Here is a 287,732-nt window from a genome sequence, read left to right as displayed (position 1 = left end):
GCAGTTAATGAGCAAAGTTCTGGAGCTGGATCACAGCATCGTTGCTCACTCCCTCACAGTGTATTTTCTCTCCCAGTGAATTCAGTTCCCTCATCAGTAAAACTGGGGTAATAATAACACCTGCTTTCCATACCGTGAGATAATGTACTGTGCAGGACTCACTACAGCGCCTGGCTATTGTGAATGTTACCACTGCGTCCACGGGTCTGGTGGACTCAGAAGTTGGATTTCCTGCATCAGAAGGTTGTGGGGGTTCTGTGGATGCCTGGCCTCAATCTCTCTATCTAATGTAGAACACGGTACATATATGGATTTTTCCAAGCAATCTGGTATCGCAAGTGTATCATGTAGACTTGCTATGGTTTACAGCAGCTGTCCTTTCTCATGTGACTGGTGTCTTTGTCTCCAAAGACAAAGGAGAGACTTGGAAGGAACAGTGCAATTATAGAACAACAGAAAAAATGGTCCAACCTGAACATTTTAAACAAAATAGAGGGAAAGGGGTGGAAGGCCAGATATTAAGCAAGTGCCACCGTCAACTTATTAAGGTCCGGCAAGGCCTCAATGAATATAGACTTGATGTTGGATGCTCAGAATCACTCTGAGAGAATCTTGCTTCTTGTCCAAGGTGAGGGTAACCTTACATTAGAAGGTGAGGGGGGCTGGTTCTGTGGAATGCTTAGAAGCCCAGGCATTGTCCAGGTGGCTTCTGTTGAAAAATGGAACTTCTTCAAACTGTAAAAAGTCCTTCTCTTTTCCACATGAAGATTCTCAGATAAGGTAGTAAAAGCTAAAGCCTTTTCCACCTAATGATCATGAAGCCCTCTCTACCCCAAGAATTTACAAGGCTTCCCTGGGATTGTTTTTCCTGTCTTCCTGCTGTTGCTAATCAGCATTTTCAGGAAGCTACTCTATTAGCGGGAGGGACTACATTTCAGAGGAATGACCTGGATGGCCCAGCCTGGGTTGCCAGGCACAGGACTGCTTTCCAGAGTGTCTCCTGCTGCTCCCTTCCTCTCTTAGTATCTCTGTTTTGGGTCCATGTGACCATGGGACACACAGGAGTCCTGACATTTCCCCAGGCCCAAAGTGCCAGCTGGTGTTAATGTGTTTGATCTAATGGCAGCAGACTACTGGCTTCCTGTTGCTAAGGCTGAGCTTAACCTAAAGTTACCCCTAGGGAGGGCAGGAGGGCAGGGCGAGTTACTGGGATATGAGTCAACCATTGTGGCTTCTTGTACTTCTTTTTTACTCTTAAAGATGTAGGAACAGGACATAAATAGGGTGGTGAATAAATCCCAAGAGACTGAATCACAGCCAAAAGAACTCTCAAACACAGGGCAATCAGATTCACTTCACTTTTATTAGGAACAAACACAATCTCAGATCAGTACAACTAGCTTCAGAGTTGATATTAATAGAAATTATTCCAAAATTATTCTTAGGTCACAAATAACTACTATCCCACATAAAAAGGGAAAAAATCCCACCCAATCAAGGAAAAGGTATCCTGTGTATGTTTCCATGGCAACGAGTTTATGCATTCTCAGATTTTTGTCTGGCTAGTTATCCACCACTTATCTAATGGGTTTATTCAATCTCTCAGAGAGAACCATATAGATCCATGATAGCAACCAGGACACGTGGTTCATGGTGGACACAGTTCACGGTGGATACTGCTACTATAAAAATACTCAGGACTTAAGAGAATTCCTTTGCTGAAGGATCCCAAAATGCTTTATAAAAAGCATTAGTCACGCCTCAAAACTGCCCTTTGAGGTAGGTCAGTATTATTATCTCATTTTAACAGAAGGAAAACCGAGGCACATTATAGTTAAATGACTTGCCCAGGGTCACACAGCAAGTCTGTGGCACAGTGGTAGGAGAGGCCCTGGCCTTAACCACCCGTGTAACCTTGACATCGTGCTTTCTTTAACTTTTCACGCTGACCCATTTGAGCTACACTTACAGAGAATACACTCAGGATACTAGCTAACTAGGAGAAAAAGTTTCCATTTTAAATGCTACAACCATCTTTTAATATTAAAAAAAAATTATAAGTCAAATACATTCAAATTCCTTCCACCCTCCATCATATGTGGGCAATTAATAAAAACAGCCCTAAGGAAAGTTTCCAAAACAAAGTCCAGAAGGGAATCCTGCAAACAGCTATACTGATAATTCTCCAGCCAGGCCCCCTTTTCTACTAGCCACTTCTGCAGGCTCTCAGGTGCAAAAGAACTCCACAGAGGGAGCAGGGAGGAAGCAGAGCAGGCTCAGATGCAACACTGATTAAAAAAGATGTAAGGCACCCAGATAAGTTGTCAGCACGCCCACAAAGCAAGGCCTGTTAGAAACTGGACCCCATCCAGCCTGTGTAGGGTCATGGTATAGATCAGGTCCATCGAACACAATTAGAATAGAAAGATAAAAGTTGGTTTTGATCATCAGGTGTAAAGCAGGCCTCTGATGACCTGTGGAATTAAAACTACCCCACAGGCATTTCCAAGGGGTAGGTACTTGGGTCAGTGGATCTAAACTACAGTGATCTTCCATTAGATTTTTTTTCTACTGAGAGGAACAGCTCAAAAGACAAGGATGCCTTTAGTCCAGCCCAACCCCTGTGGCCTCCATCTATTCAATTCATACAGAAAGAAATGCTCTCCTCCCTTCCATCCTTGGGGCTCAACAGTGGACAGAGCATTTGGTACTGTACATTTCCAATCTTAACAGAGTAAAGCCAGGCTTCTGCATTGACGACTGAGGTTACAGGGACAGGAGTGGCCCAAGGTTCTCAGACACTGATGTTTCTTAAGAACTCCTCTATGCTATTGTCTGCCCTAGGCTGTGTTGTGGGGAATGCTGGTTAGTTTGCTGAACAGAGACACTGTTCAACAAAGTTCATGGCATCTCACATCCCAAGTCTTAGCCAAAGCTTTGCTGTATACCCTGGCTCCAGGGGCCGGGGCCTCCTTTGGAGTGAGGCACTTTGGAACTTGCCTTTGCTTCTTGTGCTTCCCAGTGAAGACTTGGCTCCTCCTACTTCTGCAAGCCTTGCACTGTCAGCTGGGAGCACTGACTCAGGCTGGGCAGGCTTACTGAGTAAGCAGGAGGCATCCAGCATCCTCTCTGGTTCTGACCAGACACTGGAGACTAAAAACAAATGCTCTTTTGCTCCATGGCTGGCTCACTGGCACAACATGAGCATTTGGCTTGGCTGTGCCTCATGAGAGAGAATGCCTGTGCCCAGGATGTCTCCAGCGGGGTTTGCTAGCCTTGTCTTGAGTCATCAGTGTGGTGGGGAAGCACAAGGGTGTAGGTGGAGACTCTGGAGGCCAAGTGAAAGTGGCAGCTCGTTCAACTTTATAAAGAGAAACAGTGGTTCAGCTACCCTGAGCATACTGTCTGTAGGAGAGGGAGCTGCCTGGACCACAGTAGCCATCGCTGCCTCTGAATACACACAAAGGAGGCTTGCCTATCCAGAGAAAGAAGAAAACATTGGGGAGGAGATAGAACTGGCAGGAGAAAATGGACAGACAGGGCAGAGCCAGGAATCCATAGTCAGGGTAGTTAAGAGATTCCTACCCCACCCCCCAAGCAGTCCTATACTTTAGGCTAGAGAAGGAAGAGTGAAAGGGCTCAACACTGTGGGGAGAAGCCTTCTAGTTCTTTCTCAGTCCAAGGAGAAATTGAAATTAATGAAATGAACCCAACATCTAACTTGTTTGTATAACCAGCTTCCATATTAGGACACCCAATAACTTACTCAGTAACCTTCCAAATCCCCCAGGAGTGTGTTCTCAGAGCCCTTCTTTTGTAATGTTCCCTCTTAGGAACTGCCTACAGACCCTGCCCCTCAACCTCTCCATCTCCTGTCCAGCAGCGAGAGGAAAGGAGACAACCCGCCTAATTCTTCCTCTTCTTCAAGCCCCACTCTCCTTCAGAGGGAAATACTCTAAAAGGTTTATTTTAATATTCCAAGCAAAGTACCCATGGACATACAGCTCTATGTTTGACCCAACCCCACCTCCGAAAATCCTTTCTTTTTTGGGAGGCAGCTATGCTCACCACTGTACCACCAACACATCTTTTTTGGATGTCTCAAAATGCTGAAGCCACCTTATTACCATGAGGGGAGCTGACCAATGTACCAAAGATGGCACAGTAGAAAGATGAAAGAATTTTGACGATTCCATGAGCTGCTGGAATCACCAATTCTGGAAACAACCAACCCTCAAGATTTCTTGTTATCTGGAATAAGAAATTTTCCTGTCATGAAAGAAAGAAAAAAAATCCTTCCCCGGCAGAGCACTTTTACCATAAACTAAATGCTTCTTCTTTATCCTCAGCCTAAAGTAGATTGGGACATTGAGATTTGCTTTTGAGTTCTAGCATTGCCAAGCTCCACGGCCATTCCCCAGTCAGAGTCAGGAGAGAAAGGAAGCATGCTGGGTAGTGGGCAGGCAGCTGGGTGTCAGATCACAGCAGGAGCTTCCTGCCTTGTTTCCCACGTCAACTCATCCTTACTTATCAATCATATCATGCATGCTAACTCTCTCCCCTGACAATTTACCTGCTTTCAAAGCTTTGTGCCAATAAAGTTATTTTTCCATTTCATATAGCAAAAGCCTAAGCTGAAGCTAACTGGGGGCCTTCCCAGAAGATTTTGTCATATCTCTAGCTTGAGCCACCCACCTTAAAGCTCAGGACAGCTCAAGGAAAGGGTTATCTGGGGCAAAGACCACTAGTTTTGGACCCTAGAAAGGTTGTCTAGGCTTTGGAAGCTGGAAACCCACCAATGACTGACCAGCTGCTTGCCTGGGGGGCATTGAGGGGGAAGAGAAAGGAAGGTGATAGGAACAAAACAAAGGGAAGGATAATGGGACTAGAAGAGAAAGAAGAAAAGAAAAGAAATAAGAACATAAGCTTAGCATCATAAAGGCAGAGTTGTTGGCTTTCAATTTTAAAAGAAAATTTAAAAGAATACTGTACTGGAATGGGTTAACGTCATCATCTTTAGCATCCTGGTAGCATTATTCAGTAGTTAATAAACAGAACATTAAACCTCTGCCCAGCTGGCTTTTGGAAAAGGAAACCGAGGGACCCCAAATTCAGCCACTCTTGTAGCTTTCATCTCCAGTTCTTTTAATCCTGGCCAAGACGGCAGCCTTGGATACTTTCTTTCGGTCATAAGCCAGACCGATGGCAGCCATGCAATCGATGAAGAATGTGGTAAAGTTGATGTGCCAGCGGTATTCACTGGCAGAGTAGTCATAGGGAAAGGAGTGGTGGTAGTTGTGGAAGCCCTCACCTGGAACAAAGCAGAGAAGAGTTATGGAGCTACACTGGGTTGCTAGCTTCTTGATCTTGGCACTCTGGTTACCTGGCGGAGTACCTCAAACGTAGTAGAAACCTGCCGCTGTTGAATGAATGAATGGACGAATCCAGTCTTTTAAACTCTGAACCCAACAGATTCCCTAAGAGGCATCTTAAGAAAGGACTGGGGAGACCCTGGTCACCATGGCTCTCTGGGAGCCTTTGTGGGAGGAGGACGGGCAGTTTCTGAGAGGATAAGATGATTTGAGAGAAACTTCTATCACTGGGAGTGGATTTTAGACTGGAAAATTCCAGAGCTTCACTACATATTGGTATGAGACCCTAAAGACTCTGTGTGTATGTGCATGTGTTAGGGTGGGGAGAGGAGAGAGTCCAGAATGAAGAACCTTTGCTGTGTTTCTTACAAAGGTGAGCAAAGGAGTACACCTTTCCCCACTGCATGGGTACTCTCTCCAAGGGTGGAAGGTACCAACAGAACTGGGCAGCAACAGTCAAGTCAAAAGAAAGAAGGCCCAGCCCATGGGCCCAAGTTCCTCAGCCTCCACTGGTTCAGAGTAGACTGCTCTGGCTTCTAATTCTTTGAGCTTTGACCCTGGTGTGCGGGTGAAGCTGATAAAACAGAAGCTCTCTGAGGGAATAAGAATCAAAAGGCTTAGGGAGTCCCTCTAAGATTCTGAGATGAGCAGTTCACTTTGCTGGATAGAGGAAAACCAAAGAGATTCTGGATTCAGGATAATTTCTGTAATGCATCAAGCTGTGGAAACTCCACAGACAGAGAGTTCTCTAATCCGCGGCGGGATCTTCTTTCTGAACCTCATTCAACAATAACAATACCGACCCTTATGAGGCTGGGGTAAAGCTGGGTAAAGAAGAGCTAATAGGGACTTCCCTGGTGGCGCAGTGGTTAAGAATCCGCCTGCCAATGCAGGGGACACGGGTTCAAGCCCTGGTCCGGGAAGATCCCACATGCCACAGAGCAACTAAGCCCGTGCATCACAACTACTGAGCCTGCGCTCTAGAGCCCCTGAGCCACAACCACTGAAGCCCGCGTGCCACAACTACTGAAGCCCAGGCACCTAGAGCCCGCGCTCCTCCGCAACAAGAGAAGCCACCACAATGAGAAGCCCACGCACCGCAACGAAGAGTAACCCCACTCGCTGCAACTAGAGAAAGCCCGCGCACAGCGACGAAGACCCAACACAGCCAAAAATAAATTAAAAAAAAAAAAAAGAATAGCTAGTAAAAGAGTGTGCTAAGCCCTTTAAAGATGAAAGAGCCCCAGTAGAGTAATAATGGCATTAATAACCAAAAAGGAAGGAAGTCCTGCGATGGGAAAGACACCATCCAGGGCATCACCTCAAGGTACGTCCTTTCTCTGACTATCCACAGTGCGGATCATCAGTTTATCCAGTGTGAAGTGAGGGAGGGTAGGAAAACCCCAAGGCTAAAGGTACTGATGGAGGATTACTAATTTCCATAAACGACCTTGCAGCTAGGCTCTGTATAAGCACTAGCCAGGCCCACACATCAGATTTAAACTGAATCAGACACACACACGTTGCCAAGGGAGGAAGAAAAGAGGAGGAAGGTCAGTGGGCGAAAAAAGGACGAGACTTTGCAACTGGGGCAGCAAGATACAGCCCAAAAGAGGCTCAAGGGGTGAGGCCAGCTTTAGCAGAGAGAAGATGAGCATGTGACCGCAGGGGAGGTAATTCAAGAAGAAAAAGATTAGAACGGCAGGGCAGCAGGCTACCGGAGAACAAAGGGTGAGGTGATAGGCGGGGAGAGCAGGTATGGAGGAATGATAAGAGACAAAGCTACTGGCAGCCACTTTGAATGGGTGGTCATTGGGGCTGGGGAAGACAGATCTGTTTGCAGGACAGGACCGATCTCATTCCAGAAACTGCCATAACGTTCATTAATTTTCTATGAAAATAACCTGTATGATTGATTTCAAACATGGTTCAGACAACAGTACAAGGTGTCTGAAAGGAGGGGGAAGGTGCATGAAAGTTAAAAAGAGATGAAAAAATGTCTTTAGTGCAGATAGTAAAAAAAGATGGTCAGGGTTGAGAATACAAAGGAAGGTTTTAAAGAGAACAAAACGAAGGCTAGGCCGTGGCGCACGTAAATGTGTGGAGCAGGGAGGTTGCCTCGAGAATGCTGAATGACCAACAGCACTGATGACTGGTGTGGAAGAGGCCATGGGGTCTGCTTGAGGAAATCTAATTCCAGGCCTTAGTCAAGGTCTATATTTCGTTGAAAAGAGTGACGGACAAAAAAAAAAAAAAAAAAAATGGAGACAGACTGTAGAACCCTGTTGTCTTAGACTCTGGCTATTGGAACTGGAATGGTATAAATAAATTCTTGAATAGTCAGCATTAGATCAGTGAGCAGGTACTTGTGATCAAACTAACTGCTTTACTGGGAGTTCCCTAAGCCACGTTGAGGGGAGGGAGTGTTCCCAGCACAGAAGAGGAGCAGAAGAGAGAAAAATAAAGGACAAGAGATGAGAATGGTAGGTGGTGATAAAGGGCCACCAACAGTTGCTTTGATGTCCTTCGTACTGGCATCACCAAGCAATAAGGCATGAAATACACTTCAAGCATGGCCTCTCTGAAAATAGCAAGGTGACAGAAGAGAAGCTTATTGAATTAAATGACAACTATTTGTTCTACATGTCGTATAGCACGTCTAAATATAAAACACTAGGCTTACAGCCACCCAGATCAGAGATGACTGGAAAAAGGGCAACCCAAAGGGGATCATCATACATAGCATTTGGGGATTGTGCTGGAACCTGGAATCAAAGGCATTGTTATTTTTCACCCTTTTCTCATTTATTTATTTAGTTTTGGCTGTGTTGGGTCTTCGTTGCTGTGTGTGGGCTTTCTCTAGTTGTGGCGAGCAGGGGGCTACTCTTTGTTGCAGCTCACGGGCTTCTCATTGCAGTGGCTTCCCTTGTTGCGGAGCACGGCCTCTAGGTGCGCGGGCTCAGTAGTTGCGGCGCACGTGCTTAGTTGCTCCGTGGCATGTGGGATCTTCCCCGACCAGGGCTCTAACCCGTGTCCTCTGCATTGGCAGGCGGGTTCTTAACCACTGCGCCACCAGGGAAGTCCCTCACCCTGTTCTCTTTACATAGGACTTGCTGCTTAATTCTCAAGGATTTTTAATATTGCCCCTTAGTTTTATAGTGTAAAGACAGAGAGGGGTCATAAAACAGGTGAATCTGGTTTTTCTGGCTCCTAGCCTAATACTCTAAGCTGCAGACCACTAGATGTGACTTACCTACAGCTCCCAGTGAAACCAGGAGATTCTCTCGGGGGTTAATGGTCTTGTCATAAGGGCGGTATCCGTACAGGTGGGCAGCACTGTTCACCAGCCAGGTGGCATTGAGCACAACGGCATAACGCAAGAAGGTGGCGACTAACAGGCTGTGTGGAAAAGTTTCACCCCAGCAGTACCAGGGCACGAGTGTGGGCAGGATGAAGCACATCAACAGGACAGCAGGTTTGTAGTACCTACATTGAGAGATCACACACCTGGTCAGTGGGGAGAGGACTCTGAGACCTACCTGATTTTCTCTTCTCACACGGTTGGGCTGTCTCTTGCTTTCTACATTGTGAGCACAATGTAGCAGGAAACAGAGCAAGAGGGATTGGGGTGGGAAATCTTCTGAGAATGTTGTGTTATTATCATACTTCTTAGATGAGGTAATGAGGGGTTAAATGACTTTTCTAGGGTCACACCACCAGGAACTGGTGGAGCAAGGATTGGAATGCTTTGTCTCCTGACTCTAAATCCATTGCTCTCTCACTACAGCATAATACCACTTTGGTAAAACAGGTGAGGTCCAAGTTACAGACTCAGTTCTCCTTCCCGGGTTTTTCCATTCTGCCTTTGGGCTTCCTTTCTCTTTATCAGTGCTCTTGGCAGAATCTATGTTTAGTATCTTGCCTCCATCTCCTGCTAGCCAGGAATCCTTCTCATCCTTCCTCTTCTTTTCCCTCAGAGAGGCACTCCAAATGTCCTAGATGCCTGCAGGTCTGTCCCTCTGGAGGCCCTGTCCCATTCTTCATTCTCCCAAATGTACAGCAGGCCATTGACATTCCGAGGGAGCTGGTTTCCTACACCCCTTCAGCAGTCAAGTCTGATCCTCTTGTATCATTAATAACCCCTGCTTCCAACTCCTCTCCACTCCTACCACCACTTCCCTGCACGGATCCCCACTACCTCCCCACCTGTGGCCCTGCTTCCCACCTCTTTAGCTCAAGGCCTTCTTTCACCTATCCCCAGAGTGACCTTTCTAAAGCACACCTCCAACCATGCCACATTCTGGCTCAAAAGACTTTTCATGGTTTCCTATTGCCTGGGTTAAAGTAAACCTCATCTGCTTTTAATACTCCACAAGAATGGCATCGGTTTCCCTTTCTAGCCTTATTTCCTACCACACCCTGCACTTCAAAGGACTCTGTTGCTGGAACACACTTCAGCTCATTCTTTCTGTTTGCACTGTCCCCCCCTCCCCACCTGTGAAAATCTCTATCCATCAGTGGATTCCAAAGCTACTTTCTTCATAAGCCCTTCCCTGATGTTCCCCACTCTGCAACCTCCCTCCCCTTTGTGCCTCTCCTGGGTATGGAAAATATTTTGCCACGTATCATAGGTATTTGGACACTTGGCTTATCCCTCCACTCCCCAATAAGCTATGAACTCCTTGAAGGTAAGGACCATGACACATTCAGCTTTGTATCCATGACCGTCCTAGGTCAACAAACATTTGTTGAATTTAATTGGTTTAGATAGCTCAGAGAGAAAGAAACAACAACAGTCTATGGCTATGGGCCTGTGGGCTATTAACAATTAGGGTTTTAAATTATAATTTGGGATATGGAAACCCAGTAAATTTCTCAGTTCATGTTGACAAGTCCTAGGAGAAAAAAGTGGGTCGCCAAGTGCCAGGTCCCCAGCTCCATCATCATGTCACTCACCTCCTCTGGAACACCAACAGCTTCTCAGCTTTTAGGTCAGATAAGTTTAGCAAACCACCCTTCTCTTTGACTTCTGGGTGTTTGCGCACAAGCAGCCAACCCACGTGAGAGAAGAAAAAGCCACGTCGGGAATTGTGGGGATCAGCATGTGTTTCCGAAAACTTGTGGTGGGCACGGTGATCTCGGGCCCATTCGTAAACGTCATTCTGGAGGAACAGAGAAGAGGAATGAAGGCCTGAGGAGAGACACCCTCTCAGGGGAGTTCCAATGGCTGGGGAGTCTGCACAATCTCTTCCTTCTTTTGCCCCACAGGGACAACGTGGGGAGCCTTCAAGGCATTAAGTGCTATGGCAGAGATGATTATGTAACCGTGGGATATTGTCATGGAGAAGGGGATTAATTTGGTTTCCTTGTTTTTTCCTCTTACTCCAAGCTAAGCCTTGCACTACATGCTATCCTTTACCCACTGCTACTGCTTAATAACTATGAGTTCCCTTTCTCCAATTCCCTTCATTCTATCTCTGCTATAAACTTCCTGCTTAAACAAACCTCAATACTTGACTTAGGCAGCCTGGTAGCCCAACATAGGACCATAGCGTTGGACCTAAACCCTCAGTGACACAATTTCCCCATCTGTGAAATGGGGATAACAATAGCAGCTCCCTCCTAAGATCGGTGTGAGGGTTTAATGAGGTAATCTATGACAAGTGCTTAGAATAGCGCCAGGCATATCGTTAGCACTATAAAAGTGTATGATCTTCTTACCTGAAAACAACAGAGTTCATGAATCTGTGGAACATTAACTTCAGCCCCATTGTGGTGGAATCCTAAGACATTAAAGTAGTGAATGTCTTGTTCAATGTCTGCCAGGGAAACCAGGGTCAGTTCCTGCCTTCAGTTCCTGCCTTATGCACTTATGAAGGACCACAATGGCCAGACTTTGTGATAACAGAGGATCAAAAATGACCCTATACACTGAGAGTATTTCCTCTTTATCCCCTACTTCCCTTTTCCAGTCACTCAGAAGTAAACTTATGTCTTATGGACTTCAGGACTGAACTCGAACTTGACTATAAGGAGAAAGTGAAGTGGCTGTCCAGGTGCTGCTCCTCTCCAGGCACTGATCGCCTCCATTCTGCCCCCAGATCGTCAATAAAGAGTGAGGAAAAAAGAGCTGAGCACAGCTGGCTTCTCACCTGGAATGCCATCGTGTTGGCGATGATCAGGAAGAGGCGCAGGGGCAGCCGAGCTTTGTAACTTCGGTGACTCCACAGGCGATGGGCTCCTGCTGTGACGCCCAGGGCGCTAATCAGATAGTAGAAAAACGCTGCCAGGAGAAGACAGGGCAGGGAGTCATTAATCTGGAAAAGCATTCACATGATGTTCTCCTCAGGTCAGAGTCTGTGTGTTCTTTAGCCTCCCAGTGAGGATCTGCTTTTTCCTGAACTCCAGGGATACCTTGATCTCTTAGGCTCCTTTGATTTTATCACTTGAAAAATACCATCACCTCTCATCCTCTCAACCTAGGAGCTGGAATAAGCTTAGGAGTCCCAAAAACTTCAGAAAGGCAGGACAGAGAAGAGGGCTCTCACCCCCCAGCCACTTGGCATTCTCACTCATGAAGGACAGTCTCCCAGATCGCATCTCCTCTGACCTTCTGCTAACCTTCTCCAAGGTTTGAAGGACCGCAGACTACTCCTGCAGCGCTTAAGACATATAAGCAAGGATAGTATTAAATTATTTAACAGACAGTATGGTCTGGGCACTGACCAATTCAAGGGTCCCTGGGTCCTAGGGGACATTAAGGGGGCTCAGAACTAGGGCTATTTACCAGCTGGTACGAAAGCATTGCAATCTTTTTGCAGGTGGTGTGGCCATAGGAAGAGAAAATTCGCCCTGCATGTAAGTCATAGCTGCACAGCATCTTTTTTTTTTTTTTTTTTATAGCTGCACAGCATCTTAAGCTTCACCAAGGATTTTATATTCTCCAATTCACTGGATACCCCTAATGGGGTTTAATATCCTCACTTTGCAGTTGAAGAAAGAGAAGCTCAGAGAAGTTAAGTGTTTATCTGTCGTCACATGGCAAGTAAGAAATGGAGCCAAGATTTGAAACTAGATTTTCTGTCAATAAGCAGTTTATGTTCGGAAGTCTGGCACAAGGATGTGTACCATCCACGTCCCCAAGATAGGCACAAGGTTCCTGTGTCTCGCCTTTGCCATGTCCTTCTGCCAGCCCACACTCCCTCTGGCAAGGCTAATTCTAGATAATAGCGGCACGGACTCAAAGCTGTGGGTGGAGCACCCCAATGCTGTACTGCCTCACCTTCCTGGAGGCCTGCAGGCTCCGGGGGTGCCAGACAGAGTCTCTAACTGGGAGGCGGGTTTCTTGGCATACCTACCTTCCTCTGTTCAGTAACTCTAGGAGGCAGGGGCTGGGGCCTTGGTAGAGCAGTGACTGTTGACAATGTTTCATTCCTAGGGAAGCAGCTAGAAACAATGGATCCTCAGTGGCCACTGAACTTAGTTGCAGTTGGAGACACCACACATTGTAACAAATTGTCCTGTGTTCTTCTTCAGCCATAGATACCAGTTTCCTAAACAAGCTCCTCCCACCCCACCCATCTTCCTCTACCCTATCGTATTCCTCCGACAGGACGGGGAGGAGAGCCATGGAGCTAGAGTCTGTCCCAGTGAGAGTTCTACCCACAGTTCCTCTGGGCTAAATTAAGGCCCCCTATGATTTGCTGGTCTCTGGCCACGTGGTAATATCCTCCCAGATGCAGTATCTTGCCTGCACCTGCACCTGGATAAATGATAGTTGAGCCACAGCCCGCCAATCACTAAGGGTGAAGAAAAATGTCTTTGGGCACAAAAGAAGCACTCAGCTCAGAAGCAAGGAAGTTACTGGGGTTGTTTCATGCCACCGAAGACCCTGGCAAGTTGACTCAGAAAGCACATAAGATCCTTGCATTAACAAAGGAATTGGGAAAAGCACCCAAGCCCTCTGGTGCCTTTTTCTCTAAGGCTTATCTAATAGAAGGCCTTGCGCCCGTTGGAAATTCATTCTCTATTAAAGTCCAAATTGATGGTTAAGCAAAACCTCATAGCTTTAGTCCTAAGAAAGAGACTGGAGAAGTTTTGCCCCATGGCCTCTCAGTGTAGCCAGAGATATCTCTTCAGCCCTTCCCTCAGGGCTCTTCTGAGACACGCTCAAAATTGCTCAGTCATGAGAAATGCTGGAATCACAACCATCTGCTAATTTAACACTGTCCTTAGGGATAAAACAAGAAAAGGTGAAGCCAAGCTCCTGAACTCAGAAGGACCCTCTGACCCTCCCCCCAACCCTCTTTTGTTCCTTAAGAGTTCTGATATCCCCCTACCAAATCGGTCATTCCTTCAGCTAAGCCATTCACCACGGGGCCCAGGGACAGGAGTAAAAACGTCACAACTTATCCAGTCTTCGTGTGACACACTTCTCTGTCCAAAGGCACAGCACACACCCACGGGCAGGGCACCAAAAAGGTAGCGGGCACAGCCCTGGTTTGGGGAGAGCATTCTGCACTGCAGTAGCAGCTGAGGAAGAGGAGTGAGCAGCAGCGGTCTGGCCAAACTCTGGACTTTACGAGAGGCTTACAGGGAGACCTGAGGCTGGAAGGGGCTTGCAGGTGACTAAACACCTGGTGAAGACTCCTGTGTTGGGGAGAAGGGGTAGAAAGAGGGGTCCACAGTCTCCCTGGGGAATCCTTGTCCCTGCTCTTGATTCCTCACTCTGAACTAAAGTTCTGCTGGGTTCTCAGAAGGGCTAGAGAACAGACGTCCCCCTCCCCTCACAAATATAAGAGCCCTTCTTGGTCTGCAGAAGGACAGATTTCATCAGCATGTGGCTGGCCCCAGTAATGACACACGTGTAACTTAAGGAGCACTACCTTTCTAATCTCAAAAAAAGTACTGTTGTCCCCAGTGTGTATCTGGAAAAACTGAGAGAGGGGATCTACTCAGTTGCATTTCTCTGTCTGTGGCACCAAGAGGATTCCCCAAGACAAAGCTCCGCGGACCTCTTTAGTCTAAAAGCACCTTTAGACTAAAGAGGTCCTGGAGGACTCGGCTGAGACCTACCCACTGGCCCTACATAACTCCCCTCCAAGAGTGCAGCTGTCTGCAAGCGCCGCACACCCTGGACTGCTCTGGAAATCCTACAATTGCTTCCTGGAGAAGGAGTTCTGGCCCACTCCCCTCAGAGAGTGGCGATGTGGGTCCCCTGGGTCTTTAGGCTTCCCTGCTCTCCCCTTCCGAAGTCAGACTTACGGTGGCAGAGGTGGAAATGCCCTCAGAGCGCATGTGTGTGTGCAGGGGGCAGGGCCCTGCTGTGTGCCCAAGCCCGTGGATTCCTGAAAGAGCTGAGCTAAGGGCAGGGCAGGGATGCGCTGGGGACTGTCTCCCTCACTGCAGCAGCCTGAAGGCCAGGGCTGCCCAGGCTCAGGGGGCTGGAGCAGGATGAGTGGGGAATGGGACATGAAACACTTCTTTAACCTTATCTCATTCTAAGAACATTTTGTTGAGTGGCACGTGCAGTCCCCTGGAGACCTACATGGAGTCACAGAGCAGCAAATCTGTGTAACTTGGGTTACTTCTTCACCTGTCTATGTGACTAAGGCGCCTGACAGGGCCAAGGGTCAGGGCAAAATAATTTTGTGGATGACCACCGCTCTGTTCCTCCCTCTTCTACTAACTCTTCCTGAGTAGCTTCTCTCGCTATCCCATGACTGTGCTCAGCATATACCTTCTAAAGCCACTAGTCTAGTCCCATGTCCCCATGCCTCCCAGGTAGGGACCTTGATTCCTTCGTGGCTGGCAGGGCTGGGACAAGCAGTCAACTAAAGACTTGAAGCAGAAAACCTCTTTCCGGGAAAGCTGACTCTCTGGCACAGTTCTGCTTCCTTCAGAACCTGCGGCCCATGGTCTCAGAGGTCCCTCCCCAACACCCAAATTAAAGGACGCCCAGAACTGACACTCCTGCATCCCAAACCCCCTAGGCTCTGTTCCCAGCCCACCCAGCCTCTCAGGACACCAAAGAGAAATGGCTGGGAAAACCTCGGTCTGGAAGGGCTGGAGTTTCTGCTCTATGTAAGATCCTACTTTATTAAGAGGGGAGAGAACCTGGGGTACTGGGTCAGGACAGGGAGAACTCTTACCCCAGAGCAAGGTGTACATTTTGCAGGTGGGGATCCATGTGATCCCATACAGGGCTCCCAAGTGTAGCACAGACATGAGGATGATGTTTCTCCAGACATACTCAAGCTTGGGATTTGGGCCCTCCTTATCCTGGTAGCTTGGGTCATAGATGTCATCTCTTATTTCAGGGCGGATGTCTTCTTCCAAGTATAGGGGAGCCTTCTCCAGCTTGCCCCCTCCATTCTGCAGGAGCCTGGAGGGAGGCGCTGTGATGGTGGTGGTGGTTGTGTAAGAGCTAGAGATCTGGAAGGGAGAGGAAGTGGAGGGTCAGGAGAGAGGAGAGGACACGTGGACGTAGTAGGGGCCACTTCACTCGCTAATCAAGCTGGGAGAAGGGCGGGGTATAGGCACAGACCTGGCCCCAACACCCACGTTACCTGAGGGCAAGGTCTATCCCAGATGGAAGAGAGGGAAGTCCCTAGGAACGGTGCAGAGAGATTGGGGAGGGAGGTGAAACCTCAAGGTGAAAGGGAAATAGGAAAGAGGAGTAAAACACTCGCACCGCAACGAACACACAAAGGCAAACCCGCACGCCTACATACGTGAGAGTACCGGCACGACCAGATTTTTCTTTAAGTTTAAAAAACAAAAGTTGGGGACCTAAGTTCCCAAATTACAATCCCCATTCCCAACAAACTGAAGGCAGCACAACTCTCAAAAGATGGCTGTGTGTAGAGATCTCAACTCTCTTCCCCCACCGAGTCACTTAGAAGCCCGACCAGCGCCGGCGAACCCGCGGTCTGGGGGCCATTACTTGGAAGCTCACCTCCTCCTGCAGCAAGTGGGCCGGCATCTGGGCTCTCGGACGCTGGGATCACTTTCCCAGGGCTGAGACTGCGGAGCGGAGTTCGGGGCAGCCCGAACTGAGGGTAGGTTAGTTCCCGAGGCCGCTTTTGCGCGGCGATCCGCGGCGCTGCGCTCGGAACCCTTTGCTGCACGGTGCGCGCTGGATCGGTGTCCGGACCCGACCTGCTGTGCGTGGATCTCCCCAGGCTGGTGATTTAAAGGCTAAAGCTGGCAGTGGGTGACCGGGTCCCGTATTTCCTCAGACCCTTTTATTCGTTGCCAACAAGGGGCAAAGTAAGCAGAGTTGTCCCACCGTGGGAGATCCGCACGGGCGGGAGAGGGGAGGAGACGCAAAAATTGGATGCTGCAGACACACCGCGGCTGGGCCGCCGCAGCCCCTGCCTCTGGCCCTGCCCCTGGGGAAATTCTAATGGGCTTCTGTAGACTCTGGCGCGTCATTGGCCGAAGGGAATTTGGTGCCACCTCGTCCTGCCGTTGCCATTGGCTCGGCGCAATCTGCTGTTTCCTCTGCCGCGAGCTCCTCACTCCCCCTCCCCTCCCTTTCTCCTTCTAGGCTTCTCTTCCACCGGCCGCTGGGCCTCTGCCCGGCACCCCGCCGCCTAGGAGGCGCTCACAAGGGTCCTCTCTGGAAGAGGGAGAGGACCCGATCGGGGAACTGGGGAACGGGGGGTTGGGTGCCAGCCCAGGCCTGGCCCCGGGCACTTCGCGAATGGATGGGCACTGGGGAAGTTTCCCGGGGAGGAGTGGGGAAGCCACACGGGCGACCACTACACACAACTGCACCCCCGCCTTCCCGCTCGCCGAGACGCGTAGGAGGGGAGACTTGCTTTCAAGCCCGGGGTCGCGGGCCGCGGGCCCAGCGAAGCCCCGCCTCTCTCCGTGGCGAGCTCGCAGGCGGTGGGGTGGGGGGGTCGGTCCACGGCGGAACAATGGTTCTGCCCCGCCTACCAGCGGCGCGGCGCTAACTCCGGACTGCTGAACTCGCGGGTCTCCAGCCTCGCGCACGCATAGATGCACTGATGTGTAAACCTGCACGTGCGCACGATGTTGAGCCACTGGGCACGCCCAGCAGGGGACGTTCACCGCCAGGCGCCAGTGAGCTGTCCCGTCCCTGTGCCCACGCCTCCAGAACGTGTGCGGGATGTTTTGGAGATTCTTCGGATTGTCGAGTTGTAGTTTTGGAATTGCCTTCATGGGGAAAGGCAGGAAGCACCAGACATGTGCTTTCACTCAGAAGCAAGAGAAAGTACTTGTAAGTGGAACAAGAATAGCTAACGTGTAGTGAATTATTACTGCAAGACAATCCACAAGAATCATTTCATTTAATCCTTACTTGTGACCCTGTGAGGGGGGTAGTCCTTTATTCCCTTTTAAAGATGAGAAAACTGAGCTATGGAGAGATTAAATAACTTGTCTATGGTCACAGCAGCCAGTAAGTGATGGCGCTAGGAGTTGAGCCCAGAAATGTAATGATGGAGCCCAAGGTCGTAATCCCTGCTTAGAATCGTTGGTCCCTGAGATGTTCTGACTTCATTTGTCCCTCATGGCCCTGTCTTTTCTGGGCCTGTGGGAGCCTTACCATGCGAGTAAGCTGGGAACCAGGCAGGCTGTGCATTCTCCCAGCCTCTGCCACACCCCTGCCTCCCCAAATACTATCCCAGGATCCTTCCCCTGGGAAGAGGAGAAAGTGAGGAGTTTTGTGCCAACCACTAACTTCTCAGGAAGAGAGGCACCCAGGTGCCTGGGAGGAGGGCTAAGGAGCTCCCTAGTGGGCCACTGGTCTTGGGGTCAGGCCAGCTCCCTGGCCCGTCACCATCCACCTCTATTCCAGTCCTGGCTCCCTGTCTAGTACAAAAGTTTTGAATGAGATTAGATGTCTTCAGTTATGGACAGCTATCTCGTCATGGCTCAGAAGCCCTCAGCAGGTGTGTGGGAGAGAAGTCTATGCACATGCTGCTCCTCTCCAGGCTCTCCCTGCAATGTCTAGTTTGCTTAATTCCTCTGCCGTCTACAGGGTTATTCTTCAAGGGAGAAGATTCAGGGTTTCTTTGGGGGTGTAACCTCGATTGTGACCAAAGGTGGCTCTACCATTGAGACCAGCTTTCTTTCTCTTTAACTGCCTGTTTCCTTGAGACCCTGGACTTCAGCAGAGAACAAGCTGAAAAATCAGAGTTCCCTGGAAACTGCCCTCCTCCTCACTTAGACTCAGGTAGGTATTACCGCTGTTATCACTTAATGCTGGTATTATTATGTAAGCCAGGTGGTAGGTCATCCATTTTTCTGCCAGAGAAAGGAAGGGGAAGTCTGCCAAGACAAAAATGGAGAACAGGAATATTTTATTCCTCTCTGAAGACAAGATGCTACCCTTGTCCCAAAGAGGGGAACCTTTGGGAGCATAGGGAAGGTCCGGATAAGAAGAGAGAGTTTGGGAGAGCCCATCTCACTCTTGATAACTATGATAGAAAGGTGAATGGTTCCCTAGCTTGGGCTTCCTCCCTGAAGTTCATCTGGGGCATATCACATGGCTATGAGTGTGTCACCCATTACTTTAAAACCCTCAGTAGCTTGCCGCAGCCCATGAAACATGGCTGTGTGGTAGGAGTAATATTATGGGGAGAGCATGAGCTTTAACTTTTTTATCTTACATTTTTTGGCCGCGCCACATGGCATGTGGGATCTTAGTTCCTTGACCAGGGATTGAACCCTCACCCCCTGCACTGGAAACTCAGAGTCTTAACCACTGGACCACCAGGGAAGTCCCAGCATACCTTTGATATCAAGAAGTATTAGGTCAATGGCAAATTAGAAGTTATAAATAAGTATGTGATTAATATCCATATCCAGTTGCATTTATACATTGATTAAGATGATAGATATTTTAGCATATAATAGGAAAGTATAAAGTATGCTTGGGAGATGGAAATTGGACCTATAAATCTTGCTCTACGAAAAGGGGCACAGGGTACCGTGGCAGTTTCTGAACTTTGTTTTGGTTCTTCAACTCAAGAGATGAAGAAGAAACAGACCCTGTTTAGCTTTCTTAGGTAAATAAGATGTCATTAGCAAGAAGTCACAGATAACAGTCCCTCTCTTCTTCAGCCCTTCTCAAGTGTTCCTGGATCTGGTCTTATAAGCCAAGAACATCTACAAAAGGGCTGCAGCTAATATTATACTTAATGGTGAAATATTAAAAAATTTTTCCCCTAAAATAGGGGAACAGGCAAGCATATAATCTCTTACCACTTCTATTCAACATTGTACTAGAAATTCTAGCTAGCATAATGGGCAAGAAAAAGAAATAAAAGGCATAAAGATAGGGAAAAAAAAGTAAAAACTGTTATTATTTGCAGAAGACATAACTTGTGTATGAAAAATGTACAGAATACACACACACAAAAAGCCCAAATCGGTAAGTGGCTTTAGAAAGGTCAAGGATAGAAAGTCAATATAAAAAATTATTCCATCCTATATACTATTTAAAAACAATTGGAGAATGAAAATTGAAATATACTGTTTACAATAGCATCAAAAATATCACATACAAAGGATAAATCTAACTAAATATTTGCGGGATAGCTACACTGAAAATGACAAAACGTTGCTGAGAGAAACTTTAAAATTCTTAAAGAAATGGAGACAAAATAGAAATTGAGATATACTGTGTTCATAGATGGTTAGACTCAATGTTGATCTATAGATTAATTTAATCCCTATAAAAATCCAACAGATTTCTTTGAGGAAGTAGACAAGCTGATTCTAAAATTTAAGTGGAAATGCAGAAAGGGTCTAGAGTAGCCAAAAACAATCTTGGAGGAATTAAGTTGGAGGAATTAAACTATTTTAATTAGGACTTACTATAAGGCTAGAGTATTCAAGGGAGTGTGGAGTTAGAAAAAGTAGAGACAAATAGATCAATGAAATAAATTAGAAATTTGAAATCCACCAACATATATGGTTAACTGACTTTTTACAACCATCCCAGGTCAATACAGTGTGGAGGGGAAAGTCTCTTTAACAAGTATTGCTGGAACAACTGGATATCCATATAAAATAAACGAACCTCAACCTCTAGCTCACTCCACACATAAAAATTAATTTGAGAGGGGTCATAGAGCTAAATGTAAAACCCACAACCATAAAGTTTCTATTGCGTTGGCCAGAGAGTTCCTGCGGCTTTTAAGTAAAAATAAAAGACACGTTTTTCATTTTCACTTTATCGAACAACGTATTCACCATTTTGTTCCACTACCTTCTGCCATTTTTCAGGCAACTTCATAATTCCATCTTCCTAAAACTTTTTGTCTTTTTGAGCAAAGAACTGTTCCAGGTGCCTTTTACAGTCTTGAAGGGAATTGAAATTTTTTCCATTAAGAGAATTTTGTAAAGACTGAAATAAATGGAAATCCAAAGCTGCAATGTCTGGTGAATACTGCAGATGAATCAGAACTTCCCAGCCAAGCTGTAACAGTCTTTGCCTGGTCATCAAAGAAACATGTGGTCTTCTTGCATTATCCTGATGGAAGATTATGTGTTTTCTCTTGACTAACTTTGGACGGTTTTCATCGAGGGCCACTTTCAGTTGGTCTAATTGGGAGGAGTACTTGTTGGAATCAATCATTTGGTTTTCCGGGAGGAGATCATAATAGAGGACTCCCTTCCAATCCCACCATATACACAACATCACCTTCTTTGGATGAAGACTGGCCTTTGGTGTGGTTGGTGGTGGTTCATTTCGCTTGCCCCATGATATCTTCCTTTCCATATTATTGTACAGTATCCACTTTTCATTGCCCATCACAATTTGTTTTAAAAACGGAACATTTTCATTATGTTTCAGTAGAGAATCGCATGCAGAAATACGGTCGAGAAGGTTTTTTTCTGCTTAATTTATGTGGAACCTAAACATCAAGGCGATTAACACAACCAAGCTGGTGCAAATGATTTTCAGCGCTTGATTTGGATATTTTGAGTTTGTCGGCTATCTCCTGCGTGGTATAACATTGATTGCTCTCAATTAATGAATGTCTCAATTTGATCACTATCAACTGGTCTACCTGACCGTGGAGCATTGTCCAGAGAGAAATCTCCAGCATGAAATTTCACAAACCACATGTTCGATCAGTCACAGCACCTTCTCCATATACTGCACAAATCTTTTGTGTGTGTGTTTCAGTTGCGTTTTCACCTTTCTTGAAATAAGAAAGCATAATATGCCAAAAATGTTGCTTTTTTTCTTCCATCTTCAATATTAAAGTGGCTACACAAAAATTCACCAATTTTGATAAGTTTTTTTTTTTAATGCACGCTGATATGACAGCTGTCACAATACAATCTAACAAAATTGTTTCAAATGATGTTAAAGGCAACTAAGTGCTACTAGAGCCATCTTACAGAAAAAAACAAACGAACTCTTTGGCCAACCCAATATATAAGACAGAGGAAAATATCTTTGTGACCTTGAGGTAGGCAGAGGTTGTTTGGACAGGACACAAAAAGCAGTAACCATAGAGGGGAAAATGGATAAATTAGACTCATGAAATTTAACATTTTCATGCAACTAAGAGTTCGCATGCTGCAACTAAGACCCGGCACAGCCAAAATAAATAAATAATTTTTAAAAAGGGAAGTTAACATTTTCTGATACCAAAAGGAACTATTAAGAAAATAGTTAACAAATAGAGGGCTCCCCTGTTGGCGCAATGGTTAACAATCCGCGTGCCAATGCAGGGGACACGGGTTCGAGCCCTGGTCTGGGAAGATCCCACATGCTGCGGAGCAACTAAGCCCGTGCACCACAACTACTGAAGCCCGCACGCCTAGAGCCCGTGCTCCACAACAAGAGAAGCCCCCGCACCGCAACGAAGACCCAACGCAGCCAAAAATAAATAAATTAATTTTTTTAAAAAAAGAAAGAAAACAAATAGGCAGGGAATGGGAACATATACTACAGTACATAAAAAGATAAACAACTCAAAAATGGCAAAAGATTTAAGCATAACGTTTCACAAAAGAAGGCATAAAAATGGCCAATAAGCACATGAAAAATTACTGAACAGCACTAGTCTTAGATATGACACCCAAAGCATAGGCAACAAAGGAAAAAATAGATAAGTGGGACTTCATCAAAATTAAACCTTTTATGCTTCAGAGGATATTATCAAGAAAGTGAAAAGACAACTCACAGAATGGGAGAAAATGTTTGCATATCATATATTGCATAAGGAACTCATATCTAGAACATACAAATAACTCTTACAACTCGATAATAAAAAGACAACTAACCCAATTAAAAATTGAATAGATATTTCTTCAAAGAAGATTCACAAATGACCTATAAGCACATGAAAATATGCTCAACATTGTTAGCCATCAGGGAAATGCAAGTCAAAACCAAAATGAGATACTTCATACCCATTAGGATGGCTATATTCAATACGACAAATAAAAAGTATTGGTGTGGATTTGGAGAAATTGAAATCCTGCTGCTGGGAATGGAAAATGCTGCAGCCTCTTTTGAAAACAGTTTGGCAGCTCCTCAGAAGGTTAAACATGGAGCTGCCATCTGATCCAGCAATTTCACTCCCAGGTATATCCCCAAGAGAAATGAAAACATATGTCCGCACAAAAACTGGTACACAAATATTCATAGCAGCTTTATTCATAACAGCCCCAAAGTGGAAGCAACCTAAAATGTCCATGAACTGACTAATGGATAAATTAGATGTAGAATGTTTTTACAGCAGTAGAAAAGAATGCAGTACTGGTACATACCACGACATGAATGAACCTTGACAATATCATGCTAAGTGAAAGAAACCACTCAACAAAGAACCATATATGTATGACCCCACTTACATTAACTGTCCAGAATAGCAAAATCTTTAGAAACAGAAAGTAGGTTAGTGGTTGCCTAAGGCTTGGAGGGGGCAATGGGGAGTTGTGTGACCTTGCCGCTCCAAGCATGGCTTTGGGTGTCCCACTCTAAGCAGCCCAGCGAAAGTGCGGTAGACTTCCCTGGGAAGCTGTGATCTGCCTGGAAGAGGAGTCCTCCAGGTGTGTGGGTAGGGAGGGTGGCCCACTCCTGGAGCTTTCCCGGGCTTTCAGGAAGAAGCAGACTTGTGAGGCAAGGTTACTTCTCCCTTTTTCACCTCACGTGGTTGTTGGCTACAACATCAGCTGCCATGTCTGTCAAAACAGTCCCTCTGTTGACTCTGCCATGGCCAGGGCAAGGGTTTTGAAATGTAGGGGCACACTCTGCATGCTGGTCATTCTGACAGTTTACTAGTGTCTGTCTGCTTCCTGGACTCAGGTTGAAGCCTCCAGAGTCCATGTTCTGAAGACCCTGGCAGCCCAGGCGTTATGATACTGCATTGCTTTGAGGCCAACCACATCATACCCTTGTAGGTTTCAGTTTCTTTCCCTGTGCGCAGTAGGCAAGGGGGTGACACAGTAGACGACTCTGCTGGGCAAATAAGCTGACACTTAGGAGTATGGAAAATAGCAAGATTCCAGAGCCTGGTCCTTTCTCTTCCAACTCTAGTCCCAGCTTCATCTCTGACTTGCTCTTTTAATGCTGTCCCTCAGTTTCTTGTCTGTGAAATGGGAACAAGCAGACTTAAATTATCATATACTGTCCTTCAGTTTCTTGTCTGTGAAATGGGAACAAGCAGACTTAAATTATCGTATACTTCCCTCGTAGGTGGGAGGTCAATAAATATCTAGCTCTGGTCTCCCAGGGGTTTGGGGAAAGGTTGAGGGCCCCTATGATAGGCTTTCTGCATATGTGTGACCTTTATCCCAAGAAATCTCGTGATGCTCATGAATACCTGCTTATGACATGGATAGGCCCCAGCACTGGACACAGTTTGGGCCTCCCTTTTCCATTTCCTTGTTTAGGGAGAGGGAGCTTGGGGACACATGCCTGGGATCATGGCACATTAGGCTGCAGAAGGAAAGAGGAAGATGGAGTTGCAGCTTAGTGGTGGGGACTCGTGCTTGGGTAACACCTCCCTTGAGGATCTGTGACTGTCCCGAGTCAGATGTCAGACGGGGCTGGAGGAGGAGTATGTTCACAGATCTTCATGCAACCTGGACAGCCCACTTGACAGTCCCTTCCTTTTGCCCTCTGGGATCCCTGTAAGGAGAGGCCAGCAACATCTATAAGGTCTGAGCCTGGGGAGGTCAGGCTTATAGAAGGACCAGCTGTGAGCCTCATAGGTGCTCAGGGACATCAGGCCTGTCTCCTGCCCCAACTCCCCCCTGGTCTGTCCTTCCTTACTTCCTCCTTCCTCGCTCTTTTATGTAGATCTAAGCCAAACCTTGGATGTACGTAAGTAAAGATAATACATTCCCTTCACCTAAGGTCCTACTCAGTGATGCCAGAAACTTGGCCCATCTCTTCCCCCATGACTAACGAATACCCAAGCTTTCTCCCAGCCACTGTTGCCTCAGCCCCTCACATCCTGAGGGGACCTCAGGACAAACAAGCACACTGAGACAAGGTATGACCCAACTAGCCCCACAATGCCATCCACACTGCCCATGGCATTGTGACATCAGGGCAAGAGGCCAGAGCTATATAAACTGTCCTCACAACCGTGACCTCAGGCTTTCCCATGGGATCTGGCAATGTGGAGGAGGGATGGAAGCCAATGCCCACATGTGGCCTGGGATTTGCCCCAACCTGTCCTCTGTGCAGAGAGAAGGGGCAGGAGCCTCCTGGGCTGTGGGCTCTTCCCTGTCTCATGGTCCAAGCTGAGTCACAGGCAGCAGACAGCCAGGAGAGCTAGCAATCAGTGGACTCCCTTCCTCCTGCCTGGAGGAGTGGGGACCATGCTGCTCTGCCTTCTGGGTACCCACTGGCTTCTGAGGGAGATCAAGTGAAACAAGGGATGGGGCCCCCACACCCCCATAAATATATTGGTTCCCTCATTAAGTGAATGTGGAGTGTCAAACCACGTGGTCCCAGGCACAGTGGTAAGTGCTGAGGTCATAAGGAGGTCCTGCCCTTGGGCAGTTCACCATAGTGGAGGAGATCCTTGTAACTGGCTGATGGAGTTTAGCACAGGGTGCTATGGACTCCAGAGGAGAGGCACACGCCAGACCAGCATGGGAGAATCAGGGAAGACTTCCTAGAGGAGATGGCAGTGCTAAGCTTCAAGGGGCCACTGGGATGGATGATGTGGAGAGGGGCAGTCCTAGGACAAGTTTAGAGGCTCAGAAGAGGGAGAGAGACTCAAAACTGACACTCTGCTAACTAGGACCTGGAACATGCTCCTCCAGGGCCCCAGGCCAGAGAGATGGTGCGAGATCTTGTGCTGTGTGACCCTGGTTGAGGAAAGGCTGGTGCACTTGTCCAGCCAACTCCCTGTATAACCACATGTCTGTGTATCTATACCATCCCTGGAGCTCTGAGCTACCTCTCTGCAGCCCTTCTCCCCCAGATTCTGCCTGTCAGGCACAGAACAGCAGTGCGTGTGTGTGTGTGTGTGTGTGTGTGTGTGTGTGTGTGTGTGTGCGTGTGCGTGGACGCTCATGCATGCGTGGACGCACGTAGTTGCACGTGCGGCTGTGAGTACCGGAGGAGGGGCCTCTACCAAGTAATTACTACCTGTCTCTGGAAACTGGGGCTATGTCTGCAGATCAGAGCAAGTGCTACTGGGAACAGTTCATGTCTCTGGTCAGAGTGTGACCCAGGGACTGACAATCTGGGCAGGCGAGACCTGGGGACCAAGGTCTTAGGACCAGGGTCACTGACAACCCGGGTAGGTGAGGCCTGGGGACAGAGATCACGGGACCAGAGCCAGGCCTGGCAATTTCTGTGGTGACCTGACCTTCTGCAGGGGATCTTCCCCAAGCCCGGGAAGGCATCCCACACCTAAGCATTTCATCTATGGTGGGCAGCAGAGAGGACGGGCACATACAGGCCCAGGGCCTCCAATAACAAATACGTGAGCTGAAAGGAAAGTCTTTCTTGCCCTGACTCTGTCCTGAGCTGAATGGGGAGGAGAGGGGTTTGCCCCAGCCTTGCTTTTGTGGTCAGAGAGAGGTGTACCCCCATTTGCTTCGTACAGTGGCTAAGTGCCCGAAAGGGAGTCTCACTGTCTTCCAGAATTCCGAACCAGTGTGCCCTCTCTCCTACAGGTGGAAGGTTCGGGGCCTTAGCCATTCCATGCCCTTCGCCCCCTCTTTGGCTTCTCTCCTCCCTCTCCCTCCCTCCTTGCTGCTCCCTGCAGGTCCCTGTCAGTTCTCACCCCCAACAAGGCACCCTTTCCCCAGCTGATCCAGCCTGTAGCCTCATGCACCCAGGCAGCACAGACAGCCTGCTCTCCCCTGCCCTTCCCTTTGCCTGACAGTAACCTCTTCCACAGCTGATGTCACCCTGCTTTGCACTGACACAGCAGCTGAGCTGGGCACAGCAGGGCTGCAAGGTCCAGAGGGCAGCTGGCTGTATGCAGAGCCAAGATTCCCTCTGTGCCCCCTACCCCCAGCCTTTCCCAGCCAAGAGTCTGCTGCTCTCCCTCTGGGCCAGTTCCATCCTCGGAGCCAGTGTATCCACCTGAGGATTGAGTGTTGACTGAGGCTTCACAGTGCCCAGTGGAAGGCCAATTCTCTGTTCTGAAGGGGACAGGGGTGGAGAATGGAGCCAGAGTTCTGGTCCTGCCCCTGGGGAGCTCACAGCTTTCCAAGAGAAACAGGACAAAGCACAAGAGCTAACCAGGCGGGATCATATCTGTCGACGGCAGAGTATAAACATACCATACATATTAAGTGGGGTGTGGGTTCAGGAAAGGGAGAGGGGCCCTTCCTAACCGAAGTGCCCCTAGAATTGATTAGAAGAAGAGGATGGGCCTGAGACAAACACATTTAGCATTTTTTTAAAGTGTCTACTCCTGTGCACTGGGCTAGGTGCTCTGACAAACTATTAATATTTATTGACATATTTAACCTTCTTTTACAAGGCTCAGAAAAGCTGTGCCAGTCTGGGGCTGTCGGGGTGGAGGATGATGTGGTGGGAATGTATCACCTACATCTGCTGGGTGTGTGGTAGATACTTCATGGATTTGTCCAGTAAGTAGTGCTTTGCCAAGCACAGAACAATTGTGCTAAGCGGAGAGTGGGAATGAGCTGTGCTGTTCCTGCTTTTCCCAACCCCTACCTGAAAAGGGAAAATCCTACACTTGCCCCCAGCTTTGCCTTTGATGTCTAGGTGTAAATAATGTAATCAGGGTGGATTTCCAGGCTATTTCTCTGCTGCTCCCACGCCAGGGGTTGGCTGGATGCCCTTTTAAAGCCCAGAGTTATTTCCTTCTATTTCCCTAAGGGACTCTGGGTTTGCAATGTCATCTGGCCCAGACATGCTCTTGCAGAATCCTTGGTTTCCCCATGTGCTCCTTTCAGGCAGCAGCCCAGAGAGCCAGCTATATTCATCCCATCCCTGCCAGGCCTGTCTTTCAGCTGAGGACCAGCCAGGGGGAGGAAGGCGCCAAACCCAGAGTTCCGTGCACAGCGGTCCCCTCAGCCCAAAGAGCACTCAGGGCGCCCTCGGTGGCTATTGACTCAGTCAGTCCCTGTCGTGCCAAGCACCCAGCAGTCTTCTTTCCTAACACCCTTCTTACCAAACTTCTGCTTTCCATGGGCAAATGCCAACTTCTTCTTCCTGACCCCCAAGAGCTACCTGGGCCTCTTGACCGCATGAAAAAGCTATGGCTGCCCTGTTATATACTTGGCCTTGGCTAAGGCCAGAACCATACTGCCAACTCTGGGGCCAGAGGAGGGTCACCCGAGACAGCAGGACCCCAGGAAAGGGATGGGGCCTGGTGCTGGCCAAACGCTTCCTGCCAGGGCAGGCTGGCACCTGGGCCTGTGAGTCAGGGCTGAAGCCAACACCCAGCTAATCCCATTACTTCCTTCACTTTTCAGGGCTTATAAGCAAGAGGGCGGCAAAGGCAGGGCCTGGAAAAAGTCGGGCTTTCTTGGGAGGGTGCAGGTGCCTGGATCCATCCAGGAGAGCAGAGAGTCAGATGCAGGGAATGGGAGGAGTCTGTTCTTGGGTCTCTGGGGGGTAGGGTTGGAAGGTGGGGAGTAAAGTCAGCACAGAGGTGTGAGGTGGGGATTGAATTGCCCCCCTGAGAGGTGGGGAACACAGGTGGCCCTTGGTGGAGACTCCTGAGGGCTGAGGTTACTCCTTCTCCAAAGGAAGGTGTGGAGGCCATGAGAACAGGCCTTACGGACCTCTACTACTGGTGGAGTAGTTGACCAAGAGCCTCCACCTGGGCCACTTCTAGATGTGCAGCCTGGGAACTTCCAATTCCTAGGAGCAGCCCAGCCAATAATTGAGCTCAGAAGGGATATTAAGGCAGCCCCTTTCCTGGGAGACACAATTCTCCTGGTGGTTTATTTTGGCTCCTTGAAGGTCCTGGCAAATCTTTCTTAGACTAACTATACTACAGGAATCCACCCAACTTTCCTACCTTCTCTCCTTCATTCGGGGTCAGACTTACAGTCTGGTCTGACAACTCTCCCAGCCTTCCTAGGCTCACTCCCTGTCTTCACTCACAGGTGTTTCCCCCACTAAAAACCTTTGCACCTTTATCCAGTCATGGCTACTGCTTCTCAAAAGACCCAGGTTAACTCAGAAAGCTACTGTGTCTCCAGAATGATAAATCCCTGTGGGTTAGGACCGGTTAGCAGGGCCAGAACCTTTAGAATTACCCAGAAGAAAAGAATAAGTAACAGGAAGGAGCAGGGGAGAGAAACAGTCCCTAGGTTGGAGACCCTCTGAGCGCATAGCCTTCCAAACTGGTTTTGTCGCACTTAAACTAACAGGAGACAGGGTGTGGGTCCTGCTGCCACCTGGTGGACATTTTAGGCAAAGCACCATTGCACCTTTCCACTCTCTTCTGTGATTCTGCTCGAGGGTGGGAGTGGAGAATTTATTCTGGGGTTTGGGGTCCTCTCTCCCTCATTAACAGCATAAATTAGAGGAACTGAATTCCAAACTTTGCACTCAAACGTTTATCCTTTAAAATCATCACCATAGTTGTACATGTCTGTGTAGATGCTAAAAATCATTGGCTGTACACTTTAAATGGGTGAACTGTATGGTCTGTGAATTATATCTCAATAAAGCTGTTTTTAAAATTCAGCACCATAAAAGGAGTTGGAATGAACTGAAACTTTTATTTTTTTTAATTTTATTTTATATTGGAGTATAGTTGATCTACAGTATTGTATTTGTTGCAGCTGTATGAACTGAAGCTTTTCGAACATGAAGATGAGGATGGTGGGTTTCGGTTTCTTGGGACATCCCCAAACAGATATGCAAGAAGGTCACACAGCAGGTACTCAGTAAATACTTAGTAAATTACGTGTGCGGTTAAATGGAGCCGCTTCTTTCATTGCCTCACCACCCACACTTTAACCTCTACACCCCGACTCCTCCAAATCAGGCATCTCCAGCCTCCTCACTTTTCAAGGTCTCCTGAGAGATTCTAGTCTAAACATCCAAAAGCTTTTATCGGAACCCATGACCTTTTAGCACCATTTGATACTGTCCATCAGCACCCCCTTCTTAAAACACTCCTCCTCTGGCTTTTGTGTCCTCAAAATCCCTGTCCCTCCTCCTGTCTCTAATGACTCTCTCTCCCTTTTGGCCCCTCTTCCTCCAGCTCCTTAAGCCCTTTTCTCTCTTTGTCCAGTCCAATCCTTTGGCAATCTTGACTGTTCCTGTGGGTCCGATAAACACTTTGAGCCACACGATTCCCACATCGCTCTCCCCAGTCTTTATTACCCTCTCAAACTCTAACCCAAATTGTTCAATGGCCTCTCCGATTTTCATCATCTTAACACTTCAGAGTCAAATATACCTAAAGCTGAATTCCTCACCTTCCTACTGAAACCCGCTCCTTTTGATCCTTCTCCTCAGCCCCCTTTTAATAGCATCACCACCCTTCCAGTTGTCCAGGTTTGAGACCTTAGATGTACTTTTGATTTCTCTCCCTTGCACCCCACATCCAACCAGGTGCGTTATAATCCCAACAGGTTCTGCCTATGAGATTTCTCATATATCTTTCCATTCCTTTCTATTCTTATTTCACCGAAGGAAATTCAGGCTTTCGTTATCTGTCCCTGAACTAGCACAGCAACCTTCCAACTGATTTTCTTGCTTCCAATTTCTCCCCAAACCAACCCATCCTGTTGTCACACTATTTTTCATAAAATATAGCTTTAATTTCATTACTCTGTTCAGATGCTTCCTTTGTTTTTCTGTTTGCCTAATGGATTAAATGTCTGGTATCTGAGGCCTTCCATATTTACTCCCAACTCTCTTTCCAGGCTTCCTATTCTCCACCCAATGTGGGATTGTTCTTCCAAAAGAGGCTTACTTCCAAGTTCCCACCTGCCTCCCTTTGTATCCTCTGCTGCCCCTGCATGATGACACACAGGAAGTCATTATCACTGTAGTCAGACCCAATTCGGAAGCCTAATGCCACCGTAAGTTCTCTCTCTGATCCTCAATTTCTTCCACCCATAAAATGGAGATAATGAAAAGCTATCCCATAGGATTGTGTGAGACTTAACTGAGATAATACACAGTAAAGTGTCTGGCATGTGGGTGGTTAATAAATAGTAACTATACTTTATTACTGTCTCTTAAAATATTATCCATCCTTCAAATTCCATCTCAATGCCATTTCGTTCAAAATTCCTTTCTTGACCTTCCCGCTTCCAAACCCAATCTCCTCCCTTCCTCTGTTAGATGCTGGACTTCTCGTTACATTACTTATCATTGTAGCTATTTTCATACCTGTCACACATTTCGCTCATATTCTTCCCCAACTGTAATCTCCAAGGAAGTAGCAATTAGGCTTAGAGCAAACCGGTGATAAGCGAATCTATTGCATGATGACTCCCATGTCAAGAAATGAACTGTACTGATATTTCGCTGACAGGGAGAGCTAGTGTGGTGAGGGCAGCCAGCCAAGAGGTTCTCTGAGTCTCAAATGAAAATGAGCCTCAGGCCTCTATGAACATAACTACTGACAACCTCAGGTGTCTATGAACATAACTACTGACAACCTCAGGTCTCTAGGAACATAACTACTGGCTTTTAAAAAATTATTATTTTTTCCAAATATGAAAGTACTCATAATCATTGTAGAAAAAAATCAGCAAAATAAAAAGCATCTATAATCACACCATCCAGAGCTACTGCTACTAAATTTTTTATTCTTCAATATTACTCCTTTTTTTCTGATGCATCTCTCTAAGTATATACACAGGAAATTTGGAGTCTATAGATGTATATGCCAGAATTTTCATATAACATATATTGAGCATTTTCTATGACATTAACTATTATTCAAAAATGTCGTTAATTTCTGCACAAAAATCCATTATGTGAATGTGTCTTAATTTATTTAATCTTTTCTTTTTTTCTATTTTGGATATTTGGGCTTCCTCTTTTTTAGCTTTTTCTTTTTTTTTAAACTGTTATCAATCATGCTGATAGAAATACCAAGACAGAGTTCTAGATTTGGGATTACAGGGCCAGTGGAATAAAAGAAAAGAAAGCTCTTGGTTCTGAATTCCTGTTCAGGAATTTTTTTTAAAATTTTGAAATACAATTGACCTTTATTGAGTTATGATTGCCATACAAAAAGCTGTACTTATTTAATGTGTACAACTTGGTGAGTTTGGCGATAAGTATACACCTTTAAAACCATCACCTCAGGAAATTTTAATCAATTTGTAGTTTCACCAGCTACTCTAGCTCTTTTATTCATTTGTCTGTTTTTCAGAGTTTGAAGAGATAACCAATTTCAGGAGTGAGAAAGTGGTTGGATCTGTGTCTTTGGAAAGAACCTGAGGCTTGTGTAATTCAAGCTTAGCTCAACTCACATTCCAGTGACCATGCAGGGATAAAGATCACTGTACATTTTAACATTTCTTGCAGTGTTGTAACTTTCTCCTTGTTTGGTCTTTTAACTCGGTCTGTTTCCTTGTGCATACTTTGCTGCAGGGACAAGATGGGGGAAGAGAGATAGAAATCATCATTCTATTCCTCACTGGCCTCAGGAAGTTGGGTCTCCTGCCGTATAGCCACACAGCACTTTTGCTTCTCCCTTGCAGCACTTTTTATGATTATAAATCATCAATTATTTGTGTATTTGTTTAATGTTTATCTTCTTCACCAGAGTGTAAGTTTCGTGAGACAGGGGCCCTGATGGTCTCATTTACTGCTTCATCCCCAAAGTGTAGCATAATCCCTACCTATATTCGGCACTCAGTAAACATCTACAGAATGAATTACCATTGGAATGAGGACTCAGGATGGAAGAATATGTGTCTTCCGTAATGGGGCTCTCAGAGGCGGGGACAAGGAGGTGTCTTGGGTGCTTGCCCTGAAACCCTGAGGTGATGCTGGAAGAGCGAGCCCTGGGGAATCTGCCCTGGTGCTCCAGTCTCCCCTCCTCACAGGCTTGGGACTTTCAGTCAACAGTGCCTCATTGTGAAATTTGGTGAGTGGCTCCGAGGGGAAGAAGAATTGCATTCTCTCATGTCCTCTTCCCTGAGCCTCTCTATCCTCCATCCCTTTTCCCTCTCATGCCTTTCTTTCTCCTGGTGTATCTCCTCGCCTTTCTTTCTAGGCTGGTATCTCCAGCTCACATGGAGCTCTTTCCTTCCCCACTCCACCCACTCCAGCAGGTGGCCTAACACTTCACACCAGCTACAGAACACTGCCTGCCACAGGGGGAGCTCTGCCTAGAAGGGATAATGCTGATGGATTATGTCAGGACACGTGAGCTCTCCGGATGTCGGGACTACACTCAGCAAGAGGACATGATCATGGCCTCAGACCCATTTCCCAGGGCTTAGTCAACTGACAACTAACTTTCCTATTTTTGTTGATGATATCATCTGTCTCCTACCACCTGGGTTTGATTGCTTCCCTCCATCTGTCCAATCTTCTGTAGACGGTATGGACAGATGGACATTGATGTCCAGGAGGGTCCTCTAGAAATGTGAGGAAAGCTGAGGGTCTCATTCAAAGGGTTCTTTTTGGAGAAATGGAAGATGCAAAGTGTATTCCAGAAGGACTTTGAAATCAGGGAGGTGGAAGGAAGGGAGAAAAAGGTTGAAGTGGGTCCTTTTGATGAGGAGATGGGTCACCTCCAGCCTCTCTGTGAGGTCCCTGGTGAAATAGAACAAAGGCTCTTTTCTTGCTGTCCTGGGCTGGGACAGCTGCAACAGGACTTCATATACCTGGACCTTCCAACAGATCTGGCTTGTTCATTGTGGTGTATGGAGAAGCTGGGACTTGTGGTGGCCCCTGGTGCAGTGCTGTGGTGTTTGTTACATGAAAACAGGCAGGGGAGGAGTCCCTTCTGCTTAGCCTACTCAGGTTGTTTGCTTGGTCCACGATGTTTGTTGTTGAAGTCTTGTGCTACTCGAATTTCAGTATTTTTTAAAATAAATTTATTTATTTGTTTGTTTGTTTTTGGCTGTGTTGGGTCTTTGTTGCTGCTTACGAGCTTTCTCTAGTTGCGGTGAGTGGGGGCTACTCTGTTGTGGTGCGTGGGTTTCTCATTGCGGTGGCTTCTCTTGTTGCGGATCATGGGCTCTAGGCACGCGGGCTTCAGTAGCTGTGGCTCGTGGGCTCTAGAGCGCAGGCTCAGTAGTTGTGGCACAGGGCCTTAGTTGCTCTGTGGCATGTGGGATCTTCCAGGGCCAGGGCTCAAACCCATGTCTCCTGCATTGGCAGGTGGATTCTTAACCACTGCGCCACCAGGGAGGCCCCGAATTTCGGTATTTTTACTCTGCAGATGACTCTGGTGGTGAAGGTTAAGCTCTTATACCCAGGGTTCTTTCTTATAGATAAGTGATTTCTAGTGTCCTCCACTGAGAATCATTGCCATAGTGAGCCATTGTTACTTATAAAGTGTTTCCTACTGTTTATGTCTATTGGGGTGAAAAAGGTTGAGTCACTATGTAAAATACAGAAGGTGGTTTGCAGCTTGCTTCTCCCTGTAGAACCTGGACTGTGAATCTCCCCAGAGTTCCTTTCTCTAAAGTATGGAAAGTGTCCTATCCCAGAGGAAGTTCTATGGAAAACTTATAAGGAGATGGACCACAAGTTTCCATCTTATAGACTTTGATGTCTCTGAACTCTTTGTCAAGGCCTAGCAGATCCGGGTAGCACTGGAGAAGCTGGCTGGGATGGGGATGTTGTGAAAAGGGGGTACACTGGTGGTGGGAAGAGGATAACTCTCTTCCTGATGTCTGCATGAGGAGAGCATGTGACCAAAAAATTTATCCCACTGAAGCAATGGGACCAATTCACCAAGTGGTTAAGAGCCTTCATAACGAAGAGGTACTTTTGGTTTAGATGACTCACAAGGCTTGTCATGTGGTTATAAAACTCTTCTAAGGGGTGCTTTCATTCAAAGGCTACTTGTATAATACCCTCCACCTGAAATGCTACCATTCTGTTCTGTTGGTGTCATCTGAAATGAAATGGGTGTAGGCACAGAGAGTTCTGGGACCCTTGTCCTTCAGGGACAATGACCACAGAGTCCTGGCTGAAGGCGTCTACCTTAACCATGAGCTGCTGTGTGTGACTGGAATGCACCAGGACGGATGCAATGGTATGATCATTAAATCTGTTGTGTGCTTTATAGTGTACAGAGTTTATAAAGACTTCTATATTCTATTTTAGTTTTAAAATAGTCCTTAAGGTCAACAGGGCTGGCCTTATTATCAACAATTTGCAGATAGGTAAAGAAAGTCTCAGAAGGGACTTGTCCAGAACCATCTGGTCAGTGTGTTGCTGAACAAAGAGCTAAACCCAGGAGTTCTGGTTTCAAGTTCAAGTGTCTTGGGTTTCGCTACAGGACCCCCCTGAAATGAGCTGCCCTTTTTAACAGAGTGAAGTCAAGTGCCAATAGAAGCTGGAGGGCATGGAGAACGGCTGGCCATTAAATCATTAGGAGATCCCACTTTATTACCACATTTACAACTTCTTGAGTAAGACTAAACCTCTTACGAACACAGAACATCTTTTGAGAATATTTCTCAAGCTCTGTTGCATAACCTGTGCCCCATGGGGGCATTCTAGGTTGATCCTTACTTGGCGAGTGCTCAAGACGGAGCAGGGAAGAGCAATGTTGGTCAGGTAGGTGGTCGTGACAGGTCACACACTGCTGGCCTTAAGCTCCCAGTGATACCGAGCAGTGCCCTGTGGGGCTCCTGGGTACAAAGCCTTTCTGTGTCCCCCATTTCTTTGATTATAGCATATAGTCTTCATTCAGCCTCCTTGACCTTCCCTGAGTTCCAATGGGCAGATTCAAGCAGTTACTAATTAGGGAAGGGAGGGGATGAGAGGCCAGGGAGAAACAAACAGTCAAGAGAAACAGTAGTGCAGCCTTGGGGCAAGGTCCTGGTTCCCCATCAAGGATACACACAACAATATCTTTGAGCTGTTTTGCAGATACTGAAACCCCCTCCAGGTGGGAGAAATTAATGATTAATGATGGTATGCTGCCCACAGGCAGGTAGACCTCAGACCAGTTGGAACCTGAAGGTTGATGATGCTGACTCCTACTTACCTCACCACCAACCCATCAGAAGAATGTCCACAAGCTGATCACAGCCTCTTTGAACCATTACTGTAAAACTTCTCACTAACCTCTCCAAGAGGGACACATAGTTTTCAAGGGCAGGAGCACACTGTGTCCCCCTTTGCCTGGCAAAGCAATAAAGCTGTCCTTTTCTACTTCACCCCAAACTCTGTCTCTAAGATTTGATTCGGCACCAGTGTACAGAGAAGCTGAGCTTTCAGCATCATCAGGGGTCTGGGACCTGTCACATGATGAACCTCCTTGGGTCCATCCAAACCCCTGCTATTCACAAGCCTCCCTTAGGATACAAAATTACCCCAAAGGAATCAGAAACCATCTCCAGTGCCTTTCCCCACTTCTCTGGACTCTACTGCTAGCTTCCTGTTCATCACCTCTGTCCCAGAGTTCAGTTTTGCAAGCCGGGGGTCCTTTTGCAATTGTTTGAAAAGCATGTGGGTGAGAGGTAGCAGCTCCCTTTCCTTCACTATCAGATGATTTCAGACAAAATGAGCAGTACAGGCCCAGTTCCTGATCCTTTGTCTTCCCAAAGAAAACAAACACCTTGGAATGTATGTCCCACTAACCAAAAAAATGGAAAGATGGGAACTCCTCCATCTAGGAAAGCTCACAGAGTGGCCTTAGCTCCAGCCCAGACAGTTAATTCCCTTCATAATATCTGGGCCTGGGGCAGGAGCTCCATGCAGCAGACCCAGGGATAGGACAGGCGCCATCTCAGATGCTGAGGTACATTTATTTATCAAGGAGCTGAGCCCAGCCCTGGGTTGTCTGGGATCGGGATCTCTTTATGGGGACACTGAAGACCGGTGACTTCCACCAGGCTGATGTTTTACTGAGCACAAAGGTGGGCTTCAGGCCACCGCATCAGTAGAGTAGCCCAGATGGGGAGCCAGGAGCTGGAGAGAGGGCAGCTCCCACTCCAGCCATCAGGGAGGAGGTAAGCACCTGCCCTTGTGGGACCAGCCCCGTACTGAGCCTGTAGACGAACGAGCCAGGGCATGTGATCAGAGGCTGGATCCGGGCACAGGCAAGGATGTGCTCAAGGGTCCTTGCCAGGGTTTTGATTCAGAAACCAAGACTGGATAAAAAGCAGATCAGCCTGGATACCTCTTCTATGAGCATTTTGTGCTCCTGCGTTCAGTTCTAGGTCCAGTACTAAGCAGAGCCACAAGATAAGATTGTCAGCTGAGCTGGGTCCAGATATACCTTCCCCTTAAGGAGTCTCAGGTCACACAGTCCTTGCCCTTTGCTCTCTGATCCATCTTCCCAGTCAGTGCTTAGCCTTTTTCCTAGGCTGAGCCCTACCCCTTCAAAGAAGACCTTTCTAGCAGTATAGCTCACCCATAAGCTACAAGAGGGCAGACCTCGGAAAAAAGGATACAGATAAGCTGGAACTCTGCAGGCTTTTCCCCTCCTCATGAGTGGCCAGAAAGCCTGTCCCTTAAGTATCTGAAGCAGGGGGTCCTCCTGCCACTATCCTTCTCCCCCAGCTGTGGGGGTAGAACGAGGTAGGAGAGGGGGCAGCTCCAGGTGAGACAGTAAAAGAGCCTCAGACACTGTTGGCTGAGCCTGGGAGGGAGGCAACACTTTTCAGTCTCCTGTGCCTGCCCTTGGTCCCCACCCCGATCCATGGCGGCCCTTTCAGGAGCTTTTAGTGGACATGAACTCAGACCTGCTGTGGAGTCGGCCAGCCTCCCTCTCCTCCCAGCCCCACCCATTGATCTTTCATCACCTCTTTTATCACCTCTTTTGTCTGACTCAGGACCATCCCTCCCAGGCCCCATCTGCAAGCAGCCCTCTTCTCCCCACAACATTCACCTCTCTCACTCCTCCTTCCTTCCAGCCCCAGTCTCCACACCCTCCTATTCCCCTGAACAGGCACCTGCTTTCCTCCTACAAAAGGCAGGAGACAGAGGCTGTGTGAGACCAGCTGCTCTCACACTCCCTTTCCTTTGCCCTCTGCTGGCTAGGCTGGGCTGGGCCTTTGTTCTCTCTTCCTCCCAGGTGAGAGTGGGTACCTGAGGTGCCAGGTCTCCTGCCTCATTCCCCATGAATGCTGTGCAATGTCCCGAGGGGCAGGAGCTACGAAAGTTGGGGAGCGGAGCCTGGGACAACCCTGCCTACATTGGCGCCCCCTCCCCGCGTGGGACACCAAGGATCTGTACCGTCTCCAGTGCGGTGCCTCCTCCATCCCAACCCAAGAAGCCTGAAGATGGACCCCAGGAGAAGGCACACAAGACCCTGGTGTCCAGTTGCTGCCTTCAGATCTGTCGTGGCATCAGAGGTACCTGGTGGGGGAGGGTTCTCCTGAGATACTGGAGTCAGGAGAAGGGGTCCACAGAAGCTGTTGGAAGGGAATACAGTCTGAAGAAGAGGTGGAATCTCAGTGTGTCTTTGGGGTTTGTGAATGGTCTGCGTTAGAGCTGAATGCCCCAGAGTACAGAGGCTAGTTTAGTGGTCTCCCAGAGGGAGAGCCTGGCACAGTCATCTCTTGGGGACCCAGAAGGGTATGAGGGAGCTAGTTTGAGGGAAGACACGGATGTGATGATGCCTTAGACTGCCCCACCTGGGATAAGGTGACAGGTAAAAGGGCTGGGGTGGAAATGAGAATAAAGTCTAGGGACTGATAGGTAGGGTAACTGGAAGGAGCCCTGCTGTTGGGAATCCTGGGCATCTTTCCAATGTCCCTCCCTTAGGACTTCGGGGAACAACCTTGACTGAGAACACAGCTGAGAACCAGGAACTTTATGTCAAGACCACCCTGCGGGAGCTTTTGGTGTACATCGTGTTCCTGGTGGACATTTGTTTCTGTGAGTAACATCTGTCTCTGTGCACATCTGTGTGTGAGAACATCTATGTGTACAACAACTGGGCACACACCTCTGTGGGCAACATCTGTGGTGACAGCCTCCATCTGTACGAGCAGGCTGTGCCCTGGTCTATTTTATACCTTTTCAGCTTAAGATTTTTTAATTAAAAAGAAGTTGTCACTGAGTTCAGGAGAAAAAGGCAGACTATTGGAAAGCTTTTAATACAGGTTACTTCTTCAAGTGTTATAAGGGGAATCCACTTTTTAAGTTCAAGTTCCTGATATCTACTTAACAGCCACTGTTTTCTATTAGCAGGTGGAAGTTTTTACCCTTCTGTAAAGAGTGGAAGACACTCCTTTTTATTTATTTATTTATTCATTTATTTGGTTGCACCAGGTTTTAGTTGTGGCAGGCAGGCTCCTTAGTTGCAGCTCCCGGGCTCCTCAGTTGTGGCACGTGAACTCTTAGCCATGGCATGCGTGTGGGATCTAGTTCCCTGACCAGGGATCGAACCCGGACCCCCTGCATTGGAAGTGCGGACTCTTATCCACTGTGCCGCCAGGGAAGTCCCAAGACACTCTTTTCTGTTCAGAAAAAATAGTTTGGTGGGTTTCACAGAGTTATTATACTAGGTCTGATCCACATTTCTTTGGAGGCAGGAGAGAAAAGATTCAGCAGGCCTTAGAGCTCAGATCCCTAATAAAAGGATTAAAGATGCAAATGGTGTGGTAGTCAGTGCAGCTAAGGTTCTCCCATGTGAAAGAGCACCATGCCACAGGCTTTGAGGGAAGCTTATCTGAAGATCTATAGGTATAAGCTGGGAAGGTTTGGTCTCTAAGTTGAGAGAAGCAAGTGAATAGATAGATCGGTGAACCATGGAAGAATAGAGTCAAAGAATTAGAGATAATAATAAAGGTGGACCAAACAGATGCTATAAGGCCTACAGATAAACATGCTTTGCTTTTCTATTAATTGCTTCTTTAAATTTTTGCATAAGTGAATTTTGGCTAATTTCATAGAGTTGTGTGTGTATGCGTGTGTTGATTGAAGCTGCAGCTTGGACCTTGCAACTAAGGTGCCTCCATTACTAGCTGGCTTTATACCCCACAGAAGCCTCTGTTCTTTTTAGGATGCATGAATCGTTTGCAAGTAGACTCTGAAGGTCTGATTATATAAGTTTTGGTTAAAAATTTCATCATCTTTGTGAGCTATCCACATGTGTATGAGCCCTCTAGGAAAGCTGAACACTTGTTTTGGTTGTACTCTGTTGGGACCCACTCTGTGGGGATAGACGGGACAGTTCTGCATGTTTATCACAGGCCATCAGCATGGAGTGAAAGGAGGCAGAGCGTATGGGGAACAACAGTCAACCCAGTGTACATTTTTGGGGGCCCATTTGATTCCTTTCAGCAATGACTCTCAGAAATTCGTTTGTTGACATACTGACTTTTTGTCTCAACCATCTGCTAGGAAGGAGTGTTTCTCTCCTTTTTCAGATCCTGTGACAACAGCTGTAACCTGCAGGCAGAGCCTTTCTCTATAAATGACTCAAATATCTCCATTTCCAGGTTAGCCTTTGGAGCAAGATTGGGAGGTTTCTGGCTCCCCAGAGTTAGACTGAACCATTCTGGCTTCAGGGTGGGAAGCTTAAGTTCTATCCACTCGTGTTCTCTACTTTTTGAGATCTCAATGCACCGACAAATACTAGATGGTCTGTAACTTGCCAAAGTCTGAGTCGTGGACTCAGTCCAATAATTACAGAATCCTTAAGTGGCCAGGAGCTTTAGAGGTCACCTAGTTCAAGGATGCAGAAATCCTTTCTCCAAGATCCCTCCTGTGGTTCTCTGTCAGGTGACCAAGCAGCCCCATCGTGGGGAACATCCATGGGAGTTTCACTCTTTCATGGGGCAGCTCTTCTACTGTTGGGAAGCCCTATTTCCTTTCATCCACAGAGCTCCCCTTTCTATGCCAGACATTGGACTGAGATATACAGAGATGACTGATCCTTGAGCCTTTCAGGGGCTCATCTTCTCCTTTTGAGAACTTCCTTCTATTGAGCTGTCTACTTCCCTGTTACTCTCCGAAGTGACAACCCTTCCACTGTGACTGAATGTGGCTATCATGTTTCTCCTTGGTAATATGTTCTCTGGATTAGTTACCTTCTAGTTTCTCACTAAGCCAGTCATTATAATATAGTTTCCAGAAGTGATATTATGCAGAGATTGAAGGCATGGGCTCTGAATTTACACAGACTTGGGTTCAAACACCAGGTTCTACCATTTACCAGGTGAGGGACCTTGAGTAAGTTGCTTAACTTCTCTGAGTTTCAGTTTTCTCATCTGTACCTACCCAATCCAATAAGATTATTACATAAGGTACATGAAGCAATATCCATGAAGTCATTACCTCTGTGCCTAGCATATAGTAAAAAATATTCCATAACGCTCACCATCCTGGTTGCCTGTCTCTAGGCCTGATCTATATGATGCCCAGTAATGGACAAAATACTCCACAGTCAGTCTGACCAGTTCAGAGTTCTGTGATGCTGTTACTTCAGTTGTATCCAGATTTGTGGAATATATGAGGACATGCAGAGGAAATAATTTCTAAACTAAAAGCTGAAAAATGAGGAGAATTTAGCTCCCTGAAAGAGAGGTGAAGACAAGGGACGTTTCTGGGGAGAAAGAACAGCATGTACCAAGTCCCAGAAGTGACAGAGGGCACGGTCTGGTGAGAGTGCATCCGTGTGGCTGGAGCAGACAGTTTGAAGAACAAAGTAGTAAAAGATGACCAAGCTGGCCATTTAAGCAGGGGCGGGTCATGAAGGGTCTTATAAGGTATGATATGGAATTGGGATGCTATCCTGAGGACCCTGTGGGGAGCCACTGAAGAGTTATAAGCACAAACTTCCAGCCCCCTCTAGAACATTCTTATGAAAGAGAATTTGGAGGCCTTCACATTCTGATGGCTCCTACAACACATAACAAAATACTACTAAAACTAGTTTCCTAGGCCCCATGCTCTCCCAGCCCCTTCCTTCCTTCAGGCTAATCTTCAGGCAACACTGAGCCTTGGACATGGTCTCAGTAGGGCTTCTTTGGTGCTCTCCAGGGTCCTGACCTCACCTGTCTGGCATCTCCGCTTCCTCAGCCTCCCTGAGCTCTGGCCACCTGCAACTAGACTATATATTCTCAGTGGGGATGATATAGCCCCCAGAGGGGTGGAAGTAGTTTCTTTCAGGGCAAAAAAATCCCACTTAGTTATTTCTATAGCTTTTTGGCTCTCCAAAGGGCTATAGTACATAAGCAAATGTAGAGAGTATATGTGGTATTAAAATTTAATTAGGGTGGAGGGTGATTAGGAAGACAATGTCTAAAGAGGCTCCTGGGTTAGGGTATAATACAAAAAGTGTTAAGAAACACTAAAATAGACCCACCTAATTTTGCTAGTCAGTGTGCTGACTAAGATGTCCTACCTAAGGACGGGGGTGCAAGTCCTGGCCATAGAATCTGGTATAAAGCAGGGTGGCTGTTGTGTTGTTCTATCAGGATGCTGTCTTCTAAGAGCTGCCATGACATGTGATATGCTGCCATGATATGGATATGCACTGTACCAGTTTGCTTTTCCCTGTCAATTCCTGAAACTAGGTTCAGATGCTCCAGGACCCATATTGGCATTAATGGAAAGATAGAACATTGGAGTCAGACTAACGGGATTCAGTTACCAGCTCTTCTGCTTATTGGTTTTGTGATGTTAGGCACTTCCTTGTTGGTAGAACAGGGAGAATAATACTTATCTTATGGACATAACATATATAAAGAATCTAACACAATTACTGATAGTATTTATCTTTGTGTTATCTAGGGGAATTTCAAAATACTTGATCTTTTAGTCTGTTTGTAAAAAATACCTCTCAAGGAAGAAGCAAATCTGAAAAGACTATATAATGTATGGTTCTAACTACATGATATTCTGGAAAAGGCAAAACTGTGGAGATAGTGAAAGGACTGGTGGCTGCCGGGGTCTTGGGGGAAGCTGAAATGAGTAGGTAAAGCATAGAGGATTTTGGGGCAGTGAAACTACTCTGTATGACATTATTATGGTAGATACATGTCATTATTATACATTTGTCTAAATGCATAGAATGTACAACACCAAGAGTGAACCCTAATGTAAAGTATGGACTTCGGGTAATGGTGATGTGTCAACATAGGTTCATCAGTTGTAACACGTACCACTCTGGCTGTGTGTATGTGGAGGTAAGGGGTGTATGGGAAATCTCTGCACCTTCCACTCAATTTTGCTTTGAACCTAAAACTGCTCTAAAAATTAAAGTCCTTTTAAAAAAGTCTATTTTTAAAATTATTTATTTATTTATCTATTTATTTATTTATGGCTACGTTGGGTCTTAGTCGTGGCACGCAGGCTCTCTAGTTGTGGTGCTTGGACTCAGTTGCCCCGTGGCGTGTAGGATCTTAGTTCCCCGACCAGGGATTGAACCCACGTCTCCTGCATTGGAAGGTGGATTCTTAACCACTGGACCACCAGGGGAGTCCCTAGAATGTCTATTTTAAAATACATTTCAAATTTGTAGTTGGCTCCACATTTAGGGATAGTATCATTTGAGCAGCATCCACTTCTGACATTAAAACTTTAAGTTAAGGCATTTTCTCCAGAAGACCCCAGTTTATCACTACCACCACCACCACCATCATCATCATCATTATCAACAGCACAAACAACAAAGCTTTATTGAATAATTTTTCAATGTGCCTGGCACAGTGCCAGGTACATTATCTCATTGACTACTCCCAATAACTCTAAGAAATTGGTTCTGTTATCACTCCCATTTTACAAATCGGGAGAAGTTTAGATATGACAAATAGCTTGCCTAAGGCCACACAGCAAATAAGTGGCAGAAGTAGGAATCCAACTGGGGACTAGCAGCCTGACTCACATTCTAAGCAGTCTCTTTGCATGCAAATTTGTTATACATTAATTTATTAACACCCATCAACATCTTATCAAGGTAACTCCCTGCCCTACCCTAAAAGAAGCAGACTCTTGAGAGAATTCTTCCAGCTGATTACTTTTCTTTCTTTTTATTGCCATATTTAAAAGGTGATAAAAAAACTTAAGGAACATTTTGAAATACAATTCACCACCACAGTACCAAAGGTTACTTTCTAATTACCAAACTTTATCCATATAGTTACATATTTTGCCTAGTTGTATCATATTGTATACTTCCACTTACAATTATATCATAGTTCCTCATGTTTGTAAGTTGTTTTTATATTTTCATTTTAATGACTACAATCACACCACAATTAGCTAAAACATTTCTCTTGTTATTTCGATATTTGCCTAGAGTAGGTAAATATATCTACGCTTGCTGCTTTTTTTCACCACTTTTGTTGAATTATCTCGGAATTTCCAGGGAGAGAAAATTACTACAAAGACAGGAATGTATTCTTGGTACTTGCTATGTGTTGTCATTTTGCCTCTGTAAGCAATCATGTAAATTTATTATGTTGCTAGCACTGTAAGATCATACCAATTTTTGTCACAACTTCATTAACATCGGATATTCTTATTTATATTTTTTATTACTGAATAGGCATAACATAGTACAATTTACCTTAATTTATTGGTCTTTGGTTACTAGTGAGGATGGACAATTTTCTCATGTTTTAATATACTATGTGTATTTACTTTTGTGTAAATTGCATAAGAAGTATATTTGAAGACAGGCAAAGAAGAAGATTGGGGGTGAAGTTTGGCACATTAGACCTTAGGTGAGGGACCACCCATCAAAGGGCTTATTTCCAGGATGTGGGTTCCTGGGGCTGGAAAGAACAGTCAACTAAGTCAGGGATCACCTGCACAGCAGTTTGGCCTGGGATGGGCCCCAGTAAACTATAGTGGTCAGCCATACTGAGCACATTTCTTCTCCCTTATGCTTTATTCTAGGAACCGGGTGCGTCTAGACACCAGGGCTATTTGGAGTCTCATCTGGCTAAAATAGATCTATCTTTTTAATGCAGGCATTATGGGTGAACCATCGATCTTTTCATAATAACCATATCAGTCGTGCAGCCCTTTAAACCTTACAAAGAGCTTTCATACCTATTATCTCATTTGATCCTGACAGCAATCCTGTAAGGGATAGATATTATTACTTCCGTTTCACAGATTAGGAAGCTGTTATTATTGTCATTATGAATAGTCCAGGAGTGATCAGTAATTCAGAAAGGTCCCTGATGGGTGGAGTCAGTCCTATTCCTGGGCAGAGAAAGTGCTGGAGAATGATCTTCCTGCCTCCACCCCTTCCCTCCCACTGTCATGCTGTTTCTGAAAGGGCTTCCAGCCTTTTGTCTTCTTGGCAGGATGGCTGTAGCCTTTTGTTGATGGAGGAAACATTGAAGGTCTTTGTGTGGAAACAATGGCTGTTTGTTTTAGGAGACAGTATTGTTATCTCAAAGGTGCACCTGGGACTGCCCCCACTCCCCCCCATAGGAGCGGCTCTGAGCCAAGACAAGGCTGGGTCTGGTCACCATGGAGCTGGGGAGGAGGGCAGAGACCCCTTGGCCTTTGGTGACTTGTATCTACACACCAACTAACATCAACTGGATGTTCTTTATTCGCTACTGGTTGTAAGGAAATGCCTGCCTCTGTTCACTGCTTTCTTGTAGAGAATTTTAAGGTTCTGTCCATAGATTGGTGGAATCTTGCATTAACAGGAGAGGCTGAAGTAAGCTTGGAGATCAGGAAGAATGTCTTTTTTAAAATTGAGATACAATTGACATGTAACACTGTATTAGTTTCAGGTGTACAACATGATGATCTGATATATTTACATATTGTGAAAGGATTGCCACAATGTTTAGTTAACATTCATTACCACACAGTTACAGTTTTTTTTCTTGTAATGAGAACTTTTAAGATCTACTCTCTTAGCAACTTTTCAAATATAGAATACAGTATTATTAACTATAGTCACCAGTCCTGTACCCCAGGATTTATTGATCTTATAACTGGAAATTTTTATGTTTCGACCACCTTCACCCATTTTGCCCATCTCCTGCATCTGGTAACCACCAATCTGTTCTCTGTATCTATGAGTTTGGGGGGGGGGTTGTTTTTGTTTTGTTTGGGGTTTTTTTTTTTCTGTGTGTTTGTTTTGTTTTCTTTGTTTTTTAAGATTCCACAAATAAGTGAGATCATACAATCTCTCTCTCTTTCTCTACACACACACACACACAAACACACACACACACATCACCGTCTCCTTATCCACTCATCCATCAGTGGACACTCAGGTGGTTTCCATGTCTTGGCTATTGTAAATAATACTGCAATAAACTTAGGGGTGCAGATATCTTTTTTTGTGTGTGTGATAACAGATCAATTTTAATTCTAGCACCTGAAGCTATTCAAGGGTATGCTTTAAAAACTTCATGGAACTGTTGTACACATTCAATAAAGTGACAACTGTGCAATACCACTTAGTATCTCAAAACCAGGAATATACTTTTGAATTGTTTGAACACAATCCACAGAATTAAAAACAAAACCAGAAGTTATCCACAGTTATACTAATTGTCAATTTAAAGTTTTACCGCTTACTATTTGATATAACAGTCAATATCTAGTAGGGGATATTGGAAGTGATTTCAGATTCTCATCCCGTTGTACTCTATTGGGAAGGTTTCTTGAGTAGCTATGTGACTGGCCAAAGGTGGGTACAGCCAGGACCAGAACAGCATGTAAGGCTCTACCACAGTTTCTGTAGTTTTGACTTTTTTTCCTTTGTCAGCTAAAAGTGCACAGCGAGAATTAAATACTTATCTTTACATATACACAAGGTATGCTGTGAAAGCATATTTGCTTACAAACATGTAAAAATACTTGTTAACTGGTTTGATAAGAAAATAATGTATAAAAGTATATAGCAAAACATTAATCATCTCTGACCCTGGAAAGATCAATTCCATATTTTATATTACAAACAAAAACAGTTTTAGTTTTTTTTGAATCCCTTATAGAAATACTTGAAAAGGAAGACAGACAGGAATTATTTATTTTTACTCTCAACATGGCTGTGAAAAGGGTTAAATTAAAAAACCAAGAACACTAAAATGACTAAGTCCAGAATAAGTCCAAATATTTGGCCACATAGAATATTATCTTTAGGAATAATAGTAAAGGCTTTACACACAGTTTTTAACCTATAAATACAATAGGTATTTTGGCCACTGGAAAACAAAGGCTATAGCATCGGTAAAGGTCTGAGATGTCTCACTTTTGTGGATTCAGTTCAGTGTATTTAAGGTTAACTAAAGTTGACATCAAAATTTTTAGAGATAGGCAAAAATTCACATTTAAAAAAAACTCCCTGTGTTTCTATTTAGAGTAACAGTAGGAAATATGATTCCATAAGTTAAAAGTTATTTCACAACCTATGACTTCAGTTTGGCAAACAGCTTAGGTTCCAAAACTGATTCATCCCTATTAAAAGTAAGTCCTTAAAAAAAGAATGTGTCTGTGTATATAGATATCCATTTTAAAGGAATCAGATAATCCTTGAAGCAGCCTTAGTGTTTCCTTTAAATCTGTCTTGAATGACCATTGGATTCGCTTCATGGAAAGGATTAGCCAGCTTCTTGGTCTAAGGCTACTACGGTGATCATTTATCTAAGGCTAGAAAGGTACCAGCGTGATGTAAACTGTAAGGAGAGAGGGAGAAGATGAGGACTTTTCCTGGAAATTGGTAGCTAAAATTCAAGGGATTCTTAGAAAATGACACAGTGGCAGCCTTTCTTGTCTTTTTCTTTCGTTGGTTCTGGTGAAGGAGGACATTCCTGCTCTTGAAATTTCCTTATAACCCGGACAAGTTCATGGAAAGCTTGATCTATATTCATGCTAATCTTTGCTGACGCCTCCATGTATGTTACCTTAAGCTACAGTGCTAACTGCTGTCCTTCCTGCATTACCTGTCTCTGATGATCCAAATCTGCTTTATTACCAATTAAAATCATTGGAAACTCATCACGATCCTTTACTCTGAGAATCTGTCTTTGAAACTTATGAATTTCGTCAAAACTGCCTCTGTGACTGGAAAGACCAACAGGAAACCCTCGCCAGTTCTCACACACTGTTCTTTCATAGCTCCAAACTCCTCTTGTCCCGCTGTATCCAGAATATGTAGCCGGGCTGCCCGGTCACGCATCCCACACTGCTTTAGGCAGGAATCCTCGACGGTTGGATCATAATCCATTACAAAATAGGACTGGATGAACTGGATGGTGAGCGCCGATTTGCCCCCGCCGCCCCTGCCGACCACCACTAGCCAGTACGTCTCTTGGCAGGAGCCGTCCCGCCAGCCGGCGGTGGCCATGGGGACGCCGCCCGCCCTCGGCCCGGCTCCAGGGACCTGTGCGGCCGGCGGGGGTCCCGGGGGCCGGGAGCTGCTGGAGGGCCGGTCCGGGCGGCAGCGCGGCGCCCGGGCTGACCGGGTCCCGACTGAGATGCGGAGAAGCGAGGTGACCGCAGCGGCGAGGGGCTGCAGCGGCCGGGGGGCCTCACTCCTGCGCACGTCTTCGCAGTGCCTGCCAAACGCAGCCTCCAGCGCCGCTACAAATGGCCCTCTCAGCAGGTATCTTTTTGAGATAGTGATTTCATTTCCTTTGAATAAATACCTAGGAGTAGAATTACTGGATCATATGGTAGTCCTATTTTTAATTTTTTGAGAAACCGTCATAGAAGATGTCTTTCTTGACTGAGCGTTCCTAGAATTAACAAAGAAAGGAACAGAAAGATATTGGACGTTCAGGAAGTATCTGTGGGTGAGCCCCTAACCCCCATGTGGCTGTAATGATGGCAGAAGATAATTGGTCACATAGTATCATAACATTAGTGAAGGCACAGTGGTGATGGAGAGAGCATGGGACCTGGAATAAGATGACTTGCTTCAAATGATGGTACAACCAGTTACTAGACACGTGCCTTTGACAAGATGTAGGTCAAGATACTTAAATCTCTGGAGGCCTTGATTTCCTTGTATATCTTTTCTTTTTTTTTTTTTTGCACAGCGTGTGGGATCTTAGTTCCCTGACCAGGGATCGAACCCGTGACCCCTGCAGTGGAAGCATGGAGTCTTAACCACTGGACTGCCAGGGAAGTCCCCCTTTTAAAAAAAAATTTTATTGGGGTATAGTTAATCTGCAATGTTGTGTTATCTTTGTATTTCAAGTGAGGATAATGTCTGCCTTTGTGAGACTCTGGTGGAAAACAAATAAGGCACTCAGTACAGTGCCTGGCATATAGTGGGCTTTCAATAAATATCAGTTGTCATTCCACATCGTTTCCATAAATTTGGAAAATATTGAAATGTAAAGTTTAACACACCGGAAGCCCAGGGTCTGTTTGAAAACACCAGGATAATGCTTAGCAAGGATAAGAAAGATTAGCCCTCTAGAAAGGGTTGCCAAGGATTAAGAATGGCCATGGGATGATGATTTCATGCCTCAGCACACTCAATTACCCTTGGCCTCTCCAGACCCAGAGAATTACAAAGTCCTTCTAGTACTAGGGTGAGGTGATCTGAGTCAGTTCAACTTCAATGATAGGGATTTAGGCCCTACCAGCAGGCTTTGACCTGTATTTGCTATAGCAGAATTCCCTGGTGTCCCAGAATTTCCAGGGCATGGATCAGTATTACAAGACCGGTGGGCCTGGACATATCCTGTTGTCCAATGCTGAGTGACAACTTGTCATTTAGTTTCCCCCACGTGGGACTGTCATTGGTCTCTAGAAGTACAGTAGTACATTTAAGTGCTAGATCTTAGGATCAGGGAAAGGATTTTTAAGAAGAGCTATGCTTCAGTCAAACACAGAAGTGCAGGCAGCACTAGCTGATGAAATCTGGGGCACCACCAGTGTAAGTGGCCCGAGAAAGGACACGTAGCACGTATTCATAAGGCATGAGTCTGAGTGCTGACTCTGCCTCTCGCCAGCTGAATGACCCTGAGCTAATCATATAAACTCTGAACTTCATGATTCATAGGAAACCGCTCATGGGTAAGGCGGAACAATCAGGCCATGGCTGACCGGCTATAGCAAGATATTGCATGGAAAAGCTCTTTGAAAGCTATGCAATGTGGTACACAGGTAAGGGATTTTAATAATATTGATAATGATCTCTTTACACTATGGAGTGGTGGCAGCAGGAAGTCTAGGGTTTTAAGTTCAGGCAGATTCTCAGGTCTGGGTGGAGGTGCTAGTCACAGAAATGAGGCATAGGGCAGTGGTTCTCAAAGGTGAGCAGATTATTTCACAGCATGAAGGAAAAGGACAGTTGAGCCAATGAGAGCTTGGGTATTCATACATTCAAACATTTATGAAGTCCTACTATGTGTCAGGCCCTAGGCCAACTGTTAAAGGGTTTGAAATAGAGAGACTCATCCTTTGCCTTCAAGGAGCAAAAGAGGTGGACATGTAAACCCACAGTGACATGTGGTGTGATGAATGTAATAGTGAAGGAGTGCTCTGGACCATGGCAAGATGTGAGGGGCAGAATGGTCAGAGAGACCTGGGAACTGTTGCAGGTCCCAGAGGCAGGCAACCATTCACATCCGAGAAGCCCCGAGTCAATGCCAGGGAAGCCTAAAGTCATTGCCGTTTGCTTGCTTGCTTGTTTTAACATCTCTGGCTTTCAGCCTGGAGGAGGCAGGGGTCGAAGGAGGCAGCAAGAGCCAGCTAAGACCTCAGACTATGGAAATGCAAGAGCTTTGCTGAGTCTGGAAGGGCAAGTATGAGAGGAAAATGTAATTTTAACTAATGCATAGTCCTTGTTTTAAAAAGTCCAATAGGGCCACTGTTATTAACCACTGTTAATAGTTTGGTGTATATAATTTCAGCCATTTTCTAGGCACATGTAGATATACATAAATTTAAATAAGAGGCCTTGGTTGGTTTATACTAGAAGGCGGTCTGTGTAAACAGAGATGAAATGTCCACCAAAGGTGGGAAGTGTAGGAGGCTTTCCCAAGGTGTTGATGGCTGATGGCAATAATCTCAGTATAGGAGGATCTCTTGATGTACTTTGTAGAAACTAACTCACACTTCAAAATATCTGCCAGGAACTGCCAGCCTGCAGTGAAGGCAGGAATCAGGGGCAGTGCTTCTTGCTGGGTACTTCTGTATCCTGGCCTGACTCTCCCAGCATCTCCTTTCTTCTCTCTCGTCTCTTTCCCCAGCTCTGGTCCACTTTGCTTTCTTCTCACCTACCTCTGCCCACAGTATTTGACGCTTCTTTCCTTTTGACTTTTTTCTCTGGTCCACTGTCCATAGTCCTCCTGTCCCTGACACAGCTTCTTGAGATTTCTTTGAAAGGCTCTTTCTGATGGGAACTCCAGGGAAACATTGTTCACTTTTGGTTCTTGAGCCCCAGGGAAGGTGTGTTTTGTTTTGTTTTTTTAACTGAAGTTGATTTACAATATTGTGTTAATTTCTGCTGTACAGCAAAGTATTTTAGTTATGCATATATATATATATACATTCTTTTTTAAAATTCTTTTTCATTATGGTTTATCATAGGATACTGAATATAGTTGTCTGTGCTATACAGTAGGACCTTGTTGTTTATCCATTCCATATATAACAGCTTACATCTGCTAACCCCAATATCCCACTCCATCCTTACCAAACCCCTTCCCCCTTGGCAACCACCAGTCTGTTCTCTATGTCTGTGAGTCTGTTTCTGTTTCCTAGATAGGTTCATTTATGTCATATTTTAGATTCCACATATAAGTGATATCATATGGTATTTGTCTTTCTCCTTCTGACTTACTTCACTTAGTGATAATCTCTAGGTCCATCCATATTGCTGCAAATGGCATTATTTCATTCTTTTTTTTACAGCTGAGTAATATTCTATTGTATATGTATACCACATCTTCTCTATCCATTCATCTGTTGGTGAATGTTGAGGTTGCTTCCCATGTCTTGGCTATTGTGAATAGTGCTGCTGTGAACATAGGGGTGCATGTATCTTTTTGGATTAGAGTTTTGTCTGGATATATGCCCAGGAGTGGGACTGCTGTATCATATGACAATTCTATTTTTAGTTTTTTGAGGAACCTCCATACTGTTTTCCATAGTGGTTGTGATCTCGGCGAGGCAGCAATGAGTGGTGCTGTGAAGCGAGATCTTTTTTTTTTTTTTTTTTTTTAAAAATCTTTATTGGGGTATAATTGCTTTACAATGGTGTGTTAGTTTCTGCTTTATAACAAAGTGAATCAGCTATACATATACATATGTTCCCATATGTCTTCCCTCTTGCGTCTCCCTCCCTCCCACTCTCCCCATCCCACCCTTCCAGGCTGTCACAAAGCACCGAGCTAATATCCCTGTGCCTTGCGGCTGCTTCCCCCCAGCTATCTACCTTACTACGTTTGTTAGTGTGTATATGTCCATGACTCTCTCTCGCCCTGTCAAAACTCACCCCTCCCCCTCCCCATACCCTCAAGTCCGTTCTCCAGTAGGTCTGCATCTTTATTCCTATCTTACCCCTAGGTTCTTCATGACATTTTTTTCCCTTAAATTCCATATATATGTGTTAGCATACGGTATTTGTCTTTTTCTTTCTGACTTACTTCACTCTGTATGACAGACTCTAGGTCTATCCATCTCATTACAAATAGCTCAATTTCATTTCTTTTTAAGGCTGAGTAATATTCCATTGTGTATATGTGCCACATCTTCTTTATCCATTCATCCGATGATGGGCACTTAGGTTGTTTCCATGTCCTGGCTATTGTAAATAGAGCTGCAATGAACATTTTGGTACCTGACTCTTTTTGAATTTTGGTTTTCTCAGGGTATATGCCAAGTAGTGGGATTGCTGGGTCATATGGTAATTCTATTTGTAGTTTTTTAAGGAACCTCCATACTGTTCTCCACAGTGGCTGAACCAATTCACATTCCCACCAGCAGTGCAAGAGTGTCCCCTTTTCTCCACACCCTCTCTAGCATTTATTGTTTCTAGATTTTTTGATGATGGCCATTCTGACTGGTGTGAGATGATATCTCATTGTAGTTTTGATTTGCATTTCTCTAATGATTAATGATGTTGAGCATTCTTTCATGTGTTTGTTGGCATTCTGTATATCTTCTTTGGAGAAATGTCTATTTAGGTCTTCTGCCCATTTTTGGATGGGGTTGTTTGTTTTTTTGTTATTGAGCTGCATGAGCTGGTGAAGCGAGATCTTAATTCCCTGCCCAGGAATTGAACCTGGGGAGCCTGGATGAAAACTAGGAATCCTGGCCACCAGACCCCCTGGCTCTTGCCCCCAGTGAAAAATGCATTTCTCACAGAGGCAAACCTGTAAAAACAGGTACAAAGTTTATTATTAGAGACATAGCACAGCAACAAGTGGGAGAGCGCACAGAGAAACACTTTGTTTAGTTAAGATAGAAGCAAGGCAGAGATGCACACCTGGAGAGAAAGGGTGGGGCATCCTCCCTAATAAGGAGGAGTGCAGTAAAGAGGCGGTTAAGTCATTTATATAGGTCAGTTCTTCTGGGTCTTTGTTTACCTTTGGCCAATTATCTGGTTGCTTTTTCCACACCTGACCTGCCTTAGGGGCCTCCCCAACATGCGTGTGCAACTTTCTTCCAAGATGGATTACAGCCCAGAGGCCTACGGGATGGCCTTAGCATCACGTATTACGGGGTGGTGCCCCCTCCTTTTTGACCCCCAAGGAGCCTTTCTACGCATGTGCGATGTTTCCCTTGCCCCAAGGATGGGAAATGTATGACCTCTTGATCTTTTAACAGGGTGTAGTCCCACTCTGTCCCTGCCATAAAAATGTCCAACGTCTGGTTATTTACCTTATTTCTGTTGCTGGTTTTTATGAGGTGCAGATCTCGAAATATAGACAGGAGACCAGTCATAAATATGTAGTCCTGGGGCCCACTTGTCTCTTGCTTCAGGAAATGTAAACAGGGAGCTAGTAATGAATGTCTGGCCTGGAGCCCATCTTCTTCTTACCCCAGGAAGTGTGAACAGGAGACCAGTTGTAAATGTCTAGCCTGGAGCCCATCTATCTCCTGCCTCAGTTGTACCAACTTACATAGGAAAAGTTTGATAATGTGTTTCAAGGAGTTCACGCCCTTCAAAGCGATAATGACATGGTCTCTATTTAAATGATTTAAAAATCAATCCATATATTAATTACTTAAATATGTCTTCCCTTTCTGTAGAACAATTTGAGAGCCTCCTTTTGTGTACTGAGTGAGCATGCCCTGTGGTAGAGGAGGTGATGCATTTATCTGCCGTGTCTGAAGCAGTCTTCATACATTTTTCCTGGACTGCTTTAATTTTGCAATATCACATGAGCCAATCAATGATGGGCGACCCTTAACAGACCCTGTACCTCCAGAGAGAATCAATTCTTGGCATTGGATGAACATATGGTTTGGTCATGGTATTGATTATCCTACAGTCTTCACGGAATCATTGATGCATGCAGCTTGGATTGCAAAATTACAGGTGAAGTCCATGGCTTCTCTGTAGTGAAATCACTCATTACCAATTCTACTATACCTTAGTCACCTTTCTGTAATCTTTTATAAGGATAGTGCGTGAAACGGTGGCATCATAATTGGGGTAACCCCGATATATGTGGTTTAGGTATGTCTTGCCTGGTTTCCCAGCTTTCCTGGGTCCACATTTTCAAGGACTCTAGCCATGGCACCCTTTAACATCATAGGGCTCTTCTCTTAATGCTTCCTCAGTTTTAGTATTAAATATCTCTTTGATGTAGGTAGATATAGGCAGCAAAGTCTTTTTTTTTTATTTATTTAATTTATTTATTTTTGGCTGGGTGGGGTCTTCATTGCTGCACGTGGGCTTTCTCTAGTTGTGGCAAGCGGGGGCTACTCTTTGTTGCAGTGTACGTGCTCCTCATTGCAGTGGCTTCTCTTGTTGCAGGGCATGGGCTCTAGGCTCGTGGGCCTCAGTGGTTGTGGCACGTGGGATCAGTAGTTGTGGCTCACGGGCTCTAGAGTGCAGGCTCAGTAGTTGTGGCGCACGGGCTTAGTTGCTCCCCGGCATGTGGGATCTTCCTGGACCAGGGATTGAACCTGTGTCCCCTGCATTGGCAGGCGGATTCTTAACCACTGCGCCACCAGGGAAGTCCTAGGCAGCAAAGTCTTTAAACATCAGGTCTATAGTACTCTCCATGGCCTTGGCTTTTATCAAGATGATCAGTCTCTGGGAGATCTCAGAGAAATCTTTCAAGGAAACACAGATAAGAGCAAGCACAGTCTTACTCTATAACCTTCTAGGAGGATATGTGTAGAACCACTTCTGACTCATCAGCCAGTAAAAAAACCCATACTGAGGCAGGTCTCTTATGTTATACCCCAGTTGGCATCTTCTCTTGAAACAGTGTGCCCTTCTTAAAGACCAAAGCTATATATGTCATATATCTCTCCTGATATTGCTGAAGTTCATTCTATGTCTTGAGGTTTTTGGACAAGAGCTATGCTATTTGGGGGGCAGTATTTTTCTTTCCAGGATGGCCCTGAAGAAGACCATCCATCTTCCTCAGGGCCTTTGACCTCCTGGTTTAACTGCTGTCTTAATAAACTTTTCAAGTGGTTCTGAAACCATGTAACAGTTTACAGTCCATCAGCTAAGGTTATATTAAATCTATAAGAATCAATTGCTTTTGCTTGCTCTTGTACCTGCACTAAGAAATTGAACAGAACAGAGAAATTCCAGCAGCTGATCACAAGTGTATTCTTGTGGCCTGTTCCCTAGTCCCATCTTCAATCATGTAGGTATCTTATTTCAGTATTTCATCCCCTGAGATGATCTGTTACGAAATTGATTCAGCATGGACACATATTTATAGGTCTTTCTTACCCCTGTCCTAAGATCTCAGAGCTGTCAGAAATTTTAGGGGGATCACTAGTCAGTTCTTGGATTCGTTTTCCACTTCTCAGAATGATCACCTTCAGCCTGATTGGATTCCTTCAAAAGCAACTCATAACCCATTGGCCGTGAATCTGATTTCCTAAGAAGAAACGGGTCATGTGTAGTCATAGGTTCTCTACAACTTTAATCCTCTCAGCGTAAATCCTAAAAGGCTTGATAATGCTTAGTTACCAAGGCAGCTGTGAGTGATATAGTTCTCTCAGCTGTATTCTCTTAGATACACTGATGTGAAATCCTTCAGTGAACGCTCTGAGGACTTAACCCTTCCCTCATTTCCAGGTCCCAACTTTCTTCTGCCTACTCTCTATCTTAAGAACCATAAGGTATTTGGAATCCAACTTTGGATGATCCAATAGCATTAATCAGAATGTGTCAGTGGAATGGCAAGCAAAGAAGAGAGTGAAGGGAGGAATTGCCCAAGAAGAACAACAAAATAATTTATTTTTTCCAAAAAAGGTTTTCATTTTGTATTTATTTGTTTATTTATTTATTTATTATTTATTTTGGCTGCACTGGGTCTTAGTTGCAGGATCTTCATTGCGGCATGCATGCGGGATCTAGTTCTCTGATCAGGGATCAAACCCGGCCCCCCTGCATCGGGAGCACGGAGTCTTACCCACTGGACCACCAGGGAAGTCCTGACAACAAAAGAATTTCTTAATAGGGGACATCGTACTAAGAAAAGGAAAAATGTTCTGTGTAACCAGTAAATGGTTTTAACCAAGAGGTCTGAGATTAGACTTGGCTTTTCTTAGGATAGGAATTTTGTGCTAACAGCTTGTTGACTTCAACTCTTTTTCCCTCTATGCTTATCCTAATTTTCTTAGAAAAGTTCCTTTTGCAAAGTACCCTTCTGATATGGATGTATTCATATGAATTGCTTCAGTTGGGATGTTGGTTTAGCTGCAATAACAGTGGCTTAAATAAGATAGAAGCTTGTTTCTCTGTCATGTAACAATCTGAGGTATAAGAAGCCCTGGACTAATGTGGGGCTCCACAATCATGTGGGGCCCAGGTTCATTCTACCCTATTGCCATCCTCAACATATGGCATCTGTCTCATGTTCCAGCTCCTGCTCTTATGTCCATGCTCTAGCCAACAGGAAGTAGGAAAATAGAAAGGGAAAGCATTTTCCTTCCTTTTAAGGACATAAGTCAGAGATGTACATGGGAACATGTCACTCCACTTGTATTCCATTGGCCAAAATTTATTCAGATGGTCACTATACCTAGCTGCAAGGGAAGTTGGATAATGTGATGTTTAGTTGGGCAGCCATGTGCCCCTAGATAAAATTATATTATTATGCAAGAAGGAGAGGAAAGCTATTGGGGAATAACTAGCAGTTTGTGCCAGGTAGGGGAAGAGTAAATCGTGCCCATAGTTTGGCATGGGAGCAGTAACAGCTAATGGAACCTGGAGAAATCAAGGAATTTATAACCTCCCTGACATAAATCATAATGGAAGCTGATGAGATATGGTTCTTTTCCATCAGGAGTGAGTATTAAAATGTTTAGCTAAGCTATTGTGAAACTATCATCAGAGACTGTTGGGGAGGCATTAAGAAGGGTGAGTTTCAGGGCATTGTATTTTATTTCACAAGATAGTAGACTCACCCTGTAGGGATAATCATAGACCTTATTTCCCTCCAAATTATTTACATGACCAAAGCCAAACAGGATCCAGTGTCCTAATAAATAGGTAAAGATATTTCAGAGAGCTTCTCAGCAAGATCTCTGATAAGAGAGGCTCAGGAAAAGACCATCAGAGGAGCTGTTGGTTAAATATATAGAATTGGTAAAGCCCAAGGAACTTCCAACTCTTCAACAGTTGGAGGACTGTTATCACAGTGGATGTTCTATCCACATAATGACTGCCAGGGCTGGGACTGGGGTGAAAGAGACCTCCATTTTTCTAGAGAAGCATCCTCAATGCTTTTCTTCAGAGCTAGCCAGTTAGCAGTTGGCTTTTGCGTGTCAAACACTTGAAGGCACAGAGTTTCCAACAGAGGAGTAGTGTAGACACATAAAGGAATTATACACTTGCTGGCAGAAGCACCGCAGCTCTTCAAGGTTCTTTGTCAATTAGTTGAGAGAAAGGATCTCGTTCCTGCTCAGAAAGAGTGCTGTTAGAAAAGGATGGCTATGTTCCCTTAAATGGTGATTAGGGACAGGGAAGGAGCTCAGTAGCACGATGATGACCTGTATGGCAATCACCCGGGAAAGGAGAGGCACAAAGCAACTGCTGACTTCTTATTGCTCTGATCTGGGAAGGTCTTCCAGCACTTCAAAAAAGAGGACAAGAATATTTGGTCTCTACTATGAATATTGGAATGGATAAAATCAACTTATTATTCAAGCTCACGATGGTGATGATTAATAATAATTATTACAGTCACACTTAGTTAATTACAATATACTTATGCCCCACCTATGTCCAAAAGGAATCTGAGTCACTTACATTAAAAAGCACAAATACGGGGACCCAGTGGTTAAGACTCCTCGCTCCCAATGTGGGGCCTTGTCAGGGAACTAGATCCCTCATGCTATGACTGAAAAAAAAAAGATCCCGCATGCCGCAGCTAAGACCCAGAGCAGCCAAATAAATAAATAAATAAATGTTTTTAAAACACAGATACAATAAAATATAGCCCTTTAGAATTGTAATAAAAAGACTTAACAAAAGACTGGGAAGAGATAGGGGAGGAAGATAACTTAAGATAAACAAATGCACTGCAAGTGAGAACAAAGCCTGGGGTTCCTGGAAACCAAAGCAAAGAAGAAAACACAAATAGATTGAGTAGTTCTCATTGTGAGTAAGAAAGAGCACACCAGTTAATAAGAAGATGCTAACTCTGGGAAGAATTGGCTTTGTTGGATTTCATGTAAGAAACATGGAATATCATAATGGATAAAAGCAATGTTAAAGATTGGAGCTACTTTTCTTTTGACTGTATTTTATATCTGCCTCCCTTAAAATCTGTATAATATCCTTACTCTATAAAGGCAATTTTTAGGAGTAGGGATATATATTTACATACGTATATATATATTTATGTATCTCTATACATGTATGTGTGCATATATGTACAATTTAGATATTTGTAAACACACATATATATGTTTGTGTGTATAAATTTCATGATATTCTAGAAACCTGACTTTACCCAAAAATATAGTTCAGAAAGCTTTGAGAAATGAATGGTATTCCTAGAATATCATCCTCAGTTGACCTAGTCAGCAAACCCTCTTCAATATAGGGTAATAATGTATTTTAATTAATGTAGACTTTGTCACAGATATGCTAAAGTCATCCACAGCCCTCTAGAGACGTTCAGACAGTAGCGGAAGCTTTTCTAGCTCCATTTTCCTCAGAAATAATGCAATCTTTTTGAAAATGTCGTGGTTTTCCTATAAGTAAGGAGTATGTCACAATAAAATAAAATCCAGTGAAAACAGGCTTAAACCTGAATGGAATTTTTTGTCTAGGTAATGAAAGTCCAAAGGAGGACAGGGTTCAGGGCTGATCAATCCAGTGGCTTAAGGACATCATCAAAGACTCACCTGTTTCTGTTATTCAGTTCTGTCAGCTGCACAGTCAGTTTCATGCTAAGTCTGGATCATCTGGGGCTTTCTTATTCATATCTAGTAAGAGACAGTAGGTCCCAAAATGTTCCAGAAATCTCTCTTCATGAGTCCTTGATCTCAAATGGATTACATGCCCATCCCTGAACTGATAATGGTACCAAGGGAGGGGTATTTGTGGATTAGCTTAGCACTGAGCTCCCTTTCCAAGCCCTAGAACCAGCTGTGGATTCAGCATCTGGCAACATATGTGAGATGCTTAGTAGAGGTGTGATACCTCAAATAAAATCATGGTATGAACCAAGAGAGGGTCTTAGGAAGTAGTCACAAAGCCCAATATAGCATCCAGCACCTGGAAATTTCATCCTGTGACTTGAAAACAAATAGGTAGAAAGATTTTAAAAATGATTTTATTATTTTTATGTTCTATTATTACAGCATTAATTGAACTCCATGGGAATGAAGAAAAATAAAATCTGCCTATTATACTGTTCATTAAAAAGTCCAATTTTCCTTTAAGGTTTTATATATTTACTATTTTTAAAATATTTAAATGTAATGATAGCAGCGAAACAATTTTGCATTTTGCTTTTATTACCATTTCAATGGTTGTATCATACTCCATTAAGTGGCTCAGTGATATAAGTTATTTATAATTATCTATAATTTATTGCCTCTCTGTAGGACATTTAGGTTGCTTGTAATTTTTTGATGTTGTAAATAACCCAGGTAACATTTTTATGCCTGCGTTTTTTTCCTTCGAGACTCATCTATGTCAGAGTATGATTCTTCATACAGATTTATATACATTTATTCACTAATACCAGAATGAAGAAATTTGAAGCTTCTTTTTAAAAAAATTAATTTATTATTATTTTTGGGGGTGCATTGGGTCTTCGTTGCTGTGCGCAGGCTTTCTCTAGTTGCAGCAAGCGGTGTGCGGGCTTCTCATTGCAGTGGCTTCTCTTGTTGCGGAGCACGAGCTCTAGGTGCACAGGCTTCAGTAGTTGTGGCATGCAGGCTCAGTAGTTGTGGCGCACGGGCTAAGCTGCTCCGTGGCATGTGGGATCTTTGCTCCGCGGCATGTGGGATCTTCCTGGAACAGGGATCGAATCCGTGTCCCCTGCATTGGCAGACGGATTCTTAACCACCGAGCCACCAGGGAAGTCCCTGAAGCTTCTTTTAAGATGCTGATCTTTTGAGTTTACCAACTGCTTTCATAATTTGCCTCCTGACTCAGATATTGAACTCTTCAAATAGTTTTCTTATAAGGATACCTTATAAACGTCCACAATCCTAACCATTTGGATTGACCTTTGGAAGGAGAGCCAGGTCCCTAATCAGAAGGATTTTGAGTAGTGGAGTGACATGTTAGTATAATGTAGAGCAGTGGCTAAATTCAGGGTCTTTGGAGAGAATCAGACCTGAGTTTGAATTCAAGTCTACCTCTTTGCTATCTGATCTTTGGACAAATTATTTAATAACATTTTGGATTTCAGTTATCTGCATAAAATACAGATAGTTCCTACTACTTTATGAGGTTTTTTTTCAGGATTATGGGAGAAAATGTATTCAAAGCCTGGTGAATAATAAGTGTCAATAGTAGTGCTTATCGTTATTATTCAGCAACTGTGAATTTGACCTGAAACCAAGGGTAAAAGGCATGATATAATGTATAGGAGAATTTAGTTTCTGTCCAAGGGAAAAAACATCAGATTCCCTGTAGTGGATGTGGCCACCTGGTCTCTGAATCCCTTTCACAGCATTCTCATGCAGTCATTGTCCAGTGTCTGAAACTTTCCTGGAATGAGGCCCTCACTACACCTAAAAGGTGTTAAAGTGCTGACATACTGACATTTGATATACTGACACAAGTTCTGATTCCTCCCTGTTCCTGTCCTTTCTCTGGCCTAGTGTTACCTTTTGAAGCACACAGAGCAACTCCACTCCTTCACTGGATCTTAAAGGAAGGCTCCAGGAAGGCCAGCCACTGCCCATTGCAGGAACCCCTTCCACGTGATCCTCAGCAGATGGTCCTTTGCTGACACTCTCAGGGGCAAAATGGATGTTTGTGAAGTGTGGTCCTTTTCTTAATAGGAAGCACTAATGGTTAGGAATCTCTGCCTTTTATGAAACTTAAGTTTTCCCTCCTGTAACTTCTACCTTTTGGATATAGTGCTGTCCTTAAAGCAGAACAGAATTAGTTTACTATGGAGGGAAACAGATTTGCATTTGAATTCTGGCTCCCTTAGTTGTTTACCTTGGGAAAGTGACTTCAGCCCTCTGAGACTGGGAAATAATAGCACCTAATACATAAGGTTGTTGTAGGATTAAATGAAATAAGCATGTTAAGCACTTAACATAGGGCACATATTAGGTGTTCTGAGTATCAGTGGGCATTTGACTAGGTGAAACCATTTTTCTCAGAATACATAGTCTTTACTGTCTTGGATAATAATCAGTGATGTTATGCCTCCGTAAAGGGTTGACAATCTGTTCAGAGCAATACTGATTTTGAGTGGTAACTTTGGAGAATTGGAGAGGAGGAAAAGATATAGCCGTGACTACCACCTAGTGGCCACCTAGAGGTATAACAATTTAATCAGCAATGTCTTTAGGAAAAGTTCAGCTCGCTGACCATCAGTTCTAACTGCGGCGGACCCTCAGCAGACAGAAGTTTGATTTCCAACCAATTTTCCAGATCCAGAAGAGTTGAGTCTGAGTCCTACAGATACTGAGGATGGGAATCACAGATTTTATTTAGAGAGAAGTCAAGTCATTTCTTGGAATTAATAGAGTGGAATGCGGAAATGTGAAATAATAATGCTTTCTTTCTGCTGATTTCCTCCTGGAAACGTATGATGTTGCTTGTGCCTAATCTGGGACCACTCACTGGCCTTTCTTTCCCCCAAGACTGTGGATGAACTTCAGTCCACACCAAAGCATTCCCTTTCCAGAAAGGGAATAAAATATGTTCCAAGATTTGAAAATAAAATTCTTAAAGGGAATTGCTCACAAGAGGCTGACAAATCCTACTTTAAATTTTTTGGTTTAATTTTTTGATTTAAAGTTTAATTAGTGAACTGAAAAGTTACAAGAGTAATACAAAGAGTTCTTACATATATTTCACCCAGATCTCCCAAATACGAATATTTTACCATGCTTGCTTTTCCTTTATCATTCTCTCTCTCTGCCCGCCTCTTTCTCTTCACACATACACACACACAACTGCTTGAGGGTAAACTGCAGACATAATGTCCTGTTATTCCTAAATACTTTAATGTGTATTTTGTAAAAACAAGGAAATGATCAAAGTCAGGAAATTATCGATGATCCAGTACTATCATCTAATGAACAGACCTTATTACAGTTTCACCAATTATTCCACTAATAGCCTTTACAGCAAAAGAAAAAAATTATGGTCCAGGATGTAATCCTAACTAGATGCACATATTGCATGTAGTTTTCATGGTTCTTTAGTATTTTAGGACAATTTCTTTGTTTTTCATGACCTGGCTAAAAAACTGAGTAACAATTCAAAATATTGACAAATTATAAAAAGTTTTATAGAATTATAAAAAATTTAAAGAAAAGACAGGAATCCATGAGTTCATACTGATATATATACATGAATAAATTAATGAGGAAGAAGGAAAAGCTCTTCCTGAAGAGAATGCCAACTAATAAATGCAGAAGGAATGATGGAATGAGAAAATCACGGCTTGACAACCTTAATAGTAATAATTAGGCAAAAGTTGTCAAAGGATGCTAAAACTAGTAAGTGAAAGATTGATGAATAACAGGATATTTGCATAGTTTCCAAGTATTTCCCCACAAAATATGTATTCATTACAAAGAGAAAAATAATAATTGTATATTGAAGAAAGCTGGATGATACCACCTTAACAAGGGATCAAAGTTAATATCACCAGTAGTAATACCGTTACACAATTTATGCCTCCTAATATCATGCACTGAAAAGGACACGGTCTCCTTCTTTGATATTCCTTGCCAAAAATGTATAATCTGAATTTAAACACAAGGAAATATCAAACAAATCTAAATTGAGGGGCAATCTATGAAGTAAATGGCTTATACTCTTCAAATTGTGCCTTTAACCAGAAAACTTATAGCGTCCCTTGACAGCCCTACTTCAGATGTGTGTATTAGGGTGGTCAAGGGAGATCTAGTTCCTCAGGGCAAAGGCCAGGTTTTATTTTGATCTGGGGATGCTCTGAGTCCCTCTCTCAGGAGACAACTGTGCCCATCAGGATGCACCAGGGCCAGAGGTGCCATGCCTACCTCCTACTCCCATGACTGCAGAGTCGCTGACTCCAAGGTCCAGGATACCACATCTCCATTGTACGATATTTGACCAGGGCCTTAGCATACCCTAGAATTTGGAGGCATTTTCCCAAGGGAATTAATAGAGGACAAATAAAAGGAAGCACTACCTGATGCAGAAGGTAGAAATTTCCTGGCTCTGGGGAGTAAGAACTAGGAAGTTAAGCTGGTTCTGGAAGAGAAAAGTGAATATTCAGAATGACGATGTCAAGAGATAAATACTGAGTGGAGTTCAGTCTTTCTGAGGTGAGTTGGGAAGAGAGAAAGAGAGCTTATAACCACAACTCTTCCCTAATGTGTTCCCTGGTTTCCCCAATGCAACCGTCAGCCTCCTTAGCCAACTCTAGGGGATAGGTCCCATCCGGGTGGCATCTTTGGCCTCAGGGCAGAGGCTTTCCTGTCCCCTCTGGATAATGGAGAAGGGAACAGTGTTCAAGACACAGCCTCTTGGGTTGGTTTCTAGTGACCTATGGAATGACAAGCTCCAGCGCCTATTACTACACCAAAGTGAGGTCTGAGCTCTTCTTACATACCCCATCAGACACTGGAGTCTCCTTCCAGGCCATCAGCAGCATGGCAGACTTCTGGGATGTGAGTATGAGATCTCCTCTGTCCCTCTCCTCTTCTTCTCAATGGCCTAAAGCCTGAGGCCACAGGCCAGGGTTCAGGGATGTCAGACAGTGGATAAGGCCATATCCAGAGACCAGGTCATTCCAGAATCAGGCCGAGTCAAAGGATCAGGCATGAATTAAAGGGTCGGACTAGACAGAGTTCAGGTAGTGATAGGTTAGAAATCAGGATGATAATCAGAGATTTAAGTCAGTACTCCAACTAGTATTGAGAATCAGAGGTAAGGCAGAATTTCAAACTGTATTTTAAATAAAGAATAAGGCCACATCAGGCTAAGATCTGGCCAAGGTTCATGACTCAGCTGAAGAGTCCAACAGAAGCATACTGGAGACAAGCTGGAGGGGTCAGGGAGTGTGGGAAAAGGTCATTCTAAGGGTAAGGGTCAGGATGAGGCTGGGTCAGGTTCAACCCAGTTCGTGGTCGAGTTTGCCCAGGGCCCACTACTGGACAGTTTGTATTGGACCAAATGGTACAACAACCAGAGCCTGGGCCGCGGCTCCTGCTCCTTCATCTACTATGAGAACCTGCTGCTGGGGGCTCCGAGGCTGTGGCAGCTGAGGGTCCGCAATGACTCCTGAGTGGTGCACGAGGACTTCCACGAGGACATTCTGAGCTGCCACGACGTCTACTCCCCAGACAAAGAACAGCTCCCCTTTGGTCTCCTCAATGGCATAGCGTGAGTGAGTCCCCCCACCAGTGTCGCAGGGCTTGCCCCTCTGAGCCTGACACCATCCCAGATTTGGGAACCACTTCCATTGAGTCTTAAGGAGCCTTGGGGGTACTTGGGGGAGCTGGGGGGCATCTCTCTGAGACCCATCTGTGACTGTTTGGAGACCTTGGTCTGGGGTCACTGAGGAACAGAGAGGGTGTGTTAGCAGACAGAGCCATAGCCTCTGGACTTGTTTCCACACACAGGTCACAGTCACAGTTGCCCTACTCTGGAGGCAGTCCTGCCAGAGGAAGCATCCTTTCTTGCCCAGAATTCCCTCAGGCGTATGGAGAATGGATGAAACATTGATGCTGCCACACAAGTCATTCTTGGAAGAGTCTGACCCTTGGAACTAATAGCGGAAGGCAGAAAGGGGCCAAGGATGGATGAGGAATTAGGGAAGAAACGGGAGATGTGTGGATAGGACAGGAAGAAGGGGAAGGAAATAAGGGTCCAGGGAGGAAAGTTTGTGGACAGAACAGAAAATCATAGGGTTAAGTAGACAGGTGCAAAACTACAAGAGCAGAAGGGGTCTTTTCTGGCTTATGTGGGCCGGGTGCTTCCCTTATGGGGACTACTCAGGCTGGAGTCAAAAGTGGGCTTGGGCTTGTCATCCGTAGGCTTGGTGACAACGTGAAAATCAGGAGATTTACATTTGAGTTTCAGTTCTGCCACTAACTTAGTTGGATTATCTCAGATATCTGAGTCTTAGTTTCCTCATTTGTAAAATGTAGATAATATTTACCCTCCCCTCCTCAAATAGTTATATTAAACAAGGTAATATCTGTGAAATATATTATATATATGTATATGAAACTGTAAAGCCAAGACAATTATAAAGTATTGCCATTGCCTTGGGAGACCAGCTTCTGGGGCTGGTTCAGACCTCTCTGCTCAGATGGCTTCTTCTGTGACAGATAGACCTACCACTCGCAGGATGAGCTGGGGGGCTCCTCTCACTGGGGCCAGCTCACAAGCTACAGCGGAGGTGGCTACCACCTGGACCTTCCAGGATCTCGACAGGCTAGTGCAGAGGCACTCAGGGACCTTCAGGAGGGCCTGTGGCTGGACAGGGGCAGTCGGGTGGTCTTCATTGACTTCTCAGTCTACAATGCCAACATTAATCTTTTCTGTGTTCTGAGGTGGGTCTCCTTTCCCTGCCTTCCCTCCATCCATGGCTGCTGATTCCCTTCTCCTCTGCTGGATACCCTTCCCTAAACTTGTACCCTATGGTGGGGGTGGGGAGGGGAGGGGATGGGTAGAACTGTTCCAGCCCAGGCCCTACCAGACATCTCCCCCTCCTCCCACAGACTGGTGGTGGAGTTTCCAGCTACAGGAGGTGCCATCCCATCCTGGCAAATCTGCACAGTTAAGCTGATCCGCTGTGTCAGCAACTGGGACTTCTTTATCATTGGCTGTGAGATCATCTTCTGCATCTTCATCTTCTACTACGTAGTGGAGGAGAGCCTGGAGCTCCACATCTACCGGCTTCGTTACCTCAGCAGCATCTGGAACATTCTGGACCTGGTGGTCATCCTGGTGAGGGACAGATATCTTAGACTTGGGACATATGGGGTGGTGGAAGGGATCTACCCTGATAGGGGCTCCAAGTTCTTCCTTTTGGAGTCTCAAGTCCTCCTTGTGACTTCTGGTCAAATCACTGAGTAACAGCTCCCTAAACCAAAGGCTGATGTTCCCCTGGCTCAGCCCTGGAAAAATCCTGTCTCTATATCCCCTCTCCCTCTGGCTTATGATCCAGGCCCTGCTCTTTTATTTTTGTACTTGATATTAAGTTCCTCTTCTGTCTCTTGCCTTCATGACCTGTCCCCTTGACACCCCCCCCCCGCCTTTTCTCTTCACTCCTATTAAAATTTTCTGCCTCTTCATCTTCGTCACCTTCCTATTAACAGGACACATTAATTTCTGACCAAGTCTGGGAAGTGGTGGGGGAAATAAAATTGCTTGGCTCCATTTCTCCATGGTCCTTTACAACCTACATATTTACCACTGGCCCTAAAGCCTTCTCTTGGGCTTTAAGACGTTCCCCAATCCTCCTATCCAGTTCCTTTTGAACCTGAGATAGTCAACAACTCAGCAGGGAAGGATGTGGTTTTTCTCCCCACCTGTCTTACGCACCGTAGCTCACCCCTGGGGCCTCACTGTTGAACTTCCCTTGAGATCCTCTTGACTCTGACACCCCCCGGGTTCTGTTGTAACAGCTCTCCATCGCGGATGTGGGCTTCCACATATTCCGAACCCTCGAGGTGAATTGGCTGATGGGGAAGCTTCTGCAGCAGCCAAACACGTACACTGACTTTGAGTTCCTCGCCTTCTGGCAGACACAATACAACATGAACGCCGTCAACCTCTTCTTTGCCTGGATCAAGGTACCCTGGGATTCCTCACCCCCAGCAACACCTCAGGGCACGCGTTCTCCCTTCCTCAGGACTTGTCTCATTTTCCTTGTCTGGTGTGGCAACTCCTGTGGCCCCCTTAGGCCCCTGGGATAGACCGTTCCAGGCTTTTCTGTTTTCTTCCCTAATCGCTTGGTTCAACATGGCCCTTCCAGATATTCAAGTACATCAGCTTCAATAAGACCATGACCCAGCTCTCCTCCATGCTGGCCCGCTGTGCCAAGGACATCCTGGGCTTCGCCGTCATGTTCTTCATCGTGTTTTTCGCCTACGCCCAGCTGGGCTACCTGCTTTTTGGGACCCAAGTGGAAAGCTTCAACACTTTCATCAAGTGCATGTGTGTGTTCTGCCCCTTCACTCCTCCCTGGCCCCTCAACCTCCAGCTCTGTGGATGTGTGTATCCTTGGGGCAGCTGGGTATGTGGACGTGGGCATGTCTGTGCTTAAGCATCTGTGTGAGTTCCTGGAAGCCCTGGTGTGTGTGCTCAGTGTCTCTGCACCCTGTCTGTCTCCATCAGATTGGGCGGAGGTGCAGGGACGTGTCTGAGTTCACTGAAGAGCAGTAGGGAGAAAATTGGGATGGGGATTTGGGAACCTGAGGGGTGGAGACGTGGATGGCCTGCAGGGTGGGGGTTTGACCCCCCTCCATGTTCTGCACTAATGATTATGATGGGTTTCTCAAATCAAGGGTGGAGAGGTGGGGGAGGGAAGAGCTTCCGGATCTTCTGAGAGCTGGCTAATGTGTGGTCAGCACAGTTAGGCAGTTTGCAGAGTATAAGGAAATCTTCAGGCTCCCTCACTAAAATCAAACCCCTATCCTCCAAGGATGGAAAGAGAAGGAAAAGTGCCTCATGAGGAGACGAGACTGCCCCTAGAAGCTTCTCCGCCTGTTCTCTAAGACTCCCCTTCCTCTGGGGATCTCTGGCTTTTTCTACTACCACTGTTTTGTATTTGCTCTCTCTCCCTGCCAACCATGAAAGATCTGGGTTTGATTTTTATCAGAAAAGCCAGTGTGTTTCTTTATTTGATCAGTGGATGGGGATACAGACATGGATTGGGGATGGATGGTAAAGAGAGCACAATTTTACTCTCACCGTGGAAAGTTTCTGGCTTCAGTGACTGGTGGACTCTTACACAGAGGGGGTCTGTGGCATATATTGGGGTATCTTTGTGGTCGTTACTGTAGCAGTTGAGTGAGGACATCCGGTTGATGAGGGAGCATGACCCATCTGTAACAGAATTGTGCTGAAGGGCTGGGCTCTGGGTACCCAGAGATGTGGGGATTAGTGGGCTGCAGAGCTGGGGCTGAAAGCACTGGCCCTTTTAGAACATGTGTCTGGGACATTAATAGGGTCAATGGGCTCGATGCTGTTAATGGGTCTGGGAGTGAGGACCCCAGTCCCTGTTTTATCCTCCAGAATATGTTTCTGGCCATCATCAATGACACATACTCAGAGGTCAAAGAGGAGTTGGCTGGACAGAAGGATGAGCTACAGCTTTCGGACCTCCTGAAACAGGTGACTACTTAGTCTCCTTGAGCCACACATGTGCATCAGGGCCCAGGTCCAAGGCTCTGTGTCCTGGTCTGTGCCTGACTGGTTAGGGGCCTGTGCCCATGTGTGCCTTCAGCTTATCCCTGGGATCCTGTCACCCTGTGGGTGGGCGTGGGAGTAAGAGATGAAGAGGAGGCTGTGGGAACTGGTGCCTGTTTCCTTTCCCCTTCCAGGGCTACAACAAGGCCCTCCTGAGGCTGCATCTGAGGAAGGAGCAGGTTTCAGACGTGCAGAAGGTCCTGCAGGGTGGGGAACAGAAGATCCAGTTTGAGGATTTCACCAACACCTTGAAGGAGTGAGCACCCAGAGATCCAACCTTCCCTGACATTGGTCTGTAAGTCCTTGACCCTCAAGCATACATCCTTTGCCTATAAGCCTCTGATCTTGGACAGTGGGCCTTTGACCTTGGTTTACAGGCCTTTGACCTTGGTTTATAGGTCTCTGATCCTGACCTTCAGAACTGTGCCCTTGGTTTAAAGGACTCTGACAATGTTCTATGATATTCTGGACCTTGTTGAACAACTCTTAGGACTAGTGTAATAATGATACCCTAATCATCGTATACGTGCCTCATTCCCAACTAAGATCAGCATAAAACTCTGATCTTACTTCTGTGCTCCCCCACAAACGCAGGTCTATTTCCTTAGCCATCCTCTCCCTGCTTCCCAGTTAAACATATTAACAAGCATTGAACAAATATATTGTGAGCACCAGCTGTGAGCCAGGCACACAGTTGAATGAGACAAAGTCTTTGTCCTCCAGGAGTTCATAGAGTCTGTAAGCAAATAAACAGAATCACTGAACAAGTTCCACAATAGAAGTAACTAGAAGAGAGGGAGCATGGGGTAATAAAAGCATATACAAAGGCAAAGAGGTATGAAATTGAGCAACATATACAGGAGTAATAAGTAGCTGAGCATTGCAAGGTATCAGATGAAAGGTCGGGCAGAGCAGATGAGGCCAGAGAAATGGGCTAAGGTCACACTGGGAAAAGCCTTGAACACCACTACTCTATTCAAAGAATAGGGTGCCCAGGAGGGATTTTAAGCAGGGAAAGGGTATATTTAGTCTTGTACTTTAGAAAGGTTAATTACTCTAATTGCATTATGAAGGATGGATTTCAGGGGAAGGGAAGACCATAGGGCAGGGGGGGTGGGGGAGAGGGCAGGTTATCTGGAGGCAAAGAGATTTTGCAGTAATTCCTTTAGGAGATCATGAGGGCCTGAACCTAGTCAGCAGGAGTCAGGGAAGGAAGAAATAGATTCAAGTGATTTCTTGGGGGGTCAAATCGCTACATCTTGGATATCCTGGCTTTCTCGTGTGGCCCCGTTCTTCCCTAGAGAGCAAGGCTCTTGCCAGAGTCTAGCAAAAAAGAGTGGGGAGTCCATAACGGAAAGCTCCCAGCCACGGCAGGTCAGAAGTCATTTCACCACCATGTTCTCCTCAGGCTGGGGCACATAGAGCATGAGATCACTGAGCTCATGGCTGCCTTCACCAGGTTTGACTAAGATGGGAATCACATCCTGGATGAGAAAGAGCAGGAAGAAATGCGGCAGGACCTGAAGGAGGAAAGGGTGAGCCTGGCTGGTGGACAGGCTACAAGGAAACTGCTCACCCTACCCTCCCTGCCAGCACACCTGGAACACAAGCCCAAACTGGAAATCCTCTGACAGATGGGCAGGAAAGAGCTCTCTAGAATAGTGGTTCTCAAACTGCCGCATATTAGAAAGCCCCAGAGAGCTTTAAAAAAATCCTCATGCTCAGGCCACACACCCTAGACCAGAATCTCTGGGGGAGTTGGGAGGCCCAGCCATCAGCCCTTTTTACAACCCCCCAGGTGACTGCAGTGCATAGCCAAGGTTGATCACCATTGCTCTAAAACGTCGTCTTAGGGAGAAAAGGACCAATTGTCTGAGAATCCCTGACAATTCCTTCTCAGCAGCTGCCTCCTCCTTGGGGTTCTCCAACTCTGATCCTTAGCTGCCCCTGCTATGCCTGCTTCATCCCTATCCAGTATAGACCAAAAAGCCAAGGGTAAAAGGAACAGTGCCAGGACACAGTCCCTGCTCTCCCAAACGGAGTTGGCTTCTAGTGAGTGCCTCATTCATCAATGCTTCAAGGAGCTTGTGTTTGGTTTCTTCTGGAGGTGATTCTCTCCCAGAGGTTAGGCCAGCTTTGTGTTCAGCATGACCATTCTGATTCTGTTGTCTCCAGAGTCTGAGAGGGAAGGGGAATAGCAAGCACTGGAGCCCGAAGCCCGGTCCCGCAAGCCCGGTAGAGCAGGTGATGGAGCAGGACCTGATGGCTTCCCAGTCGTCTTCTCTCTGCTCTCTGACCTCCTGATCAGGTGGCCCTGACCGCTGAGACTGAGAACCTGCACCGGTCCACTGTGAGTAGCCCACCAGGCGAGTCGAGTCCAGAGGCTGCCAAAGCAGGTGGCTGGGTTTCAGGAGAAGAATTCTACATGTACGTGCAGCCCGGGGGCACGGGGCTGACTGTGTTTATGTCATCCTACCTTGAGCTTCTTTCCACAACCTTCCAATTCCCTGTACTACCGCAGGGAAAACCCCTCTCCCCCTTTAATTCTCCTGACAAGGCTGGGCCTTGCCTTCCTTGCTCCCATCCAGACACGTACTCTTCTGTACCCGCTACCCCTGGAATCACCCAGCCCTCCACACACGTATTTCTGCTCCCTTGGTCTCTCTCAAATCTTGCACAGGCTCACAAGGAGAGTTGTGCAGCTGGAGACTGTCCTGGAAGGAGTCATGACCCAGATTGATGCCATGGGCTCAAAGCTGCCGATGCTGGAGAAGAAAGGGCAGCTGGCTCCCTTTCCAGGCATGGTGAGTGGTCTCTCACCTGGATCCCCTCGGCTCCCACAGTTGAACTCTACCATCTTTTCCACTCAGTGGGTAGAGGCAAAACATTTTTTAAAAAAATACATTTATTTATTTATTTGTTTTTGGCTGCATTGGGTCTTCATTGCTGTGTGTGGGCTTTCTCTAGTTGCGGCAAGCGGGGGCTACTATTTGTTCCGGTGCACGGGTTTCGCATTGCGGTGGCTTCTCTTGTTGCGGAGCACGGGCTCTAGGCGCACAGGCTTCAGTAGTTGTGACACGTGGGCTCAGTAGTTGTGGCTCGCAGGCTCTAGAGCACAGGCTCAGTAGTTGTGGTGCACGGGTTTAGTTGCTTCAAGGCATGTGAGATCTTCCCGGACCAGGGCTCGAACCTGTGTCCCCTGCATTGGCAGGCAGATTCTTAACCACTGTGCCACCAGGGAAGCCCGAGGCAAAACATTTTTGAAAGACCAATGTTTCAGGCTCCTGGGGCAACATGTTCCCAGTAGTCAGTAAATCGTGGAGGTGGGGGTTGGAGGGAAGACCTGAAGTTGGTTGCTCTGGCCTTGAGGGCAGCCTTAGCCTCTAGGAGAGGGTCTGGGGTTGGAGAAACAGATCCAGGTAAAAGGAAAAGTGGGACACAAACTCCTCCTCCAAATGACCTGTCACTTTTTCTTCCAACAGCGGGAACAAGGCATTTGGGAGCACCTGCAGGCAGCCCCAGCTGTGACTCCAGCCTCCTGGGGACTCCAGGGAAGGCAGGAGAATGGTGGGGGAGGGGTCCTAAAGCATCAGACAGCAGGCTCCTCTGTCACCACCTCCCCAGAAGCCCCCTCAGCACACGCCCTCCACTTCTAGGGCAGCGGGTCCCACCACTGCTGCTGAGTCCCGCCCTGTGCCTGGCCTTCTGAGCCAACGTTTCTGTGTATAACTCTGTGAAATACCTCCCGCTGGGCCTCTCACTCCCTGTGCTCTGAACTCTGCTGTGATGATTTTTTTTAAAGTCAATAAAAAATAATAAAGGAAAGGAGGGTAATAACCTTCCTAAGCATCTGGATAGCCATGATTTGTGAAAAAAGTAGAAGCTGAGAGAACAGCAATATCTAGATGTCTTCCTACTTGCCAGTGAACCTTTTCCTCTGTGCATCTAGAGGTCTACTGCCAGTACCCATGGGGTTCATGTCTTCCCTATAGGGTTTCCCCGTGAAAGAGAAGGGGAAGCCAGAGAGGACACTTTCTCTCGTGGGGAGAGTACAATGTTGCAGAGGTGTTGGAGTGGTGACCTCCCCCATCCTTCCCCAGCAAAGTCCAGGAAGATGGGCTTCCCTGGTGGCGCAGTGGTTGAGAGTCCGCCTGCTGATGCAGGGGACACGGGTTCGTGCCCCGGTCCGGGAAGATCCCACATGACGCGGAGCGGCTAGGCCCGTGAGCCATGGCTGCTGAGCCTGCGCATCCGGAGCCTGTGCTCCGCAACAGGAGAGGCCACAGCAGTGAGAGGCCCGCGTACCGCAAAAAAAAAAAAGAAGTCCAGGAAGACTCAGTGGAAGAGCCTACCTCCAGACATGTCACTGAACAGTGAGGGGGCTGTAAACCAGGACAGAGATGGAGCCTGAGGAGAAGCTGGCAAAGAAGTGACCTCAGGATTCCAAGATATTTGGATATAATGTGGGGGACTCTGACTCTCTTCCATAGGACAATGTGGGTTTGCCTGGTGATTATCAATAAAAACCCTTAGGAAAACCAGGACTTTGCACTTGCTTCGGGGACTGCAGGGGAAAGAAGAGAGTCCAGAACTGTGAACCATCCTCGTACCTGGGCTAGAGAAAGCTCATCCCTGCTGGGAGGTGTAGAGTTGAGGCAGTGACAATGTGAAGAAGCTGGCTGCCCCAGGAGTTCTGAAAGAAAAATTTCTAACTCATAGGAATAGTTTGAAATAGTGGACACTACCATTGGAGGGAGTGGAGACAGTGACCTAGGGAGGCCTGGTCCTTAGAGTGAAGAGATTATGGTGTGTGTGTTTGTGTGTGCATGTGTGCGCTGTTGGGTGTGGGCAGTGAGAGTGCAGATGGAGGATAAGTAGGAATAAGACAAAAAACTCCTACACCAAGATTCTGGATGTATAGGCCTGCATCCTGAGACCTGATATCTATCCCCTCTCTCTGCCCCTGTGACCTTTATCCCTCCCTCATTCTGCACCTTCCATTGCTCTCCAGTTTCTTTTTTCGTCCATTCCCTTCACCCACCTGCATTCTCCCATCCCATCAAATACAATCTATACACCCAGAAGTCTTGTGAAACAGCTGAATGCAATTAAGATAACCAGAGCGTATCCTCAGTCCTAAAAAATTATGGTCTAAGCTTTCTTCAAGAAAGGCTGTTTCGGGACTTCCCCGGTGGTGCAGTGGTTAAGAATCCGCCTGCCAGTGCAGGGGACACGGGTTGGAGCCCTGGTCTGGAAGATCCCACATGCTACGGAGTAACTAAGCCCGTGCGCCACAACTACCGAGCCTGTGCTCTAGAGCCTGCGAGCCACAACTACTGAAGCCCACAAGCCTAGAGCTCATGCTCCGCCAGAAGAGAAGCCACAGCAATGAGAAGCCCATGCACCATAATGATGAGTAGCCCCCGCTCGCTGCAACTAGAAAAGGCCCATGCGCAGCAACAAGGACCCAACACAGCCAAAAATAAATAAACAAAGAAACGCTGTATCAACCCAAGAGATGTAGGTGCCAGACTGAAGTTTGGGAAAAAAGGTCCAATGAGCCGAAATTAACCTAGGACATAGGAAGGGAGAGTATTTCGGCTCAGGGATAATGCCCGAAGGTTTCCCAGAGCCTAGATGAGACTATCTTCAAAAGCAAGGATTCCTTGAGCAGTCTTTCAGTGACTAATAGCAGCCGGGGTGAGGATTCTCTGGGGAGGGGCTCACTTGTCTCCGGTCATTTTAGTCAGCAGGCCGCACTGGGCTCGACCCGTCCCAGAGAGGTCTTACTAGGCTAGTGATTCCGCCAGGGAGTGGCCGCAGAATTGAGCGCATCCTTTGTTCCAGACATCAGACCTCTTGGCATCTGATCGACTCACGAAGCTTATTTTAGCTTCAAATTCGGCTTGGTGCCTACGCTTGGCTATCACTCATTCCTTGCGGTATGGCTTAGCCCAGAAGCGCAGAATCACAGGGCAATGAACTCCGGGCGGGGAGGGCGGGGCACGCCCGGCGCGCATGCGCAGGCATCCCAGAACCAGAAGCAGCGCGGGGCCGGGCATGGCGGCGGCGGCCGAGGGTGTCCCAGAGACCCACCGCGAGGAGCCCGTTCGGGGTATGCGGAGTGGATGGGGACGAAGTGTCCAGTGGGAGGCCTGGGGCTCTGGGTTACGGGTCCGAGGTGCCAGGGCTCACCTGGCGGGAGCGGGCAGGTCGGAGGGGCGCGCCTGTGTGTACGCGTGTTTGTCCTGTCCGGGCGACTGAGAAGGTTTGGCCGCGGGGTAGAGTGTGAGCTGAGGCCGGTGCAAGGGAGCAGAGTTGGTGTGTCGGGTGGGGCAGGGACGAAGTGAGGGACTCGAAATTACGGCACATGGAGAATGGAGCCGATTTGATGCAATGAGGACAGGTGGAGGGATGTAGGGAGAGACGTCTGTGGCTGGATTAGGACCAGGGCAGGGCGGGACACTTACTCATTCTCTTTTGATCCAGATGATGCCGCCGTGGAGACCGCTGAGGAAGCAAAGGAGCCCGCTGAGGCTGACATCACTGAACTCTGCCGAGACATGTTCTCCAAGATGGCAACTTACCTGACTGGGGAACTGACGGGTGAGGCGGGGTCCGGGCTGATTCCGCTAGTTCCAGGCACCACTCGCTGGAGCTGGGGTTTGGCCCTGGTAGGCCTGTGAGGTGCTTTAGCAGCGTCAGTCTGCGGCTCCCTCCCTAACCCCACACAGCTCGAAACATGCCTGGTGGAAGTTTGGGGAGGTCAGGAATGAGTAGGAAAGAAGTCCATCCGTTCCCTGGAGAAATTCACGAATTACTTTCAGCAACACAGGATAAACAACGAGGTCCTACTGCATAGCACAGAGAACTATATTCAATAGCCTATGATAAACCATAATGGAAAAGAATGTAAAGAAAAAAGAATATATATACGTATAGCTGAATCACTTTGCTGTACAGCAGTAATTAACACAACATTGTAAATCAACTGTACTTGAATAAAAAAAAAATCGGTACAGAAACACATAAGAATACTTAATACAGCCCTGCAGGCCTCCGTAGTGTAGACTGAGGCTGAGAAAACAAAAAAGAATTCATCAAGAAGTGCTTCTTTGGGGGAGGTGCATTTTGAACAGGGCTGTAAAGTGATTGATTGGCCAAAAAGTGGGAAATGACTGGTGAGTGAGGTGGTATAAGCAAGCAGTTTGTTGGCTAAGCAGGTGTATTTACGAGGTTAAAGGGAAATGGGGAGTGACCTGCAGATTTAAGGATCTATTAGGTTCGTCTCTCCCACCCTTTGGGACATGATTAATTTTTTGATCCAGTGTGTATTTCCAGGTGAACACATGACCCATGTGTGGAGGAGGATCTAAAAAATGAAGTCTGGTCCAGTGTGGCTTTCCATAAAGGCTGTTATGTTGTTTCACTTCCCCAGGAAGTTGCTGTGAGCTAAATTTATGAACCAGAATGTATGGGAAAATGCTTGGTGCAGAATAGGAGGGGTTGTGTCTCCAACAGCCTATTTATTTATTTGTTTGTTTATTTCTGAGCAAAAGAAACCAAGCAACAAAATCTAGATTTTTTTTTTTTTTTTTTTTTTGCCGTATATGGGCCTCTCACTGTTGTGGCCTCTCCCGTTGCGGAGCACAGGCTCCGGACGCGCAGGCTCAGTGGCCATGGCTCACGGGCCCAGCCACTCCGCGGCATGTGGGATCTTCCCGGATCGGGATACGAACCCGTGAAGATTTTTTTTTTTTTTTGGCTTTTCTTTAAAAATTTCAAAGATTTGGCAGTAGTAATCCCCCATTCTTGCAAGGCTCTAATTGGGTAGAGTTGGGCATTGTCTCCTTTAAACGGACCAGCACTGTGCAGTTTGTCCCCAACTACTCCCTGTTTTCTCCCTTTTACTGAGACCTGGTGTCGGTTGCCATTTATTACTGTTCTTATTGTTGTTTTTTTAGTAGTGGTACAGAAATGGTTTTCTGTACCAATGTCTATCAAAATTGGTAAAGTAAATGATAGACTAAGACTAAGAGAATCATAGGTTCCAAGAAGTGGGAGAGTGTATTTCTTTGTAGAAGTGAGTAATCTTGCATTTAAAATGCAAACACCTGGCTTGCTTCACTCATTTACATAATATTGTTGGCTCCTGGGTATTTGAGTGTGTGACTCTTGTTTGAGAGAGACTCATTTGATAGCAGTGAGAGTATGGATATGGAGGAGACACAGAAGAGCAATATTTCAGATGAAAAGTAACCGTCTGTGACAGAGTGATGGTAAAAGGAATGGGGAGGGGAGCATGGATGCAAGAACATTATAGAAGTGGAATTTATAGGACTTGTTGAAGTGGGTGTTAAGGGATGGGAGCAGCTTAAGATGTGTCTGCAGTTTTAAGCCTGGGTGGTGTCATCTGCCAAAATAGGCAGGTTGGAAAGAGGAAGCATGTTTAGTGTGAAAATAATATTTTCAGTTTTGACTTGGCTGATTTTAGTTATTACTGGGACACTCAGGTGACTGTTATCAAGACATCCAGGTGACTTCAACATGTGAATCCAGAGCTCAGAGAGTGATCAGAGCAGGAGAAACAGATTTGGAAGTTACCTGCATAGCAGAGTGAGTTGAGGCTGTGCAGGATGAGACTGCCAGGGAAGAGCATAGAGGTAGGTAAGAGGACCTGGACTAAAATCTCAGGGAATGCCTGTACTGGGCAATTAATTTGTTTTTATTAACAGTACTTAAAGTCCCTAGGTTTCCAAATGATTTATTACAAAATGAATTTTAAGTGGATTGTAATTTCCCTATGATTGTCCTTCTTACCTATACAGATACTTTTTTGAGTTTGAAAGGAAGCTAGCATAACCCTGGGAATGCCCATGGAAATGTGCCACCCATGTAAACATCAGCCATGTGTCACAGCTGAGGGAAAGTTGAGAACTGATAGTTAAGGGGGTTAGATGAGAAGAGATCTGGTATAGAAACTCAAAAAGAGCAGTTAGAAAATGCTATAGCAGCCGAGGGAAATGGGCGTTTCATGAAGAGAGAGAGATGAGTAGTGTCAGATGTTATGGAGAGGCCCAGGAGTATAATAACTGAGAAAAGGCCATGGATTTGGTGGTTCGGAGAGCACTGATGACCTTGGAGCTTGTGATTTTTCTGGGTGGTGGGGACAGAGACCAGACTGGAAGGGTTTACATGAGTGAATGGTGAGGAGTAGGAAGCAGTGAGTGTAAGCTACTCTTTCAGAAGGGTTAGCAGTGAAGCTCCTTTGCTTTACTGAGCAAATGATGTAGGTGTACAATAGAGGGAGTGCTTTGAGGCTGGAGGAAACCGGAATATATTTCTAGATAGAGAGGAAGGTGCCAGGATGGAGAGAGAGTTTGGAAGGGCAAGGGAAAGGAGATACTGAAGAGAGGCCCTGAAGAGGTAGAAGGGTTGGGATCGGCGCACGGGAGGAGGAACTGTCGTGGCGAGAAAAGGAACGCTTCTGCCTCTTGAGAAGACACTGGGGTACAGAGAAGTTTGGAAGTGAGGCAGAAAGATTGAGGCAGTTTATGTAAGTGGGCTTGGCTTTGGGGAAAGTTGGAGTAAAGGCCATTTGCTCTGAGTAGGGATGGGGAAGGGAATTGAGGATGTGAGAAGCAGGCAAATGGTTTGGAAGCCAGTGTATAAAATGGAGTACAGAATCACAAGTAATAAATGAGTTACTAAGAAGTGTTGAGGTCCTAGTTGACTTTATATATATTTTGATATATATATGTATTTATGCTGCAGTCTGCCAAATTATAGTTTTCATGTTGTAGAAGTACCAAGACTGTTTCACCTCCCTTTTCTTGGTACATGAGTTTATCATTTTCCTTTCTAACTAAGATCCTGAAGCTTCTGGATTTTATTTGGTTTAAATAGTTTGCTGATTGTTGCCTGAATTTCTACTTAGACATTTAGAGTACATAGGCTGAGTATAAATGTCATAGATCAAAAGTGGCCTGCTTCTTTGACAATCCCTAGGTCCTGCCTTGAGCTACCATTTGGTAGTTAATTCCGCATTCTAGTTATCTAAACAGATCTTAAAGGCATCACATCTTCTGTTTTTTTTTTTTTTTTTCTTCTGTTTGTTTTAAAGCCACCAGTGAAGACTATAAGCTTCTGGAAAATATGAATAAACTAACCAGCCTGAAGTATCTTGAAATGAAAGATATTGCTATAAACATTAGTAGAAACTTAAAGGACTTAAACCAGAAGTGTAAGTAATAATTTTTTACAATTAAACGTGTTTGTATTTAATGTTCTTTTGTGCTTGGGGCAGTGGAGAAGGGAAGGGAACATGGCCCCTGTCCTCAGGGAGCTCATTTTCTAAAAGTGAATTAGAAAATTAAGGTGAATTTCTTCCATTGTGAGGATTAGCATGCTTTGGTGGTATGGTTATTTCTGCTTCTGAATTTTGATTTGATCCATTTATTCCTGGAAAAACAGTGAATTAATTTAACAGTGAAACCTATAAAGGACTGCTTTATAAACAGAAAACCAGAACATCTATAATTGGAAAATGCTACTTTAGACTGGTAGAATATATTTTCCCATTGACTTATACTTGTGTTCCCTGTCTTTAGGGCTCTCCTTCTTGGTCTGGAAGTACCCAAGAAACCGAATCAGTAACGGAAAGATTGCTTGAGGAGCAAGGAATTTAAGAGAGGAAAACCAGTAGATGAGAGAGACTTAACTTTGTTTAGGTCACCGTCATACCTGATCAGCTAGCTACTGTCTTCTAAGGCGTCTGCCTGCTAGTGATCAGAGTCACGTCACTCCACGCACTCTGTCTTAGGCAGAGCTGGAGAGACACTAGCATGCTTACTTCCACTTTTTTCTGCACTCCTTGTTGATGTTGTATAAACCTGTGGTCTGTCTTTGTTTTTAAAGATGCTGGACTACAGCCTTATCTGGATCAGATCAATGTAATTGAGGAGCAGGTAGCAGCTCTTGAGCAGGCAGCCTACAAGTTGGATGCGTATTCAAAAAAACTGGGTAACCATTTTTATTTCTGTTTTGATTTGATGAGTACCCTCCTGCCAGTATGACCTTATATAATAAGATGGTTAACATTTATGATGTGCCTACAGTGATCTATTTTAATCTTCACAAAACCTCTTGAAAGTAACTTTTTATTAGTGACAATAATAAAATAACATTTCCTGAGTACTTAATGATATATCAGACACTGTTCTTAATATTTTGCGTCTATTATGTTTTTTATCCTTCAGTCTCTGAGGTAAGTATATGATTTTTATCCCCATTCTATTGAAGAGGAAACTGTGGTTGAAGGGGTTATAACTTAAGGACACAAAGCTAGTATATAGAAGAGCTGTATTTCAAACCACGTCTGATTGATTACAAAGCTCAAGCTCTTTATTGTGGTTCAGCAGGCTGAAGCATCTTTAATAACGTAGATACATGTCTTAAGAAACAGAGTAGGGACTTCCCTGGTGGCGTAGTGGCTGGGAGTCTGCCTGCCGATGCGGAGGACGTGGGTTTGTGCCCCGGTCTGGGGGGATCCCACGTGCCGTGGAGCGGCTGGGCCCGCGACCCATGGCCGCTGAGCCTGCGCGTCTGGAGCCTGTGCTCCGCGGCGGGAGAGGCCACGGCAGTGAGAGGCCCGCGTACCCGGTGCGGGGGAAGACAGCAAAGGAGCCCATTCTGAGAACTGAGACTAGAAACAAAGTATTGTATACAAAACAAACAAATAAATTTGTACAACAACAAAAAAAAAAAAGAAACAGAGTAGTCAATCAAGGCTTTCTTGAAGGGTTACTTTTCCTTTAAGGAGGAAACTGGTACTAGTACTGATGCCTTGCTAATTGACTCTGGCTCTTATATCCATGATTAAAAATAATGCAGTTGTTTTTAGCCTAGATATAATTTACAGATTATTTTATTTTTGTCATTGACAGTAGTTGACTACTTCAAAAGATTGGTTTGTAGCAGACTGAGACATGTGTGGTAGTTAGCAGCTTCATTGTCCACAATTAAATTTACTAAATGGTGACTGTGAACTTTAGAAGGCCTTGTGCCAGATGCTTTCAAGGTTTTAAAGAAAAAGGGAATCCATAACATTGAGGTTTATTTGATGGTCTTTTAAATTTCTGTATCTTTCAAAATTGTCTTCCTAGAGTGAGGGGTAGGGATAAGAAAATAAAAGGTGAAACATACTTCTTGAAAGTCCCAGTCTGGCTCTCAGAGGGTGCCTGGGACAGAGCCTGGAGAGGCAATTTCCTGTGCTTTGTAGGGCCACCAGTAGGTCTGCTTAACCCTGGTGGAGCATCTGATCAGGTACTGTTGATAGGGTTAGAACTTAGGAAACTCACGTTATGTGCTCAGTTCTGTGTGTGTATATTTGACTCCTTAAGTTGTGCACATTGATTATATTTGGACAGATATCCAAATATCTGTCCTTAGCTAATATGATAGTTGCCATATAGGTATGCCTATAATTTGGCTACAGTTTGGACAGCTAAGAGGACTGAAGTTAATAGATATTTTTTAATGTGATAGACGTTTTTGAATTTACCTAGAAATGCTAACTGAAAAGTATCTTTGTAAGAGCCAATTTAAAAAGGTATAACTTCTTCTCCCTCTCCCCCCTACAGAAGCCAAATACAAGAAGCTGGAGAAGCGATGAAAAACTTATTCCTGTGGGACAAAGTCTTTTTTAATGTGGGAAGAATGTTTTGTAAGACCTGAATCTTGAGGCTGATGAATTGTCAAAACTCCTCAAAAGGCAACTATGCTGGTTGTCCCAGAAACTTCACAACATTGGAGTAAACTGAAGGACTGTGGCTACTCCTGGAAGAACTTCTGAGTCAGAATCCCTCAAAAACTCACGCTTATAACTCCTTACCTTTTACTTGAATGCTTCATCATCCATTCAGGACAGAGACACTCTCAAATTTGCATAAACCTGGACTTGCCAGTTGAATCAAATGAGCGGGCCTGTTTTCCCTGGTAGCAGTTGATTACTACATTATTTTCTTAAATGGTTGGTTTTTGAGTTACTGTGTAAATGGTTGTTTTTTTCTATTAAGGATGTAATGTATTGCTAACAAGATTCTAAATTAAAAAAGGAAAACAAAATAGTCTTGTTCTTGACAGTTTGTCACCTTGTGAATGTCAGTAATTTACATTTCCATAACATTGCAAATAACAGAAAATCTTAAAACAATTTCAGGCCAAGTCTTCCAGACTGAAGAGAAACAGTGAAAGGAGTGTTGTTGCGATAGTTTGGTGTATGTGATGGGCCCCTCCTGTCTGTTCTCTGTATGAGTCAGATGGCTGGGGATGGGTATCATCTTGGCATGTGCTCCCTTTTGGAAATATAAGGACAGGATGTGTACGTGCGTGTACGTGTTAGGTGGGGAGGTAGGACTGCCACTCGGGCTGCTACTCATTAAATAAAGCATTTTTATAAAATATCTTCCTACTTGTGTCTGCAGGGTCAGCGGGGGCTCAGAGGGACCTGTTTTCCTTTCAGACTAAAGACATCAGTGGATGGAGGATACTGACTGACCAGTCTAGTCTGGAAGACAGTCAACCATATCCAGAGTTGGGTGTTAGTGGTTAGGAGGGTGCCTGAGGTCCCCAATTCCATCTCCAAAAGAGTTCTTAATTCTGTTTTTGTCATTTCCCACCATTTAAGTTCTAGTCCACCATCATTTATCCCCTTCTTCTCTGGACTATTGCTGTGGTCTTACCTTACATATCCCTCCAACCTGCAGTCCAGGCTGCTGGCAGACCAATCTTTCTAAAATGTAAACTGGCCACGTTTCTCCTGCTTAGATTTCTTTCATGACTTCTCCTGGCCTCTTTGAAAAAGCCAGACTTTTTAAACTTAGAAACCAAACTTTTAATAAATATTTCGTATTACTTTTGTGTTTCTGAGGGTGAACTAGTCTAATGTAATTCTCTTTGGCTCTTTATTAAACTTTCTATAACTTTTTCATACAAGATTTGAAGTATTTAGCTGGATACACATCCTGACACAAACTAGCATTTTGAAATTGATATACATAAAGTGGACAACATCCCCAATTATATTTATGATATAGGGTTCTCCCAAGATAGAGCTGAAATTACCACAGTTTTAATCTTTCATTCTATTAATGTAGTATATTACATTTATTGATTTGTGTGTTGAATCATCTTTGCATCCCAGGGATAAATCCCAATTGATCATGGCATGTAAGTCTTTTAACGTGCTGTTGAATTTGGTTTGCTAGTATCTTGTTGAGAATTTTTACATCTATATTCATCAGGGATATTGGCCTGTAGTTTTCTTTTCAGTATCCTTATCTGGCTTTGGTATCAGGGTAATGCTCACCTCATAAGATGAGTTTGGGAGGGTTCCCTCTTCAATTTTTTTGGAAGAGTTTGAGAAAGATCAGCATTAATTCTTTTTTGGGGGGGGCATTAATTCTTTATGTGTTTGTTGGAATTCACCAGTGAAACCATTTGATCCTGGGCTTTTCTTTGTTGGGAGGTTTTGATTACTGATTCAAAATCGTTACATATTATTGACTTGTTCAGATTTTTTCTTCATGACTCAATCTTTGTAGGTTATATGTCTCTAGGAATGTATCCATTTCTTCTAGGTTGTCCAATTTGTTGGCAGATAATTGCTTCCATAGTCTTTGTCTTTCTGTAGTCTTCTCTTTAATTCATAACTTTATTTATGTGAGTCCTAATTTCTTTTTGTCTTGGTTAGTCCAGCTAAAGTTTTGTCAACTTTGTTTATCTTTTCCAAACCAACTCTTAGTTTCATTATTCTCCATTTCTCTATTGCATTTATTTCTGCTCTAATTTTTATTATTTCCTGCCTTCTGCTAACCTTGGGCTTAGTTTGTTCTTTTTCTAGTTCCTTGAGGTTTATTTGAGGTTATTTTTTCTTGATATAGGCATTTACAGCTGTAAACGTCCCTCTTAGAACTGCTTTTGCTATATCCACAAGTTTTGGTATGTTGTGTTTCCATTTTCATTTGTTTCATTTGATTTTCCTTTTGATCTCTTTTTGTCCATTTGTTGTTCAAGAGTATGGTATTTAATTTCCGTGTTTTTGTGAATTTCCAATTTTTCTCCTATTACTGGATTCTAGTTTCATGCCATTGTGCTTAGAAAAGATACTTGATATAATTTCTATCTTCTTGAATTTATTCAGACTTGTAGCCTAATACATGATCTATCTTGGAGAATGTTCCATGTGTGCTTGGGAAGAATGTGTTTTCTAAAGCCAGATTTCCTAGCATGCATACAAGGCCCCTATTTTATTCCTTTTTTCAATTTCATTCCCTGTTACTCTGACACTTAACACTGTATTGGGCTATCTTGAGCTACCTTAAATTCGAATGGATGAGTTTTTTTCCCATAAACTTTCTACTTTACAACAGACTTAGATTTGCTGGAAAGTTGCAAAGATAACACTGAATTCCATATACCTCAATTTAGAAAAAATATAACACAGAATTCTATGGATGAGTTTTCATATCTTAACTGAGGTTTCCTCTTCCTGAAATTATCACCTGCCTATGCTTGATAAACTTCTACTCTTCTTCAAGATTCCATCTTGACCTCCACTGCTAGGCTGGGCTGTATTACCCCCAGAGCAGAAAGAATATCAATGTGACAGCAGTACAGAGCCATCAATATTTTGAGGCAGTTAACTTGATTTTTCCCAAAAAAGCATTGTAGAAGTTGTGAGGAAAATCAGAACTTTGTTGTTCTTCCTTAAACTTATTTTAAGTTTTAGTTAATTTTGAATTGCTTGGCTGCATTTCGTGAGTCTCCCATGCCCCTCAGTTGTCAGGAACTCTTCCATTTCCTTAAACACTGTTGTCTCCAACCAATAAGGCCTGAATTCTCAAAAAAACTCAATGTCATGAAAAACAAAAGGTAGGTGGGCCATTGTAGATTAAAGGAGACTAGAGGGGCTTCCCTGGTTGTGCAGTGATTAAGACTCCGTGCTTCCACTTGCAGGGGGCGCGGGTTCCATACCTGCTAGGGGAACTAAAATCCCAGGTGCCCTTGGTGTGGCCAAAAAAATGAAATAAAATAAAATCGTGTATTACAAATTTCCCATGTACTCTTTTTTTTTTAAAAAATATTTATTTATTTGGTCTGTCTTGCCCACGAGAGTTACATCATTAGGTTGGGGCCAACACCGTGCAGAGAGTTTTCTAGCAATTCAATAATTTCAACTGCCCCCAAGTAAAAAATTACAATCGGAATGTTTTTCGTCCTTTGTCCCTTCTTCTCCACGCTCCTGGTTTCTTGATTCCAGCTCGAGGCAAAACCACCTGAGAGAGGTATCTGTCCCTCGGCGCTCTCCGTAGGTAACTGAGATTTCATTGGCTGGGAGCGCTGACGTCTTATCGTAGTGCGGCCGCCTTTTCCGGAGGAGCGTGGGTTCGTTTTCCGTATTTTCGGTGGTCGTCCCAATCCAGGCTATAAGGGCAGATGGCTGAGAAACCGCTGCGCCTGTGAGTGACCCTGAGTCTGAAGCATGTGTGTGTGTGACCCTGAGCCTGAAGCGGGGTGTGTTTGTGTCTGTGTGTGTGTGTGCGCGCGCGCGCGCGCTGGAGGGGGTTTTCTAAAGACAGAAAGGCGGGGGCGGAAGCCCGGCGGCTGCTGGTGAGCTTCGATCGCGTCTTTGCCTGGCCACTGCCGGCCTCTTTTCCTGGCCGTTTTCGCTTCTGAAGAGGGGGACTTTTGGCGACACTCGCTGAGAGAGGAGGAAGCTCCTAGCGTCAGGCCTTCTCCATATTAGGCCGTTTTGGTCTCTGACATCATTTCCCCTTCGTTTCTCCTCGCAGTATATTTACTAGCCAAAAATTGTAGGCATGGGGCCCATTGATGGACTCTGGGCAGTGGTCGACAGGAGAGAGAGACAGGGCCTTTGCCCTGGCGCGCTTTTTGAGGGGATGGTGAAGAGAGGATTTCCATTCATTCATTCATTCAACAGTATTGATTGAACAATTGCAGTGTGCCGGGCACTGTGTTAGGCGTTGCACAGATGGAGTTCCTGCCCTAATGGATCTTACAGTTTAGGGAAACGTATATTAATCAAATAATCCAGATAAATGTTGAATTACGGTCCTGATAAATGTCAGGAGGAAAAGGTTCACGGTTCTGGGAGGGTGTATAGGGTATTTGGATTAATGTGAGGAATCAAGGTAGTGAGGATTGAGGCTTGATTAATAGTTTTGTCTTTATCCTAAAAAAGTCACTGGATCACTGGAATGTTTAAGAACGCCTTGGCATGATCAAATTTTCATTTTGGAAAGCGATTCTGGTTGCAACGTGAAGAAAAATTTATAGCCAAAGTAGAAAACAGCTAGGATTAGATAGCGTAAAGGCAGAGGAGGTTCAAGGTTTATTAAGGAGAGGACATCAGCAGGGTTTGGAGGTGGTTTGGTTATGAGTGAGAAGGTGTCAGCATTGTCCTGGTCCTAGATTTCTTTCTTCAGTGGGGTAGGAAACACTGGAAGAGGGCCCAGATGAGGAGATGATGAACTTGGAGGTGTCTTATGATGTACAAACTGGACAATGGCTCTCCCCAAAACAGAGATAATTCCATGTGACAACTGCTATGAGAGAGGAAGTGCAGGATCCTGTGGGAGCACCAGGATTTGGTGACTGATAGGGGCTGGAGGGCTTCCTAGAAGAGGTGGTGCTCAGAAAATAAGTGAAAGTGGTAATAATTTATTACAGAGATTGCTCTGAAAAGCTATATGGGTTTCTGATGTTTTGAGAAGAGGACTTTCTGAGCGGTCAGGAAGGCTTTAGAGATGTGGTAGGCCTTGAAGGATGGGAAAATTTTAGACTCAAGATGGGTAGTGTGGGACTGTTAGGAGAAATAACTACCCCAAGGGAATGGCAGAGACAGAGAGTGATCAGATCGACAGTAGGGAAGGTTTCTGTTATGGAAACTTGGAGAAAGCATTGGGAAGAGGGATCAGGGACTTGTGGAAAGCTGTGGTTCCTCAGGCAGTGGAGTTGTCTTAATGTTTTTGAGGAAAGAACATTAAACCGCTGGCTTTATGTAGGGTGGACAGGAAGAAGGGAGAGTATTAGAGGAAATGTAAGTATATCCTCTGCGTTGTATCCAATACCAGATTCACCGTATTTCTCTCCGATTCTGCCTCTGCATAAACTACAGGACTCTCAGTTGCTCAACCTTGTAATTATCCTCCATTCCTACTTCTCCACTCCAATTTGTGTTCAAGTTTTCAGAATTCTAAATTTCTCGTCTGTTTCTCTCCTCCCCATCTTCATTTGACATTGCCCTCTTTGCTGGTATTTTTGCTTGTAGTCACTTGTTCCTCCAGACCATCTTTCAGTCTGTTACTAAAATGATCTTTCTAAAACAGATATGATCGTTTCACTACTCGCATTTTCACTACCTTGAAAATGTTCAGTGGTATGGACAGTAAAGCACACCAGAAAGACATACTGACAAAACAAGAACTATAATATTTCAAGATGAGTTAAAAGACATTAAGAAAATGATATGAGAAGTGGAAAAACCATGTAAGTCAAAAGTATAAAAACTCAGAAACGAGATTATAGAACAAGTTACCTCAAAACGTAGGGTCAGTCTGCCTAACAAACCTCAGGTCTTGTCGGTTTCTATCTCCCTACCCCATAACACTTTACACATACCTCCTATTATTGCCCTTGTTCATATAAATTTATAACTATCAGCGTATCTCCCCTTCCCTGATTGTGTACTCTTTGAGGCTTGAACTGAGTCTCCCTCTTCTTTATACTCCTAACGTGTTCTTAGCATAGTACTTGGCATACTGCACTTAGCAAGCATGTCGTAGATGTCGTGAGTGTGTTTGTTGAATGGATGAATGAAGCCCTGTGCTAAGATAGTGGTAGTGGAAACGAAAAGGACAGGATGACTTTGAAAGATATTTGTAAAAAGGAATTGAGGAGACGATGACTGGATGGGGGATTTTTGGGTCTTGGTAACCAAGTTGGCAGTAGACTCAGCCACAAAACTTGGCAAGTGAGAATAAGCTGGTTCAATTTTGGAGGAAATGATAAGTTAAATTTTACATATGGTGAAGTTATTGGTGAGACCTTTAGGTGGAGCTGCCCAGTGGTCATTAATAGTGCACATGCAGTGAACCTCTCAGGTAACCTCAGAGACTGGATCACATATCTCCCTAATCCAGGAAGACTGGTGTATACCAAACCTGGCAGGCTTATTTGTGTGTCCTGCATTGCCTTAACATTTATGTCTTGTTTGCAGCTTGGCATGTGGAGATGTTGAAGGAAAGTTTGATGTTTTATTCAATAGAGTTCGAACAATTCAGAAGAAAAGTGGAAACTTTGATGTAAGATGTTTCTTTTTACTGCATTTAATTTGACTGTTGTAATCAAACATAGTAAAATAAAGTTTGGGCTCCTTTATACATTTCTCAGTCGAACACATACTCTCCTTTTTTGTTAGACTGAGTTCCTTTTTTTTTCTTATGTATACAAATTTATTTATTTATTTTTGGCTACATTGGGTCTTCCTTGCTGCACACAGGCTTCCTCTAGTTGCGGTGAGCGGGGGCTACTCTTTTCTGCGGTGCACGGGCTTCTCATTGCCGTGGCCGTTGTTGTTGCGGAGCATGGGCTCTAGGTGCGCGGGCTTCAGTAGTTGTGGCACGTGGGCGCAGTAGTTGTGGCTTGTGGGCTCTAGAGCACGGGCTCAGTAGTTGTGGTGCATGGGCTTAGTTGCTCCACAGCATGTGGGATCTTCCTGGACCAGGGCTCAAACCCGTGTCCCCTGCATTGGCAGGCAGATTCTTAACCACTGCTCCACCAGGGAAGTCTGAATTCCTTTTCTGAGCATGGGAATTTAGTAGCTGAAAAGTGGTGTGGGAAGGGAGATGTGTTTACTGTAGACCCTTCTATACTTTTTTGAATTTGAATTTTGTTACTTTATTACTGTACGCAAAACTGAAAACAGACTAGCAGAACCTCCCTAAGTGATTCTGAACCTCGGTTTGGGAAGCACAGATCTATTTCATGGGTATATGGTATGAGTGAACTCAGATAGCATATGTGCAAATGCTTCACAGACTAAAGAGTCCTATGTAATTGTTATGTGTTGTTGCCAGCTAGACTGTAAATTTTTAGAGTACAGAAGAGTATTCTAGATATGGGGATAATTTGTTCATTGGGTTAAAGGTTGAGTAAGACAACAAGCAGGAAATGTGTCCTTTATGCCCTGTATCTCTCAGGGTATCTAATATTGTTTTGTATTTTGCAGAGAGATTTTTTAAGGTTGATGTCTCCATTTTTCCCTGACCCTCTTGTCTCTTTCCCCAGCTTGTATTTGACATCCAGGGAGCCAAAATTTAGGAATTTATAGAATCAGTAACTACTACAATTGTTGTAAAAAAATTATGTTTAGAAATTCTGTAAATTGATTAAGGAAATTCTGTAAATTGATTAAGGAAAAAACTGAGATCATTAAATAGGATAATTAGCTCAATAACGTTATTATCAATTAATTATGTACTATTTGATATTATTAAAAAATCTCATATATCTGTTTAAAAAACTCATTTTAGCTGCTGTTGTGTGTAGGAAATTTCTTTGGCTCCACTCCAGATGCTGAATGGGAGGAATATAAAACTGGCATCAAGAAAGGTACAGAACTTATTTTTAACATATGATTTCTAATAAAGTTTCAAGGCTACATGGTTCTTGCCTAGTTGTTTTTCACACGTTAGTGATTGAAGAGTTTGCCTTTGAGTTCTGCATTGACCTGGGAAGAATGCCTATATATCTAAATGTTCACATTTTGAATTTGGTTGGATTTAGTTCTAGAAAAAGAATTCTCTTCTCAGTAGGAAGGAATTGAATAATGCAACCATATGTGTTCTTTTTCCCCCCTAGTTTCAGTGTTTTTTATTAAGCCCTTTGGAGTCTGTGTTTTCCTAACTATATACATTGACTATCCTCTCCAAGATGTTACTTCATCAGCCTAGTGATACCATTTAATAGTCAAGCCACAAGGTTGGTTGTAGGATATCCTATGTGGTGACCATGTTCCATGTATAGGATTGCAGACTCTTTTTGGCCATGCCATGTGGCTTGTGGGATCTTAGTTCCTGGACCAGGAATCAAACCCATGCCAGGGAATTCCCTAGAATTGCAGACTCTTTACTTTTGCTACAAGTGTTTTTCCTATGGGGATACAGTTCTCAGGTTCCAAAGCAGATCTGGTAACTAGCTGGTGTCATGTCTGTTTCTCTCACTAGCTCCTATTCAGACATATGTGCTGGGTGCCAATAACCAGGAAACAGTAAAATATTTCCAAGATGTTGATGGGTGTGAATTAGCTGAAAACATTACTTATCTGGGTAAGTTGATATCTTGTGTGTTTGTAATGAACATAATGTGTCCCAGGAATTAGCCTCCCAGGAAATTTGTGGCTGGATTCATCTGCCATTACTGCCTGAGAGAATGGGGATCAGGGTTTTTTTTTCTAAAGTCAGTGTCTATACCTTTAAGACTATGTCATTTTTCCTATGTTGTCTCCCACCTCTCCCCAATCTCCTTGTACTTTCACAACCCAATATATACTCTTTCAGCCAACTAGAGGAATAAAATATTTGACTACAGTGTTTGAAGTACTTCAGGTATAAATTGTGTTAAAAAAAATTCTATGTATGTGATCTCACCATATAACATTGCTAGATGTACACAGCTTATTTGTTAATTGGACTCCTAATTTGCTATAGCTCTAGGTTTCACTGAGGTTTTGAAAAACTCAAGTTTTTAGTGCTGATACTTGGGTTTTTCACTGCTTTTGTCCTTTTTCTGATTCCAGGTCCACTCTTCAATTCCAGGTTAAAATTGTTCCTCCACAACCCCCTGAAACTCTTAGTGGTTCTTTCAGTGTCTGGCTGTTGTAAAAAGCACTGTCAAATTTTGCTTTTCTTCTCCACTTGCTCCCCTCCCCCCACCACTACTGCTTCTTGGATCATTCAACTCACTTTTATCTAAAATGGCTCAACTGGTCTTCACATTTCCTCTCGGTCTCTCATTTCTTTAGAAAGCTTCTACATTTCCTTTGCTATAAATGCTCTTTTTATAGTTTTTTTATTAGTATGTGTGTTCCTTTTTTACTTTATTATTCTTTATTAGTCAATATGTGTGTTCCTTTATTAGTTAGTATGTGTGTTCCTTTATGAGTTAGTATGTGGAAAGAACCATTTGAGAAGAAGAGACTCAGTAGATGAAAGGGAAGTGAAAATGGAAGGAACAGGGTTCTGGCGGCAACAAGAAGGAAATGGAATCAAGGGCACAAGCTATGAATAAATTTAGAAGATGGCAGAGTCTCTTAATTTTTCCCAAGTAATTGCTTTTTCCAAATGTTTTCCTTCATTTGGAAGCTTCTGCCTTCATGAAGAGTACATTTATTCTAGACTATAGCTTACTCACAGCTGCAATTATTTATTTTTCTTCTCAGTGCCTCTCCCTGTATCCAGGTGTCTAGATCTTTTAGTCCCTTTGGAGTCTCTAGAAGGCAGAAAGCCTTTTTCTTAATCAGTGCTTCCTAGGTTTTTTCATTTGCGAGGCACCTGGGGCAATCAGACTGTGGGCTCCAGCAGCCTTCACATAAGGACTGCTCTTACTTACTGAACAGGAATACTGTTGTAGCCATCCAACATTGAGACCTAGGAGCTGGAAGTGGGGCATGGGGAAAGAGATTCATCACCAGAGTGACATTTCATTCAGCAGTTTGACTAAAACTTGTCCATTTTTCTTTGAACCCAGGTCGTAAAGGTGTCTTCACTGGAAGCTCGGGGCTGCAGATTGTGTACCTCAGTGGGACAGAGTCCTTAAATGAACCTGTCCCAGGTTACAGTTTTAGTCCCAAGGATGTGTTTTCCCTGAGAACAACGCTGTGGTCAACCTCCCAGTTTAAGGGTGTTGATATCTTGCTCACATCCCCATGGCCCAAGTATGTGGGGAACTTTGGGAATTCTTCTGTGAGTAGTATTTGTTCAGTTGGAATTTCTAAAAGCAAATTGCAGTGGCTTAATTTGAGGTTTTTTGCTCTTTATGTGACTATTTCAGCTCTTAATTCCTTTCAGTAGAAATCTTTTATGAATTTTTCAGGTTACTTAAAGCCTTATTGGCTGACCAAAGCAAAAGTTGATCTTAATGAAAGCATGATTCACTGAAGAGAGAATGCTGAAGTCTTACTTATAAATGAATTTTAAAAAAAAATTATATTCTCTGCTTCAAGTACCCTTTCTCAAGCTTCTTCTTAAGAAGTTTTGAGGGGTCACTAATTTTCAGTGAAAAGATTTATAGCTAGTGGCAGCTCTGTAGTTTTATTTCTCCCTTTCCATTCCAGATTATATCTTTTTGGCTATCAACATATTTTAAAAGGTGGAATCATCATGGGATTGAGGATAGTGATCTAAAGTTGGGAAACAATATATTGAAAACTTAGTACTTTTCTAACGGGAAAGCTTTAATGTTGGAATGTATTGGAGCGTGCCATGGCGTTCGATCTAAATATTTTTGTAGGAAGAGGATGTACACCAGGTTGGTGAGTGACAGCTATCATGGGGAGCTACCTTGGTGGATATCAGCCTAAGGAAGACCTTGAAAGGTTGTATGTGAGCGCAGAAAGCATCAGCTGAACTTCAGTGAAGGAAAATGTAAGAATGCATTTAGGGACAAATATCAACTCCTAGATGTAGAGTTATCAGATATGATCCAGAAAAGGGCCTTGTAGACCACTCTGCCAACTTCAACATAATGTGTCCATGACTAAAAAGGCCAACAAAATACCAGGCATTGTCAGGATTTTGAAGGGAGAAGGGACAACACTTTCTTCCCCTTCCACAAACCTATGGTTATTCTGCCACTAGTATACAATAGGCAGTGCTGGTTGCAGCGTAGAGAAGATACAGCAGAACTAGGGAAGATCCAGAGAAAGACTACTAAAGTGGTGATGAGAGAAAGACACGTGATACTCTATAAGGAAGAATGAACAGCAGTGCTAAAAAAGTTTACAATTTTTGATTAAAGTAGATTTTGATGAAAGTTTATAAGTAATCATACAAGGTATTTATAGGGGAGAAAACAGTATATCTCACTAGTCCCTAAGGTACTGTAACTAACCTCAAGGCCAGTTCCCTGCCCTTCAGCAGACACCTGAAGGAGGCAAGCATAAGACAAAAGGAAGGTTTTGCTTTACTTAGTGGAAAATTAACTCTGGTAATTTCTTTATTTCCAGTTAATACCTTCTCTTAGAATGAAGTTCATAAATAACGTTATGGATGAGAGAGCACATAATTTATTGTTAATGGAAGCTCTGGGAACAAACCTAACTTTTGACAGACTTTGTATTACAAACTGTGACAAGGGCACGGTTGTGCCCTTCCACAAGCCACACCTTCCTTGACTGAAGCAAAATAAAGGATTGTATGCTTATGTGATGAAGTCCTTGAATGTTCTACGGCAAATATTCTATGGATCCTAGGGGCCCTGAAAGCTAGCTTTTAATTTTGATCTTCTGCAATGACTATGACTGTCTGCATTGTCAGAACTACAGGAGCACAATGAAGCAACTTATAGATGTACTACTGTCTGTGGGCTCCAGAGAGAGTGTTACTTTCCAAAAAAAGATTGTAATAAACCTTGTTTTGGGTATTAGTATGGAGGAGTTACCTTCTCCCTTAACCTCTGGCTTCCAACAACTGTTCCTATTTCTGCATTTGTAATAGCCCAGTTCCCCTTATGTGTTGAGATTTCTCTGATTGCCATAAGTATGGAATTCATGACGCAAATCCTGCTGCCCACATTGTAGCCACATAAATATTCCAAAGACATTTCAAAGTATCTTGTTATATCTCTGCATTTCATGATAACTCTTAGGTCTGTTATGATGACTAAGTTTCTATTTACTAGGGAGAAGTGGATACCAAAAAATGTGGCTCTGCTTTGATCTCCAGTCTTGCCACAGGCTTGAAACCAAGATATCATTTTGCTGCATTGGAAAAGACTTATTATGAGAGGCTTCCATATCGGTGAGTAGCATTTCATTCTTTTTGTTTTTTTGAAGAATTTGCCTGGATTTTCTGTGTAAACTTCTCATGTTCATTTCAGCCATATAATATCTTGGTTTCTTTTAGTTACTCAGGCATGAAATGAGTGACTCTCAAATCATTCCAATTCTCTGAGTTTGGTTTCCTAATTTGAAATACAAGGGATTGGATGATACCGTATCATCCAATGTATCATTTAAAGCCCCTTAAAGGTTTGAGGGTCTGACATAACAATGCTGTTTAACTATCATAGCTTGATGTACAGTAAGTCCTGTTTTGATCAGGTTAAACGTTACTCCTTGTATAGTCTTTTTTTTTTTTTGCGGTACGCGGGCCTGTCACTGTTGTGGCCTCTACCGTTGCGGAGCACAGGTTCCGGATGCACAGGCTCAGCGGCCATGGCTCACGGGCCCAGCCGCTCCGCGGCATGTGGGATCTTCCCGGACCAGGGCACGAACCCGTGTACCCTGCATCAGCAGGCGGACTCTCAACCACTGCGCCACCAGCGAAGCCCCCTCGTATAGTCTTAAACTCAGGATAATCACCTAAGAAGTATTTCAATTTAGGAATCAAGAACTTGTATCAATTTTTTTTCTCTCTCTCTTTTTTCAGTATAGCTTGGAGATGGAGTTTTTAAAGGATGTATTACAGAGAAAATAAAACCAGTGTTTTATAAGTAATAGAGCTAAGTAAAGTTAACTCTGAAAGATCTTCACTTTAAAGGCATGGGTAATCCCTAAAATGATTTATAAAAACCTTTTTTTTTAATATACAAAAGCAACATATGTGTTGTTGAAAGTTCAAAAAATATAGGTGAGCAGAAAGAAGAATATAACCTGCCCTTTCCCTATAATCCCACAGCCTAAGATATAACCATAGGTACTACGGATTTTTCTTTTATATCTCCATATATGCATTCCAGAAAAACCTCTTGTTCTCTGAAACCATGCACTAAAAACAGAAAGGTTATAGGAATAAGCCACTCAAAACTTTTAAGGATCCAAATATACATTTCTCTGAAGAGCATAAACCAGTGGCAATAGGCACATGAAAAGATGCTCACGCATCATTAGCCATTAGGGTAATCCAAATCAAAACCAATGAGATACCACTTCTCACCCCACTAGGATGGCTATAATCAAAAAGACAAATAATAAGTGCTGATGAGGATGTGGAGCAGTTGAAGCCCTCATACGTTGCTGGTGGGAACGTAAAATGGTACAGCTGCTTTGCAAAAATATTTGGCATTTGCCTACCATATGACCCAGCAATTCCACTCCTATTCCAAGTGAAATGTAAACATAGGTTCACAAAAAACTTGTACACAAATGATCATAACAGCATTATTCATAATCGCCAAAATGAGGAAATGACCTAAATATCCATCACCTGATGAATGGGTAAATAAATGGTGGTATATCCATATGATGGAATGTTATTCAGTAAGTAAAAGGAATGGAGTACTGATAAAAGCTACATGTGTGAACCTTGAAAAGATTATTCTAAATAAAAGAAGCCAAACACAAAATACCACATATTACATGACTCCATTTATCTGTAGTGTCCAGAATAGGCAAATCCATAGAGATAAAAAGTAGATTAGCGGTTGCCAGGGGCTAGTTGGAGGGAAATGGGGAGTGACTGTTAATAGATACAGGGTTTCCTTTTTTAGATGATGAAAATGTTCTAAAATTAGATAGTGTTAGTGGCTTAGTATATGTCAATATGCTAAAAACTGGTGAATTGTATGGTATTTGAATTAGATCTTAATAAAGCTGTTAAAAAAACAACAACAAAAAACCCTGTACAACTTTTTTTTTTTTACATCTTTATTGGAGTATAATTGCTTTACAATGGTGTGTTAGTTTCTGCTTTATAACAAAGTGAATCAGTTATACATATACATATGTTCCCATATCTCTTCCCTGTACAACCTTTTGACCAGAGCTGTAACAAAAACCCATAACTATCATAATAAAAATACTGGCATTTTTTTTCCAGGGAACATAGACACTCATGTATTTTTATATTTTTCCTAGGAGAATGAAATCATGCTATGTATTGCCATTTGAAGCATTTTTTTTTTTTTTTTTTTTTTTTTAATGCGTTACGCGGGCCTCTCACCGCTGTGGCCCCTCCCGTTGCGGAGCACAGGCTCCGGACGCGCAGGCCCAGCGGCCATGGCCCACGGGCCCAGCCGCTCCGCGGCATGTGGGATCCTCCCGGACCGGGGCACGAACCCGCGTCCCCTGCATCGGCAGGCGGACTCCCAACCACTGCGCCACCAGGGAAGCCCCATTTGAAGCATTTTTTTCCACTTAAAACTCATTTCTCTTTGTTTTTCATTATTATAGTTTTTTATTACATAAAAGAAGAGAGAATAGTGTAATGATCCCTCCTGAACCCATAACCTACTTCAGCAATTATCAACATTTTGCCAATTTTCCGACTCTTTTAAAGCCAAATTTAGAGTTTTTTGTGCTTTTCAAATACGTGACCTCATTTTTTTCCTAACAGCAGCCCCGGGAAGTAGGGGTGATTATTCTACTAGATGGACAGGTAACATCTGAGATGTTACTGGTGGTGATGTAGTGATAGACTTAGGACCTGTGCTTTTTTCATGGCCCCGTGGAGTCTACATATTTCATAATTGCAGATCAAAAGTAAAGTTTGTTGGTGGGAATTCCCTGGCAGTCCATTGGTTAGGAGTCGGCGCTTTCACTGCTGGGTTCAATCCATGGTCAGGGAACTACGATCCCGCAAGCCTCGAGGTGCAGCCAGAAAAAAAAAAAAAAGGTAAAGTTTGTTGGTAACCTATTATCTTTCCAATATGTTATAGAAACCACATCATTCTGCAGGAAAATGCACAGCACGCCACCAGGTTCATAGCTCTGGCAAATGTTGGAAATCCAGAAAAGAAAAAGGTAAATTTTGAGTATTTGGTGTTTGGTTAATATTCATTGTCTGCCTGATAAATGTTCCTCTTGCCAAGTTTAGCATTCAGATCTTCTCTTCTCCCCAACTGCGATGTCCCAGTACTTCAGTGACTTTACTCTTTATAATAATATGGTAATGAAAGGTCAGGTTTCCTTGGGTCCTTTGTAGGAGATTTTAGAGAAGGGTTTGGGAAAATAGGCCCAGTGGAACAAAGGCAAAATTTCAAATGAATGATGTCTTTCTTCCCACATCCATGTGGTCGTCTCTATGGGTATTTTTCATGAGTTTGACCTCAGATGGTACTCTTGTTTTGCTTCTTTTAGCAACTTCTTTTAGCAGAAATAATAAAACCTTCCCAAGGATTTACCTAAGCCCTCGTTGGCTTTGGGAATCTTAGTGATACCTTGAATCTGTCTTTATACTGGAAAACAGTGCAGGTGAATGAAAGAGGGTATACCAGAAAAGTATATTGTTCTCACTTCCCTGAGAGCACTTCTGATTCTGTAGGGCCAAAAGCAGGATATTGTGGATTGGAATAGCTAAAGATCAGAACAGTCAGTCACGTGGGAAAATATATAAATTATCTGAAGATTATCCTACTATAATATGCCATAAACAATGTACATGCAAAAGATAAACAAGTATTTTGTTTTTTTTTCCATAATATCTTAAACTTTTAGGCCCAATGCATTCTTAGCAAGTTTAGATTTGTAATTTTTTTTAACTTCCTTCCCTCCCTCCCTCCCTTCCTTTCTTCCTTTTTTTTAAACTGCCCTTTCAAGACCGAGCATCACTCACAGTATTTTTAGTCTATTGCTTTACTTTCAGGGACATGTTAGCCTTAACCCTAAGCAATGCATACTTCACTCAAAGAATATGCACAAAAAAAAAAAAAAAAAAAGAATATGCACATTTTAAAATTTGGAAAGTATTAGTAAATTCATTTCAAAATTTTGTTCCAGTTTACACCCCTACCAGCAGTGTATGAGTCTGTTTTCTCAATGGGTAGTGTCAAATTTTTATTAACATTTTTGGCCATTATGATATAAGAAGGTTGTGTATCATTGTTAATTAGTTGTATTTCCCTGATCAGTAGTGAGGTTAAGCATCTATTGATATCTCATGTAGTTTTCAGTATCTGTGCCATTAGTCCATGGTTTTAGATATTTATGTGAGTATTTATTTCTTTGCTACTAATCCCTAAGAAAATCTATCAGCATATACAGCAGAAATTGTATAAAATCAGAGGGAAACACTAAGTTGTCCAATTTAGTTTTCATTAGAAAAAAAGAAGGGCAGTGCAGTGACTATGGACAAAGTGCACAAAGATAAAGGACCCAGAGACAGAAGCAGTTTGTCTTCAAGGGTTATGGAGCAAGTCCCTCTGGGCCTTGCAGTGATAGTTGTTTTGTGTAAGGGCTGGGCTTTGATTAGTTGCTTGTTACTTCATCAGCCCTTGGTTTGCCCCTGCAGAGATCACTGAAATGGCATTGCTATGGATTCTCTGAACCACAGATGGGCTGGTTGCTGCTCTTTAATCTTACTCAGTTTCTGAAGCTTTATGTGAAATGTTATAATAAAATAGGTTGGTTACATTTGCACAAACAGTATTTCCCTTAATATTATGTTGTTCTTCTCCCAAAGTATCTTTATGCATTCAGTATTGTTCCTATGAAACTAATGGATGTAGCAGAACTGGTAAAACAGCCTCCAGATGTCACTGAAAACCCTTACAGAAAGTTTGTGAAGCAAGCATCCTTAGGAAAGCAAATACCTGCCCCTGAGGTATGTTCTGACTGAGAGGTGGCATTTTCTGGGCAGGATTGCCCATTACAGGTGTCCTTTTCCTAGTTATAGTTTAATTCATAAGGCAAGTTTAATCCCTCGAATCTAAATCTTTTTCTTTCCTTTGGATAATCATGCTGGTGATTAGAAAGCCTTAGTAGATTTCCAGTAAGCTCAATATGTTTTTTGTTTTGTTTTTGTTTGTTTTTTAAATTATAGTTTGGGGTTAACAGTTTCATATTTTTAGTCTTTCATTGTCTAAACTTGGTTCATATGTTGGCGTTACACATGTAGAGTCTTTCCTTGTCTAAAGTTAATTCTCTGTTCTTAACTCTTCAGGCAAAGATCCCAACTGCTTGGTAGCAATGTAATTTGTGATTTTATAATGAGTGGTATAGGTGAATAAGATTTACTCTGAAGAAATTTCTTAATAGCAGACTTTTCTGAAATTCGTTTTCCCTTCACTAAAGCAAGGAATGTCAAGTTTCCTTACTAGTATGCATTGTCTACTTTCTCAGACTTTTTTTCTTATCTTTTCAATTAAAACTCAGAATTGTTTGATCTGTGAGATTGTAAGACTGCACCATGGCCCTACTGAGAGAGAAAGGGAAAGGAATGTGGGTGGGTTCGTGCTATTCTGTTTTAGGCAAGAGTTGCTGTATAACTTGCATTTCAATTCACTTTTCCAAAGGGATAAATTTGGTGGTAGCTTGGATAAGTGTTGAGAGGTATGACTGAGAGTCCAGGCATCAGGATTGGGAAAATATTTTTCTTCTCTAGAATAGGCAGAAAGGGCAGGGAGGAAAGACATGACATGGCAGGAACATTCCCTTGTATGTGGATGGTTGGCTACTTGTCTAAAGGTTAGTTTAATAACATTTACTCTTCTACCTTTGGCTGTTCCAGGAAGATTCAGCCTGTCAGTTTTTCTTTGATTTAAATGAAAAGCAGGGAAGGAAGCGTTCATCTACAGGCAGAGATAGCAAGTCTTCTCCTCACCCAAAGCAGCCTCGCAAACTTCGTAAGTACCTTGGTTCCAGAGGTCTCTTATGTGAGCAAAAACTGTTATTTTGGGTCTTGTTTGGGAAGCAGCATTGCTAAGAGAGCCTCTTCTGGCAGAAGAAGATTGTATATTGAATCATTAGGACCAATAAGAAAAATAAAAGAATGCAAAGGTGGCCTGACTTTGAGGCTGTCTGAGGCTATTCCTGTCAGAACTATGGAAAAAGCTCCTTTCCGTCATGTCTGTAAACGTAAGGTTAAGAGCCTACAAAATCAGTTTGGGTTTATAAAATAATAGAATAATCAAACTGGTAGAAAAGACTTACAGCTGTTACATTGAGATCCTCTTTCTCCACCCCTTGTTTCAAAGATGAAGAGGCTGACTTCGGGAGGGTACGTGTACTCCCAGGGTCATGTGGATAGCTGGTGGCATGACTAGAACTGGAATTGGGGCTCCAGACACCCAGTTGAGTGTTCTCTCATTGCAGTTAGTTGCCAGTTACATGCTACTTTAGTCAATATATGGTTATCACATGGATCACCTACCTGTGGATTGGTTACAAATTCAGAACTTTTAATAGAGGTTTAGTTTCATTGATAATGGTGATGGGGGCAGGGGTCATAGTGGGAGCACAGCAGACACAGTCCGTTGTGGCAGTACTGTGTACATATCAGTGTTTGCAGGTTGCAAAGATCAGACAAGGCTGAATTCTATAGGGTGGTTATGTGCTGGAGTGCTTGGACCATGGTAACATTTGTCTTTCTTCCACATGAAGCTCAGCCTCCAGGACCCTGCTGGTTTTGCCTTGCCAGCCCTGAAGTGGAAAAGCATTTGGTGGTCAGCATTGGCACACATGTGAGTTACTTCCATGAACCTTTTACAGAGGAGACACCTGTTTGTTTTCTGTTAACTTTATTGAGTCATGATTTACATATCATAAAATTTACCTACTTTAAGTGTGCAATTCAGTGATTTTTAGTTAACTCCCTGATTGTACAGCCATCACATAATAGTTTTAGAACATGTTCATCACTCCAATAAGATTCCTCATGCCCATTTACAGTTAGTCTCCATACCCACCCACAGCCCCAGGCAACCACTAGTCTCTTTTTTTTGTGTGGTACGCGGGCCTCTCACTGTTGTGGCCCCTCCCACTGCGGAGCACAGGCTCTGGATGCGCAGGCTCAGCGGCCATGGCTCACGGGCCCAGCCGCTCTGTGGCATGTGGGATCTTCGCGGACCGGGGCACGAACCCGTGTCCCCTGCATCGGCAGGCGGACTCTCAACAACTGCGTCACCAGGGAAGCCCTATGTTTAACTTTTTAAGATACTGCCAAACTATTTTTCAAAATGGCTATACCATTTTGTTTTCCCTTCAGCAATGTATGAGGGTTTCTGTTTTTCCACATCCTTTGCCAACATTTGTTATTTTCTATCTTTTTGACTAGAGCAACTATAGCAATTCTCCTGTGGTTTAGTAGAGCCAGTTTCACAAGATTGCTCCTTCTCTCCCTCCTCTCTGACAAATAGGTATGGCTCTCCTAGGGTGATGTTTTTATGTAATTCTTGAACTTTATGTGTTTTTATTTCATACTACTTGGGGGTGATGAGTTACTTTTTTGAATTACTATTTAAAACAAGGGTTTTCTTTTCTTTTTTATTTTTAATTAATTTATTTTTGGGTCTTCTGTGTTGGGTCTTCGTTGCTGCGCACGGGCTTTCTCTAGTTGAGGTGAGCAGGGGCTACTCTTTGTTGTGGTACGTGGGCTTCTCACTGCGGTGGCTTCTCTTGTTGCGGAGCACAGGCTCTAGGCACGTGGGCTCAGTAGTTGTGGCTCACGGGCTCTAGAGCACAGGCTCAGTAGTTGTGGCACACGGGCTTAGTTGTTCCACGGCACGTGGGATCTTCCCGGACCAGGGCTCAAACCCGTGTCTATTGCATGGGCAGGCGGATTCTTAACCACTGTGCCACCAGGGAAGTACAAACACAAGGATTTTCTTTGTCCCAAAAAGGGAGTCTTCTGTTGCCTTTACACTCATATTTGACTAAAAATGTTGGTATTCTTTTTTATATCTTCAGATTTAAAAACTTGAGTTTATTAATTTTTATTTGTGATAATTATGCAATGTTGAGAACTGATTTACACTGATTATATAAAAGACTAAAGTGATAAATTCTCAGTTTTGCCTAGTAGTAGAGGATATAGCTTCCTAATGACGGGAATACCCACATCCACATTCCTGGTATGGGTATCTGGGAACCCAAGATAATAATTACAAGATTGCTTGGTAAGTACTGAATCAGACTATGAGGACTGGATGATTTTGAGAAGGATTTTATTCAGGCTGTGGAAAGTTCTGATGAACTATGTGTGTCTCACTGTAAAGTCATCCTATTTCAGATTTCCCCAGATACTTTTCCTTGGGCAGGGCTTGATTAGGTATTAAATAATATTAGTTTTTGACCCTCATTCCTCTGGGATTCATATAGACCATTATTCTTCTTTTTCGTTCATTTAGAGTGAAAGAAGCTTAATTTTCATGGTTAACATTTGCACCCTAGTCTCCCATGACTAGAATTGGCTATTTCCCAAGGCTCCTGAGGAAAATATTTACAAATCATTTCTTAGTGTGTGATGCTTCTGCGGACAGATACTTTCATCCATTTTTCACTGATTTATTCTAATTTTGTTTCCTGGGGTGACCTTTTCCTCAGCTTATCCTGACAGTGAGGGCCTTCTTCTGTGGGCTCCTGTAGACTGACTAGAATCTGTGTCATCTTACACTCGAAGTTATATCCCTCTCCTGCCATTATTGTTTGACTGAAGAGTCCCAGTCATTTACATTTAATTTTTATGTCTTGCATATTGGCACACTCCTGTCGGTAGGGGGTGCATGAATGGGGTCAAGGCCTGTGACACAGCTGGGCCATAGAGCCTGTGGATGAACTCTTCAGTGGGAAGAGAAGCAAACTCAAAAACTTCTTTTTATAGGAATACCTTTTTGGATTAACTCTCTTGGGTCTTGGTTTCCTCCTTGGATTAGTGTATGCTATCCTTCTCTCCCATATGGTATGGTATGGGAGAAGGCTTCAGACTGCCTTCTGTTTCGGAAACAGTAGGTTCAGAATGCCATGCAGGGCACAAGAGATTTGGAATGGGTGACTTAGCTCCGTGCTGCTCTGGGCCTCCAGGAGAGATGGCCTTTCCTTTCCATTTATTGTACCTTTCTATTGCCTAGGGTATCTGGCTTAGGGTATGAGCCTAGGGGATAATCAGGAAACCTGTTTGCTTCTCATCTTGACCTAAAGCTAGAGGGGCAAAAAGTATCTCAGATTTTGATTGTGGCCCAACCCAGCACCCCAAGTAGGAGGTCACATGATGATTTTAGCCTAGAGCCTACCTAGTAATCAAGTTTACACTTACCTGCGCTGTCCTTTGTTGTTAGAAACCTCTTGGGAACCTCTGGTGACCTGTGGGTGTCTGGCACAGGGCTTGGAGTCCCCTCTGTAGCCACTCCTCTTGATCTCCTTTCATTACTTTTTTCCCCTGGCTTTTTCTCCGTCTTTGCCATGCCTTCCTCAAGGAATATACATAGAAGTATGCTAATGGCTATAAATTGGTAAAAGCAGGTGCGGGCTGCTAAGAGTCCAGAATAACTATTTTAAAATCCATGCATTTGTCTATAGGAGAAATATTCATTCAGGTCCTACTTATACATTTGAGATAAAGTTAGAGATAATTCAAGTATAGAACAGATTACAAGTTGAGAGTTTGAAAAGAAGGGAAGAGATCGGCCAAGTGTGAAACTATTCACAAGAACTAGAAGGTACTGCCTTGGGGGGTGCTATTTAGTCTAGACTAGAAACTTCAGTGCACATCACAGTATAAAATGGAAAGGCTAGAAAACTCAGGCTTCTAGAGTAACCTTTTAAAACAAACACAATCAAAATGGTTATTAAAATTTTTTTTTAATGTTTTAGCACATATGAGGTTTTGATGAACTTTAGTCATCTGGGATATTAACTCTATAGATGTGTTCAGTCCTCTGTGCCAAGGAGATCAAGGATGATCATGCTTTAGTTTGTTTCTGATACTTATCCTTTCATTCTATTGGGCTTTCTCAGTGTAGATGAAAAATAAATGACTCCTTCCTTCAGCCTTAACTTTGAACCCACCACACTAAAAGTATACTTTGGATTGTTTTTCTAAAGCTCCAGTACCTTCATTTGCCTGCGCTGATATTCACTGGCCCTTTCTCTACTCACTCAGTGTCTTCCCTTCAAAGAATGTCTGAGTGGTAGAGCAGTCTTGCATGTTTAGGTTTTGACAGAAATATTTTTAGTTGCTGTTTAGCTGCCGGCAGCCATTGTTGGGAACTACAGTTTTTTGGGATGTACCTGAGTTTGAGGTTTCTTCTTCTTCCTTCCCTGTTAGGTTATGTTTGCTTTCATTTTGTAGAGGTTAGTCAGCAGCTTAAGGCTGTAGGGACACTGGATGCTAATCATGTCATCTTCGCCTTTTTCGTGAGCCTAAGAGGTATATTTAGGGGGTGAGGTTGGGTGTCACTGTAAGGAAAGTGGTTCATTTGAAGTCAGAAGTGGTATCTTTCTTTGGCTGGAGGTGATAATAAACTGAAAAATTGCTTTCAAGTTTGGAGCCTGGGAGGAAAAACCAACCATCTGTTCCAGTCTCCTTCAGCTCTGGTGTGTTTGTAGCCAAAAGTCGGTCTGCGTGCTGCTCATTGGCTCCCAGTTCATTTGATAGTTGCATAGAAATTTGTTGCATCTGGGAACTCCCTGGCGGTCCAGTGGTTAGGACTCCACACTTTCACTGGCGAGAGTGCGGGTTCAATCCCTGGTCAGGGAACTAAGATCCCACAAGCCGTGCAGCCAGAAAAAAAGAAATTTGTTGCATCTAATCTCATTCTTCAGCAGGTGCTTGACAACATTGTTGTTATAACCTCTAAAATCAGATTTTTTTTAAGAGGAGAATTTCTACTGAGAGCCTCTTGAGCACTTTTCCCACACCCTTGGGCTCACGCTCTGTAGAGGCGTTTCTCCCTGAAGAATCACACATGCAGTATTGATGTCTCACTTCTGTGTGCTTCCTCTTCAGTGCTACCTTGCCCTGGCCAAAGGAGGCTTATCTGATGACCATGTCCTCATCCTGCCCATTGGACACTACCAGTCAGTGGTGGAGCTTTCAGCAGAGGTGGTGGAAGAGGTTGAGCAGTATAAGGCTACACTGAGGCGCTTCTTTAAGAGTCAAGGCAAACGATGTATTCTATTTGAGAGAAATTATAAGAGCCATCACCTCCAGCTACAGGTAGGTGGTCTCTGCCCAAGAACTTGGAAGGGCTGTATGGGGACCTGGATATTGATAAATATTTAAATAATGTTAATTTTTTTGAAGTATAGTTGATTTACAATATTGTGTTAGTTTCAGGCATATGGCAAAGTGATTCAGTTTTACATATATATATTTTTTAAGATTATTTTCCATTATAGGTTACTACAAGATATTGAATATAATTCCCTGTGCTATATAGTAAATCCTTGTTGTTTTTCTATTTTATGTATAGTAGTTTGTATCTGTTAATTTCATACTCCTAATTTATCCTTCCTCCCCTCCCTTTCCCCTTCGGTAACCATAAGTTTGTTTTCTATGTCTGTGAGTCTGTTTCTGTTTAGTATATAGAGTCATTTGTATTTTTTTTTTCAGATTCCACATATCAGTGATGTCATATAATATTTGTCTTTCTTTGTCTGACTTCACTAAGTGTGATATTCTCTAGGTTCATCTGTGTTGTTGTAAATGGCAATAGTTCATTATTTTTGATAGCTGAGTAATATTCCATTGTGTGTATATATATATATATATATATATATATATATATATATATATATATATATAACATATCTTCTTAAGCCAATTGTCTGTCGATGGGCACTTGGGTTGTTGTGTAAATTGGTGCAGCTGCTATGGAAAACAGTATGGAGGTTCCTCAAAAAACTAAAAATAGAGCTATCTATGATCCAGCACTCCCTCTGCTGGACATATAACCAGTAAAGATGAAAACTCTAATTCGAAAAGATACATGTGTGCCAGTGTTCATAGCAGCACTATTTGCAATAGCCAAGACATGGATACAACCCAAGTGCCCATCAACAAATAATGTTAATTTTAATTAATATTTAAGTATTTGATTCTAATATAAGGTTAGGTATTTAAATAGTTGATTTCATATTTAAAATATTTAATATGAATTTTCATATTAATATTTAAATAATATTCATTTAAAAGGTTAAAGAGTTTCTGGTGATAAGTCCAGAGATTTTATAGGGATTCACAGGGTAGTGCATGGCAGTACAAGTGAATAGCACAGATAGTAAGTGCCTTGTTGAGAAAAGGAATGGGTATTCGAGGAAGGTTCCAAGAAAGGTGTGGGCCTTGATAGATAGAGTTTGGAAGAGAGTGGGTATTTTGTGTGAAGCTCAGCATGAGTGGCAGCTCAGAGGTAGGAAATAGTCTCAGATCCTGCCTGGGGCTAGCAGCTCAGAAATTCAGAGACTGTTATGGATAATTTGATTGTCGTTGTGGTGGTTTTCTTTCTGGCACATTTGTTAAGTTTTCAAATGGGCCTGACTCTGCCACATATATTATATAGGAGCTGGCAAAGGCTTAATGACAAAGAGATCTCTTTCTAGCCTTTCCCACATCAGAGATGGGCTCCCACATGTGGCAGACAAGCTCATAAGTTTAAGTCCTTACAGACAGGCTGACATAGACCTGTCTGGCCTGAGGAGAATCTCTGCTGAGGGGTGTTTCTCCACCCCTGTGATGGATTTGCTACGTCTCAGGGACTGTGCAGGAGGCATGAGCTCTCTGAGACCTGCATGAAGAATTTCTCCTGCTCCCCCCCCCCCCCACCCCAGGTCATTCCTGTGCCCCTCAGCCGCTGTGCTACTGATGACATTAAAGATGCCTTCATTACTCAGGCACAGGAGCAACAAATAGAGCTGTTGGAAATCCCAGAGCACTCAGACATCAAGCAGGTAAAACAGGAGGGGAAGGTCATATTCCAGGAGAAGTAAAGACCTGGTTTCTGACATGTTGAGCCTGAGGTACTCAAAGGTGTTTAAAAAATGTTAAATGGGCAGGTGACAATTTGGTACTAGAGCATGGGGTATTGATTAGACTAGAGATGAAGATGGTATTACATCAGTGCCTTAATGCTTTCCTGGGAAGAGCAAGAAATTAGAAATTTCCTAAGGCAGGAACTTAGGAAGGTAGGTGCTACTGGGAGGATCTTTGTAATGTCTGCCAGTTTGGCTTTTTAAACTCTAGTTCCACTAAGTGACTTGGGATTTATATCTGCTCACATCCTTTTTCTTGTGCTTCTAAGCTGAATTCTTTGCCAAATTAAAGCTTTAAAGAGATGGGCTGGGATTTTTGACTTTTAAAGCACTATTGCATGTCCTCATATAACTCTGTTTACTTTAGATTGCACAGCCAGGAGCAGCATATTTTTATGTTGAACTTGACACAGGAGAGAAACTTTTCCACAGAATTAAAAAGAATTTTCCTTTGCAGTTTGGAAGGTTTGTACATTTTTCTTATTTTAAATGTATTTTCACTAGACCTACTCTGAACGAAGTAGTGGGCTGCATGGCCAGTTGAGTAAAAAGCCAAACAAGGAACAGTCCTTGCCCCAAGGAACCAGTAGTCTTAGGGCAAGTCAGATGTTTACATATATGACAGTAATGCAATGCAGAGTGTGAAAAGTACCGTAACAAAGTTTTGAGGAACAGTGTACTTTAGAAATTCAGAGAAGGGAGAGCCCATTTCTACGTGGTGGAAGGCGTCATGAAAGGGCTGAAGTTGAGCCTGAGAGAGATATTTAGAGGGTAAACTTTGGCATGTGGGCATTCTAGCCCAAGGGAGGAAAATGCTATTATTAATTGAACGTGTGCTCTGTGCCAGACACTGTGCCAAGAACTTTCCATGCATTGCCTCATTTAATCTTCCAAACTCTGTAAGGTAAGTACTGTCATCCCAATTTACCAGTATGAAGAATGAGGCTCTGGAAGAGTGCCAATGGAACTTTCATGATGATGGACATGTTTTATAAAAGTACACTGTCCTATACAGTAATCACCAGCCACATTACTAGTGACTACTGAGCACTTGAAATGTGGCTAATATGACTGAGGAACTCAATTTTTAATTTAATTTAATTAGGATTAAATTTAAATATGTCAGGCTAGTGGCTTCTATAGTGGACAGCATGGCTCTAGAGTGGTTAGGTAGCTTGTCCATGGTCACACAGTGACCTGGCCTGCTGGACCCCAAAGATGTGAGGTCTTAACTCACTACTCTGTAGTGTCCTAAAGGTCTGGACGAGGCTTCATTTTTGCTCCTCATATCATGGAGAACATGACTGCAGAACTATACAGGGAATGGTATAAATTAGGTAGAGAATGAAGACAGGAATTTGCTGGCAAGAAGAGAGGGTATGGAGGGGAGTTGAAAATGTGCGGAACAGGTTATCTGATGCTGGTGTCTGTGATTTGCAGTGGTTTTTTCCCTAGTTAGAACTGAGCTTTGAGTCAATCTTGAACCCTTTTTGGAGCAATTTGGAAAGCCTCCAAGAGATTGCCACCATTGGATAAGTCCAGTAAACGTAGTTGTCTACATTTTCAAAAAGATAATAAATGAGAAGAAATGTGTTAGGAGCTTCAAACATCTGACATTATCTTTGTGTTATTGATTCAGCAACAGACACAGGTGTGGACACTGATGACACAGGCACATAAGCTCACAAAGGATAGAGTCTCTGAATGATTTTGTGCTCTTGGTAGTTGGTTGTATTTTCAACATTATTTTTCACAATAGTAACTTACAGTTACATAGCATTTTACAGTTAACGAAATACTTGAAAAGACATATTTTTTTTCCTGCTGCACAAGAAGGGCGGTTCTGTCTTCATTTTACAGATGAAGAGGTAGACTGATGATCTGCCCAGAGAACTAGAACTTGAGCTTAGGTCCTTTGACTTTTAGAAGACTCATGTGATTTGTTTTCAGCCTTTCTATTTACTGTAGCTTCAAAGTGGAAAATGAACCATACAAATGTACAAATAGAGTTCTTTTCTTTTTTTTGACAAGAAAGGATTTATTGGTGGGCACGAGTAAGGAGGGGACGGTGCCAAGGCTCTCGCGAGTGCAGGGCCCACCATGTGTCCAGGGGCCACGATTAGGGATGTATTTGACCCCACAGCCATCCAGGATGAACTGCTTTTCTGCCACCATGTTTTCAGATTCATTTAAACTTAGTTAAAGCCCCACTTCTTGGAGACATGGATCTTCTGGCAGCCAGGGAACTTGAACTTCGCCCTGTGGAGGGCCTCAATCACATGTTCCTTGTTCTGCAGGAACAGTTGTGGATGGACATTATGACTTGGCCAATGTGGACCCTGGCCACTGTGCCCTGGGGCATTCCCAAGGCACCGTGCGTACCTGTCTGGAGCCTAGATAGGGGACAGCATGCCAGTCATGAATGTCCACTGGAAAGGGCTGTCCCCAGGGTCCCTTAGGGCAACCCATAGAGGCAACAGGCTGCATACACTACTAAGAATGCTGCTGTTTGCAGTCATTGCACACTGGGGCCCCATGGGGAAAAGAGCACAGTCAGCTTAATGGGCTGCAAAGGAGTTATTTCTAATATATCAAAATAAGTAAAAGTATAAAGCAGTGGCATTTAAAAGGTAGCTTGTGTACGTGGTGGTTTTGTTGACATTGAGCCTGTGCTGTTGTGCCTACGTAGGCCTGAGTGCACTAGAAAGAGAGGCAGAAAGTCAGAGTGGGATATGAGACTAGGTGCCTGACTTTTCACCTCAGCACACTAATGACCTGAGATGACAGAACTAGAGTTTAAGGCAGGATGTAAAATTACAGCTAGTTTGGTGCTTTGATTATGTTGTCTCCATACATCAGAAAACCCTTATTTTGCATTTCATAGGCAAGGAAATCAAGGCACAGTGATGAAGTAATCTGTTCAAGTCACAGATAGCAAGTGGCAGAGCTAGGAATGGAATCGAGTCCCTGATATTTCTGATATCAGGGGATGCCCTCTTTCTACTGTGCCATGTTGCTTCTCTAGGTACCAGTAATGTAGTTCCAAGTTGTTCAGAGAAGTAAATGGAATTTGAGGGGCTAGAAGAGCTAAGAGCTGGTCACTTATAACAGACATGACTTTGATAGATAGAATGGCAGAGATGGCTCTCAGGGCAGAGAAAATGGTATGAGCTAAGTCAGAGAAATTTGCATACCTTCTTTGGGTGATGCTGAGTGGAGCTGTCTGGCTGGAGAGGAATCAAAGGAAGAGGGGGTTTTGGACTGATACTGTCCGTTTTGACTTCTTTGTGCTTTTTCTGCAGGGAGGTCCTGGCTAGTGAAGCTATCCTTAATATTCCTGACAAGTCTGACTGGAGGCAGTGTCAGATCAGCAAGGAAGAGGAGGAGACCCTGGCTCGTCACTTCCGGAAAGACTTTGAGCCCTTTGACTTCACTCTGGATGACTGAGCAAAGGGAAGAGCACTTTATGAACTTCACAGGATGTAATGGCAGCCTGTTTTTTGAGAAACAACAGTCTCCCATGGGGACTGTTTCCCTGCCTCTTTTTTGTGTATTCCCATGGAACCTGCCTGCAGCAAGAGGCCTAAGATTGAATATTTTTTAGAAAAAGTCACATTCTAGGATGAAGATCTTATGTTAAAAGCATGTCCGTCATCAAACTCCAAGTACAGCTTGTTTTTATCAACATTTTCAAAAATATTTAAACTATCATATAAAATCCAAATGCTTTTTCATGGTTGGGAAGTGTCTTGTGTTCATGTTACCTATAACCATTGAAATGAAGTAGTGTGTGTGTATAGTAGGAGGGGCCAGGGCTTTAGGCCCAGGTGTTATCCCAGGATCTCACAGGTGGCTTCTCACTGAACAACCCAGGATGAAGGCCTTTGCCATTTTTCTCTTATAGCAGTCATCTTACTGATATAGAAGAGCTCATTCAGTCCTTCAGCAAATACTTAACTCCAATGTGCCAGGTGTTTTTCAGGCTCCAGGAGTATAGCCGTGTCCCAGTGTGATCCCTGTTGTCCAGAATTTACAGTCTAATTGGGAAGAGGAGGGGCAGATTTTTAAAAAGAAGACGAGTTCTCCTTTAGATACTGAGTTTTAGTTGCTGTTTGATAGTTACAAATTCATGGAGATCTGGTTTGGTGATAGGGTTTTGGGGCTCATCAGGGTATAGGATAGGTGAAATTATGAGAATGGATGGAAGTAGGGTGAATACAGTCCTAAGCTGAAGATGACTACCTGAGAAATGTCAATATTTAAGGAGTGCTCGGAAATAGAGTGATCCAATAAGTACATGGAGAAAGAGCAGAGAGAGAGAGACAGAGAGTGATCACAGGAGAATGCCAGATCTTGGAAGCCAAAAGAAAAATAATTGCTTCTATTTACTGGGCATTTATGGCCCAGACACTGTTTTACTTAATCCTCACAAAATATCTACGAGGTAGGTATTATTACCTCCATTTTTTACACGAAGAAAACAAACTGGCAAACTTGAAGATTACGGAGCCTGAAGTTAACCTGCCAGGATTTTTTTTTAATTCAGAAAAACCTCAAAAAGTGAACTATGGGAAACAACCCAGTTCCTGCGAAAATGGCCACTTCAGGGTCTTCAGGTCCTCAGCATCCCTTCGCAGCTCTTCCAAGTGAGAATTATGGGATTTTGGCCCCACCTGTGGAAATCAGATACACTCCAGAGCTAGATGCTATACACCTAGCAAGTGAGGGCTTCATACTATTAGAACAAGCTGCCACAATCATCTGTGCAGTCTGCCCAGCTCTAAGGGACATGTTTTTGGAGGTACCATTTGCCACTTCCAAGTCTGATGCTCCAGCTCCATGGCTAGCAAGCACATATGGGAAACCAGAATCTCTGATTCCACACACAGGTTACTGATGAACAACTACAACACGACTCGTTTTGTATCATACAGTGTTCAACATTCTCATTGCAATATTCAGGGATTCTGGTGACAACAGACATTTGCTCTGCCAAAGCCTATTCAGTGCTTTCAAAGCAGCCAGTAGCACTGCTGTGGGGTACATGCTGTATCCACCTTGAGAAGTCTCAACATGCTGCATCTGTTGTGGCACAGTCATGTGTCACAAAGTGTTAGCTGGAATTCTATGTAGCTCACAGGCCGGGCTGCGCAAATGATGGTTCAAGTGCACATGATTTCAAGTGAGGTTCAAATGACCACACTTAGCACAGCTGACACATTTCTTTAGAGAATTTAATTCCATGCTGATGTTATACCTTGGAGTGATTGATGAGATCCCCAAGTTCCGTGAAGCACACAACCAACTCAAAGTGAAAACGGGGAGCTGGTTCCCCTATTCTAAGGCAATCTGCCACTCAAACACTTCTTGTTGCACCAATAGCATTCGGAAGCTTGCCCCTGCAGCCCTGCATTGCTCATGGGAAACAATCCCCACAATGAGGAACTACCGAGCTGGCAAACCCACAACTGGGGGTATGCCTGACAGCAAGCTCAGTGAGGGCGTTTAGGGAAAAGCTCCCGAAGTCAGGAGGAGCATTCTTTACTCCGGAACAGCGTCACATCCTTGAGTTGTTTGGGGTTATAGGGGAGATCCTGGAACAGGTGTATAGGAAGTCAAGCAAAAGGAGAGCTGACCTGTCAATGGAAGATGATTAATCATTTAAGAGAAGAAAAAAAACTATGAAGCCTAATGCATCAGTGGGCCTGTTAGTGCAGAATTCTTTCTAGTTCTACGGATTTCGCAATATTCAAATCCTTGGTGGCCTTTGCCAGTGCCACCTCAGCGGGTGGTGAAGCTGGAGGATAGATGGCAGAGGTCTGAAGAAAGGTGAAGTGTAGACAGGGGTGGAGACGACGTGACGTTTAGAAAAGACGAATACGGGAAAGACTGGTTTGGAAACTGATTTAAAGGGAATGAAGGGTTTGGAGGGATCTTATATTTTTGAAGACTGGAAAAACACATATGGGTTCTCTCAGCCACGAAAATTCCCGGGGCTCTTAGAATGGATTGAAAACGCTCACCTCCTCTCACTACCATTTCCCCGGCTGGGCTCCTGCGGCCCCCGGGAGAAGTTGGGGCGGGGTTTTTCTCTTGCCGCAGTTACCGGAAGTGACGCATCCCCTCGCGAGAAGAGAGACCCGCGAGCCTCGGCAGCCCGGAACCGGCCTCGGAACAGTGGCGGGACCTGAGGACTCTAGCCCTCCCGCCCCATGGAGCGGCCCCCGGGGCTGCGGCCGGGCGCGGGCGGGCCCTGGGAGATGCGGGAGCGGCTGGGCACCGGCGGGTTCGGGAATGTTTGCCTGTACCAACATCGGGTGAGGCGGGGCGCGCGAGGGAGCGGCGGTGCGTGTTTGTCAGGGCGCCTGTGGAACACAGTGACTGTCAGTATGTGAGAGATTGGTGGTGAGACCTTGGGCAGTATTGTGGGCCAGTGAGCGTGTATGTGTGTGTCTGTGTGTGTGTAAGAGAGAGAGAGCGCACAAGTTGTGTTTGTGAGCCTGGTGTGTGAGTCCGAGGTTGTACCAGAGGTCCTGGTCAGTGTGTGTGAGGTAGAGCTATTATGGGGAACTTTTGTTATGACTGTCAAAATGTGACAAAGTGTTTACTGAGCGTGACGGTTCGTATGTGTCCCTCTGAATGCAGGGTCAGGGTGTGTAAGGCAGACGCACATCGGTGCGTGTTATGAGCATAAGTGGGGGAGAAGATGGGCCTGCCTGTTGCAATGTGTGTTCATGTGTGTACCTGGAGGCCTGTGATGTCTGTAGTGCTTGGAGTAGGTAAGGACGGTGTCATGGTGGGTCCACAGTTAAGCTTTTGGACGCATTGGGTAGGCTTCGGAATTGGGGACGCGTTCTAGGTAATGAACAATATGAGGATCAGCTGGTAAAAATGATCATGGCTTCACAAGGGAAGGAGATAGATTGAGGGTGAGGTGCTCTAGCAGGTGGAAGACAGTCAACATCAAACTTGGGAATTGTGCTTTGATTTAACTGAAAATGTTTAACCATTGTAGCAGCAGCTAACAATCATGTTTGAGCCAGTCTTTTTTTTTTTTTTTGCGGTACGTGGGACTCTCACTGTTGTGGCCTCTCCCGCTACGGAGCACAGGCTCCGGACGCGCAGGCTCAGCGGCCATGGCTCACGGGCCCAGCCGCTCCACGGCATGTGGGATCTTCCCGGACCGGGGCACGAACCCGTGTCCCCTGCATCGGCAGGCGGACTCCCAAACACTGCGCCACCAGGGAAGCCCCTGAGCCAGTCTTTTGATACACCAATAAAAGTTATGAACCCTTTCCCCAGACAAATGCACACCCACACAACTTTATGCATTGCCGTTTGAGGGGGTCCATGCTCTTTTGAAGGACGTTCACAGACCTGTTAGGTTTATAGACCCTGGAATAATAATCCCTGCAGTATAGCTTTTGTTTTGTCATTTATGAAATGTTTATAATAATGTATATACATCATGGGTCTGTTTGAGAGTTAAATAAGGTAATGATATGTCTAAAGCTAAATAGAGTACCTGGCCCATGGTAAGCCCTCAGATGTTAGCTCCTGCTGCTGCTGTGTTGTTGCTGTTGTCGTCATCTTCATCATCATTAATTGACATTAAAAAAGGAAATGTCAAGGTAAAAGTGGTGTTCTCAAAGATATTTTGTAAAAGATAAATCTGTGTGGAAAAACAGATGGGACAAGATGAACAGTTAAGATATTACTAAAATGCTTGCATGGGCCTATGAATTAAGAAGTGGGTTGAAGAGGAGAAAGCATGATTTGCTGTCCTAAGAAATATGGGTGTGAGTAGAGAGCCCACCATATAGGGTGGGAGGTAGGGTAGATGGGAATCTACCTGGGAGGAATAGGCTTGTTTGTGTGGCAGTTGCAATGACAAATGTCACTGATATAACTGAGGACATTTTGTGAAGCAGGTTTCTAGATAGAGCATAGGAGGGAATCTCGGAGACAGGGAGAAAGGAAGGTGAAGGACTAAGGCATTAAGTACTTTGACAGCCAGACAAGTAGTAAATTTAATAATTTTCACCATCAGACATAAGGCACTCAAAGAGTAAAGAGAGAGAGCCAAATACTTCAGCAGAATATTGACTGTGGTCTTTTTTTCTAAACCTGCCCCTCAGTCTGGTCATAAGAAAAAGAAGCATGCATGCTAGCATGCTTATGTGACTGCTTTGCTTGGTCCCTGGCTGGGGATGGATGAATACATAAATTTTTTTAAAAAATTGTGGTAAAGTATAATATATAACATAAAATTTACCATTTTAACCATTTTTAAGTGTACAGTTCCGTAGCATCGTACGTTTACATTGTTGTGCAACAGTCATCACCATCCATTTCCAGAACATTTTCATCTTCCCAAATTGAAACTTTGTATCCTTTAAACAATAATAACACACCCCTCTGCCCCCATTTCCTCCTCCCCCCAACCTCTGGCAACCACCATTCTACTTTCTGTCTCTATGGAATTCATCACTTTTTAAATGGAAGAGATTTGGGTTCCTCTAGAATCTTAGAAATCTCTCAGAAACTTTCCAGATGTCCACAGTGACCCTTCCCCAGAACTGGGACGTTTGACAACTGAGCCTGTAGTGAGAAGAGAAGAAATACTCTGTCATAAGACTTGGAAACAGCATCATTACTTTTTCACTTACAGCTTTGAGTTTACAGCTTTCAAGATCCTTGTGTTTTGGTGGAAGCCACATCTCAATATTTCACCTATGCTTCTTAAATCACAACGAGAAAGGGAAAAGGATGTGAGATGGTTTATTTAGCTGATTACTGTGCTGGGTGCTGATGGTACCAGAATCAACAAAAACAGTATTTTCTACCCTCAAGGAAATTTCAAGCCTAGTGGGAAAAGTAGACACTTTAAGTACAATTTGGTACCCTATATAATGAAGGTATTGATAAAGTGATGTGGAAGCATGGCAAAATAACCAAAGAACTCTTCCTAGGGAATAGGGTGGCACATCTCAAAACGTGTTTGGAAAAACTAACCTTGTGAAATGCTTTGAAAAAAGGACACAGTGATCAATACACTGTATAAATGCTGCATATAATATTTATTCATTTGGAGAGTCATAACCCACATTAGCGTATTAAAAGCTCTGTGAAGTCCTATAGTAAAGAAATTAATTTAACTTAGTATTTTCCAATTTTTTTTTATTGTGGTTAAATATACATAACATTTGCCATTTTAACCATTTTTAGGTGTACAGTTCTGTGGCATTAAGTACCTTCACATTTTGTGCAGCCATCACCACCCATCCATCTCCCGAATATTACCTTCTTTTTTTTTTTTAACACAGAACTCTTCTTTTTTTTGTTTTGCTGGACATCCATAAACTTTCCACAGAACGTTCTTTGTGTAAAGGTAGAGTGAAGAAGGCCTTCACAGAGTAGGTGAAATATAAACTGAGAAGTTGAAGGATCCTATAGGGTGGGATCTTTTCGAAATAGATAGCTTCCTGCCTTATTCATATATGATAATTTAGGACTTAATGTTGTTCATGGTTAGATTGACTCCCTGGTAGTAAAAGCTTACATGGGACCTAGCAACAACCGGGTGCCTACGCAAAACAAAAGAAAGGTTGGAGGGAGGGAGGACAGTGGTTAGGTTGGATTTTAGTCTGTCCTAGTTCCTTACTCTCTCTCTATACATCAGCTGTCTTATCTCTAGCTATCCCCCATTTCATACCATCCCATACAAGCTGTCTTGCTTCCTGTTCCTGGACTGCATTATTACTGTTGCCAGAATGTGATGAGGCCTGGCTACTTCCTGTAATGTGCATCAGGTTGGGTTTGATTTCAGTTAGAACTGGCTAAATTACTAGTCATAGAGGCAGGAGCTGTTAGGTTCATTTTATAGATATGGAAATATACAATCATTGTTAAGATTTTTTTAATGTCATTTGGAATGCAAAGATTAGGAACTAATTTTGGAGTTTTTTTGTATTAGGTTTGGTCATTTTTTAAAAAATAAATTTATTTTTATCTTTGGCTGTGTTGGGTCTTTGTTGCTGCGTGCCGGCTTTCTCTAGTTGCGGCGAGCGGGGGCTCCTCTTCCTTGCGGTGCGGGGGCTTCTCATTCTCTTGTTGCAGAGCACGGGCTCTAGGCACGCAGGCTTCAGTAGTTGTGGCACGTGGGCTTGGCAGTTGTGGCTTGCGGGCTTTAGAGTGCAGGCTTAGTAGTTGTGGAGCACGGACTTAGTTGCTCCGCGGCATGTGGGATCTTCCTGGACCAGGGCTTGAACCCGCGTCCCCTGCATTGGCAGGCGGACTCCGATACATGGGCCTCTCACTGTTGTGGCCTCTCCCATTGCAGAGCACAGGCTCCGGACGTGCAGGCTCAGTGGCCATGGCTCACGGGCCTAGCCGCTCTGCGGCATGTGGGATCTTCCCGGACCGGGGCACGAACCCACGTCCCCTGCATCAGCAGGCGGACTCCCAACCACTGTGCCACCAGGGAAGCCCCAGGAGGACTCTTAACCACTGCGCCACCAGGAAAGCCCTAGATTTGGTCATATTAAAACTATTTCTTGCTGTTGAGCTTGGGAGCCCTGAGTTATTCTCTTCATTCTAGTTATGCTGGAGCCTGGGGCCCTTGTTAGCTGTCTTGACTAAATTCAAAAAAGAGTTTACTGGGGAGACAGGGCCTTTGTATTATTCTAGCAGTATATATGAGACAGTGTTCTGAAGAGATCTGTTATAGGATCAGCCTCAGTGACTTTTTGCTTGTGTGCTTTGGTGTGTTTGAAGGTCAGTTTTAAAGCATTAGTTTAATGGTCTCATGGTTTACCTGGCAAAAGCATTGGCTCAAGAGAACTGTGGATAAATATGTTTAATTAGTAAAGCTAAAGAGTTTTGTTTCCCCAGGTTGGCATTTCTTTCTTAGCAAGTAAATCTGCACAAGAACCTAATTTATAATTTTCTGTTGACTTTCTATTTTGGCAGGAACTTGATCTCAAAGTAGCAATTAAGTCTTGTCGCTTGGAGCTAAGCACCAAAAACAGAGAACGGTGGTGCCATGAAATCCAGATCATGAAGAAGTAAGTGTACTTGATGACTTAAGTTTCCCCAGTTTTGCAGCCCATCCAGATGTCATCATAGGGAAGGAGGCTAGGAATCCATTCTTCTTAGGATATTTTGACGAACATATTTTTCTCTTTCTCATTAAATATATGTGTTCTATTTCAGATAATAACATCACATCATGCTTAAGTAGGTTTAGTTTAAAAAGTCAGCTAGGTATTATCAGACTCAGCTTTCTGAGAGCAGAATCTGTTTCTTCTAGATCTTGGGCAGTGCTCGTCTATTACACTTTATAGTTAAATAACAATCACTACTCTCATTTCTTTACTCTCACCTACTTTGTTAAACAGTGTATCTATTACTTTGTAAAAAGTTATCTTCAAAGTTAGTGGCTGAAAACAACAAACTTGGCATCTCACAGTTTCTGTGGTTTAGGAATTTGGGAATGACTTAGGTGGGTGGTTTTGACTCAGGAGATCCCTTCTGAAACATCTCAAAATGTTGACTGGGGCTGCAGTCTTCCAGAGGCTTGAGTGGGGCTGGAGTATCCACTTCCAAGCTTATTTAGTGGCTGTTCGTTAGAGGCATCGGTTCCTCACCATATGGGCCTGTCCATAGGGAAGTTTGAATGTCTTCATGACATGTCAGCTAGCTTTCTCCGAAGTCAGTGATCTGAGAGAGAGAGCAAGTTGAAAGCTGACATATCTTTATGATCTTTCCTCAGAAGTAACACTCCATCCTTTACAAATAATTTTTTTATAAATGTATTTATTTTATTTTATTATTTATTTTTGGCCGCATTGGGTCTTTCTTGCTGCGTGCGGGCTCTCTCTAGTTGCGGCGAGCAGGGGCTACCCTTGGTTGTGGTGCACAGGCTTCTCATTGAAGTGGCTTCTCTTGTTGCAGAGCGCGGGCTCTAGGCGCGCGGGCTTTAGTAGTTGTGGCACATGGGCCCAGCAGTTGTGGCTCGCAGGCTCTAGAGTGGAGGCTCAGTAGTTGTGGTGCACGGGCTTAGTTGCTCTACGGAATGTAGGATCTTCCCGGACCAGGGATCAAACCTGTGTTCCCTGCATTGGCAGGCGGATTCTTAACCACTGCGCTGCCAGGGACGTCCTACAAATAATTTCTATTTGTTAGAAATTAGTCACTAAATACAGCCTCTACTCAAGGGAAAGAGAATTAAGCTTTTGAAGGGAGAAGTGGACATATTTTAAAACCTCCACGGGTAGTGTGCTAATATGTGCTTGCAAATAATTCTTCTAGTTGTCACAACAACCCTGAGTTTAGGCATTATCTCTATGTTATAAAGCAGGAAGTTGAAGCTTATAGAGTCATACAACTGGTAGGTAATAAGAGTCTGGATTTGAAATAAGTACTTTCTGACTAAAGTGTTCTTGATGCACGATGATGGTTCTCAAACTTGGCTGTGTGGCAGAATCACTAGGAAAGCTTGTTAACAATATAAATCCTCAGGCTCTACACATGGAAATTCTGTTCCTTTAGGTCCCTAGGCCCTGGGAATCTATTCCAGTTTTGAGATCCACTGCATGGTGATGATGATGATGATGATGGGATGATATATTGCTAAGTTTAAAAAACGATGTTAGGAAATAATATATAATGTGATTCGATATTTATTGAAAAAAATGTATTTGTGCACAAATTAAAAACTGGGAGGAAATATGCCAAAATTTTAATAGTGATCACAGCTGGGTGACACTGTTAAGTGATTATGGGAGAGGTAGTATGATACAGGCTTTGGAGCCAGACTGCCAGATTTGAATCCTTACTTGACCACTTACTCGCTGTGTGATCTTATGTTACTTAACCAATTTGTGCTTCAGTTTTCTCCTGTGTGATGAAACTCTTAATAAATCTACCTATAGTAGGATTATTGTGATAAGTAAATGAGTTAATGTATGTAAAGTGCTTACTACTTGGCATATAAAAATGTAATAGTAGTAATTGTGATAGTATTTTTATCTAGATTTTCTTTTTAACAAGTATTAATTTTTAATTATACAAATGAGAGATTAGAATATTATAAACAATGTCAGCCGTTCTTCCCCTCACTGCCCCCCAATTAACTACCATTTCAAACTCAGTCCCTTTTCATTGGAAACAAATTTTTTATTATAATGTTTTCCCCTTGTTAGGTTGAACCACGCCAATGTTGTAAAGGCCTGTGATGTTCCTGAGGAATTGAATTTTTTGATTAATGATGTGCCTCTTCTAGCAATGGAATATTGTTCTGGAGGAGATCTCCGGAAGGTAGTGTGGATGTTTTGAGATGATGAGATAGTAAATCATGAACTTTAGCAGTGTTCGAATCCCACTCAATAGAGTAGAGTAAGAGTCAGGAGTGTATGGCCTGTTCTCTGCTTTTGTGGCTGCTTTCTTACTATAGCAGCAGAGTTGAGTAATTGTGACAGATTATATGGCCTGCAAAGCCTAAAGTACTTACTTTCTGGCCCTTTGCAGGGAATGTTTGCTGACCCCTGATTTACAACACGCATTTTTTATTATTGGTGGTGGTGTTTTCAGGATGGGACTGTATTGATGGTTTTAGTCCACAGTATCAGTGTTTAAAGTGTTTATTAATAAGTTGTTTTCTCTTGCAAATCTTTCTGATCTCATTTTAAACCTACCATATGGCTATCTTTACATATTTATCTGTGAGATTTTTCAACTTTTTCGATTTCAAAAACTTTCTCCCTTTATTTTTACTTGTATAAACCTTGTCATGAAATTTACATGTCCTCGGTATGGATTTGGTAATTTTCCTCCTTATATTTTCTTAATCATGACTTATTTTCTTATTTGAGTATTCTCTCAGAGTATAATGATTAATGATTAATGTATGGGTATTACTGCCCAGCAATATTGGCAATATACATTTTTAGACTTTTTTTTTCTTTAGCTACTCAACAAACCAGAAAATTGCTGTGGACTTAAAGAAAGCCAGATACTTTCTTTACTGAGTGATATAGGTATGTAATCAATATGAAAATGCCATCATAATTTAATGCCCCTTTGGTCTATAAAAGATTCCATATACTACTTGGGAATTAGGAGAATTGTTGATGTACTGTACAAAGCATAGGTTTTTAACTATAAGAAACTTTATAAGAAATTTTTTATCTGTAAGAAATTATTAGAAAAATTTAACTATTACCGTTGATGCTAAGTTAAAATTAGGATATTTTGTTTTTTTATTTTTTGTGTTTGGCTAGGTGTCCATTTGACTAATAGATGTTCCAATTGCCAGAAAAAAAAATGGTGTGAAATGACCTTATTGAGTTGTACTCCTGCTCCCTCCCTGATTAACATAGTAACTTTATTTACCAGGGGGCATTTCATCTCATGGGCCCAGGTTCTTTTAGGGTGAAGTCTCTTTTTAATCATAATTACTCCTGCAAAGTTCCTAAAATAACCAGGACGTAGGCCCTTGGAGGAAGTTCAAAAGCCCAGACTATGTTTCTCTGTATATTTTGGTTTTGCTTCTTTTCTTAGGTCATGGAGGCAAAAGTCTAGTTGAAGAGGGTGATCTAGGTCGGAAGGAAAGGCTCCAATGATAAATACATGGATTTTCTCAATCGTTTGTTCCATTTCTTTTTAATATTAATTTTCATAAGTTAAATGAATACATGTTACAATTCTGCAGTATTTGTTACTGTATTTTCTGTGGAGAAAATCTGAGCTTCTATTAAATCATTAATCATGTAGTTATGATGGTCCATATAAATTCGAGCATCAGAGCAGATCTATACAAAATGTGAGATGAATTGTTTTTAATTCAGTGTTGTTTATTACCTCAAAATACATTTTAAACTTTATTTAGGATCTGGGATACGATATTTGCATGAAAACAAAATTATACATCGTGATCTAAAACCTGAAAACATAGTTCTTCAGGATGTTGGTGGAAAGGTAGGTAAAACCTGAAGAAATGTTCATGCCAATCGAATAGAGTCTCCATGATGTAGTTTAGTCTTTGAGGTTTGGTGCCCTCCATAGCATTCTGTACTTCATCCCAGCCCTCACTACACTGAAGTGTGGTTTTGTGTTTAGTTGTTTGTCTCCTCTGCTAATACAGTTAGCTCCATTAGAGAAGGAACTACCCCTGTCTTGTTCATTTCTTTTTTCCAGCACAGTATCTAGCAGAGGTAGTAGGCAGTGAGTAAGTAATTTGTTAATCCTTACAAAGCACATCCAAAAAACACACACATCCTCGGTCTGCTTTAAGAAAAAAAATATGTTTAAAGTATGTTTCTTATTTAAGAAAAACAAAACAAAACTCTTTCTCCTCCCCAAAAGTCCTAAGTTCTATGTTTAATTAAAATTCAAAACCTTGGGCTTCCCTGGTGGCGCAGTGGTTGAGAGTCCGCCTGCCGATGCAGGGGACACGGGTTCGTGCCCCGGTCCGGGAAGATCCCACGTACTGCGGAGTGGCTGGGCCCACGAGCCATGGCCCGCTGAGCCTGCGCATCCTGAACCTGTGCTCCGCAACGGGAGAGGCCACAGCAGTGAGAAGGCCCGCGTACCGCAAATAAATAAATAAATAAATAAATAAATAATTCAAAACCTTGATTTCTCAGATTCCTAAAAGAGTCAGCTTGAGAAGAACCAGAAATTGTGAATTGATTCCTGGAACGTATATTTTCTGGAACGTATATTTTTATCAAAGTAATTTGAGCAGTTTTCTTGCTTCCGGTGCCCAAATTCCATTCCAATAAAGGCATAAAGCCAAGAATCTAAACCTTGAATTGGATTGTGTGGCCTTAGTAGTGAAGATAATGATCAGTTGGAGATGATGAAACCTTGATGATGCATCTTCTCTTAGAAGCTCTTTGTGTATGCTTTGCACCAACTATTTGGGGTCTTTTTGTATCCCGAGACTTCAGGATATTCTTGAAGTTAGATAGGTGTTTATTCACATTGATCCACTCTAAAATGGTATGATGCTTCTTACAAGTTTGGAAGTTGCCTTTGCCTTCCAGTTTTAATGAATCAAGCTTATTCTGAATATACCAAAATAAAAATTAATAGCCAGTCTATATGTAGTTTTTACCATATGTCAGACACTGTTAAATTATTTTCACTATTTCATTGAATCCTAATAGCAATTCTGTGAAGTAGGGATTGTTAGTAATACCATTACATAGGAAACTGAGAGAAGTTAAGTAACTTCATCAAGATCACATGGCTATTTAAGTGATGGAGCTCAGGCCTGAAACATGTTCGTGTTATTTCAGAGCCCATGCTCTTCACCACCACCCTCTCCTCCAGAGCCTTATAAGGACATCATTGCCTTTCCTTTTCAAATTTCTCAACCATTTAATACTTACTATTTTGCAGATTATGCATAAAATAATTGATTTAGGATATGCCAAAGATGTTGATCAAGGAAGTCTGTGTACATCTTTTGTGGGAACATTGCAATATCTGGTAAGACATGTATTGTTTCTTTGAATTTAAGTGTACAGGATTCTCATTCTTATTTCTGAAGGTCGTGAATATAATAGTTCAAAACTCATGTAGCTTTTCTCTTACAGTGTTGATGTTTAAAGCATTTTTTCTTTTTAAGGCCCCAGAGCTCTTTGAGAATAAGCCTTACACAGCCACTGTTGATTATTGGAGCTTTGGGACCATGGTGTTTGAGTGTATTGCTGGGTATAGGCCTTTTTTGCATCATCTGCAGCCATTTACCTGGTAAGAAATGGAAGAGAACTTTGGTATGATTAATGGGAATGGAAATTTTCAGTTGCCCACTTCCCCCCCAACCTTTCTTTAAATGGTATAATTGCTTTTTAACACATAGTGGAATAAAATTAAAAGGCAAAAATTCTTAGTGTTTGTGAGAATCAGGTTGTCGACTGAGGTAGCTTTTGTTTTTATAGGCATGAGAAGATTAAGAAGAAGGATCCAAAGTGTATATTTGCATGCGAAGAGATGACAGGAGAAGTTCGGTTTAGTAGCCATTTACCTCAACCAAATAGCCTTTGTAGGTATGTATATTTTAGTTGAGGAAGTTTGCCTCAGTTTCTTCAGGGTTTTAAAAGAACAGTAGTAGAGTTGTCTGTTTCAAACAGCATTATCCAGTGGAACTTTCTGTAACGATGGAAATGTTTTATATCTGTGCTGGCCACATGCGTATCTGAATACTTGAAAGGTGGGTGGTATGACTGAAGAACTGAATTTGAAATTTATTTAATTTTAATTAACTTAAGTGTAAATGCAGATAGCCACTTGTGACTAGTGGCCACCATATGGACAGCACAGGTCTAGTGGGAACAAGAACTGCCATTCAACTGATTGGCTTAGGTGCTAAGAACACTCTTGGGATACTGTGGTGAATGGGTTCCTTAGGGAATGGAACTGGATTCACCTGTTGGAGTTGCTGGTAACTTGCATTTGTGGGTTTGGGGTTGTTTTTTATGGAAAAAAGCCTTGTCATGTGTCATTTCATGAATTATTTGAAAGTAAGATATGAAATGATGCAAATAATGACAAAGGAAATGGACAACCTGTAAAACTACCTTTTCTTTTTTTACAAAACTAAAAGAAAATTGGAACGTAATGAGTTTTATCCCATTTTTGTATGTTTTCTAGTTTAATAGTAGAACCCATGGAAAACTGGCTACAGTTGATGCTAAACTGGGATCCTCAGCAGAGAGGAGGACCTATTGATCTTACTTTGAAGCAGCCAAGATGTTTTGTATTAATGGATCACATTCTGAATTTGAAGGTTAGTTTGAATGGGGTCTACTTCATAAGACTTGCATTGAAGTTAACAAACTTATTTGGAAAATGGGCATAAATATATTTTAATAATCTTTTCCTGATGCTTATATGAAAAAGATGATGATATTCTTAGAGTGGATGCATTTTTATTTCTTTAGTAAGCGTTCTCAGTTTTACTTTGAAATGGTCTTGTTGATTATTCCTTTGTAGCATCTTTTGGGTTTTCCCCTTTCTCATATTGGTACCATTTCATTCATTTAGGTCTAATCGTACTAGATTTGGTTTGGTGAGGAAGGTTCCTACCTGGCTTTCATGCCTCTATATTTCCTTTCCATCCTACAGTCCATGCAACATGAACTGCCTGTCTCATCTTCTGAAAATGCGTTTTTATTCTCCTGTCTAAGAAACTTAACAGTTCTTTCTTGCCTACCAAGTCAAGTCTAAACTGATCTGCTTGGCTTTTGGGGGCTTTTTAATTCAGGTCCACCCCATCCAAGTGCTTGTTTCGTTTCTCTTACCCTTTACTTCACTTAGGACCAGCTTGTCACTGCTCCTTATGCCATCAAGTCCATTATGCATTTTTGTGCTTTGACAGATGCTTCTGCCCAGACTGATATCTATCTCTGTGTATCTCCTCACCTACACTGGCATGTATTCAACTTTCCTTTTCTCTGAATGGTCTCTACTTCACAGTTTGTCATTTAATCATTTTTACTATTATATATTCTCTAATTGTTTCTCATCTTCCACTCATGCCTCTCTATACAGATTGTCTTTTCAATGCTGGGATTGTTTTTACTACTTTTATTAACAGTTGTCTACCCTACCACCACACCGTCCCTATGCTGGCATTGTGTACAAAGCAGGGCATGTACCAGATTCTCAGTAAATATCCAGTGATATGAATGAGAGGTTCTATTATGCTGTATACCCCAAAACAACTCTCATCTATGGTCTTTTCATATTTGTTGATTGCTTGTAGCAGGTAGCATTTCTAAAATTGAAATGAGAAAGAACTAGTCATATAACGTTTTACTCTCATGTTGATATACTGTTTTTTTTTTTTTTTTTTTTTTTTTGTGGTACGTGGGCCTCTCACTGTTGTGGCCTCTCCCGTTGCGGAGCACAGGCTCCGGACTTGCAGGCTCAGCGGCCATGGCTCACGGGCCCAGCTGCTCCACGGCATGTGGGATCTCCCCGGACCAGGGCACGAACCCATGTCCCCTGCATCGGCAGGCAGACTCTCAACCACTGCGCCACCAGGGAAGCCCAACATACTTTTTTAAATAGGAACTTGAGGCCATGTTGGTGTCATTCTTGGCTAACATTGAAGAGATATCTGATATCATGATTTGGTTTTCTTCTACTGTGCCAAGGAATAAATCATCCCCTAATGTGTTAGACAAGCAGGACTTGGTGACACTCTTTAGTTTTTGTTGCCTTCAAAAAATTTCGGTTTTTATCTCAGATTTTTTTTAGCCTTGTCATGGTAATCATAGCATCACTTTTACTTGGAAGGGGTCTGTGAGCATGTGCTTGTTGTAGAGCATGGGGAAAGAGTACTGAACATTCTTTGCCACTAACAGTCTCTCCTTAGCTTTCTCTTCTTCCATATTACTTTTCTTCCTTTTCTTTGGCAGTCTCTCCAGTTGTATAACTTTAACTATAAACTGAGTATGGATAACTTCCAAATTTATCTCCTTAGTTGTGACTATACAACTCTCTGCAGAGTATTTATAACTACACTTGGTGGTCCCACTTATCCAAGACATAATTCATTAAAAACTGAGCACATTTGCTCCGTTAATTACTTCTGCAGCTTTTCCTGTGTCTCTTACTTGCACTGTCACCCTTCCAGTTACCTAGGTCGGAAACTTTGGCTATCTGACTATTCCATGTCCTTCAATTTACATATCCAATTATTTTGTGACATGTATCTTTTGAATGTTTTAACAATTCTGAACTTGCCAGGTTCTCAATTTAGAAAGCCTTCCATAGTTCCCTTTCAAAGTCCAAACTCTTAACATTGGTATTCAGAATCTATCTTGGTCTCATTTCATCCTGCACTTCCAGGCTTAGCTCCTGTTATGCCCTAAGGGGGCATCATTTTAGGTACATTTGAACTGGGTAATTTTTATTCTCTGATTATGCTCATCCCCTTCTACCTCTCTGCCTACCTTGTTGTTTTCTGCCTAGAAGAACCTTTCTTCTTTAATCTTTTCTTGTTCTAATCATTCTTCCTTTTCAAAGTTTAGCTCAAATAGTGCGTCTTTTATAAAGCATCCCTCTCCTCCCACCAAGTAATCTCCTTTGGAATTGGCACAATATTTTACATCATTACAGTACCTATTGCATTTTGCATTGTATTTTAGTTCTTTCAATGTTTCTTTAATATCTTTTATTTGACTGTTATCCTATGGAGGGCAAGGATCAGTAAGTTACTCAATTTGCATACCCATTACTAGCACAACACACTAAATAGTATGTACCATAGTAGGTACTTATCAAATATTTGAGTGAACAAAAAGGTTAATTTAGGTTGTGTTTCCTCACCCTTTCTTTTGCTCCCTTCTAGCTTGGCTTTAGTAGTGGGATGCTATGATCACCCCACCCTAGTTTGAAATATACCCTGTGTAAAAGTAAATGTCCACCTTAGGATTTTCATACTAAATTTCTGCTATTGTTCTTAGTGGTCACTGTCACAGTGTGAAATCTGCCTAGGCCAGGATGGAATGGAAGGTCTCAGCTGGTATGCTTGTACCGTAATCCATGTCAACTTGGAAGATTACCTTCTCTTCACCCCACGTTTTTTAAACTTAGAAGGTTATTGTATATTAAAAGAAAATTAGTGCTTTACTTCTGTAATAAACGTTTCTAGCAGAGATAATTTTAATCATTTGTATACACTGGTCAATATAAGGCGTTGGGGAAACATAGGTATTAACTTTGTATGGCTTATCTAAGGACAGTAGAAGGAAAAGGATTTAAAATTACGTTGTGTTCAAAAGACTGACCTCTAACTCTGTGGCTGTCCTTGGTTACCGGGGTAGAGCCCCGCCTAACTCAGTTTCACACTTACTTGGCCTATATCAGGCTACTTTCATTGGGGCTTTAGGCAAGAAGTTCTCAGAGCTCTGGTTTCAGTCTTTGCCAAAATGGAGATTAGAAGATCTAATTAATAGGATGTTATGTGAAAGCACTTAACTTGTTGGCATCTATTAGGCAATTCATAAACATTTCCTTCCAGGTCAGTGATATAGTTCTCAAAATAAATGTTACCTTTTTATTTATTTATTGAATTTTTGAATTTTATTTTATTTTTTTATACAGCAGGTTCTTACTAGTTATCTATTTTATACATATTAGTGTATATATGTCAATCCCAATCTCCCAATTGATCCCACCACCACTACCGCTCCCCGCCACTTTCCCCCCTTGGTGTCCATACGTTTGTCCTCTACATCTGTGTCTCTATTTCTGCCCTGCAAACCAGTTCATCTGTACCATTTTTCTATAAGTGTTACCTTTTTAAATTGGGGGTTTTATTTCTTGATTTTGTGCATCCCTAGAACTTTGAAACTTTATTCTTTGGAACTAACATCTGTTGCAGTAGAAAAGTAAACTCTATCTTCAGTTTTCAGACTGTCACTCTATAATTATAGAAGGAGATCTCACTTTGGAAAATGGATGAACCTTGTTTAATGCAGAGATAATGCCTTTTGCTTAAATTCTCTTTAGTATCTAGCACTGAATCTTTTATGTAGCAAACGATCAATACTTATTTCTCTTTTTTCTTATTTAAACAGATAGTACACATCCTAAATATGACTTCTGCAAAGATCATTTCTTTTCTGTTACCACCTGATGAAAGTCTTCATTCACTACAGTCTCGTATTGAGCGTGAAACTGGAATAAATACTTGTTCTCAAGAGCTTCTTTCAGAGACGGGAATTTCTTTGGATCCTCGGAAACCAGCCTCTCAGTGTGTTTTGGATGGAGTTGTAAGACAATTCTAATATACCTAGAGTATAAGAAGTCACAGAGAGATTGCATGCCCTGCGTTTTTGATGTATACTTGGAATCCTTTGGGGGATGGTCCACATCTTAGAATTCTTCTTTTAGTTTTATCCTACTCATTACGCTTATTGCTTTGCGAGGTGAAAAGGTAGAAATGAAACATTTGTTGTTTTGAACTATGCGTGACTTTCTCTTTGGTGCCACTTCCCTCCTCCCTTTTTTTTCCCCTTTTTGTACTAAAGCCTAGAACCTTCAAATTAGACCAGCAGTCTCATAGGTCCTGTCAGAGGATAGATGGATGGTAAAATATGATTTTGGTCATGACTTTTTTTTTTTTTTTTTTTTTGCGGTATGCGGGCCTCTCACCGTTGTGGCCTCTCCCGTTGCGGAGCACAGGCTCTGGACGCGCAGGCTCAGCAGCCATGGCTCACGGGCCCAGCCGCTCCGCAGCGTGTGGGATCTTCCCGGACCGGGGCACGAACCCGTGTCCCCTGCATCGGCAGGCGGACTCCCAACCACTGCGCCACCAGGGAAGCCCTCATTGACTGTTAATATCCATTCTGTCTACCCCAGAAAAATCACTAATTTACTTTCTACCTTTATAGATTTGCCTTTTCTGAACATTCCATGTAAATGGAAACATATAATCTATAATCTCTTGTGTCTGATTTCTTTCATACTGTTATATTTTTGAGATTCATTCATGTCATAGCATATATCATTACTTTATTCCTTTTGATTGCTGAATAGTGTTCCCATTCTATGGATATATGTTGTTATGACTTTTTGCTTTTGTCCTTTTGGGTTTGGTGATTGTTTTCCACTTTAGTCCATACTACAGTTATTTATTTATTTTTCCTAAACAAAAGTTTAGACCTTAAATCTGTGAGATGTGTGCTAATGAAACTGACTTCACCATTGGCATTTCAAAGTAGGAAATCTGGTGCTTAGGTACTCAGAGAACCTAGGATTTTCAAGGATCTTTTTTCTTAATTGTTTGTTTCTCTTTCAGAGGGGCTGTGATAGCTATATGGTTTATTTGTTTGATAAAAGTAAGACTGTATATGAAGGACCATTTGCTTCCAGAAGTTTATCTGACTGTGTAAATTATATTGGTAAGTATAGTTCATTTACTGACTGAGCTTTAAATCTGAAATAATATAATTTTGACTCAAAATGACTAGTAGAAATGGTCCTTTGGTGTTTCTGTTCTGTGTCTCATGCTTCAGGTTTCTATATGTGGTGAAAGATGGGTTTGTATGGTTTGAAAGGTGAAGAGGTAGATTCTAAATCACCACCAGATCCCTCATTTGAGAGAAGAGTTACTTTCCTGTGGATAGGGTTCTCACATATAAAAAAATGAATCTTCACTATTAATTAAGCCCACTTTTTAGTTTCTCCTTCATTATTTAAGCATGTTCAAATACTTCATTTTATCCTATGAATACTGCTTAACATTCAAATGATTTCATTTATCCTGAGAGAATTATTTTCTTTTGAAGAAGTTAAGTGATCAATTTCTGTCTACCCAAAACTAAAAACAAGCACAAAATTATAAAATCAAGAACAAAACTGGGCATAAGGGCTGAAATTATATAATCCTTCCTTTTCATTAGTTTTTTTTTAAAGCAGTTCTAGATTTATAGAAAAATTGAGTAGATAGTATAGAGTTCTTATGTTACTCCCCTCCCCCACAGATACAGCTTCCCCTGTTGTTAACAACTTAAACATTAGTATGATGCTTTTGTTACAATTAATGAACCAATATATTATTATTAACTGAAGTTAATACTTTATTCAGATTTCTTTTAGTTTTTAATCTGATGTCCCTTTTCTGTTCCAGAATCCCTACCACATTATATTTAGTTGTCATGTCTCCTTAGGCTCTTCTTGGTTGTGATAGTTTCTCAGATTTTCCTTGTTTTTGATGACCTTGAAAGTACTGGTCAAATATTTTGTAGGATGCCCCACTGTTGCAATTTATCTGATATTTTTTCTCATGAGTAGGAAAATGGATTTTTGAGAGAAAGATCACAGAATTCAAGTGCTGTTTTCTTCACATTATGTAAAGGGTACATACTGTCAACATGATTAATGACTGTTAGTATTGGCCTTGCTTACCTGGCTGAAGTAGTGTTTGTCAGCTTGCTCCACTGTAAAGTTTAGTCTTTCCCCCCCATTCCACACTATACTCTGTGGAAGGAAATCACTATGCAAGAACCCACACTTAAGGAGTGGGAGTTATGCTCCCCCTCCTTTAGGGTAGAGTATCTACATAATTTATTTGGAATTCTTTTGCACACAAGATTTATCTCTTCTTTCCCATTTATTAATTTATTCAATTATTTATTATATCAATTTGAATTCATGGATATTTACTTTATATTATGGATTATAATCCAATACTAGTTTATTTATTTTGTTGTTCAAATTGTTGGAGCTTACATTAGGAGCTCTCTCAGTTGGCTTCCTGTGCCCCTTTTACTTACTCCATCAATAAGGGTGTTTCGGTTTTTGTTTTTTTAAGCACTTCCTTACTTTCTGGCACCACATGGTATTCCAGGACCATCTTTTAAATTTCCTGCCCTAGTCCTAAAATCGGCCATTTCTCCAAGGGGCCCTGGTTCCTTTCATTTTAATTGAGAATAGTATTAGAAACCAAAATCTGGATACTTGGCATGATACTTGGGGTATCATTTCTAGGCCCTTTCAGACTTTATTTTTGACAGTATATGATTTTTTTTTCCAGACTCTCCTCACCCAGACTCTTTTTTAAAAGGTGTGGGTTTTGTTTTGTTTTGTTTGGTCTGTTATAGGAAGCCTCAGGAGTAAGTGTGGGTATATAAAAACAGAAGAAAAGTTATTTGAGGCTATTAATCATTATTAGGGGAGGCAAAGATTTTTCCAGATACACAGCTTTATTTTTTTGAAGTCTGTTTCAGATAATGTGTTTTCTCAATATGAAATCCAGTGTAGTGACCTTTCTCTGAAGATTTTCATTGGAGAAGAATGACAGAATATAATTGCCACCTTAAGTATGAGATGAATCTCTCTTCAATCTTGGAGAATTTTATAATGTTAAAATGGAATTTCATTGAACTTAATATGTATACCTGCCATGGTTTTAGAAAGAAGCATTCCCTTTACCAAATAAAAGACAAGAGCTAATCATAAATAGATAATTTCATAAGTCTTACATTGAGGAAGGCATTTCTTATTAAGCTGCTATTTACCCTGTAATCATATACTGTAAAAAATAAAGTTTTCCTGAAGCTGGGTTGGTAGTCCAGGAGATGAAATTTGTTATTCAGAAGCAGAAAAGACTGTGGCAGATTGTGGAGGACGTGGGACTTGATTTAGATCTTCAGAGAAATAAAGAATTTGAATTAGTGGAGAGGAAAAAAGAGTATTCCAGGTTGGAGAGAAGCAAGGAAAAAAAAGACAGGAATCATTGTAAACTTTGCGATTATGTAGTAATTATGTCTTCTTCATTTTTATTTCCCCTTGTATCTGGAGGGTTCATGTTAGGTGTACAGGTGCTCGGTAAATGTACATTGACTGAATGAAACAGTAACAAGTGGTTCTTTCTAGCATCTGTTTCTAGTATCTATGGGAATGCTATTTGTGTGGACAGGAAATCACAAAGAATAGTAAATGGACTCTAGAATCTTAAAAAGTAACTCCCCTCTTCTTTTCCCCAACTTCTTACACATAGTACAGGACAGCAAAATACAGCTTCCAATTATACAGCTGCGTAAAGTATGGGCCGAAGCAGTGCACTATGTGTCTGGGCTAAAAGAAGACTACAGCAGGCTCTTTCAGGGACAGAGAGCAGCAATGTAAGTGGATTCTCTTGTTTACACGCACAATGTCATGTGCATTAATGCTCAAGAATTAATTTTGCCAGTTTTCACTAGTCAATATCCCATGCAATACTATATACTGGGCCAATTTGAAATGTAATATTCTGATCAGACTTGTAGAATTCTTACTAATGGTCTGAAACCATCTAGTTGCACAAGCTTGACAGTAGTTCCTGAACAGTCCTAGTATAAGAAGATTGTTTTATCAGAGTATCATGGGCAGGAAGTCTTTAGAGACCAGATTCTAGAGATCAGCTGTTTCTCATAGAAACATAGGCTTTAGGCTTATGGATTTGAGTCTTTAAACTTTTGTCTGGTGTTTCTGAAATGCTTATATCTTTTTTTTTTCTTGCTCTGGTTTAGGTTAAGTCTTCTTAGATATAATGCTAACTTGACAAAAATGAAGAACACTTTAATCTCAGCATCTCAGCAACTGAAAGCTAAATTGGAGTTTTTTCACAAAAGCATTCAGCTTGACTTGGAAAGATATAGTGAGCAGATGACTTATGGGATATGTAAGTGTTGGGTAATGTATTTGAAAGAAGTGTCTAGTCTCTTAAAGCCATTTGCTATGTTGCCTTCTTCTTAGCCAGTTGTTTCACTTACATTCATACTAAAACAAGAGAGAGGACATCTCAGATCATCATAAACCCTGTTTGGTTTGAATCTTAGTTGTTTTTTTTTTAACCTTTAGTTGAGCAACTTTATTTCCCCCCTGCCCTCCCTCCCCACCTCCCGTCCCCACCACCACCACCACCACCACCACCACCACAGCTGGGCTAAAATTGTTCACCTTCAGAAAAATACAAAAATGATTTAAGAATTTGCAATTGTCAAACCTCATTTAGAAAATAGATACCAAGTCTGTATTGGGGTGACTTCATAGCCTGGGAAGTCTTAAACTACTTATCTTTCTATAAATAATAACACAAATAATTCCAGAGTTTTTGTTTCCCCCAAACCACCTACCGTGGAGTCCCACTGTTTTTTATTGTATGCAGCCTCCAGTTTTTCAGTATTTCACTCCAAGTTTATCTCCCTTCAGATGTACTAAGGAAATGTGAAAAGCAGAGTTAAAATTCAAATAATAAACCAAAAGGGTCGCCTTCAGCATTTCTATTTTCTTTCATGAAACAAATCTTTTTTTGGGAAATAAATCTGGTTTGTATATTTATCTTGAGCAAGGCATGTGTATTTCAGAATAAATGATCAGCAGTGTCTAGTTGGATAAATAAGTTTACCCACTAAAGCAGGTTCTATGATTGAGGTTTTATTTCTATTTGTATATTATAGGCATTCTGATGAATGGCAAAACATTATAATTCTTTTATCAAATTATCTTTGACTTGTCAGTTGTATATCTTATACTGCTGTTTAAAAAGAGTGATGTAGCCCTATGTGTGCTGATGTTAAAAGATCACTTAGGTCTTTAACAGCAGCAATGTTTTAAGTTGGGGAAAAAAGCAAAGAAGGAAAAGTATATAGAGATGGTCCCATTTGTGAGAGAAAAGGATATGTGTCTATGTTAGAAATGACTAACAAAGGGATCCCTGAGGGTGGAGGATGGAGGGGAAGAGAGAGACTTTTCTTTTTATACCCCAATATAGTATTTGATTTTTTAAGAAGATCATGTTCATGTATTACTTTTTAAATGTTCTTTCTTTTTTTTTTTTTAAAGAGAAAATCATCTGTGTTGGCTTCCTAGGGTTGCCATAACAAATTGCTATAAACTGCGTGGCTTAAAACAACAGAAATTTATCATTTCACAGTTTCAGAGGCTTGAAGTCCAGAATCAATGTGTTGGCAGGGCCGTGCTCTCTCTGAAACCTGTGGAGAAGAATCCTTCCTTGATTCTTCCTAGTTTCTGATGGTTTGCCAGCAATCCTTGGCATTCCTTGTCTTGCAGCTGTAGCACTTAAATCTCTGCCTCTATTGTCAAATGGAGCTTTCCCTTCATGTGTCTGTGTCTGTGTCTCTTCTCCTCTTCTTATAAGGACACTAGTCATACTGGATTGAGTCCATCTTAATTTAGCTAATTGCATCTGCAGTGACTCTTTCCAAATAAGGTCAAATTCTGAGGTACTGAGTTAGGACTTCAGCTATCTTTTGGGGGGGGACAATTCAACTCATAACTCTGTTTTTGATGTTGATATGGCAAGGAGATGGGTAGGTCAGTAATTAAAGCTATGGCTGTTTCTGAGATAACCAATTAAGACTTTTTTTTTAGCCTCAGAAAAAATGTTAAAAGCATGGAAAGAAATGGAAGAAAAGGCTATCCACTATGCTGAGGTAAAATCATTGAGCTCACTTTGTGTGCTTATTAATTCCTGAGGGCTTCCTTAGAAATTGTCTGGTTTTGGTTTGTAGAGTATTTTTCATGTCTTTCCTGAATATCAGCCAAATATCTAGTCGATACTTTGTATATATAAAGGGAAGTACCATAGTGGATGAAAACCAAGGTTTTGGGCAAAAGAGACTAAATTGAAGTCGCACTGAGCTTCAGTTTCCATATGATATTATAGGGACTGTACCTTTTTTAAATAGGGTTATACAGATTAAATGGGAGTGAATAACAGATGGTAGTTATCACTGTTATTTTTATGACTGGTTTTGATAGGATGGCTGGACATCCTGGTTTACCTGGGACAGTTTCAGTTTATACCTGTCTTGCCATAATTATCAATAATACTCTCAAAATTATGCTAGTTCGGACAATAAATTATATGGTCACACTAGTTATAAATCATTCTCTAGGTGGCAGATTCCTTCCTTATCCAGTACATCTGTCTGTGGTCCCACTAAGTTGTTGCTCTTCTTGATGCCAGCACTTCCCTGAGGACATGGGTGGGGCAGTTGGTATCCTGGGTTGGGGAATCCCATGTCTTTTTCTTTCTGCATCCTTATTCAAGGCAGTTGGGAACAAGAGGCAATGAAAATCATAGAACTGAGATGCAGTGGTTTTGATGGCCACTTTTTCTTGTTAGTGACACTTTTAACTTTTTGCTTCTCAGGAGGAAAAAGAAAATGCTAGTAGTCTACTGTTGTCAGGAGAGAAAAGAGAGAAGCCTAGGAATAAGTTGGGGCTCATGTGAAAATTACATGTCATAATCTGAAAGATAAAAAGGCTTCACCAAAATCAGTGTTTTGCATTAAATCACTTAGTTCTGTTACTGCAGCAAGTCATTCTCTGAGTTCTTTGTGTTGTGTGGTGGTGAGCCTGTCATTTCTTTTGTGTTTCATCATATTTTAGGTGGGTGTCATTGGATACCTGGAGGATCAGATAATGTCCCTGCACACTGAAATCATGGAGCTACAGAAGAGCCCCTATGGACGACGTCAGGGAGACTTGATGGAATCTCTGTAAGGGTGAACTCATGTTGTTGGTGTTGGTGTCTGTAATTTTTGGTAGCAGATTATTCGTTCTTTGTATTTCTGGCAGATTAAGTCTATATGTGATTCTTTTCTACAGTTTTCCTTTCCCCAAATATATTGGCATCATATTTAAAAAGGAAGCTCTTTCTTAGTCACAGGAAATTTTGGAAATAACTCTTTGGGTTGATCTTTGCTTTTTAAATCGAAGCATCTTTTCATATGAGTGTTAAGAAATTTTCAAGTATTCTAAGTTACAAACTATTTCCCTATTTACCATACTTCTGGATCAAGGAAGATATTGTCTATTAGATTCCCTAAATAAGGTTAACCTCCTAAGTGTTTTGATTAGAAACTTGAGATTTTTTTCTCTAATCACAGGTCATAATTTTTTCCCATTTAAGTGTTTCTGGTGCAAGGATATTATATATGTGATAGTAGATCAGAGCAGATATGAAGTATTAATATATTAAACTTTGCATCTTAAGATCTTGCTTATTACCCAGTGAAATGCTCTGTAAAATATTCATTGGCAATATGTACTTGCTTTAAAATGGGATCATTACTCTATTCAAATAATGTTGTTCATTTCAAGTTGGGGATTATTAAAGTCATTAAACTATCTTCACATATAGAACCTTTTTTTTTCTTTCATAGGGAACAGCGTGCCATTGATCTATATAAGCAGTTAAAGCACAGACCTTCAGGTAAGACAATTTTTCACAGTACACAAAGGCATTTTAGGAAACCATCACTAGCAAATCTAGGAGACTGGATTTTAAATAAGCTGCAGAATAAATTCCAGTTTTGGTATTGCCATTGAGATGTTTATGGTACAACAGCTTTTAAGTTTGTGAGAATTTAAGAAATTAGGAAGGCAAAGTAAGAAAATTGAAAGAGAAAAAACTTTAAAAGGAAGTGAAAGAAAGGAATGAAAGAGAAAAAAGGAACTCAAAGAAGGGAAAGAGGAAGCAAGAAAATGTGTGGAAAGACGGGAAAAAATAAGTGCTGCTTAAAATTAAAGAGATTGGAAAGAATTTGATATTGTGTGTTCAGGTGTGGAATGGGCAGAGGGATGCCCATGTGGTAGGCCAAAGCATTTACTTTGAAAATGCCTTCATCTGCACATGGTCGCTGATTGCTTATTTCATTGGCAAAACAATTCTGTTGAACATCTGCTGAATACAGAGCATGTTCTGCTGGAAAGAGCACTGGATTGAGAATCGGAAGGCTTGAATTCTAGATAGGGCACTTTACTGACCAAGTGACCTCAGGCAAATAACCTTTTCTCCCTGTATCTCATTTCCCTCTTCTGCAAAATGGGGTTGAAACCTAGCTTTCCTAACTCAGTGACTGTATGTGGCAATGTATTTGAGAGGATGTTTGTGAAAGTGCTTTGAAAACTATGAAGTATTATGTATGTGCAAGATATTATCCTTCAGTTAAAAACTGATTTGTTTTGAAGGGTTATAGAAGAAATAAAAGGTGAAGTCTGTGCCCTAATTTGCTATATACTGAAATTAAAAAAAAAACAAACAAAACCCATAAGTTTTACACCTTAAAATTTACAAACACATGCAAATTAGTATATATCTTAAATTGTATTTAACAAATATCAAAATCTCCTCTATGTTGGTTTTTATTGTAGTGGAATTTGTTCAGTTAATTTCTACATTTATGAGGTACGTATACAATAGGCATCTAACCCTGACTGGAGGTCAGGGTTGGTTAGAGGAGGTTTCCTGCAGGAGATGATATCTGAGATGAGCCTTAAAGGATAAGTAGCAGTAGCTCAGTGAAAGGAGGTAGGCTCTTGCATATGTAAGTATAATGGGTAAAGACATATACATGTAACAGCATGTTTGAGGAGATGCAGCGTGACTGGATTGTAGTTTCAGAAGGAGAGATGTGGCTGGATAATAAAGGATTTGGTATGTCATAGTAACGATTTTGGATTTCATCATGTTGGCAAAGAGAAACCCTAAAAAGTTTTAAGCAGGGGAATGACATGATCAGATTAGCATTTTAGAAATACTGCTCTGGTAGCATTGTGGATAATGGATTAAAGGGAGGCTGCGCTAGAGATGCTCATTAGTTATAAGGTTGTTGAAGTAATCATGGCTCAGGATAAGGTGGGTCATTAGCTAAGGCAAAGAGCCTGAACTGTGGCAGTGGGGTGAAGAGGAGGAGGGTAAGGGCAAGAGAGAGATTTAGGAGGTAGAACTGATAGTATTGGGTGATGGATTTAATATGGGTGGGAGTAGATGGGGTAGAGAATCATGGATGCCTGCCAAGTTTCTGGCTAGAGCAGCTGGGTGCATGGTAGGACCACTCACCGTAATAGGAAGTATAGGAAAATGACAGACTTAATGGGAAAAGAACATGAGTTCATTTTTGTACATGTTGATGTTAAGGTGTCAGTGGGACATTCAAATAGAGATGTCTAGTAGTATTATATATGTATATATGTATATATGCATGTATATATAAACATACATACATATACATGCATACACACACACACACAGAGACGTGTACATATATATATGGATTTAGTAGAGAAGTCCAGGCTAGATATTTAGCTATTTTGAGAGTAATCAGCCATAGGAATAAAGTGATCATCTTGAAAAAGTATGTTGAATAAGAAAACCAAGGATGGAATCATAGGGAATACCAACATTCAAGAAATGGCTAGAAGCAGAAGAGCCTACAAATATTGAGAAATGGCTCAAATTTGTAGCAGGAATGATATTGGAATAGGACAGAGAGAGTTTCAAGAAGAAAGTGATCAGTAGGGTGAAATGCTACAGAGATATGGGTAATAAAAATGATAATGAAAATATTCACTGGACTTAGTAGTTTGGATATCATTGGTGATCTTGGTAAAATAACGGCCTTTTGGGAACAGAAACCAGATTGTAGTTGGCTGAGGAGGGAGCGGGACAGGAGGGAATGGAGAAGTCAGTCTAGATCAGCAATTCTCAAAGTGTGGCTCATGAACCCCTGAGGATTCCTGAAACCTTTTCAGAGGAGTCAGTGAGGTCAAAACTGTTTGCATAATACTAGGATGTTATTTGCCTTTTTTACTATGTTGACATTTTCACTGATGCTGCAAAAGCATTGGTGGGTAAACAGCTTGCACCTTGCTTAGCATGAATGAAGGCATGAGCACCAAAGTATGCTCGTAGTCATTGATTTTCACTAACATGCATTCATAGTTTAAAAAAAATACCAGTTTTATTTAAGAGTGTCCTTGGTAAAGCAGTAAAATTTCTATTTAAATCTCAACCCTTGAGTATATGTCTTTTCAATATTCTGTGTGACAAAATGGGAAGTATTCATAAAGTGCTTCTGCTACATACTGAGGTATGATGGTTGTCTTAAGGAAAACCACTTCGGCGGTTGTTTACATTGCTGTTGACCAGCCTCTTCTTTAATGGAACACCATTTTTACTTGGAACAGTGACTGTCAGAAAAACTACGGTTATTCAGATTTGGTTATGAGGCAGATATTTTCTAAAAATTAATGGATCATACCTATCACTTGAAGGAAAAAAGCCAACAGTATTGTCAGTGATAAAATTCCATGTTTCCAGCAAAAAATTAAAATGTAGGAAAATGTCTATCCATCAGCTGAAATTTATCAGCTTCCCAAAACTTAAATGCTTTTCTGATAAGATTGGTGGTGATATTAAAAAGATTTGCAAAAATTTAAAACAATGCCAATGCTCTCACTAAATTTTGAGGGGGAAATACAGTTATTTTGAATAAAAGTGTATTAATAGATGAGTTTATTGTTATTTTTAAATGAATAAATTAATATTTTTGTATTTCTCAGTTTAATTCCTGAAGAACACTTTGGAGTTGTTAAGAATTTTTGAGTGTAGGTGTCCTGAGACCAGTAAGTTTGAGAACTGGTTATCTAGGCTATTCTTTCCAGAAGCTTGGCTGTTAAGGAAAGAAGAGAGGTGAGCAGCTAGGAGGAGATGAAGAATCAAGGGAGGTCAGTTTTCAGAAGAAAGACTTGAGCTTATTTATGTGCTTGGGGCCAAAAGCCTGTGGAGAGGGAAGTCTCTGAACAAGTTTGAGAGGCTGACTCCAGAGAATAGTAGGAAGGTTTGGGCTTGTTGCCACTGATAATTGCCGGGGGCGGGGAATGTGTGTGGATACAGACACTTATGTGGGTATAGGGGTTGGAAGGTGAGGATCTTACTGCTTTATGTCCTCCTATCCCGAAGTAAGAAGTGGGTTTATCTGTAATTGAAGAGGTGTGACGTCGTAGATTTAAGGAGTATGCTAAAGATTTTTGAAAGCTGGTGTGTGCAATGGCAGATGTTGCTGATCCAAGATATCTATTAAGAATCCAGAGCAGGGCTTCCCTGGTGGCGCAGTGGTTGAGAGTCCGCCTGCCGATGCAGGGGACATGGGTTCGTGCCCCGGTCCGGGAAGATCCCACACGCTGCGGAGCGGCTGGGCCCGTGAGCCATGGCTGCTGAGCCTGCGCGTCCGGAGCCTGTGCTCCGCAACGGGAGAGGCCACAACGGTGAGAGGCCCGCATACCGCAAAAAAAAAAAAGAATCCAGAGCAGAAGTGAAACCCTGTGAATTAGTAGTTACAACAGAGAGAATGATAGTATAATTTTTTTTGTTGGTAGTGGTTAGTAGCTTGGATACAGAAACTGATAGAGCAGGTGGTTAGACTGATGTAGGGTTAGGATCTTGCTGACAGTAAGAGGACAGAAAAGTTGAAGATATTGACAAAAAAGTGATGTAAGTGATAAAGTTGTGGTTAGAGTAAAATATTGAAATTTAAGATTTCAAATAGAGCAAGGCTAATTTTTTTTTCTTTAATCGATATTCATTACTCTCTTCTGGCCAATGAATCAGATATTGCAGAAGAAGGTATATAAAATTCCATCCATTGACTCAGTGGATTAACTTTCCACAGTCATTGATAACATTTGTTTGGATTATTTTTATAAAAACTTTGCAGTAGCCATGCATATCACAGGGCCTAGAAATAAACTTGCTATCCAGATAGCTTCTTTGAACTGATAGTCACCTTGAGTGACAAACTAGTTGTGACAAGAAGTTTTGTCTATTGTTGGGGCTTATGTAATCACACTTGAGGTATGGTTTTTGGTGTCTTTTCCAGTTTAGAGTTGCCTTGAGACTTTTGTTCAGCTGAAAATGGTGAAAACCAACTTTCTTCATTCTTTATATTGGAGTAGGTTAAAGTTCTGAGGTCTTTGACCATCTAAAAGAGCTAGTTATATGGGAAAGCTGTTGGGCCTAGCCCGTGGAATTTATGAAGAAGTGCTGTTTGGAGAGGAGCCTTTTTGGAGTCTCTGTATCTGGTTGTTGTTGAGGGAGAGACAAAGAAAAAGATGTGTGGGGAATCAAGTTGAGTGCTAGGCGAGGTCTTTGCAGTGCTAACAAAGGACAACTTTTTTTAAACCTTTCGATACTCCTTTCATAGTAAAATGTGGGTAACAACAGTAGCCATCTCACAGGACTCCTGTGAGGGTTAAATGAGAAAATTTTAAGTAGAGAATAGCAAATAATAATAATAGTTTTGCATTTGAAACTAATGATGAGATGGCATCTATAATGGTAGAACCTACTCACTGTGACCACACAGCCATCCCATTTGAGGACATTTGTCAGCTGCCAGTTTGCTTTAAGATTTCATACTACCCTCAAACTGAATTTTCAAGGTGTCTACAGGTCCTTTTATTAGTGCATCAGATTTGGCTTAAGTTGGTCGCCTTTTTTCAACGTTTTCATAGGTATAAACAGGTGGATAAACATGAAATTCCAAGCAAGCCTAGCTGGGATTCCTTCCTTTAAGTCAGTGAAAGTTTGATGAATTGTCTTACTGCTTCTAAACAAATTATGTTAATCATCCAAGAAAAAATGATCTCTTGTCCAGAAAGCTGCATATGTGTCTGGGGCTTGGGTTAGTATGGGTTAAGGACAGCCAAGATGATTCTTCTTAAAACTGAAGATACAGTGATAAATCTGTATATACATTATATACACACAAACACACAGACTTCATTTTTAGTTATATGATTATTTATAGATATATAATCTTAAAATCTTTTATCTTAATTTAGCTTTGAAATTAAATGGAGATGTTAATTAAAACTAGTTTCAGATTTTTAGGAATTTTTTTGTTTGGAGGCTGATATGTTCACGCAGAAGAGAGGTTATACCTACTGACTGAGATCTTTTATAGATCACTCCTACAGCGACAGCACGGAGATGGTGAAAATCATTGTGCATACTGTGCAGAGTCAGGACCGGGTTCTCAAGGAGCTGTTCGGTCATTTGAGGTAGAAATATTGTTTTCCTTACTGTTGAAAAGCCAGGATACTTTTATCATGTTCCTTTCAAAGTGTAATACCCTTTTCTGGTAAATATACTAGAACCAGGAAGAGTACTGGCAGTACGTTGGGAACCCTGACCACAGCTGCATGCATTTATGTGTCCTGTTTGTGTGCATTGCTTTGCAGATCAGTCATTAAATCTATGCTGATTGTGATTCATTCCCCCAGCTGGGTTTGGGAGTATGGGGTACAGTCTTGGGGGATGTATAAATGTCTGACACAGATTTTACCTCTCCAGCAAGTTGTTGGGCTGTAAGCAGAAGATTATTGATCTACTGCCCAAGGTGGAAATGGCCCTCAGTAACATCAAAGAAGCTGACAATACTGTCATGTTTATGCAGGGAAAGAGGCAGAAAGAAATATGGCATCTCCTTAAAATTGCCTGTGTAAGTAATTTTTAATGAATTATGTAATATGACATTGATTTGCTGTTACTCCCTGCAAAAGGGATTTTTATCAGCATGATCTGTGTCCTCTTGAAGACGTGTATTTTTTTTTTTACATCTTTATTGGAGTATAATTGCTTTACAATGGTGTGTTAGTTTCTGCTTTATAACAAAGTGAATCAGTTATACATATACATATGTTCCCATATCTCTTCCCTCTTGCGTCTCCCTCCCTCCCCCTCCCTATCCCACCCCGCCAGGCGGTCACAGAGCACCGAGCTGATCTCCCTGTGCTATGCAGCTGCTTCCCACTAGCTATCTACCTTATGTTTGGTAGTGTATATATGTCCATGCCTCTCTCTCGCTTTGTCACAGCTTACCCTTCCCCCTCCCCATATCCTCAAGTCCATTCTCTAGTAGGACTGTGTCTTTATTCCTGTCTTACCCCTAGGTTCTTCATGACCTTTTTTTTTCTTAAATTCCATATATAAGGACATGTGTATTTTATGTTGGGTTGATGCTCATGTTCTTTGCTTGGTGTCTCCCTAGCAATTCTGATACAGGACTTCATGATCATCTTTCATTATCTCTCTCCTTTCCGGTTTCCTGTTTTTATACTCCCCTCAACCCTAGACCACTGTGGTATCCCAACCCAATTTGGGGGCAGCTGTGCCTGACTAGATTTAAAAAACCAGTCCTTTGTTCAACTGGAGGGTTTTTTTCCAACTAAAGTAGAATAGAAGGATAGTTACATTTAGTTTTAGTCAATGAAGAAAGGGGTCAAGGACAGGATAGTTAATAGGGGTGTGTAAGAGTAGAGATAGATTTATACAGAAATAGTCTGGTTATGCATAAAAGTAGTGATAGAAATGTTAAGTCTTAGGAATATGAATGTGTGGAGGTGCTTGCCTGTAATCTTTTTTTTTTTTTTCCTTCAGACACAGAGCTCTGCTCGGTCCCTTGTAGGATCCAGTCTAGAAGGTGTAACCCCTCAGGCATCAGCATGGCTGCCCACAACTTCAGCAGAACGTGAACATCCTCTGTCATGCGTGGTAACTCCTCACGATGGGTGGGTTCACTTTGTTAAAATAGATAGTTGTATTTTCAAGAGCAGTGGTAGGAATGAGGCAGTAGAGTGCAGTGGTTAAGACATATTCTTCACTGCCTTATAGACCAGGATTGAATCCTGATTGTCTTTTTGTAATAACCTTATACAGTTAACTTGACTCTTTTAATGTTCACATTTCCTTACCTGTAAAATAGGAAAATTCAGCTAGACGGTGTATATAAAATGCTTGGGAAGTGAATCTTCAGCAAATCTTACTTCTTATTAGCTCAGTCCAGGTTCTAAGTTCTTTATCTGTTATTGGCTTATCAAATCTTTTAGCCAAACTATATTCCTCACTTAACCATTTATCTCTGAGAAATTATGCTATCTTTTTGAAGTTATCATTTTAGGGCCCTTGATCAACCCTCTAATGGAATTGAGTTTAATCTACTCATTTTATAACTTAGTATTTCTAAAATGACTTTTTTCAGTGCCTTAAATCATTTTTGCAAATAACTCAAGTTTGAAGTCCTATATTTTCTTTTAATTCCTACTCTTCTGCTAAAAGCTGAATGACTATCCATTTCTGTTATTTTTCTCAGCATAAGATGTGCCATATCCAGAGCCATTGGCTCTTTGCTAGCTTGTGTATTGTCACTTTTCTCACAACTCATGGAGACCTCTATAATACCAGCATTTCCTGGAAGCTCTGCCCATAATTAGTTTTGCAGAGGTGCAGCCATGTAACATCACTGCTCAGGAGGTCATGCAGTTGCACATTCTGTACTCTGCTTTTTATGAGAGAAAAGCACATGGCAGGAAGGCAAGCTGATACCAGGTATTTTATCTTCTTAAAGAAAGCAAGCTCCAGGGTATATCTCGGGGTCATTATACATTTGGCCCAATGTAATACATCCACAGCTACAGCATAGGCTATAATTAATTATATGGACTTGAAGAAATATTCCATTAATCAGAATTGACACAAATAACATTTAATACCTTTTTGCTTTCATTAAAGGCATGTAGGTTTATTAGGGGATGCAAATGGTTGCAAATGTTACCTCTGTACAAGTGATTTTCAATGTGAGGTTGTGGTTGTTTGCAAAAGTATATTCAACAGGAATTTTTAAATACATTTTCCAGTAGGAATACATTATAAAGGAAAACTTCAAATGTACCTGCGGTACTTAACCACCAAGGATTGGGAACTGTTGGCCTCAGTTTTTCTATCTGTTGAATAAGCTGAATGAGAATTTAGTTCTAAGCTAATAATGACTATCTTCCATGGCTTAGAACTGATTCTAGTCGGGTAGGGACTGAGGGTTAGTAAAAGGTAAGGATGGAGGCCATATGGAAGAGGGAAGTGTAGAAGGTGGAAACCAAATTCAGGATTTCCTTCAAATACAAACTTCAGGGATAATTCTTGGTTCTGGGCAGCTCCCCTGTCACAGGTTTCTTCTGCTGTCCTCAGGAATCAGCTTGCTTGTTTGCTTTCTCATTGCTGTCATCTGTATTTTCCAAACAGTTTTTTTCACCTTCCCTGATATTTGCAGAAAAGATTGTACTTTTGTATCTCCTCCCCTACATGTGTATCTCTGAAGTAAGCATGCTGATGTTTTTACTACTTATAAGGAAAGGGAAATGTTTCAGAAACAAAGAGATCTTTCATCTAGCTGTGCCACAGGATTTCTTTTTTTTTTCCCCGCAGTGAGCATTTTCAGGGGGAAAAAGTTGTATATAAGTGCCACTTATATTTTAGAGGAAAATCAGATTGCAGTTATAGTGGACTCATTATTATTAGAGCTGGGCAGAGGCAGCAGCTTGGAGTAACAGGACTCTTGCCTCTGGGTGGGAGGGATGAGGAAACTGAAGACTACAGGAATCAGCCGCATTGGGTTGCAGGGTTGCAGTGTTGTCGGAAGGGCAGAATCATCCTGACCCTGAAGACCAGAAAATAGAGGAAATTCGTATGCCTCTTTGCTTTCATTCCACAGGGAGACTTTAGCACAAATAATAGAAGAAAATTTGAACTGTCTTGGCCATTTAAGCACTATTATGCATGAAGCAAATGAGAAACAGGGCAACAGTATGATGGTAAGTTTTATATGGATACGGATGTCTGTTTTAGGTATGTTGGGTGCAAAGGATTTAACTTTCCATGCTAGATTTATCTGGCATTTGGGATGCAGATGGGGAATAGAAGTCAGAGGAAAGAGCATTTGAGGAATGCTTGACCTCAACTCCCCATCTTCTCTTATTCATGGATATACTAGGATTATGTCATCAGTTATCTTCAACAATAGCATTTTTGGTCAAGTTAAATGAGTAGTGAGCTTTCTTTGCAGTGTGACCACTGAAATCGAATGGTTTGTACTTTTTGCTTCAGCAGTCAATTTTCTCCAATAAGATTGGACATGATGGGCTTCGCTGGTGGCGCAGTGGTTGGGAGTCCGCCTGCCAATGCAGGGGACGTGGGTTCGTGCCCCGGTCTGGGAAGTATTCCACATGCCGCGGAGCGGCTGGGCCCGTGAGCCATGGCTGCTGGGCCTGGGCGTCCGGAGCCTGTGCTCTGCGGCGGGAGAGGCCTGCGTACCGCAAAAAAAAAAAAAAAAAAAAAAAAAAAGATTGGACATGATTTGTACGGTAATTCAAATATAGTAACTGCTGTATGCAAAATGAATAATGTTAATATGGTTATAATTTATAGAAGTGTTTATATGAAGATTTGGTTACTGTGAATTATTGATTTGTTAAAACTTGGAGAAACTACAATAAAATGTTTACTGGATTAACTTTCACTACATTTAGTCTTGATGTTAATTCTTTGTTATTTCCTCTTTAATTATTTGCTTCAAATATTTATAAAAACTCTGAAATATTTTTTTTAGTTAGCAAAAAAGGTAAACTAAACTCTTTAATTGCAACTTATTTGTACTTTTGGTTTTTCAACTTTTGATTATAAAATGTCCAAATATACAGAAAACTTGCAGAAATGAACACCCATATACCTACCACTTTTAGTCAATATCTAATTGTATCTTTTTCATGCCTGGTTTTAGAATCTTGATTGGAGTTGGTTAACAGAATGACTTGCCACTTACTGACCCAAACGTATGAAGTTGTTGCTGCAAATGTTGGAAGTTCGTTTTTCTCTTATGAAACCATTCTTCAGACACCCATCAATGGAAGAAATGACTATGATCAGAAACTACACATGATTTCACAGTGCAATATTTTGACTGGGTAATTTTAACCTCTGAACAGATAGAATTTAATGACTCAGTGGACTTGTTTAAATACTACAGCTACTTAGGAGCATCGTTGGAATCCATTTGTCTTCAAACTTGATAAAACATTACTTATTTAACTTGACTATCTTTCAACATTTAAGTTTTGGGCATAAGGCCAAAGTAATGTATACAGAGAAGAAAATCTCAACTAACATGTATTCTAAGTAAAAATTGTTTGCCTGTGTTTCTGTGGAAGAGACTGTTTGCAAGTAGAATTGTACTTCTTGAAGAATAAACCCTACCTCCTTGTGTTGCACTCAACAGTGCTTTTCCCGGCATCATAAGGAGTTAGTTTAATCCCATTTTCAATTTCAATCCCAAAGGTACATTTGACTGTATCCCTTTCGTACAGAAGGGATTGTGCATCTGTGCCTTTAATACCAGTTGATTCTTTCAAATCTTGTTAAGTGTGCTATGTGTATATGTATTTAAGATGTACATTTAATAATATCAAAGAAAAGATGCCTGTTAATTTATAATGTATTTGAAAGCTTATCTATGTTTTAATTTGTATAAATGGGTCTTTTGTTTAAGGACTCTTTCATGTCTTGTCATATAAATTTATAGAGGTCTGTACTCCTGATCTGTAATTCCAAAATCCAAGAAGCTCTGATAACAAGGTTTTTCATAAGTTTGGTGACAGAATTCACCTGCTTGCACATCCAACGTGAACTGACATTGAATCTATCCCATTTAGTGTGAATATTCTTTTTTTTTTTTTTTTTTTTTTTTGCTGTAGAAATATTAACGTGTTTGCTTGTTTGGGGGTAGGGTGCTGCCACAGACCCTGCCTGGGGTTTATGTAGTATGGTATATGCACTGAATTACCTTTCTAAAAATCTGAAAATTTCATAATTCTGAAACACCTGGCCCCAAGGGTTTCAGATAAAGGATTGTGGATCTATCCTCTGTTAAATAATTTAGAAGGTGTTACTTGTTTAAAGAAAAATGTGAAATTCTTTTGTATTCTAGACAGTTTTTCACTTTGTGTATTAAATAATTTTTAAATTACTTTTTGAACCTCTATTCACTAAAATCAGATTATAATAATTGAATATGCTTTGGGAAAATGTGAAGATTCTGTGAAGCAGAGTTGGAGCACAGAATAACATAATGGGCTCTCATAATGTACTTTCCTTAGGAATGAAACAGGACTTATGGTAAAGACAGTATTGGGTAGCTTCTTTAATATACTCTTTTCTCCTGAGATGTCCTATCAACACTATCCATATCTAAAAACTGTGCTCATACCTTGCCCTATAAACTGCTGTCTTAGTTACACCATCCCCATTTTTGCTAGTAGTGTCATTTTCCCAGTCATCTAAGTTTGAGACCTTGGGGTTGTCTTCTCCTAACTCTAGTTATCTGGTACTACTGTTTCTCTGAATATGGACATTCTGACTACCAGCTGTTAAAATAGGCAGTCTCTCTCTTGCTTCTCCGGTTCTAGAAGGTTTTAATCAATAAACATTTATTGGGTACCTATTGCTTGGAAGATATTGAGCAAAATGGGAAGATCAGAAAAGTTAACACAGGCAGTACAATAAGAATGTTTATGTGGAATGAAATTATTGTTAAAGGATTTTTTAAATGATCATGTGTTTTTCTAAATATCATTGTAATAACTGATAAAAGATCTGGTAGAGGGTGGGACCATTTTTATGGTTTGTGGCTGATATGATCTCAGGCTAGCCTGATCTGTGTGATACGTAAGGGCAAGTGGTGTGAGCCAGAACAGTCTTTTATAGTGCGAGCACCTCAAATTTGCTTATGATACATGAGTTGAACACTATTTATTGGCTGACAACTTTTCAGAGTTAAGTGTCAGTTGTGCATTATATCCATTTCATTCCCTAATTCAAGCAATATTATGAAAAACTAAGAGAATCCATCTAGAAAACAGAGGCTGGACAAGTTATTTTTTATTCTCTTTGCTTTTTATCAGTTAAAATAGCTAAGCTCTGCAAATAACATTTATCTGGTACAGACACGGTCCCATACATTCCTAGGTAGTAGAAGTCAAATGAATGATACGGGTAAGTGCATTTATTGAAGGGAGAAGGTATGGTGGTCTGGGAGGGCTTCCTTTAAAGAAGATTTTAATTGATTCTATTTACCTCTTCCCATTTCCACTGTTACTACCATTGTAACCTTGGGCCTGCAGTTTCCTAACAACTTGGCTTCCCTGTCTCCTGTCTCCACTCTAAGCCATTTTGTAGACTCACTGGCCCTAAGGTACTGCTTTCCCATACTTCCCTGCCCAAGAGGTTACAGAGCTCTCCATCCTTATTCTACCTTGTCCAGTTGTGGTCCCACTGCTAGCCTTTCAAGGCTTACACCGTTACTGCCCAACCTCTTCTAACATGCTGCCCTTATTTCCTTTGTATCCATCTTTCTTACTCCCATCTACTCTTTCACTTTGTCCTTTCTGTTTCCGGTAATACATGCAGATAATGCATAATTTAAAAGAACAGAAAAATATGTAGTGAAAAGAAAGTCTGTCTCTATTCTCTAGCCATCCAGTTTTCCCTCCCTGCAGAAAAAGTGCATTCGAGCCTTTCAAAATCTGGGCCTAGCCTAGCATCCCACTCCTTTCCATCACACAGGCTTCAAGGAAGCTCAAATGCTCATTGTCTTCAATCTTCCCGGAGGACCCTCCAACACACACCCACGTTTACTGCTTATTAGTTTGTTCTTATTGCTTGGATGGCTTTCATAAAGCCCTCACTGGATCAGCATTCTGGCACGTTAATAGGTGACTGCACAAGAACACGCTGACCAGTCCCTTGTCTCAGAGGCCCTCTCCGTTCCTCTGCCTCCTTCCTTACTCCACATTGCCGATTTCCCGTCTCTTCCGGAGCAGGAAACCAGCAGTACACAGTAGAGAGCCCACGTACCTTCGCGCGAGATAGCTCGGCGGGCGGCGGCAAGAATTTTGTCCCGTCCGCTCCCCGTCTCTAGTCGCGGGGCGAGCGCAGAGTCGGTGTGCGTGTTCGCGCAGCCGCAGTGCCCCGCGGGTGGGCGGGGCCGGCTCTTGGCCGCGGTTGGTGCGGCCCGGGTGGAGACTTCACGTGCACGCGGGGGGCGGTGCGTCACTGATCGGTGGGGCGCGGCCGACGGGTCGGCGTCTGCCCGGAGTCTGCGGCTGGCCCCCTTCTCAGTTAATGCTTTCCCCTAGGCGGGGAGGAGCGGCTGTTGGGAGCGGGGTGGGGGGGGGGAGGGGGGTGTCAAGACGCTCACCGAGCAGGGGCGACCCACGGGCCGGCTCGCGCGGAGGGGTTGGCGACGGGGAAGCGGGCTCTGCGAGGAGGGAAAAGAGGCACAGACTCCTCAGCTCGGCCTGCGGGAGGGGGCCAGGTCGCGGGAGGGCGAGGTGGAAAACGGAAGGTGGGCCTGTCACTCACGGGGCTGGGGCCCCGTTCCTTCCTCATCCAGGAGGAACTAGGATGAATATGACTCAAGCACGCGTTCTGGTGGCTGGAGTGGTGGGTCTGGTGGTTGTCCTCCTCTACGCCTCCATCCACAAGATCGAGGAAGGACACCTGGCCGTGTACTACAGGTGAGCGGCATGTGCAGTCAGCTCAGGTTCTAGAGCAGGTAGAAGGGAGACTCCCATTAGAGTCTAGGAAGTTGTTCCCTCTGCGGTGTCAGGGAGCTCTTTCCAGTCCTAGGAAGTGACTTTTGTTGCAGCTCTAGGGAGAGTATGGGAGCTGTGGCAGGCTTTTGCAGAGCATCCTCCAGGTGTTGAACAGTTTCAGTGCTATGTACATTGTGTGCAGAGGTTAAGACTCCCTGTAGTTGTTCCTAGTAGTCAGTAAATTCAGTCATTTGCAGAAAAAAATGAAGGGTGGAAGGCAGTGGTGACTCCACCTGTGGCTGAAGAAATGGATAAATCATTGTTAAATTCCATACAGCTGTACTGGCCATTAGTTGCAGCTGTAGGTGCTATTTAGAAACTCTGGTCCTGTTTGTGGTTGTTCCTTAGAATTTTTTTTTTTTTCCCTTTAAAAAGTCCTGGTGTCTGGTTTGGGCTTGTAAGGCCATTAAGACCATGACAGTTGTTAAATTCCTGGACCTTGGGAGACAAACACAGGATTGTGACAGATACATCCTCCTCCCACCTTTCCCTGTCTTTTCAAGTTGTGGAAAGCAGTGGTGTGGAATGTGTTGATCTCTAGCTGAGATGAATAGCTTTTCCTTTAATGTAGTTACCACCTGTTCTTTTGATATAGACAGAGGACAGTTTGGAGAAATTGCGATAACGATGTATTTGAAAGAGCTTCAACTTTTTGCCGGCTTCTGTCATCCCATAAAACCAATATTTCTACTTTTAGATCCATCCTGAGTCTTAGAAACAGTCTTCCCTGTGAAGCACTAATTTCAAATACAATTTTAGTGATACATCTTAGCAGGTGGTGGGTCTGGCATTTAAAAAATGTCAGATTAGTCTGTATTTCCATCTAGTTCAGCATTGTCTTCCTGATAGTAAACCCAAGAACATTTCAAGGTATGGCTCAAAAAATTAGGGCTGGACCTCAAACAGTTCATCTTCTATTAGCTATTTGTTATGCATTGTTTGCAAACCTATATATATTTTCAAGATAGGAAGGTAAGTTATATTAATTTACTATTCATTATGTAAAATAGGACTTCTTTTTTATATTTGCCTCCAAATTACCTCCTTTTTATAACTTGCAAGATGTGCCTTCATGTTTCTCACATTTCGGAATTTGGTGAACAAGTCCACACTTATATCTATTTGTAGTCTTATCCCCTCACCCTTCATCTTTCCGTGCTAATTTGTTGTTGTTGTTGATTTTATAGAGGCTTTATGCCCCCAGTATTTTTTTCTTTGTTCCAAATAAGTTTCTTTTTTGATTTAAAAAAATTGTTTAAATTGTTAATTTACAACGTTGTGTTTCAAGTGTATAGCAAAGTGATTCAGTTATACATATATATATATTTTTGTATATTATTTTTCAGATTTTCTATTATAGGTTATTACAAAATATTGAGTATAGTTCTCTGTGCTATACAGAAGGTCCTTGTTGTTTACCTATTTTATATATAGTAGTGTGTACGTTAATCGCCCCCAGCATTTTAATTGCTTTGTAGGTAGATTAAAAGAATCTTGAGCATCAGAAATTTTCTCCTTCCTTGAAAGTTTGTGTTATCTATTTTTTATTCAGCCTGGTGATTAAATGTATTGTGTTTTGATCTGGCTCACGCTATGTACAATTAAAGTACATCAACTGAGAGCCATTCGAATTTTTTTCACAAGTAGTTCTCAAAAGGTTAAAGACCAAAGAGAATCTTTATACCTGAGAGTGGTGCTGGAGACCCAGAGGTATGGTTGGTAGAACTTGTGAAACAAGGTGTAGCATGGGCAGTTTAATTTGATCTTTTCACTTTTGTAGGTGTGGCAGATATTTTAGGGACCAGCAGTTGTTCATCATTAGTAACTCATATTAGTGAGGCTTTAGTAGATCAATAGCATGAGTAAGAGTGAATATTATAGCATTTTAGATTTGGAAAGAGAATTTCTCTTTTTATAATCTTGTCAAATTGAAACATCTTTTTGCAGGGGAGGAGCTTTACTAACTAGCCCCAGTGGACCAGGCTATCATATCATGTTGCCTTTCATTACTACGTTCAGATCTGTGCAGGTGAGTGATTCCTAGGGAAGCCCCCACACTGGATAGACAGGTGCGAGCGGAACAGTGACCACATTCATGGGTGGAGATAGAATTCCTCATTTCTTAAGCTAATGGTAGTATTTACTTAATTGTAGGAGTTAAAAGTTCAGAGTACAGTTGTCACAGCATAAGTTATGGTTTTGAACCACGTCACTCTCTTGAGGTATATTAGAAGTATGAGCTAGGCGGCTTGGAAGGACTCACTTCTCCCATCTATATAGTGGTATGCAGCAGGTTTTGTGTTGCTGCTGTCAAAATAAAAGCAGGACTTTGAAACACAACTAGAGATATAAACCAGTGATAACTTGGTTTAGAATGGTGTTTGGTTTCCATAGAGGCAAGCTCCTGGGCTACTGTTAACATGGAGGATCTGATTTTTTTTTTTTTTTTTTTTTTTTTATGCGTTACGCGGGCCTCTCACCGCTGTGGCCTCTCCCGCTGCGGAGGACAGGCTCCGGACGCGCAGGCTCAGCGGCCATGGCTCACGGGCCCAGCCGCTCCGCGGCATGTGGGATCCTCCCAGACCGGGGCACGAACCCGTGTCCCCTGCATCGGCAGGCGGACTCTCAACCACTGCGCCACCAGGGAAGCCCGAGGATCTGAATTTTTATACACAGCTTCTCTGCTTCACATTTTTGCCTGGAACATTAAGCATAATTATATGTGGAACATTAGTGAGTGTTCTATTTTGACAGCATCCCAGAATATCTTAAATAAGCGGCTGGTTCTTGAGAACAGACACTTAGTAAATATCTTTTGAGGTAACAACATGACAAAACAGGATTAGATTGTTACTACTTTTTTTTTTTTTTGTGGTACGTGGGCCTCTCACTGTTGTGGCCTCTCCCGTTGCGGAGCACAGGCTCCAGACGCGCAGGCTCAGCGGCCATGGCCCACAGGCCCAGCCGCTCCGCAGCATGTGGGATCCTCCCGGACCGGGGCACGAACCCGTGTCCCCTGCATCAGCAGGCGGACTCTCAACCACTGCGCCACCAGGGAAGCCCAGATTGTTACTACTTTTGCAGGCACTGTGTGATTATAAATCTTTGGATTCAGAAGTTTGTCTACTCTCCGCTGCTAATTTTTCAGGGCTCGGGAAAATTCATGTATTTAATCTTGTAATTTAAAGTCTAGGCTTCCTGCTAAGTGAGATTTTCATTATGAATACTTAAATCCTCCAGATTTCCCTCCAATTCCCTTTTAGATGGTTTGGGGCAAGAATTGTGTCTGTTAAAGTGAAGTATAGTGTTCTTCCCCTAGTCAGACTGATTTCCATATTGTTTTCCCATATTTATTTTATTCACTCTTGCCTAGGCTGATGCTATTACCTCTTCTCTCACCATCTCTCTCTTTATTCCTTATTTCCTGTCTAAATCTTGCCAGCCTTTTTAAGGCTCATCACAAATCCTTCTCCTCCTCTTCCATAGCCCTTAAAGTCTGTATTGTAAATTTTGGCCCTTGATCTTATTTCCTTTAATAATGTTGTCTTGTATTGTTCTCTTAAGTTTTTGTGTGAATTTTTTTTTTTCCAGAAAGTCTCCAAGCTTCTTGAAGGCAGGGGTCATAACATGTTTATATTTCTGACCTTTCTACTTGTGGTGAAAGTTGTTAAGTTGAGCTGATTTCTCTGGAAGCGGTATGGTGTAGTGAACATGGGGCCAGAAACCTGTAAACTAGGTTCTGGCTCTGCCACTAATTGTTTACATGACTTTGCAGAAATCACTTAACTATTCTAGACTTCAGTTACTCCTCTGTGAAACAAGGGGTTTTATTTGCATGAACCCATCAACAGCTTAAATAGTCTATATTGATGTTATCAATGGCATCATCAGACCCTTAGAGATCAGGGGCTTTTTTAGACCTTGTTCAAAGCCAGGCAGATTTGTCTCTGCCTTCTTGGAGCTTAGTATGTTGAGTCATACTGATGCAGAGATATATAAAAGAGATACAGACAATAAACAAATAGATTTTAGAGTTTAATTACATATATAACAAATACACAGTGTGTGTGTGTGTGTATTCATACATATACACACACAAACACATAGAGTGATAAACTGTCATAAAAAATGAAAATGAGGGACTTCCCTGGTGGCGCAGTGGTTAAGAATCCGCCTGCCAATGCAGGGGACACGGGTTCGAGCCCTGGTCCGGGAAGATCCCACATGCCGCGGAGCAGCTAAGCCCATGCACCGCAACTACTGAGCCTGCGCTCTAGAGCCCACGAGCCACAACTGCTGAGCCCGTGTGCCACAACTACTGAAGCCCGCACACCTAGAGCCCATACTCTGCAACAAGAGAAGCCACTGCAATGAGAAGTCCGCGCACCGCAATGAAGAGTAGCCCCTGCTTACCACAACTAGAGAAAGCCCGTGCACAGCAACGAAGACCCAACCCGCCATAAATAAATAAATAAATAAATAATCTTATTAAAAAAGAAGAAATGAAATTAGTAAAAAGATTTACTGGGCTTACCCGGTGGCTCAGTGGTTGAGAGTCCGCCTGCCAATGCAGGGGACACGGGTTCGTGCCCTGGTCCGGGAGGGTCCCACATGCCGCGGAACGGCTGGGCCTGTGAGCCATGGCCGCTGAGCCTGGGCGTCTGGCGCGTGTGCTCCGCAGTGGGAGAGGCCACAACAGTGAGAGGCCCGCGTAAAAAAAAATAAAAAAAAAAAAAAAAAAAAAAAAAGATTTACTGCTGGAGTCAATGTGACTAAATAGAAATGGTCTGTCTTTATATGTGAAACTAACGTTCTAGGAAAGGATTATATTAATAAAACCCTTTTAAGAAGTTGTTTTCATAAGAATGAGATAAAGAAACTTATTTTTAGGAAGTTTTGGAGCACATTAGAAGACATAGCTTATATAAACAAATGGCTTAAGAGACTTGGCATTTGAAAGGAATATTTAAGAAGCATCTTGGGGAACTGTGAGATCCCATATATGATGTAAGAAAAAAAAACTGTTTAGAAAAATATAAAAACCTTCAGCCTTTAAAATATATATTTATATAACAAAACCAAAGACTTTTAAAATAAACATTCATACTGGGGAAATTTTTGAGGTAATATAAAAGAAGTATAAAAGTACATGGAGATAGGATGTTAAATTGAAGATTTAACATTTGAACTCTTTCCTAGTTCTACTTGGTTTGAAAATTGACTAGAGAATATCCTTTAGGTTTAAATAGGAATGTATATTTAAAGTTGATTTGGAAGTTGAATATGGTGAATGTTTTGAAGGAAATAAAATAAATTGAGCTCACCTCTGTCAACTTCCCTCACTCTACCTACATCCTGTCACTAATGTTTACTATCACCCTTTTAACCCCAGACTTAACATTCTATTCTTTTTCCTCCTGGAATTTTATATGAAACTAGTTATCAGATCCCTTCTCTATTGTATCTCCTGGGTTGAAAGCTTTAAATTTCCATGGCCTTTTCTACATTAACCTAAATAAATTACTATTTTAGCTTCCCAGCTGGTTTTCTTGCCTCCAGATATGATAGATAATGAGAACCACAACACACATAAGCAAAGGAATGAAGGAAAAGTCCTATTTTTGAAAGGTTTGTTTGTGGCTGTATGTAAGGTGGACTAGGGGGAGCACAAGCCCCCCAGCAAACATTCAGGACCCTCTGCCTAACATCATCATGTTCTCTTCTCAGAGTTTCACCTCTCATCTATATTGTCCCTTCTGCTCCAGGCAAGCCAACTGCCTCCTGACACCTGTACACATAGTTTGTCCTCAACTTTGTGTATTTGCATAGATACGTATTGAATTTAAGATGCTTCTCTGCCTTATCTGTTCTTATTTCTCCTTCTCTAGACTGGGCTTATAAATATTTCACCTCACAGAGCTTTTCAAATGATTATTTTACTCTATCACTTAATACCTAACAATTCAGTTTATACTCTGTTATTTGTACCTGTTATGGATTGCTTTGTAAGGATTTTATCTCCTGTGTTGGATTGTGAGCTCTTTGGAAACAAGGACCATGCTTCTTTTTTCCATTGTATTCCATAAAGTACTATGTTGCTGTGGGCTTAATATGGTGCAGTGTGTCCAGAATACACTCATTATGTGCTCTCCTGTTGGAAGCCTTCAAGTGCAATAGGGAGTCATTCTGGATCCGAACCAAGTTGTGACAGGGGCAGAGTAATTAAGTACCAGATGGTTGGTTCACAAGGAGGAAGCAGTGCTGATGGTGGCATTTATTTTAAAAAGGAAATTGAGAGACTGTCTGAGAAATCTCTAGGACCTGAACTAAAATATTGACTATAGCTTTAGAGGAAAATGTTGGTGTTGAGCTCAAGGGCCCCTCTGAGTTGAAGACTGCTTGTATGCCTATAATAGTTATCTTTTGCCTTCATTGTAACCATTAATATTAGCAGTGGAATCAGAGTTCAGAGTACAAATCCTAGCAGTAGTATCCTTGTGGGTAATCCATGTAGTTTGCAGTCCCAGGCCAGCTCCATGCAAATAAGGGACTGACTGAGAGATTGAACATTGAAACTTTCAGGTTGAGTATTGAAGCTTTCCTGGTGCATCTTGACTGAGACATTAACTGTAAAATATTCTGTCTCTAGTCTTTCATGTTTGCCAGGATACAAAAAGAGATTGCTCTGATAGCTAATTTTGGGGGACTAAAATTGTAATGGAGCTCTCCCGTACGTACCTTTCAGCAGTTCTCTAGAGATTTTCCTTTGGGACCAGTGGTTCTTTGATGATATGTGTGCTGAGTATTGATGAGATATTTTTTCCTCCCCAGACAACACTGCAAACTGATGAAGTTAAAAATGTGCCTTGTGGAACAAGGTAAGCGTTCCCCTTGCTTACCAACCTCCCTTTGGTTCAGATGTATTTTCTGTTCATAAGCTGTGATCACTTAAACATCTTTCAAATAGGCATCGTAGTAACCCAGGGGGATTTCTCTTCTGAGCATTATTTGAGAAAAGCCCTGTCTCCAAATAGGACCTTTCCATCTTAGGAGCCATTTTAAACTAACAGTAGATAGTTTAAAATGAAATCAGCTTACCTTGTCATCTGTAGTATTAAATGCCATCTAATTTAGAGTTTCTGATTCAGTAGATCTGGAATGAGACCCGAGAATTTGCATTTCTAGCAGAAGTCCCAGGTGATCCTGAGCTGATCTGAGGACCTTACTTTGAAAAATCACTGCTGTATAAAGTTTTGGGGCAAGAAAGGCAAGCAAGGCCCAAATTATTTTTAGAGTATAATCAGTACATTGAATTGTATCAGAAGAAGAGTATAAAGTTCAGTGTATGTTTTAAATTCTGTATTTTAAATGACCAAAATATCACAGAAATGTTCTTAAAGAGGGAGCAAATTCTCTCTGTTTTAAGTTAACGTATTTGATACAAGTTCTCCCTAGGTCTATCTGTAACTTTTTGATAGATTCCCTTTAGAGATGACTCAAAATTGGCAGCTGATGAGATGTTGGGTAAATTTTATTTTTACCTTCGTGCTTTCATGTATTTGTCAGATTTTTTTCAGTGAGCAGGTATTATGCTTTTTTATCAGAACAAAAATGTTGTTGTAAGTTGGTAGCAAGGCTTAGTTGTATAGTTTCAAAATTTCTTAACTTCATGTATCTTAAATTGAGATTCACATGTTCCTCAGGGTCTGTGCTGGTAGGCCAGGAAGTATAGGAAGCCATTAATTAACAAGACCTATCTTTCTGGAGTGTCAGTTTTACTTCAAGGTTTGGGGGAAGATTCTTCTTTTCATATTAGAGTAAATACAGATGAAAAGTAGATTAAGATAAAGAAGGGAATCAAAAGAATTTCAGCCTGTGGCTGGCCTCCATACCTCTGGGGAACTACTTTACCTGATTCCTTGATGGAGAAGTTTGAGAAGTGCACTGCCTTAGCTGTTGGCTTCATTTAATAAGGGCAAAGTGCTAAGCAGCTCTAGGTTATAGGTGTAGTCTTCCTGTGAGCTGACTTTGATCACAGCAGTTACGGAGGTGAGCTTTTGGTTATGAGAGAGCCAGGTGAGTGTGTGCAGGGTCATTTGAGTAGTGAGCAGTGAGGTCAGTTTAATCGATCAGTAGTCTATGTCTTTAGATTTTCCTTCTAAATTTCTATCATGTGGGATTTGTTTGATGATGTAGAATTAATCTAGGAACATAATAGGTTTGTATTTGGCTCACATTTTTCCATTTCTCTGTTTTTAGTGGTGGGGTCATGATCTATATTGACCGAATAGAAGTGGTTAATATGTTGGCCCCTTGTGCAGGTATGGTACCCATCTATTCTGTTATAGTTATAATCAGAGTGTCTGTAACTGAGAGATTCTCTAAGGAATAGGAATAGATTCCCTAAGGAAAGTTTTTTGACCTCATTCATTTCTGATATATATTTAAAAAAATAATCGCTGGAATATTTTCCATTCCTAGGGAATGGCGACAGAAATAGGTCAACAGAGTTGACTTTCTGCAACTGTATGCGTTACGCTGAGCTGAGTGTATCTAAGAAAAAGACAGTCATTGATTATTTCTAGAATTTCTAGAAAGTAGCATTTTATCCAGTCAGGATGAGAAATAATATCCTTACATGTTAAAAGTCTATAACTGATCAGTTCCTTGGCTACATTGATTTGTGACCATAGAAAAATCTTTTCTAGTTGAGATTTGCTACAACTTGCAAAGCAATCTGAAAGTCCTCAGTGTGGGGAGAACACTTTCTTGGTAAAAGATGAAAACTCACAGAGATGGAGTACTGTTCAAATCAAAAACTTAATTAGGAGTTCTGAAGTAAGATCGACCATTTTAATGTTTGATTTCTTTTTGTAATTTTTTTTTATTGTGATAAAATACATGTAACATAAAATTTACCTTCTTAACCACTTTTAAATATTCAGTGGACATTACATACATTCACATTGTTATGCCACCATCACCAGCATCCATCTCCATAACTCTTTTCATCTTGCAAAACTGAAACTCCCTACCCATTAAACAAGAACTCCTCATACACCCGCTCTCCCAGCCCTGGCAACCACCATTTCTGTCTTTCTGACATTTCTGTCTGTACTTTCTTTCTCTGTGAATTTGACTACTCCAGGAACCTCATAAATGGAATCATACAGTATTTGTCTTTTTGTGACTGGCTTCTTTCACTAAGCATAATGTCCTCAGGGTTCATCCATGTTGTAGTAGCATGTGTCAGAATTTCCTTCCTTTTTAAGGCTGAATAATATTCCATTGTATGTATATACCACATTTTGTTTATCCATTCATCCATTGATGGACATTTGGATTACTTCCACGTTTTAGCTATTGTGAATAATACTACTATGAACATGGGTGTACTTGGGTTTCTTCGAGACCCTGCTTTCAATCAAAAGATCTGCCATTTTCAGAAGACCTAAATGGACATTTCTCCAACGAAGACATACAGATGGCCAACAGGCACATGAAAAGCTGCTCAACATCACTGATTATTAGAGAAATGCAAATCAGCACTACAATGAGATATCACCTCACACCAGTCAGAATGGCCATCATTTAAAAGTCTACAAATAACAAATGCTGGAGAGAGTGTGGAGAAAAGGGAACCCTCCTACACTGTTGGTGGGAACGTAAATTGGTGCAGCCACTATGGAAAACAGTATGGAGGTTCCTCAAAAGACTAAAAATAGAGCTGTCATATGATCCAGCAATCCTACTCCTGGGCATTTACCCAGACAAAACTATAATTTGAAAAGATACATGCACCCCAGTGTTCATTGCAGCACTATTCACAATACCCAAGAGGTGGAAACAACCTAAGTGTCCATTGACAGATGAATGGATAAAGAAGATGTGGTACATACATGCAGTGGAATACTACTCAGCCATAAAAAAGAATGAAATAATGTCATTTTGAAGCCACATGGATGGACCTAGAGATTGTCATACTAAGTAAAGTAAGTTAGAAAGACAAATACCATATGATACCACTTATATGTGGAATCTAAAACGTGACACAAATGAACTTATCTATGAAACAGAAACAGACAGGACAGACTTATGGTTGCTGTTGGGGAGGGGTGGATTGGGAGTTTGGGATTAACAGATGCAAACTATTATAAAGAATGGATAAACAACAAGGTCCTACTGTATAGCACAGGGAACTCCATTCAATATCCTGTGATAAACCATAATGGAAAAGAACATGAAAAAGAATGTGTACATATGTATAACTGAATCGCTTTGCTATACAGTAGAAATTAACACAACATTGTAAATCAACTATAATAAAATAAAGTTTTTAGAAAGATCTGCCATTTTATTTTTATCCTTACTACTAAAATTTGCATGCTCACTATGTCAGGATACTGTGTTGGCAAAAACAATTTTAAAAGGTGAAGTTAGAGCCTTTGCGTTAAGGGCTTTTTATTTTCCTTGAGAAGACATGATACTGACCTAAAAAAAAAAATATATATATACACGTATAAATATACATATATATGTTTATATATATAAACATATATATGTACATATATAGGAATGTAAGGTCGTGCTAAGTTTCATGTCACTGGTACAGGCACAAATAGCAAAAGAATTTCAGAAGAGAGAGCGACCTGTATTACTATCAAGTGGATTTGGATTATATTTTTCAGCAATTAAGTATTTTCCTGTCTTTTATCATCTACTTTCCCTGGTCACAAATCAGTGGAATGGACTATGATTGAAAAAATAGAAGAAGGGGAGATAGTGCTCGTTTTCTGACCAGAGATAAAGAGGAAACTATTGTATCACCAACTCATTTGGAAATGATCAAGAGGATGAGTTAGTCAGCGAGTATTTATTGATGGCCTGTTCATCTGTTGTGATCTGGAATCCGGTTACATCTAGTATCCTCCGTGGGAAGGCGAGTAGAGCAAGTCTTGGATTTGAAGGGAGAAAGCATGTTTTAATAAGTAGGGCACAGGTTCTGTCATGTTCTAGTATGTACCCTTAGGCACATTTCTGAAATTCTGTTTCTCAGTTTCATATTATGCAAAATAAGGAGATTTTTTTTTGTGAGAATTAAGTGTTAATGTATATAAATTGCCTGATATAAAGTCTGGCCCAGAAATGTTAGCTTCTTTCCTTTCTAGCCTGTCTTTTTTTTTTTTTAACAGCCTTTAAAAACTGCCTTTTTGAAAATGGTCTTTTGGAGCTGTCTCCTTCTTTCATTCCCACTGTTCCTCAGTTAGTTCAGGCCCTCTTTACCTCTTAGCTAAACTTTTACCTTGCAGTAATTGCTTTACAGTTCCCCTGCCTCTGATTTATATGCCTCACAATTCATTTTCACTCTGCTGCCAAAGTACAGATCTGATTGTGTCATGCCCTTGCTCAATTTTTGACGGTTCCTTATTACCTCCAAGATAATATATACTCTCCTTAGTATGGAATATGAAGTTTGCCCATTAGAATTGCAAATGCAGTAATATCTGGAGAATAAGGCACAAGGAACACATTAAGGCTTGGAGTTGTGTTTCATGTTTTCACTATTTCATTGGCACTTTTCCTCATGTATATTTTATCACTGTAACTTTTACCTTGGCTGAATTAGAGGATACACGGGTGAACATGGATAGTACCTCTCTTTCAGTGTTTGATATAGTGAGGAACTACACTGCAGATTATGACAAGACCTTAATCTTCAATAAAATCCACCATGAACTGAACCAGTTTTGCAGCGCCCACACGCTTCAAGAAGTTTACATTGAATTGTTTGGTAAGTGTCTCATTTGTTTTAAATATATAAATAACCAATTAGAAATCTTGTTCAACTTGTCTGTGAATGCTATAATAATATTAGTAAGCATTATGCTATTTGAGCATTTCTTCTGAATTTATAATAGAGCAATTGTCTTTAAAATATTCTTTATCTTAAGTTTAAAATTGCTTAAAATTGCTTAAATTAAGCAAATAGTTACGCAAACAAGATATTTTTTTTTTTTTTTTTTTTTTTTTTTTTTTGCCGTACGTGGGCCTCTCTCTGTTGTGGCCTTTCCCGTTGCGGAGCACAGGCTCCGGACGCGCAGGCTCAGCGGCCATGACTCACGGGCCCAGCCGCTCCGCGGCATGTGGGATCTTCCCGGACCGGGGCAAGAACCCGCATCCCCTGCATCGGCAGGCGGACTCTCAACCACTGCGCCACCAGGGAAGCCCGCAAACAAGATATTTTAAGAATGATAACCATTTTCTGAAGTGCAAAGTATGTAACTTGGTAGAGATTGGAAAAAGATGATTTACAAACTAAGTTCTTTTTTTAAAATTAATTAATTAATTTTATTTTTGGTTGCGCTGGGTCTTCGTTGCTGCACGTGGGCTTTCTCTAGTTGCAGCGAGCAGGGGCTACTCTTCATTGCGGAGCGCGGACTTCTCATTGTGGTGGCTTCTCTTGTTATGGAGCACAGGCTCTAGGCATGCGGGCTTCAGTAGTTGCAGCACCCAGGTTCAGTAGTTGTGGCATGTGAGCTCAGTAGTTGTGGCACACAGACTTAGTTGCTCCGCAGCATGTGGGATCTTCCCAGACCAGGGCTCGAACCCATGTCCCCTGCATTGGCAGGTGGATTCTTAACCACTGTGCCACCAGGGAAGTCCCAGACTATATTCTGTTTTTACTATGATAATTTACTGAAAATTAGCTTTGTTGCTAGTTTAATAGATAATTTGGAGAAATTAAGAACCTGTGTCTTGGAGTTTCCCAAGACCCACCCCCACGTTTGATGATTTGCTAGGAGGACTGACAGGACTCAGTATAATCATACAACTAAGATGTACTACAGCAAAAGGGTACAAAGCAGAAGGAAAAGGCACTTGGGTGAAGTCTGAAGGAAATCAGGCACAAGCTTTCAAGAGTCTTCTCCCAGTGGAGTCATGCAGGATACACTTAATTACTCCAGCATTGAATTGTAACAATACACGTGAGATGTTGCCTGCTGGAGAAGCTCATTAGAGACTCTGCAGGATTTTTACCGTGGGCTGGTCATGTAGGTACCTTCTGCCTAGCATATACCAATATTCCAGATTCCCAGAAGGAAAGTAGATGTTCAGCATAAAACACATTGTTTGAATAAACAGTTTAGGCACAGTGAGTCATTGTTATCAGTTCTGGGGATAGAGGGAATGCTCTCCAAATCCATGACCCCAGGTGACAGCCAGAGGCCAAATTGCAAACAGGCCTTTCTAAGGATAGTAGTTTCAGGCTTGCTATGTTGACTCTCTTCTGTACAAGTTGCTTTTCATTTGTGGTAGGGAAAGCTCTGACCAGGGATTGGGTTGCTGCTATTGTCTGCTCACTTCTCCCTCCTGGAATTCTTAGTGAATTTCTTAGAGGCAGGCATAGGGATGGTTAATCAATTTAGAAATCTACCAATTGATTCCTCATTGATGATTGAGCACTATTGACGTGGTGTTTGAGAAAACTGGTCTGTCCTTAATTGTCACATCACTGGTTATTTAATAATGGGGAAGGTACTGTTGAGGTGGATAGAAAATTCATGAGTTACAAAGCCAAGTGAAGTGACATCTTTATTGTCCATTCTTGTGTGCTTCAAGGACCTTCCTATGAGCCTTTCCCCCACCCTCTCTGTTTTTAAATCCAAAATAATTGGCAGAGGTCCCTGGAAATGAAATTTAGTTATTTGGGAATTTGGATAAAGATTGACTGAAGATGAAAATTTGTTTTTTTTAGAGAATCAGGACACATATTAAGTAACAACACTGAATTAAGATATTAGAATCCTAAATTCTCCATTATTTGATAAACTTCAAGTAGCTGGTTGTCATCTTTCCTTAATTTCTTTGTTCAGTAATTCCTCACAATTTTTCCTCACACAAAAGGAAAACTCTCTCTCTCTCTCTCTGTCTCTCTGTCTCTCTCTCTCTGTCTCTCTCTCTCTCTCTCTCTCTCTCTCTCTCTCTCTCTCTGTCTCTCTCTCTCTCTCTCTCTCTCTCTCTCTCTCTCTCTCTCTATCTATCTATATTTGTTTTCATATGTGTGTGAAATGGTTTAAGCTCTATAAAAGAATAGTACCATGGAAACTTTAGGTCTAATTATGATTGGTTTTGTTTAAATGTTAATACAATGTAAGGAAATTTTTTTGAGTGTAATGAGAGCTGTTGTTCTTGGCTTCAAAAACAGATCAAATAGACGAAAACCTCAAGCAAGCTCTGCAGAAAGATTTAAATGTCATGGCCCCAGGCCTCACCATACAGGTAAGCCCTTCTCCTAGGGAAATTCTTTGGGAATTTTGAGAGCTTTGTATTTAATTGTCCTTTCATCAGACTGTTTATTCAGCAGTTATTTAATTGTAGTGCTAGGGTGATTTACAGAATACCTTTCTCAGTTATGGGTGGCATTTTTTTCTGAACTCTTAGAGGGAACAGATAAGCTGAGGCTCTTGAAAGGAAATAAAATCTGTATACAGCTATGTATGTGTGTGACATTATTAAGATACAGTAATGGTTTGGCTTCCCTGGTGGTGCAGTGGTTGAGAGTACGCCTGCCGATGCAGGGGACGTGGGTTCGTTCCGTTCCTCGGTCTGGGAGGATCCCACATGCCGCGGAGTGGCTGGGCCCGTGAGTCATGGCTGCTGGGAGAGGCCACAACAGTGAGAGGCCCTCGTACCACCAAAAAAAAAAAAGATACAGTAATGGTTATAAATCAGTTTAAGACTAATCCTTGCCCTCAGTAAGATTATGAAAAAGAATTTCACATATAAAATGTGGATAATAATTCTAGACAAAGTATTAATTGACGGATGAATTGATTGGATGATTACTGCTCTCAGAGTTTAACGAACATTTCAAGAGCATCTGCCTGGAAATGACTGATTGAGTTGAGATTTTATTGATAGGTAGGTCTGGAAGAATTAATACGATTTATAAGGTGGAAAAGAGTAAGGAAGATATTTCAGGTGGGTGGAAAGACCTGAGTAAAAGCAAGGTAGCAGAAGAATTTAGTGGTGGTGGCAGTGGCATTGGGAAATAGAATGGTGAGAATAACTGCTTTTTTGGGGTATTTTTTCAGATTGGGTTGAAATCCACTAGTAGGTTCTAAAATCAATTTTAGTGGGTCATGACCAGCATTTTAAATAAGATGGAATTGAATAGGAAAAGAAACCCGAGCACATGGCATGTAGTAAGTTAAAGTATCAGTCTGTGAGGCTTTTGTTTGTTTTGCATAAGTGTGTGGGGTAGGTGTTAATATTGGGTGTCACTGTAAGATGCCTTTTCTACTGTAGTCATGGTCAGTGACATTAGAACGCAGTGGCTTTGGATCTGGATTACCTGAGAAGTGGTAATGTGGCTTCTCTAATGTCCTTTCTTAGTTTCTAGATTGCACTGCTTCTGAGAAGTGTGCATTCACTGTGGGTGATCTTATGCGATCTCTTAAACGAGTCTGGAAAACTTCTGAAGGTTTTCCCCTGTCCTGCATCTTGCCATTATCTCTGCCAGGTGCCTGAGGGGGAACTGCCAAAGTTAAGGGTTCTTTTGAAATGTCCCAGAGCTAACTTTGTAAAACTCTCTTGGTTGTCCTGGAGCAGCTTTCCAATTTTAAAGATAATGTGAATGCCACAGATTCCTAGATTCTGCTCAGGTCGTTACTTGGAGATCTAGCTCATTCTTCTAAACAGCCCCCCAGAGTTCCTTGCCTTATATTACATAACCATTTCCCTACTGTTTCCAATTTTTTGCTATTAATAAACAATAGTGTAGTGAAAATTCCTGACACATCTCCTTGTATGTACACTTTATCTTTCAAAGTGGCTGTATAAATCTACATTCTTTTTTTTAATTATTTATTTATTTGGTTGCACCAGTTCTTAGTTGCAGCACGTGGGCTCCTTAGTTGCGGCATGCGAACTCTTGGCTGCGGCATGCATGTGGGATCTAGTTCCCTGACCAGGTACAAACCCAGGCCCCCTGCATTGGGGGCGTGGAGTCTTATCCACTGCGCCATCAGGGAAGTCCCTAAATCTACATTCTTACCAGCAGTATATGTGAATACTTGTTTCTCCATGACCTCATCAGCATGTGAAGCAATCAGACATGCTGATTTTTGCTGTATGGATAGATGTGAAGTTATCTGTCTCCTTGATTTGCATTTCCTTAGTTGTTAATGAGGTTGAGCATCTTTTTGTTTATTTTTTTGTCCATTGGTACTCATCTGTCAATTGCCTATTCATATTCTTTGCCCATTTTTCTATTGAAATGTTTTTCTTTTTCTTACTGATTTGTAGTAGTACCTTGTATATTATTGATATTTTTATACACACGCATGTTATATGTGTTGTAAAAATAATCAGATATTAGGAAAAAGATGAAAACAAAGTGAAATTCAACAGTAATCTTACTATGCAGAGATAACATAGTTCGTTGTATCTTTCCAGACTCTTCTTAATACAGAGGAACATATGTTTATAGTTATAAATAATGTTGAACTAAAATGGAATCATACCATAGCTTTTTTCACCAGCAATATATGTAAGCAGCTTTTCAAGTTAAAAGTAAGATTTGCTGCATCATCACTTTTAATGTTTTTATTTAATCCCTGTTGGCTTCCAGTTTTTACTGTTAGGTGCATGTTATAATGACCAAGCTTATACATACATCTTTTAAAATTCTTCCCTTAAGATAAGTTCTTAAACGTAGGATTGATGCCTTGTTTGGGAGCTTTTTGATATACATTGCCAAATTGCCTTTCAGAAAAATTTTAGTAGCTTATACTCTCTCATCAGCAGTGTTGATGAGCTGTTGTTTTCTATACATTTGATTGTGTGATCATACTCAAATAATTAACAGATGCATACGTGCTCTCTAAATCCTTTTGGAAAAAATGAATCTGCCATTGTGTATTAATTATTGAGGTTGAATGCCCTAGGATGTTTATTGGCCCTCTGTATTTGATTTGTGAATTGTGTTTGCTCATTTTTCGGTTGTTTTTATGTGTTTTTCTCATTAACTTAAATAAACTGTTTTTGATATGTTAATTATTGCAACTCTTCTTTAAATGCATAGTAAACATTTTCTCCTAGTTTTTTTCTTTGTCATTTAACATTTCTTTTCCCCTTGACAATTCTGAAGTTTAATTTTAGTATTTTTAGCAGTAATTTTAGTATTTTTTTCTTTATGGCATTTTGCTGTGCTACTATGCTTTTAAGAGCCTTTCACCAACTTTAAAATATAGAAATTTAAATAAAATCAGAAATTACAACATTTACTTTTACAGTTTTATTTTTAGATTTAAAATTTTAATTCATCTGGAATCCATTTTGATTTCATTTGTGAGGTTGGGCTCCAATCTGCCCCTCCCCCAATTTATTAGCAACAGCAATTACTGAATAATTTATGCCCCTTTCTCCTCTTTGTTTGAAATGCCATCATATTATTTGCTAAATTCTGTTATATAGTAAAGTCCTTTCTGAACTTTGTTCTGTTCCATTGATTTTTCTATTTCCTATTCTTTCATTAGTTATTGAGCCCTTGGTCTTTTCCTATCAAATCTACTTCTCTCCTGTTTTTTCCCTCTTGTTAGTAAATGGCTCCTTCTTACCCTCAGGCCAGTCTAGAGGTATGGGAGGCGTCTTTGAGAACCCTCTAGCCCTTAACATATAATCAGTCCCGTATCCTGCTGATTCTACCAAATCCATCTAAAACATCTTCACTGCCACCTCCTTAGACCAAGTACTATTTCTTGCCTGGACTTCTGCAGTAGTCTTCTATCCTGTTTTCTCACTTTCACTTGTCCATATCATTTTCTGCATGGCAGAAAGAAGGATCTTTTAACCTTACCTATATTTATTTGTTGGTTTTTTTGTTTTGTTTTATTTTATTTTGCGGTACGTGGGCCTCTCACTGTTGTGGCCTCTCCCGTTGCGGAGCACAGGCTCCGGACGTGCAGCCTCAGCGGCCGTGGCTCACGGGCCCAGCCGCTCCGCGGCCTGTGGGATCTTCCCGGACCGGGGCACGAACCCGTGTCCCCTGCATCGGCAGGTGGACTCTCAACCACTGCGCCACCAGGGAAGCCCTGTAGTTTTTATAAACGTTATTGAATGAAAAAATGTCACTTTCTTGTTTTTAAACTGATAGATCAAGATCTCCATTTTTTTTGGTTGATTTATTCTTCTTATAAAATAGTTTCTTATGATAGTTGGAATGCATTTTTAGAACTTAAAGGCTATTTTTCACCATTCCTATTTTTAACATATTACCATATGGTCATGATAATTCAACTTTTCATTCACTTTTAAAATTTGATGAGATATATTAGCTTTTAAAAAAATAATGGCCTTTGGCAGTACAGTGGTTAAGACTCCGTGCTTCCACTGCATGGGGCACAGGTTTGATCCCTGGTTGGGGAACTATTGGTAAGATACTACATGCTGCATGGTGCGGCCAAAAATAATAATAATAATGGCCTTTGATATTTCTGCCAGTTTATTCTACAAGATGAGCTTTCATTATTAGTATTTTCAAGTCATATCAGGTACCTAAATTGGCTTATACATTTAAAAATTAGGAACATAGTCTATGACTTTACTTATAATTGTATTATCATTTTAGTTTCTTTTAGAATTTTTTTTTTTACTATTTTTTAAATTTTTTAATTTATTTTTTGGCTGTGTTGGGTCTTCGTTGCTGCGCGCAGGCTTTCTCTAGTTGTAGCAAGTGCGGGGCTACTCTTCATCATGGTGCGTGGGCTTCTCATTGCGGTGGCTTCTCTTGTTGCAGAGCATGGGCCCTAGGCGCATGGGCTTCAGTAGTTGCAGCACGCGGGCTCAGTAGTTGTGGCGTGTGGGCTCTAGGGCATGCAGGCTTCAATAGTTGTGGTGCTCAGGCTCAGTAGTTGTGGCTTGCGGGCTCTAGAGCACAGGCTCAGTAGTTGTGGTGCACGGGCTTAGTTGCTCCACGGCATGTGGGATCTTCCTGGACCAGGGCTCGAACCCGTGTCCCCTGCACTGGCAGGTGGATTTTCAGTCACCGTGCCATCAGGGAAACCCCTCCTTTAGAATTTCTGACCTAGGTGAGAAACCCATATCCCAAGTTAAATTAATATCTATGAATTTAATGAGCTTTAATTCTATTAAATATGTAGCATTTTTTTAAGCATTGAGGAATGCAAATGATTCTTGGTGACTTTATTGTATGTCTGCAAGTTTGCTGAATTAACTGTCTCTAGTAATTCTTTTGGTTAATTTCCTTAGATTTGTGAGTGTGTGTGGTAAAAAATACTTAACATGAGATTTACCCTTTTAAAATTTCAAGTGTACAATACATTTTTATTGACTCTAGGTATAGTGTTGTACAGCAGATCTCTAGAGCTATTTATCTTGCTTGACTAAAACTTTATGAATTTCCCTAAATTTTTTTTAGTTATATAATTATGCCAAAATAAAAATCTTGATTTCCCCCCCAACCTAGTATTTTAATTCTTCACATAACACTAATAACTATCTGAAATTCTCTTGTTCATTTATTTGCTTTTTGTTGTTCTTTATTGCCTTTTTTTCTGCCTTTAAAATTTTAAAGTCCATGGGAGCAGTCTTGCCTTATTCATTGCTGTGTCCACAGTGGTTGGAATAAACAGTACTTGGTACAGACTAGGCACCCAATTAATATTTGTTGTTGAGTGAACCTTTTCTGTAACAATCAGTATTTTCATTTTTCCCTTCTCTGTATTTGTACCCCATTTTTCCTTCTTGAACAACTATGGCAAATTAAAGTGGTGAAAATAAGCATTCTTGATATTTTTTCCTATGTTATTTAAGGCAGTGACTATATATATTAAATGCTGGCTTTTAGTTTAAAATATATGCTTATAATCCACGAGTCAGTTTAACAGACTTATTCATTTCGTCAGCTTTTTTTCCCCTGTCTTCACTCACTGTGTGTGTGTCTGTGTGTGTGTGTATTTTGACCATTGTTTTTGAATATGTTGCTATTTTATTTCTTAAATCTCTTATGAAGCAAATTACTCATGGTATCTGTTACAGTAGGTGCTTATATTTCACATATTTGAAAATTATGAGATTTCCCAAGATTGGCAAGCATGTAGTGTGTTCTTCAGCCTCACACAGCAAGATAGAAGTCTTCAGAAGAAGTCCTATTTCGTGCTCTTTTTATAGGACTATAAAGATACATGGCCAGTCTCATAATTAAATGCAATATGACAGTGCTTCCCCCTGAATCATATTGGAAGTCATCTGTATTTCTGGTAGTCACTTGGGAAATCTGACATCTCTTATAAATTCTGGTTCTGAATTTTTCTTTGTCTTCTGGGTATGTCCATGAGTTGTTCTTTATGGCCTCAAATGCCTTAGCATTAGCGTGAAATGACTTTTTTCATCATGGTCCCCAGCTTCTTATTCCATTTCACTCTAATTCTTGTATTTAGTTATTATAATCCTCAAAATTACGTACACATCTGACTTGTCTCTTTTATGTAGGGGAGGCTATGTTGCTTAAAAGTTTTAAAAGCCTTCTTTCATAAGCCCTAAAAAAAGGCTATGTGCTTAAAGGCCTTGTTGCTTAGAAGTTCAGCCAGTTTTCAGAGGGAAAGTAAACGTTTCTACAGATCAGCAAAGTGCTTTGTGTGTGTGTGTAGTAGGGTGGAGGGGTGGTATAGGATGTTTAACTAGTAAAATCAAACACTTCTGAGAGATCAGGTCCTTGATACGGAAAAGTCAGCCTTCGGAATCTGTAATTCCCAAGCAGATGTAACCCTGTAAGGGCTTATGTGCCCACAGCACAGAAAGCCAAACTCTGATAGTGGGTGTTTGCAGAAAAGTAAGGGTTTTTTTGCAGGGTCCCGCAAGGAGAACGGGCAGCTCATGCTCCAAGGACTCAAACTCCCCAGTGGCTTTCGGGGAAGAGTTTTTAAAGGCAGCATTTGGGGTGAGGTTTGCAGGGGGCATGACTTTCTTCATGGTGATGTTCCAGAAATCTTAATCATCAGTCTTCTGGTTCCAGCCAGTCTGGGGTCTCTGTGCTTGTGCTCAGGTAGTCAGCATCCTCTACCTGGGTGAGGGCCTTGGTTACTTCAGAACAGCTCACAGATATGCATTAGGTTGTTACGTATATCCCTTGAGGAGGAACCAGGACTCTGTTTTATAAATGACTGTTTCTTGACTGCTTTTCCTTTGTTTCTGCATTTCCTCACTCCTGAATTAGTAACTGCTTGAGTTTGTTCTTTGGAACTCAGGGAAGGCCTAGGAGACTAAAGCCTTTTTCCAGGGAAGGCCTAGGAGACTAAAGCCTTTTTCTACAAACAAGAAACCGGGAACACAGAGGGGCTTTTGTACGTGGCTCTTGCACCCCAAAATTATCCTGTTTCATAGATAATTATGCCAAAGTACACTATGATTAGAGAAACAGGGTCTAGTAAACAATGTTTACAGAGATAAGTAGACTTTGTTCTAAGTGAGGTTCTAGGAAGAAGGAATACAAGCTGCTAATTGTTATGTGTTAATTGGTGTTTGTTTTCCCTCAGTGTTGAGCTGTTTATTTGTAGCCAGTACTGAGTGATTGCAGGTTTAGGAAGTGGTAAATTCATTTACTTGTCAACTGTATTAAGTTGCATATACTGACCTGGGTTTTTGCTTGTTTATATTTTTGTTTTTGACTGTTTTCTACTTTATAATTTAAATCTTGAAATTTTGCCTTCCTTCTGTTTCTTTGGTTTGCAGGTTTGAAAAGGAAACACAAGTATCCAACTTAAGAGCTTTGTGAAAGGTCTTTTAAGAGAGAACCTTTTCCCTAAACATTTATTTCCTCAACAGGTAGAGTCGTTTATCCTATAGCCAGGCATTTTTTTAAAGGAAACAAGAAGCAGCTTATTTTGATTTTTTGGGGTGATGGCAGGAACAGTAGATTTTCTGATGGGATCCCTATGTGTGTCAGTAGGCAGCTATGTCAGAGCTGTTTTATTAGTGTCATTTGAGGAGCTGTTTTGTAGAAGATTTAGTTTGATGATTTATTTTTCAAATACACTTTGGCTTTTTTACTTTTATTTTTTAGGCTGTGCGTGTTACAAAACCCAAAATCCCAGAAGCCATAAGAAGAAATTTTGAGTTAATGTGAGTAATATGCATGGGATCCCAATATTTTTATTTAGGGCTGTCTACATTAATTTACCACTCTAGAGGAAAATTATGTTTCAGATATTACACTGGGGAGGGCTATATGTCTATTTTCCATTCTTTAATTCTACTAATATTACCTATTCTGGTGTCTTAATTCCCACTAGACTCTTATTAGTTTTCTCTTTATATATGGACATTTCAGGAGCAGCTTCAGTGGCTAAGGATGCAGTTTGCTGTAGAACTGTTGTTGGAAGCCTAAGCAGCTATAATTTGGATGTGAATAATACCTTGAATTAAATATTAATAGAGGAGAGAAAGAGCCCTAGCTGTTAAGGTTGAAGAGAGTGTCTATATTTTGTTACTGTGTTACAAATGGTAAGAATAAACACATTGGTATCAAGTTTGCTTTTCCATTGTATGTGATTATGTATCTAAAATTAGACCTGATCTTTATAATTTGCCTTTGGGGAAACTTTGCCTGGGTTGACTCCTGGTAGTCTTCTCTTCTGTGTGTCCAGGGCTGACTGGGAATGAGAAGTTACTTGCTTGACACGAAATTAGTTTCAAAGTGTTTTAGAAGATTCCTTTCGGGGACTACCTATTGCAGTTGAAATGTCAGTATTCTCATATGACAGGTACTGAAAAGAAGTCTTTAGGAAACTTGACAGATATGTTAAGAGGCAAAATATGAAATACTAGAAAACTAACTTTGCAAAAGTCAAGAATACAAAAGACGTATAAATACAGGGGGTCCAAAAAGTACTAATACTACTTCTTTGTAGAGTGCTGTACTTCTGAGTTATTATTGTTCCCAAGTCTATATCTTTTATTATGCAAAGTTTTATCTTCCCTTTTTCATTGTAGAAAAGGATTTCTTCTTTTAAAACTGTAAAGCACAGAGTGCTAGGCTGAGTAGATCATGGGTCTGATCCATTTATAGAAGAAAAATAAATTTTGTGAAGGCTCAGCATGTCTTAGGCGTTAAATATAATAGCTTCTGGTGATGGAAAGATGAATACTATGTGTTATCTGCCTTCAAATAACTCATAGTATCCAGAATGTCATTTTATGTCTTTTATCAATGTTGGCAGGAGGAAAGGAGAGAGGTGGGGGTGGGTGATGTTTGGGGAAACTATTGGAGTTACTTTTCAGGTAATTCTGGATCTTTCCTAATTTCAAACTCTTTTGGAATTCTAGAATTAAAGGCTACCTTGGGATAATCCAGTCTAACTTCCCACCTAATAGTGATCTTTCTTTATACCGTTTCTTCCATGTGGTCACCCAGTTGCCACTTGTACGTGCTTAGTGATTGGCCACCTATTTCCATTGTTAGAAAGCTCAGATTCTTAGAAAGTTCTTCTTCTCATTGAGCCCCAGTTCACCACATAATTAGTAACTGCCACCTAGTTATATCTTCTGTATAACAAATCGGGCTGCTACACAGGGGTGTCTGCCTGAAGAGGCGCTGAAATCCAGCCCCCTTCTGCTTGCCAAACCATGCATCCGAGGGGCTGGCTACGTCTGCCCAGAAGTTAGTGCCTTTTGCTAATTGGTGCAGATTAGCTGGAGGCCTAACAGCAGAGGAAGCATTCATATACTCCAGACACTTCCAGATCACAGGCCTTTCCATGATACGATTAGAGGAAAGGGTCTGACTAAAATTCAAATATACTAAATTTGATTCCTATTTCTGGGTGACTTTGGGCAAATCATTTAACCTTTCAACCTCAAATTCATTATTAGTAAAATAGGATAACACCTCTCTTGCCTACCTTACTGAGTCAGAAAGTTCTTGTTGCAAATGGTTCTCTGACCCACTGTAGAGTCAGAATTACTACCTGTGACTGTATACCATTTCTAATTTTTTGTAATATCTTACTCCACAGGGAAGCTGAGAAGACAAAACTTCTCATAGCTGCACAAAAACAAAAGGTTGTGGAGAAAGAAGCTGAGACAGAGAGGAAAAAGGCTGTTATAGGTACTTGGATTTCTTTCTGAAATGGTTGCCTCTAAGTACATGTGTTATGAGTTTGTCCTGTTCTTTGTCCATCTCATGTTGGATGTTGATGGGACTCAATAAGACTGCATCATATGTAGTGGAGAATTCTGGAAATTCCTTTGTGTATTCAGATGTCCTAAAACCTTTAAAAGTAGATGAGGCCAGTAGTTGATGAAGTGCTTTGGCTCTTCACCGTGGTGTTGGCCCCCACTGTTGTCTTTTGAGGACAGGAAATGTGGATAGGGTTTGGGGGCAGCTCTAGCCTCTGGCGGACTAGGGGTTTTGTTTATACAGATTCAGAACAAGGAGGTTTTTTGGCCAAAGCTCAGGATTATAGTATGCATCCTTGCTGTTGACGGGCACCTAGTTTTATCTGGATAGATAGATGTTACCGCCTTTAGAAGTACAGCGGCATTGCTCACGGCTCATTTTGAGTCCCGGTGACTTCCCTAACACTCCAGCATATTGTGTATTCACCTGCTGTCTTAGGTTCTCAATTGTTTGTTCCTTGGTTTGCTGAAAGTTTGAGTTTTATATTAAATATTTCAAATATACAGGAACATACAGAGAACTATATATGAAGGCTTAACATTTTGCCATATTCCTTCAGATCATATTTTCTTTTAGGAAAAAGTTTATATATCTGTATGAAACCTCCTTTGTACCCATCCCTGGTCTTATTTCTTGACCTGTCTTCTCAGAGTACATTCTATTATGAAGTTGATGTATATTTTCTGTCCATATTTTTATACTTTTACTCTAAATATGTAACAAGAAACAATTCATAGAATTGTTTTACTACAAAAGTGGTATCAAAGTCCACCTTTTATTTCACAACTTCATTTTTTTACTAACATTGTTTGAGTTTTATTCATATTGATACATGTAGATCTAGTTTATTTTTAACTGCTCTGTATGTATCTCATTCTATGAGTGAGCCTCATTTGATTCTGATGGATTACTAATGAGTTAGTTTCTGGTTTTTCCTTATTACAGACAGTTCTGCAGTAATACCCTTATCCATGTCTCTCTGTGCACACATGCAAGAGTTTTCCTAGAGAAGTGCTACCCCACATGTGATGTGGGTCGGTGCCCTGTCACCGGCTTTTTGTTTTGGATCCACAATGAGATGAGTATGGAAATTGAGAATGAGTGTTAGAAGTTCTTAAAGCATTTTAGCACAGTAATTTTATTGTCTGTTGAATCTAATAAAAAACTGGAACTTATGTTTTTCTTTTTTAATATTTTTCTAGTAACTCATTATAATTTATAAAATATTGAAATACAAAAATATGCTTTCCCACAGGTAGTTTGAGAAGCACTGCTCTAGAATGCATATCTTGAAGTAGAATTGCTGGGTCATAGGGTACACACATCTTCAAATTACAACACGCTGCCAAATTGCTCTCCAAAGTGCTTTCTCCATTTTACCCTCTCCTCAGCAGTGCTTGAGTTTCAATTTCTGTGCTGCTGTATTCAATTCCCATTTCCACACATCGTCCTCTACCCTTGGAGTTATCAGATTTTTAAAAATATATACCAGTTTGATGATGGGCATGGTATCACATAATTTTGATACGAGTTTTCCCAGTTACTAGTAAAGTTGAGTATTGTTTATGGGTCATTCGGGTTTCCCTTTTTTTAGTATGTGAATTGCCTGTTAATATCTTTAGCCCATTATTTGGTTACTTTTTTAAACTGATTTGTAGAAGTTCTTTGTATGTTCTGGATATTAATCCCTTCCCAGCTTTATGCATTGCAAATATCATCTCTCAATTTGTGGCTTGTCTTTGAACTTTATGATGTCTTTGACATACATATATATTTCATTTTCATGTAATCAAATTTATCAGTCTTTTCCTTTCCAGTTTGTGCTTTTCCTATCTTGTTTTAAGAATTCTTCCCCAACCCCAAAGTAATAATTTTATTCTGAAAGTTTTAAAGTTTTTCTTCTCATACGTAGGTCTTGAGTCCATCTGGAATTTATTTTAATGTTTAGTGTGACATAGAAACTCAAGTTTAATTTTTTCCAAATGGCAAGCCAATTGTCTTAGATTATTTATTGAGTAGTTTCTTATTTCCTGTACTTATTTCTAATGCCACATCTGTCATATAATAAGATCCTGTATATAATTTGTTCTGTTGTTAGGGTTTCCATTTTCTTTCAATTTCTTGGTCTATCCTTTTACAGTAATACCTTGCTTTAATTACTGTAGCTTTCATTTTAAGTCTTGCTATCTGGGAGAGCAAGTTCCTTCTTAACTATTCCTCGAAACTGTTCCTATTTCTAAAATTGTATTGGACTATTCCAGGCCCTTTATTCCTCCAAATAAATTTTAGAACCAGCTCCTCAAGTTCTATAAAATACTGTTAGGGTTTTGATTGTAATCACATTACTTGTATATAGTACATCAGTTTGGAGAGAATTACAATATTTATGATATTGAGTTTTATAAATCTTTTATATTTCTCCATTTATGAGAATGAAAAATGAAAGAATGGTCTTTCAAAAAAGTATCATAATTTTCTTCTCAAAGTTCTTACACACTCTTTGTTAGAGATTTATTCCTATATATTCCTCAAATTTTTTGCTATTATAAATAGGCTCTTTTATCAAGGCACATTTTCAAACTGGTTTTTACTTTTGTATAGGTATGCTGTTAATTTTTTCATTTAGCAATCTTGCCGAAAATGGTGTTGTTTCTAATAGTCTCTTGGATTTCCCAAGTAATCATATTGTCTTCAGATCAGGACAGTTCTGGTTTTTAATTTTCTTTCCCACACCTTTTAGTTCTTACCTTACTGCTTTAGGCTATGACTTCCAGTGAAGTGTTGAAAAGAAAGATGGTGACAGGCATTCTTGTCTTGTTCCTAACTTTAAATACACAGTCCCAGTGATGTTTGCTATACTTAACTTTTATCGGGTTAATGACATTTCCTTCTGTTTCTCGCTTGCCAAGGGTTTTTATCATGAATGACTGCTAAAACTTTTAGAGTTTTTTTCTAAATCTGTCGAGATGACCATATAATTTTTCTTTTTAAAGCAATTAATATGGTGAATTATATTAATAGATTTTCTCTTACTGAATTATTTTGTCTTCCTGGGATAAATTGACTTGACCATGAAGTAGGAGTTTTACCCTAATAATTTCTTTTAAATTTTCACTTCTATTTTCATAAATGGTCAGCTTTTTTTTTTTTTCTTACATTCTTACTCTCAAGTTTTTGAGGGTTTTTTTGTTTGTTTTTTGTATCATGGTTATACTAGCCTCAAAATGAGTTGGAGAGCACTTATTCTTTTTCTGTGTTCTGGAGCATTTTGTATAAAATATGTTTTAGTTCCTCTTTGTAGGTATGGTGGAACTCAATTATAAAAACCATCTTGGTCTAGTGGGGTTTGTGCTTTTTTGTATGCTCGTTTGATTTTTATGGCAACACTTAACCTACTGATTTAATTTCTGTAGTGTGTAAGGTATTTGTTTCTTTTTTAAGTCAGTTTTGGTAGTTATACTTTCTAGAAAATTCTCCATTTTATCTGTTACTTCAAATTTGGGGGCATAAATTTGTAAAGTTCTCTTATGATTTTTAAACCCTCTACCAAATCTGTATGCCCCTTTTCATTCCTGATATTGTTTATTTGTGCCTTCTGTTTTGCTGGATCAGAGGTCTGTTTTATGCATCTTTTCAGAGAACTAAATTTTGATTTGGTTGATTCTTTAGTCACTTTCTTTTCAATTATTATTTACAGTTATTTTTTATTATTTATTTCACTAACTGGTTCTTTTCTAACTTTTTGAGTGACTAAATTCTTTAGTAAAAACTAAAAGACTAAAAAAGTCTTTTCTAATGGAAACATGTAAGATTATACATTTTCTTCTAAGTTCTGCTTTTATGTATATCCACAAGTTTTGAATGTAGTTTATTTATTGGTGTTTGGTTTTCATTAAAAAAATGTCCATTATTTCTTCTTTGACTCATGAATTATTAAAAGTATATTTTTCAGTTTCTAATTGGTTCTCGGGGGCTACCTTTTTATTGTTGATTTCCAATGTTATTGCATTGTAGTCAGAAAATATGATCTGTTATGTGGATTCTTAAGTATTTGTTGAAGTTTGTTTTGTGGATTATCAGTACGTGGTCCTTTTTTGGTAAATGTTCTATGTGTGCTTGAAAAGATTGAATGTATATTCTCTATTTGTTGGATGCAGGTTTCTCTGCATATTCGTTATGTCAGGATTATGAATTGTATTGTTCACATCTTCTGTATTCTTCTGATCTTTGCCTTCTTGAGCTATCAATTACTGAGAGAGGTGTGTTAAAATCTCACACTATGACCATGAATTTTTTGACTTAAAACTTTTTTTCTTTATGTATTCTGGGGCTATATCATTAAGAATGTTTAGTTTCAGAACTGGATTGTTACATCTCTGTGGAGAATTGGTCCAGTTATGTAATAACCCTCTTTTATAGCCAGACATGCTTGTTGGCTTAAGGTCTATTTTGTCTGATGATAATATAGCTATGACAGATTTCTCTTGGTTAGTTATTTTCTTGATGTGTCTTTTCACATCCTTTTACTTTCAACTTTTCTATGTCATTATGTTTTAGGTGTGTCTCTTGTAAACAGCATATAGCTGGATTTTGTTATCTTATCCAATGTGAGAATCTGTCTTTTAACTGGTGAGTTTAGTCTTTTTATATTTATTGTGGTTACTGCCATATTTGGACTTGTTTGTATCATTTAATTTTGTGCCATTTACCATGCTTCTTTTTCCCTTCTTTTCTGCTTGGTATTGAATTGATTGTATTTTCTTTATTATTTTCTTCCTTTTACTTGATTGGAAGTTTTACATTCTATTTCTAGAATTTGTAACTAGTTGTTGCCTGTAAAATGTTAACAAGCATACCTGACTTGACAGAGTCTAATCATTCTTTCCATCCTCTTCTTGAACAGTATCTTAGGATGCTTCAACTCTTATCACTGTCCTCCAGTTTTACATATTATTGTTGCCTAGTATTTTAGTTTCATGTTGTTTTTATTCCCCCATTGATTATTATCATCATTGATTCCTACAGTAAATATTTTACTTTGATTTAAATATGTTGTGTAATTTTTTCCTCTCCATTGCTTCTGACAATTCATTCTTTTTTTCTGCTAGCTTTTTTTCAGTAAAGGCTAAGGACTGGAAAATTTATTCAGTCTTCCTTAGTCTGAAATACTTTTATTTCATTCTTGAATGGTAATTTAGCCTACAGTTCTAAGCCCAACTAAAGTTACTTTTCTTTGTCACTTTGGCAGTAGTATTTTGTTTTTGTTTGGCTTCTCCTCCTCTTTTTACTTTTAAGAATTTTCTCTGTTAAAAAAAAAAAGAATTTTCTCTATCTTTGCGTATTCTCTAGTTTCACTATGATATGCCACTGGGCTGGTGGGTAGAGTTGCAGCCCTTTAGCAGGTCCTCGGGTTTTATAGGGGAATTTCAGTTTTAACATCTCAAGGCTTCATCTCCTGGCCCTGCTGGGCAATAGCCCAAGGACCTTTCTCTTACTAGTCTAATAACCACTGCCAGGGCTGCCACCATACAAGCTCTCAGCTCTCTCTTCACTTGTCTCTCTTGAGGATCTCTCATTCTTTCTTATGATCTCAATTATACATTAGAAAACAATTTTGTTATATTTTATCTAGCATTTTAAGGTGTTGGAAGGGTTTCTCATTAGCCTACTCCACCATTTTTCTAGAACTAGAGGTTTGGTCATGCTCTTTATTGGTTTATGCCCACACAACAGAGAACATTGTGAAATGGGATTGCTGCATCAGTTCCCCATGTTGATACACCATTCTCTGGGTTCTAGCTGCAGGCTCCTGATTCCTGACTTTCTATTCAAATTTTATCTTGAGTTTCTGCTTATAGCTAAATTTTTAGCCCAGCTGAACACAGCCTATTTTTAGGACGGTATGGTGATAAATTGATTTTATGCTGATGGGGAGATAGGGAAGTATGCCCTGGAGTAGCTGGTAAAGGATCCTGCTTTATGGAAAGAAGAAACCACCTGGAAATGTTCTTTCCATTATACATTTCCTCCAGAGGCCAAGGAGAAGATATGTTAAAATTCAATGTCTTTGGCTGAAAAGGAGAATTGAGAATGTTCTTCAAGAATTGCAGTGATTGTATTGAAAATATAATTAGAGTCTTTCTTCCCTGGTCCTGAATCCTTTGGTTAAGCCAGAGATTTCCTAAGGATGTTTTGTTTTCCCTGCCTGTAATTGCCTGCTGCAGCTACCTTGTTCACTCCCAACACTTGTTTTCACATTCTCAGGTGAATTACCCTGCTTTCTCTTTTATCTTCTACAGTAGTCAGAATACTCCTCCTCTGGTAACCCTTCATCACATCATTTCCCTGATGGTTACATAACAGTTGATCCTGAGTATATATTAAAGTTAAATTCCTTAGCCTGTCACTCAAAACAGGGGTCTTCCAGCCCTCTCTCTAATTTTTTTGTTGTCTTCTTTTATCAGCTGGCTCTTTATCACCTCTTCAACTGCGACTTGCTATGCTAATTCGTATATCTTGTTTTTGTTTACACTTTCTGCCAGGTCCTTATAGGTCATGTTTATTATTTTCTTTAAGATTTCTTCCAGAAGGTCTTCCTTTTTTTATCTTCCATATTCTTTCTTTCTCCTGCCACATTATATAATTGTCCTATGTTGCCATACATTTGTGTTGCTCTGTTTTTGTTCTGAGAACGTTCATGAAGTATCTTTTTTCCCCCATTAGCTTGTGGACCATTGCCATTTAATCCCATGAAGGACTGGAACTGTCACCTTTTGTACTCTTCCTTCCTACAAAACAAGCACTGTCAAAATAGAACAGTGAAGTAGGAAATAAATTCCCTTTTTTCTGTTGAGTTGTTTATAGTCTGAATAGATAAAACAATGAAACAATGAGCCCATAAAACCTTATATAATTGTTAGACTATGTGCTCATGTTTCTAAGTACCTCTGGAACTAGAGAAGTGTTTTTGAAGATCTTGTTTTGTGTATAATTATAGAAGCAGAGAAGATTGCACAAGTGGCAAAAATTCGGTTTCAGCAGAAGGTGATGGAGAAAGAAACTGAAAAGCGCATTTCTGAAATTGAAGGTACCTCAGGGAGAAAAGAGGCTCTGACCATCCTGAGCTGCTTCTCTGTCTCAGGGACTGGGTCTGGGTTATGGTGGGTGGTCTGGAGGAAGTAGCTGGCCTGATATTCTAGACAATTTTTTTTTTAAATTGCCATTGTGTATCTAGCTCTTTTGTTTGGTTTGTGACTATGGGAAACCCAGCCTTTCATTTTCCATCCTTAAGTTGGGGCTTATTTGTTCTCAGGCAAAGTAATCGGTTTTAAAGAATACACAAGATAAGAAACCCCACCACCACCAGTTTCTTTTCTACCTGTCAACCAAAAAAATAACCAAACAATTAGCTGGGGAAAAAAGAAGCCCTGATTGTCGTAGAGGCTCCCAAACTCTTGATTACACATAGTGGGATGTCGATGTTCTTAGCTCACCGTCTTGAATACCAAATATTCAACCTCTTTTGCTTATATGATGATGCTACCTATCATTCTACATTAACTGATTCTGAATCAGATTTAAAGGGGCTGGAGACAGTGCAAATAAATAGAGCAGAGCTCTCATGTCTGGACTTAATTATTAATACTTAAAGCCTAGAGCCTGGGTGGGGTGTGAGGCTTTAGGTGATGAGGGGTGGAGGAAAGAAGGAGCAACTTAAGGTGGAAAATGAAGTGGGTTCAGACGGGCTGAGAGTTAAACTTGATATTGACAAGAGTATTCCCCTTTGAGAAGGAGTTGTCTGGGGACTGGGATTTGAAAACTGCAAATGTTGTTTAATGCCTTTAAAGTAAAGTGAATGATTGGAATATCAAGCAGTGGATAAAGGGGCTTCTACTTAAGGTAGAGTCTGAACTCTTACCCAGCTGAGGAAATGGATTGCAACTTTGCTCTGTTTTAAACACCCTGACTGTTTTGCTTACTAGATGCTGCGTTCCTGGCCCGAGAGAAGGCAAAAGCAGATGCTGAGTATTATGCCGCACACAAATATGCCACTTCAAACAAGGTGACTGGCTCTCTGTGTCACTCTCCTAGTAATATAGGTTAAGTTTTTGCTTTCGCCTGTGGGGGTTCTAACACGATGGAGGCGATTTTATCCAGTGTCAAGGAAGGGTAGTTACCATCACACCCTCTAGAATTGGCCAGTCACTTGGAAAGACATATGTTGCACATTCTATGGGTAGAGAACTTTGTATAGTTCTTTATAAAAGTGGGGAGCTAGGACAAAGGCAAGCAGATATATAAACCCAGGTCAAGTGCCATAAATTCATCCATTTGTCCTGCTGTATAAGGGCTCAATAATCAGGAAAGTTAAAGGTCTTCTCCTGAAATGACAGGAGTGACAGGAGAGGAGTAAAGTTCATTTAAAATTGCTTCCCAGATCAGGTAGACCTTTGGGGTAGATGCTAAGCTTGTTTAGAGCAGAGTTTCTCATCAGACATTCTTAGCATCTTGGGGTGAGATACTTTTTCATTATTGAGGCCTATCTCATGCATTCTGGCCCTTGGCTGCTAAACTGTCAGTAGTGTTCACCAATTATTTTAACAATCCACACCCCCCACCACACACACACATTTCCGAATGCCCCCAGTTGAGTACTGCTTGTTTGTTGGATTTAAAAAATACTCTAGTCATGAGGAATTTCATATGTGGTAATTTGAGAAAGGAAGTTGGGCGATGTGTGGGTGAACAATTTTTGTATAGGGACTGGGGTAAGTTTAGCTCTAGAGAGTACAGACCTAGTTAGTAGGAATTATTTAATTAAAAGTCAGCTAGAACCCCTTGTAGTCTGAGAAGGGAAGGATATAGGGAAGGATATGACCAAGGTTTATAAGGTTATTAATTATACAGTAGAGTGGAACAGAGGAAAAGTTGAGAAGGAGATTGCTAAGGTATATGATGCAGTCTGAAAGGTTAGAGTCAAGATTTAAGGTATAGACAGGGCTTAAACTTTTTCCATTTAGGAAGGAACAACATAATCTATATTCAGAAGTCTGAAGATACGGTAGCTTGTCAGAACAAGAGTTGTCAGTACTTTGAAATCCAGTGTAAATTTAGAAATAAACTTAACATATTGGAGGACACAACTCTATAGAAACAGAACGGAATTTGGTCAAGATGAAGGCAAGATGAGAAATTTCAGTTTCCAAACCAGTGATCCAAATCTGTCATGGGAAAAGCTGGCCAGGCACAGTGTCAAGGCTTTGTCATTGATGTGAGCCTTATGCTGAAAGGGGCAGTAGTTTTATGCCATTCTGAAAAATGCTGTCAATGTGATAGCCACCCTTCAAAGTGAGAGAGGGTCATTGGTAGCAATTCACAGTTGAGGAATGATATTCAGGAGAACAATAGGGAAAATCTGTGTAAGGAAAGAGAGCAGTGACTATTGCACCAAAGTGTTCTGATGCCTTTGCTCTTGTTTGCCTCTCACAGCACAAATTGACCCCGGAATATCTGGAGCTCAAAAGGTACCAGGCCATTGCTTCTAACAGTAAGATCTACTTTGGCAGCAACATCCCTAGCATGTTCGTGGACTCCTCTTGTGCTTTGAAATATTCAGAGGTTAGGACTGGAAGAAAAAGCTCTCTCCCCTCTAAGGAGGCTCTTGAGCCCTCCGGAGAGAGCCCCATCCAAAGCAAGGAGAGCACAGGTTGATGCAACAGGTGGAAATGTTCTCCCATATCAAGATATGGCCCAAGGGGTTAAGTGGGAACGATGGTTATATGACTTCAGATTTACAGAGAACTCATGCTCCGTCTGTTCTGCCTTTCCTGTGGTGGTCCTGGTTTATCAGCTGATTGCAGGATAGAGCCAGCTGTCTGGCACCCAGATGGTCTTTTCAGGTGCAGTTTTATCAAATATCCTGTGTATGTTCCTTTCTAAACTGGTACTCATGAATGAGGGAAAGTCTGATGCTAACATACTGCCTGCACTGGAATGTTAAACACTAAATATTTAACAAGCTGTGTTTTTCTAAGCTGAGATCTATTGGATAATGTTTACATTGGTCCCCGGGGAAATGTGTGCTCAGTCATTCAAGAGATAGGAGGTCAGAGAAAAGGCGGCCAGGATGTGGTAAGTGTAAAGAAGACTGATTATGCCAGGACCCAGGCTTTCTCTTTTGGGTCTAGTCCCAGCATTCATCCGTGTGAGTAGCATCTAGTCCGCTGAAGTTCCCCAGGAAATGATCTTCCACTTGAGCAACTATTTACTTGATACGATTTGCACCTTTTTGTTTTCCTAGAGTCAAGATGGTGGCCTGCTGGGACATGCACCTTGCCACCCAATCAGAGATTCTTCATAGAGATTCCTAATCATTAGTTTATTGCATTAGTAGGCTCAGAGATAGAGCTTAGTTTGAAGTTTTGGGTGAGATGAAACCTTTGCTTTGAACCAAAGCTCTGAGGGCCATACATACCCCTCCATGGGGTGATGACTGTCTCTGTCACTGCCCAGGCCATGTGTGACTAAGGTGCCTGGTTTTTAGGCTCAGACAACTCCTTCTATGTCACCTCTCAGCTCTGGCCAAGAGTGGAACAGGACTTTAACCAGAAATAGAAGCAGCATCCAGTTCCTAGCTGTTCACTGCACAGTGTTGTATCATAACTGCAGGAGGTTTTTATTTTTAAAACTGGATTTGGGGTACATTCATTTGCCCCGGTACCTCTGCTTGAAGGTCAGATCCTGGGGCTGCCATGGTTACTGGCCCACGGGTTCTCCTTCTCAACACTCATCAGGAGCCCACTGGGTGGATCAAGGAGTAACCTAGAAAGCACCCTTGGTCATCTTTGCCTCCTTCCCTCCTGGCCCTGAGATGCTGAAATCTAAGTTGTTCCGCAGCTTTCACCTCAACTAGGAGATCAGGATTATTCCACTGACTTCCTAGGCAGCCAGTGGATTTAAACTTACATGAGAGGATGACAGAGTTAGCCTGTGGCTATGGGAGATCTGTTTCATCTGGATGTTTTTTTAATCTGAAGATTAACTTTCTTGAATCAGTGTGCCCTGTAGTTAGGCCTGAGTTTACGCAGTTTAAGACACCATTTGTGTACACTGTGTTCAAGCCAGACAGAAAAGTCATGGGACCACTTCCAGAAACCTTTAAGCTAACTGTCAGTCTCATGACAGCTTCTGGGTTGTGCCAGACACTTAATACGGGAAAGGAGTCCCAGATTTGAGGTCTTTTCCCAGGGCCTTATCCTATAAAGGCATTTGTAATATGGAAAGAATAACTTTTTTGTTTTTGCTCATTTAATTATATACATTCTCTTTATGAATGAATTTTGTGTTCTCTAGCCCTTTTTAAAAGATTTTTGGAACTATATAATAAACTCTTTACCTGTCATATATTGTTGCTGCATATAAATAATGATTGTTGTGGGAAATCTGGATCATTGACCTTTTTTTTTTTTGGTGGTACGCGGGCCTCTCACTGCTGTGGCCTCTCCCGTTGCGGAGCACAGGCTCAGCGGCCATGGCTCACGGGCCCAGCCGCTCCGCGGCATGTGGGATCTTCCCGGACCGGGGCACGAACCCGTGTCGCCTGCATCGGCAGGCGGACTCTCAGCCACTGCGCCACCAGGGAAGCCCTGGATCATTGACCCTTGTGCTTTCATTCCTAGAGATGTTTCCTGTTCCCATGAGCTAAAAACTGTTGCCCCAAAGTGATGAATATGGGTTTTCTTACAAACCACAGTCTCTGGTGGCAGAGTTGAGGAACAGGGAAGTAGCACTGTGAAGTTCTCAAGAAAGGACTTCTGCTTAAACTCTCCGTGGAATGTGCTTCCCTGTGCTCACTTGGGCTCAAAGTCTGCCCCACCCCCCGCCCTACCTTCAGGGATGTTCCTTTTGGTAATCTTGAAGTCTAAATTTATATGTGAAATGCTACCTTTTTTAAAAAAGAAACTAAATAAAATTATTTTACTATCAGTGATTTGTGTTTTTCCCATATGTCTCCTTTCTCTGTTGCTTAACCTGCTCCTCAGGCTGTCCTGCCCATTTCAGCTCGGAGCCAGTTTATTTACTAGTTTAACTTAACTATAGACGCTCTCCTTTCACTTTTCCCAGAAGCCTCGTGTAAGAATTTTGAAAGCAGGATTTCCATTCTTTCCTGACTCACGGAATTTAACAAGGGGTGTTTTGATTCCTTGTGGGATGCAGCCAGCAGCAGAGGAGGGAAGAGGGAGGATGGAGCATCGTGCCCCTCGGAGACTGCCTGAGAGCTGAAATACTTACACTGAGGAGGGGAGGGGACATTATCCTGAGGTGGAGAAAAGACAAACTGTATAAATTATAACTGGCAATGGTATGATATCATTAACGTCACTAATTCAGATGTTAACCCAGGAGCCAAGGTTGGACCTGCTCTGCTCAAGCTCTCAACATTCCCTCCTGGGGACAACTTCACAGTGCTGTTGGGGCATCAGGGCTTGATAATTGGGAGTTCTGGGAAAAGCAGCCCTTTTACTCGGGTTCCTGTGGGATCCAACCCCATAGTATCCTACATCTGTGGCTACAAACCAAGGAAATTTAATTCAAACTAATTATCCTGTAGGCTTTTGGTACATCTTAAAATGAAGGGATTTAGAATTAAGTGATTTCTGCCTCTTGCTGTGGGGAAGGAATTCTGTGAATTAGACGTTGTGGCTTCTGATTGCTTTAGGATTAAGTCCCAAGTGTATACACACTGACCTCTCCAGCCCAAGTCCTTGAATGTACCTTCTTTCTGTCCCTTTGCATGTATTATTCCATCCACCTGGCCTACTTTTTCTCCCTTATAGCTCCAACTTTGCTAACTCCTAAAGAGTCTTCACTTCTTCAGAGAGGTCTTCCGGAACTGCTTGCTCAGGTCAGCACCCCACGTTTCCCTGTTTGTAACACTCCACACGCCTCACATTACCTGCTTAATGTCTGTTCTCACAAATGTTTAGCTCCCTGGGGGGCAGGGACTGTGACCATGCTCTTCCCTGGGATGGTATCTGTTGCTCATGCCTTGCACAGTGCCTGGCCCATATGAGTTGGTCAGTTACGTTGTGTGAAAGAACAAAAGGATGAATGTGAAAGGCAGGTAAGTGAGTAGTGGGGAAAAAAGGACATAGAAGTTAGGCTAGAGTGTCCACGTCAGGGCTTAGTGTGTAACCATGGGAAATTACCTAATATCTCTGAACTTGTTTACATATTCTTACAGAGCTCTTCAGTGGGTTCAGCAAGATCTGTTTATGCACCTGGAATAGTGATTTGCACGTGGTGTTTGTTGGGGTGCATTAGTTCACCCAGCCTATTGGAGTCGATATATGTTTGTCTCTGAGTAGCCTGTAAGTTCCTGTGATGGACAGAGAACACAGTGCCTGATACATACAAGTGCATCAGAAAACACACATTGAATTATGTCTTCAGCAGCAGTGACCTAAGCTAGCTGGATTTTAAATCTCAACCGCAGCCCTCCAGGAACATCTCAACAAGCTGGGCCAGCTTCTCGGCTATCCTCTGGTCTCTTGTCTTTGTGTAAGCATTTTAAACTAATTTACTGTTAATTCATTGCTCACTCCCCCAAGTGTCCATTATTATATAACTCGGAATGACATTTTACTTGTTTTCCTTACCACGTTTCTTTGGAATTAGTGCTTTTCATGTTTTTCTCCTATTACCTCTTTCTATCCATTTTTCTACCTTCCATCTGCTACAGGCTGAATGTGTTCCCCTAAAAGTCATGCTGAAGCCCTAATGCTCCATGTGATGGTATTTGGAGGTGGGGCCTTTGACAGATATTGGGTTAGCCAAAAGGTTCGTTTGCTTTTTTCCATAAGATGGCTCTAGTAGCACTCAGTTGTCTTGTTTTTTTTTTTTTTTGCAACACGCGGGCCTCTCACTGTTGTGGCCTCTCCCGCTGCGGAGCACAGGCTCCGGATGCGCAGGTTCAGTGGCCATGGCTCACGGGCCCAGCTGCTTCGCGGCATGTGGGATCCTCCTGGACCGGGGCACGAACCCGTGTCCCCTGCGTCGTTGGCAGGCGGACTCTCAACCACTGCGCCACCAGGGAAGCCCCCGCTTAGTTGTCTTTAACTTCATTCGAAACAATTTTGTTAGATTGTATTGTGACAGCTGTCATATCAGCGTGCGTTGAAGAAAAGCTTATGAAAACTGGTGAATTTTTGTGTAGCCATTTTAATACTGAAGATGGAAGAAAAACAACATTTTCGGAATATTATGCTTTATTATTTCAAGAAAGGTAAAAACGCAACTGAAACTCAAAAGAAGATTTGTGCAGTGTATGGAGAAGGTGCTGTGACTGATTGAATGTGTCAAAAGTGGTTTGCAAAGTTTTGTGTTGGAGATATCTTGCTGGACGATGCTCCACGGTCAGGCAGACCAGTTGAAGTTGATAGCGATCAAATCCAGACACTAATTGAGAACAAACAACATTATACCACGTGTTGAAAATCATTTGCACCAGCCTGGTTATGTTAATCGCTTTGATGTTTGGGTTCCACATAGGTTAGGCGAAAAAAGCCTTCCTGACCGTATTTCCGCATGCCATGCTCTACTGAAACATAATGAAAATGCTCCGTTTTTTTTTTTTTTTGGCTGCGTTGGGTCTTCGTTGCTGTGTGCGGGCTTTTTCTCTAGTTGTGGTGAGCGGGGGCTACTCTTCATTGCAGTGGCTTCTCTTGTGGAGCATGGGCTCTAGGTTCAGGGCTTCAGTAGTTGTGGCTCGTGGGCTCTAGAGCACAGGCTCAGTAGTTGTGGTGCACCGAAAACGTTCCATTTTTAAAGCAAATTGTGATGGGTGATGAAAAGTGGATACTGTACAATAATGTGGAAAGGAAGAGATCGTGGGGCAAACAAAATGAACCACCACCAAGCACCCCAAAGGCTGGTCTTCATCCAAAGAAGGTGATGTTGTGTATATGGTGGGGTTGGAAGGGAGTCCTCTACTATGAGCTCCTGGAAAATCAAACAATTAATTCCAACAAGTACTGCTCCCAATTAGACCAACTGAAAGCAGCACTCCACGAAAAGCGTCTGGAGTTAGTCAACAGAAAACACATAATCTTCCATCAGGATAACACAAAACCGCATGTTTCTTTGATGACCAGGCAAAAACTGTTTCAGCTTAGCTGGGAAGTTCTGATTCATCCGCTGTATTCACCAGACATTGCACCTTCAGATTGCCATTTATTTTGGTTTTTACAAAATTCTCTTAATGGAAAAAATTTCAATTCCCTGGAAGAATGTAAAAGGCATCTGGAATAGTTCTTTGCTCAAAAAGATAAAAAATTTTGGGAAGATGGAATTATGAAGTTGCCTGAAAAATGGCAGAAGGTAGTGGAACAAAATGGTGAATACGTTGTTCAATAAAGTTCTTGGTGAAAATGAAAAATGTGTCTTTTATTTTTACTTTAAAACAGAAGGAACTTTTTGGCCAACCCAATAATTAGGTTGTTAAGGTGGAGCCTTCATAAATAGAAGTAGATGAGATGTCTACTTATAAGAAGAGATGTCTTATAAGAAGAGATGTCTCGCTGGGCCACACGAGGACACAACAAGAGGAAGGCCATCCGCAAACCAGGAGGAGAGCTCTCACCAGACACCAAATCTGCTACCACTTTGGTCTTGGACTTCCCAGTATCCAAAACTGAGAAATGAATGTTTAAGCCACCCAGTTTATGGTATTTTGTTATAGCGGCCTGAGCAGACTAAGACGCCAGCTATTTCAATTTTTTATCTTGAAGTATTTTTAAATCTTTCCTTTTCTTTCTATAAATATTTACTGGGTATCTAGTATGTGCTAGTTGCTGAGGCAAGAAAAAAGACTTTTAGCCTTGTGGTGGAGGGGGGTGCTGTTTGGATTGTACAGCAAATAAATAGGCAAGTATGATAGTGTGGTAAGTACCACAGCAGGCAGAACACTGGATGCAAGGAGTACTGGTGGGGGTCAACACAGCCTGGTGGTTTCTAGGAGGCAGTGTCAGATCTGAGCTACATTTTTAAGGGTATACAGGAGGCAGCCAGGCAACTGAAGAGAATGATGGTAATGGTGGAATGTGTTCCAGGCAATGGGAGCACCAGATGCTATTGTATTTTAAAATGCAATTCACTGGGTCCCCATGCCTCAACAGTGTCATGCAGGCAATTAACATGTTGTTTTTCACTGCAGGGTTCCTCCCATACTATGGAAGCTGCAGTCATTCTGCAGATGTATTCAACTCAGATATGCACAAGAATTAATATCCCGAGGGACAACCCTCAACCAATGGAAGAGAGGAGCACAAATGGTCAGAGAGGAGGTGACCCCTAAAACCTCAGTGGAGACAGCAGCCCTCCTGACACAACAGGAGAAACAATGTGAGCATCAAATTGAATACAATTCAAGTGTTCAAGTGCCTGGTATGTGCCAGGAAACCTAAAATGTGTTAAGTGTTGGACCAACAATGAACAAAACAATAGTGAATAAGACATAGTCTTTGTTCTCTTAGAATCAACAGTCTCATGGGAAGGTAGACCTTGATCAAAGAATTCCAACTATGATGAGGCTATACAAATGGAAAGAATGTACTACTGGTAGTGTGAAAAAAGAGAAGGGGGAGATAAAGAACGAGAAGGTATGCTAGCCAGTTAAAGATCAGGGAATAACAAAAATTTTACAAAATTTTTTTTTAATGAGCAAAGGATCTCAATAGACATTTCTTCAGAGAAGATATATAAGTGGCCAATAAGAACATGAAAGATGTTTAACATCATTAGTCATTAGGGAAATGCCAATCAAAACCACGATGAGATAGGACTTCATACCCACTGGAATGGCAGTAACAAAAAAGACAGACAATAACAGTTGTTTGCAAGGATGGGGAGAAATGGGAATCCTCATACACTGCTAGTAAGAATGTAAAATGGTACAGCTACTTTGGAATATGTTTTGACAGTTCCTCAGAATGTTAAGCAAAGAGTTACCGTAAGACCCAGCAATTCTGCTTCTAGCTATCTACCCAGAAGAATTAAAACATGTCCACACAAAGTGAACTGTATACTTTAAAAGGGTGAATTGTATGTGAATTATATCTCAATAAAGCTGTTACTTTAAAAAATGAAAGCTCACATGTGAAGCCTTATAACGTGAAGACCTCAGTTCAAGAACCTTCCAGGAATGGACCAAAGTTTAGTACAGGTGTAACATTATTAGTGAGAATAGGAGCACCAAAAAATGAGACTGGTGAGGTAGGTGTCAAGAGGGGAGAGGATCATGGTGGGCCTTCTGAGTCTTGTTACATACCAGTGATTTTTCCAAAGGTTAGAAATCTTTCAAGCAAAACATTTCAGAATTAAAAATTTAAAGCACAATACCATTTATATGAGCACCCCAAACTATGAAATAGGTATAAATCTAACAAAATATGTATCTACAGGATCTATATGAGGAAAACTATAAAACTTTGATGAAAGAAATCAATGAAGAACTAAATAGATGGAGAGATAGTCCATGTTCATGTATAGGAACACTCAGTATTGTCAGGGTGTTACTTCTTCCTAACTTGATCTATAGATTCAATGCAATCTCAAGTCAAATCCCAACAAGTTATTTTATGAATACTGACATACTGATTCTAAAGTATATATGGAGAGGTAAAGCACTCAGAATAACTAGTGTAATAGTGAAGAATGAAGTTGAGGCCATGACCTAACTTCAAGACTTACTATAAAGCTACAGTGATCAAGACAGTGTGGTATTGGCAAAAGAAGAGACAAGTAGATCAGTGGGACAGAAAAGAGTCTAGAAATAGACCACATAAATATAGTCAACCGATCTTTGACAAAGGAACAAAGGCAGTATGGAGAAAAGATAGTCTTTTCAACAAATGGAACAACTGGACGTACACATGCAAATATACCACTCTGGTTCAGGACTTTCATGGTGAGAGGCAGGGAGTATATGGGAGTTCTGTATCTTCTCAATTTGGTGTGAACCGGAAACTGCTCTAGATATATAAAGCCTTAGTAATAAAAGGAAAAGTCCATTAAAAACCAAAAATTAAAAAAAAAATGCTTTCAAGATTTTTAAGCAGGGAAATTGATTAGGTAATTTTAAAACTTCCCTTTTCCAACATGTTTACCAGTCCACTCTGTTTATTCACTTGCTTTCAATGTCCAAAACATTAAAGTTCTAACTTTTCAAACATTTCAAAGTCAATAATTTACCTCATTGTGGAATGTCTGCAAACAATTCTTGCAAACAACTGAGCATAAGCATCAGTGGACACTGGTTTCACAGAAAGTGCCAGAAGGAATACAGCAATGTATTAATATATGAAGTCCCTAAGCTACCTATGCCTGGGTTCTTCATGCACAAACCAAACCCATCATCGGCTATGGCCCCACAGCGAAAGGATATATGAATGCAGGCCAGTAAGGTTGGTTAATGGAAGCAAATAGTCTGCTGTGGGAAAATACAGAGAAATAGATGGCTCTGAAATTAGTGAAAAATAGTAAAGTTGAAACAAGAATTTTAGTGCTAAATAGATATTTTTAATGTTTTCTGTAATGAGTAGGAAACAGCAGTAGACTTTTTTAGATTTTGAAAAATATTTATTTTAACAAATTCCCCATAAGATAATGTCTAGATTCTGAGACATTACTATTAATAGTAAGATTTATCTCAAAGAATAAATAAAAGCATTAATTACCTTAAATGCAAATACAAGTGAGATAACGTTTTCAAATACCAACTAAGTAATCGGGGTTTTTTCCTTTATTGTGGTAAAATACACATAAAATATACCATTTTATCCATTTTTAAATGTACAGGTCAGTAATATTAAGTACGATCACAGTTTTGTGCAATCATCACCATTATCTATTTCTAGAACTTTTTTTAATTAGGTAAATTAATAACAAAAATTTTCCCACAAGGAAGGCATCAGATTGTTTCACTGTGGCATTTTATCAAACTTTTCAGGAAAAATAATACTAATCTTTTAATTAAAAATTTAAAAACTTTAATTAAAAAAATGGAGCACTTGCCTACTTATTTTATCTGGCTGTCATAAAACTGATATTAAAACCAAACACATTACAGAGAACAAAATTGCAAACCAATATTCCTCATGTACATAGGTACAAAAATCCCTAACAAAGCAATGGCAAATAAAATCCAGCAAAATAGAAAAGTTTTATTACATCATGAGAAAGAAGAGGTGTTCATCCTAGGAATATAAGGTTAGTTTAACACTTAAAAATCAATCATTGTAGATTGCAATTAAAAATTTTTTTGGTTAGCTTTTTAATTTATTGTTTTGCTGCATTGGTTCTTCATTGCTACACGCGGGCTTTCTCTAGCTGTGGTGGGGAGGTGGGGGGCTACTCTTCGTTGAGGTGCGCGGGCTTCTCATTGCGGTGGCTTCTCTTGTTGTGGAGCACAGGCTCTAGGCGCGCAGGCTTCAGTAGTTGTGGCTCACAGGCTCAGTTGCTCCACGGCATGTGGGATCTTCCCAGACCAGGGATTGAACCCGTGCCCACTGCATTGGCAGGCGGATTCTTAATCGCTGAGCCACTAGGGAAGCTCTTTTTGTTAGCTTTAGAAAAATTATTTATTGGGCTTCCCTGGTGGCGCAGTGGTTGAGAGTCCGCCTGCCTATGCAAGCAACACGGGTTCGTACCCCGGTCCGGGAAGATCCCACGTGCCGCGGAGCGGCTGGGCCCGTGAGCCATGGCCTATGAGCCTGCGCATCCGGAACCTGTGCTCTGCAACGGGAGAGGCCACAGCAGTGAGAGGCCCGCGTACCGCAAAAAAAAAAAATTATTTATTGAAGTATAGTTGCTGTACAATATTATTTAAGTTACAGGTGTACAATATAGTGATTCACAAATTTTAAAGGTTAGGGACTTCCCTGGTGGTCCAGTGGTTAGGACTTCGCCTTCCACTGCAGGGGGTGCGGGTTTGATCCCTGGTCAGGGAACTAAGATCCCACGTGCCTTGTGGCCATAAAACCAAAACATAAAACAGAAGCAATACTGTAACAAATTCAATAAAGACTTTAGAACTGGTCCACATCCCCAAAAAAAAATCTTTAGAAAAATTTTTTAAAAGTTATACTCTTTATAGTTATTGTAAAATATTGGCTATATTCCCCATGTTATACAATATATCCTTGTAGTGTATTTTATACCTAATAGTTTGTACCTTTTAATCCCCCAGCTTTATAGTTAATGAATCATTAGTGCTAAAAGGAAATAGTACATGTAATGGAGAGGCTTAAAAAATCAAAAGTTGCAGATTTTGTGAACAAGAGGTAGGAAAGATATGAATCCTCCCTAATCTCAAGCTTCAGGAAGGTAAATACGGCCAAAACCAATTCCAGGTTGTTTTTTTCCAAGTCCAAGAACTCAGACCAGCCTTTGGCTGGCAGGTCATACCCCGGGTGTGTACAAGACTTAGCTAACAAGCAATCCAGACAGTTACCAACATCGAGTAGCTGAGATGGCACTGCTGGAAATCACTACTCTTGCTCTTGTGATTTGTGTCACTTGCCTGGTTTTGCTTTTTGTGTGGAAGAAAAGTCACAAAGGGGGAAGGCTTCCCCCTGGCCCAACTCCCCTTCCCATCATTGGGAATCTGATGCAACTAAACCTCAGGGATGTCCCTGCATCTCTCTCCAAGGTAAGGGTTTCATTAGAGGCTGGTCATCTCCAGGTAAGGGGGGGGTCATCTTCAGGTTATCTTCATGTCATCTTCAAGCGTTCTTAGTTTTACTCACCACTAAGACACTTCGGGGTGTCTATTTCTGTATTACAAGACAGATACCTTTTTTTTTTTTTTTCTGGATTGGATCACTTTAGAGCAGGTAGTGAGGTGTGTTGACCTGACCTGAGATATAGGTTGAATTCTAGTGAATGGGAAAATTCTGAAGTCAGAACATACTTTGACTGAAAGGCTTCCAGTCCCCTCTGCGTGTAACACTTACCAAAAGACAAGCCAAGCAAATGTAATAACTGTCCTTTTATATTATTATTACTATTTTATACTAATCTGTGGGATACTTTATGATCCTCCTTCTAAAGAGTGATCCCCCCATCTTGCTCTGACACAGCCCAGCTCTGCTACGCTGACTGACATTCACTCCTTTGGAAATATTCTCTGGGAAAAAGTATTATCTCAGTGAGTTCATTGTGCAACCATATATTCTCCAGAACAACCCTAATTACTGTCTTCTGATGGATGAATAAAGAAAATATGGTGCGCACACACAGAGGAGTATTTTTTATCCTTAAAAAAGAAGGAAATCCTGCCATTTACAACAACATGGTTGAACCTTGAGGATATTAATCCTAAGTTATTTAAGCCAGACACAGAAGGACAAATACTATATGCACTCATAATGTGGACTCTAAAAGAGTCAAACTTGTAGGGAGCAGAATGGTGGTTGCCAGGGGCTGGGGAAGGGGGAAAATAGGGTGATGTTGCTCAGTTTTGCTGTAAAGAGGAAAGTCATGTTGCCATAGCTGGAAAGGGCTAGAATCCAATGCACAAGTTGGAGAATTGGGCCTTTTTTAGGAGCATGGAGAGTCATTTATATTAACAGAAAACTATGTACATGGGCACAGATTCAGGTAAACAAGTTGGATGCTATGGTAGAAGCATATGGACATTCTCTTCTGGTTATTTCTATTATCTCTGTGAAATAGAGAGCAAAGTCATCAGCTGAGGGTGAGGTTGGGAGAGGAGGACCTGGCATTGTGTGCCCCAAAATATAGAGACACACTCATTCAAAGGAAGTAAGTTTCATTTTCCTGGGACAGAGAAAAGAGGTACAAAATGGCAAAATTCTCTACCATTTAAGTTAAAAAAAAAAAAGGCAGAAAGAAAAAAATGGTGTCAAGTTTTGCTTCTTAGAAATAATTATCATAAATAAAAAATGTAGGATTATCATATACAAATGGATTTTTTAACAAATGGATTTTTAAAAAAAATTTTTGGCCGCTCCATGCAGTTTGCAGGAGGATCTTAGTTCCTCAACCAGCACTCGAACCCGCGTCCTTGACAGTGAAAGCACGTAGTCCTAACCACTGGGCCGCCAGGGAATTCCCTAATGGACTTTTAAACATAATTTTATTTTTCACCAATTTAATTTAGAACTTGAACATGTTTCTGCACCATTGTACATCCTCATATAAGTAATTTCAAATGGCTGCTTTGAATTTAACTGCATGGTTGTAAAATACATTTGAAAACACCTCTAGCTGTCAGATGTTGTAGCACTCTATTTTTCCCCTTGGCACAATGCTATCATAAATATATAGATTTCATCCTTTTTAATACCTATTTAGTGAGCTCTCCTTCTGGCACTTATCCTGGCTGCTTCCTTCTCATCTTTAGTTTTACCTTAAGTGTTACCTCCTCATAGATTCCTCATCTATTTTATTGTTTTCCCATTATCATCCAACAGAGTACATTCTTTGTTGCTTTCATAGAATTATGCTCAGTTTCTATTGCAAATGTAGTTTGTTCGGCTATTTACTGCCTGTTACTTCCACTAGACTCTAAGTTCCATGAGGGTTCCTGGCACAGTGTCTGACACAGTATAGGTGCTTAGTAAATATTTGCTCAATTGTTGCATGTATAGATGAAGGAAAGAATGAATCCATGACTGTACCCCAGGTTAAATTCCTGAAAGGAAATTAATGGAGCAAAGTCTAAGCTACATGTGAATCATTACTTAATTTCCACTGAAGCCTCCAATGGAGAGATTTCACAATAGCCCTTACAACCATTTGCATCTCTTTCCAGCTGGCCAAAGAGTATGGCCCCGTTTACACTCTGTACCTTGGATCCCAGATCACTGTGGTCTTACATGGATATGAGGCGGTGAAGGAAGCTCTAATTGATCAAGGTGATGAATTCCTTTACAGAGGACATATTCCAATTATTGACGATACCCAGAAAGGATATGGTATGTTTCAAGATAAAAGTTAATTCTCTTTAGCAAAAAAGTCTGATTAACCTAATGAGTGTCTGTTCTGCAACAAGCTACAAACTAGATGCTGCAATACTGCACTGCAATTCTGATACTAACTACCCAGAGTTAGTGCAGACTCCATAGGTTAAGGGCATCATTCCCAAGAAGACTGCCCTCACTTCTGATGTCAGCCACAAGTTCAGGAGTCTCCAGGTTACCCACACTTCTGACCAACTGGCTAAAAATTCAGGGTTTCCGTGACCACCTCAGGTTCAGTAATTTGCTGGAATGACTCACAGAACTCATAAAGGTGCCATACTTACAATTACAGTTTTATTTATATGAAAGATACAAATGGAGAGACACATAGGGCAAGGTTTGGGAGGGCCCAAATGCAGAGCTTCTGTATTCTCTTCCAAGGAAGCAGAATGCATTACCCATTTGATGCATTGATGTGTTCACCAACCAGGAATCTCACCAGAGCTTGGTGTCTAGATTTTTTAATTGGAACTTCATTACTTGGGCCCGATTGATTGACTCATTGGCCACGTGATAGAACTCAGTCTCTAGCTCCTTCTATTCCTTGAAAGTCAGGAGGTCAGGCTGATATCACTTGGCTGAAAGCTCCAATTCTCTAAATACAGAGTTGGTCTTTCTGGCATGGAACCCCACCTTGAAACTGTCTAGGGATCCACCATGAGTCACCTCATTATCATAAACTCAAGTGTGATCCCAGAAACTCAGCATGAATAACAAAGGCACTTCTGAGTTAGAAGTGGGCATATCCAAGGGTTTAGAAGCTCTCTCCCAGGAACCAGGGACAAAGACCAGACAAATTCTTTTATTATTCAACAGATGCTCTGATAACTCTATTGAGATAAACATCAAAAACAGACTCCAAGTTCCCTTTAAGGTAAATCTGCAAATATGATTGTGATAAAAATCAATCTGGGAACATTTTGAAAAAAACAGTTGTTACCTAGAGGTCTTAGGGTTTAGGGAGCTGGAGAAGCCACGCTTGGGGTTGCATTTCACAGGATACAAAGGCTGCAGTGGCATAGTGGCAGCAACAATAAACAGATGACTAGGTATAGAAATTACTGTGTTTTCAATGTCAGCCTGGTTTGGGGATGGGGGTTGGGGGGCGGTGGTGAGGGAGCTGGGAGAGGGTGGTAGGATCAGAGGGGTGACACACAGGAAGCTACAATGGTCTTAGTCAAGCTCAACTTCTTCAGTGGGACAATAGGCTCACAGATAATTATTTTATTATTATGTTTCAAAACAGACATATGTTACATATATTCCTTCATATGTATGAAGTATTACACACACAGAAACCTAGGACAACCCGAAAGTCTCCTCCAATCCACTTCAAATTGTAAAATTGCAAGCCCCAAAGAAATAGAAACCTAATTCTTTTCAAAGCATATTTATGAATAATTAATTAAATATTATGCAGTGTACTAAGTGATAAAAGAGAAGCAATTTTTGATCTCTCTTACATAAGATCAGGATGCATTTGCCCACCTAAGAAGCAACCAAACCTTTCCTCCTTCTTCCCTTTTTTCTAAACACGTTGATTACATTGTCTGTGTGTGAGCTTTAAAATCAACGTTTTTTTTTTCTTTTGGCTGCGTTGGGTCTTTGTTGCTGCACGTGGGCTTTCTCTAGTTGTGGTGAGCGGAGGCTACTTTTCGTTGTGGTGTGCGGAGGCTACTCTTCGTTGCACTGCGCGGGCTTCTCATTGCGGTGGCTTCTCTTGTTGGGGAACACGGGCTCTAGACGCGTGGGCTTCAGTAGTTGTGGCACATGGGCTCAGTAGTTGTGGCTCACGGGCTCTAGAGCGCAGCCTCAGTAGTTGTGGCACACGGGCTTAGTTGCTCCGTGGCATGTGGGATCTTCCCGGGCCAGGGCTCGAACCCGTGTCCCCTGTGTTGGCAGGCGGATTCTTAACCATTGCACCACCAGGGAAGCCCCTAAAATTAACTTTTAATTGGAGCGGGAAGCTTCTGGGTTGGATTGAGCTCAAGAGGGAAAAAAATATTGCTCAAAAAATTGCCGTTTTCACAACTCTGAGAAAATTGGTTTTCAAACTTCCTATAAAATCCTTGTTACTGCTCCTTACTTGCCTGTAATGGGAACAGATAACTCAGCTCTTCCTTTCCTAAAACTATCCTGGAAAATAACAAAGAACCATTCATTGATATTTTAGTTTTCCTTCTGCATTAGTTTCCTGGGGCTGTCATAATAAAGTACCAAAAACTGCGTACAAACCTTAGGGCAACAGAACTTTATTGTCTCACAGTTTTGGAGTCCAGAAGTCTGAGATCAAGATGTCAGTGAGGTTGGTTCCTTCTGAGAGCTGTGAGGGAGAATCTGTTTCATGCTTCTCTCCTAGCTTCCGGTGCTTTGCTGGCAATCTTTGTTGTTCTTTGGCTTGTAGATGTATCACCCCAATCTCTGATTCATGTTCACATGGCATTCTCTGTGTATAGGTCTCTGTGTCCAAATTTCCCCGTTTTAGAAGCATACAGTCATATTGGATTGGGCCCACCTTAATGATCTCATTTTAACTTGATTACCTCTGCAAAGACCCCATTTCCAAATAAGGTCATATTCACAGATACTGGGGGCCAGCGCATCAACATATTTTGAGGGGAAACAATTAAACCCATAACACCTTCGAAAATGAAAGGTCTGCTAAAATACTAGATAGCTTTCTTATCTAGTGATCTTTGAACACTATAATACAGTGCTGAGGATTTGTGTCTAATCAAGTTGTTGAAACATTTTCTGTTAACTATCAACTCAATATTTTGTCTAGTGTCTTAATCTTTAAACATTTATCTCATTGACAGATTGCAACAGCTCAAGCCCTTACTTTATCTTTTTCTTTTTTTCTGAAAAAGTTTTATTGTGCACAGAGGGTAAGGGCTCAGTCCTTCTTGGCTGCCGCCTTCCTCATGGCGGCCAGGGCATTGCTCAGCTCTTCTCTCTAACTCTTGGTATGGATGTGTGTCCCCACCCTTTTCTTGACGAACTTGAGGGCCCGCTTGTCCTTGGAGACCTTGAGCAGCTCCATTCATAAGGGGTGAAGCAGCATACGTCCCGGATCATGTCCTGCACGAACTTGGTGTGCTTGGTGAGACGCCAGCGGCGGCGTCTGTGCCTCGGCTTGCTCACGTCCTTGGTCACCTTGTGGCCCTTGTTGAGGCCCAAGGCCATGGGTAGTGCAGAGCCATGGCTGCTGCTCTGCAATGGCAGCCGCAGCAGAAGAGCCTCCGACACGCGGAACTCTGGGATTTCTACCAACACGGGGTGGCAAGTGCCAGAGAGGCCCCCTTACTTTAACGTATTCATTCAATCCACACACCAGTTTTAGATGTTATTGTTCAGTCGCTAGAATGCAAAAATTAAAATAACTTAGTGCTCTTAAAGGCATGGATAAACAGCCATTCATTCTTTACCTGGAGGAGTGCAATGCTGTAACATTTTTGGAAAGTACTATATCTATGGACATATAAACTGTAGAGACCTACTGAGGAATCTAGTTTACATAAATAGAGACAACCAACTATGTAATTATTCACCCATGCACATACTTGCCCCAGCGCAATGGGAGTGGAGAGGGCATTGCTTCCTTGGGACAGTCCACGCCTGCAGGGATGCAGGTGTGGTAAAGAGAAAGAAGTACATTTTTTAAAAAGATATTTACATAATGGGTATAGATTCTGAACAAAGTGAGAATAATAGGAGAGTATCACAGCTATCTCTTGTTGTGTAACAAACCACCCCAGACTCAGGGATGTAAAACAGCAACCCCCCAGCCCCCACTTTTTTTTTAATGCTCATGGATTCTGTGATCAGGAATTTGAACACGGCATAGTGGAAGGGGTTTTCTCTGATCCACAAGGCCTGGGGCCTTAGCAGACATCCAATTTTTTTTTTTTTTTCCAAATAAAGCAGCTAAGGGTGATTCAAATAGCTGAGGGCTGAAACCATCTGGAGGCTTCTTCATTTACAAGTCTGGCTTCTGGGCAAGGGTGACCCAAAGGCTGAGCTCAGCTGGGCCTGTCAGCAGAGCATCTCCAAGTGGCCCGCCCATGTGGCTTGGGCTTCTTGCTGGTGCCTGGAGTCCAGGAGGGGGCATCCTGAGGGGGAGCATCTGGAGAGTGAGCAGTCCAAGCTGCAAAGCTTCTTCAGACCAAATCTTAGAACATAGAACCATTCTATTCATTGCAAGTAATTCCCAAAAGCCAACCCAAATCCAAATGGACAGGAATTAAGCTTCCATTCTTGATGGGGAAGTGGTGGTGGTCACACTACGGAAGAGAATGGGGGATGGGAGATGTTGTGGTTCACTCTGGAAAACACAATCTGCCCACAACAAGCAGGTAGAAGAGGAAAGTATCACCTCTGCACTGATAAGGGAAAACTTGAAGAACAGAAGTTTAATTGGGAGCCAAGTGGTTCTGCAGTGGAAGATAGGATTAGAGAGTCTTCTGCATTGAGTCACAGACAGCCCTGGACCAACGCTGAACTCCCCGTGTAGAAAAGAAGAGACTGACTACTGTATGTGAGATTCATGTGCGTATATGTGTACATTCCCAGATTTGGACTCCCAAAAGCATTTCAATTTTGGAATAGGGCAATAGAAGATGTCAGATTTTCCTCTGAAATAGATATTGTCAAGAGCCTTGACCGTAAACTTTTAACTGACAGCATCAGTGAATCAAAGCAGCCTTCACATAGCTCATTTATTGTAATCAGAACCTAGAAAATATATCGGCACTCTCTCCTGCCATCACATTTGAATGGTATATACTCCAACACTGGAAGAATTCAACCATCTTCTTCTCTGTGCGTGTGTCCAGAAGATAAACACTGCTAGAGAAATTCTCTCAGTAATTATACTGGCTTCCCTTTAAATTAATACTATAAACCTCAATTAGACTCTTAATACAACACGTTCCTCTGATTGGCTCCCTTTTCCACTCTCAGAGACTCCTCATTCCTCCTATTAACACCCTCATTATACATTTCCTCTCTCAGAACCACTGTATCATAACTCATTGTAACAACAGAAGTATCAGGAAGGAACTCTCCAGTTTCTTCACATTTTATCTATGGCTCTATCTGCCCCTGCACCCACATTCTCCTTTTTTTTTTTCTCCTGTTACAATTGAAAAAGTGTCCCTTTCTTGACAGGGAAAATTTTCACATGTGCCCTAGATCCTATAGCACCTCACCTTCCCAAGGATTTTACTTCTTTGGTAATGCCTTCTCCATCCCTGATTACCCATCTCTCTCCGCTTGTCTTGAAAGCCACTCCTCTCTCTTCCCTACTGGCCCTGGTTCCCAGTGCTACAGTTACTGCAAGCTGAAATTCCCACACTCTTTCAACAGCTGGCTCTGACTGGGATCAACCAAAGAGAGGCACTGGCAAGAGACTGGGGAGTGGAAGGAGAGCCAGAGGGCCCCCTCTCTCTGTGCCTCAGATAGCATCTCTTCCAAGAGCTGCATGTCCCCCCATAACTCCAGGGCCACTTTGGTTCCTGGCCAGGTAACCCCAGCCACTGAGCTCCTTTGTCCCTTCCATGGGGAGATGGTAGCAGTTTTCTGCTGTTGATAATTACCAGTTGTCTCGCTGTCCCTGGTTTGGCCTCTCAGTGTTTCCATCACCTTAAAACCAATTCTCTGGATTAATTTTCCTCTGTTTTAAATATCGAGAGAGGCTTCTCTCTTGCCGGTTGGACTGTGACTGATAAACTCACTCTCCAGTGACTCATTCCCAGGAACATGTGAATATTCCACAGCACTCTCCTCACACCTCCCTTCGGTTACTGTTCCTGGTTTCTTGCCCCTTAACAACCAAGCTTCTCTGAAGAGACATCCATAGTGATGGAGTAATTCCCCTTTAGAAACCTATCTTGAGAGAGAATACAAGATGTGGGAAAAATTATAAACAAGAATGTTCACGGTAGTAATATTTTTAGGATCTGGCATACAGCCGGTGTCAACCAAACAAAAAGTGTGCAGTGTGAGAGCTGTGAGTTCACTTTTATTTGGGGACTTCCTGAGGACCATAGCCCAGGAGACAGCGTCTCAGATAGCTCTGAGAAACTGCTCCGAAGAGATAGTGGGGGAGGTCAGTATATATATGATTTGGTGAAGGGGGTATGTGCAATCAAGCGCCCATCTCAGTAGAAGGCTGCTGCTAGTCACGAGGAACAGATGTCTCCCTAAATGATTTTATTGCTTTTCTAGGTATGAGGAAATGCAAGAAATAGAGCTCCTAAAGTTTTCTCCTGAAAATATCTAACTATCTGAAGGCCTGTTCTGTCAGTTTCCCCAGAGCACAAAGTGCCTCATTCCTGATCTACCCCCTGAATTCCTTTCAGGGTCTGTTGAAGGTCAGTGACTGCAGTGGCCATTGACCTCATCCTTGTAGAGCTGGATGGCAAGTGACATACTTTAGTTGGCACAGGATAGCAATGAAAATTTATTAGATAAATGGAAGAATAAATGAAGAGCAAAAAAAGGCAACATTTAAAAGTCTAATTAAGGATTAAATAAAAATTTTACCAAACTTGTAGTTGCTTTTTGATTTAAAGGTGATGCAAAAACAGTTAAAAATTTAAAGAGATAAAAATATTCCTAAAATCCAATAATAATAATAATGTTATTATTATGTTATAATAATAATTGGAGTATTATTGAATTATTATTATAATAGCTATAATTATATAATATTAGCTAATATTTATTAAATACTTCTTACGTGCCAGATACTGTGCTGGGGGTTTCTCAGGTATTACCATATTCAGTTAACACAGTGGCCCCATGAGGAAAATATTTTTTATTTCCATTCAACAGATGAAAAGCTGAGGCAACAGAAGTTAAATAACTCACCCAAATTAGAAAGTTTTGGAGTAGAGATTTGAGTTCAATTTGCCTAACTCTAGAACCCAGAACCACTAACCGTAGTCTCAATACACTAACCTATTCTTAAATTTTTTTGTTTTTTAATTTTTTAATTGAAGTATGGTTGATGTAACATATTTATTTTTATGTACCATCTCCCAGATGTTGTTCATATGCACACATATTTTACATAGTTGTAATTATAGTATAGACGTATTTGTATACTGATTTTTTCTTTTAAATATTAACATTTCTGCTATTTTTACGTAGTTTTCATAATCATCATTTTAACAATTGCTTACTTTTCCTAATATTGATTTACTATCATTGTATAATTATGAAAAAAATTACCCTATCATTAGCATTTAGATTGTTTACAAATTTCTTAAATCAGTATAGATGACATTGCAGTGTACACCTTTTTAACTTTTGCTGAATTATTTCTTTGTGTAAATTCTTAGGAATGCAATTAATGGATCAAAGACAATTTTAATAGGTTTTGCTATAAATATTGCTTTAATTTCCATAATAGGTCGTGATATGCAAAGAGGCTAAACAATGCACCAAATTTGCCACAAGCTTGATTGCTTTAGGTACAGAATTTCTTTTTAATGCTTGCTAATTTGGTAGATGTGAAATGAATATTTAAATTATTGTGTATTGAACATCTTCTGTGTGCAAGGTAAGAGATCATCATGTGTCACAGGAAATATTTGGAGAGATGCCACAGTCACTCAACTAAGTAAAATCTAGTATAGGAAGTAACACAAGTAAACAAATTGCTGTAATACAAGGTAGAAAAGATAAATTGTATTAAAGCATCACACAAGCCAATTCAGTTAAAGGAAGGCAAGATTATCTCCAGTAGAGGATAGGGAAGACTTCAGAGAGAAGGTTTTCAAAATGGCTCTTAAAGGAAAGCTAGAAACTCAACAAAGCAAATAGGGCGGGAGCAGACTTGTCAGTAAAAGGGAGAGAATGAACAAAATAAGGGTGCAAAACAATGTAGTTGCATTTAGTGAACAGCTGTGATTGGTCTATAAGCTCAGAGTTAGAGCCAAGGGAGAGAATGATGGAAATGTTTGAGGTTTTAAAGGTGTCAGAATGAGACTGGGGTGGGGAGGTGGGGGTGGGGTAGAGGGACCCATTGAATGATTTTTAGCACCAGCCTCATTGTCCCTGTATTTGATTTTGAGTAACCTGGAAATTGTAGATTTAGAGGAGTGAAAGGGGAAACTGGTTTGAAGATGATTAGAACTTTTAAAATCTGTAAAAGTGTTAGAACCTGAAGTGTGGTAGCGTAGTATGAATTGACAAGAAGGGACAGATGAGAAAGACATTTTGGAGGTGGAATCGACAGGACTTACCAAGTGCAGATGTATAGGGTGAAGGGCAAGAGGGATGTGAAGATGCCCTGAGGTTTGGATTTGGGGCACTAGGAAACTGGTGGTGCATTAAGGAAATTCAGGACACGTAACTGGTTTTGTACAGAGGAAGGAATGAAAAAACACTGGTGTGAACATACTGAGTTCCTTTGCTCCTGAGTTTCTCCTTGTTCAGATTAGCTAACATTAGCTGTAGTAAATTCAGAGGCAAATGGAAACATATATTCCCTATTGCTCTGCTTTCCAGTTGCTTATCCTCTAATAGAGAAAATCACAGGTAGAATTAAACCACAAGTTAGAGGGATATTAAGTGTAAAACAGACACTCAGGAAAGAGGTTTGTGAGAACACATGCCAGTCTTTACTACTTTTAACAAAACCAGACAGAGGGCCCTTCCCACCCTTGGGAATGTTCTCTACCTGCCAATGATCCGCCTCCTGACTCCATCACCCCTGCCCTCTGTTGACCAGAGCTTGGGTTTTATTTTCTTTGTGACAAATATTTCACCCAAACCAAAGAATATGTTGTGCTCTTCAAAGGCCAGTTGCTAAATCCCTGAAAAGGGGCACTGGCAACAGTGCAGGGTGGACACAGGAGATAAGCTTCAGGGAAAGTCGGACTCCATGATGCAAAATTCTTTCCTGCTCTTTGCTTCTTTTCCTAGGAATCTTTTTCAGTAATGGAAACAGGTGGAAACAAATGCGACGCTTCTCCCTCATGACCCTGAGGAACTTTGGGATGGGGAAGAAGGGCCTCGAGGAGAGGGTCCAGGAGGAGGCCCAGTTTCTGGTGGAGGAGCTCAGGAAAACAGAGGGTGCGTTCCATTGACCATCCTTTGGGGCAAGGGGCTTCTACACACAGAGCTTCCCACCAAAGCTCCTCCTTTGGGAGGCACGCAATAGTCCACAATCTGCTCTATGAGTCAGGGCACTGACTAGGAAAAAGGCAGCAGGAAGAAAATGACCCAAAACTGTTACTTAGGACTCATGAATCCTTTTGTTTGGATTCATCTCCCAACTTCGGCACTTACTGGATGTGTAAATTTGGACAAGTTACTTAACTTTTCTAAAACGCAGTTTCCTCATGTGAAAAATGGGGCCAGAAATCAAACCTCAGAATGAGGGTTAAATAATAAAGTTTGCAAAACATTTACACAGTATCCAGCATTTATAATACTCCATATTACTTGTTGCTCTTATGGCTATTACAGTATTGCAAAACGTTACAGTTTGCAAAACATTTACACAGTATCCAGCATGTATAATACTCCATAATATTACCTGTTGCTCTTATGACTATTACAGTATTCATTGAATAGCATAATAATTAGTAGTAGTAGCATAGTATAATACTATAGAGCATGTACTACTAGTAGAAGATCCCTACATCCTAATTTGAAGAAGTTTAGAGAAAATAAAATATAGGTATCAATCTGAGCAAGAGGGAGGCCCTGTTCTTGAAGCCCTAATGCAAGCTGATGAAAATTCTAAATTTTAGAATTTTTTTTTTCTCACATCAGCTCAGCCCTTGGACCCTGTCTTCACCCTCTCCTGTGCTTCCTGCAACGTGATCTGCTCCGTCCTCTTCAATGAGCGTTTCCACTACAACAATAAGACGTTACTCTCCCTGTTGAGTTTGTTAAATAAAAATTTTAATCGAATAAGCTCTCCCTGGAACCAGGTAAAGCCAAGTCTGCATCTGCCCTTGCGGTTGATCTCATGGGGGCACTGGGAGCCCATAGGCAGGGTAAAGGGCTGTGAGCTCCCCACCCTGCCCCACGAGCACGTGCCAACACAAGCACTGTCACCTTCCCACAACGTGTGTCTTGTCGAGTGGGTGAGTGCAGTGTCGCTCACCCCAGCACCTATGGAAGGCTGCCCTCTGCTTGCTTCTGTGAGTTGACTCCCACAAAAGAAGGCATCACGTTCCCAGTTGCCTTTGTTTCTTTTAAGGCCCCTACGCACACTCTCCCCTTCTCGACTCTGAGGTTGGCCAAGGGTGATTGAGCAAGGAGATGGGAAGGGGCTGCTCTCTCATGTACGTGATGGTCACCCTCCCTTCTTTTCTGCTCAGAAGCTGGAGGAAGGGATTCTCCCTAGCCAGACCCCACAGACGGTTAGGTGCTCCACTTAGAAACACTGGTCTCTCTTCACAAACTGAATTGCTGATGTATTTTTTTCCCTCATTTTAGATTTACAATCTGTGGCCAAAACTCATAAAGCATCTCCCTGGAGAGCACAAAGCATTCTCAAAAAGGCTTAATGATGTTAAATATTTTATTCTGGAAAAAGTGGAGGACCATCAGAAGTCCCTGGATCCTAATAACCCTCGAGACTACATTGACTGTTTCCTCAGCAAGATGGAGCAGGTACTGTATGTGACGTCCTTCCCTGGTATTATATTTTATCAGTCCATGGAAATGCAGGAAAGCATAATCACACCATGTAGGTAATTCTTTTTTTTTTTTTTTTTAATTTGGTTGTGCTGGGTCTCAGTGGCGGCAGGCAGGCTCCTTAGTTGTGGCATGTGAACTCTTAGCTGCATCATGCATGTGGGATCTAGTTCCCTGACCAGGGATCAAACCCAGGCCCCCTGCATTGGAAGCGTGGAGTCTTAACCACTGCGCCACCAGGGAAGTCCCCATTTTGGTAATTCTTAATATTTTGATATCTTATGGCAGTGGGGTACATTATTAACAATAACAGAAATTTAAAAATAGTCCAAAGCCCTCTTTTTCCTTTGTATTTTTATTTACTTCCTACACTTGGATATTAGCATTTAATGACGTGTTCTCGATACATATTTACAATGAGCTACATATATATATATAAACATGCATATATATATATATAATATATGCATGTTTCTGAGCATATATTTATCTTGGGGTGGCTAAACACACATGCATCTTCTCTACACATTATTTACACATACATAGTCAGCCATTTTTGCCACAGTGCTTCCCAGGTAGCATGTCATAGACCAATACATTATAAAAACTGGATTGTGTCTTCCCATAGAACACTCTTGTTATTTGAAACTGGTGATGGATAAAGGGTTCTAAAACAAATACATTATACGTTAACCATGGATGGTATTAAACATATTGAATAGCAAGTATCACACAGCCACCAACCCTTAGAACATCACTGACATAAAATACCAGCATGAGTGTCCAAGAGAACATCAGTAGAAAAACAGTCAAGACTGTGACAAACAATAGATTGTAAAAAAAAGATATTTAAATGTATATAGCAGCTTAGAACCTGAAAATAATTCTTTCAGCCCTATAAAATTAACCTCATTTATGCCAAATTTCCCCAGATATATATAAACAAAAGAAAAACACCACTCAAGTATATCATAAATGTGCAAGTTATAGCAAACAATTAATAATAACTTGTTTAGTCTTCTTAATCTCTAGGAGGGCTGATTTGGAAAGCTTGATTTCCTTAGAAAACATGTTGAAGGAAGGCACGTTGATGCCCTGTTTTCTTCTTAGAAATTTCCCTGGGGTCAGTAGAGTCATTCAAGCTCATTCCACTTGTCAACAGTGTACATCGAAATAGCCTCTTCATTCTGATGGAAAAGTTTGTTGTTGGCTCTCAGAGGACTAGATGTTTGTCTGGAAAAGAGAGAAAAAAATAGCCAGGTTTTTAATTCAATCATTTAAAGATTTTATTTAGCACCAACTCTGTATCAGTCATGGTGCTTGGTAAATGGAATAAAATGATGAATCAGATACTACCCTGTAATTTTCTTTCATAGCACTTATCATAGTTTAACAAAATATTTATTTAATTTACCTCTATATTCTTCACTACACTGTATACTCCAAAGGGCTGGAGTATTGTCGATTTTTCACGCTTTGTATCACCAGCAACTAGCACAATGCCTAAAATATTGTAGATGCACATAAATATTTATTGAAATAATTATTGAATTAATTAATGAACAAAGATACAGTCCTTGACTTAATGGAGCTTACAGTCTAGTGCAAAGATCATCAAAACAAACAGTAACAATGAAGTCCTAATAGGGGAAGTACAAGATTGTTATGGGAGAATGTGGCAGGAACACTAATGCTAGTCTAATTCGAGTCAGGAAGGGACTTCTAAACCAAGGCCCAGTGGATACATCCCTGCTCACATAGGTGAACAAATGAGCTGAGAGCTGAAAGGTGAGTAGGGATTATCTACATTAAAGTAGCAAAGAAAAATATACCAAGCAGAGGAACAAGATGTGCAAAGGCCCTGAGGCAGAGGGAGGCTTGGGGATATGAGGGGTAGACAGAAAGTCAGTGTGGCTGGAAGGGAGGGAGCAGGGGAGAGTGGTAGGAGAGAAGCTGAAACAGCAAGAGGTCAGCAGGCAGACCATTCATGCAGGGCCTGGCAGAACACATTAATTAGTTTAGCTTTTATCCTAATATCAGTGCAAATCATTTGCAGGGCCTAAGCACTGTGTAAAGGATGACCATATTTGTGATGTGGAGAACAGATTGTAGGGGTCAACAGTGGATGCAAGGAGAACAGCTAAGAGTTGTTTCAGGGTAAATTTCCTGGTAGCAGAGCCTAAAATAGGGATTTGTGTGGAAGTGATTTATTAAGGAAGTGCTATCAGGAGAAACTTCTATGTATGTGAATGAGAGAAACAGGATAAGGAAGGGGAAAAATTAAAAATAGATGTGGTTTCAGGTGAAGCCTAGTCTCTACCTGATCCTACAGGGGGCTCTAGAGTATAAATTGCACTGCAGAGTTTGTCCTTCCCTGGGGCAACGGAGCTGGGCTTTTGTACTCTTGCATCTATCAGTCATTGGTCACAGGCATCCCCATGAGGGTGGTCTGGGAGACTGATTCCCTCCCAGGCTTTTCTTGTCATTGTGGCTCCAGTGTCCAAGGGACTCCAGAGAAAGTTGCAGGTGTGAGCCAAAGCAGCTGTGAGGTAGGTTATCAGAACCAGTAAAAGGGATCTGAGCAGGGCACCAATAGCATTTTCTGTACGAGATGATTGCAGTGGCCCAAGGCAAAGAAGATGGCCAAGGGTACTGGTGGTGGAAATGAAGAGACGTGGATAGATTTGAGATACTTTTAGGAGGTAAAATTAACAGTCTTGGTGGTGAGTTGGGAAATACAAGAGATGAGGAGCTGTGTTCCTGGCTTGCCTAACTGGATGGAAGCTGGGGCCATTCACCAGTACAGGAAACACTGGAAAGGGACCACGGACAGTTGTTAGCATACATACCAAAGCCTTGAAAGAGTCTAGAGGAAGGAACAAAAGAAAGTTGATACGCCAACGTCTGGATTTCGGCCATTCCTTCCTCTCCTGCCCTCCACATCTATTTTTCTTTTAAGATAACTATCAATAGAAAATGGGTAGAAACTTCTGAAGCATTTCTGCTTTCCTGTAAGTTTTGTTGCATTATGTTTTAATCTCTAAACCTTACTACATAACAGATTTGGGTGTGTTAAGAATTAAACAAAACGGTGGAGTTCATTCTACTTAGCTAAATTACAGAGTTAGAACATAAATAGAAGGTATGTTGATATTTCCATTTTCTCCCTCACTCTCTTCCCAAGCAAAAATTTTTAAAAACCTACTGGAACTTTCTGTTGTGAGGGAGTTATTTAAAATGCTCAGTATTCCAGATCAAGGCAGTAAGAACTATAGGTAGGAAGTGGCAACGTGCCTAAAAACTTGGACATCCATATGCAGAAATCATCCCATTTTGAAATGAACAGGAGAGACATGGTATAAAGAAACTGAGTTAAGAAAAATTTGATTCAGAGCTTTAAAAGTAAAGCTAATAGTTAAAAGAAGTGCTCTAATACCTTTCTTAAATTTAAAAACAGTGGTATTAAAAGCCCACCAAAAATTAATCAGCAATGAAAATAATTTAATTATAGTGAAAAATAGAGATTTTATTAGCTTAACTAGTTTATATATATTAAACAATAATTTATTCAACAAATTCTTAGTCTGGCTGTTATGCCAAAGGTTGGGGATACATCAACGAAGAAGATTTAATCCCTATTATTTTTAGTATAGTAATTGTAAAATAGAAAGCTCAGAGATTGGTTCAAGATGGCAGAGTGGAAGGACATGCACTCACTCCCTCTGCGAGAGCACTGGAATCACAACTAACTGCTGAACAATCATCGACAGGAAGACACTGGAACTCACCAAAAAAGATACCCCACATCCAAAGACAAAGGAGAAGCCACAATGTGACAGTAGGAGGGGCTCAAGCACAATAAAATCAAATCCCATAACCACTGGGTGGGTGACTCACAAACTGGAGAACAATTATACCACAGAAGTCCACCCACTGGGACTTCCCTGGTGGCACAGTGGTTAAGAACCTGCCTGCCAATGCAGGGATCATGGGTTCGATCCCTGGTCCGGGAAGACTGCACATGCTGCAGAGCAACTAAGCCCATGCACCACAACTGCTGAGCCCGTGTGCTGCAACTAATGAAACCCATGTGCCCAGAGCCCATGCTCCGCAACAAGAGAAGCCACCGCAATGAGAAGCCCACACACCACAATGAAGAGTAGTCCCCACTCACTGCAACTAGAGAAAGCCCGTGCAACAAGGAAGACCCAACACAGCCAAAACTAAATACATTAAAAAACAAAAAACAAATTCTTTAAAAAAAATTGAAAAAAAAGAAGTCCACCCACTGGAGTGAAGGTTCTGAGCCCCAAGTCAGGCTTCCCAACCTGGGGGTCCGGCAACAGGAGGAGGAATTCCCAGAGAATCAGACTTTGAAGGCTAGCAGGACTTGACTGCAGGACTTCAACAGGACTGGGGGAAACAGAGACTCCACTCTTGGAGGGCACACACAAAGTAGTGTGCACATCGGGACCCAGGGGGAAAGAGCAGTGACCCATAGAAGACTGAACCAGACCTACCTGCTAGTGTTGGAGGGTCTCCTGCAGAGGTCAGGGGGTGTGTGGCTGTGTCTCACCTTGAGGGCAAGGACACTGGCAGCAGAAGTTCTGGGGAGTACTCCTTGTCATGAGCCGTCCAGGAGTCCACCAACAGCCCCACCAAACAGCTTGTAGCCTCCAGTGCTGGGTCACCTCAGGCCAAACAACCAACAGGGAGGGGACTCAGCCGCATCGATCAGCAGATAGTGGGTTAAAGTTTTACTGAGCTTCTTCCCACCAGAGCAACACCCAGCTCTACTCACCACCTATTAGGTAGTTTGCACAAGCCTCTTAGATAGCTTTATCCACCAGAGGGTAGACAGCAGAAGCAAGAAGAGCTACAATCCTGCAGCCTGTGGAATGAAAACCACATTCACAGAAAGACAGACAAAATGAAAAGGCAGAGGACCATGTACCAGATGAAGGAATAAGATAAAGCCCCAGAAAAACAACTAAGTGAAGTGGAGATAGGCAACCTTCCAGAAAAAGAATTCAGAATAATGATGGTGAAGATGATCCAGGACCTTGGAAAAAGAATGGAGGCAAAGACTGAGAAGATGCAAGAAATGTTTAACAAAGACCTAGAAGAATTAATGAACACACACCTAGAAGAATTAAAGAACAAACAAACAGAGAGGAACGATACAATAACTGAAATGAAAAATACACTAGAAGGAATCAACAGCAGAATAACTGAGGCAGAAGAACGGATAAGTGACCTGGAAGACAGAATGGTGGAATTCACTGCTGTGGAACAGAATAAAGAAAAAAGAATGAAAATAAATGAAGACAGCCTAAGAGACCTCTGGGACAACATTAAATGCAACAACATTCGCATTATAGGGGTCCCAGAAGGAGAAGAGAGAGGGAAAGGACCTGAGGAAATGTCTGAAGAGATTATAGTCGAAAACTTCGCTAACATAGGAAAGGAAATAGCCTCCCAAGTTCAGGAAGCACAGAGAGTCCCAGGCAGGATAAACCCAAGGAGAAACACGCTGAGACACATAGTAATCAAACTGACAAAAATTAAAGACAAAGAAAAATTATTGAAAACAACAAGGGAAAAACGACAAATAATATACAAGGGAACTCCCATAAGGTTAACAGTTGATTTCTCAGCAGAAACTCTACAAGCCAGAAGGGAGTGGCATGATATATTTCAAGTGGTGAAAGGGAAGAACCTACAACCAAGATTACTCTACCCACAAGAATCTCATTCAGGTTCGACGAAGAAATCAAAAGCTTTACAGACAAGCAAAAGCTAAGAGAATTTAGCACCACCAAACCAGCTCTACTACAAATGCTAAAGGAACTTCTCTAAGTGGGAAACACAAGAGAAGAGAAGAACCTACAAAAAAAAAAAACCCAAAACAATTAAGAAAACGGTAATAGGAACATACATATCGATAATTACCTTAATGAATGGATTAGATGCTGAATTAAATGTGAATGGATTAAATGCTCCAACCAAATGACACAGGCTCACTGAATGGATGCACAAACAAAACCCATATACATGCTGTCTACAAGAGACCCACTTCAGACTTAGAGACACATGCAGATGGAAAGTGAGGGGATGGAAAAAGATATTCCATACAAATGGAAACCAAAAGAAAGCTAGAGTAGCAATACTCATATCAGATAAAATAGGCTTTAAAATAAAGAATGTTACAAGAGACAAGGAAGGACACTACATAATGATCAAGGGATCAACCCAGGAAGAAGATATAACAATTATAAATATATATGCACCCAACATAGGAGCACCTCAATACATAAGGCAACTGCTAACAGCTATAAAAGAGGAAATCGACAGTAACATCATAATAGTGGGGGACTTTAACACCTCACTTACACCAATGGACAGATCATCCAGACAGAAAATTAATAAGGAAACACAAGCTTTAAATGACACATTAGACCAGATAGATTTAACTGATATTTATAGAACATTCCACACAAAAGTGGCAGAATACACCTACTTCTCAAGTGTACATGGAACATTCTCCAGGATAGATCATATCTTGGGTCACAAATCAAGCCTTGGAAAATTTGAGAAAATTGAAATCGTATCAAGCATCTTTTCTGACAACAAGGCTATGAGATTGGAAATCAATTACAAGAAAAAAACTGGAAAAAGCACACATACATAGAGGCTAACCAGTGTGCTACTAAATAACCAAGAGATCACTAAAGAAATCAAAGAGGAAATCAAAACATACCTAGAGACAAATGACAACAAACCATGACAATCCAAAACCTATGGGATGCATCAAAAGCAGTTCTAGAGCAATACAGTCCTACCTCAAGAAGCAAGAAAAATCTCAAATAAACAATCTAACCTTAAACTTAAAGGAACTACAGAGACAAGAACAAACAAAGCCCAAAGTTAGTAGAAGGAAAGAAATCATAACGATCAGAGCAGAAATAAATGAAATAGAATCAAAGAAAACAATAGCAAAGATCAATAAAACTAAAAGCTGGTTGTCTGAAAAGATAAACAAAATTGATAACCCTTTAACCAGACTCATCAAGAAAAAGAGGGAGAGGACTCAAATCAATAAAATTAGAAATGAAAAAGAAGTGACAATGGACACCACAGAAATACAAAGCATCATAAGAGACTACTACAAGCAACTCTATGCCAGTAAAATGAGCAACCTGGAAGAAAGGGACAAATTCTTAGAAAGGTATAACCTTCCAAGACTGAACCAGGAAGAAATAGAAAATATGAATGGACCAATCACAAGTAATGAAATTGAATCTGTGATTAAAAATCTTCCAACAAACAAAAGTGCAGGACCAGATGGCTTCACAGGTGAATTCTATCAAACATTTAAAGAAGAGCTAACACCCATCCTTCTCAAACTCTTCCAAAAAATTGCAGAGGAAGGAACACTCCCAAACTCATTCTGTGAGGCCCACATCACCCTGATACCAAACAAGACAAATATACTCCAAAAAAAGAAAATTACAGGGCTTCCCTGGTGGCACGGTGGTTGAGAGTCCACCTGCTGATGCAGGGCCCACGGGTTCGTGCCCCGGTCCAGGAAGATCCCACATGCTGCGGAGTGGCTGGGCCCGTGAGCCATGGCCGCTGAGCCTGCGCATCCAGAGCCTGTGCTCTGCAGCGGGAGAGGCCACAGCAGTGAGAGGCCCACGTACCACAAAAAAAAAAAGAAAAAAAGAAAATTACAGACCAATATCGCTGATGAATATAGATGCAAAAATCCTCAACAAAATACTAGCAAACAGAATCCGGCAACACATTAAAAGGATCATACACCATGATCAAAGTGGGATTTATCCCAGGGATGCAAGGATTCTTCAATGTATGCAAATCAATCATTGTGATACACCATATTAACAAAATGAAGAATGAAAACCATGTGATCATCTCAATAGATGCAGAAAAGGCTTTTGACAAAATTCAACACCCATTTATGATAAAAACTCTCCAGAAAGTGGGCCTAGAGGGGACCTACCTCGACATAATAAAGGCCTCATACGACAAACCCACAGCAAACATCATTCTCAATGGTGAAAAACTGAAAGCATTTCCTCTAAGATCAGGAACGAGACAAGGATGTCCATTCCTGCCACTGTTATTCAACATAGTTTTGGAAGTCCTAGCCATGGCAATCAGAGAAGAAAAAGAAATAAAAGGAATCCAAATAGGAAAAGAAGAAGTAAAACTGTCACTGTTTGCAGATGACATGATATTATACATAGAGAATCCTGAAGATGCCACCAGAAAACTACTAGAGCTAATCAGTGAATCTGGTAAAGTTGCAGGATACAAAATTAATGCACAGAAATCTCTTGCATTCCTATACACTAACAACAAAAGATCAGAAAGAGAAATTAAGGAAACACCTCCATTCACCATTGCAACAAAAAGAATACAATATCTAGGAACAAATCTACCTAAGGAGGTAAAAGACCTGTACTCAGAAAACTATAAGACACTGATGAAAGAAATCAAAGATGACACAAACAGATGGAGAGATATACCGTGTTCTTGGATTGGAAGAATCAGTACTGTGAAAATGACTATACTACCCTAAGCAATCTAAAGATTCAATGCAATCCCTATCAAATTACCAATGGCACTTTTTACAGAACTAGAATAAAAAAGTCTTAAAATTTGTATGGAGACACAAAAGACCCCGAATAGCCAAAGCAATCTTGAGGGGAAAAAAATGGAGCTGGAGGAATCAGACTCCCTGACTTCAGACTATGCTACAAAGCTATAGTAATCAAGACAATATGGTACTGGCACAAAAACTGAAATATAGATCAACGCAACAGGATAGAAAGCCCAGAGATGAATCCCCACACCCATGGTCAACTAATCTATGACAAAGGAGGCAAGGATATACAATGGAGAAAAGACAGTCTCTTCAATAAGCGGTGCTGGGAAAACTGGACAGCTATATGTAAAAGAATGAAATTCAAAAAAAAAAAATAGAGAATGAAATTCAAACACTCCCTAACACCATACCCAAAAATAAACTGAAAATAGATTAAAGATCTAAATGTAAGACCGGACACTATAAAACTCTTAGAGGAAAACATAGGAAGAACACTCTTTGACATAAATCACAGCAAGATCTTTTTTTGACCCACCTTCTAGAGTAATGGAAAGGAAAACAAAAATAAACAAATGGGACCTAATGAAACTTAAAAGCTTTTGCACAGCAAAGGAAACTATAAACAAGATGAAAAACCAGCGCTCAGAATGGGAGAAGATATTTGCAAATGAATCAACAGAAAAAGGATTAATCTCCAAAATATATAAGCAGCTCATGCAGCTCAATATTAGAAAAACAAACAACCCAATCAGAAAATGGGCAGAAGACCTAAATAGACATTTCTCCAAAAAAGACATACAGATGGCCAAGAAGCACATGAAAACCTGTTCAGCATCACTAATTAGAGAAATGCAAATCAAAACTACAATGAGGTATCTCACCTCACACCAGTTAGAATGGGCATCATGAGAAAATCTACAAACAACGAACGCTGGAGAGGGTGTGGAGAAAAGGGAACCCTCTTGCACTGTTGGTGGGAATGTAAATTGATAGAGCCACTGTGGAGAATAGTATGGAGGTTCCTTAAAAAACTGAAAGTAAAATTACCATATGACCCAGCAATCCCATTCCTGGCCATATACCCAGAGGAAACCATAATTCAAAAAGACACATGCACCCCAATGTTCATTGTAGCAATATTTACAATAGCCAGTCATGGAAGCAACCTAAATCCCCATCGACTGACGAATGGATAAAGAAGATGTGGTACATATATACAATGGAATATTACTCAGCCATAAAAAGGAATGAAATTGGGTCATTTGTAGAGACGTGGATTGATCTAGAGACTGTCATACAGAGTGAAGTAGGTCAGATAGGGAAAAACAAATATCGTATATTAATGTGTGTATGTGGAATCTAGAAAAATGGTACAGATGAGCTGGTTTGCAAGGCAGAAATAGAGACACAGATGTAGAGAACAAACGTATGGACACCAAGGGAGGAAAGTCGGGGGAGTGGGGGTGGGGTGTGATGAATTGGGAGATGGGGATTGACATATATACACTAATATGTATAAAATGGATGACTAATAAGAACCTGCTGTATAAAAAAATAAATAAAATTCAACAAAAAAGAAAAAAAAAATTGGAGAATATATGCCAAAATATTGTCAATGTTTATTACTTAAATGATAGGATTAATTTTCTTCTAGTTCCCCTGTATTTTCTAAGTTTTTGACAATGTTCATGTATTTGTACACATATAATGCATTCTGTATGTAACACTACAATGTATTTGTATTTCTATGATGTATATGTATTACTTTTGCAAAGTAAATGTAGATATATGAAAAAAATAAGAATAAAAATATATTCTTGATTTAAACATTAGAAGGGTGCAAAAAAAAAAAAAAAGAAAGCTCACTCACTGTTTTTAAGCCCTGGATCAGTTTATTTTCTAAAGACTTTGTAGATCCCATGCAAAAAATTATAAGTTAAAATGTCCTATATGTATAAGTACAATCTTCATATTAGAAATGCCAATAATGGGGGTGGGTGGGAGGGAGGCTTAAGAGGGAGGGGATTTATGTATACATATAGCTGATTTACTTTGTTGTACAGCAGAAACTAACACAACATAGTAAAGCAATTATACTCCAATAAAAAAATGAAATGCCATTAATAATGATGTGTCATATGTGAGAGTGTGGGGCTGTGAATACCTAAGTCTTTGTAAGTGAAGGAAACAGACCAGTCCCAAACCAGTGATTTCTCTACATTGTGCTCACACAGAGCTTATCATCTAGTCTTTTTCATTAAATATAATAAAAGAAGATACCATTCACTGAGTATTTGTATATATGAAGAATTTTTCCAAGATCTTCCACCCATTAATTCTTTTAATTTTTATAATAACCCTATGGGATATGTTCTATTTTTTACCCCAATTTCACAGATGATGAAATTGAGTAAAAAGGTAAAGTAACTTGCCAAGGGCACACATCTGTTCATTGACCAACCCGGGATTTGAACCAGAAGTTTCGATTCCATGACGGATTTCTTTATCTACCACCCTACCGTGCACAAAATGAAGCCTATTGCTAGTGATGGGGTGTGATCATAGAGCTCTGATAAGCCACTGCCTTCTTTTTAACTCACGTGGCCATTAATTCTACCATCTACAGGAGAAACAGAACCCAGAGTCTGAATTTCACTTGGAGAACTTGACAGCCTGTGGATCAAATCTGTTTTCAGCGGGAACAGAGACAACCAGTCTCACTCTGAGCTATGGGCTCCTGCTCCTAATGAAATACCCTGAGGTTCAAGGTACAGCAAATATCCTAAGTATTTATGTAGGATAAAATATGAGCTCCTGGCACTGGTGAGGGTGGGAAGATACCACTGGCAGTGATGACTTCTCTTTCTTTGGACTGCCTTGTAAATCGTCATGCAAAGGGTCATCCATGTGGTTTGATCAGAATTATATCAAGTGATGCTGATAAGAAAGAGAGACCTTTACGAACCCAAAGGCTTTCCTTTAAGTTTAAACACAGAGGAGCTTCTGAATCCCAACTCTTCCATATGTGATGCAATGCTGAAGAGTGAGCCCTATTTAGATGAGGGATGCATGGATTCCCATGATGGCTTCTCATTCTCGGCCTGCCCATACCTGGCTGTGTGACCTCAGACAAGTTATTTCACCTCACAGGCCTGTGTTTTTCCATCTTGAGAATGGATCAGACTCCCCAAGGGAATTTTTAGCTCCCATGTAATTTAAAATTAAAAAATGAAATTGTAGTAGCGTGATTTTCTCAAGCACGTTCTCAGAGCACAGGTCTTAGAAAGCCAGTGTTTATAGTGCTTAACGAAATGGTGTTTGCCATTCCCACAAAATGTGTAGGAGACTGGATGAGGCTGACAAAGGAGATGCTCCCACTAGAGTGAGGATTAAACATTTCCTCTCCACAGCTGCTTTGCCAGGAATCTGGGGTAAACCTTAATCCCTGCCACAGAGGTCATCTCCTCACCCATACAGGAGGACAAACCAATTCAGGCAGGAGGCCAAGGACATAGCTGATGCAGCTTTTATGTTTCCTGCAGCAAAATCTCTGGTCTTTTAGATCAGAAAATAGAAATTCCATTGAGGAGCAGACCTGTGGGCTGTTTAGCAACATGTCTTTGACCTTGGGAGCCTTTTCTAGGCCACTGTCTATTATACATCGTAAGCATTTCCAGGTGTCCAGGGGACACATCTCTTGAGTAGCATTCATGATTCATGTCTTTGCAGCCAAAGTTCATGAAGAAATTGACCGTGTAATTGGATGCAACCAAAGCCCCTGCATGAAGGACAAGATAAAGCTGCCCTATACAGAGGCCGTGCTTCATGAGATACAAAGATACATCACCCTCCTTCCTTCTAACATGCCCCGTACTGTGGTCCGGGACATGAAATTCAGACAGTACTTCATCCCTAAGGTTAGAGGTGTCTGGGAAACCTGGCTGGGATAGAAGGGGCAGCATGATACCTCAGTAGGGCCTGTTAGAGACATCTCAGTTCTGTTTCAGGAAGAGAGGCAATTGAGAGACATGGAAAGAACACAAGGTCAGAGTCACATGACCTGGGTTTGAAATCTGTCATTGCCATGCAGTGCACCCTCAGGCCATTATGTCACCTCTGTGGTCCTGTCTCTGCCTTCCTGGAATAGGGAAGCTGACCTGGGGCTCCCAAGGCCCCTCACACTCTCACGTAGAATGTATTGAGGGAGAAGTGATTTGCATTAATGCGAATGTTGTGGGAACAGAAACCTGATTTTCCATGATGGATTTTAAATAGGGGGAAGAGATGGAAAATGTATCTGCAGCTCTAAAGTAATCAAGTCAAATGTCAACTTTCTTTAACCCGAATTCTTTCCTCTGAAGGCCTCATATACCAGGACATTTGGGATATTGCTGCCCATGACAGTTAACAATTATCAAAAGAGTAGTCAGTCTTCTGTAGTCAGTTTTCTGTAGTGATTAAGGGGTTGGGTTTTACATTTAATCCATTCAAGAGTATAGAAGAGGAAGAAAAGGTGACAGAATACTGCAAAACTGAAACAGCTCCCAACCTTACTGCCAAACGTCAATGCAAAAGTCTATTAACACATAAGTCTAGCATCACATTAAAAATACTACATCACCAGCAAGTGAAGGTAATCAGGAACACAGGAATCGCCTAACACCAGAAAGTCTGGTTTATTATCACCATATAAATAGAATTTAGAGAAAAATCACATGATAATCACATTTGTACAGAAAATGCTTTTGATAATATTAAAGAGTTTAACCCTTAAAAAAATAGGAATAGATAAATACCTCATTAGCCATGGAAAACATATTTCCCAAATCATGCTTTTTGACTAAAAGCATTCCTATCAATATCAGGAATAAGACAAGGCTATCCACCATTACCAGTATTTAAGTAGAATTAGAAAAAGGTAATGAGATAAAACATTTAAGAGGCGGGGTCGATTTGTAGGTGACATAATTGTACCTGGAAAACTCAAGAAAATTAACTTAAGTACCACTGCAAAAATAGAATTTTCCAGTGGTTGGGTACAAATTTATTATTAAAAAAATCAATTTCTACCCTATATAAAATAAAAGCTATGTTTTAAAAACATAATGAATAAAAGCTTTTTATTGATAAAAATGAGGATAAAATACTTAGGAATATACTTGATAAGAAATTTGCAAGATTTATACCAAAAAAAAAACCCCTTAAAATGTTAATGAAAGATATACAAGTTTTGAATAAATTAGAAGATTTATTCTGTGTTCAGGTAGGAAGATAGCAGTTACCCTGAAATTAATCTATGCATTTTTGAGATCTCAATGAAAATATAAACTAGATACTTTTTTGGAACTAAACTAACAGATCTCAAATTTGATGTGGGAAATTAAAAAATAAAGAATAGTCAGGGACAGGTCCTACCAAATATTAAAATATAAGGTCACAGTTATTAAAGCACTATAATACAGCTTCTTGAGTAGACAGATCAATCAAATAAAGTCTAGAAATAAATGTAATTATACATGGAAACTTAGTATATGATAAAGTGGCTTTTTCCTTGTAACCTAGAGGAAAAATATTGATTATTCAGTTGTAGAACTCCCAGGGGAGTTGGAAAAAAAAGAATACTAAATCCCTACCTCAAACTTTCACATAAAATAAATTTTATATGAAAATTTATTCTTGGTGGCTCAAATATATACACATAGGATATTAAACTATAAAAGTGCTAAGGATAAAAGTAATAATTTTTTTTGAGAATTTCAGAGTGAAGAAAGACTTTCTAACATTGACCAAAGAAAAGAGGAATAAGAGGGCTATACACTTAAAAATGGGTAAATTTGGTTACATGCAAATAAGAAAAATCTACCTAAGAAAAAGAAACAAAGTCAAAAGACAAATGAAAAACTGAGACAAGATGTTTCATAGTTCATAAGAACAAAGAACTAATTACTGAAAAATAAAATGAACTCCTATAGTCAGCATGAAAAAACCCCAGAACCAACAGATAGAATGCATGGGAGACAAAATTTAAATTTGAGTGAAAGTAATTACAAATGGTTTTTAAATATGTGAAAATATACTTAACACAATAAAATATATTGAAAATAAAAATGATAAACATGTTTTCACTTGTCACAATATGTTGGCAAGATATAAAAAAACATATGTTTTTGCTAGCAGTATAAATTGGTGTAACTTCCATGGAAGGCATCATTGCAATTTCTGTGAAAATTCAAAACGTGCATAGCAATTTGAAAAGCAGTTCCACTACTAGGAATTTATCCTTTGTGTATATTTCCCCCCAAATAATATTCATTGCAGCAGTATTGGTGCTGAATATTCATTTAAAAAGGACTTAAAATTATTATTATTTTTGGCCACGCTGCATGGCTTACAGGATCGTAGATCCCCGACCAGGGATCAAAAGTGGCCCCCGGCAGTGAAAGCACCAAGTCCTAACCACTGGACCGCCAGGGAATTCCCTAAAAATTATTTATGTAAAGTAGAATACTAAGCAAGCGACAGAACTCTACAGGATGCTACTATTTGTGGAAAAGTAGGAAATAGGTGTGTACCTTTTTTTTTTAATCCATAAGATATCTCATAAAGCATATATCGTACACTGGTAACAGTGATTACATTAAGAAGGAAACCAGGGGACTTGAGTCTAAGAAACAGACTTATTTTCACTTTGTACCCTTTTGTACTTTTTTTTTTTTTTGTATTTTATACCATGTACATGTATTACCTACTCCAAAACTTGTGAAATAATGTTTCAGGAAATACGAAGTGAGGTAAAAATGGGAAGAGGAGCTTTCACTTAAACAGGGGTGCTTTATGACCCATAGATAGATGGGTCAAATTCTAACCATGCCACTTGCTAAAAGTACAACCTCAAGTAAGTTATTTCTTCTCTCTGAATCTCGATTTCTGCATTTATACAATGTGAAACAAACAAACAAAAAGAGCCTACTGAATATGGTTGAAGTGAGAATTAAATTTATAAACTACTAAACACAGTGTCAGGTAAATGTGAAGCGTTCCGTATCAATGGTCATTATTATTTTGTCATTTAAATCTCACAAAATCTAATGGGGCAAAGAGGAAAGCCTATTGTTGTTACCCCACCCCGTTTTACAAGTGAGGGAAGTGGGGTTTGATCCAATAGATTTTATAGATTACAAGTTTCCATCTCTCATTTTCTTCCATTCACACTTGAATTCAGAAAGAAAAAAATTATGAAATGTGAGCTCTTTCAGTTTGAGGCAACAATTCCAATAAAGCGCATGTCTAGACAATATGGGCTGCAAACCTTAGCTTTTTAACAACTGATTATTGCACATTGACCATAACAGTGCTCTTCCCACAGAGAACCATCTTATTACTTGATAAAAGATCTTGTCTGGTGATGTGTGTAAAAGAGCCATCACATGAGACAGTCTTCTCCAGGCAAACTTAAGAGTGCTCGATCCTATTTAATCCACTGTGATTAAAAGTACTAGACTTTCTATGGACCAAAGGTAAGCATGATAATGTGCCACTCCACTCTCCATTTCTTGGTTCCAGGGCGCTACTGTATTGCCATTACTGTCTTCCGTCCTGTATGATTGCAAGGAATTTCCCAACCCAGAGAAGTTTGACCCAGGTCACTTTTTGGATAAAAATGGCAGCGTCAGGAAAACAGAATACTTCGTGCCTTTTTCCATGGGTAAATACAAATACACCCCATCCAAACCATACACATGAACCTTTTGGATAACTTTTAGCTTTACTGAATATGGCATAACTAAGTAATCCACTGATGATAGCAAAGTCAATCAAATCAATCTGTCATAAACCCCCAAATCGGGATGGATCCATTTAAGTCTGTATACCAGTAGGATCAGGTAAGTCTTCCAGAGACTCTTTTGTTGTTTGGTGATTGAGTACAATGCTAGTTTTTAAAGAAACCAAGGCAAATCAATTTAATTCAGATGTCACACATTATCAGATAACAAAGGAACCTCCTTTTACAAACTCTTGCCTGTTGATCTCCCTTTCATAATATGACTTTTTCAAAACAAAATGTTCAAGTTTCTCTCTTCTTATACAATTATTAACCATTATTAATTTTCTGATTCTTAGAGAGGCCACCAGAGACACCTTGGCCACTTCATCCTCTTTCTTCCCCTCTGAAGTCCAGAGCCCCACATACCCTTGCCTCTTTGCAAGCGCTGGTTGGCTCCCAGTTGCTAGTTCTCATAAAGTCATAAAGACAACTTAGGATTGCTCAGCACCCATTCTTTTTCTTTGTTACCCTAGTCAATCATTTCATTAGTATTTTCAAAAATAACAGTATGTTTTATTTCTAATCACAGTGATAGTAAGTGTTCAATATAAAAGATGGAAAATGCAGAAGAGCAAAAAAAAAAAAGAGAGAAAAGAGGGACTTCCCTGGTGGTGCAGTGGTTGGGAGTCCACCTGCCAATGGGGAGACGCGGGTTCCGGCCCTGGCCCGGGGGCTCCCGCATACCAAGGAGCGAAGGCTGCTGGGCCTGCGCGCTGGAGCCCTTGGGCTGTGGCTGCTGAGCCCGCGTGCCTGGGGCCAGAGCTCCCTGACGGGAGGAGCCGCTGCGGTGCCTGCGCACCGGCGAGGAGTGGCCCCTGCTCTCCGCAGCCTGGTGGGGGCGGGGGGGGGGGGGGGTGGGGGGCCGGGGGCGGGGCGCGAGCAGCCGCGAGGACCCAGCGCAGCCATAAATAGATGGATGAGTGGATGGGTAGATTTGTAAAAAGGAAAAAAAGAAAAAGGAAAATAATTTCAGACTATAGCCTGAATTTCAGATTCAGGCTATAATCGCTGTTAATATTTTGCTATATATATATTTCACACAGTTGTCTAGATATACATAATAAATGTATATTTTATTTTTAAAAATCAGGCTCATTCTGTACAATCTATTTGATAGTTATCTGCTTTTGCTTAGTGTGTTGTGATATAAGACAGTATTAAATAATCTTCTGTACAAACATGTTTAGGTTGTGTTGCATGATAGATGCACAAGGATTTATTTAATTAATCCAGTATAGGTGGATGTCTAGTTTTCAACTAACTCATCAGTGTCATAAATAACAATGCAAGTGACACCCGCATAGGTGAACCTCTAATTCCTACAGATAAATCCCCAGAAGGAGAATTACTGAATTAAGAGTGAAAATTTCTTCAGAGAGTTTTGATATGTATTGACAAATATCCGTCTAGAAGAACTGTACCAGTTCATTGTCCTCCAGCAGTTTCTTAGCCATCCCTTTTCTGATCAGTGTTTTCATTGGCTGTTAGAAGTGTGTAGTATTTGAATACAAGCTATTGTATTTGAATTTGGAGCAAGCTAATGGAACTGTCTCCTCCTTCCAGGGAAACGGGCATGTGTTGGAGAGGGCCTGGCCCGCGTGGAGTTGTTCCTGTTTCTCACCACCATTCTGCAAAACTTTGTCCTGAAGCCCCTGGGGGAGCCAAAGGACATAGAGACCAAACCCATTGTTACCGGGTTTATCAACATCCCACAACCCTACAAGCTGTGCTTTATCCCTAGACAAAAGAAGAACTTTTCTCTTTTAACAATTTAAATCAAAGTAATTGCTTTTTCCTCTCATTCCTTCTCCCACCCCATAGTCTCTTTTCATTTTAAATACTGCTAGGACAGAAACACTACTCACTAAAAGCTTGATGGACATTTGTTTAAACCTACAAATCCCTTGCCAAAAAGAATCTGGGTCCTGAAAACTCCAAGGGTAAAACAATATACTTATATCCTATAGAGTACTTCATAAACCATGATCCAGCCAAACCAGGCCCAGGCCCACAGAAGGCCTTTACTGAGACAATTGGCATATAGTGGAGCCTTCACTCTTTCTGTGGCTTTGGAGATATGCTGATTTTCTATAGTTTTTCAAAATAGAGAAATTAATATAGTGGCCTATGTGTATTTTTTCCTATTTCCAATGGAAAGCACTTACATGATTTCTGCCACATTCACAAAATAAATCCTTTTTTTCCACAGTAGATTTTCTTTGAATGTTTGACTTTATATCAAGTCTCAAAAATCCCTTTCCTTGAGCTATGGGCACTCTATAATTAGAATATCATAAACAGATGAAATGATAATCCCCACCACAAATCTCTCCCTGCCCCACCCCATCTATTTGCAGCCATTGATTTACATGTGGGCCCAAGGAGCCCCCTTGGATAAGAATTCAAACCATGTTCATAGGTAGGATTCAGACATGCATAGTTACATCTTCTTCAGAAAGTGATGAGGGGCAGGGCTGGGGATTGGAGAGCAAGTGGGCAGATTGCAAGGAAAGACTGAGTATTGCTAGGAGAACAGTGACCCAGAAGAGGATGGCTAGAACAGCTGCCCAGTGGTGGCCCAGTGGCGTGCTATGAGGAGCAGCTGCCACAAAAGGATGGCTCAAATGCCAGCAGGCAGCCCAGGCTCCAGGACATTGGGAGGGAAAGAAGCTTTAAAAGCAGAGTTTGGGACTTCCCAGGCAGTACAGTGGTTAAGACTCTGTGCTCCCTGTGTAGGGGGCACAGGGTTTGATCCCTGGTCAGGGAACTAAGATCCTATATGCCACATGGCATGACCCCCCGCAAAAAAAAGTAAAAGAAAATAATAATAAAAAAATAAAAGCAGAGCTGAGTTTCTGGGTGTATACTCAAAAGAACTGATTTTTTTAAAGTTCTCTCCAACAGATATTTGTACACCCATGTTCCTAGCAGCATTATTCACAATAGCCAAAAATGTGGAAACACCCAAATGTCCATTAGTGGATGAATGGATAAACAAAGAGTGATTATATACATACAATGGAATATTATTCAGCCTTAAAAAAGAAGGATTTATAGTCTAACACATGTTACAAATGGATGAACCTTGGAGGCATTATGCCAAGTGAAATAAGCCAGTCACAAAAGGACAAATATTGTATGATTCCATTTATATGAGGTACCTGGAGTAGTCAAACTCATAGAGACAAAGTAGAATGGTGCTTGCAGGGGGAGGGGGGGAGAATGGGGAGTTATTGTTTAATGGGTATGGAGTTTCAATTTGGGAAGATGAAGTTCTGGAGATAGACATCGGTGATGATTGCATAACAATGTGAATGTACTTAATGCCACTAAACTGTACACTTAAAAATGGGTAAAATGGTAAGTTTTACATCATGTATACTTTACCACACAAAAAAAGTAGAGCTGAGGTCCTTGAGGTGGGGATTTTGAAGCTGTAAATTTTGGATCTAAATGATAATGTGATTTGCTAACATGTGAGCATCTCTGTTTTCTTCCCACCCTCACACTCCTTTCTAGCTAACAAGAGTTTTGTCTTTCGTCACTCAGAGTCTTCTCCTTCCATGAATTCTGAGAAGTTTTGAATTTCCCAGCTAGGTTCCCTAACTTGGGATGCAGAACTAGTAGAATGAAGAGAGACCAGACAGAAGAGGAAACTAGTTTGGGAGGTGAGGTTAAATTCCATAATAAAATAAAATAATAATGGGACTTCCCTGGTGGTCCAGTGGTTAAGAATCTGCCTGCCTATAGGACATTCCATCAAAAAACAGCAGATTACGCTTTCTTCTCAAGTGCACATGGAGCATTCTCCAGGATAGAGCACATCTTGGGTCACAAATCAAGCCTTGGAAAATTTAAGAAAAATGAAATCATATCAAGCATCTTTTCTGACCACAACGCTATGAGATTAGAAATCAATTAGAAGAAAAAAAACATAAAAAACACAAACACATGGAGGCTAAACAATACGTTACTAATAACCAAGAGGTCACTGAAGAAATCAAAGAGGAAATCAAAAAATACCTAGAGACAAATGACAACAAACCATGACAGTCCAAAACCTATGGGATGCAGCAAAAGCAGTTCTAAGAGGGAAGGTTAGAGCAATACAATCCTACCTCAAGAAGCAAGAAAAATCTCAAATAAACAATCTAACCTTACACCTAAAGGAACTACAGAGACAAGAACAAACAAAGCCCAAAGTTAGTAGAAGGAAAGAAATCATAATGATCAGAGCAGAAATAAATGAAATAGAATCAAAGAAAACAATAGCAAAGATCAATAAAACTGAAAGCTGGTTGTCTGAGAAGATAAACAAAATTGATAAGCCCTTAGCTAGACTCATCAAGAAAAAGAGGGAGAGGACTCAAATCAATAAAATTAGAAATGAAAAAGAAGTGACAATGGACACCACAGAAATACAAAGCATCATAAGAGACTACTACAAGCAACTCTATGCCAATAAAATGAGCAACCTGGAAGAAAGGGACAAATTCTTAGAAAGGTATAAACTTCCAAGACTGAACCAGGAAGAAATCGAAAATATGAACAGACCAATCACAAGTAATGAAATTGAAACTGTGATTAAAAATCTTCCAACAAACAAAAGTGTAGGACCAGATGGCTTCACAGGTGAATTCTATCAAACATTTAGGGAAGAGCTAACACCCATCCTTCTCAAACTCTTCAAAAAAATTGCAGAGGAAGGAACACTCCCAAACTCATTCTATGAGGCCCCCATCACCCTGATACCAAAACAAGACAAATATACTCCAAAAAAAGAAAATTACAGACCAATATCACTGATGAATATAGTTGCAAAAATCCTCAACAAAATACTAGCGAACAGAATCCAACAACACATTAAAAGGATCATACACCATGATCAAGTGGGATTTATCCCAGGGATGCAAGGATTCTTCAATGTACGCAAATCAATCAATGTGATACACCATAGTAACAACTTGAAGAATAAAAACCATATGATCATCTCAATAGATGCAGAAAAGGCTTTTGACAAAATTCAACACCAATTTATGATAAAAACTCTCCAGAAAGTAGGCATGGAGGGAACCTACCTCAGCATAATAAAGGCCTCATACGACAAACCCACAGCAAACATCATTCTCAATGGTGAAAAACTGAAAGCATTTCCTCTAAGGTCAGGAACGAGACAAGGATGTCCATTGCTGCCACTGTTATTCAACATAGTTTTGGAAGTCCTAGCCGTGGCAATCAGAGAAGAAAAAGGAATCCAAATAGGAAAAGAAGAAGTAAAACTTACTGTTTGCTGATGACATGATACTATACATAAAGAATCCTAAAGATGCCACCAGAAAACTACTAGAGCTAATCAGTGAATCTGGTAAAGTTGCAGGATACAAAATTAATGCACAGAAATCTCTTGCATTCCTATACACTAATGGTGAAAAATCTGAAAGAGAAATTAAGGAAACATTCCCATTTACCACTGCAACAAAAAGAATAAAATACCTAGGAATAAACCTACCTAAGGAGGTAAAAGACCTGTACTCAGAAAACTATAAGACACTGATGAAAAATCAAAGATGACACAAACAGATGGAGAGATATACCATGTTCTTGGATTGGAAGAATCAATATTGTGAAAATGACTGTACTACCCAAAGCAATCTACAGAATCAATGCAATCCCTATCAAATTACCAATGGCATTTTTTACAGAACTAGAACAAAAACTCCTAAAATTTGTATGGAGACACAAAAGACCCCGAATAGCCAAAGCAGTCTCAAGGGGATAAAAAGGAGCTGGAGGAATCAGACTCCCTGAGTCTGACTGTACTACAAAGCTACAGTAATCAAGACCATATGGTACTGGCACAAAACCAGAAATATAGATCAATGGAACAGGATAGAAAGCCCAGAGATAAACCCACGCACCTATGGTCAACTAATCTATGACAAAGGAGGCAAGGATATACTATGGAGAAAAGACAGTCTCTTCAATAAGCGGTGCTGGGAAAACTGGACAGCTATATGTAAAAGAATGGAATTAGAACACTCCCTAACACCATACACAAAAATAGACTCAAAATGGATTAGAGACCTAAATGTAAGACCGGACACTATAAAACTCTTAGAGGAAAACATAGGAAGAACGCTCTTTGACATAAATCACAGCAAGATCTTTTTTGACCCACCTCCTAGAGTAATGGAAATAAAAACAAAAATAAACAAATGGGACCTAATGAAACTTCAAAGCTTTTGCAAAGCAAAGGAAACTACAAACAAGACAAAACGACAACCCTCAGAATGGGAGAAAATATTTGCAAACAAATCAACGGACAAAGGATTAATCTCCAAAATATATAAACAGCTCATGCAGCTCAATATTAGAAAAACAAACAACCGAATCAAAAAATGGGCAGAAGGCCTAAATAGACATTTCCCCAAAGAAGACATACAGATGGCCAAGAAGCACATGAAAACCTGTTCAGCATCACCCCCCATTTCCCCCCTTGGTATCCATGTGTTTGTTCTCTAAGTCTGTGTCTCTATTTCTGCTTTGCAAATAAGATCATTTATACAATTTTTTGGTAATAGGTTTTAAAATCTGATCATATCTGACGTATTCTAGCTTTGTGACATTGGGCAGGTCCAGACATTCTCAGATCTTCATCTAAAAAATGGAATTAACACCACCTACCTTCCAGGTTAGGAGGGTGAGGATTAATGATAATGTATGTATTTTCCCTGGCAATTAGGAGGGGCTCATAAATGATGGTTTTTATTATCAAGTCACTGAAAATTCTCCCACAGTCAATGCAAATTCAAGCTTTTAGCCATTCATTGCTTTTTTTCTACTCTGTTTCCTGTTTTAATGTGTGATATTCCATGCTCAGTTACAATTAAATCAATTAATATTGGTTATTATATTTCTCTGGTATAATAGTGATGTTGGATTTCTCTTATACTTCTTATTATAATGTTGTATTTCTCTGAATCTAAGATGCCATCTGTTTTAAGATACATCTCTGTTTCAGAAGCATTAAAATGTGAAATCAAGAGCACCTTAGAATCAATGAAATATAGTTGCCCCCCCCTACATTTGGACCCATAGACTGTTACTGGTCCAGTTAACCTCACATGATGTCGTATCAGTAAACACACATTACATTAGTTTTTTCAAACTCAGAAAGAACCTCTTTACTCGCAGTAAGGATTACACAGGTACAGGCTATTGACAAATTAGGCAACACTGGTACACAGAACGGATTCAGAGTCCATGCCATGCACGTTTTCCATCAGCTAGAGGGCAATCTGAATCAACGTGTCACTAAACCAACAATTGCCCTGTTGGAAGCAGGGTTAGTGGGAGCATATGGAAGAGCCTGGATTTCTGGAATTCCAGTGAGTCATTTCCTGCCCTGTTATAAGGTCAACAAAATGTGAATAGAGAGGAGATAGTTCATTTTTTGTTATTGCTCTTCAGAATTTGTTTAATCCCTGTTATATACCAAGTATAGGTTAAGGACTGGGAATCCAGAAAGAAGACATTGTCCCTGGTCTTAAGGGCCTTATGCTCTAATCATGGAAGACAAACAAATAGACCAAAAGTGACAGCATAATGCTATGTTTGTAGAGAAGTACGCACAGAGTTTTCTAAGGAAACACAAGAAAGGTACCACAGAAGTCAGACCAGAGGTAAGTGATAGAAAAGTTTTATAGAAAATGATGCCTGCACTTGGTTTTGAAGCACAAATAGGAGTCAGCTAGCTTCCAAATGGAGGGAGAGGAGTTGTTTAAACACTCTTTTATGTTGGTGTATTTTACCATGATTTTTTAAAATTGGAGGGGAAAAAATGCAGTCTTTTGAAAGACTGCTCATAGTTTGGCAAAACCAGCAGGAAACAAGGGTGTTAGGGAAGAGAGGTGAGAAAGTCAGTGATCGCCAGGTGCTGGAGGGCTTTGTTTCCGGGACAGATGTTTGGAATTAACCGAGGAGAATGGAAAACCAATAAAGGGTCTGAAGGGCAGAAGGGAGGGGCGAGCGGGAGGCGCGACGTGGTTGCGTTGAAGGAAGAGCACGAGGTGTGCAGCTGGCGTGGGTGAGTTCCATGCAGCAGGGCCGGTCCAGGCAGGGGTGAAGGAGCGCAGAACCAAGCAGTGGCTGTCCAGGGGAGAAGCAGGAAGCGTGGTGAGGATGGCAGCAAAGAAGTGACAGGGCTTCGAGGGTGAGTAAACGCGGGAGGTGAATGAGAAGGGAGAATTTCGACCAGTTCCCATGTTTTCAACTTGGGCAACAGGTGGCGCCATATCCCAAGAAGAGCTGCTTTGGGGGCAAACAGGCGGCATTTAGATTTAACGGGTTGCACCTGAGGGCCCTGCGGAATGGGCAAAGGGGGAAGGCATCCTAGTCAAGGCAATATGGGACATAAATACAACTGACATGTGCACAGCACTCTACAGATTATACAAAACTTTTTTTGTTTTTGTTTTTGTTTTTCTTTGCGGTACGCGGGCCTCTCACTGTTGTGGCCTCTCCCGTTGCGGAGCACAGGCTCCGGACGCGCAGCCCTAGCGGCCATGGCTCACGGGCCCAGCCGCTCCGCGGCATGTGGGATCTTCCCGGACCGGGGCACAAACCCGCGTCCCCTGCATCGGCAGGCGGACTCTCAACCACTGCGCCATGAGGGAAGACCCAGGTTATACAAAACTGTTATTGACAAGTGAGACGTGACTGGAGCAGATAATGTGTGTTGGGGGACCAAGTTCTGAGGGAAGTTTATCTGGTCGGGAGGAGCAGCTGTTTATAGAGAGCCGTGAACATCCAATCCTGGAGGTCCCGCTAGATCCAAAAATAGAAGAAACCCTGGAAGGGTTGCATTTAGGGGCAAGCATATTCAAGAATATTTCTTCTGACAAATTCCAGTTAAAGATAGCAGGGAAGGGGCATTTTGAATTCACTTCCAAGTCCTGAAACCAACTGAAAGCAAAATAAAAGAGCAAAAAGTAAAAAAGAAACTTCCACCTTCTATTAACAAGGCAAAAGTTATCAAACAAAACTATGAAGAATGGCTGCCAAATGAAGAGAATTTTGACCTAAAATATATGAGAACACAGAGCCGACACATCCCCGCACAGATTCTGGGAAAGAGATCAGTTTACCTAAAGTTAAGTGTCATGTTCCTGAGAAGTACATGCAGTGATCCTCTGCGGGTAGATGGACAAGGTACAAGGTCTGACAAAGGATGGGTCAGAGATGGTCAGTGTTCTGTAATATCTGTCCTCTCTTTTTACTGTAAGAGAACCTCTGATTTTTAAAAATTGAAGTAGAGTTAATTTACAATGTTGTGTTAGTTTCTGGTGTTCAGCAAAGTGATTCAGTTATATATATATATATAAAATATGTTCTTTTTCAGATTCTTTTCCATTATAGGTTATTACAACATGTTCAATATAGTTCCCTATGCTATATATACCAGGACCTCTGGTTTTTTTAGCCGAGCACATGGCTGGCTGGCTGGGATAAAGACTGCATCTGTTAGCTTCCCTGCATGTGGGCATGACCATGTGACTGCTTTCTAGCCTATGAGATGTAAGTGGGAGTCATGTGTAAAACTGTGGAAAGTTTGCTTTTGTTTTTATTTTTTTAAGCAACTTTATTGAGATATAATGCACACACCCTATGTAAATGGAATCATACAATATGTGGGTTTTTTGTGACTGGTTTCTCTCATTTAGCATAATGTTTTCAAAGTTCATCCATGTCTCAGCATGGATCAGTACTTCATTTCATTTTATTGCTGAATATGTATCTGGCACATTTCATTTATCCATTCTTACCAGCAGGGTATGAGGGTGGGAAGTTTGCTTTTGAAGGAAGAAGGTGTGCTCCTTCCTGGTGGCTGGATTGTGAATGTGACAATGGGGCTGGAACATCTGTCTGGACAATAAGTTAAGTGTGTGTTGAGATAGGTAGAGCAACAAGCTAGAAGGAGCCTGGGCCATATGATGAGCACAACACTGGTCTTGAACCGGTTGCTTCCAAGCTCCATTTATGTAAGAAAGAGGTCAAGCTCCAATCATTTGTCATTTTCTGTCTAGTCCTGAAGCATATAGGGTGTTGCGGGAAGGGAACACTGATGAAAATCAGAGAATATAGAGAAAGCCGTTCAGGAAGGCAGAATAGCAGGGAGGTTGCAAAAGGAAGAGTTCAGGAAGAAAAATAAAAGAAAAAAAGAAGAGCATTACAAAGAGCTCAGCACAGCCTTGGAGTATCAGGAGCACATGGCTTTTCATAGGAGACACTGACAGCTTTGATTTTTGTGGCGGGTTTTGATGAGTAAATGAAACTTACTGCAAAGGGCAGATAAATGCACTTTGAAAAGGTATCAACCCAATAATCTCGAAAATATAAATTTCATTTAAGTTTAAATTGTTTCTGTTACACTCTTTTTCCTTCTCTACAAATGTTGTTGAAAAAACATAGCAGCAGGGCTTCCCTGGTGGCGCAGTGGTTGAGAGTTCGCCTGGCGATGCAGGGGACACGGGTTCGTGCCCCGGTCCGGGAAGATCCCATGTGCCATGGAGCGGCTGTGCCCGTGAGCCATGGCCGCTGAGCCTGCGCGTCCGGAGCCTGTGCTCCGCAACGGGAGAGGCCACAACAGTGAGAGGCCCGCGTACCACAAAAAAAAAAGAATAATAAAGTAAAGGAATAGAGAATGGTAAGGTGTGGCAGCCAGGGACTAATTTAGGTGGGAAGGTCAGGGCTAGCCACTCTAAGGTGGTGGTATTTGAGTGTGGACTTAAGTGATATAAAGGGAAGACATTTAAGATAAGAGCATGCAAACATTTAAGATAAGAGCATTCCAGGCAGAAAAAATAGTAAGTATAAAGGCCCTGGGGTAGATATAAGCTTGGTATGTTTAAGAAATTAAAAGGATTTTGTGACCGTTGCTTACTGGCCCTTTTTGCTATCGTAAGAATTTTTTATTTTAAGTATGGGAAATCACTGAAATGTTTTGAGTCAGAAAGTAATTTAGTTTATGTTTTTAAAACACTCTGGCTACTGTGTAGGGAATAAAACTAGTAGGGCAAAAAAAAATGGAAATGGAGAATATTTGAGGAGGCTTTTGTCATTGTCCAAACAAGAAATCTATGATGGGGCTATTGTCACCATCCAAGCAAGTAAGATATGGTCACCTGGACTAAGATGACAGTGGTCAAGGTGAGAGAAATAGTCAGTTTCCAGACATACATTCAAAGCAGTCTGTATAACTTGATGATATGGGAAGTGAGATAAAGAGAGGGATTGTGGATGAGTCCTAGGTTTTGGTCTAAGAAATTGGATCAATCATGGTAATATTTGCCAATTTGGGGAAAATGAAACGGGAAAGAACAGATTTTAAGAGTCATCACAATAAGATTAATTGTCACCAGTTGATTGTCACAGTGTCCTAGCTGATGGGGTGTGGGGTAGTATCTTATTTTTATCCTCATACTTTTCTATGTTTTCATAACAAACATACTCATTTTTACACAAGCATATAAAGTTATTTTTTAAAAGAAGGATTTTTCAGTTACTCTTAAGAACTGGAAGCCATCCCTGGTGGCGCAGTGGTTGAGAGTCCGCCTGCCAATGCAGGGGACACGGGTTCGTGCCCTGGTCCGGGAAGATCCCACATGCCGCGGAGCGGCTGGGTCCAGTGAGCCATGGCCGCTGAGCCTGCGCGTCGGAGCCTGTGCTCAGCAATGGGAGAGGCCACAACAGTGAGAGGCCTGCGTACCACAAAAAAAAAAAAAAAAAAAAAAAAAACTGGAAGCCAGATTAGAGGCAGTTTTTGTGATGTAACCAGGCCCACGTGGTGGAGGCATTCAGTGTTATGGAAAGCACCAAGCTTTGGAGTCAGAAAGCTAATTTAATCTCCAGATTTTCTAACTATATGTTATATGAGCTGGGAAAATCATTTAAATTTTAGGGATCTTCATATATGTAAGTGGAATATAATGGTCTCAAGAAAGATTGAGGTGAAGTTCAAATGGGATTATGTGGGTAAAAGCATTTAATCATTCAATCATTCACTGATCCACAAGTATTTAGTGGAACTTACTACATGCCAGGCCCCAGTCTAATTGCTAGAGACACATCAGAAAATAAAAGAGATCAATTCTCTGCCCACAAGGTGCTTATATCCTTATAGGGAGAGAAGACAATAAACAGACAAATATACAATATGTCAGATGGTAAAAAGTGCTTTGAGGAAATATTAAATAGGGGAGGGTGAAAAGGGAGTGCTGGGGACACGGTTGGTTTCTCCTCATCCAATTGACCCATCACCGATTGGTGTCACTTGTGGACACAGTTTGTATCTGTAAGGCTCTGTCTGGCTCCAGGGACTGGAGGGGGGATCAGTGGCCTTAGGAATGGGTACCTATTAGAAATCCTCATGGAGGTATGAGGTACGTAGCTGGAAGTACAGTTTTGGAGTTCAGAGAAGTAGAAGCAAGAAATATAAATTTGAGGGTCATCAGCTTACAGTGGGATTTGTCGATGAGACCATCTGGAGTTAAGTGCTGATAAAGAGAAGAAATTCAAGAACAGACCCCAGCAGACTCCTACAGGGTCAGCGTTATAAGGGGGGATCAATAAGCTTCACCCCTCTTAAAACTCTCACCAAACACACACTCCTCTCCCGTTTTTAACCTGGTTAACATCTATTCATTCAGATCCCAGATCTCAGTTCATACATTACTTCCTTCATTTAAAAATGTATCCAGCACAGGGCTTCCCTGGTGGTGCAGTGGTTGAGCGTCTGCCTGCCGATGCAGGGGACACGGGTTTGTGCCCTGGTCTGGGAAGATCCCACATGCCGCGGAGCAGCTGGGCCCGTGAGCCATGGCCGCTGAGCCTGCGTGTCCAGAGCCTGTGCTCTGCAACAGAAGAGGCCACGACAGTGAGAGGCCCGCGTACCACAAAAAAAAAAAAAAAAAAAAAAAAAAAAATGTATCCAGCACATTGTACTGGGATTTAGTGGTGAACAGTAAGTAAGATAAGTTAGTCTTGGCCTTCACTGAGTTTATCTTCTGCTGGAAGAGAAAGCTAGTAGACAATAAAGAAGTAAATAAATAAATAAGGGCAAACTAAGTCAAATATTCTGATTGAAATAAACAGGAGATAAGACTGAGCATAGGAGGAGATATGGGGTTATATGTATATGATAGCTGATTCACTTTGTTATAAAGCAGAAACTAACATACCATTGTAAAGCAATTATACTCCAATAAAGATGTTAAAAAATAAAAAATTAAAAAATTTAAAAAAAGACTGAGCATAACCAGGGGAGGCCTCTTTAGATGAGATATCAGGGGAAGGCCTCCATGTGTAGTTCACCATTGTGCTAATATCAGAAGTATAAGATGAGCTGAGAGAAGAACATTCCAGGCAAAGAACTGGAGGATCTGTCCCAAGGACTGACTTGCCTTACTCTCCACGCTCAGCCAGGTTCCTTTTGCCCTACACTCTCCTAACCCTTAAAACCCAAGTAGCTCTCAGAGTTCTCCCTGACTTGAATTGAGCTGGACTCTTGATTCATTTATAGGTCCAGTCAACTAATAATTTATTAAGCAGGCTTAAATTACATTGAGACTGTACTGCAGAATCTCAGAGTTACTGCTGGAGGACAGAAAGAAATTTTAAAACTAAGATTACTGAAGGTGTGGGTTGGGACGTTTGATTCATTTGCCTAAACAAGGCTCTGCAGGGCTGGCTTCCCAAGATTTGAGTCAAGACCCTTGGAGGATGTCAGACAAGTGAGCTTTCTGCTCCAGCTTTCCCTGACTTCCAAGAGCCCCAGCTCTGTCCAAGACTTAAGGTATTAGGGGGGTGTATTCATTTCCTATTGTAGGTAAAAAATTAGTGGCTTAAAACAACCCCGATTTGTTATCTTACAGTTCTGGAGATCAGAAATCTGAAATGGGTCTCACTGGACTAAAAGCAAGGGTTGACAGGGCTGCATTCTTTTCTGAAGGCTCCCGGGGAGAATGTGTTTCCTAGGCTTTTGCCGTTTTTAGAGGCTGCTTGCATTCCTTGGCTCATGGCCCCTTCCTCCATCTTCAAAGCCAGCAACGGCCCACTGAGCCTTTCTCACGTCTCATCACTCTGACTCTGACCCTCCTGCCTTCCTCTTTCTCTTATAAGAACACTTGTGATTACACTGGGCCCACCTGGATAATCCCTCCATCTCAAGACTAGCTCATTAGCAACCTTAATTCCATCCGCAAACTTCATTCTCTCTTGCCACTTAACATAACATATTCATGGGTTCCAGGGATTAGGTTGTGGACACCTTTGGGGGCCATTATTATACTTACCAGGAGGATACAGGACTCTCTGATCTGACTCAACTCCCACATATCCTCCAGCAAGCCCTCCCTGACCCCCCAAAGCTAGGTTAGGTAACCCTGCTCAATGGCCTATGTGGTTACATCCATCACTCTTCCCCTAGTGCTGTGCTTGTTCGCTAGTCTGTATCTTTAGGATAATAGCTGCTTTTCTCACTCTTGGTTATCTGTCTCTTCACTGCAATGTAAGCACCACATGGTCAAAGATCTTTGTTGGTTTTATTCTATATCAAAAATAAGGATACAAGTAAAGCCTTTAGATACATTCAATATATATATTGAATGAATGAATTGTATCTCCATCGCCTAGCCAGGTCTCTAGCACAGAGTAGATAGATGCTTAATGCTGCTGCTACTATTAATACTGCTAATAATATTTATTAAGCCCTTACTATGTGCCAGGCACCGTGCAAAAGGCCCTATGTATATTATCTTGTTTGAGTCACACAACTCTTGAGGAAGTAGCTGTTTTTTCTCCATCCTATACAGAGGGAAACTGAGGTTATAGAAGTTAATTATTTGGCCCAAGATCAAATGGCCTAAGAGGGAGTTGAACTTGTATATCTCTGCATATGCTAAGTGAAATAAGCCAGATAGAAAAAGACAAATACTGTGTGATCTCCCTTATATGTGGAATCTAAAACAGCCATACTCGTAGAAACAGAGTAGAATGGTAGTTGTCTGGGGCTGGGGAGTAGAGGAAATGAGATGTTGGGCAAAGGGTACAAACTTCAAGCTGTAAGATGAGTGAGTGCTGGGAATCTAATGTACAGCATGGTGACTATAGTTTACAGGACTTTATTATATACTTGAAAGTTGCTAAGAGAGTAGATTGTAAATGTTCTCATCTCACACACACACACACACACACATACACAAGTACATGACATGATGGAAGTGTTAATTAACCCTAACGTGGTAATCATTTTGCAATGCATACATGTATTAAGTCATCACATTGTAAACCTTAAATGTACCAGTGTTATATGTAAATTACATCTCAGTGAAGCTATAAAAATTTTTTTTTAAATATTATATCCCCCTGACACTCAAGTTCCTTCTACTTCTGGTTGCTTGGAGAGACATTGTGTGCCCTCTGGCTTCAGGGCATATGTTCTGGTACTCTATGTGAAATTCCAGGGAAGGAGTGTCAATCTCAGCCCTGATGTACAGAGGGCATTCCCTGTTTACAACAACCCGAAGTTCATACAAGCAGGGAGGGTACATCCCCCTCCTAGAGAATGGGTGTCATCTGTTTAGCATGAGTGAGGTCACCATAAGAACTAAAGACACATTTACCAGAGAAATGGGAATTCTTTTGTAGAGGAACAGTTTGGGACTATCTAGGGACCACTAAGCCAAGCCTTCAATAGTGACAGTAGATATTGTCCTGTTGACAAAAATTCAATTAATTATCAAGTTAAGAGGGGAAAAAGGGGGAATCTTATTCAAGCCAAACTGAAGATTGTAACCCGGGAAGCATATTCTTTTTTTTTTTTTAATTTTTGAATTTTATTTTATTTATTTTTTATACAGCAGGTTCTTATTAGTTATCTATTTTATACATATTAGTGTATATATGTCAATTCCAATCTCCCAGTTCATCCCACCACCCACCCCTTCCCCCCTTGGTGTCCATACGTTTGTTTTCTACATCTGTGTCTCTATTTCTGCCATGCAAACTGGTTCATCTGTACCATTTTTCTATATTCCACATGTATGCGTTAATATACAATATTTGTTTTTCTCTTTCTGACTTACTTCACTCTGTATGACAATCTCTAGATCCATCCATGTCTACAAATGACCCAGTTTTGTTCCTTTTTATGGCTGAGCAATATTCCCTTGTATATATGTACCACATCTTCTTTATCCATTCGTCTGTCGATGGGCATTTGGGTTGCTTCCATGACCAGGCTATCGTAAATAGTGCTGCAATGACAACTGGGGTGCATGTGTCTTTTTTTTTTTTTTGAAAACTCTCTCTTGGTTCTTTCCAACACGATGGGCAATGATTTATTTGAGATCACCAAAAATAACATCTTACAGAAAGGGAACTGTAACATTACACAACCGAGTATAGCTATAAAATCTCAAACATTCAGGCAATGCTTTATCGAGATCACCAAAAATAAGGTTTTATAGAAAAGGAACTGTAACAAGCAAATGTATACCTGCAAATATTCTTTTGCCATCAATATCAACTCCCTCTAAAATGCTCTGGGACTACTCTTCAGTTTCCAAGCAAAACTAATGTTTTGTTGCTTAGCCTAATCACAAGAATGAAAACGCCTTTTGCAAAACGATTTTGTTTATTGCTAACAAATAACTAAAAAAATGTGGTTATTGCTAACAAGTAACTCCTGTCTACTGAAACAGCCCAACCTACACACACTTTCGTGAACATTTCACTGTGAACACAGCTGCTCGTTTCCCGCCGTCACAGATGACATGTACCATGGCAAGGGTCACATGTTGGAGGCCGTTCAGGCACCTAGGAAGTAATCCATAACAGAAATAACTACGGGAGGTAAGCAGCTCAAACAAATGGGCCCGCCACAGCCCCCCGACGGGGGTATCGCATTCGCTCTGCCTGTAAGGAAGGCCCACCAACTCCCTAGTTCTTTACTGGGGACCAAGAGCACAAAGCTAGGTAGAGAAACTGTTCTTCCAGAACCATCAAAACCTTAATAAATCACCCTGGGGTTCTTCGTGCTGTAGTGCACCTCACAGGCAACAACATAGGCAGACTCTGTGAAAAAGTCATCATGGTATTCTGCTAAAAACCTCAGAAAGAGATCAAAGTGCTTCAGTAAAGCCTTCAGATTCTTCTCAGAAAAGGACATCTTTCCAAGGATTTCTGAAAGTTTCACGAACAATTGCAGCAAGTGTTGTGCCCCATAAATTTAAGAGGGTGGAGGTGGCTGGTCACCTGGGGGGTAACTGTCAGGTACAAGTTTCCAGGAGAGGACCTCATTTATTTCATTAGTTCTTCTGCCTTCAAAGCCAGCAAACACCACACTCCCTTCCTTGCTAGGGGTCAGAGGAACAGGTGAGGATGATCGGCTATGAACAGGCGTCTTCTTTTCCAGGTGCAGAAACAGCTTGGGCGTGCTGGCAGACGTGTCCTGCTGCCGGCACTTGGGCTGAGGCGAGCCGCTGCTCTCAGACAGCCTGTCGCAATTGTTAGAGTGGCATGTGGACCTCCTCAGAGACTGCAAGGCTTCCGGCTCGGCTTTGCACCTTTTGGGGGCAGCTGGCTCGCCTGTGGTTGGCTGACTCTCTGTGGGCTGTGGCGTGGATGGATTCAACAAATGTGGGCTTGGAGAGAGATCCTCCGGGTTCCGATTAGCGTTTGTGGTACTTCCCTTAATCGGAAGAAAAAATTTGGACGAAGTCACCTTTTTGTACTGAACTTGTTCATATGGATAGAGCCAAACCAATGGGAGAGTGTAATCAAAAGTTATTCTTTGGTTTTTTTTTTTTTTTTTGCGGTACGTGGGCCTCTCACTGTTGTGGCCTCTCCCGTTGTGGAGCACAGGCTCCAGACGCGCGGGCTCAGCGGCCATGGCTCACGGGCCCAGCTGCTCCACGGCATGTAGGACCTTCCCGGACTGGGGCACGAACCCATGTCCCATGCATTGGCAGGCGGACTCTCAACCACTGCACCACCAGGGAAGCCCCGAAGGTTATTCTTAATCTATCCACCATCTCCTTACAAAGGTCAACGTTCTTTTCTGCTGGGATATAATGCACACTCATGTTGGCGTGTGGCATAGCCTGATGGTGATGAGGCCTCTCATTGGCTGAAAAGGCTGTATTGATAGCAAAATGCTTCACGTACGATTCCGAAATAGTTATGATGTTGGTCTGGCATGAAAGTTTCACTAACCGTTTCCTCCTGTTGATACAGTAACAATCGTCCTCAGGCTTCTTTTCAGAACTTCAGGGATTTCTACAGCTATTGTTCTTTCTTCCATTTCCTTTTTTGCGTGCAGCTCTGGTTCTTCCTTCACTTCAGTCTTTTCTTCAATATCACTTTCTTCACTTATTTCTTCATCCTTTTCTTCACTACTGTCATCAGAGGAACCGCTTATTAAGTTTTCAACATTTTCATCTTTTTCTTCAACAGGGAGGCTTTTTAAGACAGAGTCCACACCTGGCAACCTGCAGCGCTTCCTCTTTCTTCCTGTGCTTCTCAGGCGAGCTACAGCTTTTCTTGCCAATTTACGCTGTAATCTCCAATTTTCATCAGTGTCACGAAGGACATGATCTTCAGCTGCCCATCTATCCCAGCTTCTGTTCCAACTAGTCAAATGGATCAGATATTCTGGGATCTTTCTGCCTTTTTCGTCTTTACCAACAATAACATCGACAATCTTGGCATCGTCCAGCACTCGTGCCTTGGTGGGGTCAGGCTCGAAGCACAACACTTTCTCCCCTGAGTGGAATTTAAATTTCACGCCCTCTCTGGCGCTCATTTGCTCATCGTGGCGGAGGGCGAGGCTCCGGGGTGGGTGGAGCATGCACCACATGTGTCTTTTTGAATTATGGTTTTCTCAGGGTATATGCCCAGGAGTGGGATCGCTGGGTCGTATGGTAGTTCTGTTTTTAGTTTTTTAAGGAACCTCCATACTGTTCTCCATAGTGGCTGTATATTGATATATATAATATATATTTTTTTATATATATAATATATATATATTATATATATATATATATATATATATATAAAACAGTGCAGGAGGGTTCCCTTTTCTTCACACCCTCTCCAGCATTTGTTGTTTGTAGATTTTCTGATGATGCCCATTCCGGGAAGCATTTTCTTAGAAAGCTCTGAGAACCATTCCACCTGTTAGGAATCTAAGGCACAGTCACATACGTTTTTGAGACAAAGGATTGTACATCAAAATGACATATTGATATTTTACATAAAGTTCACCAAGGATACATGGTCCACGTAAGCACGTACAAAGCGAGCAGCAAGTCGCCACGACCCCCTACAGAGCTGGGAAAGAACACTATTCTTTTAAGAAGTTACATTGCTAGGAAAAAAATTGATCTTTACTGTAGAGCAGGCCCATCTTCTGTTTTATGCTTTGGTTTTTTGGCCACGAGGCATGTGAGATCTTAGTTCCCTGACCAGGGATCGAACCCACACCCCCTGCATTGGAAGGTGAAGTCTTAACCACTGGGCCACCAGGGAGGTCCAGGCCCATCTTTGAGGAGCTCTGGTTAATGTGTAATGTGGATGCACACTGCACGTGAGGGAGGGAGGGAGGAGGTCCAAACAAACACAAAGAGAAAATTTTATGTTTAGTTTTTTCTTGTCCTGCCTTAAAATATAAATTTTATTTCATCAGTCCTAGATCAAGGGCTTAATGTGTACAGCATTAGTGATGTCCTTTCAGCTTTCTCTCTTGATGCCTGCCCTCACCACCTGGGGTGTCAGGATCTCATCAGAAAATTATGGGATTTTAGCAGTGGGTGCAAAATCCTGTGGTTTTTACTCTGTGGTACTGCTGAGTTGGTACTGATCTTGGGCCAACTCTCTAGACCATCTGTGGGCCAGACTGGCCTGGCTATAGTTTGTTCACCCAGTATAACCAAGAGTTGATAGCTGTCTTTACTGACAGGTGAGAAAAGCATAGGATTTCCTTGGAAATGTTTGCTGAAGTGCAGGAGGATGCAAGAGGAAAGGTCAATAATGGGTCTATTCATTCATTCAACAAATGTGCCCCCATGCCAGGCTGTGTGCTAGAGGCTGACGATCATCCTGGGGGGGCAGGAACAATGCATCAGCAGGGCTGCGCTCTATCCTAACACCTAACACCTAGCACAGTGGATAAGTGCGTAACAGGCAAAGTCATAAGATTGGAGATACAAAGACTGATGGTAACAGCAATTGCAAGGGGACATGAGGAAGACCCAGGGTTTGGAGCTGAGTTAAGCTACCTGGGGAAAGAACATAAGCAAAAGCAGGAAAGCAGGTGATGAGGGCATACTCGGAAGACAGTAGGCACTGCAGAGGGGCTGCACTGGAGGAGGTCACAATTGGACCTGGTAGGAGTGACTTGAAAACCAGGCAGAAGCATTTGGATTTTACACTCTAGTGCGTGAAATTCCACTGAAACTTTGTTTAAAAAAAAAAACTTTATTGGAGTATAATTTACATACCATAAAATTCATCCATTTGAAGTGTGCAATGCAGTGATTTCTAGTAAATTTACCAAGTTGTGCAACCATCAGCATCACCCAGTTTTAGAACATTCTCATCACTCCAACAAGATCCCTCATGCCCATTTACAGTGAATCTCCTTTTCCACTCCCAGCCCTAGTAAGTCACTATTTTACTTTGTGTCTGTAAGTTTACTTTTGCAGGACATTTCATATAAATGGAATCATACAATAAGAGGGTTTTCTGTGTTGGCTTCTTTCAGTTAGCATGGTGTTTTTGAAGTCCATCCATGTTGTAGCATGTATTAGTATTTTATTCCTTTTATTGCTGAATAATGTTCAATTGTATGGATATACCACATTTTATTTATCCATCAGCTGGTGGACACCTGGGTAGTTTCCACTTTTTGGCTACTACAAATAATGCTGCTATGAATATTCTTGTGTACAAGTCTTTGTTCTCTTGGGTAGGTACCCAGGAGTGGAATTGTTGTGTTGTATGGTAAATTCATAGTTAACTTTTGGGTGGCTGTACTTAATTATTTTTATTTATTTTTTAAAAGCACCTCTATTAACATATAATTTGTATACCATAAAATTCATCTGCTTCCCGTTTACAATTCAGTGAATTTTAGTGTATTTACAGAGTTGTACAGTCACCACAATCTAATTTTAGAACACTTCTTTCACCCTAAGGAGAAATCTTGTGCCCATTTGTAGTCACTCTGCATTTTCACTCCTAGCCCTAGCCAACCTCTAGTTTACTTTCTGTCTCTCTATGTTTGTGTTTTCTAAACATCTATGAATTGGATCATATAATATGTGATCTTTTGTGTCTCCTTTCACTGATCATAATATTTTTAAGGTTCATCCATCTTATACAATGTATCAGTACTTCACTCCTTTTCATTGTCAAATGATATTCCATTGCATAGATATGCCATATTTTGTTTATCCATTCATTAGTTAATGGATAATTAGATTGCTTCTACTTTTCTATTGTGGATAATACTGCTATGAACATTTACCTACTAGTTTTTGTGTGGATATGTGTTTTCATTTCTCTTGGGTAGATACCTAGGAAGTTGCTGGATCGTATAGTAAGTATATATTTAAACTTCTAAGAAACTGCAAAACTGTTTTCCAAAGTGGCTGCACCATTTATTTTCCCATCGGCAATATATGAGGTTTCTAGTTTCTCCCTATTCTCGACAACACTTGTTATTGTGTCTTTTTGATTATAGCCATTCTAGTGGATGTGATGTGATATCTCATTGTGTTGTTTTTTTGGTTTTTTTGTTTGTTTTTTTGGTTTTTTGTTTGTTTGTTTTTTGTGGTATGCGGACCTCTCACTGTTGTGGCCTCTCCCGTTGTGGAGCACAGGCTCCGGACATGCAGGCTCAGCGGCCATGGCTCACGGGCCCAGCCGCTCCGTGGCATGTGGGATCTTCCTGGACCGGGGCACGAACCCGTGTCGCCTGCATCGGCAGGCGGACTCTCAACCACTGCGCCACCAGGGAAGCCCTCATTGTGGTTTTAAGTTGCATTCCTTAATGACCAATAGTGTTGAACATCTTTAATGTGTTCATTAGTCATTCATATATCTACTTTAGTTGAATAAAATGTCTATTCAAATCTTTTCCCCACTTTTAAATTGGGTTGTTTGTTTTATTACTGGGTTGTAAGAGTTCTTGATTTATTCTGGATATATTGTCAGATACATGATTGGCAACTGTTTTCTCCCAACCTGGGGCTCACCTTTTCATTTTCTCAATGGTATCTGTTGAAGATTTTTGAGGAGAAAAGGGACAAGACAGAGCTGTGCTTCAGAAAGATAGGATGTAGAATGGATCAAAAGGACAGTGTTCTATTTTAATACCCTTTCCTATATTGTAACATAGGGAACAAGGACAGGCCAAGCTTCTCAAAATTCTCCGGGAATCAAAGGGTTATAAGCAGCTATTTATTGAAGCCTGTTTACAGTCCAGTTAATCAGTAAACCAGAATCAGTGAAACTACCCAATCTGAAGAAGTGCAAAAACCTTTCAAAAGGTTTTCATGGATTAGGAGAGGCAGAGAAATGGGGGAGGGGAGATGAGTGCCTATTCCAGAGCTACATAAATAACTTCTGGCTTTGGAAGGACAGTTCTGAACTTTCTTCCCAGGCACTGTCACACTGGTGTTTACTGGCGGGAAACTAGGAAAAGCTGGTTCTTGGCCCTTGGATTTTGACGGGTTACTGGGAGAAGCGGGGCCCATTTTAGTGGGTCTCTGAAAAAGCCCAGCAAGATGTCAGACATGGTCTCAATTTTCCTCCAGCTCCTTCTCTTCAAGTTGGTTGCCCCGGTGACCTTTCGCCACCACCGCTATGATGACCTCGTGCGGACGCTGTACAAGGTGCACAATGAATGCCCTCATGTCACGCGGGTTTACAGCATTGGGCGCAGTGTGAAGGGAAGACACCTCTACGTGCTGGAATTCAGTGACTACCCTGGAATCCACGAGCCCTGTAAGCCCTGAGCATGTGTCTTAAAGTGTGTGTGGGCAGGACCCTTCCCTTACAAATCCAGTAATTGGGGTGGTTTCTGGGGAGGTCCCTGGACCCCTCCACCCATAAAGTATCACCACTTCCTCAGCCTGGACTAAGTATTTCCTTGCTTAGCCTACAAACTGGCCCTGCCTCTGGGGAGCTGCAACCCCAGTTCAGGCTCCAGTCTGCTCCTCCTTTTTGGGTTCTGTTTGCTCAAGACCTTAATGGTAAAAGGTGAGTCTTTTTCCCTGCTCCCTTCCCATCCCCCCCGCCTTCCCTCCCATTACCCTTCTTTCTTCCTTGCTGTTACTATTCTGCCTTTCCCTATCCAGTGCCTCTGGAGAAACAATTAGCCCTTCTAGTTCTGCCAGAGTTTAGGGATAGCTCTTTGGGGAATGACGGTGTACTCAGAGTATGGGATCCTGGAGAGAGTTTGAGGTTTGGGGTATTCATTTTATTCATTACATTATTTGTTGTTAGTTTGTTTCTATTATAAAAGCCATCCATGTTTGGATTAAAGTAGAAATTAGATAAGGTAAAAACCTCACCCGTAATCCCACCACTCACAGATGACCATCTCCTTCTAAACTTTCTTCTATGCATGTTTAAGCCACCTCCCCTTACATACACGTCATTTTTTTAATAAAAATGGAATCATACTATATCTGCTTTTCTCATTTCATAGTCTTTGATGAATAGCATGTCTGTAAATATAGATCTGCATTATCATTTTTGGCTGCATAATATTCCATGGTTGCAAGGTTGTATTGAGCAGTTCATTTATTGATGGGCATTTAAGTTGTTTCTACTTTACTGCTTTACTTACAGCAATTGTGACATTCAAGTACGTCAGTTCCTCCTACAAACTGTCAACCTCAGGTCTCTTTTCCTCTCCACTTCCTCACCCTTCCCCCTAGCCCAAATTCCATCACAGCCTAGATGATTGCACCAGGCTCCTGACGTTCTCCTATCGCCTAACAGCCACCACTCTCTAAACCTTTCATTTAAGGCACAGATGCTAGGTGCCCAAATATTGATATAATCCCCTCCCTCCCTTGCTTAGAAACCTTCAGTGACAACCTCACACCCAGTGGATTCTGTCCATGACAGCTTCAAACTCTTTAAGTGGCCAGTTCGGGGCTGGGGGGGGAAGGGAGAGAGGGGGGTGGGAGGCTGGCTCAAGGAAGGCTATGTGATTAGGCGAAGATAAGGGCCTTGCTTTGAAAATGCACTTGCAGAGCAAACCCCCTGCTTTTACTCAGGACGTGTGTTCATTTGTGGAAGCTTGTGGGTGCTAATGGACATAGTAGGCTTAGCCCCTCACTCCATGCCCCTTTCTTGGTGCTCTGTCTACTTTCTAGCATTCAGTGCCTTTCTTGAAGCTTTTCATACTATTATACCTCACCGATCCCTCTTTTCTCTGATGCCCTATCAAAGGTACATCCATTCATTCCTTAATTATTCCACAAGTATTACTGATGATCTACTCAGTGTAAGTAAGCACTTTGGTAGACTCTGAATATAGCACAGAGAATAAAACAAAGACTCTGCCCTCAGGGCCTTAATTCTAGCGAGGTAAGACTGGCAATAAATAGGTAACTAAATAAATATATATTATACCAGATGAAAATAAGTGCTAGTGAGAAAAAGAAACCAGGAAGGAGAGATAAGGAGTTGTGGACAATCGTGGGTTGAGTGGGGGAGGGGTGTTGCTTTTTAGGAAAGGCTTCTCCTTCAAGGTGATTTTTGAGTACGTGATTGAGGTGCCATACTGGTTCTGGGGAGGAAAACACCGCACAGAGGCAAGAGCCGGAGCACACTTGGCATGTGTGAGGAGCAGCGAGGAGGCCCCTGTGGCTCCGGGACAGTGAACCACAGGAAAGCAAGGTCAGAGCAGAGCTGTCGGGGATACTGGGCAGGAGGAGATCACGTGGGGCCTTGCAGGCCTCTGCAAAAATATTGGCTTTTGCTCTGAGTGAAGTGAGAAGCCGTTGGAGGGTTTTAAGCCCAGGAGTGACATGATCTGACTAAAAATTTTAAAAGATCACTCAGAACAAGAATCAGCAAACTAGAGTCTTGAGGGCCAGCTACCTGTTTTGGTAAATAAAGTTTCACTGAAACACAGTCACACCCATTTGTTTTTGTATCATCTATGTCTGCTTTCACTGGAAGCGTTGAGTAGCTGCAGTGAAGACGATATAGCCCAGGAAGCCCAAAGGATTTACTCTCTGGTCCTTTACAGGAAACGTTTGCCAAACGCTGACTCAGGAGAATAGACTTGCATGGCTGGGCAGATGCAAGGAGTTCAAGTAGGAGATTTATTGTAGTAATGCAGGCTTGCGATTGTGGGAGCTTGAACCAAAATGATGACAGTGGTTGTTAGGAGAAGTGGTTGTATTGTATTCTGGATATACGGAAAGTAGAGACAAAAGAATTTTCTATTGAATACCTCCTAAGAGCAAGGGACTATGGTAGGTTCTACAGGGCAGTGGTTCCCAAACTTATGGATTTCACACACACACACATATATATATATGGGAGATCAGAGGGGACTAAAATAGATTTTCCAACTTTTATTTTACTGAACAAGGATGTTGAAGAATACTACCTGCCATCTGCTATCACCATCCTTTCGTAAAATAAAGTATAACTTAACACCAAGAAAAGTGAGAAAGACGTGATAAGATTAAAGAAATACACTAAGAACAAAGAAGGTACATGATAGAAAATCCACCACACAGTCCTTATGGGTTATAGACATTCCTTTGGGAAAGACTGCTGTAGCAGATAAATAACAATGGATTGTATCCTAAAGAAAGTTTAAAATGGCATACATTGCAAAGGCCAGGTCCAGTAAGGAAAATAGGACATGTGCAAAATTAGCCAAAACCCAGAGTAGAAAGTGGTATCATAAAAGGGAAGCTTAATCGGGAGTTCACTCCCAGCAAGGAGATTCCAAGATGGCTTCACAGAGTAAGGAGCATTTGAGCCTAGATGGATGGTGAGGAGAGCATGGAAATGTGAAGATGAAGAGACACAGAATCAGAAAAGGCATGAAGGCAAGAGAGTGCTGGATGGGGGCTTCCCTGGTGGCGCAGTGGTTAAGAATCTGCCTGCCAATGCAGGGGACAGGGATTCGAGCCCTGGTTCGGGAAGATCCCACATGCTGCGGAGCAACCAAGCCCGTGCGCCACAACTACTGAGCCTGTGCGCTAGAGCCCGTGAGCCACAACTACTGAGCCCACGTGCCACAACTACTGAAGTCTGCGCGCCTAGAGCCTGTGCTCCGCAACAAGAGAAGCCACCGCAATGAGAAGCCCGCTCACTGCAAAGAAGAGTAGCCCCTGCTCGCCACAACTAGAGAAAGCCCGCGCACAGCAATGAAGACCCAACACAGCCAAAAATAAATAAATAAAATTAATTAATTTTTTTAAAAAAAGAGTGCTGGGTGGAAGGGCAATCACTTGGCAAGGGCTTTTCTCCTTCCTTTTAAAACAGGGCAAGAATGATTTTTTTAAGTGGTTCTAGAGGCTCCTCTTATGACCTCAGTTCTAACTTCAATTGAACAGTTAACATGGCCAAAGAAAAGACTAAGGAATGAGACATACATAGACTCGTTCCTACCCTGTGCCTCAAGACACAGCATTCTCAGATATGAAGGGGAGATTTTAACCTCATTACCAAGAAAATTAAATTTTCAGCTGGTGCACTTAGGAACTGTTATGCTATAACCTGGAGGACTTTAGGCCAGCAAATCTTGGAAAAGCTATCCTTATCCTGAAAAGATTTGTCTCTGAGAAGCATTAAGCTACCTCAGTGCCACCTGGGCTTTGACCTCCATTATTAATCTGCCAGGTGACCTCAGACAAGTTACTTAACCTCTTCCATACCCGGTACCCTCATCCTGAGACTAATAATGCCTACTTCACAGGTTTTCTGTGAAGATTAGCAATGACATAAATGCCTAGTACACAGTAGGGTTTTAATCAGTAGTAGACGTCATTATCCGTGGCATGAATTTTTGTAGCATTTGTAGTTGCAGTTTGTTCAAAGGGGGCACAGGGATTATTGGAAAAGACCTAACAGAAGCACGAGGTTTTCTTCTATTCATTACTGAAAAAGAGGGAAACGTCCCTTTGCATGGTTAGGAATTAACTGCACTCGTAAGCTTTCCCCCATTTTCTTTATGTGTGTTTCTCTCACTTGCAGTGGAACCGGAAGTCAAGTATGTGGGGAATATGCACGGCAACGAGGTGCTGGGCCGCGAGCTGCTGCTGCAGCTGTCGGAGTTTCTGTGCGAGGAGTTCCGCAACAGGAACCAGCGCATCGTCCGGCTGGTGGAGGGCACGCGCATTCACATCCTGCCGTCCATGAACCCCGACGGCTATGAGGTGGCCGCTGCCGCCCAGGTACCGAGCCCCAGCGGGAGGCCCTGCAGAGAGCAGAGCCGTCTTAGGGAGTAAGGAAAAGCCGGGAGACCAGGTGTCCTCTCCGTCCCACTGTAAATGCCACGATGTGATAGAGGAAAAGCTGGAGAAATAGAATGAAGTGTGAAGACGGGTTCAGCACTGTAGCACCCTAAGCAGTGAATGGGGGTTCTCTCTGAGTCTCAGTTCCCTCCCTTCCGCGCCTTTCCAGCTGAGTTCTCCATTTCATTGTGAGGATCAGTGAAGCAGTATCAGTGACAACATTTCATCAACTGGAAGGTACTGAACAGGTGTGAAGGGATATTGCAAGACGCCCCTCCTTCCCTGAACTTTTAGCTGCCAACCTTAAATCCTCTTCTTCCTCCCATACTACACTTACATTTGCATTTGGGGGGAAAAGAGAAAGAATGAGCTTTTCTCAGAATTGTGGGGTGGCAGGTTAGTCCTGTTACAGATTCTTCATACTTTATTCCATCTCTGCACAGCTTTTTTCCTCTACTAGTATAGTACTCAGCCTTTGAATTCTTTATTTTAGAGTTACATTGTTCAGGGGACAAATTTTAAGAAGTGTTTATGGGCTTTATTTCCTAACATAAATTCAGAATATCAGCGTGCCTAACTTTGAGTCAGTGATTCTTTTGTGGCTGTGCATCAGAATTGTAGGTGAAGATTTTTGAGATACAGGTTCTCAGGTCCTCTCCCCACCCCAAATCTACTGAATTAGAATTTTCAGTGGGTGAGGGCAGGCATCTGCCTTACACAATGGATATGTTTCTTTAAAAGCTCTATTTAAACCTGGTTTGTTTGGGTTTGTTTTTTTTTTTTTTGGAGGGGGGTGTAAATGAAAGATTTTTTTTCCATTTAAAAATATGTTTATTGGGGGTAGTCTTAAAATGTTTTTTATGTTTAAGACTAGACTTCACTACTTTACTTTTTTTTTAATTTTGGTTTTATTGTGGTAAGAGCACCTAAGATGAGATCTACCCTCTTAACAAAATTTTAAGTGTACAATACACTATTGTTGATGATAGGGAAAAGGTGGTACAGCTGATCTCCAGAACTTATCTATCCCGTTCAACCAAAACTTTGTACCCCTTCATTAGTAACTTCCCATTTCCCCCTCCTTCCAGCTCCTGGCAATGACCTTCCACGCTCCGATTCCATGAATCTGACCACTCTGTCCCATACAAGTGGAACCACTCAGCATCTCTCCTTGAATGGCCCATCCTGGTTTAAGCCTAGTAGAGGACAGGGCTGAGGGGTGAGGGGAAGCAGGGAGGGTAATGGAGCCAAGATGTCGAGCCAAACACAAATTCGACCCTTGCCATCTTACAGCCTCCTGCTGACATGACTCAACAGATGAAAAAAAAAAACAACAAAAAAACCCAAAAAAACTTTGTTCCCCCCTCCCGCCCCCCACTGGAAATCAGAGAGATGGACATGAACGTGCCTTGAGACTTGAGTTTCCAAAAGAACAGGACAATTTGAAAGTGTTGTAGGGGTGAACCCAGCGTGGCCACTTTCCTTCTAGTGGCCCTTCCCTGTATTGCAGTGGGGAGACTGGAGAAGCCCCTCAGACCTGCCCACATCTTTTGTGCAGTGAAGTGGGGGTGGGAGGAGGTGGAGAAAACCCCTGCCAAATCCTAGAGCTGTGTCTCTGGGGAGCCAGTCACCTCTGCTCACCTGCTATGTACTTGTTCAAAGGGAGCAGATCTTGAACTTGAACCCAAGAGAGGACCCATCGGGTTCTCAGATTCCCAGAGCTACGTGCCGTACCCAGAGGAAACCTGTCTGCATGGCTACACAGGGAAGACCTGCCTGGCCGCCTAAATTTAAAACCACCTGTAGGTAAGGTAGAATAATATGGCTCCACCTCCCAAAGATAGTCAAGTCCTAATCCCTGGAACCTGTGAATATGTTATGTTACATGGCAAAGGGAATTAAGGTTACAGACAAAATTAAAGTTGTTAATCAAGTGACCTTAAAATACCCTGGATTATTTGGGTCGGCCTAGTGTAACCAATCACAAGGGTCCTTTAAATGTGGCAGAGGAAGGCAGAAGGTCACAGGCAAAGAGAGATTTGAAGATGTTCTAGGGAAACAGATTCCTCTAGAGACTTCAGAAGGAACACAGCCCTGCTGACACCTTTAGATCTCGTGAGACCCATTTCAATCTTCTGACGTCCAAAACTGTGAGATCATAAGTTTGTGCAAGGTTAAGCCCTAAGGCTGTGGTAATTTGTTACAGCAGTAATAGGAAGCTAATAACTGAACCCTGTTTATGGGAACTTCTGTTAAAGGAAGTCCTTACTGCCAGCTTAACTAATGACCCGGTGTGAATAGTAAGTCAGCTGATAGGTAAATTAACGTAACTGTTAATATGGACAGTTATGAGATAACGCTGATATGAATCAGCAAGCAATAAAAAGCCCTGGAAGCATAATGAAAATCATTATCTCACAGAAGTGAAAAATCAAACTCCAAATAGAAAAATCATATAAATGTTTTCTACTGGAACAGAATTGATGTAGGAGACTTAAAAGAATGTCAAAAAATGTTTTCAATGAGATCTAAGAATAAAACACGAGCACGATACCACGAAAATAGAGAAATCTGAGAACAATAAAGAGTTCTTAGAAAAATACGAGAGTAGTAGTACATCTGTGAGTTTTTAGCCTCCTAGTGTCCATGCATTCACCCTACTTCCAGTAGTGGCCACCAGTTCGGGCTCTCCCCTCTCAGTCCACAGGGCTCTTACAAAAATTATTTATGTAAATATCTGTCTCCCCATATATACCATGAATTCCTGGAAAGCTAGCATAATGTCTCGTGATCTCTTTCCCTAGTGTCTTTCAGGGGACTTTGAATAGAGATAGACCTAAATAGATGTGGATTGATTAAATGGATGGATGAGTGAGTGAATACATGGCCAAATAAAAGATGAAATGTGAGGTGTGAGCAGAGAGGTTAAGGGATCCACGGAGTTGATATTGCTCAGAAAAAAGATAATCAAGGATCCTAAGTAAAAAAGTAAATAAATAAATGGGGGGATGGTTTCCACTTTGGAAAACAGTTTAGCAGTCTCTGAAAAAGTTAAATATGGACTTACTTTATGATCCAGCAGTTCTACTACTAGATATTAGAAATGAAAACACGTGTCCACACACAGACTTATACACAAATGTTTGCAGCAGCTTTATCCACAATAGCCAAAAAGTGGAAGCAAACCAAATGTCCATGTACTAGGTTTAATAGTATCCCCTCTGCCCCCTCCAATTCATGTCTACCTGGAACCTATGAATATGACCTTGTTTGGAAATAGGATCTTTGCATATGTAATCAAGTTAAAGTGAAGTCATACTGGATTAGGGGACCTAAGTCAAATATAACTGGTGTCCTTATAAGAAGATAGCAATTTGTACTCAGAGACACAGACATACAGGGGAGAAGACTATGTGAAGATAGAAGTAGAAATTGGAGTGAGGCATCTACAAGCTAAGGGACGCTAAGGACTGTCAGCAACCACCAGAAGCTAGAAGAGTCAAAGAAGGATCCTCCTCTAAAGCCTTTAGAGAGCATGACCCTGCTTGATTTCAGACTTCTAGCCTCCAGAACTGTGAGAGAATACATTTCTGATGTTATAAGCCACTGAGTTTGTGGTAATTTGTTACAGCAATCCCAGGAAACAATACAGTCTATTAACTGGTGAATGGATAAACACAATGTGGTAAATCCATATAATGGAATTATTCAGAAATAAAAGGGAATGAAGTCCTGATACATGCTACAACATGGAGGAACCTCAAAAACATTTTGCCCAGTGAAAAAAGCCAAACATATAATATATGATCCCACTTACTGAAATGTCCAGAAAAGGCAAATCCATAGAGACAGAAAGTGATTACCTAGGGGTGGGGTAAAAATGAGGAGTGACTGTAAATGGGCATGAGGTTTCTCTTCAGGGGGATATAAGTATTCTTAGATTGTGGTAAAAGTTGCACAATTCTGTAAGCATACTAAAATTCTTGAAATTGTACGATTAAAATGGATGAATGTTGTGGTATGTAAGCTATATATATCAATAAAACCGTTTTTAAAAAATAGGGGTTCCCACCCTCCTACACTGTTGGTGGGAATGTAAACTGGTGCAGCCACTATGGAAAACAGTATGGAGGTTCCTTAAAAAACTAAAAGTAGAGCCACCATATGATCCAGTGATCCCACTCCTGGGCATATATCTGGAAAAGATGAAAACTCTAATTTGAAAAGATACATGCACCCAAGTGTTCATAGCAGCACTATTTACAATAGCCAAGACATGGAAACAACCAAAGTGCCCATCAACAGACAATTGGTTTAAGAAGATGTGGTGTAAATATCCAATGGAATATTACTCAGCCATAAAAAATAATGAAATATTGCCATTTGCAGGAACATGGATGGACCTAGAGATTGTCATACTAAGTGAAGTAAGTCAGACAGAAAGACAAATATTGTAAGTGATAAGTGATATCACTTATATGTGAAATCTAAAATAATATACAAATGAATCTTTATATAAAACAGAAACAGACTCAGACATAGAAGACAAACTTATAGTTACCAAAGGGGAAAGGGATGGGGGAGGGATAAATTAGGAGTATGGGATTAACAGATACAAACTACTATACAGAAAATAGATAAGCAACAGGATTTACTGTATAGCTTGGGGAACTGTAGTCAATATCTTGTAATAACCTATAATGGAAAATAATCTGAAAAGAATACATATATAACTGAAAAAATTATACTTTCTCGCTGCACATATCTCTGTCATTCTGATTAAATAGACATAAACAATTTTTTTAAAATAGGGGTTCCCATTATCCTGAAACACCCTCCTTTTGTTAGAGCTTCTCCTGGGATCTCTGCCTCCAGCACGTGGTTTATAGGGAAACTTGAACCACGCCACTGGGACTTTGGATGAGTTAAAGGAGAAAATGCTACATCGTTTGATAGATCGAGCTAATGTGTAAAAAAAAAAACTATACAGTGTTCTTCAAATAGAGCATTCAGTCTGAAACTTTCACCTTTTATTTCTTCCTTTTCCCACTAGGACAGGGACATTTCTGGGTATCTGGTTGGCAGGAACAATGCAAATGGAGTGGACCTGAACCGCAACTTCCCTGATCTCAATACCTACATCTACTACAATGAGAAGAACGGAGGCCCCAACCACCACTTACCCCTTCCAGACAACTGGAAAAATCAGGTATAAGACAAAATTTGCAAGCAGAAGCAGGTAAATCAGCATCTGGAATTTCTTCCCTGAATCTTCGCCTCTTTGTATTTTTTCCCTCCCTGAGCGTAGAGCCCTTCCCTGAGCACATGATATCTGATGTTAGTGGTGAGAGTGGCAAAAGAGGTGAAAGTGGTATCATACCGCTGCACAGCACTTCATAATTTTATGGAATTCTTTCTCAGCTAGTGTTTCAGTTGATCATTGTAAATGATCAAGCAGTGTTCAATGCGTCAAGCAGTGTTATCCACCCCCATTTTACAGATAACACTTATAGAAAAAATCATTTAAACTCACACAGCTAGTAATTGGTGGACTCAAGATTAAAACCCAGGTCTTCTGACTCCTCATCCGACATCCTTTCTACTGCACTACACTGTTGACAGAGAACTGTAGCATTCTAAAGAGAAATCTCTCTGGCATGTGACGAATTGTACGCTTATCAACAACTAGCTAGAGAAAGAGGTTCAGGGAGTCTCACCCTTAGAAGAGAAGTTTTTCTTCTTCTCTTTCTGTATGACCCTTGACTACCTTACCATATTCTCATTTCCCTTACTTTCTCAATCAAAGGATCCTATCTGATGCTCCCAGACCTCTTGCCCCCATTGGTAATGCGAATGGTTTCAGCCTGACAGTCGTCCTGTTCCTGGGAATGACTCTTGTCATCCTTGAAGCATCACCACCACCCTGTTTCTTACACTGTGTGGGCTAGTTCTAAACATTCTCTGTGAGTATCTAAACTTAGAGACTGGGGAGAGAAAATTAAAGCAGGTGGAAGGCTTTATATTGGGAGTTTCTAGATGGAATCTTATCAGTTTTTTTCCCCTTGGAATTGAAGCAAAAGTCATGCCGACATGTTTAGATTTTGGATAGCAGCTGTGCTCTTGGCTCAAGGAAATAATACATCAAAAATAACTTTGCACTCGTTGACATATCCAGCCAGAAGGATGTTCTTATTTATTAAACTTGTCTACATAAAATAAGGTAATTGAGCCAGTAACAACTAAACTCCCACTGGCCCTCTGTCTGCATCTTAGAAGGAAAAAAGACAATGAGAAGTCCCTCTTGCTCTTGAGGGGCCAGGAACAGTGAGAGGCTGGCCTCCTTCTGATGGATGGAGGGTTAGGACATGGAGAAAGGACTGCTTTAAAGAATCTGAGCCCTGGTCACAGAGCTGGACTGGTGCCTTTGGGATTATATCCATTCTGATTGGATGAGACTCAACATTATTCATTCAGTCTCCCTTGGAACAGAAAAGATGGAGGCCTTCACATCTGACCCTTGGTCCAGGACGAGCCGTTAACACATTAACACCGCATAACCTCTAAGCACATCCATCTTGAGGGGAGGAAAAACAGTGAAGACTGTAAATTATTTACTTACAAGTCCAGTAGATTCAAGGCTTTCTTTAGAATACTGTCGCTCGCTAGCAATATAAGCTGCAATAGAAATCTGCAGTAGAATGGGTGGAATCTCACTACTTAGCCAAGACTGGCCCATATTGCAGTATGTCTAATTCATGAAATTTGGGTATGACCACAGGAGAACATTCTACATGTCAACAACACAGCAGATGTGTTGGGGGAAGGAGGAGGTTGAAAACCATTGCTGTAAACCAACAATTTTCAGATATATTTACTAGAACCCTAAATTCCTACAGAGGAGCTCCAGCAGCTACTGGAACAGTGGGTAAATTGGAGGACCCTTTTTTGTTGCCAGAGAGAGGCCAAACTGGGACTCTGCGCTCTCCAATTTATGTTACCCCTCTTCAAACTGCTCTCTCTCTCTCTCTCTCTCTTTTTGATAGACTTCATTTTTGAGCAGTTTTAGGTTCACAGCAAAATTGAGCGGAAAGTACAGGATATTACCATATGTTCCCTGCTTCCCATTATCAACATCTCCCACCAGAGGGGTACATTTATTACAATGATGCACCTACATTGACTTGTCATCATCACCCAAAAGTCCATAGTTTGCATTAGGGTTCACTCTTCATGTTGTATATTCTGTGGGTTTTCACAAATGTATCATGACGTGTATCTACCATTTTGCATCATGCACAATCGTTTCACTGCCCTAGATGACCTCCTTTTAGCTATTGAATACTTGGTTTCCATATGAGATTTCATTCTAAACAAGTGTTCCGTTCACTTAATTTGTTAAACTATCACACAAAAGATCAAAATTTCCCCATCTGCACTTCTATCTGGTAGGATCCTCTTTGCTTTATTCCGACATGCCATCCTCTCAGGCCACACCCCGACAAACTCATGTAAACAGCCATCTGGCTTCAGTTGCAGCTTCACCGCCAAGCTCTCATCTCTCCTCAGGTGGAACCCGAGACCCAGGCAGTGATCCAGTGGATCCGCTCCTTCAACTTTGTCCTTTCAGCCAATCTCCATGGAGGGGCAGTGGTGGCCAATTACCCATATGACAAGTCCCTTGAGCACCGGGTCCGAGGTTTCCGCCGCACTGCCAATACCCCCACGCCTGATGACACACTTTTTCAGAAGGTATGCAGAATGGCTGCCTGTCCAGCCAGAGGAACTTGGGGCTTAGGCGTGTGACTGAGGTCAAATCAGTAACACAGGACCCTGTTAGGAGTGAAGGAACAGAAAATGATTGAAAACACCTCCTGCTCGTTAAGAGCTTACAATCTAGTATATTACATTTTGTTTTGAGTGATAAGCCATAAATTCATGAAAAAGTAAATAAATAGGAAAGCTTTTTACAGTACAGTTACCAAAATTTTTAAAAATACTTAAGCTAATGACAAGCAAGAAATATGCCAAAAGCCTAATAGTGCTGGTGGTAAGCTAGAGCATTAAATGTGAATTTGGGGGCTCTAATTTACGGTTTTATGGTAATATGGCTATATTAATGAAAAATAGACCATGCACATGAAAAAGGTTTACATAATAGTTCAAAACAGCAATAGAATAAAATTAACAGATGAGTTACTTTATAGTTAATATTATTAATAATATACAATTAATATAACAATAACATTACTTAGTATCTCAATTTTTTTCTTTTTTTGGGCTGTACCTCGTGGCTTGCAGGATCTTAGTTCCCCGACCAGGGACCGAACCTGGGCCCCAGCCTTGAAAGTGTGGAGTCCTAACCACTGGACTGCCAGGGAATTCCCTTATAATGATAACATTATTAATTCAACAGTTAATGAATTACACAGAGAATAACACCAGTTGTTGCTTTGCAAAGCAAGTATACTATCATATTTTCTTCTCTAGTAATCTCATTTTGTCCACTATTATAAAATAGTAATGAAAGAGAATTATAGAGATTTTGAATATATTCCTCTCTTTCCAACACACATCTCTCACCCCCGATACATAATTCTTTTTGTCACAAAGCCCTGTCTTTCTTGCTTCTTGATTTCTCTTATAAAACTCGGCTGGAAAATGAGGTACACCTCATTGAGGTACACCTAGAAGGGAGCTTATACATTATCGAGTGCTACCCCTCACTTTGCACTTGAAGAAATTTAGGCCCAAGATAGTGGGAAAATCAGAAGATAGGTCTCCTAACTCTAGTCCACTCCACGCACACACACCCCATCTCTCTATTCCTTCTGGTATTTTCTTTCACTAAAGCAAATAATCAGTTGTTATACCTAGTGGGGTTCTTGGCCTCACCCTGCTTCTGAGTATGAGCATTGCCACATGAGTTGGGGATATTCAAGGTCGTTTTCCACCTGCTTTACCTGTAGCTGGCCAAGGTCTACTCCTATGCACATGGATGGATGCACCAAGGTTGGAACTGTGGGGATTACTTCCCAGATGGCATCACCAATGGGGCTTCGTGGTATTCTCTCAGCAAGGGTAAGAAGAGTGCTAAGCACAAGAGTGCTGTAAGCTGAAGTAGAATGGGGTGCGTTTCTCCTTTTAAATTATCATTCTTTTTCACAGAGAAATGACAGGAATGCTATCTTGCATCCAAGTAGAGATCTGAAAAATGGGAAGTCTTAAGTTGGCATTTAACATCATCTTGTGATTCTTTAAAATGGAGGTCTGGACACCTTGTGGTCCGTTAAAACTGGTGGTTTACATAGTGGATTAGGGCATAGGAAGGGAATAATGCAGTCAAGTGGTTAAGAGCATGGGTTCTAAGGGAACACTGGGCTGAAACCAGGCTTGCCCATTCACCAGTTATGTGGCTTCAGGCTAATTACTTAACTTCTCTGTGCTTCAGTTTCCTCATCTGTACTTTAAGAATAACACTACTTGCATTGTAATTTTGATGTAAGTATTAAATAAAGCACATAGAGGATTTGGAAATGCCTGGTTTATAGATGTTAAGGTTTTTCCGTAGTAACATGAGGTATGCCTCACATACCAAAGAAAGAGAGATGCTGGCCTGGACACAAACAGTTCCTCTGATATGTGCTCTCTGTACCCTGCCTAGCCATCTCCCATCAGAAGGGGTTTGCTGTGGACAGTGGCCATTGGTAACATAGCAGAAACCTCCAGCAAGAGGCTTCTCTCTCTATTCCCTGGGCTTTTCCCATCACTGAGGGTCAAGATAGAACCTCTGTTCACAGACCTTCAGTAGATAGGGACCCTAAGGTTAGCGAGGAGGCTGAAGCAGGAAGCCAGGTTCTCTTAGGAATCATGTTGCAGTCTTTCCCCATCTTCTCACATCTGACCTGTCAGAGCCCAGGTAGTAGAAAACTCACTGGAGAGGGCTGAGCTGATGGCTGGTCCTATGGGGAGTGGGCAGGAGGAAGGTGAGGGAGTCATAATGTACTGGGAAGGTGGTAGACTTATCATGGCTGAAAACTCACTTGAACCCAAGGCAAGAAGATTTCTTTTTTTCAGAGACAGATATACATTTATTACCTTTTGTTACGGAAAGTTTAAAAATCACTAAACAAATACGATAATTTTTTTTAAAACACCTTACCTTTAATATTCATGTGGAACATCAAGTAGGATTATGTATTACTGGAAGTTTATAAGACTAGGTAACAGATTTAAGAATCATCTTCCTTGTCACTTTACTACATCTACCAATATCTACCAATAGTTTACTGTTAATTTAAGCCAAGGCAAGAAGATTGAACTTTACCTTCTTTAGTTTGCATTAGGAAAGCAATAAGTACCCCCTCCCAAATTTAAAATATAAAATATACTCTTTTGAATTATACCTGTTCCTCCCTTTCCCTTCCCATCCTCTGGGAAAGCATGACCCACTGCCTCCACTGAGAATAATTACCCTAAATTAAAGGGGTGCAATTCCAAGATCATGAAGTTTGTATCAAAATGATAGTATGGTCTCTAGACCAGCATCGTCAGTATCACCTGGAAACTTGTTAGAAATGTAAATGTTCACTGAATACATACTGAATCAGAACCCTGGGGTTAAGCCCCAGCAATCTGTATTTGGCATGGGGTGTTGGCTGGGAACCTGATCGTACAAATCTGCCACCGCCCTCTTTCCCTTAGGAATGCAAGACTTTAATTACCTCCATACCAACTGTTTTGAGATCACGCTGGAACTGAGTTGTGACAAGTTTCCGCGGCAAGAGGAATTACAGCGCGAGTGGCTGAGTAATCGGGAAGCCCTAATTCAATTCTTGGAACAGGTAAATCCCATTCTTTAACTCTCCTGGTTACAGAAAGGGAAGTGTTTTCTGATGGTAGGCAAGGTATTTTGTGTGACTCAGGTCTGACTTTTGCTCTGACTCATTACAATAGATCTCAGCTTCTCTACCAGTGAAATTAATTCATTCAACATTGTTGAGCACAACTATCTGTCAGAGACTGTACTATATGCTCGGGATTAAGAGTAAACAAACAGGGCTTCCCTGGTGGTGCAGTGGTTAAGAATCTGCCTACCAATGCAGGCGACATGGGTTCGAGCCCTGTCCTGGGAAGATCCCACATGCTGCGGAGCAACTAAGCCTGGGCGCCACAACTACTGAGCCTGCGCTCCAGAGCCCACAAGCCACAACTACTGAGCCCCAGTGCTACAACTGCTGAAGCCCGTGCACCTAGAGCCTGTGCTGTGCAACAAGAGAAGCCACCGCAATGAGAAGCCCGCGAACAGTAGCCCCCACTCACCGCAACTAGAGAGAGCCTGCGCGCAGCAAGGAAGACCCAACACAGCCAAAAATAAAAACAAATTAATTAATTAATTTTAAAAAGAAGAGTAAACAAACAACAAATATCTCTGTATATATGCAGCTTATATTCTAGTGAGGAGAGACAGACAATAAAGAAAAAATAAATTTCATAACATGTTAAATGCAAAATGCTATGAAGAAGGCCTTACAGAGAAAGTGACATTTAAACAGATTTAAAGGAGGTAAGGCGGGCTTCCCTGGTGGCGCAGTGGTTGAGAGTCCGCCTGCCGATGCAGGGGACGCGGGTTCGTGCCCTGGTCTGGGAAGATCCCACATGCCGCGGAGCAGCTGGGCCCGTGAGCCATGGCCACTGAGCCTGTGCATCCGGAGCCTGTGCTCCGCAACGGGAGAGGCCACAACAGTGAGAGGCCGGCGTACCGCAAAAGAAAAAAAAGGAGGTAAGGGAGTAAACCACAAAGATATCTAGGGGAAAAGGGGCTCCCTGATGAAGTCACAATTGCAAATTCAAGGCCAACAACAAGTAGATGAAAAGATGCTCAAAATCCTGAGGGAAATGTAAATCAAAGCCACAGTGAAATACCACCTCACACTCATTAGGATGGCTGCTATAAGAAAAACAAATTTACAAGCAATGACAGAAAATAGCAAGTGTTGGCAAGGATGTGGAGAAATTGGAACCCTGGTGCAGTGTTGGTGGGAATGTCAAATGGTGTAGCCACTATGAAAAACAGTGTGGTGGTTCCTGAAAAAATTAAAAATAGAGCTGCCATATGATCCTGCAAAACTGCTTCTGGGTATATATTCAGAAGATCTGAAAGCATGATCTCAAAGCGATATTTGTATATGCATGTTCATAGCAGCATTGTTCACAGTAGCCAAAAGGTGAAAGCAACCCAAGTGTCCATTGATGGATGAAGGGATAAACAAAATGTGGTATAGATACACAATGGGCATACAGCCTTAAAAAAGAAGGAAATTCTGTCATATGTTACAACATGGATGAACCTTGAGGACATTATGCTAGGTGAAATAAGCCAGTCCCCCAAAAAACCAATACGGTATAATTTTACTTATATGAGATATCAAGAGTAGTCAAATTCATAGAGATAGAAAGTAGATTAGTGACATGATTTGACTTAGATTTTAACAGGATCACTCTGACTGCTTTATTGAGATTATTGGGGATCGGGATGAGACCAGAGAGACCAGTCAAGGGTCTATCACCATAATCTTTGTGAAGATCAAGTGCAGAAACACATGGGAAAGGGCTTCGTGGACTCTCAAACACAGCACAAAGGTTTTATGAGCATAACTATGCACTATAAACTTTCCTACAGGTACACCAAGGCATCAAGGGAATGGTGCGGGATGAGAATTATAATAATCTTGCGGACGCTGTCATTTCTGTCAGTGGGATTAACCATGATGTCACTTCAGGTAGGTGGCCACTGCTTAGTGGGGTGAGAAGGAAGCTTTCACTCCCTCACCGTCTTCAGCCTAATCAGGAGGCCAACTTGTAAGCCACTGAGACCAGCAGGGACATCAAGGACACGGGGGGTGGTAGATTGGAGGAAGGAAGGATAACAGGATTGAGGACAGGAATTAAGAGGCAAGGGCCAGGAAGATGTAAATGTGACATCTCTCTCAGCATTCAGGAGTCACTGCCTCATACAGCTTTGTTAGGGATGTTTCCTGGGTTTGAGGTTATTAATAGCTCACATACTGGTGTGGAATGGGCTAGAAAAAAAAAAAGACTGTAAAACTGATGTTTAGTCTTGTCCCTGAGCCAGGCATTTCTCTACACCTCCGTTCAGGGAAAAGTTAGTAAAAGGCATTCCATAGGCTCGCTGCAGGGCAAGATTGATGGTGGGGGCAGATCTCGGAGCCAACTTGGAACCTTCTAGAATGGTACAGAATATCTCACGGCACAATGGTGTTGCCAACTGCCCCAGCCCAATTTGATCAGGTTTGGGGTTGTTTGTTTGGTTTTTAATGTAGAGCAGTAGCTCCCAGTGGTTAGGAGCAGGTGAGATTTGCCTCCCTCCCCCAGGCTTGATACCAGCATGCTCAGCCACATTTCACCGTGCAGGCTTTACCAAGCAGGCATCTTACAGCTCAGACAGTCTGTTTAAACTAGATGAATCTCAGCTTTAAGGTGATAACTTATATTCTTTAAGGTGATCCCAACACGTCTTACATGAACAGTTCATTCAAGGCAAAGGCAACAACGTTCTAAAGGCAGAATTCTGTAGCCCCACAGTCAAGCATCAGACACCAGAATCCTCCAGCCCAGTGACTGGAGCCAGGACTGTATAGGGAACCAACCTTTGGAATCCGTAAGAGCTTCAGGGCCTGCTAGATTCTTTATTTTAAATTAAATAATTAATTTATTATTATTATTTTTTTGGCTGCGTAGGGTCTTCCTTGCTGTGCGCGGGCTTTCTCTAGTTGCGGCGAGCAGTGGCTACTCTTCGTTGTGGTGCGTGAACTTCTCACTGTGCTGGCTTCTCTTTGTTGCAGAGCACGGGCTCCATGCGGGCTGCAGTAGTTCTGGCATGCGGGCTCAGTAGTTGTGGCTCACGAGGTTAGTTGCTCCGTGGCATGTGGGATCTTCCTGGACTAGGGCTCAAACCCATGTCCCCTGCATTGGCAGGCAGATTCTTAACCACTGCGCCACCAGGGAAGTCCCACAGATTCTTTTTTGTTTTTGAATTTTATATTATTTATTTTTTTATACAGCAGGTTCTTATTAGTCATCCATTTTATACACATCAGTGTATACATGTCAATCCCAATCGCCCAATTCAACCCACCCCCACCCCCACCCCTGCTTTCCCCCCTCAGTGTCCATACGTTTGTTCTCTACATCTGTGTCTCAATTTCTGCCCTGTAAACTGGTTCATCTGTACCATTTTTCTAGGTTCCACATATATGCGTTAACGTATGATATTTGTTTTTCTCTTTCTGACTTACTTCACTCTGTGTGACAGTCTCTAGATCCATCCATGTCTCAACAAATGACCCAATTTCGTTCCTTTTTATGGCTGAGTAATATTCTATTGTATATATGTACCACATCTTCTTTATCCATTCGTCTGTCGATGGGCATTTAGGTTGCTTCCATGACCTGGCTATTGTAAATGGTGCTGCAATGAACATTGGGGTGCATGTGTCTTTTTGAATTATGCTTTTCTCTGGGTATATGCCCAGGAGTGGGATGGCTGGATCATATGGTAATTCTATTTTAACTTTTTTAAGGAACGTCCATACTGTTCTCCATAGTGGCTGTATCAATTTACATTCCCACCAACAGTGCAAGAGGGTTCCCTTTTCTCCACACCCTCTCCAGCATTTGTTGTTTGTAGATATTCTGATGATGCCCGTTCTAACTGGTGTGAGGTGATACCTTATTGCAGTTTTGATTTACATGTCTCTAATAATTAGTGATGTTGAGCAGCTTTTCATGTGCTTCTTGGCAATCTGTATATCTTCTTTGGAGAAATGTCTATTTAGGTCTTCTGCCCATTTTTGGATTGGGCTGTTTTTTTTTTACTATTGAGCTGCATGAGCTGTTCATATATTTTAGAGATTAATCCTTTGTCTGACGATTCATTTGCAAATATTTTCTCCCATTCTGAGGGTTGTCTTTTCATCTTGTTGATAGTTTCCTTTGCTGTGCAAAAGCTTTGAAGTTTCATTAGCTCCCCTTTGTTTATTTTTGTTTTTATTTCCATTACTCTAGGAGGTGGATCAAAAAAAGATCTTGCTGTGATTTATGTCAAAGAGTGTTCTTCCTATGTTTTCCTCTAAGAGTTTTACAGTGTCTGGTCTTCCATTTAGGTCTCTAATCCATTTTGAGTTTATTTTTGTGTATGGCATTAGGGAGTGTTCTAATTTCATTCTTTTACATGTAGCTGTCCAGTTTTCCCAGCACCACTTATTGAAGAGACTGTCTTTTCTTCATAGTATATCCTTGCCTCCTTTGTCATAGATTAGTTGACCATAGGTGCATGGGTTTATCTCTGGGCTTTCTATCTTGTTCCATTGATCTGTATTTCTGTTTTTGTGCCAGTACTATATTGTCTTGATTACTGTAGCTTTATAGTATAGTCTGAAGTCAGGGAGTCTGATTCCTGCAGCTCCGCTTTTTTCCCTCAAGACTGCTTTGGCTATTCGGGGTCTTTTGTGTCTCCATACAAATTTTAGGATTTTTTGTTCTAGTCCTGTAAAAAATGCCATTGGTAATTTGATAGGGATTGCATTGAATCTGTAGACTGCTTTGGGTAGTATAGTCATTTACACAATATTGATTCTTCCAATCCAAGAACATGGTATATCTCTCCATGTGTTGGTATCATCTTTAATTTCTTTCATCAGTGTCTTATAGTTTTCTGAGTACAGGTCTTTTACCTCCTTATGTAGGTTTATTCCTAGGTATTGTATTCTTTTTGTTGCGATGGTAAATGGGAGTGTTTCCTTAATTTCTCTTTCTGATCTTTCATTGTTAGTGTATAGGAATGCAAGAGATTTCTGTGCATTAATTTTGTATCCTGCAACGTTACCAAATTCATTGATTAGCTCTAGTAGTTTTCTGGTGTTATCTTTAGGATTCTCTCTCTTTTTTTTTCATCTGCAAACAATGACAGTTTTACTTCTTCTTTTCCAATATTTATTCCTTTAATTTCTTTTTCTTCTCTGGTTGCTGTGACTAGGACTTCCAAAACTATGTTGAAAAATAGTGGTGAGAGTGGACATCCTTGTCTTGTTCCTGATCTTAGAGGAAATGCTTTCAGTTTTTCACCATTGAGGATGATGTTTGCTGTGGGTTTCTCATATATGGCCTTTATTATGTTGAGGTAGGTTCCCTCTATGCCCACTTTCTGGAGACTTTTTATCATAAATGGGTGTTGAATTTTGTCAAAAGCTTTTTCTGCATCTATTGAGATGATCATAGGTTTTTTATTCTTCAGTTTGTTAATATGGTGTATCACATTGATTGATTTGCATATATTGAAGAATTCTTGAATCCCTGGGATAAATCCCACTTGATCACGGTGTATGATCCTTTTAATGTGTTGTTGGATTCTGTTTGCTAGTATTTTGTTGAGGATTTTTGCATCTATATTCATCAGTGATATTGGTCTGTAATTTTCTTTTTTTGGAGTATCTTTGTCTGGTTTTGGTATCAGGGGGATGGGGGCCTCATAGAATGAGTTTGGGAGTGTTCCTTCCTCTGCAGTTTTTTGGAAGAGTTTGAGAAGGATGGGTGTTAGCTCTTTTCTAAATGTTTGATAGAATTCACCTGTGAAGCCGTCTGGTCCTGCACTTTTGTTTGTTGGAAGATTTTTAATCACAGTTTCAATCTCATTACTTGCGATTGGTCTGTTCACATTTTCTATTTCTTCCTGGTTCAGTCTCTAAGAATTTGTCCATTTCTTCCAGGTTGTCCAATTTATTGGCATAGAGTTGCTTGTAGTAGTCTCTTAGGATGCTTTGTGTTTCTGCAGTGTCTGTTGTAACTTCTCCTTTTCATTTCTAATTTTATTGATTTGAGTCCTCTCCCTCTTTTTCTTCATGAGTCTGGCTAATGGTTTACCAATTTTGTTTATCTTCTCAAAGAACCAGCTTTTAGTTTTATTGATCTATGCTATTGTTTTCTTAGTTTCTATTTCATTTATTTCTGTTCTGATCTTTATGATTTCTTTCCTTCTGCTAACTTTGGGTTTTGTTTGTTCTTCTTTCTCTAGTTCCTTTAGGTGTAAGGTTAAATTGTTTAGTTGAGATTTTTCTTGTTTCCTGAGGTAGGCTTGTATAGCTATCAACTTCCCTCTTAGAACTGCTTTTGCTGCATCCCATAGGTTTTGGATCATCGTGTTTTCATTGTAATTTGTCTCTAGGTATTTTTTGATTTCCTCTTTGATTTCTTTAGTGATCTCTTGGTTATTTAGTAATGTATTGTTTAGCCTCCATGTGTTTGTGTTTTTTATGTTTTTTTCCCTGTAATTCATTTCTAATCTCATAGCGTTGTGCTCAGAAAAGATGCTTGGTATGATTTCAATTTTCTTAAATTTACTGAGGCTTGATTTGTGACCCAAGGTGTGATCTATCCTGGAGAATATTCCGTGCGCACTTGAAAGAAAGTGTAATCTGCTGTTTTTGGTTGGAATGTCCTATAAATATCAATTAAATGTATCTGATCTATTGTTTCATTTAAAGCTTGTGTTTCCTCATTAATTTTCTGTTTGGATGATCTGTCCATTGGTGTAAGTGAGGTGTTAAAGTCCCCCACTATTATTGTGTTGCTGTCGATTTCCTCTTTTAGACTGTTAGCAGTTGCCTTATGTATTGAGGTGCTCCTATGTTGGGTGCATATATATTTATAATTGTTATATTTTCTTCTTGGATTGATCCCTTGATCATTATGTAGTGTCCTTCCTTGTCTCTTGTAACATTCTTTATTTTAAAGTCTATTTTATCTGATATGAGTATTGCTACTCCAGCTTTCTTTTGATTTCCATTTGCATGGAATATCTTTTTCCATCCCCTCACTTTCAGTCTGTATGTGTCCCTAGGTCTGAAGTGGGTCTCTTGTAGACAGCATATATATGGGTCTTGTTTTTGTATCCATTCAGTGAGTGTGTGTCTTTTGGTTGGAGCATTTAATCCATTCACATTTGAGGTAATTATTGATACATATGTCCCTATTGCCATTTTCTTAATTGTTTTGGGTTTTTTTTTTTTTTTGTAAGTCCTTTTCTTCTCTTGTGTTTCCCACTTAGAGAAGTTCCTTTAGCATTTGTTGTAGAGCTGGTTTGGAGGTGCTGAGTTCTCTTAGCTTTTGCTTGTCTGTAAAGCTTTTGATTTCTCCATCGAATCTGAATGAGTTCCTTGCCGGGTATAGTAATCTTGGTGTAGGTTCTTCCCTTTCATCACTTTAAGTATTTCATGCCACTCCCTTCTGGCTTGTAGATTTTCTGTGAGAAATCAGCTGTTAACCTTATGGGAATTCCCTTGTATGTTGTCATTTTTCCCTTGTTGCTTTCAATAATTTTTCTTTGTCTTTAATTTTTGCCAGTTTGATTACTATGTGTCTCAGCGTGTTTCTCCTTGGGTTTATCCTGTATGGGACTCTCTGCACTTCCCAGATTTGGGTGGCTATTTCCTTTCCCATGTCAGCGAAGTTTTTGACTATAATCTCTTCAGACATTTTCTCAGGTCCTTTCTCTCTCTCTTCTCCTTCTGGGACCCCTATAATGTGAATGTTGTTGCGTTTAATGTTGTCCCAGATGTCTCTTAGGGTGTCTTCATTTCTTTTCATTCTTTTTTCTTTATTCTGTTCCACAGCGGTGAATTCCACCGTTCTGTCTTCCAGGTCACTTATCCATTCTTCTGCCTCAGTTATTCTGCTATTGATTCCTTCTGGTGTAGTTTTCATTTCAGTTATTGTATTGTTCATCTCTGTTTGTTTGTTCTTTAATTCTTCTAGGTCTTTGTTAAACACTTCTTGCATCTTCTCGATCTTTGCCTCCATTCTTTTTCCGAGGTCCTGGGTCATCTTCACTATTGTTATTCTGAATTCTTTTTCTGGAAGGTTGCCTATCTCCACTTCATTTAGTTGTTTTTCTGGGGTTTTACCTTGTTCCTTCATCTGGTACATAGCCCTCTGCCTTTTCATCTTGTCTGTCTTTCTGTGAGTGTGGTCTTTGTTCCACAGGCTGCAGGATTGTAGTTCTTCTTGCTTCTGCTGTCTGCCCTCTGACCGCCTGTAGATTCTTATACCCTATTCATGCAAGGGTGGGGAATGTCTCATTCTAGCCAATCAACATACATTGAATATCACCAATTTCTCCAATAAGAGTCCATTTCCAACACCCATTATGCGAAATTGACAAATTACTCATTTCAGTAACAGAAAAACTCATTGCTAACGTTCATTATGCTACTTAGCAAAGCATCCAGTGTTGCTAAGAGATAAAAGGATAGCTGAAGCCCTTATAACAGCTGCATCTGGAATTGGGCCTTTCCGGTACAATGCTAGCTAACCACTCCTGGGTGTGAGCCCCTAATTAAAGAAAATGACAGCCCCCAGGGTATAATAAAGTATCCAACATATGCATTAAAACACACTGCTTTTGCTAAAGAATTTTAAAGTAAATTACATTTAATAGGGGGCAGAGAAGAGACTTCCTCATTATTTATTATCTGTCTCATTCTTGATTGCATTTATTTCAATTATTCCTTGCTGTACAATTAAAAGAAAATTTAAAGGCACAGTCATAATTTATTCTAAAGAGATATAAAGTCATTAGCCAAACTGCTACATCCCTGCCATGAGAAACAGGCTTTCTTTTCAATTTTATTTTCCCCTTTTGATGGTGGTGGAAGAAATATTAGAAATAGGGTTCTCAAACTCAGACCTTTAGTGGAGCACCCCCACTCAATACAAGATTGCACACATACAGCACCGCTGACAGCTGGCTGTCCAGACCATGTCCATTGGTGCGGGTTGTGCACTGCACGACATAAAGCAATCCATTTCTTTTCTGGTAGCTCATATTTTGTCAAAAAAGTTTTTGCCCCCGTCCTCATTATTTCTTTAAGTAGATGTCATTTCTTCACAATGACTTTTCAAACATTGAAACAGAGATTTCATATTAGTCTCTTTACCAGGCAAAACATTCATAAATCTTTCGGCCTTTCTCCTAGTAACCCTTTACTGGACATGAGTTTGTGTTAAAATACAGGGTCTAAAATTAAACACAGTACTCTTAGTGCAGAGCACAGTGAAACTTCTGCTTCCCAGGACCTGAGGCCCATGCTCTTACAACGTGATGACAACCTATGATTGCTTTAGATCTTTGCCAGTTTCATCATGCTATTAAGAAAAATCAAGCTTGTGGTCAGCTAAAACCCTCAGATCATTTTTTCATATCAAGGCCTCACCTGGGGCAGATTTCTCATCAGCAGACTGAGTTATATCCTTGTGACTTTTAGGTGACCATGGAGATTACTTCCGGCTGCTGCTTCCAGGTACCTACACTGTCACTGCCACAGCACCCAGGTTTGACCCAGAGACAGTGAGTGTGACGGTGGGTCCTGGGGAACCCAAACTGGTGAGTTAGGCTGACCTTTACAGAGCACTGTAAAGATCACTTATACAGAGTTACAAATAATCGATTGTATAGTTCTAATCTTTGCCAAGCTTCCCTCTTTCACCATTTAAAAAAATATTCATTGCTCTCATGTGCTAATTTTTCTTCTGTCATTCTCCTATTACATCCTTACCCACTTCCTTTTGGTTTTTCCTTTTCCTTCTAACATAGCATAATGATTAAAACACTACCTGATTCTAAATCCAGCTCATTTGTCCACAGATCTTGGACAAGCTACCTGATCGCTCTCATTCTCAGTTTCTTCCTCTGTAAATTGGTAATAATAGTGCCTCCTTCACAAGAGGTTGAAATGAGAAAGTGCATGTAAAGCCTTTAGTACAGTGACTTATATGTAGAAAGTGCTCAACAAATGTTAGTTCGTAAATCCCAGAGACCTTGCCTAGATACACAGGCTTACGTTGTTCTGCGCCGTCAGCAAGGACTACCACCAGATGGCACTCTGCCCCCTCCTGATGCCCATGTGCCCGGGCCGCCTTGCTTTCCACTCACCTCAGCAAAGAGCCAGCTGCGCTCCAATATTCAGCTCTCCGAAAGGCTTTCTTTTATAGATAGGATGAGAAGCAAAGAACTGTTTTGATCTACAGCCTGGACCTTTTTAGCTTTGGTCGTATTAGATCGTGATCTCAGAGGCAAAGAGGCTCAAAGATCATGGACACTAATCCTCTGGTTTCTCAAACGAGGAAAAGGTAATGATGCCATCCTGGTTAATGAGCATCTATGGACCTTTTTCTCATGTCAGGTCTTCCCTCCTCAGTCTGTCCTGTTCCTTCTCTATACATCCCAAGAGCTTAGCAGACCCTCCCTCCCCTTTCCCTGTTAAGTCAGTGCAGTCAAGTTTCTTGCCTTTTCAAATAGTTATAGGTACTATTCATTGAACAGCCACTATGTGTCAGACATTATCTGAGAGCTTTCCAGAATTATCTCATTTAACCTTCATAACAATCCTGTAAGGTAGATCTACATATCCCCATTTGTGGCTGAGGAAAGTGAAGCTTAGAGAACATAAGTAACTTGTCCAATACCACACAGTGAGTAAGTGGGAGCTGTGTTTCCAGCCTCTGTGGGGCTTTCAGGACTGCCTTCTTAGCCAGTCTGTTACAGGGCCTCGAGCTAAGCTCACAACCTCTGTTCATAATCCCTTATTTTAACACAAGGATGAAGGTCAAGAGCTCCTTAAATCCTTTGAAAATTCCTCTGAAATTTCTAGACAGTTCCCCCTTTCCCCTTCACTCCCATCTCCCGCAGGATATAAACGACTTCTACTTGCAGATGCAGAGAACAGAGTAACTCTTCCCTGGCAGCCTGTTACCTGGTCCCAATTTCCTTACCAATGCATCCTCTTTCCCTTTTTTCTTGTTATCCCCCTGCTCCTCATCTACGCTAAAATCAAACGACTGTTATGCAGCTGCTTACAGAAGTCTTGCACTACATGCAAGTCTATTCAATTGCAAATTCAAACAAGGACAAATCCTCTTAAGTAACAAATTCTGCTTCAAAAGATCTCATCTCCTTTGTCATATAGCCTTTAAATTAATTAACATAACACATCGTTGTATCAAATATAACTCAGAGGGGGGAAAATCTGTCTTTTGGATACAATTCTCAGATACAGTCACAACTCAGAATACATTTATTGATCCCAGCTGAGTCTTTTCCCATTCTAAAGCAGAGATCCATTTGGTTGAGGGAAAAGAAAAAAGATCATTTACTAGAGGGTTTTCATGCTGCTATTAAAACTCTTTAAAGTATCTCCGAGAGTCCAGTGTTTTCCCCTTGGTTTTCCCCACTGCCTTCCAGATGTCCCGCTCCTTTAATTTCCTCTGTCCTCCCCTCATTTTGTTGTCTCTCTCTCTCTCTCTCTTTCTTTCGTTTTCTTGATCCTTATATTACTATATAGGAAATAGTACTAATTGGCTCTGATTTCTCCCGCTTTGGGAGAGCTAGCAGAAAAGCTGGCTGTGGTTTGTTGTGAAAGGGGCAAGAAATAACCCCGTGAAGAGGTCTGTCTGTCACATGTTTTCCAACTCCCCTCTGGCTTCAGCAGCTCACACTGTTCCCAGGGCCTGAAAGCCAAGGATGCCTCTGGGGAGTGTGGTTAGAACACTGTGCCACACCCTCGCCTTTTCCTTCCTGGGACAGCTCTATGGCTTCTGCACAGCCAGCACATCCCACACTTGTCAGTCAGAAGCATCTTTACCTCTGTGTGCACGGCCAGAAGGGAAGTTTCAATGTACTGCTGGAAACAGTACATTAATGCACATGGACACTGGGAATTTAAGAATCCATACTAACAATCTATATCATCTCTACTGTCTCTATTTCCAAACAATCATGACAGAAAGTTTAGCTCTGGAGGTCTGAGGCACTCTTTGGCGTTCCTGAGCACAACGCCTATGATTCACAGAGCCAGCATAAAGGGGATTATTGTGGCACCATCAATCTTAGTTCTTGTGCTGAACAACAGTATCGGTAAAATCACGGTTTGAGGTGTAGATATAATTTTTTCTATTACAAATAAATAAATGTACATTAAGTTCATGTCGATATACCCTGTGTATCACCAGTGATTATGTGCCACTTTGAGGGGAATGTTAGCCAAGCCTATATGACACCACCAATGCTGCTCTGGGTGGTTGCTGTGATATTCTCCTTGGTCCCTTGTCCTCAGAACCCGGAACCATGGTAAAACAAGGTCTAAACTGGTCTTCCGACAATTTCAATCCTAGGAAATGGAAAACTGATTCCTGTGCTCTCCTAGCTTCTTTTTCTTTTTTCCAGGTTAATTTCCAACTCAAGAGAAGCACCCCTCCAGCAGCCCCTAAGAGGAGAGGCCCCAACTCAGGGCATAGAGGCAGAGTCTTACCAAAGAAAGTACAGCCCCGGGCAGCTAAGAAAAAAGAGATGATGGTGAAACAGTCCCAGAGAGTCCCTGCCTGAAATCCACAGTCCCCGGGGCAACACTTTAGAAAGGCTTTGTTCCCACTCTCACACCAGATGAAGCATTCTTTCTATTTTATTATCTGAGACATATTTAAATATAAACATATTCAGAACAACTCAGAATGGTCTCCATCTGTTCCAGGGGGTAAACCCTCTGATGCAGCAGTACATACATGCAGTGGTGTTCAGTAAGATTTTCTGATTCTGAGGGTATGGTTTAGGTCCAGCAGGCTCTATGCCAGTCTACGCTGTGTCCAGAGACTGGTTCTGGCTGGTTAGTCACTATCTCTAGAGTCTAGCAGAGAGCCTGCAACACAGTAAGTACCCAATGAAGGTTTCTGGATGAAAGGCTGAAAGGCTGAAATGATCCATCATTACATAGCAAGACCAGGTGACCAATTCTGAAATCCCAGAGGACTGTTTCAACAAGAGCCAGTAGTTTCTTATTAAGAAAAGGATTTCAGACACAAACACCTAGTCCCACTGCTTCATACATGGGCATTTTAAATAATACGCATCTTTCAAACATTTTCTGGGCGTATAAGTGTAATGCAGATGCCCCTGTGGAATGACTGTGTCCTGACCCTGTTGCCAGGGATACACAGCACTCTCCACCCCACTGAGTTCTCCAGAACGAACCCATCTGTACTAAAAGTGTTATTAAGCAAAGTAGATGTCACTGAAGATTTTGAAGGCATGGGTAGTCTTTCATCACACATCAGTCAAGTTCATAAACCTCCACTGGGCATGCTGGGGTTCCCAAGTACCCTGTCCCCAGGGCTTGCTGGGGGTTCTTTACCCATCATCACCCATTTCAGGGAGCCTCAGTGAGACAGGGCAGAGGCTCCATTTCCCCTGACTTGCTCTACCTCCCCCCACCTTGTCAGCCTCCCCCACTGGCGCCCCAGCCTCTAACTCACCCAGACCTTTCTTAACATTGAGCAAAGTAGCTGCTCTCAGCAAGTATTCCCACACCCACCAGAAAACAAGAGGTGCTCTAGCTGTGACAGTCCACCCTCTGTAGGAGGCCATTCAAGATCAGGAGTAACACATGATTTACTTTTGTCACTTGAGCAATCTCTCAATCTGCGGTTAAAAGGGAAACAGAAGAAAAATATGCCTTTTCCCATTTAAAAAGGAAATTCTCTCCTCAGGTGATGTTTTCTTTCTTCCCAATTTTAATCCCATATCCCTTGGTTCCCTTCTTATTGTTAGAAAGAAGGAGCTACTTGAGAGGGCTCTTTTCAATTCAGTGAGACTTTGTGCCTGAGGTTGCCATATGCAGTCGATTTTTCCAGATTGTCTGAATATCACTTACTTTGATTTCACCTTCCCTCGTACATAGCCATTTAGCAGAGCTGATGTTTGCAAAGTATGGTCACAGTGCTTTCTCTGGCCCAACCGTATGCTTTTATTTATTCATTTACTCATTCATTCATGCAGGGGACATTCATTGAGTCCTTGCTCTCAATAAATGCAGAGAATACAAAGAGAAATAAGATACAGCTCATTATCTCAGGGCTGCCGTGACCTAGTTGGGAAGACAAATAGGTCATTACATTGCCTTGTGATAATCGCTGTGATGCAGTGAACTCTGGGGCAGGGGGATGGGGAGACTGTGCGAAGGGCCCTACCATAGTCTTGGGAAGATCAGGAAAGGCATATCAGAGTTCGTGAAGTCTACGGTGAGATGTAATAAGGTCAGATAAATAGGCATTGGCCAGGGGGAGAGAAATGGGGGAGCAAGAGTTAGGTTGAGGGGACTGCAAGTACCGAGGGCTGGAGGCTCTGGGGAGGGCGGCCTTTAGGGAGCTGCAAGAAATTCAGCACAGGGGGAGTGAGTGAGGTGCCCAGAGAGGCCAGTGGGGTGGGGAGGGGCGAGACCATGCAGGACCTTTGAACCATATTACAGAGCTTGGACTTTATCCTGAGGAGAACAAGGAGCCGTCGGAGGGTTCCACTGAGGGGAGCCACAGAATCAGATGTAGAGCCATCACCCTGGCTGTGGCCTCAAGAGCTGGCTGGAGCGGCGGCAAGGCTGACTCAGTGAGAAGGCTGCTGAGAGCCGGGTGAGAGAAGGTAGCCCAAACTGGGGCTGAGCAACAGGGGTGGGGACCACCAGGCAACTCATGAGTTACCCAGAGGGCTTCCTGTCAGCCCCCGATGGCTTCACTGCCCTCTTCAAGATTTGCAGCCATCTCATTCAGACCCTCCCAGCCTGCCATCCTGAGGATTTTAAGCACTAAAGGAGATGCAGGTTTTCAACCAAACCTTAAAGACTATCCTGAGTAAAATTCACCCAAGCAGGAGGTGATAATACGGACAGAATATTATATGGAAAATACAGGATCTGGCCGTGACCGTATAAAAATTTCTCAATATGGAGAAAGGATGTGAAATCAGAGCTGAGGGCGGAGAGAGAGGGCAGGATTCAGAGAACACGAAGGAACGTCCTCCAACTTTGAGTCCAGCATTCTCCTGGCCAGGAGCCTTTCTATTTTATGTCTAGGATCTTATTTTAGAGAGGAGGTCTTCCGTACAAAATGCCAGCCTAGATAGATAATGTTTCCCAAAGGGGTAGAATACTGTAGTTAAGGGCATGGATTTTGGACTCTGACAGACCTGAGTTTTAATCCTAGCTCCGCTCCTTATTTGCTGCATGACCTTGAACAGGTAACTTACCTTCTCTGAATCATGGTTACTCATATGGAAAAAAGAAATGGAAATAATATCTACCTTCACTTGGAATTAAAGGTGAGACTCTCATAAATCAGTAGGGAGGGGAAGGCAGCTCCTGCCCTGGACCCTCAGAGGATTATCATTCAAACTAGTCAATTGTAAACCAGTGAGGCTGACAGGGACATCATGGACTTAGGGGTGCAAAGGGGAGTTTGGAAGTGAGGCAGGTCCCGAGGAGCTGAACCCAGCCTATTCTGTTTCTCTCTCTCTGTTGTTTTTTTTTAAATCTCATGTGCTGGAAGGTCTTCGTGTGTTCCATATTCTTCCTAGCACTTTTCCTTCCAGATTGAAGATTTTTTTTGACACAGTGATTTTCCTCATGTGACTAGATAGGAGAATTCCCAATTTTCAGACAGGATGATACCTAATGACTGTTGGACCTGGTACTGGTGCCTGAAGAAGTTTCTGCTCTGGTAAGCTGTGACTACCTTACCTTTTCATTTTACTCTGCCCAGCACTCAGAACAGTGCCTGGTATATATAAACACAGCAAACATATTTGTTGAGTGAATAATTCCAGGATTATTTTCAGATTTTTTCCTCATCCTCTCCTCTCTTCTTTTATCTAGTATAGTTTTGAGCATGTTTTTTTTTTTTTTTTTTTTACGGTACACGGGCCTCTCACTGTTGTGGCCTCTCCCATTGCGGAGCACAGGCTCCAGACGTGCAGGCTCAGCGGCCATGGCTCACGGGCCCAGCCGCTCTGCGGCATTTGGGATCTTCCCAGACCGGGGCACGAACCCGTGTCCCCTGCATCGGCAGGCGGACCACTGCGCCACCAGGGAAGCCCCTGAGCATGCAGTTTTAAAATTATTATTATAAACTATGGTAGGCCGAATTCTAAAATGAGTCCCCATGACTGCTGCCCTTGTATAATCCCTCCCCTTGCAGGTGGATGTGACTGTGATAAGATATCACTCCCCTACTTATGTTCCACTATATGGCAAGAGGATTTTGCAGATGTGATCAAGGTTCCAAGCCAGCTGGTTCTGAGTTAATCAAACCAGAGATTATCTTGGGTGGACCTAACCTAAACTGACCAGCCTTTTATAAGCAGACAGTTTCTCTCCCAGGCCTGGGAGGAAGAAAGCAGACAGATAGGTTGTGAACTGCCTGTGAAGAGAAGCAGCCCCTAGGAGATGTGAGTGGTGCCAGGCAACAGCTGGCAAGAAAATGGGGCCACAGTTATAGACCCACAAGGAGATGGATTGTGTCAACAGCTCGAATCAGCTTGAGCCCACACTTGGGTGCAGCCTTGTGAGATGGCAGCAGGGGAGCCAGCTAAACCACGTCCAGACCCCTGACCAGTAGAACCCCGGGGGATAATACACTCGTGCCATTTGAAGCCTCGACATTTATGCTAAGTTGTTGCACAATAATAGAAAACTAATATACAAACTATCTCAAATTGTTTTGTAGATTAGGATATAAACCAATAAAACATAAATAACCAATTGTGATCACCCTACGGAGTGGTATGGCTGCCATGCTTCTACCTCACATAGAATGTATGTGAAACAAAGAACAGGGAAAAAATAAAACCATACAACTCTTTTTAAATAAGATGGCTGGTATAGTCAAGAGTTCAAGAGTACATGTCTCTGACAGCAGGGACTTCAGCCTCTGGATAACTGTAGTTTCTTGCTTACAGCAGTTCCCATTATTTGCACCAAATTGTTTGGTACTAGATTGTGGAGATGTACCACTGGCACAAATACTAAAGCAAGAGAAAATTTAAAGCATGTCCAGAGACGCTGTAGACAGAACTCTTCTTTAAATGGAGGCTCTTCTACCCTTCCCAAAGAGCGAAAATCAATAAACAGTGTGTAACATCCTAAACTTTTCTACCCACCTTCAGGACACTTTGAAGGAAAAGCAGGAACAGGAGCCCTCTTAAGTAGCCAAACGTAATTTCTCCCAGTTGGAAATTTTATTCTAAAACAAAAAGATCCCAGTACAGCGGTGTCAAGTTTTTATCTGCGAAAGACCCAAGATATGGATTCAGAGCAGTTCATTCATCTGACAGATAGTTGAGTCCTTTTATGAATCAGACCCTGTGTTATCTGTGTTAAGAGTCAGGGAGATGGTGGTAAACCAGAGAGACACGGTTCCTACCTATTTGGATTCTGAGGGTTTGAGGGAGAGACAAAGAATAAAACAAGTTCGTTAAACAAATACATAAAAAGAATTACTAGCTGAGAAGTGGTACTGAGAGAGGAGATGCCAGGGGATCTATTGGAAATAGGATGGTTAAGGAAGACTTCTCTGAAGAGGTGGTATTTGGGCTGAGATACAAAGGATAAGAAAAATAAAGGCTTACAAAGAATAGGAATGAAAAGTACAGGCAGAAGGAGTAGCAAGGCCAAGGACCCTGCAGCAGGAAAGAGCCTGGCTGCTTCGAGCAGCTGCATCTCCTGGGTCTAAGGATGTGTGTGTGTGTGTGTGTGTTTGTGTTTGTGTGTTTAGCTTCCCAATCTATGATCTAACATCCTAGAAGCCTAACCCAGCATAGGTCCAAGACACAGCACAGCATGCAAACCACATTTAGTGTAGTCATAAGTGAGCCAATAAGATTCACTTTTTCCATGGCCACAGAAAACACCCCTAACAAGACCAGCCATCTCAAAAACAAGGATTGAGAAAGTGGAACACACTGGTTTGGGACAAATCTGCCATCAGAATGGGAGAAGTCAAAGTTCATGTGTCTGGAGCATCATCTTCACATATGTGGTGCGATGATTTGTCTAATACACAGACTCCCAACACACACCCTGTACCAACACTCTGTCATGCCCACCTTCTGCCTAGCATATTACTTCACTTTAACACTAACTTCATTCTGGCTATTAAGCCTGAGTAAACATTCCTCCTAGGCAAATGCCTAAGCAAACATCACTTCTCTCCCTCCTCCCAAAAGTTAAATTCCACTATGTATAAAGGCTTTTTCCCCTCTCACTTTCTCTTATTCCTCCCCTCTGCACTTACTGTTCCTGCCCACGCCCCTTCCCCTCATGGATCTTACCCTCTCTTACCTTCATTCTCTTCACTTCCCACACATTCCCTGCACCTTTGCCCTCACCCCATCAAGGGCCCTGCTGCATGTGGGATGTGGCTTCACCTAGAAGCAAGAGACCTGGAGCCATTGCCACATGGGTGACCGGCAGCTAAGGAGAAGCCTTCAGGGGTGGTGCCTACTTCTGCTGACACATCGCTTCTTATTGCACAGCCCCAGGGAGCAGGCAGATAAAACCATCACTTGGATCCATGCCTACCCCACAGGAGGAGGGAGGAAAGGCCTCTTTGACTTCCTTTCAGATTGAGGCCTTCGGAATAAAGAGTCCATCCCGGGCATTAGATCAAAGGAGTCGAGTGAATTTCCTTAAATTCTTTCTGGACTCAGTTGAAGTACAAATAAACTGAGAAATAAAAGGATCACAACTCTATTATTTTTTGTATATCCAAATATAGTATTTTACATACACTGTAGTTTATAGCAGACTTATTTCACAGACAGTTTAAAAAGAAATTTCTTCAATGGAAGGTGCTATGGACCGAATGTTTGTGTCCCCCCCAAATTCATACATTGAAGCCCTAACGTGATGGTATTTGGAGATGGAAACTTTGGAAAGTCAGTAGGTCACAAGGGGGAAGCCCGCATGATGGCACTGGTGTCCTTATAAGAAGAGGAAGAGAGCTAGCTCTTTCACTCTCTCTGCCACGTGAGGCTACAAGAAGGCCATCTCCAAGCCAGGAAGCAGGTCTTCACCAGAACCTGGCCATGCTTGGCATCCTGATCTCAGTCTTCCCAGCCTCCAGAACTGTGAGAAATAAGTGTTTGTTGTTTGAGCTACCCAGTCTTGGTAATTTGTTATAGCAGCTGGAGCAGACTAAGACCGAGGGATAGATAAAGGGTCTGCTAACTTTCTATTTTAGACTAACTTTCTATTAAGGACTAATAGAAAAATATAATTGCAATCTACCATCACCATGAATTCATAAACTCTCTAATGCCCCAAATTAGAAAGATATAATCTCAGAATTAAAAACTGTTATCAATGAAATTATTTTTCTCATTTTGCTAGGGAACAGTAAACATTTCATCTCAGACTAGCACTTCTGAACCAGTAGTTTAAAGATGGGACCGTTAGTGGTTCAAATAACTAAAAATTTATAAGAAGGGTTTTCGGACACGGCTGGATCCAGGTGCCCCAGTTATGTGGGCTGGAATCTTTCTCCACTTCTTGATTTCATTGTCTTCAGTGGCGACCGCCTTCTCACACAGGTGCTCCCTTGCAGGACTAGATGACTCATAGCAGCTTCAAGCTTGTATTCTACCAGCCTAGCAACAAACTATTGATTCTTGGGCCTGACTCTCAAGAGCACAAATTGGGTGACATGTCTGTCCCAAAAACCATCATGGTGACTCTGACTGGTGAATCTGGGGTTGTATGCCCACTCCCAGAAGGCAGAGGGTGGGTATGGGAAACCAGTGTAGGAGAGTTGGTTCCCGTCTTTTAAAAAAAACAAAACACTGTTACCAAAGAAAGAAGAATGGATGATTATGGACAATAACAACAAAAGAACATTACAATTTTATTAAAATCAAGCACTGTTATAATTTTACTATGACTCTTAACTCAAGTGAACTTAGTCATTCAACAAACATTTATCAGACACACCTATGTGCCAGGCACTTCGCTAGGCAATAGGACACAAAGATTAATCCACTAGTCTCTGCCTTCGATGAACTCAGCTAATGTGAGGAGAGGGAGAGGTGGACAATGTTTACAACAGTGTGTGAAGTGGCTGAGATCAGCCCTGTCAGAGGACTGAATCATAGTCCTCGTTAGTTCCTTACTTTGCTTGACTAATATAGACCTGACTTAGTACAGCTTCAAGTTGGATGACGCCTTTATGTGAAACACTTTACACTAATTTTGAACAGATATATATCATGTAGGAGGTGGGGGTAGGACGGACATGAACTTGACCACAGTTCATTAAGAGACAGCTATGTGGTCCAGCTCCTTAAGCAGGTAATACATTCCCAGACTGTGTTAAAGAAGCACAGTGTCATATCAAAAGAGCACAGTTCCACCAGGCCACACAAGAGTCAGCCTTCCTCTGGAGTGTGATTTATAGTTCCCAGAACATTTTCAGGAAGGACATTGAAGGTCATGATGTCACTAAGTCTCATGGATGCACCAGGATAAAACATTGCCAAGAGAAGAAAAACACGGCCGCTTCAGAGAATAGTTCTGAAACGGAGTGGGGAGCCCACATTGCACAGTGGAAAGAAAGACTTTGGCAGATGGTGGTTTGAATCCTAGCTTTGTCATTTACAAGCTCTGTTATCTTGGGCAAATCAGGTATTTCCCAAAATATGGGTAAAGTATCACAAGTAGTACTTAAATATTCTCTAGGACAACTTAAGTGGTGCATGAGCCAATTTTGCTTGATGTTCTGATCAAGCAATAAATTACCTAGAAAGTTATTCTTTTAACAAGTTCTTTACATCTTTCTGAATGTATCAAGGAGAAAGTTTCTCTTTGGTTCTAACTTTCTAACACTGACTAGTTTCGTTTTTTTTTTAACAAACGGAGAGTAGCCCTCAAGCTCAGAATTAGAATTTAATAACCATTTGGGGGCTTCCCTGGTGGCGCACTGGTTAAGAATCCGCCTGCCAATGCAGGGGACATGGGTTCGAGCCCTGGTCCATGAAGATCCCACATGTCGCGGAGTAGCTAAGCCTGTGCGCCACAACTACTGAGCCTGTGCTCTAGAGCCTGTGAGCCACAACTACTGAGCCTGTGCGCCACAACTACTGAGCCTGTGCTCTAGAGCCTGCGAACCACAACTACTGAACCTGTGTGCCACAACTACTGAAGCCTGCGCACCTAAAGTCCGTGCTCTGCAACAAGAGAAGCCACTGCAGTGAGAAGCCCATGCACTGCAACGAAGAGTAGCCCCCACTAGCCGCAACTAGAGAAAGCCCGCGTGCAGCAATGAAGACCCAATGCAGCCAAAAATAAATAAATTAATTAATTAATTTAAAATAAGTAAATAAAAGAACTAAAAACATTTTTAAAAGTAACCATTTTGTTTTCATTGTATTTGTTTTAAAGATTACCTCCTATTAATTACAATCTATATACTGGTTTTGCGTTTATGGGAGTGGTACAAAATTTCCCTTAAAAAGCGAAGTGAGTAAATTTAAATAAAAATATTTTGAAAGTTAGAAAGGTGGTGTGCCATTTAGTCAAGAACTATTGTGATGGTTTTCTGAGAGTGCAAGATTATGGCAAAAATTGGTATAGGAATGACTAAAGTATGGGAAGTGTGGAAAGCACTAGGCCAGCTGTTTAACCCCAGGGAGCCTCAGTTCCTCATTTTTAAGCTAAAGATAACAATTACTTACTGGGTTGTTGTCATGATACATGCTAAGAAAAAACAACCAATATTATTTGGAGAAGGAAATGATGACCTTGATTATCTTTCTTCATTATTGTAGACAACCTGGGAAAGAAAATAAAGATGGTTTATAAATTACTTTTCAAGAATTATTGATTCTATTCAAATGGGGGAACCCAGGTTCTGTTTCTTGGGGTAATAACTTTTTTTCTGATTAATAAAAGAAAAAAGATAGGGACTTCCCTGGTGATCCGGTGGTTAAGACTTCGCCTTCCAATGCAGGGGGTGTGGGTTCGATCCCTGGTCGGGGAGCTAAGATCACACATGCCTCGAGACCAAAATACCAAAACGTAAAACAGAAGCAATATTGTAAAAAATTCAATAAACACTTTAAAAAATGGTCCACATCAAAAAAGAATCTTAAAAAAAAAGATAATATATGGTAAGTTCTTAACATAAGGCTAGCTCTCAATAAACATTTACTATAAACTTGTCTTCAGTATTTCAGCTTCCCTTTTCTTTCCTTCCCCTATCTCCTTCTAGATTCCCAAATATCTTCTGTCTTTCTTGTCTCCTCATGGAAATAGGAAGAGATCTGATAGTGTCACTTAAATATGTTTTGATGGATACACAAGAGAATGAGTTTTTTCCAAAATATTACCTCAACTAGGCATTAGCATTTTAAGGTAGATTTGTTTGTTTGCCAGTTTGATTTTTACTTCCAATTATGAAAGAATTTCCTGTTCCTCATTAAATCAATTTCAAGCTTCTGCAAGCAGATGGGAAGAGAAGAAGCCCCTAGGAAACACTATATTAATATATAAGAACAACCCTTAAGATAAACATGATACAGTCCTTTTTTTGAATTCAGAACTTCCTTACAAAACGGGAATTGGCTTTACTTTTGCCAGCTGGGGTCTATTCCTAAGTGGAACCAAATGGCCTCCATTGTCTTCTTCTAGGACCTGGCCTTGCCTCCGCCCAAGTCCACTAGACAGATACCCTCTCTCAAAAATCACCCTGGACTCCTCCCTTCCCCAAGGGAGAACCAGACTTCCCCCAGCCTTCCCTCCTCCACTCAACTAGAGTCCCCTCCTTTCTGTCCCGGTGCATTCTGGCACCAGTTTAATGAATAGTTATTAGTGTTTCCAAGTGCTATCTCTTCTTTCTCTGACATAGAAGCCTAAACCTATGCCTTCTATATTCTACCACTAAGTTGTTCCAGAGGGAAACCTTGGGGAGTTGCCTTTGATTTGCAGCAAAACCATGGACACTTAGTGACGCAGTCCATCATAACAGCGATGGATACTTCAGTGTGTCCTAACACGCTGGATTTAGGTTCAGACGTGAGATCAGAGGATGACATGCCTAAATAAGTTTGATCAATGAGATTAATCAAAATGCACAGGAATTGATTTGGGTTTATTGAGGATTATCCAGGGAAAAAAACAAACTTCTTAATATCGCACATGCAGATACTATTATTATTGCTAACAAAGACGTTCCACGTACATTTACCTCTTTTGATCCTTTTCAGTCCCTTCAATTGAGGATATTTTATAGTGTATCAATACATTGACTTAAAATGAAATTCAAACTCCTTATCATGGCCCATCAGGCCCAGGATTATCTTCACCCTTGTTTGTTTTATAATTTCATCCCATAGTACTTGCTTTCTTTCTCACACAGCCTTCTCTTCTGTTCTGAAACTGAGAAAGTTGTTTTCCACTTCGGGGCTTTGCATCTTCAGTTTCTCCCACTGGAAAGGTACTTCCTCAGCTCTTTACACGGCTGATTCCTTCTCATCATTTTGGTCGCAAGTAAACGTTATATCCCCAGAGACTTCCCTGACCACCAACACTATATTCAAAGAAGGTTTCCACTTCTTACTTTGGCCCTTATCAGACCAGATCCTCATCTAAACCACAGAACACAGTGATTCTGTACTCACTTCTCTCAAGGACTGTGTATAACTTGTACCATTCCCCTTGCATGGGAGAGACGTTAATTCATTACATACAATGGATGCCTAGGGCATTAGGGTTTAATGCTCTATGATCTAATTTATCATATCATCTAGGTTATTTCCTTCACAGCATTCACCATACCCTGTAATGATTTGGCTTACCATTTGTTTATCTATTGTCTGTTACCCCACTCTAGAATGTGAGCTCCATGAGAGCAGGGTTCTTATCGGTTGTCTTTGTCAGGCTGAATCCCAAACATCCAGCATGATGCTGGGCGCATTGCAAATGTTGCATTGTAAATCTTTGTTGATGAGTGAAAGAATATTATTTTGATGATTCAGAATCTTCACGATGCCCTAGGGCAGTGGT

At 41.7% G+C, this 287,732-nt stretch overlaps 9 protein-coding genes, 2 non-coding genes and 3 pseudogenes across 21 annotated transcripts; 8 read left to right on the top strand and 6 right to left on the bottom strand.

Moving 5' to 3' along the window:
- Positions 1 to 1,344: 1,344 nt before the first annotated feature.
- LOC116741315 lies at positions 1,345 to 3,555 on the bottom strand (annotated as a pseudogene). Its single transcript, XR_004346111.1, has one exon. The product of XR_004346111.1 is annotated as an uncharacterized LOC116741315 (transcript).
- Positions 1,345 to 16,759, bottom strand: SCD (stearoyl-CoA desaturase). The gene is made up of 6 exons (XM_032608881.1): positions 16,330 to 16,759; positions 15,524 to 15,806; positions 11,525 to 11,655; positions 10,329 to 10,534; positions 8,626 to 8,858; positions 1,345 to 5,311 (listed from the first exon to the last, which is right to left on the bottom strand). Exons 1-6 carry the CDS (start codon positions 16,354 to 16,356, stop codon positions 5,112 to 5,114), a joined length of 1,080 nt encoding a protein of 359 aa, XP_032464772.1. The 5' UTR covers positions 16,357 to 16,759; the 3' UTR covers positions 1,345 to 5,111.
- Positions 16,760 to 38,059: 21,300 nt separating this feature from the next.
- PKD2L1 (polycystin 2 like 1, transient receptor potential cation channel) lies at positions 38,060 to 73,012 on the top strand. Its single transcript, XM_032609178.1, is given in 14 exon segments — positions 38,060 to 38,294; positions 38,707 to 38,820; positions 64,217 to 64,344; positions 64,809 to 65,059; positions 66,010 to 66,234; positions 66,403 to 66,631; positions 67,312 to 67,479; positions 67,662 to 67,843; positions 68,818 to 69,022; positions 69,232 to 69,353; positions 70,506 to 70,632; positions 71,406 to 71,524; positions 71,778 to 71,901; positions 72,580 to 73,012. Coding segments are annotated over 14 exon segments (2,403 nt in total). The 3' UTR covers positions 72,754 to 73,012.
- On the bottom strand, positions 47,616 to 48,220 carry LOC116741967 (annotated as a pseudogene).
- Positions 73,013 to 75,099: 2,087 nt separating the features above from the next.
- Positions 75,100 to 82,224, top strand: BLOC1S2 (biogenesis of lysosomal organelles complex 1 subunit 2). 2 transcript variants are annotated; one of them, XR_004346324.1, is made up of 5 exons: positions 75,100 to 75,212; positions 75,587 to 75,703; positions 79,221 to 79,340; positions 79,708 to 80,119; positions 81,739 to 82,224. XR_004346324.1 is itself a non-coding variant. In XM_032609179.1 (5 exons), exons 1-5 carry the CDS (start codon positions 75,116 to 75,118, stop codon positions 81,768 to 81,770), a joined length of 471 nt encoding a protein of 156 aa, XP_032465070.1. In that variant the 5' UTR covers positions 75,100 to 75,115; the 3' UTR covers positions 81,771 to 82,224. The 2 variants fall into 2 exon arrangements, 1 of the variants encoding a protein (XP_032465070.1); XM_032609179.1 differs by having other exon boundaries at positions 80,015 to 80,119.
- A 3,274-nt stretch (positions 82,225 to 85,498) lies between these two features.
- On the top strand, positions 85,499 to 110,814 carry CWF19L1 (CWF19 like cell cycle control factor 1). 3 transcript variants are annotated; one of them, XM_032608754.1, is made up of 14 exons: positions 85,499 to 85,617; positions 88,398 to 88,482; positions 89,713 to 89,791; positions 90,406 to 90,507; positions 91,928 to 92,142; positions 94,079 to 94,197; positions 97,055 to 97,139; positions 98,797 to 98,937; positions 99,844 to 99,958; positions 100,716 to 100,795; positions 105,058 to 105,267; positions 106,878 to 106,997; positions 107,446 to 107,543; positions 110,381 to 110,814. In XM_032608754.1, the coding sequence occupies exons 1-14, from the start codon at positions 85,595 to 85,597 to the stop codon at positions 110,523 to 110,525; spliced, it is 1,617 nt and encodes a 538-aa protein (XP_032464645.1). In that variant the 5' UTR covers positions 85,499 to 85,594; the 3' UTR covers positions 110,526 to 110,814. The 3 variants fall into 3 exon arrangements, with proteins under 3 accessions (XP_032464645.1, XP_032464646.1, XP_032464647.1); XM_032608756.1 differs by having other exon boundaries at positions 85,542 to 85,617; positions 91,928 to 92,114; XM_032608755.1 differs by lacking the exon at positions 106,878 to 106,997.
- On the top strand, positions 106,535 to 106,682 carry LOC116742068. The gene has a single exon (XR_004346342.1). It is a non-coding gene; the product is annotated as a small nucleolar RNA SNORA12 (small nucleolar RNA).
- Positions 109,516 to 109,650, bottom strand: LOC116742056. Its single transcript, XR_004346333.1, has one exon. It is a non-coding gene; the product is annotated as a small nucleolar RNA SNORA70 (small nucleolar RNA).
- Positions 110,815 to 113,210: 2,396 nt separating the features above from the next.
- Positions 113,211 to 148,249, top strand: CHUK (component of inhibitor of nuclear factor kappa B kinase complex). Of its 2 annotated transcripts, none has more exons than XM_032608592.1 (21): positions 113,211 to 113,395; positions 118,050 to 118,144; positions 120,284 to 120,398; positions 121,048 to 121,117; positions 121,969 to 122,057; positions 123,486 to 123,575; positions 123,715 to 123,839; positions 124,028 to 124,135; positions 124,740 to 124,875; positions 128,678 to 128,872; positions 129,901 to 130,003; positions 132,604 to 132,727; positions 133,115 to 133,266; positions 134,979 to 135,040; positions 136,002 to 136,111; positions 136,778 to 136,827; positions 142,361 to 142,457; positions 142,750 to 142,897; positions 143,836 to 143,949; positions 145,943 to 146,042; positions 147,008 to 148,249. In XM_032608592.1, the coding sequence occupies exons 1-20, from the start codon at positions 113,291 to 113,293 to the stop codon at positions 146,009 to 146,011; spliced, it is 2,157 nt and encodes a 718-aa protein (XP_032464483.1). In that variant the 5' UTR covers positions 113,211 to 113,290; the 3' UTR covers positions 146,012 to 146,042; positions 147,008 to 148,249. The 2 variants fall into 2 exon arrangements, with proteins under 2 accessions (XP_032464483.1, XP_032464482.1); XM_032608591.1 differs by having other exon boundaries at positions 113,212 to 113,395; positions 143,836 to 143,966.
- A 2,000-nt stretch (positions 148,250 to 150,249) lies between these two features.
- Positions 150,250 to 192,024, top strand: ERLIN1 (ER lipid raft associated 1). Of its 6 annotated transcripts, XR_004346236.1 has the most exons (15): positions 150,258 to 150,398; positions 150,674 to 150,797; positions 152,823 to 152,904; positions 157,707 to 157,753; positions 159,135 to 159,196; positions 162,541 to 162,666; positions 165,082 to 165,155; positions 172,960 to 173,018; positions 174,911 to 175,002; positions 182,072 to 182,161; positions 183,057 to 183,136; positions 184,564 to 184,598; positions 187,911 to 187,978; positions 188,318 to 188,634; positions 191,288 to 191,424. XR_004346236.1 is itself a non-coding variant. In XM_032608653.1 (14 exons), the coding sequence occupies exons 2-13, from the start codon at positions 150,685 to 150,687 to the stop codon at positions 187,930 to 187,932; spliced, it is 882 nt and encodes a 293-aa protein (XP_032464544.1). In that variant the 5' UTR covers positions 150,258 to 150,398; positions 150,674 to 150,684; the 3' UTR covers positions 187,933 to 187,978; positions 188,318 to 188,964. The 6 variants fall into 6 exon arrangements, 5 of the variants coding, with proteins under 5 accessions (XP_032464542.1, XP_032464544.1, XP_032464541.1 ...); XM_032608653.1 differs by lacking the exon at positions 191,288 to 191,424 and having other exon boundaries at positions 188,318 to 188,964; XM_032608651.1 differs by lacking the exons at positions 187,911 to 187,978; positions 188,318 to 188,634 and having other exon boundaries at positions 150,250 to 150,325; positions 191,288 to 192,024.
- Positions 192,025 to 195,561: 3,537 nt separating this feature from the next.
- LOC116741704 (cytochrome P450 2C23-like) lies at positions 195,562 to 227,446 on the top strand. The gene is made up of 9 exons (XM_032608649.1): positions 195,562 to 195,781; positions 197,909 to 198,071; positions 207,051 to 207,200; positions 207,906 to 208,066; positions 208,578 to 208,754; positions 220,037 to 220,178; positions 221,140 to 221,327; positions 224,974 to 225,115; positions 226,799 to 227,446. Exons 1-9 carry the CDS (start codon positions 195,602 to 195,604, stop codon positions 227,008 to 227,010), a joined length of 1,515 nt encoding a protein of 504 aa, XP_032464540.1. The 5' UTR covers positions 195,562 to 195,601; the 3' UTR covers positions 227,011 to 227,446.
- Positions 201,013 to 201,368, bottom strand: LOC116741707 (annotated as a pseudogene).
- A 14,830-nt stretch (positions 227,447 to 242,276) lies between the features above and the next one.
- On the bottom strand, positions 242,277 to 244,097 carry LOC116741650 (male-specific lethal 3 homolog). Its single transcript, XM_032608532.1, is given in 3 exon segments — positions 242,277 to 243,087; positions 243,314 to 243,545; positions 243,548 to 244,097. Coding segments are annotated over 3 exon segments (1,566 nt in total). The 3' UTR covers positions 242,277 to 242,303.
- Positions 244,098 to 248,082: 3,985 nt separating this feature from the next.
- CPN1 (carboxypeptidase N subunit 1) lies at positions 248,083 to 276,363 on the top strand. The gene is made up of 9 exons (XM_032608534.1): positions 248,083 to 248,302; positions 252,533 to 252,732; positions 257,846 to 258,001; positions 260,359 to 260,541; positions 261,759 to 261,870; positions 263,494 to 263,633; positions 265,472 to 265,571; positions 273,129 to 273,247; positions 276,086 to 276,363. Exons 1-9 carry the CDS (start codon positions 248,083 to 248,085, stop codon positions 276,242 to 276,244), a joined length of 1,389 nt encoding a protein of 462 aa, XP_032464425.1. The 3' UTR covers positions 276,245 to 276,363.
- Positions 276,364 to 287,732: the final 11,369 nt, after the last annotated feature.

Source organism: Phocoena sinus, chromosome 16 (assembly GCF_008692025.1).
Source record: "Phocoena sinus isolate mPhoSin1 chromosome 16, mPhoSin1.pri, whole genome shotgun sequence".
Taxonomy (NCBI): domain Eukaryota; kingdom Metazoa; phylum Chordata; class Mammalia; order Artiodactyla; family Phocoenidae; genus Phocoena; species Phocoena sinus.
The sequence above is the reverse complement of the archived record's forward strand: the minus strand, read 5'-3'. Positions and strand labels throughout refer to the sequence as shown.

Bases quoted from the DNA above. Each gene is read 5' to 3' on its own strand.
- ERLIN1 (XM_032608651.1), top strand. From the start codon at position 150,685: ATGAATATGACTCAAGCACGCGTTCTGGTGGCTGGAGTGGTGGGTCTG. The intron at 152,905-157,706 runs GTGAGTGATTCC...TTTCCTCCCCAG, and splicing joins CTACGTTCAGATCTGTGCAG to ACAACACTGCAAACTGATGA. The intron at 165,156-172,959 runs GTAAGCCCTTCT...TTTATTTTTTAG, and splicing joins CCCCAGGCCTCACCATACAG to GCTGTGCGTGTTACAAAACC.
- LOC116741704 (XM_032608649.1), top strand. From the start codon at position 195,602: ATGGCACTGCTGGAAATCACTACTCTTGCTCTTGTGATTTGTGTCACT. The intron at 195,782-197,908 runs GTAAGGGTTTCA...ATCTCTTTCCAG, and splicing joins TCCCTGCATCTCTCTCCAAG to CTGGCCAAAGAGTATGGCCC. The intron at 198,072-207,050 runs GTATGTTTCAAG...TTCTTTTCCTAG, and splicing joins CGATACCCAGAAAGGATATG to GAATCTTTTTCAGTAATGGA.
- CWF19L1 (XM_032608754.1), top strand. From the start codon at position 85,595: ATGGCTGAGAAACCGCTGCGCCT. The intron at 88,483-89,712 runs GTAAGATGTTTC...AACTCATTTTAG, and splicing joins AGAAAAGTGGAAACTTTGAT to CTGCTGTTGTGTGTAGGAAA. The intron at 89,792-90,405 runs GTACAGAACTTA...TTCTCTCACTAG, and splicing joins TAAAACTGGCATCAAGAAAG to CTCCTATTCAGACATATGTG.
- SCD (XM_032608881.1), bottom strand. From the start codon at position 16,356: ATGCCGGCCCACTTGCTGCAGGAGGAG. The intron at 15,807-16,329 runs GTGAGCTTCCAA...TCTCCCTTCCAG, and splicing joins CCCACTTGCTGCAGGAGGAG to ATCTCTAGCTCTTACACAAC. The intron at 5,312-8,625 runs GTAAGTCACATC...GCTTTGTTCCAG, and splicing joins GGTTTCACTGGGAGCTGTAG to GTGAGGGCTTCCACAACTAC.
- CHUK (XM_032608591.1), top strand. From the start codon at position 113,291: ATGGAGCGGCCCCCGGGGCTGCGGCCGGGCGCGGGCGGGCCCTGGGAG. The intron at 124,136-124,739 runs GTATGTATATTT...TATGTTTTCTAG, and splicing joins CAACCAAATAGCCTTTGTAG to TTTAATAGTAGAACCCATGG. The intron at 128,873-129,900 runs GTAAGACAATTC...TTTCTCTTTCAG, and splicing joins AGTGTGTTTTGGATGGAGTT to AGGGGCTGTGATAGCTATAT.
- BLOC1S2 (XM_032609179.1), top strand. From the start codon at position 75,116: ATGCGCAGGCATCCCAGAACCAGAAGCAGCGCGGGGCCGGGCATGGCG. The intron at 75,213-75,586 runs GTATGCGGAGTG...CTTTTGATCCAG, and splicing joins CCGCGAGGAGCCCGTTCGGG to ATGATGCCGCCGTGGAGACC. The intron at 80,120-81,738 runs GTAACCATTTTT...TCCCCCCTACAG, and splicing joins TGCGTATTCAAAAAAACTGG to AAGCCAAATACAAGAAGCTG.
- CPN1 (XM_032608534.1), top strand. From the start codon at position 248,083: ATGTCAGACATGGTCTCAATTTTCCTCCAGCTCCTTCTCTTCAAGTTG. The intron at 261,871-263,493 runs GTAAGAAGAGTG...TCTTTCCCTTAG, and splicing joins GTGGTATTCTCTCAGCAAGG to GAATGCAAGACTTTAATTAC. The intron at 263,634-265,471 runs GTAAATCCCATT...ACTTTCCTACAG, and splicing joins TAATTCAATTCTTGGAACAG to GTACACCAAGGCATCAAGGG.